Consider the following 288358-nt stretch of genomic DNA (forward strand, 5'->3'; position numbering starts at 1 on the left):
TTGAAGAAAAACGTGAAAATTCACACTAAAAAATTAACAGAACTTTGAAAAAGCCTTAAAAGCTCATCTAAACTTCTTTCCTCGATAGTAGTTAATCAGTTATACTATTCCAGAGTGATTTGTGCCAATTGGGTCCAGTAACTTTAAAGCTATTGAAGAAAAATGAAAAAGCTAATCTGAACAGCTGACCTCGATTGTCCTCAATCAGCTTTACTAATCTAGAGTTGTTTGTAGTGAGTGGCTTAAATGACATAAAAGCTATTGAAGAAAAATGAGAACGTTTAGTAAAAACATAAATTAACCCAAATTGATCCCAAATTTTAAATATTTGTTTGTTCTGTTTCTCTTCTCTTAAATCTTCCACTTATCCCACTTTAGCCATTTATGTCTATAAAAGAGGATTTTTAACTTTTTTATTTTTTTTTTGGTAAAGTAATTTGTTGACACTCCCTAAATAGAAACGTGACACCTCTCGCTAGTACTATGCGCTTGACTAGCGCTTCTTTCTGTTCCTGGAGCGAATGTCTGCCTAATGTCCAGCTAATTTCATCTCGGTGTGCCAAAAAACTGCATCACCCCCGTGTGGACATGTGACTAAGGCTTGAATTACCAGCATTTCGTTTGCTGCTTGCTCCGGTAGCCAGAGCTGTTCCAGGAAAAAAAAAACATTATCTGTACAACGAGATTCTCAAAATGAAATAAATATTTTAAAAACGGCTCATTACAGTGAGTAAACAATATGTAGAACTTATTACCATTCATACAGATACATTCCTGGAAAATGAGAAATCAAAGATGGACTTTTGTTGATGTGTAGCCTGACAATGGTGCGATTAGTGGATTGCGTGCACAGAAACCATGTGTTTCACTTCCAATTATTGTAATTAACTAATCACCACAGCCCTAAATTATGGATTTTACAAGTGTAAAATTATAGCCTCAACAAATTAAATTTAAAAAAATTCAACTGGAAAAATGTAACTTTAGTTGTGAGAAAAAAAAGGTGTGGCGTGAGAACATGGCAGATCAATCAAATGCATGAGAGTCGGCAGCCCTGCAGTCAGGTCACCACAGTCATACGTGGCACAATTTACCGACTTAAATTAAGTAATCCTAAAATATTTATTTTGGTTTAAGATCAGAAACGGCTTCTTCTTCTTCTGTTTCTTTTTTGTTTCACTTTTAATGTTTCATTTATTTGTTTCTGGAAATTATATTTGTTTTTTCAAAATGTTTTTTTCTTCTTTTTTTTGAAGAAATGGGAAGAGGTAGGCGCTACAGGGCATCTCTGATTGGAGGATTATTATTTCAACTGGAAGTTATTTGAAATGAAGCGATACTTGATCTTCTTTTTCTTAATCGTAAAAAAAGTTTATTTGTATGCGGACATTAAAGACACATTAGAAAAAACTCAAACATCAAAACTCAAACTATCGATTTCTGCAAATTAGTTTTGTTTTACGAAATGTTTCCTTTTTTTGTGGTTTCATTTGTTTTGTAATTGTGTTTTTGTTATGGAATTTCATTTTGATTTCTAAAATGTTATGTTCTTTTTTTTATATATATATATTTTTTTGCTTTTTTATTTGCTGTTGTGATCTTTACATAGTTTTTGTGTCAAAGGATTTGTTGATGGGATTTGCCCTTCAGGGCCAACGTAACATAGAAGATTTTCCAGGACCTTTAGATACATTTTACAAAAAATAAAATCAATAAAATCCAGCTTGTTCCAGACTAGACTGAAGTGCTGCTTCCATTGGTTGAACACCCCTGCAAGCTTTGTTTCAAAAAGTGAACACTATCAGCAATTTGTTAGGACTGAATTCTTTAAAATGTTTGACTTCCTAAAGCTTCAGTTGCCTTCTGGACCTTTGCTCCACCTTTAACAGAAAATTCCATTGTGCCGAAGCCTGGACACTCACAGACAATGCCTCTCTGTGTCTGGTATTTTTGCTCTTTACTTTGTGTTGTGGAGCTAAAAGATTGGGATTTCCACCGTTTGGTCTTTTTTAAGGCCACATCCTTGAGTGAAAGTGCAAAAGCATCGCACCAACTTCCATTTAAGTCATGCTTAACAATGACATGTGGTAAGATTTCAGCCTAAATCCAGATTAATGCATTCCCCGTACATTCCTTTCTAGCCTAAAACACACTTCCCCTATCAAAGGGCCTGAATCATGCTTTTTTTATGCCTTTCAAAGTATCCTACATCCATCCAAGTATTTTTTTTTATGAAATATTTGTTTTTTCAAAACCCCTTTTTCCCTTACTTTCCTACCCAGAAGTAGGACGACTCGATCTCTGAGGCACCGCCTTTGTCTCCTTGTGGGTGCCGCCCATTTCATGAATATCCGAACTTTTGCAAAGATGGATGTGCATATTGAACGCATAAAATGAAAGCGTTTTGCGGATCAAAGTGGGCATGTGTGTTAGCCTGGGGTTGGTGGTGGCAGCACATACATACATTCATACATTCATACATATGAATGTGGTGATCCGATCATTTTTCTGTACTAGAAGGGTGGGAAGGTTTTGAGAGGAATACTTAGATATGTGAGAATGGATCAAAATATCACTTTGGGGTTGTTTTTTGTGAGGAATGAACATTATAATACACGTAAAAGCTCAAAAAAGTTGGTTTTGCATGACATAGGCCCTCTAACACATGCAAATCAGTTGAAATCTACTAAGAAAGTGGATTTGCTCTGTTATTTTATTGTTATGCGATGCTTTTTCCCTTATTTATTGTCATTTTTTCCTCTAATAATATTAAGATGGAAGGGAACTGATAGGAGCAGAACTCCAATAACACAGATTGTGTTCTCTGGGGATGATTGTGCAGCATTTTTGAGGATAGAGGCGTCTGCCTAAGTAAACTCAGGCCTACATTGTGGAGCTGCACTCTGGAACGTGGTGGTGTAACCCGAGTGTAAGTTTGGGAATAGCCCTGGGGAACTAGGCTCAATTTTCCAAAAGCCTTTATCTCCTGCGATATGTAGTGTGATTTGAGGAGAGTGTGTCCATGAGAGTGTGTGTGTGTGTAACTGGGGGAGCAGACGGGGGGGCCTAACAGGACGGCTAAGTCAGGAAAACAAGTCTCAGGAAACCTTATACCTCGCTCGGGCACCAAAACAGACGTTCTTTCTTTGCTGCTGTCTGTCTGACTCTGTTTTCTGTCTGCCCGCCTGTCTTGCTGCATTGCTCCTGCCTGTCTGCCACATTACAAACTACAGAAAACAGTTGTGAGGACCATCAAGAACAGAGCAGCTAAAAAAGAAAACACTGATACTCTTGGTAAGTGGTAGGAATTGGTTATAAAGACTGAGGTGACCTGTTATTTTCTTTTTACATACTATATTGCTTTATCTAAATAGAGTTTAAATCTCATCCAGTTCACTTATAAATGTATTGTTATCTTTACAAGTCAAAAAACAATTTTTCCAAACTACAAGGCGCACTTCAAAGCTTTATTTTATTTCTAAAAACGACCTCATCCATGGCTTAGTTCTGGTTGTGTTTACTGCTTACGTTTGTGTTTACTTGAGAGATAAAGAACGCTCTGTCTAAATGTTTCCAATCTGTAAAATTTGTACAAGTTCCAAAAAATTTGGGTGTTGTTGCCAATAAGTGAATGTACTTCAGACTGTGTTGGGTTTTTGAACGTACCAATACCAAGGTTGGGAATTAGCGTAGTCACAGTTACCTTCTTATCTTATTTTTTTTTTTTACATGTTTCAAAGTTACAGGTATTGTGAATACACAAACATGGCTAACTAGTAGCATGTCACAAACAAGTTCAAACAAGTTACAGTAAACAAAGTTAATAAAGTCTTATTGACGGAATTTATCTCTTACAATTTTGCGTCACTTAATGCACTTTTATTTCGGTGTGCCTAATATATGAAACAAGTTCATGAACAAAACCATTCACCGATGATTCTCTTTATAATCTGGTGCGCCCTATAGTGCGGAAAATACAGTAATAACAAGTACAAAGGAATTATCCTTGTGATTTCTCTAGTCAATCGACAAAATAGCAACATACTACGGTGGCCCAGAAGGGTCACAACACAACACATTAACTTACCCCACAACACATTAACTCACAACACAACACATTAACTTACCCCACAACACATTAACTCACAACACAACACAATAACTCACAACACAACAGATTAACTCACAGCACAACACATGAACTCACAACACAATAACTCACAACACAACACAATAACTCACAACACAACACATTAACTCACAACACAACACATTAACTCACAACACAACACATTAACTCACAACACAACACATTAACTCACAACACAACACATTAACTCACAACACAACACATCAACTCACAACGGGAGTAAAGCTGCAATGGAAGTGCTTTTATTCTGAAATTTCAACTGGGCTGAGCGGCTAACTACCTAACAGAAAATAACGTTACAGTGAGTTGTGGAGGGAGCATGATTCTTCTACAAGAGAAGCTAGCAGCAGTGCTGCCAGTTTGGGCGGTTTTGGGTCTAAATTTGCGGTCAAAAATGCATAATTTGGGCAGTTTCGGTTCGGTGGGTTTTTTCCAGCTCATGAATATATAATAACAGCCTACGTTAGGCCATGTGGCTGTTGGAGTTCTACTGAAGCTCCGTGAACGGCAGAGCTTAATGGACCGGGCTCTGTCATCTAACCTGTTGTTGGGGGAGTGCAACGCCCCGCCTCTTAGAAATTGTGTTCTTTAAAACTTCATACCACGGCCCCATGTAGGAAGAGCTACCAGCTAAAGTTATGGTCGCTACATGGACCGGTGTCTGTCTGTTAATGTGTTATGAGTTAATGTGTTGTGGGGTAAGTTAATGTGGTGTGTTGTAAGTTAATGTGTTGTGTTGTGAGTTATTGTGTTGTGTTGTGAGTTAATGTGTTGTGTTGTGAGTTATTGTGTTGTGAGTTAATGTGTTGTGTTGTGAGTTAATGTGTTGTGGGGTAAGTTAATGTGTTGTGAGTTAATGTGTTGTGGGGTAAGTTAATGTGTTGTGAGTTAATGTGTTGTGTTGTGAGTTATGTGTTGTGGGGTAAGTTAATGTGTTGTGAGTTATTGTGTTGTGTTGTGAGTTAATGTGTTGTGTTGTGAGTTATTGTGTTGTGAGTTAATGTGTTGTGGGGTAAGTTAATGTGGTGTGTTGTAAGTTAATGTGTTGTGTTGTGAGTTATTGTGTTGTGTTGTGAGTTAATGTGTTGTGTTGTGAGTTATTGTGTTGTGAGTTAATGTGTTGTGTTGTGAGTTAATGTGTTGTGGGGTAAGTTAATGTGGTGTGTTGTAAGTTAATGTGTTGTGAGTTATTGTGTTGTGTTGTGAGTTAATGTGTTGTGTTGTGAGTTATTGTGTTGTGAGTTAATGTGTTGTGTTGTGAGCTAATGTGTTGTGGGGTAAGTTAATGTGTTGTGAGTTAATGTGTTGTGTTGTGAGTTAATGTGTTGTGGGGTAAGTTAATGTGTTGTGAGTTAATGTGTTGTGTTGTGAGTTATGTGTTGTGGGGTAAGTTAATGTGTTGTGTTGTGAGTTATTGTGTTGTGTTGTGAGTTAATGTGTTGTGTTGTGAGTTATTGTGTTGTGAGTTGTTGTGTTGTGAGTTAATGTGTTGTGTTGTGAGTTATTGTGTTGTGAGTTAATGTGTTGTGTTGTGAGTTAATGTGTTGTGGGGTAAGTTAATGTGTTGTGAGTTAATGTGTTGTGTTGTGAGTTAATGTGTTGTGTTGTAAGTTAATGTGTTGTGTTGTGAGTTAATGTGTTGTGTTGTGAGTTAATGTGTTGTGGGGTAATTTAATGTGTTGTGTTGTGAGTTAATGTGTTGTGTTGTGAGTTAATGTGTTGTGTTGTGAGTTAATGTGTTGTGGGGTAAGTTAATGTGTTGTGTTGTCACCCTTCTGGGCCACCGTAACATACAACCAACAAACAGCACACCAATAAATTCCCAACTAAACAAACTATCGGCCACGCAGTCAACGATTTTTATTATAAAAGACATTGAAGAAATGTTTTTATGTTGTTCTATCTTGCTAAACTAATTCAAAGCCTCATTTACAGAGATTTTTTTACCTGTACAATAATTCTTCATTAATAAAACTAATTCCAGGTGCATTTTTGAAATCAATGAAAATCCACTGATAAATAGTTAATAGATATGTTTGTTACATTTAAGCAAAAAAAAAGAAATGTGCTTGAAGTCTTTTTTGAGCACATTATCAGTGCAACTGACCGACTTCTTTGCTTCACCTACTTTAAGGTCATGAATTGAAGAAATGGCTTCAGGGGATGAAAAGCGCACAAAATAGTCTTCCTTTGATGAATTTCTGGGCTCACTCTAAGTGGTGAGATAAAGAAGTCAGTGAGGGCGAGAAGTAGAACAAATTTTCTTCAATCTTTGAAGCATTCTGTGAAGATTATCTGACCATCTGGTCAGGAGGACTTCCAAAGTCCCATCAGACTTGCTGGAGGAATTGATTGGAAAGGAATTTTCTCAGAAAAACTGGGTAAGACGATATAGAGGGAAGACCGGATGAATAAACTGAAAGTTGGATCTATGGATAAATGCATAGGTGGATGAATGGATGGCCAAACTGACAAATGGATAAATGAATGGATGGGTTAATAGATAGATCGACAGATGTCTAAATAACTAGTCAAATCACTGAAAGAGTAAATAAATGGAAGGATGGATGGATAGACAAATGAATGAAAAGACAGAGGGACAGATGTATAAATAAGTAGTCAAATCAACGAATAGCTACATGGATGAAAGAATGAATAAATGAAGGGATGGATAGATGGACAGATAGACCATTGATGGACAGATGTGCAAATTACTAGATCATCAATGAATGAATAAATGGATGGATTAACAGACAGAATGACAGTGAATGGACAGATGAATAAATGAATCGTCAAATTGATCAAATAATAAATGGAGGGATGAATGAACAGACAGATGGACAGAAACAAAGAAAGATGGATTTAGTCAAATTGATAAATGAATGGACGAATGGACGGACAGTCAAACCAATGGATGGATAGTCGGTCCAATCAACCGATCATTAGTTGATGGATGGTTGAATCAATAGATGGTTGGGTGGATGCACAGCAGAAGAACAACGTTTAAACCAATAAACGAATAGATAAATGGTTGGGCGGATGGATGTCTAAACCAATGGATGGATGGACAATGGAGTGACAGATGAATGAATCGAGGAATGACAAAGTTGTTATCAACAGCACTCATGACAAGTCTACAAAAGTCATCTTTAAAAACGGTTGAATTTTCACATCCAGTTGATTAATCAACTATTTTCCAATAACTGACATGGAATAGTTTCTGTAGATTTTGTTCATACAACTAATGATCCGTCTTCCAGAAGTAGATTGAGTTGCATTCGTAGATCATGGACATTTCCTCTTATGTTTACAGTATTTCTGTTTTTCCTTGTTACGTCCGTTCCTCCCCTCGTTTATGCTGCCTACTCTTCTCTAACTGATCCCTTTTCCGTCGTTCCCCAAGTAACTCGTAAATGTCCGTCACCCCTCTCCTTTTTTTCAAAGCATGTCAGTTTCTTCATCTTTTCTCACTAGTGCTTCCTCCCATTTAGCTTTTTTTTCCATATCTTTGACACCGTCCCTTCACCACAGCTAGTACACATCTTTCCACTCGCTCTGTACCATATTTTTTCCCTTCGGCATCTCGGTTTCCGACAACTATCAGCCCCTGTATCCCCCCCCCCACACACACACCAAGCGCACACACCTTATCAGTTTGTCCTCTTTTTGTCCGGTGCAGCTCTTCCCGGAGAATTTTCCTGTCAGAGCTTCACCCTCTGTGTCCTGCTCCGAGTGCCTCTGAGGGGCAGAGGGTGGTCATGTCGCCTGAAGGCATCAGCACGGCCTCACACTGACTGCCTGTCCCACTAGCACAGACCCATGTCTTGAGGAAAAACTCACTCTTTTTCCTTTCAGATCTCTGGACTGCTGCCCAGATGAAGCCTCGTGAACAAAAGACACATATATCAACGAATGATGTGTAGCTCACATAGAAAAATCATTCATACACACGGCTGAAAATGGGAATTTTATTATTGAAAACACAAAAAAAGATGAACAACTTCGCAGAAATCACCATGTTCGAGTTGAAAAGTTGCTCCCTGAGCTAAAATCCTGTGACTTTATCATGAGGAAAAGCCTCCTCATTCATTGGAGATTGTTTTAAGCAAGATTAGCTCCTGCAGATCAAACAGGGGAAGAAATCTCCCAAATCCGTTTCCTTAAAATTCTGTTAAAGCAGAAGGAATTGCTTCGGTCAAACCACAAATAATCTACCACAAACAGTGGTGAAAACACATTTTTAGTGTATAGCTCCCACTTTGACTCTTGCTTTGATTCATAAAATGATGGAAAAACAAATTTATGATGAGGAATAATGCTTTTAAACTGAAGCTTTAAAAGGCCTGCATTATGCTTTTATTAAGCAGTATTATGACTTGATCTCTGAGTTACCCGCCTTTCGCTCTTTTGACGTCTTCCTAGAGCCGTCCTTGGCAGTGTGTCTGCGTTTTCTTCCATGAAAACAAACAACATCCAAACTTTTACACAGATTTATGTTCATATCGTGCATATAAAATAACAGTGTTTTGCCGATCACCGCTAGCTTCACGGAGAAAGTGGGTGTGTGCTGGCAGCGCAGACTCTTCCTGGAGGGAGCTGTTCCTTACTTGTCTATGTTACAATGTTAGAACCCGCTTCTTTTGAGGGATTTGGAGGGGCTCGTGCTCAGAGAGCAGGTGTTTAGAGAAATACTTATAGTAAGAAATTAACATTATAATACACTTAAAAGCTCAAAAATATGATTTTGCATGATATAGGCCCTTTAAATTGTTGTATTTTCTGCACCTTAGAGTAGGTGCACGCTCTTTCTAACTTATATCATATGTAAGGCACACTAAACTATGAGGAGCATTGAGCGAAACAAAAGAGTCAGTAATAAGTCTCCCGGTAAGTCAAACTTAATTAACTGCATTAACAGTAATTCTACCAGTGTTTGCAGCACGCTACATGTTAGCTACATTAGAGGTATTAGCCACGTTAGAGTATTCACAATACATGTAACTCCCAACCTTGTTATCAACACTTAAAAACAGAGTAATACCCCAAAAGTTTTTTTTACTTTGAGTATGCTGACTCCCAACCTTGTTAGTAATATGTAACAAAACACAGTCAAGCAATGCTACACGTTAGAGTATTCGGAAAACATATAACTCCCAACCTTGTTAGTAACATGTAACAAACAGAGTGATACCACAAAAAACTTTTTTTACTTTGAGTACGCTAACTCCCAACCTTGTTAGTAACACGTAAACAAAACACATCAGACACAACTAGATGTTAGCCACGTTAGCGTTTTCACAACACCTGTAACTCCCAACTTTGTCTGAAAAACATAAAAAAATTTAGGGATGCCCCTCAAAAAAATTGTGTTGTGATTACGCTAACTCCCAACCTTAGTAGTTATACGTAAAAAAACACAGTCCGACAGCTAAATGTTATCTGTGTTAGCATATTTATATGCTACCTTGTTTGCAACACATAAAAAACAGACTGACACCAATGAAAGAAATGTTACTGTGACTACACTAACTCCCAACCTTGCTGGTAACACTTAAACAAAAACACAGCCCAACACCACAACACGTTAGCTACATTAGCTTAACAATAAGGCCCAACGTTGTTTGCTACTTGTAAGAAAACAGACTGACATTTTGACAGAGCGCCGTTTAACACACAACCAGAATTCATTTATATAAAGGTGCTCCAGGTTAGGCAGTACACGGTTATGTTTTGAAAAAAATAAAAAAGGTTTTTAAGGCTTATAGTGTGGAAAACATGGAACTAAAATAGTGATTACACAGAAAAGTATGGAGCTGGGCATTTCTACTTTAAACGTACACATGATTTTACGTTATAAACACTGACTGTGAAAGTCTGCAGCTGTGAGGGTTTCCAGAGTTCATTGCTCAACAAACTCTGACAAGTTCCAATATTGATCCAGGAAGTCTATCATGAGTGACGCAGGGTTGAGTGTTGGATGCAAACAAGCAAGATGTGTGAGTAAGCAGGAGAACCAATCAATGAACAGACAATCCGAGGTAGAAAACTCACCTGTATGTATGGTCATTGGATATGGTTATTGCATGGTGGGGGATGGTGGTTACCACTCTTGATTTACAGGATTTCGCTGACTTGCACCGGTGGTTTGGCAGAGATTTTTACAACAGGTGACCTTCCTGACACAACCCTGTATTTATGTATAGCACAGGGAGACCCAGACTGTGGCCCCCTTGTGGCTACATAGTTAGACAGTAGCATGAAGGGTCTTGCCCAAGGAACCACACTGGATGAAACGCGTTGCGCCCCCTGGGAACTGAACCCAGATTTTCCATGTGCCGGTCCTGCACTTAACCAACGTAACTAGTGACTATTAATTGTCCCTAGGTGTGAGTTTGTGCTTTTCTGTGACTCTGGAACTGACTCTTGACTTGGCCAGGGTGTACCCCGCCTTCACCCAATAGCAGCTGGGATAGGCCCCACTAACCCCATGGCCTCAGAAAGAATTAAGCATGTTTGGATATATCGATGATCTTAATTTATTTTTCATTTGAGGTTTTTTGTGTCATTCTGGAGAACAACGACTAAAAATCAATGTCTGATTTTTATAAGCACAGGTTTTGTTTATTATTACTTTAGTTATTATAAACTTTTCAATAGATCAATGGGGATTTGTCTGTCTTTTAGAAAAATTGGTTTCAAACAGTGTCATGCATATTTGAAGGTACGCCTATAGGATAAAGTGACCATATTTTTCAAACCATGAGGTGCACAGAAGTATGGGTTGTATTAGTCAACACAAAATAATTGAAAGTCGTTGGACTACAATACCCAGAATGCCTAGAGGGGGCCAAGAGACAGGTGATTGGTTTGAGGCATCGATGGGAAGTTTTTCTAGCAAACTGTATTAGTGAAATGACACTCTTAAACAAATAAAAATAACAAAAATCATGTGAGATATTTTGGCAGTTTTTTATAAATCGTTATTAAAAAGACAAAAAAAATGAAAAAGCACAGTTAAGCTATTGTGACAGCTAAAATGGGTCTGAATTTAAAATGTAAAATCAAAATTCATTGGTGCATAAGTCATTATTTCACAATGATGGCTGCAAATACTGCGTGTTACTAGTATTTATTTTTGTAACGTTTGGAGCCCACATCCCAATAAGCCTCAATCCCCGAGCATTACTTGAAGTTTTCCTCTTTCTCCATAATCGAGTCTGACGTATTGTGAAGTGATGCTTTCAGCCCGCCATTTCACAAATACATCAGATCGCATGTTTCTAATGGCTTTAAAATGCAGCAGTGTGGATTTTTACCCCCCTTTCAGCGTAAAGCTAATGAACTGTTAAAGCAATGTCTTCCAGTTGGAGTAGCAGCTTTATTAGTCCTCTGGCACCCGCTGCACAGCCGTGTCCCTTTTTCCGTGTCACGGTCAGCATGCGTGTGGCTGCTGGCCTCCGCCTTGCCATGTCTGCTCCCAGAGCGCTTCCAGCCAGGGCTTAAAAATGTCTGCTGTGGTTTTTAGTCCTGCTTTCTTTCCTTCATTGTTTTTTTTTTTTTCCTCCTGAACTCTAATAGTTTCCCCCCGTATTAACTCTTTGCTCACATCTGGGACTTCATTCATGGAAAGGTGGACGGATGGACCGAGGGCTCGTCCCAGATCCTTTCCCCAGATGCGAGTCAAGGCCGGCGTCAGGCGGCTCGCTTGCTCCCTGACACTTGGATGCCAGCTCAGCTGTGGTTTCGTCCAGTGAGCTCATCCCACTTGAAGGAAAAACAACAGTGACTTCACCACCTCGTCTACCCCTTCAGCAAGGAGTCAGAGGTACAAGAGGAAAAGGGATTTTGTTTTGAAGGAGATCCTGGACCAACTGACAGATCCACTGCGCTGCGTCCCCCCCCCGCTTTTCCTATGTCAGCTGACGTGGCAGCTGTTGTTCACGCCAGGGGCTGCCGTTGATCTTTTGACCTGTCGCCGATGACCTCTCATGCAACAACCACCCCCCTCCCCCGCCTTGATTTAACGGCCCCAAACCGCATTCACACCATCTGATCACGAGGAGTCAGAGCACATGATTGAAGGACAAACGCAGCAGCTCAGACAGTCATTTAAAACCCAACAAAATGAGCTTTTACACATGGAATAATTCTGAAGGATCAAAACAGTGTCAGAACATACAACGATGTTTGGTTCCTTCTGCTTCTCAATGTGTAAACAGATCTAGTCTGTATTGCTGAGAAGGCTGTCCGACAAACCAAGCACTCCCTGGGTCATTGTACATCCATCTGTTAAAATACAGTATTCCCAGTATTTACTGATCCTTACTCATCAAAAACCCTTCTCAAACCTTTCTGATGCTTTGTAAAACAATTATTAAAGAACAATGGAACACTGGTCAACATAAAGAATGTAATGGGCTGTACCATTGCGAGCATTAGGAGTGTCACTCTGTCTATCTGTGCCTTAAAACCAGGAGCCTACGCTGCCTCCTTCATGAGTTTAGTGCGAGAGGGCGTCTTCTTCCAGAAGACGCCGGTTTCCTCCATCATTTATTCATCTCTGCTATTACTGTCGTCAGTGTTTCAAGATACTTTCCGGACGCTTCTGGGTCAGCGGATTTCATTTCTCCATGCAGAGGAACAAACTTCGGTTGGTAGCGATTCAGGATCCGGTGCTGTGAAATATTCTTTATGCATCCAGGAAGGAAGCCAACCGGCCTGCGTGCTCTTTATCTCTGCTCCCCTCTTCAGAAATTCCCGCAGCACCTCCTTCAGACGCAAAAGTCTCATACAAGTTGTCTGAGTTTTTGTGATAAACCAGAGGATTCATGTGACTAAAAAAGAACTCTGTGTATACGAGAACCAGCAAATATTGAAACACGCAGGTGCACCATCCATACTATTTTCAAAAGTATGTCATAAATAAGGCACATTAAGCGAGACAAGAGTCAGAGATAAGTCTGTTAGCAAGTCAGCTCGCTTTCACGTAAATGTAAAATGATCTCAGAGTTTAAAACATCAAAATTAGGAGCGGTTCAAAAACCTTTGAAGTCAATGTGACTTGATTTCACTGTAAATGTTTTTGGTCGACCGGCTACTGTCAAGTCCTAAGTCTACTGTCAAGTAGACAAGTTATCCCAAAAGGCTGCAGAGGTTTTAAGAAAAAAATTTTAATTTTACATTAACTGGATGAATTTTTTGACATCGGTCAGTAGGAGTGGAAGGAAGGCAGCAGTGTGATTGACTGATAGTAGGGTCTCTAAGGTCCCCAAAATTGTCCAATGATTGGCTGACTTCAGACTGCTAATCTGCTGCATTGATGCATTGATGCTCTTCATCCAATGACGACTCCTGCTGTGATTTGACCGCTTGGACCTTCATTTTCTTTGATGATGGGCCTTTGCCCTTTGGTACGTCCCTCTTCAGGGAGTAGGGACGTACCAAGGGTTTCTTGGGAGCCCCATTGTCTAAAAATTAGTACATTTATAAATTGGCGAGATTATGATGTGTGCTTGAAGTCTGAGTTGCGAATGGCCTGCTTTCATATACCGCCGGGTGGCTGGCGGCCGGTGACGCGTGATATGGACGACTGCCATCTGGAGACATTCACATCATGTCCAATCAGAGCTGCTGCCGGCCGACGATCCGGCTGCCACCGCCCTGAGGCTGCCTAGCTGTAGCCTGATTTCGCAATGATGTCATGCCCTGCCTGACTACCTGACTGACTGACGCCTGACGGCCACTGCCTACATTCATGACCACGGCAACGATTATCAAAAATTGTTGGCAGGATGATATCTTGACAATTCGGCCGATACCTCCCTATCGCGCAGAGGCATCAGGTCCACACTGTGCTGGGTGAGTTCAAACAATCATTCTTATTTCTCATGCGGACACCCAGACGTTTATTGTCCAAAATGAAAACTTTGTTGCATCGCTAAAGAACATTTTCTTGGTGGAACGATCAAACCGTTAAAGCTTCTCCAAAATGTCCCTTTTGCTCCAAATTGTCAGGCTGATGGTCACAACCTCATTGACCCTGAGAGCGTTGTCGTCACCCTCTCCCCCTTCTGATGTCATGTTTGCTGATGGGGGCTCAGGAGGAGAGACTTTTGGGGTGGGGTGGGAGGCTGTAGGTTAGTGTGTGTGTGATGGTAAAAGGGAGCAAGAGGGGAGATCCTATTTGTTTGTTTTGCCCTCCAGACGTGTTCAAGAGCAGATTAAGGGATTTAGCGTGGCAGGGGGGTCCCCCGGGAGGGACTAAAACTCCTCACCCATCTACATGTACGGACAATGCACACACACTGGGAGGAAGTCAAACCAGTCAAGAAGTTCTGCGTGAAGCCAATAGAGTCCTGAACGGCTTTTAAGATAAACAAAAAAGATCGAGAAATTGTATCAAGAAAGAGAAAAAAGAACCGGGACGTCTCACATTGCCGATACGATACCTCTTAGCACCTTTCTCAAAGCTGTCTGATCTCTATTTACGGTGCTAATCCCAAATTAGACGACCTACAGAAGTGGGGGAGCCCAAGGCGTGAAGCTTTGCCAACCATCGCACGAAACAGGAGCATCATGGTAACCACACTCTTTTGTGTCTGTATATGGACACAAGGATTCCCCCGAGAATTTTCCATTTAACAACAATTCAAATCTGACATGGTTCTATTGTATAATAGATATTAGATTTGATATATTTTTATTCAAAAGTCATTTTAACAAAAGTGGTTTTTTGTAGAGGACGATGTTTTGTTTTAATGACCCACTTGTTTTTAACATGTTCTTGTGTTTTGTTTTGTTTTTTGACAATCAAGGAAACATTTAAAGAAAATTAAGATTAAAATTTTACTCCGGAGTATTTCTTTATTCAAATCGTTGGGAATCAGGAGCAGAAGAAGAAAAAAATACTGTTTGAAAAATATCTAATTTGTGACGTAGAAAATACACTGGGTCTCCCTGTCTCCCAGTCTCCCTGCTCTGCTCCATTCTCATGTATCCACTTGAAGACAACAAGATCCATATACATCAATTGCTCGGCTTTTTCTTTTTTGCACCGGTAATATTAGGTTGGGCCTGTAAGGGGCAGTATGCTAGAGTGTAAACGGAGAGCTCTCAGTAACAAAGGGGGGGAAGGGGGGGCTTGCTTCACGCCAATGTTGCCACCCACAACTCAGAGGTGAATTTTTGATGAAGTCCTGCCGCTCAGCAGAAAACACAAAATGCCTTTTTTTATGGCTGAAAACAACATAACCATGATTAAAAAATGCTTTTACCACAGATCAAAGGATGATTGGAGAGTGACTTTAAATGTACAAACATATTCAAATTTAGAGAATAAAGCTACTTACTTTTAATAGGTGGATGCAAAACAGTAAAAAACCTTAACACAAGTCAAATGGTTAATTTTATTTGGGGGGGGGGGGGGGGGGGGGGGTTCTTGCTGTGAAATGTTGCCATGCAGCTAATTTAAGACCCCAAACCTAAGATTATAGTCTCAGTTCGACAAATTGAAATGACTAACAAAGTGGTTTAACGCTTCACATTTTTTCGACTACCTTGACTCTTCTACTTTTTACGCAATATATGGATTTCTAGCTCCTCCTGAAGTGGAGAGAAGCAGCCCTGCACCAAAACATGTGCTGTCGATATGAAAAGTCGCTTTCCTCCGAATCAGTTGATTCATGTTGATCACGTGACCGGTCAGAAGAGTTACGTGTTATTTAGCCGTCGCTAGCGACAAATATCTGGTGTTAAAGGGTTCAATTGCTGATGATAGTCCGTTATAAGTGGTTTTCATAAAATGGTTTCGAGAAAAACTCCTTAAATATTTTGTGCAAAATTGTAAACATGAGACTAAAACTTGCAATGTGTTTTTTTTTTCTTTTTCGGTGATGCTGCGTCACCCCTCGTCCCCCCTGATGAGTCTAGCGCGGTCACCTTTCGCCCAGCAGCAGCCCGCCACACGCGCCTGTCATAGTGTTTGTAGTTTAGTGGGGTTAAGAGGAAGGAGGTGAGGTTGAAAGAGATGATGGGGGGGGGGGGGGGGGGGGGGGCAGTTGAACACCAAGCTCAAATCTAACCACAGGTCGGCCAGAATGAGCGTGGAGGAGGGGAGGGGTGTGCGGCCGGCGTGATGTGGCCCTTTTGTAATGTACATCAAGTTCACCAAAGGCCTTTTCATCTGACAGGCCATTGTTGAGGAGGGCTCGCCGCAGTCCCACTCCCCTCTTAACGCCACCCACCCAACACGGGAGCAGGTTGGCTTGCAATTGTTTTATGGAAATGCACGCTGGCCCGGCCGGGTGTCTGTCAGGCGAGGACGGGAAGGGGGGCGGGGGGAGAGATTTTGTTTCAGTGTGTGTGTGTGTGTGGGTGGGTGGGTCGGTGGGGGTGGATGTGACGCCGACCCTAGCAAACGTCCCTGACCCTGAGCAGATGGCGAGGCAGGGTCTCTCCACTGAGCCAGAATTAATAGCGTGTGCCATGTCACATTGTCTGAGACAGGCCTGACCAACCCCCCTTCCCCCTTCACACACCCCACCCACCCTCTCTTCTTTCTTCACCTTCATTCTATCCCTGCTACAACGCTCCTCTCTTCCTATCCCTACTTTTCAGGCCATTTTTCTCCTCCTTTGGCTCCCTTTCAGGTTTATTCCATCCGGTCCGGCCTCCACGTTCCTCCAACAATCCCTAAAAGCCAGATTTCGTCTCCGGCTTCCCCGCCGAGCGCTTCAGGCACACTCCTCTTTGCTCATTGGTTCACCTCTTTCATTTGTTCACGTGCGCCTCATTCATCTCTGGGTTTAACAGCCACTCATTCACAGGTTGGCCTGCTCGCAGAGGCTTTGTCGGGGGGGAGACAATTAAGGCACCTGCATTTCTAAAGCTCCCCCACTGAATGGCGGCTGCCCCGCTCCTGCACTGTTTCCCGTTCTCTCATCCCATCACCGGCTCAGTCCCATCTGTCTTTGTCATGCAGTCGTCCCTGCAGACAGACAAGCACATCTGAAGTATTTTCAGAAAATAAAACATTTTTTTTGTAACCCTTGTGCTATCTTAGATGACCCCACCCTTACATTGACGTGTTCTACCTACCATGACAAAGGTGGATAAAGGTGGAAAGATTTCCTTTAAACTTTGAATTATTAATTTACGGCCAGAACTGGAAGTCCTCGACCGGAACCTGAAGCCTTTCCATATTTAAAAAAAATAAAAAAAAATAAAAATAATTGAACTGGTGACCCTAACAGTTTTCTGACCACTTTTGGGTGAGAGTTGCCGTTATTATAATCTCTGCTTCCGGCCAATGATCTCAGGCACCATCTTGTCTGCACCCAGGTCCCTCTCTTTAAATAATGCAGAGAAAAGGGTGTGGTCTTCTGATTTAACACACAACAGTCAAATCTTTACCTTAACAACACCCTTCCTGTTTGTTTCGGAGGAGGTCAAGGGTCTGATGATAGCATGCAAAGACCGCCTCAACCGAAAGCCCTGCTTTCAAACCGGCTCTACATAAAACCGTCACTGTTAACCCTTTAAGATCAAAGATATTGCAGGCAAAACCTAAATAACACGCTCTTTGACAAATAGTAACTCTTCGACCGTTTACACGATCAACTTGATTCAGCTGATTCTTCTTGATTGCGTAAACATTTAACTCCTGTTGAGCAGCGTAAAGCTACTTTTTCTTTGCTTCAGAATCCGCTGGAATTGCATTAATTGCGTGAACCTTTAAAGGGTTACTGTAGTCGAAAGAATGTCAACACTGGAGCTAAAGCTCCGGTGGAAAAATATTTATTAGACCAACACGCAAATTCTGGTTCGTACGAAAACATGGGGTCTCAGTTCTACTTGCAAGTGAATTTTGATGCGATCCACTATAATGTGAACAAACCCCGACTATCCAGAGAAATGAGCAGCAGGACCAACCAACAAGTTTGTTTGCAGTGGTCCCTCACTACAATGTGGTTCATCTTTTGCGATCTTGCAGTTTAGCAAAGTGTTTTTCCGGTGCAAACTTTTTTTGTTTTTGTATCGTGTTGTGCATCTGGATTGGCTGTAGACCATTGTCAATCAACAAGTTACAAAAAATTCTAAAACAGACATTACTGCGACTGTGCGAGCTCCCAATCCTGTTAGCAACACGTAAATAGAGCACAGTCCAACATCGCTACACGCTAGCCTCGTTAGTGTATTCACTCTATCTGTAACAATTAACTTTGTTTGCTGCACATAAAAAGAAGACTGATGCCAAATGTAACAAACGTAAATGAGCGTTCACACCGGACGCGAAACGCCCCTCAGGGGCGTTGAGGTTTAATGTTGAGTCACAGTTACAGATGCGATCAGAGGTCCTGTGGCGCGATTTGAGCGTTGGGTGCTGCGTTGCAATCAGGGACACTGCTTTGGGGACGTAACATTTTCAGTGATTCGATCAAAGGGTTGATGGCACCCGTTGTCCGGCCGGACCCTAGGCAGCGGCGTTCACTAGCTCCAGCTCCATGGACTCTTTGACAGGCTGGTTAGCTGTACAGGGTGTAATAAAACAACCAATACCGCCAAGACAAAAGTCACAGTGTCTATGCTAACTCCCAACCTTGCTAGTAATGTAAAAAAAAACACAGTTCTACATGCTACATATCATGTACTACTGTATCCTACTGTGTCCGTGTACCTTTTAAAATCGCTTCAGTAAACACAAAAATAAGGCGCCCCATATTAGAAGGCTCATTATCGCTTTTCTGAAAATACTTCTGGCTTTTAAGTATGCCAGTACGTAAAAAACGGTAGTTGGAAGGTATCAAGGCAACACTGCCCCCAAATGAGTAGGTGCTGTACTAAACTTATTTGGGCTGAGTCTAACCAACTATAAAATCGTCCACAGTTTGCCAAAATGGGCTTTTTAGCACCGGGCGCAGCTGCAGGTTTTAACACGCAGCCTTTGTGTTGGCCGTGGCTGCTGAGTTACATAACTTGGGGACTAAAACTGCAGCCCTCAGCTTAAACCACAGACTATCTCGCCAACACACGCAGAGCAAAGCCTTGGGTTTTCCGAGTGCCGTCATGCCGTGCCGTTCGCCGGCGAGTGCGGATGTCCACTATCTGGTCTGTGGGAGTGGAAACATCGCAAACACACGCAGGGCCTTTCCTCTCTCCTGGAGCAGCAGGGCGGCTGCCAGGAATGGGACACGGGGTCAGGGGTACGTTCACCCCCTTCTGTCGTCCCCCACCCCCCAAATCCTAATCACCGGTCCTCTTCCTGCGCCAGTCCCCGCCTCTCTTGTCTCTATCGGCCCACAGACAGATAGCCGGCTAAGAGGATTTGGGAGGGTGGAGGGGGGTGTAAAGGGTCACAGCCTTAGCAGTGCTTGGCCAGTGCGTGTTTGCATGCTCCGTGTGTGGGCGTGTCTTTCTCAGTTGTCTTTTTTTTTTTTTTTTAAAGAGAGAAAATTTTTTCTTTTTTTCCCCTGAATTTTTGCTTACGAGCCAGTGGACACACAACACTTTTTGGCGTGTGGATGTGTCTGTGTGCTCTTGTGGAGGCTGAGAGTGTGGGCGTCAAAGAGGCAAAGGTCAAGGTTTGAGAGGTTCACTTGGCTGAGGCTTGTTCCCGAAAAAAAAAGAAAAACTCCCCCCAGCAGCCAAATATGCTGCGGTTAACAAAGTCAGGCTATCTATCTAAACATAATCCCCTAAACAACTGCAATAACAGCCTCTAAGAAGTTGCATAAATATACAATATATCATGTTAACAAGTTCAGGAGTGCAGGGGGGGGGGGGGGGGGGCTGAAAACACTCAGATTATTGGTTTTTTATTCAGCTTTTGTCAAAGTTACTGGCTGATGAGTAAAAAATATCATTTTTCTGAGAAGATAAATTGTCGCCTGTCAAATTTTTTTTTAGACATTATGCTTCATAATCCACTACATCACTCACAGATGTCTAAAGAAAATCGACATCCTGCTCTGTAATCTTATCAGGTTGCTTGTGCTGCGAGTCTTTGCCACACTTTGGCCTCAGAAGTCTTAACTGACACGCAGGCCGAGCCAAACTAAACCAGTTGTGCTCTTAGTTTACCGAATGTGCATATCCCCGGAGGGTTCGCATCAAGCGGAGGGCTTTACTTTTGTTGGAAGGTTCTATTGTTATGACATTTATGACCCTTTTTCCTGATTAGTCTCTTCAGGATCTAAATTCTGGAAACTGGGGGGGGGGGGGATTTTTCTCTCATGTAAAAAAAAGCGTTGATGGAAATCCTGGGTTTTTGGCCTAGACCACCGCAACGGCCAAAAGTTTTTTGGAAGCTGACGTTTCGGCCGCGACAACGAACCCCTTTGAGGCCGTTGTTGCAGCATCTGCTCTTTGTGGCCCCCCCAGATTCTCCTCTAACATGATTCAGGGGTAAACGTGCGACGGGGATGTGCCGGGGTCACATGGGAGCTGGCATCCGAGGAAATGATTCAGATCCGCCGCATCTGAGTCACCAAAGAAACTGCACGAGCTCACGACGCAGCCATCATGTGAGATGTGTCACTTTTTAAAATGTAACTTTAATGCTGATTAAACACTGAAGACGGTTTTCTCTTCTCTTAAGGAGAGAAAAAAGATCTTCCTCAAACCGCCTTTCTGCTTGACGTTGGGAACGTTTTTCACATTTTTGATTATTTTTTGATGAAAAAGGTTTTCTAGTGAGCCAGAAAAAAACAAGAAAAGTTTGAATTTTCAGCCTTTTGTTGTTGTTTTTTGTGTGTCTTCCACTCACTTACCAAGCCTGCGTGATCCCTTTATGGTTGCAGGGTTGCTGGGGCCTATCCCAGCTACTCAGTGGTTGAACTAGAACATTTTGGAAGGGGGGCAAATGAGAACAGAAAGAGTGGATGAGCTGGCAAATAAGAAGTATGTTTCAAATATCGATGGTATTACATTTTTATATTTCCTTTTATAATTGGGGGGGGGGTTCATTGTGCAGAAGTAACCCAGAAATGACATCACGGTTCTTGCAGCTATAGCCTAACCCTTTATCTCTGATAAATAAATTGGTCCTGGAGGTGGAATGCAGATTTCAAACACAGTGATTCGGAAAACATCTAAAGTAGACTTGAAAAGGAGATTTGATTTCTGGACATCTGTATGATCTGACATTGTTTTATTCAATATTCAAGTTCGTCTTTGCGTTTCTTTTAAAGATTTAGAATTTTGTTATGTCTAAGGAATCTCCAAAGACACTCGGCTGAAAGGACCGAGAAGTTTTCTCTTGCTCAAAATGACATTTTGCTTGATTTTTCTTTTTTCAATTCCATTATGCTTTAATGCATTTGCCATGTTTTTTGGAGATCTGCTTCTTGAATCAAAGAGGGATACGCCGAAGAAGAAGACAACAAGAAACACAGCCAAGTCAGGCCGGAGCAGGGCTCGTATAACTTTTTATGAAAACTTCTCTCTCTGGTGTAAACAAGAATGAAATCTGCAGCTCCTCGCCAGATCCAAAACTGGCTGCAGAGGAGACGTCTTTGTCATTTCTGCAAATGACCATTTGGATCTCTGTGATGGTTGAGCACCTTTACTGTGAAATAAAAGTGCTAACTGTGGCACGATCCTGAGAGCTGTGATTAGCCCTAAGCCTTGGTTTGTAATGCTTCAGAGCCACCGCTGTACGTCCTTGAGATGTGAGCTTCTCACTCCACATGCTTTTGAAAGCTTGAACTCACCATGAACCAGTGAAGTCCAGGAAAGGGGAAACGTCTCTTTCCTCTTGCCTTCGATTCGCCTCTCTTTCAAAAGAGCGCTCTTGCGAAACCGGTGGATTCAGCTCCCCTGACAGTCTGCAAACTTATCACCCTGTCTTTTTTCTTGTTTTTTTTTCTGTGAGAGCAGTTTGTGATGTCTTTGGGGCCTTATTGTCACGACAGTCATGTGATAAAAGCGGAAGGTTTTAGGACGGGAGGGCAAGGGGGAGCAGAAGGGGTCCACCCCCTGCACCTTCAGCTCCACCGTCCTCTTCATTTGTCAAGCTGTCTGCTCCCGTTCCCACCTGGATTTTCACTTGTGGCAGACGCCAAGCAGCTAAAATCTCGCTCATGCTCATGTATCTCAATCTCACATCAACATTTGTTGACTGGCTTATAGGCCGGGATTTAGCCAGCCCCCACTGTGGGGTGCAGGTAGAATGTCAGTAGAATGCCCCTTAAAATGCATAGAAAGCCATGTTATCATCATATCAGTGAATCTATCCATAAATCTATTTCTCCTTTGATCTATTTTGTCTTATGAGTTTTAAATTGAAACTCTTCCTTAAACATTGCATGTATCGGGCTCACGACCGGCACAAGCAGTTTTACACACATTTACATTTTTTTGGTCTTTTTTTTCATAATAATTTAATTTTCGATCTAATTTGGTATTTAACTGTTTTTGTATTATGCTAGCTTATTTGGCTAATTTGGCATCTACTGAAGTCTTTTTAAGCTAATTTGGAGTTTAGCTAGCATTTTAGCCATTTTAACTTACTTAGATATTTTTAATGTTTTTTTACGCTATTTTGGCATTTAACCATTGTGTTGGCATTATGCTAGCTCGTTTAGCTATTTCAGATATGTGTTCAATTATATACGATATGGTGGCACTTTGGCTTATCGTTAAGCTAATCGCTCTAGCGTTTTAGCAAACATTTTCAACTTTTTTTTTCAAAGAATTTTGCATTTTCGGCTGCCACATTCAGCTTAAATACATCATTCACTCTTGAGTTAGCATATGTAATGCTACATATCTGTTTATTTGTTTGTTTTTTGTTGTCTTATTGTGTTTTTTATGTTTGTGGGTGTCTGTTTCTTTTTTTGTGGTAAATTTTTATTTTCTATGGTCAATTGAGGATTTTTGTGGGTCATCAAGTTTTGGGGGCAGTGCCGGCATTTGGTAGAACCCCCCTCCCATGCCATTTTTAGTCCTTGCTTGTCTGATAAAACCCATTTGTTTGCAGCTGTAAACAGAAGGTCCACCGCGCTCTTCCTTCCTGTTTTTGTCTGGCGTTGACCCCCCCCCCCCCCCTTCTGTCACATCCACATTCATCAGCTCGTCCGTCTCCGCACTTGACCCCTGAGCGTCTGGACCCACCTGTCTGGCTCTCACTGTTCTTTTTCACGGGGAAAAAGTTTCGCCATCCTTCTCCCACTGCATCAAATGACTTCCAGTCCAGAGAGCTGGCAATAGCATTTAACTCCAACTTGCACTTCCCCTTAATTGGTTTGACCTCTCGCTATAGTTTTGTTTTCACTCGCCGGCTCTAGCGGCGCAGCAGCTTAGCCGGATAAGCTGGATGTGAAAATTGCTCGGCCTGCAGAACAAAAAGAATCATCCTAATAAAAGATCATTCATTCCTGATAGGCACGACGTGTTCTTTTCTTCCAAACAGACAGATGAGATGGGATGCTCATAAAGGATATCTCCACAGGAGGACCAGTAGTCTGCCTTCTGTCTCACTATTCTGTTGATCCAGAACCATAAGCTTAACCAGTCAAGGGAATTTATAGACTGAAGGCTTATGGCTTTAGATTGCTGGTGTTGGCTCTGCGTCTGTGAAAATAAATGTGGTTTTTTTTACTCCTAATGAGGGCATAACAAGGTGGAGGAATTGAGATACTGAAAAAAAATGACCAAAAGAAAGGAAATAAAATCAAAAACGGATACTTCCATCATATTTGAGGGCTTTTCGTTACACCTGCTGTGTTTCACCAAGACTTTGAGATGCAAACTAACCTCTGCTTTCCCGTTTTCAAGTTTCTCTGAAAAGCAGTGGCGTTCGTGTGGCTGTGACCTCCTTCTCCGCTGCGTTCAGCTGTAAAACATTTTAGGGGGGAAAATTTATGCTTCCCTATTCAGCTCAGAGTGTAACTGGAGGTTCTCCACCGACTATAAAAAAAAAGAAGGGGAAAGGAAAAGCGGTTGAGGGCAGGATGAGGTCCTCGTCTCTGGCACTTCAGGCCACGGGCCAGGCACGCTCTCTGCCTCCCTTTTTCCCCTCATCTTTTGGCAGCACAGAGAAGCTCCATAAAGTGAGTTGCGCCTCTAAAAAGGTTTAAAAAAGAAGAAATTGTACATGGATGCACTGTGGCGGATTTTAAACGGTGGTTCCACAAAGACAGAGCGGTATTTTGGGGATTTTTCTCTTGACCCTTTAAAATACTTTTTGGGGAGTGTCCCAAAGAACAGGACAATAAGAAGGCTTGTAGTTCTTGTAATGTTTGTCAAATTTAAGAATAGTATGAGTTATCTTGTAGCATAGTAGCCGTTTGGAATAGAAAAATTCAATGCTATTTTGCTACAAATTCAAAGCATGACATAGAATTCTAAGATTCGATCAATAAAAAAATAAGAAGGTTACGTTGATATACCAGACACATTTGCCTTTGATGTACCTTAGGACCTCCTCTTTTAGGAAAGCATCTTTGTTACCACAAAAATCCAAAAAAGAAGCAATTTTTAGGGATCGCAGCCACGAAAAAAAAATTGAATGTACAACGTATATCAATTTTTCTCTTCTGATGCCCAAGCACCCCCCCCCCCCCACACACACACACAAACCAAGGGTCCTACATGTCTAAGGTGCTATTCAAAAATGAAAGGGGAGGGGCCCGTATCCATGCATGGGAGGGGACCACTATCCACCTAAATGTATAAGGAAGAGGGAAAGTCAGGAACAGCTGCTAGACTGGCCCCCAAATGGTGAAACTACCGTCCCCCAGCGCCCCCAACGATTGGGCCCAGGTCTCCCCAGCCCAGGGGTTCCGACCCCCCAGGCCCCCCACCCCACACAAAGAGAGAGAAGCCAAGGGGTTCTATAGTCGCCGTTTTCAAAGATGGGGGGCTGTTGCTAGACAATTTCCACCTGCTTGGCCCCCACATATGCAAATCTTACGTCACTTCCTAGCTCCCAAAATTTGTATATTTTTTGTATGTTTGTTGTTCCAAGCTTGTTATGGATTTTCTTTTTTTTTTATCTGATTCTTTCCTGTTTAAAGGACCCCACGAACACTGTGATCACAAGGTTTCATGTTTTCCTCAATCTGAATGTGTTTGGTTGTGTGAAGGACTGGCAATCTGTGCAGGATGTTCCCCATTTTCGCCATGCAATACCTGGGATAGGCTCCAGCAACCCAGGGACCTGAATTGGATTAAACGGGTTTAGAAAATGGATGGATATTATATAGGGGTATACTTGTAATGGGTCAGTATAAAGTTTAGGAGGAAAAGGTATTTTCAATGCAGACTGAACCATTTGACTTTGGTCTAAATGGGGATGGATTTGTCTGTTTAAATGCCATGTTTGTAATTTCCAACCAGCTTCAAACAGGAAGTCAAAGTTTGCCCCTACATGTACTGTATATATCAAGTCATTGAATACAACAACCAAAGCCTGATGTGAATAGAGAGATGGACGACATTTTGAGGGACTGTAAGAAGAGCGATTTCTGTGCAAAACCAAACCTGATACGCCTCCTCATCTTTACAGGTGCAGCCATTTGAACCAGGTGTGGGACAAAGAATGCCATGTGCAAAGGCAGCCAGAAGAGGGTAAACTTAACTTGTATTACACCACTGAAAACACTGTCTTCCATGACCTTTGTGACTTTGAACATTGGATTAAACACCCAGGGAGTTGAAACTACTAACCTCCCACGTCTTTAACTTGTTAACTATTTCTTAATGGTTCTCATAGATACTTGAGTGTTTTAAAAAAAATTGTCCTAGCAGTGATTTTTACAAGCTATTGAAATACTATGTGTATGTTTTTTTCATGTTTATACAGTAAAAAGCTACTTCTCTTTAAACAAAACAGCCGAGTACATATCACACACATAGCATCTAACAAACCAAAGCTCTGACTTCAGTGTGGTCCAAGAGGCCTTCATTTTTTCCCTCTTTGATGTTGCGAAAAAAGAAAAACCCTCCCACTAGTCACTTGTCAGGTGAACAAAGATCCCAAACGCATTTAAATGGAAGCTGAAGGACCTACATGAAGGTTTATGGCGTTCCGGCTCCTCCCAGATCAACAAGACTGACCTGACCTGTTTGTAGTTGGGATGATATGACACAAAGTTTAGGAATGCACTGTTGCTGGGGGGTGGCCGAGGCAGACGTGCAGAGGGAAGGGGGGTGACGCCTGTGCCACACTTGCGAGCATAATCATTATAAATAATAGGCTCCCTTGTACTTTTGACTGGGGTTTGGTGTGCAGGGTGGTCATGGGACTCCCCGATGTGATGGCAGTGTGCTAATCTGCGCTGTATGGCCCACTCACGTGTGTTCACGCCATTGTTTCCTCATTGGAAATGAGCTGCGCAGCGCTGTTGGAAAAAACTGTACTTTTGTGGCGTTGTTCCGTTTCTTCATTCAGATAGACGTCTGTGTAGCCCTTGTGCTATCCTAGGCACTTTAACATTAGGAGTTGGGTCATCTAGACCCACTAGACAGTGCTCTGAACCTTTTTTCTTCAATGATTTGTGATCTTCACTGGTGTCCATGGATTACATGAAATCTTTCCACCTTTATCCACCTTTGTCATGGTAGGGAGAACACGTCAATGCAAGGGTGGGGTCATAGGATAGCACAAGGGGTAGAAGCTCCTCACCTTTTGTGCAAGATTTTGTACTTTTGTGGACAAATGACAAATCACCACCAGAAAATAACCACTTCAAAACAAATCCCATTCAGAGGTGATTTGTAATCCTTTATGTAAGTCACTTATTAAAAAAAAGAACTCCTAATAGTAGCTGAATTATTTACACCTTGGAAAATGTGCAAGACAAAAACTTTTACTCAGTTGTGTTAGGTTATGAATTTATTCTACACATTGGTGAATGTCTCTATTCCCAAAAGAATCCCATTTGTTGTGATCAAACAAAATTTATTAATGAAACACATTAAATAATTTTTTGGGGTTTTTAAATAATACAATGAAGAATCAGAATCCTTTAATGTCATTGTTACACAAGAAGCTTGTGACAACAGAAATCCTGGTGCTCTCCAGCTGTTAAATAATATACATAAGTAATGTGCATATACGGAATAAAAAGAGAAAAACAATAAAGAGAATTTGTGGATCTATGGATATATATGGTACAGACCAAAAGATTGGGCACACCTTTCCATGGGAAGGTGTGTCCAAACCTTTGGTCTGTACCGTACATTCCTACATTCATGTACTGCACATAACCGTTATTGCACTTTCTGAACTGCTAAATATTGCACATGATTGGTAAACAGTTGTTACAGTTTTTTTTTTGTAAGAATCATATGTTGTTTAGGAGGTCGACTGCTCTGGGGAAAAAACTGTTCTTAAGTCTGTTGGTGCGTGCCTTGTGTGATCTGTACCGCCGGCCTGACGGTAGAAGTTGAAACAGGTGGTGGTTGGGATGGTGGGAGTCCTTGATTATATGTTTGGCCCTGCTCATTATCTAGTTTCAGAAAAAGTTACATCAAAAAATACCTGACTTTGTCCAACTGGTGTTATTTTGTCAGCCGAAATGTATTGCTTGTTACGGTTATTGCAGGGTTGATGCTCAAATTAATAAATTAAAGCTACAAATTAATATTTTGTCTGCACAAATAAGTATTTGGTGTACAAAAATTAATAATTTTTGGGCGCAAATTAGTATTTTGAAGCCACAAATTAGCAGTGAGAATGGATAATGATTTTAGGTACCTTTATTTTGTTATTGTAGTGTTCTGTAATGCAAGCTCTAGTAGCTGGACTTGTACTGTAAAATGACAGTTTTACTATGTGTTTTTCCCCACTTTTGTCACGTCTTGCTCTACTTTAATGTAAATACATAAATCAATAAAAAGAAATAATAGTATTTAAAAGTTTAATTAAACCTTTTAAACATGTGCTTGAGCCTGGGAAATATAGGCTCCCTTTGCCACTAGCGGTTTTCCCCCCTTAGACCAATCGGTGCTGTAATTTATTACCCGGTAAACACGTGGGAATAGTATTCCAGCACCACAAGATAAACAACGAGCCAACTTCCAGCAGAATCTCGCGATAAGGGAGGCGTCCTCTGTGCGCCCCTATTATGAGAGTTTTCCTAATCTCGCGATACCTTGGAAGTTTCCCACGCCTGTTGTTGTGGCGTCTGCCCTTTTCGCTCACTCTCTCACCGTGTGTTGCTGTTATCCGCCGCCTCCCCTTTTTCTCTGTCTTCCTCGCCCACCCCCTTTCTCTCCGTCTCCATCGTCCCTACACCTCCAGTCGGCTTCTGTTGTCTCGGCAGATTGTAGTGCGGTCGGAGCGAAAGGATATCGCGAGTATTGGAGTTTTGGTGAGAGTTTGTGGAAGATGGCGCCTGTTGTGACAGGGTGAGTCTGAGGTTCAGTGGACGCGGTGGGGAGCGGAGTAAGAAAAAAATACAAGTTATTAACGTGAAATAGATGAATTATACACCACATGTGGTAGCTAAATGTTTAGTGAATTGCGCTGTCCGCGAGCTTGCTGGGAAAGCAGCGGCATCTTTTTTTTTTTCATAGAGCGCTCGCGCGCGAGTGTATTTTTCTGTCTTTACCAGTTCTCATTAGTTGTCTGAGCGGACTGTTGCTGCAGTGTTTGGTGAGCTAGCCCCGGCTAAAAGCCTTCACTTCACACCCGGTGGTCTTTTCTCCCAGACAACGGCCAACTGTTAGCTGGTTGGCTAGCCTCCGAGGCAGACAACCAATGGGACACGTTTCAAAAAATAAATAAATTCCCCTCTAGAGTGATATTTTGTGTAATGCTCTGGCTCTTGGGAGTGTTTGTACGGTTCCTAGAGCTGCAGTCGTGCTGGAAACGTGCTCAGCGGCTGGCCGGGCAGCATGTTTTTACTGACCGAATTCGGGACTTCGCCTAGCTGTCCGATAATGGATGTAAGCTAGCGCTGTTCCACTGAAACACGTTGCTGCTTTGTGACCTGTCTTGGCAGTGGATCTAAAAGACAGACACATATAGTTATAAATTTATATATGTTTAAAAATATATATATAAACATTTTTTTAACTCGGTCATTCGCTATAAATATTAATGCATTTATAACCAGTTGCGTAGCTATTCTGCGTGTTAAAATATAGGTGCTACTCACGACACAAACAGTCTCTTAATCTTGAGAAAGCTTTGCCCTTTTCTTACCTTTTATTTTGCCAGACTTTCCCAGGATGCACATTTTTCTTAGATGCATACAATCATGCGTTTAAAAAATGTTTTGACAACTGGTTAATTTTTGGTTTATTATGTGTTATTTCCTGCTTTGCAACTTATTTATTTTTGCAATCATGACTCTAACCTACATGTAGTAGTAGTATTTTTTTCTTTTCTAATGTTTTTACCTCTTTTGACTAGTGCTTCCTATCAACCCACTATTGTTTAGGTCATAAGTTGAACTTCATAGTTGTTGCAGAGTCAACTGAATTGATCTTTTAGGTGTGTCTGTTCAGCAGTAATCCTCACAGACAGCTCACGGGGTGACAGACATTTGCAGGGGTTCCTGGAGGTGTGTGTATGGTGGTGGTGGGGGACTGTTGCTGGGCGTGTTCAGTTTGGGGCAGCAGTTGGGGATAGTGTTGGAGGGGGAAGGGGTGTGGAGGGGGTCAGGCTTTTGGGAGGGATGGACAAGCAAGAGGGCAGGAGGGTCAGGTCTGGGTGGCTGGCCACCTGTCCAGATGATATCTCCAGATTTGTGCTTGTTTGACTGTGTGTGTGTGTGTGTTTTTCCTGCAGTTGGAGAGATGCTACAGGAAAACAGTGACTCTTGGGTGGGATTGGTTAAAGGAGGATTAACTAAAAATCGCAACACCTATAATTGGCAGCAGAGAATCCCGAACTTGGTTGATAGGTGGCGGACATGCGCTAGTAAACAGAAAAGGAAATTAAAGTAGCCCCTTCCTGCTCGTCCAGTGTGAACACAATGGGCTAAACGCACATTCAAGAATGCATGTTTAGTGTGTTCCTGTACGTGTGTCTTATACCTGGTGCTTGCCTAGCGTTAGGTTTCTTCGTACAATAAATCGCAAATGTATCGTTATCACGATATCAATCTGTGCAATACGGATATGGCAAAAGACAGTGAAAATAGCAATAGATGGTTACCTTAAATGTGCTAATAACAATCTTATGGTAGCTGATTGGTCAAGTATACATTTGACCAATCAGATGGAGCACTTTAATGTTAAATGATGGTCATTTGGAGTATAATTTAAGTTGTGTTGATTCTCATTTAAACTGTTGTAGTGAAATGGAAATGATGTATTTGGTTGTTTTTCTATTTGTTTGTGTATCGCAAGTTATATCTGAAGTTTTCCTCATTAATTTAATAGTTAACTCCTTCATGCGTCCATGTTCCTTGTCAATTTTTTGGTGATTACAGGTGTTTATTTTTCAGTTGTAAAGGGAACAATACTTTTACCGTCAATACCTTTAATGTTAAATCTAGAGAAAACACTCCTATGATTTCCCACAGGATTTGTGTTTACATTTTTTTTTCCATTTTTGCATAAATATGGTTTTTGTTGATATCAAGCATTGACTGTATAAAGGAATTGGACTGCTTACTGAAGATTTCTAGTGCAGTCCTTTTTGTGATAAACATGGCGACTGAGTTGACTTAATTTTAATTGTAGCCTGAAGTAAGCCATTTTCCAAGGGTGACGGCTCACTCACCCGGTCCAGTTAATGATTTAAACTTAAGTCTATCCAGTTTTTATAGACTATTTAACCCTTTTACGTCAGACATGTCGCCGGCAACAACCAAATACCACACTTGACATACCCCGACTATTTTTTTTATACGATCAACATGAATCCACTCATTCTGACATGGAGAAAACGGTTATCTTATCGTTTTTTCTATCGATATGCAACATGTGAAGTGCAAAGCCGCCTCAAAAAAGCCCCTTTCTCGCCAATACAATCAGCTAATCTAAGTCAATGGTGTAAGCACTTCACTGTAAAGCAGAGGTGGGCACTGAGGGCCGCATTCCTGCATGTTTTCCAGCATACCCTGCTCTGGCATGTTCTAATTGGCTGGACACACCTGAACCAGGTAATCAGCCATGAGTAGGGCAAGATTATTGGCTGGACACACCTGAACCAGGTAATCAGCCATGAGTAGGGTAAGACTATCTGGAAATCATGCAGACACACCGGCCCTCGAGGCCTGGAATTGCCCACCCCTGCTGTAAAGTGTTGCATATCGGCGCAAAGCTGCTTTTCTCTGTTTTAGAATCTGCTGGAATTTCGTTAATTGCGTCAATAGTTGAAGAGTTACTGTAGCCAAAGGAATGTCAACACTGGAGCTTAATTTTAGCTCAGGTGTTTAAAGGGTTAAACACATAGGATCTAAGCGTACGTTCAGAATGTTTCTATCTGCTTTCCATCTGCTTTTTTCAAATACCTGACCTCTGATGTTGGATGAATGTTTAGATTGTTACGTTGAATGAACTTTAACAAACAGGTTCCGAATGGTAAGTTATTAGTTCATCAGTTCTTCTTAAATTATTTTAAAGTCAGGATCGCTTAAAGAATTTTACAGCTGATGCAATATGAGTTGATGCAAACCAGTCCACACAAATTCTTTTGATCTTCTTCCTCCTCATCCATAGAGTGGAAAGGAAGAAAACAAAGATGGAGATCAACTAATAAATAGTTTCATTTTCCTGGTGTTTGGAGAAACTGTAGCTGAAAGAGCCAGCACTGTTCACCTGAGATGATAAAAGCATGAATCACTTATTTCAGTACTGCTGAGCCCTGGGGAACAGAATTCCATTTAGCTCAGCGCTGCCTGTCCTCTTGCCAAAAACCAGAAGGGGTGGGTGTTAGTGTTTCAGGCTAAAAGCCGAGCATCAGAGGTCTGGTGTAATGATAAGGCTGAGCCTTTCTTTTGGGACTCAAACTCGTGTTCTTGTGTGCGTTAGCCTGGGCGTGTGGTTTGGGCTCTGAGTGCGCGCGATGAATCGAGCGATTCAGAGTAGAAGTTGATCTGCGTGGTTTTGTGCATACGCACAGCGGTTCCCCGGGGTCTTCTTCTCTTCCCTGCTTTTTTTTAATTTTTTTTTTTTAAAGGAGATATCTAGAGAGAGCAGCAGATGCCCAAGCCTGACCTTTATGGTGGCAAAGGCTCAGATCAGAGTTAAAAGGCTCCCCCGTCCTTCAAAGCATCAGTCCCACGTCCACCCTCCAGCACACACCCCCCCTCACGATCTGCCGCCTAAGGCTCAGCGCGGGTGGATAGGTTAATGACTAAGATGATGCCAGCTGCCTGACGGTGGCTCACCTCAGCTGCAGTCTGCAAAGCGGTTCTCTCTCCAGTCGAAGCTGTGAAAATCTTCAAAGTGTCTGGTGTGTAGGAGACCACAAGCTTCAGAAGTCTCCGCTAAATCAACTGTGCCAAAACCGGACAACTTTAGGGGATTTTCTTTCCGTGTGCACAGGATCCCCATTGTTTTGGGAGTCCACACACATCGATTAATTCCAGTAATTAAAATAGCGCCCGGAGCCAAGAGTTTGGGTGTCAAATTCAACTTGTTTAGTCAAGTGAAGATGAGCCTGTTTCAGCACCACACGCCCATGTTGACTCTATGTCTCTCTTCTCTCTCTAATAGGAGACACCCCAGTGGGTAAAAACGCACATTTATGCATTTTTTTTGGGATCTCTGCCAGTTTGGCACTCCACGTTCCTGGTGCTCAGCCACCTCGCTGCTTTAGTGTGCACATAAATGAATATACAAACGCAGGACAGCTTGTTCCGGTTCTTTTACTTTTCTTTGACACCAGAATGATCAGAACTGCCTTGACCAGCCCTACTGGATAAAGCCTTTTTAGGGATGCTAAATTTGGAATAAATTGATCGTAGATGTGTAACTCTAGCTTTATTTTTTGCCTCTTGCACTGTCTTGCAAGAAAAATAATCTTGCCAAGATAGCTTTTTTAATAGCAAAATATTCTTAGTTTAAGAAAACATTTTGGTAACCAGAATTGTTTTCTTAATTTATCTTGTGAATTTTGCTCCAGGTGTTTCTTTTACAGCTCTATTCTGATATACGAAAGACCATAAACTACGATTATTAATTTCTTCTCCACAGTCAATTTTCATACGCTCCATTCATTCGTCACTACCAAATCTAAGTCCATCATTGGTCAAAGTTCAATCCGGTTTAACATTCAACACACATTCATTTGCCACACTTTTTGTACCTAGATTCTGAAAACGGTCGTAGAAACCTGCACTGCGATCCATAAACACACGTTTTTTAACACGGAAGCCCAGGACGCGCGTTTACGCGTGTCTTTATAGACTTTTTCTTGGAAGTGGCCCCTGAACGGTTGTTGCAGAGCGCAAAGTGAATGTAGCTTGAGGGGCCTGTTTTTGCAGGAGTTAGCATAGTCACAGTAACTTTTTTTTTAAGCAGTATTACTGTTTTTTTTACTTGTTGCAAACAAGGTAGGTGTTACAGGTATTGTGAATACTCTAATTAAGCTAATGCTTCTAACGTGGCTTACATTTAGTTTGTCACAAAATAATTCTAGAATTGCTTTGAAAACAGTTAATAAAGTCGGACTGACGTATCTCTTACTGTTTTGTCTTTTTTAATACTCATGTAGTACAGTGAGTCTTATTTATTACATAGGTTGGAAAACAGACCATTCATTGACGACGTGCCTCATCATCCGGTGCCCTATAGTGCGGAAAATAGGTTTCTTGTCTTTGAGACTGGGAGTCATCAGAACTGCTTGGATCCGTCCTTTTGAAGGTCTTAAAGAAGTGACCAAAACATCAGGGGTACTAAGTTTTGACAGACTGAACATTTATCTGTAGCTCTAGCTTTCTTTTTATTTCCTCTTGCAGACCTGAGGCTTGTGTTGTCGACCACCTCTTTGTCTTTCTTGAATTCACTTTCCTCTTCCAAGAGACTTCCCTTATTAATTGGCTCAGAATGTGCCTGTCCTTGCCCCCGATGCTTTGCTGCTGATAGCGATCACAGCTTTGCCGAGAGATTTGTGGTTTGCACCGCGTCAGCTCTTTCAGCCTCCTCTGTCTCTCCACATGCAGGATGTTTCATTCAGAAAACACACAGGCTGCTTCCCCGGTCTGACTCCCGTCTGCTTTCACTTGGCTTCATTGAGCAAAGCTTTCTCCGGCGTACTTCCTATGTTGGAGCAGCTGACGTTAAGCGGAAAAAACACTGACACTTTTCTGTCACCAAAAGAGGAAGGGACATGTAATTAAAATTCTCTTGTCCGAAACGTGCTGAAATCTTGGCTTTTTTATTTAAATATTTCCTCTCTACCCAACACATTTTCACTTGTTTTACTTGTTGATGTTTGTTGCCATAATGTTTAGTGTAACTGCAACTAATTTAGAGTCAACCTCGTAGTAATGCACGCGCTAGCAAATTTTAACTTTTAATATTTTTCCTTATTGGAAAAAAGTCTCCTAGAAAATTGTAAGAGGATGTACAAGAGGTACAAATTACAACTAACTGCCTACTAGCTTTTAAATAGCTTTAGGAATTGTTTTAATGGACTTTATTGTTCTAGGTTTGTTGGGTTATGATATCTATTCCTCTTTCTAGATCTGCACAGTTAATCTCAAATTTATTGTTATCACGATATTAAGCTGCACAAAAATAGCGATAAAGGGTTACCTTAAATGTGCTAAAACAATCTTGTGGCAGCTTGAAGTATTTAACGAATCAAATAAATCCCTTTATGCATTTGACCAATCGGATGGACTCCTTTTATGCTAGATGCTCGCCTACTATGTAGACAAGGGTAATTTGGAGTGTAATTTCAGTTATGTTGACTTTTATGTATCATAAACTGTTGCAGTGAAAAGGAAATATTCATGTATCGTAGGCCTGCACAATATACCGCAAATTTATCGTTATCGCGACATCAAGCTGTGCAATATACATACCGCAAAAGACGGCAAAAATCGCAATAAATGGTTATGATAAATGTGCCAAAACAAACTCATGGCAGCTTGAAATATTGAACAAATGAAATAAATACCTTCATGCATTTAACCAATCGGAAGGACCCGTTTACGTTGTTGATCAATCAGATGAGCCCTTTTATGTTTGATGTTTGCCTCCTACGTCGACAAGGGTCATTTGGAGTATAATTTCTAAACTGTTGTAGTGAAATGAAAATGAAGTTTTTGGTTGTTTTGCTATTTGTTTATATACCGCAAATTATATCGTCATTGCAATATTGATCACTAATATCGAAAATTGCGATATCCTCACATTATGCAGCCCCATCTCTCTCTATATTATAATCTGTTTATACCAATATACACATAAGTACAGTCTGTTTTGAATACTTTTTTGATGTTTGTTTCTTTAATTAAATATTAAGACAGCTGTGGAAAAGAGTAATTTGTATTTTATTTTTTAAATCAGATTTTTGGATTGATGTGTTATTGTAGGCATTTTTTTAATTGATTGACAGATGGGTCGACTCAACAAACTCACTTTTTCCCGCCCAATTGGCCATCTTGGGAAATGCTAGTTCAGCAGTTAGAGCTATATTTTGTCTCCTTAACGCTTTAACACAGAAGCGTTAGCTCCAGCGTTTACACAATCAATGTAAATAAGCGGATTCTGTCGCGGACAGAAGTGGCTTTGTGCATTTGTGCGCAGCACTTTACTTTCGCAACATCACCGCAAATGTTGCATATTGGTGCAAAGCTGTTCTTCTCCGAGTTAGAATCAGCTGATTGATCACATGACTGGCCGAATAATTACCGTAGGTCAAAAAGTGTGTGTTATTTAGGTGTCACTGGGTACGTCTGCAGTGTTAAATCTAATAATGATATCAGAGATTATTTGTCCAATTAATTTATGTCTATGGTTTTAACCAGCAAAACTTTATTTGGGACTATGGAAGGCTGCTGCATTAGCTTTAGTTTTATACCGGTTAAACAAAAACTGAGTACAGATTGATATGGGCTGGTAACGTGTCCTTATCTGAAAGAGGTAAAAATACAACTAGCCTCCATGATGTGACCAAAGCAAGATACAGTAGTGCAAAAACAGTATTTCTACAATCTTCTGATTTTCCTACAGTCAAATTAAGTGAAATGTAATGAAGAAAACTTTAATTTTATGACCTCAAATATTTACCACTTCTTCCTTTTTCCTTTACTGTCTGATCCCCGTTAAAAAAACTATAAATAGAATTTCTTTTGTTTGTTTTTTGGTCAGGCAAACGCATGTAAAACCTGTACTTTTGAGGGACTTGTAATCTATGAAGTTGCTCTACCGCAAACAGCTAATGGAATGAGGCGGTTGATAACCCCACCAGAACCTGTTCGCCCATGCAGCGGACGGTTCCAACTTTGTGTAACACCCCATGAGATGGGAAAACCCCTGACGACACCACTTGTCACAGCTGTAAGCAACTGCCGGCGTTGGCGCTCTAGATAAGGGAGGAGTGGCAAGCAGTAAGCTCGGCTGTAGTAGACTTCCCACAAACAAACATTGTTTTAGCCGCGGGGCTGTAAGTCACATTGTATAAGGTCTTCTGATAACCTATAACTCCTGCCTGAGTAAATGGGCGTAAAACCACTGGTTTGCTTTAATTATTGTAATTAAAACTCAATTTGTTTTCCCTGCAGAAAACATTAAACATCAAAGTTTTTTTTTTTTAACTATGTTAAGCATGTCAGTGCGTTCAAATTCCAATGTCCTACTTCAGCACATGATGTCTACAGGCCAAAGAAATGATGGAAACCATGGAAGGATTCAGTCAGCCTCCTCCTCATTCAGCAGCCACAGCAACAGGAGGTTATCAAGTGTCACGAAAATCGTGAAGGAAAGTAACCGAGGCAGAGCGGCTGCCAGGAAAGGCAAACTGCTATCTTCAAATATTTCTGTGCATTGTTGTTTAACTAACCCTGGTGGAGACTTGGAGAAGAATCCGCCTGATGGCATTCCTGTGGCCGTTGACGTCATGAGGTTTTAGCCTTTGCCTAGAATCACAATGAAGTAATGGACACTTTGTGTCGTTTTGTAAAACTGTCTATTGATTGTGGTTTTGGAAACAATGCTTCCTTTTCTTGAAGAGAGGCTTGTTTATTTAAACTGTGGTTGATCGTATTGCAGCTGTAACTGTGTTTTGATGTTCTTTACTGTTTCCAACATTTTTGATGTGCTGCTGAAGAATGTGTGTGAGGTTTTACATAAGCTCACGAACGGATACCAGCTCAGCTTTTTGCGTGGACTATTTTACCGTATAAAGTCACCAGAAAAGGCCTTTTTTTTTACAATTATTTCGGAGCGTTTTTTAAACCAGGACTCCTATTCAAATTTGTCTCCTAGAAGTGTAATAATCTATAAAAGAAAATATATTGAAAACATTTTCTTATATAATTCTGTTAAATTTAGTTAATGGAAATCATATGAAAAATGTATTTTACTCAGACTGATATATTGCAAGTGTGAATTTTTAAAATTCTACCAATCAGAAAATATAATTATGGTGAAAAGTTTGACATTGTATCATTCTAATCAGATAACTATCATAAAATACTAGAAAAAGTTTCTCGGGCATTTAAATGGTTTGTTAAACCTTATTTCCACTGAGTGGTACGGCCCGTTTAGAATGGTCCAGGCAATTCAGGCGAGCGTTTCCATTCAAAGTTGGACCGGTGTAGGTGCCAAAACCATTTGGTCTGGAATTTCCGTTCGGGGTCCTTCGGGGTCCTGGGACTAACGCTGACATCACAATATGTGATTGGCTGTACGTTGGTCCGATGACGTGTCAGATAGTGATTGGTCTGGACAAAGTAGGATATTACCATAGAAGAAAATATTATGAAGTCTGTTGTAAACAAACGTGCCTTTATTATTGTTATAATTATTATTAAATGCTTGTTCGCTTGTAGTTTTTTTAAATCTGTGCGCCCAGTGCTTTATTATTGGCAGAACGGACCCGGAAGAACAACATTTAGCCGTGCTAACAACATTTTCAGCCACGACTGAACTTAAACTGGAATAACAAGCGGATTGTGGCAAAAGCTCTTTATAAAAATTACAGAGAATATTGTCAGACACAATTTATGAGGGAAAATAACTTCCTATAACAAAAAGGAACATGAAATGAAAATTTGTAGAGCCCGAGCTGATCTCAACGCTACGTAGTTTGTCGAAATGACCCCCGAAACTACACTGTCACGGCGCATGCGGGGTGTAGACCGATAACGTAGCTTTGCGTCATAGTGGTGCGACTAGAGCAAAAGTGAAGCCATAACAACAACAACAATGGAGGACATCCAGCAGCTCCTTTTTTTTCCCCCCGCTTTGATTTTGGTTCTTCATATGAACAAGTCATTTAATGTTGTTTGAGAAAAGACTGTGGGTGGTGAGGAATGATTTGCTTGCACTGGTTTGGCGCTTTCTTTTGTCGTAATGACCTTCCGCCAATCAATGGGGCTCATCGCATGACAACAGTAGCTCTGCCCTGAATGGGCCGTTGCATTTTTTACATTTAAATGATGCCCAAAAATTGTTCGGTCCGGTCCGGCTAAATGGTTCCATTTTATCTTGAAATTGCTCCAAATTCTGGACTGGACCATATCTTTATCATGCCGCACTGTGGAAACGAGGCTTTAGTCTAGTTCAGTCACACTGTCATTGGAAAAACTCCATCTTATCTTCTGTCCGGAAGATAATTTTGCACAATGAGAGTAAGCCAAAAAAAAAAAAAAGTAGACTTTAAAAAAGACGGCAGTTCAAAGAGTGCTGTATCCATCAAAATGAAAAAGTCCATGAAAATAATGTTGAAGATGCCTTTCCACAGAGTTCTATTTCCACAAACATTAAAAGCCCAATGAACGAAACATGGTGTACAAAAAGACACACAAAAATATAATCACAGCTATGACAGAATTTTGAAACAAAGCTCATTTAGAAGTTTTGTTGTTCGGTTCTTCGTCTGGTTACAGATGTGTTCAGTTTGTGGACTCAAGTTGTGAGGTTCTTTGCATGAAGCCACTTCTGAACCAGAGAAGATATCAGAAGCGTCTAGCTTAATGTAAGACCTTAAAGGGACTGTTACTGTGTGGTCCAAAATCCTCTTCATAAATGCGTATATAGATTATTTTATTATTATTTTACCAGTCACTGTAGGGGAGCTCAATTCCCTAAATTTGCTGGATTCAATAGAAAATAAAGTTGAATATAAGTAGGTGAAATATGTATATTTTATTCAAATTGTATTTCAAAACAAACTTTTCTTATTTCACAGAAGGGTTAAACGAAAGGCAACTGCCAGAAATGAAACAAGACCGCCTTGCATTAAAAAAATAATAATCTAAAAACATTTAAGGAAAAAATTATAAATTAGTTAATCCATGAACTTTAATAAATCGGTATCACATGCTTCTAAGTGAAAATCGACAACAGTCGTATAAAAAAAAGGGTAAACATCTGGTAAAGTTCATTATGTGTAAAAAATGTGCCAAATGTCAGTCATATCCCTTGAAAAAAAATACTGAAACATAATAGCTAATATTGTTTCGATCACTTGTCTGTGCGTGAAGTATCATTTTCAACATGGAACTAGTATTTTTTGTGGTGTAGATTACTTTTTTTTAAACAATGCATTCATACTCTGAAAGCATGCTTTAAAGAGGAAGAAGTCCCAAAAGCATTTCTGTCACGACAAGATGTCTGAAACCAGACAGCCAGCAACCTTAAACTGACAAATCTGTTGTTAAAGTGTGCATATGCACACCAGCGCGCCGCACTAGTAACATTTGGATCATTTTGCTGAAGATCATCTCAGCATGTGGGCTAAAGGTCACACCTCCCTCTCTTGGCTCTCTGGTTCTGCCAGGAATTCTTTTTCTCCTTCATTCTTTTCCTATAGCAGTCGGTGCTTTCGGTGGTTTTGAGGCCTCAGATGGGTAAACTAGTGGTTAGTTAGGCTAAGACGCTGCATAACTTGGAACATCCGAGAGATGGAAGTGAGCTCCAACAATCTGTTATCATAGCGGTTATCTATTTTGTTCAGGTTTCTGCTAGAAATTATGAATAAATAAACGTAATCGACAAAGTCCAGGTTTTTAAAAACAGAAAAATTAAGATCTTTTAAATGGATTTTGGCCATACGTTTAACTTGATGTTAGTTTCAGTGATTTAGAAACAACAACTTGTTCGGAAAATGTTAAGAACAAACATGAACTTTCAGACAGAAAAATTGTACCACACGTCAAACTATTCTTTTCTGCCAATTGACATATTCAAAATATCCAAAATCATGACATCAGTCATCTCAATGGGCTTCCAGAGTCAAGAGTGACTAGGTCAGTCATTGTTGTGACAGAAGTAGTGACACATTTTTGTCGGCTACGCTGTATTTGTCCGTCTTGTTACATGCTCCTAAACCTTCTTGACATTCCATTTACAACTGAAAGACTTCTTTTTGTCAACCCACATTTTGAAGCTTTAACTGCTTTGACTCTACTGTAAAAAGACTTTCTACAAAGGTTAGGACCGACGATTACTCCACATCTGTAACGTCAGAGACTGATGTTGGACCTAAGACTATTGATGTAGTCTCAGCTGCCCTGGGGCAGACGGACAGAGGCGTTGCTGCCAAGTTCGCCCCTATGGCTTCTCTGACCATCACCGGGACGACCTACTAAACCGCTGAGTTTCTATTGTTCTGATTCACCTCCACTAGGCCTGCACAATATACCCCAAATTTATCGTTATCGCAATATCAAGCTGTGCAATATGCATATCGCAAAAGACAGAGAAAATTGCAATAAATGGTTACCTTAAATGTGCTTAAAACAATCTTAAGGCAGCTTGAAGCATTTAACGAATCAAAGAAATCCCTTTATGCATTTGACCAATCGGATGGACCCCTTCCTGTTGTTGACCAATCAGATGGAGGCCTATTATGTTAGATGTTTGCCTCCTATGTCGACGAGGGTCATTTGGAGAATAAAATTTAAACTGTTGCAATGAAATGGGAATGATCTTTTTGGTTGTTTTGCTCTTTGTTTATATACCGCAAATTATATTGTTATATGAGTTATTATGAGTTTTCCTCATATCGTGCAGCCCTAACTTCCACTTTGTTATAGGACCAGTGACAGTTGACTTATGAAATATATAGTGGTGTGGAAATTCAGGACTGATAGAGGCATCTTATCACTGGGGTCGCATTTCTTCACAGGTGTTTTACAGAAGCTGTCTGCACAGTTGGATACACCTGTGGTCGTGGAAGGAAATAAACACCAAATGAAACAGTCCACAGCTACGTTCTTGCATGTGCTCAGTAAAAGCTTTGAAGTCAGTCATAGGGATCCCCTGTTTCAGATCCATGACCTTCTCCGATTGTGAGGACACACTTAGCCCCACAGTGAGGGCAGCTGTAGTTTGTGGTGGATGAAGACTGCTCACAATACTTCCCCTGGGCTCCTTCTGATTCCAGCAATGAGTCATTCACTCAGAGGAGTTGGGGGAGGAGGTGGGGGCAGAGAGGAAGGAGCAGGACAGAGTGGTTCATGGAGGGTTCAAACCTCCCTTGCGTTGTCTTCTCCCATCTCTTTACAACACAAGTATTATAGCCTCCTGAATAGAAAAGCGGAGCTGCTTTATCAGCCTGTTCCACAACTGTAGACACGCATGATAATATTTAGACTTTTAATGCCTGTTTTATTAAACACAGTTAGTGTGTATATGTGCCTTGGCTTGGGTAGTATTGACAAATTTACAAGATGGCAGTCCTTTTTACGTTTTTACTGTGCTAATTTGGGGTTCACAGTATTTATTTTGCTCCAGGTACTCTGGTTTGTTTTAACTTGATGCTAAATGCTCCGAATGTTGGATTTTCACTTGTTTGCCCAGAATTCTTTGCATGCAACAATCCCTTTTAGTTTGGATAATTATAATTGCACATTTAAATTTAATTCTATCTACACATCCAACATGTGATGCGCATTAAAAAACGCGCTTTTAGTATACGGTGTTCACACTGCACTGTCACTACCTGATACTAGCACATGTACTTGTATTCGGAAGAGGCTTTGTGCAAAATGTCAAAGCGGTGCGAATCTTGCTCCAGGTTTTTTCTTTTCTGAATCTTTTCTATTCTGACAAATGAAAGACTTGGTGTCGTATAGTTCTGACCGGGTACAAACCATACTTTTGAATTTCTCCTTCATGATCCATTTTCAAAGGGTTGTACTTACCCGTCTTGAAAAGGACGCTACCTGTACGTCACTACCACATCCAAGTCCCAGATTGGTCAGAGTTCAACTGGTTTAATTTGAACACGGGTTCAAGGGCTACGTGTTTTTAAAAAAACATGCGTAGTCGCACACTAATGCGAGAGTTTTGAACACGGAAGCCTGAGGTGCACATGTACAGGTGTTTTCACAGTTTTTTCATTGGAAGTAGCTGGTTGAAAGCGTGTTTCAGAGCCCGATGTGAATGTAGTATAAGAACGAGATTCTTTAAGTTAGTGCGACGCGGTGGTAACAAAGTTTCACTTATAAATTCAAAATGAAGTGATTTTGAGAGCTTTACTACTCACAGACTGGTTGGGACATAAAAAAATTAAAGTCGCAGAGATTAGCTGCACATTAAGAGCTAGCTCTACAGTCCTTTATTTTTTGGAAGTCATTTGTGTCTGATTTTTTTTTTTTTTATTGTAGTGTACAATTGCTGAGCGAGTGAGTGTATGCCTCGAAGGTGACTAGGATTCTTCCGGATGGAGAAAGTCTGCCCTGATTGCTCCATATTCAGCGTTAATGCTGGAGAGTGCGGAGAGAAGAAGAGGTGGAGGGCAAAAAGAAAAGGAAAGACGGAGAAAAACAAGCTTTTTTTGGCTTCTCTCCCTCTGTCATTAAGCTCTCCCATGTCAAAAGACAGATGGAGCTGCTGTTGCTGGTGTATGTGTGCATGCAAGCTTTTTCAAGTGCAGACTAAAGTGACCCACCCCACCACACATTCGCACACACACGCAAACACACACCCAAATGCAAACCCACACATGCTGCTTTTCATTCTGCCCTCAGCAGGGTGTCTCGGGGCAGCTCCCAGACCGCTGCCATCTGCAGTCCCTCAGCCTTGAGGGTCAGGCAGATCATCAGGCGGATCGGAGCTTTCTCCGTTCCGCCTTGTGTCTGCTCGTGCAACATGAAGCTAGCCCATTTCCGCTCGGATCACACACCTCTTTTCCTTTTTGGTGTCCCCACACACACCCCTCTAGGAACTAGTTCACTTTTTGTTAACAAGCTTTGCTTCTATTAACAGTTTAAAGTCCCACTCTGATCATCTTTTGATCTATTGTCAAAGCATTCCCAGTGGTCTTCTAAAGGGGTTAAAAATGACAGCCATAGCTGCCAGTACTATGTCATGCAGAGATCTGACATGTTTTTTTTTTTTTTTTTTTTTTTACCATTTCAATAAAGTTTTGTGTATTTATGTACCTTCAACATATCCGCCTGGGCTTCTCCATGCAAGAAAACATTTCTCTCCATCGTGTTTGATGGCACTCAAGATGGCACTGTGGGCAAGACAACGCTGGAGACAGAGTAACGCAGCTTCATCTGAGCCAAGATATAACCAATTAGATTAAATAAAGGCTGCGAGGAAATTCACGCCCTCCGCCTCTGATAAGGTGCGCGTTTTGGAGGAGCTACTGTCAAAAGTTTTTAACTTCATCACTACAGAGGAGCATTGACTGTAAAGCTGTATGTCTTATTTACAGTAAATGCATGGAAGACATGAATGATGTTAGCAGAACAGTTTCATGTATTTTGAAGAGCTTCCGTCTTTCTCTTTCAGTTTGACAACTTGCTGTCCTGCATTAGTCCGAGGCGGTAAAATAAGAATAAAATTAGAGGACCTTTTTATTATTGTTTCGATACAAATAAGAAAAATACGAAGTTAAGACTCTCCTCGTTCTTGGTTTTAGATCACATCATCAACACATCATGGGCCAAAGCTGAGTTCCTGATTGGTTGAAACAAATCTTTCGCCAAAACTCAGATCTTTGAATTTGCATGGCTGAATATTCGCCGTGCCTCCCAAAATGTGCAGACACTCAAATCACACCGCAGGACCTCTGATTGCATCTCTTTTTTCACTTAAACATTGAAACTGGCTGCCTTTGCCACGCCAATCCCCTTTGGTGTGAAAGGTTTGCTATCTTCGTTGTTTGGTGAAGTCTATAGCTTTAGGTAAAGTAAGAAAACCTTTTTTATCATAATGTGTAAATGGTCTAGACTTATACAGCACTTTACTACCTTCTTAGAAGCCCCAAAGTGCTTTTTAGTCCCTGTCACCCATGTGCACACACATTCACACACCGATGAATGTGTTATCTGTATTTATCGTCCCTTGTAAAGAATTTTAATACATTTCTTTTGTGGGATTTTCTAACTGTTAAGTTTTGACATTTGTAGTCAGGCTGCCCTTGTCACTCCTCCCTGTTGGCAGGAGAGCTGGCACACTGCAGCCTCGGATACGAACCTTAGATGCTGCCTGAAAGACTTTTGGACAATATTCCTACACACTTCATCGTCTTCGCCTCTAACAGTCATTAAAACACAAGCCATGCTGACTGCCTCATCTGCAATCCTTTTTTTTATCTGTAATAAATATCTAATTAAAAGCTGTGTTTGGATCTGTGTGTGATGGACCACACACAGCAAAGTTTTGAGCTGTACGGGGTGAAGAAAAAAAAAAACGAGAAGGGAGCTGATGTAAAGCTGCATGTTGGGGCTCTGACATCAGTATGCAGGTATTTTTCAATAGGCAGCCTGGATTAGTGCTGGCAGCGGGCTTGCATTTCAGAATTTCATTGACACGCACATTCGCTGGCTTGGTGAGACTTGTTACTTCCACCCATTTGTTTTTGTCTGTGTTTGGAACAGTGAAATATAAAAAAGGGAAGACGATGCCTGAGCCTCAGCCTGCATTCGTCTTTCACCCTGGGCCCCGTTCTGCTTGCACTCCCAAAAGTCTCTAGTGTATCACTTGTTTGGGAGTTTATCATTTTGAGTGAAGTCGTGTAGGAAAACCCCGTCCTCCAATCTGTGATTTTAAAAAAATAATCGTTTTTTTTCCCTGCTAATTCTCCACAAGTTTCTTACTTTCATTAAAACAGACTTCAAATGGTTGGTGTCAGAGTAATTGCTCGCGGCGATGAAGTTCAGCGGGAGCTGCGAGGGAAGACTGCTGCTGATAATGAAGCGGACGGCCAGTCAGTGAAGCCGTGATATCCGTTATCAGCCCCGAGGCGGGGGAACCAGACACTCTTTTTATGACCATAATCCCACACCACGATCCCCATCTTTCCTTCACAAGTCTTATTGTGTGCACTGTCCTAAAGCTCGCTGTGAAGATATTAATGAGAATCCACACAAGCTGCACATTTGGTTTCATGGTCACAGCAGACAATTTATCGACTGTGGTTTCAGATTTTTAGATTCTGTTTTTTTTTTGGGGTGGGGAGGGGGGGTTAGTTTAGTTTTTATGAACTAGCAACGAAATTAAGCGCACAGATCAACTTTTATTTACTACAACATTTTATTTTCATTGATGAATAAAACGATGACCCTTTTTCCCCACGTAGATTATAACAAAGTCCTTTTGTGACCCAACAATTAAATGTTTTGAAAGCTGTAAGACAGAAATACTGTTGTTTTATAGAGAAAAGGGCCGAAAGCCCATCAAAATTAGTTTTTACTCTTAAAAACTCTTGTATTTTTTAAAGTCTTTTTAAGAAGAATCATGGATCCCAACATGTAGGTCAGTTCAGATTGGGATCAGCCAGTTTTCATGTGGAACTCCTGTCATTTTCACTCTGGGCTCAAAGGCCGTGAACGTTGTCAGAACACAGAGTGGTCAACACCTTTTTATTACTGCAGCTGGCAGGTCCTTCTGTGTTAAGACCGATGAGTGTCAGCCTTTGAGTCTTTATGCTCTGTGGCAGTGAGTGCACTGGAGACGTCAGGGGGGGGGGCACCACATCACACGCTGCTTTCTCCCTAAAGAGTAAAGTAATACAGCTATCCAGTCAAAGTAACTAAATAGTGTTTGAAAGTAGTCGTACAGTAAAGCTCTTATATGATATGTCTGTGTTATGTGTTTGTGTGACTGAATGTAAAATTTATTGAAATTGGAAACTTTCTCAACGAAAATTCATACACAAAACGGGAAAAAATGGATTTAAGGTAGAAAGATTATTTTTTTAAAAGGCTAATCTGGATTTTCTTAAGAATTGAAACGTCTTACTTTAATTTAAAAAACTACGCCAAGATGACTGTTGGAATCATCTTGGATGAATGGGACTCTTCACAAATATTGGTTTTAGATCAGAAATGTATAGCACTGCTTGACAAATCAATCATATGGGTTGATGATTTCGTAAATGACTTGGTTCTAACTGTTGGTTAGTAATTCAAACAAGTCAAAGTGATGCTTAATGCAAGTAATCATAACCTACTTTTTTCCTCCCTGACTTTTGTGTTTAGTGTTTTTGTGATGCAGTTTACTTTAGTACTTGTGTTATATTTATAAACGCAAGATGTTTGGCATCTTATAATCTAAATTTGAAAAGAAGAACCGGTAGAAAGTGTTGCGTTTGAATATATAGTCAGGCTGCCGCATTCTCGCCTATGGGGCCCTCCATAACTGTATGTTAGAGGGCCCCAGAGGCTGCGCCCTAACCTTTGACCTGACTATGAATCAGGATGTCTCATGTCTATGGGTTGATTTAAACCAATGGGAAGAACAAGCTCTGCAAAAGCCCGTAACGCTGCAATATTTTATGATGCTTGTCCTAATAACGGACAATTTCTTTTTCAATATTTTTAGTTTCGGATGAAACTATTGGCTCTTACTGGCACTTTAGTGTCATTTTCTGCAGTATCTCTTAAAAATAGTTGTGTTTTTGGTGTGGCTGGGTTTATTTAATTTCATCTGCTTTGGTCAACTACTAAGAGACAGAAAAACATTTTTTTTAAAAAGGGGAGGAAAACTTGTTGGCACCCTTTTAAAACTGCGTTTTGCAACGACTACTAGGTCCTGGCAATATACAACTCGCACATGAAGCTTTTTTGTATGTATAAAAGTTGGCTTATGTGTTGTGTGCCTTTGTTTGCGTAACACCAAGCATAAATAGGAGGAAGAGGAGCCACGAATTGTCTAAAGGTTTCAGCAAAATATAGAAAACATAAAGACTGTTGTTGAGCATTTTGAAGCCTGTTTGTCCGCTTTGCATTATCTAATTAGGAGGTTTATTAACCATGGAGAGCCCCTCCAGAGTATGCTACCAACTATCATCTATTTACTAATTGGAACTAAGGAAAAAGTCTCAGCTATTTTCTATTTATCCAATCCAAAGAAAGGACATATTTATATCATAATCATTTGTAGTTGAAACTATTTCTAAGAAAGCGTTGGGTTTTCTCAAGACTATTTTAGATTAGATTAGTTAATGCATACTTCGAAGGCCATTAAGCCGCTTATACCATGGTCACTTAAAAAATAAATAAATATCAACCAGTTTTTAGTCCTTAATTCTTGTTTTTTTTTCCAGATTTGGATTGCTTTTTCAAAAAAGTAAACTATTTGATCCGTGGTGCGCCACCTTGTCATGGTAACGTGACAAGGCGCCGAATCACCGCTGCAGTCAAGATTCGTTGATATAAAGTGATATATATATATATGCTGATCATCCCAATGGATTTTGAATAAAGCAACAGTTCAGAGAGAAAGTTCACTTCTTACCGCTTGTTTTTGTCCAGATTATGAAGCTAAAGGTTGTTTTAAAGAAGCCGGCGCAGTGATACAGAAGATTTAAGATAGGTAACAGGAACTTCTTTTTGGGGCATAAGGTTATCACTGTGCCTTATCACTTTTTAATGCACACCCAGCAGCCAATCAGAATTGAGTATTCACCCGGACCATGGTATAAGTTAAATAAAAATAAAAATGAAAAAGCACACCAAAACAACAATACCTGTTAGGAGAACCAAAAACGACTGAAACGACAACAGAAACACCAAATGAAAAGCATTGTGTAGATACATAGTGTGTCACTGTAGTACTGTGTTGTATAGTTTGATGTGGGGAGGAATTTAGACGTACAAATACATTTGTGCACAATTGAGTGATTTGAAATTACTGTGAGTTTGTTTTAAGAACTTTGTAAAAGTACACCTCTGCAGTCATCTAGGTTTGAGCAGTATATCCTTGATGTTATGTAACAGGACACTAGTGCTGTCAATTCTATTTTTCTTAACAGACTTGTGCATTTTGTGAAGGTCAAGTCACAAATCAGCAGCAAATGCACTGGGCACTACTTAACTTTGATTACATTCCTCACAGGATCTCTTAACTTCTAATTGAACCGAATGATTTTCTACTGGTGTCTACATAACATTTCAGAAGAGCTTGTAGGATATTTGCCTATAGACACAACTTATAAGTTTCTGTTTTTCTACAAAAATGTCAACTTGACCTCCAGCAATTTTCATAATGATAGCAGGAAGATTGACTCTAAAATCTTAGTATTTATAAATTTATTGCCATTTCCTCCTAACATAAAGAGGGATGGCTTAATTCAGAAATGCACTACATAGATGTCTAAAGTTGTTTACCTTATTATTTAATGATAACCTGGCATTGCCCTTTGTTTTTGTACATTGGTTGCACAGCTACAGTTGACTTTCTTGTGCTTTAAAAAGAATTATGAGTTTTATAGAATTCTTATTCTTCTGGATTTATCTATCAATTCATGGCTGTATAAAAATGATCATAATTAACAAACCCATAACTTTCAGATAAATAGATATTCAGTACAATCATGAAATGAGTGCAGTGTACATTATTTTTATCTGTAAGCTTTGATGTGTGTTTGTTCCTGAACTGTGTTGACCGTCACCCACAACCATGGCATGTGTTAGCGCAGTCATGCAAAGCAACTGTTTTCCTTCTCTTCGTCATATATGAATCTGACAAATCAAAGATTGATGCCGGAACCCCGGAAGCACAGCCTGCTGGTGACATTTTCGCCCCATTACCAATGTTTTTCTTTTACAGTAATGTGCCTGAGAACTGTGACTCATTTAAGCAGACACATGAATGATATATTCTGGTTTATTGCAAGGGAGTTCATTGCTAAGTGATGAAAAAAGTCTCTGAACACCTGGCTCTGAACACCTCGCTATTTTTCTTAAGCGACGCCCCCATCATGTTTCAGTCGCAGGTGTCATAGCAACTGTATTTTTCAAACCATCGGAAGCAACAGATTAATGGGACACATTAACTAAACCGTAAGAATGATGTAATACACTACCCAAAGTGCCTAGACGGGCCAAGAGGCAGGCGATTGGTTAGAGGAGTTGATGGGAAGTTTTCAAGCAAATTGTATTGTTTTTTTTAAACTTTTTTTTTCAAATCTGCAATAGGCAGCTTTAGCAGAGAGCAACATAACAGTCACGATATCTCAACATTGTTCAGTTTTAACACAAACCAGTACACTCACTTTTTCAGCTCATTATGTTGAAGCACAGTATGTACCACTCCACCAGATGCCTGACTATTGTACCCATAATGCTCTAACAATCCATCAAGCGGTGCAGCGTCATAGTTTACCAAAGTCGTCGGAAACATTTTGACAGCACTGTTGATTATTGAGAAAAATGAAAGGATTTGAAGTACACCTTCTGGGTAAACAAATTAGACCCTGAAAGACAATCAAAGAAACAGAAACTTTTCTCCAATAAGACTTTAAGTTTAAAGACTTAAAGCTTTTAACACTTTACAAACTCCTAGAAAGATCCATACAAACGGGAAAAAAAACACAGAAGCTGACGTTTTGTTTTTTTATCGCAGAGATGATCGGTTGTGTTTTATTGCAACTCTTAGGTGGCTAGAGAGAAGCTGGTGCTCCTGTGCTCCTTATCACCTCCTTTTATCTTGCCCCAAGCTCCATCTTGATCTAATCTGAGTATTTGTGAAGCAATAGAGAGAAAAAACCCTACTCATGCTTCAAGTTTAATCTGGATGAGGTTGAGATCTTTGAAGAAAGTGAAAAATGGCGGCTTTACTTTGATCCCCAGAGCACAAAGCAGACTGCACTCATTCTTGAAAAGCACCGAGGTGGTTAGTTAAGGCAGAAACAGTCTCTACAGACGCTGATGTTAAAGGCCCACACCAAGATAATTGATGTTTTTGGTTTTCTTCAATTCAAGGTTTTATTGCCGTTTGGACATACCGTACATCGGAGTTTTTCTTTGGCATCTCTCAGGTTAGGGTGAATATAGAAAAGGACAAAATTTAAGAAGAAATAAAATTAAATAAAACTAGACAACAAGAGTACAAAGTATAAAATATAAATATGAATAAATAAATATGAATATTGCAGTGTCCCAACCTTTCAGAAAAATTATTGCACATGTGGAGGGAAATGTTTATTGCACTTAATGTCCTAGCTGGATGGCATGTCGCATGATTCAGTCCAGTCTTCCCTCTCTGATGTCCTGTGCCAGCATTCTGATTGCTGCTGGGAAGAAGCTGTTGTGGAAGCGTGTGGTGTGTGCATGGATGCTTTCAGTCCTGCGACTTCTGAGGTTGTGGCCTGAGTCCACACACTGGATCAATGCGTGGGCGGGGTGGTGTCTGTCTGATGATCTTTGTCACTCTCCTCCTGCTGCGCTGTTTACAGATGGACTCAATGGATGGCAGGTTGATGATTTTTCCTGGTGTGTTGATGAGCCTTTGCAGCATCTTTCTCTCTTTTGTGGTGGTGTTACCAAACCAGGATGTTAGTCCGCTGGTGAGGATGCTTTCCAGATGCCCCCTGTAGGCTTGGGTGAGGGTCCTGTGTTTTAGTCCGGCCTTCTTCAGCAGCCTGATGAAGTACAGCGTCTGCTGGGCTTTCTTCACTGTGGCAACAGTGTTCCTTTCCCAGCTGAGGCTGTTAGTGATCTGCAGACCCAGGAACCGGTGGCAGTCGGCCGGCTCCACCACAGTCCCGTTGATGATGAGCGGCTGATGTGGCGGTGCTTTCCTTCTGTAGTCCACGATTATTTATTTTGTTTTTTTCCACGTTGAGAACAAGGGCGTTGTCCTCGCCGTAGATGGTGATCTCTGCACCAGGTCTCTGTATGCAGACTCGTCCCCTCCTCTGATGAGGCCAAGGACGGTTGTGTCGTCTGTATACGTAACTTAATGATGATGGTGTTGGAGAGGTGCAGTCGTGGTTGTAGAGTGAGAACAGCTTTGGACTGAGGCAGCACCCCTGTGGTGTTCCGGTGCTGACTGTCAGCTCAGCTGAGAGCTTCTTTCCCATCTTCACCACCTGTGGTCTGTCAGTGAGAAATTCCAGTATCCAGTTTCTGGTGGGTGTTGGTATTCCCAGTTCTGCGAGTTTTGCAGTCAGCTTCAGGGGCCTGATGGTGTTGAAGGCAGAGCTGTAGTCCAGGAACAGTAAAAGGGCGTATGTGTTCTTGGTGTCCAGATGTTGCAGGGTGGAGTGAAGTGCCAGGGCCACCGCGTCTTCTGCTGATCTGTTGGGGCGGCAGGCGAACTGGTGGGGGTTTACTGATTCGTCGACCAGGGAGTTGTGTGACAGAACCAGCTTTTATTGCTGCAGGAGTGAGAGCCACGGGTCTCAGGTCATTCATTGTTGTGACGTGTGTTTTTTTTGGGGACCGGCACGATCACGGAGGACTTGAAGATTCGGGGCACCGTTTCCTGCGTTTCCTCCGCGCAGGCTTTCAGAAGCCTTGGTGAAACGTGGTCCGGTCCCATCGCCTTGTGCGGGCTCACCTGTTTCAGGGCCTTGAGGACCTTTGTGTGAGACACCTGCAGTACAGCCTCTTCTGGGGCTCAGGAGGACTTTAGGGCAGCCTCTTTGTTGTTCTGGTTGAATCTTGCGTAGAAGCTGTTAAGGCTGTCTGGCGGGATGTTACTCTGGAACTCTGATCTGCTGGTGTTTGTACTGTAGTCGGTGATTGTTTTGATCCCCTGCCACAGGACTCTTGTGTTGGTGACCCTGTGGCAGCTCTCAATTTTCTGGCTGTAGCTTCTTTTGGCAGCCTTGATGGACTTCTGGAGGTCATAGCGAGCATGTTTGTACGCTTTGCTGTCTCCTGATTTGAAGGCTGCACGCCGTTTGTTGATTGTTTTTTTTTTTTTTGCATACATCTGTGGTGAACCGGGGTTTTTGGTTAGGGAAGATGCAGCTGGTCCGAGCTGGAATGCAAATGGAGGTGCACCAGTCTATGTTGCTGCTGACTGTGTCCGAGTATTCATCAATGTTTGGTGAAGCTGCTTTGAAAATGCTCATGTCTGTGGCCTCTAAGCAGCCTTAACATGTTCTTGTGGCTTTTTTCTGATTATGGAGGACGCAATTGCATTTTGAAGTATTTCTAGCTCCAATGTGGCTTGCTGTTTTTGTTGCACCTGCAATGTTAGGTTGGGGGTCTGAGGGCCTGTGAGCTAGTGGAAGAACATGTGAACAGTGAGTTCTCAGCAATAGGAAAGGAAGAGGGGGTGGAGTTACTCTGCACCAACAGTTCCATCCTCAACCCAGTGGATGTCTGGGTTCATGAGATCATTCAGAGGCTTTCCCTGTACGGCGATGTTCACCATCAGGAGCTGCGTCTGAATGACAGACGCTTTCATTGGTATTTGAGTCTCTCTTTGACCCACTTTGACGGTTTTGTCCCACATTACTCTGAGGATGGGTAAAATAAGAATAAAAATGAGAGAATTATTTTATTGAACGATCAGATTCTCCTTATTGTTGTTTTTGGACTCCACCTGCCGATTGCATCATCAACGAGTCACGGCCCGGACCCCGTAGTGGCTGACGCAACACAAATTCTTAGACAAAGGTCAGATGTTTGAAATCTGGAAACAACGCGCCATGATACGTAAAACGGGCGCCTGCTAGACTGCTTCGCCCGATGCTCAAATCGTCCCACAGGACCTCTGCTCGCTTCTGTACGTTGACTATCATTAAGACCTGACGCCTCTGGCGTGGGAATCGTGGCTATGGAGATCATCAAGATGTATTGTAGCAACGCTGAGACAGGCCTTTCTGTTCTGTTTGCTCAGCAGATTTTGGTTGCTTGTGAGTCTGTTCATTGGCTCTTTCTGTGGTTCTGAAGTCTGCCAGGGGAACACGATTTGCACTTTTACCCTGATCACCATTATATTTTGTTTACTTAAAGTAGTTTTTTTTGTCATTTTTATATTAGACTGATAATATGCAACATAAAAAAATCCAGGCAGGAGGACATTCTTACACTTTTACACACTGCTACACACATGGCTTCAGGCTAACTTTTAGTACATTGAGTTAGGTGGAGCTTTGAGCTTTTAGTTTATTATACGTTTTATAATTAACTTGTGAAAAACATTTTTTTTTTGCTGCAAAGCTTCTTCTTTCTTTAACTTTACTTAAATATGAATTAGTATGATATAAATAGAAGATATAGAAACAGGTTGGTAACTGCTTGCTGTCGAATGAAGTCCAGTCCAGCAGTTTTGAATCGGTTTAGGTTGAACGGCTGGAGCCTGAACACCGACTTAACTCCGTGTCTCCTGTGGTCGATTCTAGCCGACACTCCGCAAGTGCAGCAGTCAGCACGCTTCATCTGGCTTCTCTGCAACACTACCTGTTGTGGCTTCCTGCCCCCAGCCCCCCACCCCCTTGGTGTCGGTGTCTGAAGTAACAGATACGACACTGACTTTATGGATGTGAGCAGAAATGCGGACAGTGGTTTTTCACAGAATCTGCAAGCCAAAACTCCTGAACAGGTGGCAACCTTGATTTCCCTGCTTCTCTGCACTGCTTCAAACTAAAACATAGCTCGTTGTTCGCAACACGGTCATGGAAAAACGCACTCGACTTCGAAACAGCTGCAACAAAACACTGGCTTCAGGGCGGATTCATGCATTCAACAAATGCATGTTTAAACCTGCAGATTTAAGTGTTAAATGTCTAAAAATACATAAAAATGAAAGAACCAAAAGTACATTTAGTTAATGGTTTTTCCTCTCTCCTTGAACCTGCTATCAAATGTCCTCTTAAATACATTCTGTTTATTTCCCAGCATCCCCCCCGCTGCCTTTCACCTTAAATACCCTTTGACCTCATTTTGCCTTTTCCCTGCAGCACCTCTTCCTCCATTACTTGCAGTTTTTGAGTTGAGGTTTGCAAGTGAGAAAGGGAAGGGAGAGGCTTTTGTTGAATCCATTAGCTCGCTGAGGCTTCAGTGCTGCACTGTGGGAACCTTATTGATCGCTTCTTCATAATGATTCCACCTTCAGTCCCTTTTTCAGACTCCAGCACAAATTACCTTACAGTTTTTCTCTACTCACAGCTTCTACATTTGCTTCCATGATTTGCTGTTTGCACCTTTCAGCTCACCATTACATCGTTTTATACGAACCACATTATACAACATTCAAGTTGAACAAAAGGAAAAAAAGGTTTTGGATTAAGTTTAAGATACGACTCCACACAGTTACTCTCAATTCATCTTTCAGGTTTTCTTTCTAAACCAATTTAGTGAAGTTATGAAAATAAATAATTTTATTTATGACATTGATTGAAATGGCTTTTTTCCAGAGCGATACTGGTTTATAGTAGTGAAGAAGGGAGACAGACAACCGATATTTGGAGCCCATATTTATCTGCAGTAAAAATGAACAGGAATGAACAGGAATCCGACTTTAAAACTGTTTTTAACTGTTTCTCTTCCACCACTTATGCGATCAGCGGGAATCGGATCAAAATCGGTCTCAGAGAAAAGCAGCTTTTCACAACGGCTTTGCGCAGAAATGTAACGCATTACTAATCTAGCATTGTGCCGATACGCAACACATTAATAACAAAGTTGTGTCAATGTGCGTGCAACACATTATTTATGTAAAGTTGTGCCAGTACGCAACACATTACTAAAGCAAAGTTGTACTGCTATGCAAGACATTACCCACATAAAATTGTGCTGATACACAACACATTAATAACGTAAAGTTGTGCCGATTTTGCACCACGTTGCTTATAAAGTGTTGCATAATGCTGCCGCTTTTCTCTGTGACAGAATCAGCCGATTGACGTTGATCGTGTGAACACGGCGCTACTGGAAAGTGTTGCACAGCAGGTCAAAGCTGCGTTTTTCCGCTTTAGAATCCGCTGGAATTACATTAATTGCAATAACAGAGTTACGGTAGTCTCAAGAATGTCACACTGGAGCTACAGCGTAAGTGTTAAAGGGTCGGGTCATCGATTAAATCAATCAGATTACCTTTTTCTTAGTCAACTCGTGTTTCTTTGGAAATGATTGTTTTTTCGAGATTGTTTTTGCTTTTATCTGTACCACCTGTTTTTGATGAAATATCGATTTTTCTGTAACTTGAAGATCTTTTTAGTTCCTAAAGGGCAGAAAAATTCTTAAGAAAGTATAATACATTAACTAATGGCAGGAAAAAAACCATGTGCCAAGAATGAAGCTCTTCCAAAAGCATTTTGCTGGAAGTGTATGTTTCTGCATGGACCTGAATGTGAGCTGTAATTTAACCACATCAGACAGAAAATGCAGTCATTTACGGTTCATTGGGAATGCGCTGCATGATCCACGCCAAACTGAAACCAAAGCAGGCAGAAGAAAGGAAACCCTCAAAAGTTGCAATCGGTTCTTTCTGTTTCTAATAAGTAGAAAACGTATTGTTACGGACCGGACCGCCTCACTTTCAGGCACCTCCTGATGTTTTTCTCCCTGGATTTAATTAAAGAAAAAGCAATTTGAGAAATGAATTTAAAAAGGATTAAAAGCAGATTAGGATTCTTTTAAGTGTAGTGGTTGTGTATTTGCCGAGGTGTTGCATTTGTGCGATTATACAAGAAGAACTCAACCGCATCTCATGAAGCTCGGTTAAGTGGTGGAGCCCTGATACAAGAAGAAGAAGTGTGGCAGTTTGTGTTTTGCTGCTCACCACCGAGTCTGCAGATTCTTGCGTCTTCACCTTGATTTGGAAAAAAAACAAAGAAAACCTTTAGGTGCTGCAAAGGTCACAACCCTTCTCTGTTCATGTGGTGGCAGTCATGGTTTCCTTTAGCGATTCAGATCAAAACTGTAAGATCAAAATTGATGTAAAACTGTTCTTGAAGTCGCACTTTATTTGCACTTCTAGAGCTTTTTAGTTTTAGGGTTGTTGTTTTTTTTTCTCAGATTAGTGTCGGTGACTGCAGACATGTTGAGCTGTTTCCTGTCTGATCTGGATGAGTTTGTGGTTGAAACACAAACTCCAGGTTCAGTGCTGTGAAACACAAGTTCAAATGTTAACATCTTTCCACATTTTGGTTTGATCTAAAGCGTGTCCTCTCTTAGTGGTTTGGAAAATGGTAGATAAACTGTAGTGTTTTCTTTTATAGTATTAGAAAAACTCTATTTGTTCAATTGAAAGTACTGCTCAAGTTTGCAGTAACACGAAATCGGAATCTTTGGTAGTTCTCTGACCTTTTTATAAGCTTGCGTCACATGGGCTAATAATACATCTATAAACTCTGATAACAGATAACAGATAAGAAACTGTTTGTATTCCCTTAGCAACCTTTGACGTGGAATTTCTACACATCCACACCTCATAGTTGTGCGTCTTGTGTGAAATTGCCGTTCGGGAATTAGGCTTCCATTGAAAACGAGAAACCTAATTTAGTTGCAAGGCAATAGCCTTGACAGAAGCTAGTTTTGAGTAAGTTTGAGTTCGTAGATCTGTGGCGGCACGGCGCCACCTCACTGTGACCTCAATGTGTAAAGGCCAGAGTGCAAGCGTTCCCACCCACCGTCACCCTGCAGGAGCTTGTGATTGGTAACCGACCCACTCATAATTTCTTCTCACTTTGTGTCTCTGCAGGAAGTTCGGGGAGCGCCCTCAGCCACAGCGCCTAACAAGGTGTGTACCCACTCACGCTCCTCGAAAGGCCTATTGTTCTGTCGCAGTGCTTTTGGTTTGTTTGCGAGTAGACGGGACGCCCTGGAAACTTAAACCGAAGCTTCAACCCCATGATCCTATCCTGACCTCAGAGTTCACAGTTACAGTGGTATTTTCTGTGGTATCGTTTGCAAGTGCTAAGCTAACACAAGTACATAATGCAGAAACTTAAAAGCTAAGAAATGGAAAAGGAGTCTTAAGCCTTACAGCAGGGGTCGGCAACCTGAACCTCTCAAAGAGCCATTTTGATCAGTTTCCCACTGAGATGAAAGCACAGGGAGCCACAACAGTGTTTTTGCCGATATATCGCGATAGCTCATTTGGCAATACTTGTATTGATTCAAAATGTTGTCAAGATCTTCTTCCACTTTCGGCTTCTCCCATCAGGGGTCGCCACAGCGAACAAGTCGCATGGTAAATTTGGCAATGTTTTACGCCGGATGCCCTTCCTGACGCAACCTTCTCAAACCGGGCTTGGGACCGGCACAGAGGTAGAGAAGGGAACAGGGAGCAGCCTGGAGTCGAACCCTGGTTTCACGGACGGAAGGCGCCGCAAACCAGCACGAGCTAAATTATTTATTTTAATTAATTTTATTCTTTATGAGTGTGATGTTTCCTTTGATCTTTTGTCCATTTTCCACAACCTTGAACAGACTTTTCCATCTGTCAAAACAAATTCACTTTGATGCAGACTCCTTTCTATTTGTTTTTCTCTTTAAATCCAGTAAACCCAATAAATTACATTAATTTTATGGATGAGAACTATTTTTTATGAGGAAGCAGCTGTTAGTTTGTTGCGCGTCTGGAATCATAATCGGTGACCCCCCCCGTCTCTCTACCTGTTCGTTGTTTTCCCCCACGTGCAACCTTCCCTCCAGCGTGTTCTACACAGACAGCGCAACATACGGCAATTCACGGCAATTCACATCACCCAGTGGGGGTCCTTGGGCAAGACCCTTAACGCTACTGCCTCCCGGGCGCGGCTTGTCTGCAGCTCACCGCTCCCCCAGGGGATGGGTCAAATGCGGAAAACAAATTTCACACACCTAGGTGTGACAGAAAGTAGCACTTTCACTTTTCACTTTTACAGTACTTGCACCTTCCCAATGACTAAAAAAGGGCAACCCTTTTTTAGTCATGGTTCACAAGGGGTTCAAATTTTGACGGAATGGCCGGACCAGAAGCAGACACGTGGGTTTTTTTGGTAATCCGCCTAAGAGAAAGAAAAAACATTTCATTTTGATTGAGAATCAATATGTATATTTCAAAACAGAACCTTTTGGAGTTTTTAGTTCAAAACTGGGGTTCTCTTTTTAGTGGTAAATGCACCAATGGGTGGATTGTCCCTCAGGTCTAGAGTATGGTGTTGGGCACCGGACGATGGCCTCATCCAAACTTCAAATACTACACGATACACTTACTACTCACGCTAAAATCGTTCCTTCCATTTTCATGACGTCCCTTGAGCTGGCCACACGAGCCTCCAGGAAACTGCGAGGCCCCCCTAAGATGCGGACGCAGCTCTATGACCCTCCACGGGTCCGGACGACCCCAAAACTTGCAGCACCTGTATGGGTGCATGTGGCTAGGGCTTTAAGTTGCTTACTCTCAGCAATCAGACTACACTTTTGTTTCTTCCATTGGATAGACCACTTCACTTTGCATCTTGTACTTTGGTGCAGCTCTACGATGTTTTAATATTTAATCATTTATAATCCGTAAAGATGCTGTGGACTCTTCTGAACCCCGGCTTCACGTCTGCAAGCAGGACTTTGTTGATAATTGCGTTTATTATGGAGGAGTGATCACTCTTCTCGGTAGTAGTCTTTGTTCCATGATCACGAAATAACTGAATCACTTCACATTATGTGTTTTCTTTAATATTTATTTTAAGGTATGAAATTGGTTCTGTTTGTCATGTTTGCTGTTATCTACCAGATTCCATTATTTTTCCTTTATAGAGCAGTGCCTAGTCATCTATGGCAGTTGACAAAGAAACTTTTCAAAGAAGTGTGTTTTTATTTATTTTGCTAGCTCCTGGGTTTTAATTTAGCGGTAACCTATCACGTGACAGAGTAGAGCGCCTTGGTCTGCGTCAGGAGTGACATAGAGGGACGTAACAGAGAATCGGGCAATTGTTTCAAAATAAAACATCTTTCAGATTCCGAAATAAATAAAACGAAAGTAATGTAAGTTATTTATTCTTTCTGTATCAAATGATCCACGGCCCAGGGGTGTGGGACCGCTGATCCATAGAGCCACGTCTACTTCTAGTTTGTTCACACCGCTATTTAAATAGTTTTGTTTCATAATTTTTTATATTTCTCTTTACTTTGTAGATTTCTTCTAGTTACCACCAAAAACTTTCACATTATTAAACCTGAAGATGGTTTAAAAAAATCCATAGAGGTTCCTTAGCAGTCACATACCTCAATTGTAAGTAGTGAGATGTGTGTAGATGTTGTGGATTACAGTGTAAAGTGCAGGTCTGTAGTTTCATTCAATAAGGCTTGAACAGCAATCATTTGGGACTTTTCTTTTTAACCACAAAGGTGTTGTGGCGGTAGGTGCTGTATAAAAACACTGACTTTAGTTGGTTAATGTTGTTTTTTCTTGAAGACAGCGCAGCTTAATCCTGGTCCTCAAAATCTATCACCCCATCTGTGACGATTACCAGGATCAGGTGTGATGAGTCTATCAAAACAGGAAAACATCTGAGTTTGATCATCAGTAGCAAGAAGGGGAGGGAGAGCCGGAAAACGGACAGGATGGGTAGATTTCAAGGACCACGACTAAGCAGATATCAGAGATTTTACCAACCCATTCTCCCATATTAATTAAACGTGTAATCCTTTATTTGTAATTCACAAGTTTTCAAATGTCTGTTTTAGTGTTTAACCCTTTAACTTATTAAGCTCCAGTCTTGATGTTCTTTGAAGTAGCGTAAGTCTAATTCGTGAAGCGCAGAGAAGCAGCCTTGCCCCGATAGCAGAACAGGACCAAATGTCCGGCTCCAATGAAGTGAAGTCAATTCAGTCGCCATTTTTTTCTAGAAGTTGGCGGTCTAGAAGAAAAGACAGTTTTGCTGAAATAAACAAAAAACAAACAAACAAGGAACTCAAAAATCCCAAAACAATCATCATCGTCAGCATAAAGGAGTATTTTTATTGTCATTTATAATCCAGTTTATGTTCTAAAAGAGCAACATGGGATAGAAATAGGAACAATTAGCATGCATATTAAAGTAGTTCCTCCCTGTATGTTTTTGTGGTGTACCTCATGGTACGGTCTTGTTTGATCCTCAAAAGGTAATTTGACTTGGGAATGACTGCGTTAATCTGCTGCGGTGGCAATGGTGGTCCAGCGTGTTAGTAATGATGGTCCTGAAGTTTGTTCCCCGCTGAGCAACGTTGAAGCTCTCTTCCCTGTTGCATTACGTAACTTTTCTACTGCTGCTAATAATTATCAGCCCCGTGTAGACTGAAATGGTTTTCCTAAGCTCATGTTGAAATAGATCTTTGTTTGCCGAGTTATTTTTGGCTGAAGCAGTCAGAAGAGTGACAATGCGGCGTAAAAATGTAAACTCCTGAGATTCAGCACAACTATGGCCAACTGTTATGCCAGTTTTCTGTTGTTGTTGTTGCATGTGAACAATTTTGAGTACTTTTTGTGATAATCTAGGTTTAGATCAATTGGGTTGTTTTACTAAAGCCAGGAGCAGCTTCTCCTCCTGGAATTTGCTGGGATACTATTAAACATGGAGGTCATCTGCACAGGTTTATGTATTTTTAGATATATATATATACCGCACAATATACCGCAAATTTATCGTTATCGCGAAATCAAGCTGTGCAATATGCATACCGCAAAAGACGGCAAAAATCGCAATAAATGATTACCTTAAATGTGCTAAAAAACAAACTCATGGCAGCTTGAAATATTGAACAAATGAAATAAATCCCTTTATGCATTTAACCAATCAGAAGGACCCGTTAACGTTGTTGATCAATCAGATGAGCCCTTTTATGTTTGATGTTTGCCTCCTACGTCGACAAGGGTCATTTGGAGTATAATTTTTAAACTGTTGCAGTGAAGTGGAAATGTTTTTGTTTTTTTTGCTATTTGTTTATATACCGCAATTTATATCGTTATCGCAATATTAATTACCAATATCGCATATCGCGAGTTTTCCTCATATCGTGCAGCCCTAATTTTTAGTATGTAGCTGTGCCCTAGATAGCTGGTTTTTCCTGATTTTTTTTTTTTTTATTCTGGTGGCGTTTGGTGGTGTGATGGGGTTTGTGCAGTAGCGGTTTTTGGTACAGGCATTACGGGCGGTTGCCTGGGGCGCCGGCTCAGCACATGGAGAAAACAAATCTGCGCCGCTACGGTTTTCTATTATCGCTCACATCGCAATGTTTGAAGCTGCCTGAAACCAGCGAATCTGCGGCGCGCGCTCCTGTTGTTCAGCTGCAAGTGCTCTGGAAAGGTCCAGGTCTTTCCCAAATAAAGTGGATGGATGGGAGAGGAAGGTGGTAGGGATCTACTTTATAAAATATTTAAAAAATCAGTCATACCGTGACAGTCTGTAACCTACATTTTCATACAGGTTCATAACATTCTGCGTTTTTTTAATTTTTGTCTGAAATGGCCAAATAAAAATAGGGAAAACAAAACGATATCAAGGTGAGAATTGGTTTAGCCGACAACTTTAGCGGGGGAGTTTATTGTTGAGCGCCAAAACGCCAGAGAGATGGACCAAAAAAGGTCAAAGCCATCTGGTGTCCTATTTAGAAAAAGAGAGAAGACGACGAGGAGAAGCGAGATACAGGAAAGGGTTTGTCCTCATAGCTTTGGATGCACTTTTTGCAGTGCTACCTAACAACGAGGTCAACGACCAAAATGTTTTATTTTTATTTTTATTTTTTGTGGTCGATGACTAAAACTGAAGTAGGCCTAAATGTTGCAACTGACGTCATCGTTTCATTTTGACGCTTGTATTTTCTTCTAAAACTTTTCCTCTGCCTTTACTTGTAACATTAGCGGTAACCCTTAGCACGCCATGACTCGTGGGTCTGGCGTAACACTAAGGTTTTATTTTATAATTGGTTCATAAATATTGAATGAGCTGTGATGGTTATACAGCATACTGCTGCTGCTGCTGCTGCTGCTGCTGCTGCTATAAGATGCTATTGGGGGCAAATAACCTGAATGTCAGTATAAAGTTAAGTTAGTTTTCCGTAATAATTTTCAACTAAATTATTTGAAATTTTACCCTGGTAGTTGTTTTTTCCCTTCAGTTTATTAACATGCAATTTTATGTAACCTCACAAAAAACCAAATACATAAATATTTATTTCAATGTTAGTGCTAATGCAACTGTAATGTTTTGAACAATTATATGATCACAATAATTTTGATAAAATTTACGCAAAAAGTGAACATGTTGAAGTTTTATTAGTTTTTCTCTCGTCTTAATCAATGATGAAGTCTTTGAAAACTTTTACAATTTTTATTTATTTATTTTTAGATTATTAAATGGTTTGAATTTAGTTTAATGGTGTCTGTTGGCCACTTCACCTTCATCCTGTTTCTTAAATGTTGTTATTACTTCTTCTTAAATTTAACAAATAAAATAATCCAGACGTTATAAGAAAAGTGTTTCAGTTGGAAAGATGACTTGGACCAAACTCTGGGATGTTTGGCTGTTAGTAAACACAAACCTTGAAGGAGAACTAAACTGTTGACCTCTGATTTCATCAAGAACATTTAAAAACTGTTTGATGTGTCTTCGTTGTGGTTTCAAGACGTTTTACAAGGAAGACTCATTTTACGCTGAGATGCTGTCACTTTAACCCAATGCATCATGGGAGATGATGCTTTATTGTTTTGTTCACTAGTTCCACGGTCTGACACCGGATTCGGCAGAAAGCTACACCGCTGAAGAGGAGCTTTAGCTGTTATTTTTGTTGGAACTGAGAGACTTTATGAGCAGAATCGGAACAAGGAAGTAAAGACTTTAACCACTTCTGATTGGTCAGACTGATGACGTGTGATTGAGCCTCCAAGAATGATTGGTGGAGACAGTTAAAGGGGCGGGACTTTTTCCGGAAAAAAAAACAGACCTGCGGCTAAATCGCGGTACTGTCATTCTTATCAAAATGTCTTTAATAGAATCAAATAAACACAAATGAAAAAGTATTTTATGATCTTTCATATTCTTAACTACTCAGTGTTTTATCAGGGCCTGTTTGGATGAACAAAGAGCTGATCTGCTGGAGATGGGAAATGTTTTTAGATCAGTGAATAGGTAATTTCCCACGGCACACCTGACCATATCTCATGGCACACTGGTTGAAAAACACTGTTGTAGTGGAACACTAAGAAATGAGTGAATGGATCAAAATACCTCCTTGGGGTTGTTTTTAGTGAGGAATGAACATTCTAATACACCTGAAAGCTTAAAAAAGTTGATTTTGCATGATATAGGCCCTTTAATCAGCCCAGAATAACATGGAAAGCTGCAGAATGAAACGTGGATGCTACTTTGTTGTGCCGTATTGATGGTTAGTTAGTAGTTGATATTTCATTGTTTGGCCATGAAAGTTGAGACAACGCAAAGCTGTTTTCTAACTGCGTTCGGTCAAAACACACAAAACAGTTCATACTAGCTGATAAAACGGCATAAAACAACCAATAACCAGTTGTTTTGCCGATATAGGTCTGCTCAGCCGCTACACCCCTTATGATGGAAATTGCATCCATGCCTGCTACAGACTTGTAGTGAAAATTAGTATGCAAGTCTACCTGCCTGTCTGTTTTTACCATAAGATGCGTCCTGCCGCCTGTTTTCATAGAAGCTAACCTTCACTTCCAACCCCTTCTGGTGTCCCGTTTTCTAGGAATTCCTGACTGTTCAGCAGAAATGAGAAGACCTTGAGCTGTTGAATGGTTTGGAGTTGGCCGACATTTACCAAAGTTAACAATTTTCAAAAATCGCTGTGGATCTGATTGATTCTAACGTGGTTTTCTAGGCATGGAGTAGCTAAAATAAAAAGAAAAGGATTGTTTTGTTTACTAGCTGTTTACTACTTTTTTAATTGGTAGAGGTTTGAGTTTTGACTGCGTTAAAATTGCATTTGTTTTGAGCTGAATGGCCTGATTTGCTCTGCGCTGATTGGGTTTTTGGAAATCCTAGAGTTTCGACTTGTTTTGTCCTCAATAAGGAAAACAAAGTTTGAATCTATCTGATATGGGAAGAAGCCAACATGTGCTGGAAAACATCAGCCTACCTGCACAATGGCACATGTCAGATAGTTTTAGTGGAAAACTAAAGATGTTTCGTCTGTCAGACATTTACGACGTTTGCTGCCTTTTAGAGGTCACCAGATGTACTTAGCATGTTGTATGTTATAATGTACGGTCAGTTGCGCCATCATGGATGACGTTTTGTGTCTGTGTTTCTGTGTTGGTCTATGAAATCATTAATAGTTTGGTTTAATGATGTAAAATGATACTGATAACTGTTGTGGAGGCTCCCAAGGAGCTTGTGGAGGTCAGGTATCAGACACTTGGCCACATGTTCTCCTGCAGGTTCCAGTTTCTACCGATGAAGATACACTAAAAGAATTGAAGGCAAACAGGAGGAAAAATATTCCACGAATTAGTTCAATCCTCGTGTTCTTGTTCATGGGGAACTGAAATATATTAAGGTTTCTAGTGTGTATTAGTTCTGACACTCTTGGTGTGTGTGTGTGTGGTCACAGGAGGTCATGTGACGGTCTCTGGTGTAGATGATGTGACAGATGTACGGGCAGATGCTTTTTCGCAGATCTACTGAACCCTGCCCCTTCTTGTAACCCCCCCCCACACACACACACTCAAACACATGCACAGACACACACACAGAATGTGTTTGTGCATCCGCATCGATGAATCTTATTTTGGATCATGCTGATGTGCGGTGGTTTGAGTGTGTTTCATTTGCCGCAGATTTGTGTTGTTGTTGTCGTACTTTGTCAGCGCAGCTTGCTTCACTTTGTGTGTCTGCCTGCTGCTTTAGCACAGGATGTTTGGTTGTGTTGCTGGTCACTGACGCTCTCACTTCTCCTTCCGCCTTTGACTCAGGAAGAGACGCATCTTCATCCTGTGTGTCTACATTTGTTCTTTTACTTTTGACATTTAGTTTAAAAAAAAAAAAAAAAAAAAAAAAAAAAAAAAAAAAAACTCCAAACACCCGCTAAACCTTTGAAAATCGTCTCAAGGAACAATCTAAAGTTCTTGAAGACTTGAATGCTTTTTTTTTTTCTTTCTTTATTCTTTTCTTTGTGATTGAGAGCCGGTTTAGCTCGTGCTGGTTTGCAGCGCCTTCCGTCTGTGAAACCCGGGTTCGACTCCAGGCTGCTCCCTATTCCCTTCTCTACCTCTGTGCCGGTCCCAAGCCCGGTTTGAGAAGGTTGTGTCAGGAAGGGCATCCGGCGTAAAACATTGCCAAATTTACCATGCGACTTGTTCGCTGTGGCGACCCCTGATGGGAGAAGCCGAAAGTGGAAGAAGAAGATTCTTTTCTTTGTGATTAAAAACCTCCGCCTGGATCAGCGTTCTTGTCTGCTTTGACACAAACCTGTTCTGCTGACTCATGATTTAGTCGACCTGAACAGCCAACAAACACTCAAAACTCTTCTCTTTTTGCACATTTTTCCTTTTCCACTTTATGCCTTTACGTTTACCCAAAAAATAAAATAAAAATGAAGAAAAAGAGCAACTAAATGGAAGTTCTGAGCTATCAAGTTCAACTACAGCATTATTGCTCAGAGGAACTCTTGGGCTAAAAGACTTTTGCACGCTATGGATGACTGATTGTCCTTTTAAATACATTTTTTTTATACCCAAGTCTTTAGCTATGACTCTGGTGTTATTCAAAGTGACTTTTCGAATAAAGGAATTACTCCTCTCGTGTGTATCTCTCAGAAAAAGAAAACATTTCTACAAAAATAAGGACAGAAGCGCCCTGACATCGCTCACCGCTGTTGCATCATCCGCTAACGGGGGATCCCTTCATCAGTGCAGACAGGTTGAATGTTTATTTGGTTAAAAAAGAGAAAAAAAGAATGACAGAGATGATGACAGTAATTGTCATTTGTGGCTTTTGCTCAGAATGAACCCCCCCGCCCCCCAATGCCTGCTTGCTGCCGGCTGCTCTCGGTACATACATGACTCTGAAACCTTAACCACAGAAAGAACCCATAGCGTTTTCTTTTATGACTAAGCGGTCCTCTTTACATAAAGTGGGTGACCTGCCCTTTTAGTTCACAAACCATTAATCAGATCTATTTCATTGAAATCAGGTTAGATTTGAACTCAAAGAATTTTAGTATTTTCCTTGTTGTTTTTTCACCATTGACTGTTCATTTAAAGACCAAACCTTTATAACATGTTCTTGGGCTATTTTTTTTATAATGGAAGATATATACATATATATATATATAACGAAGTTTAAAATAACATTTTTTTGTAATTATTTATTGAAATCGGTGTGAATCAAGAGCAGAAGACCAGCTCAGTGGCCTTGTGGTAGAGTGTCCACCCTGTCACTGGAAGGTCTTGAGTTCAAATCCAGGCCGAGTCATTCCAAAGAGTCTAGAAATGGGACCCAATGCCTCCCTGCTTGACACTTAGCATTTAGGGGTTGGATTGAGGGGTTAAGCCACCAAATGGTTCCTGAGCGCGTCTGCAGCTCACCGCGTCCTCCAAGGGACGGGCCAAATGCGGAGAACAAATAATGGGACTTTAACTTTAGAAGAAAAAAATGCTGCTTTGAAAAGATTGTGTTTGTGATTTAGAAAATACGACGGGCCAGCCATGAGCTCCCTGCTCCGCTCCATTCGGATGCATTCACTTGTAGACGACTCAATCAACTAAATCCATGGACGTCTTTGGCCGAATCTGATTTCTTCCCCTACCACTACGGCTTCTCCCTACCCCTGTAATCTTAGGGGTATTTGGAGGGTTAGGGATGTCCGACCCTCGGAGTGGAGGGCTCTGCATCCCAAGAGAAGCACTTTTCTTCCCATCTGTGTGCTCTGATGCACAGAGGCTTACATTTAAAATAAGTAATGACTTTTTTACGGTTATCAAACTGATGTTTTTATGCATTTACGAGCGCTAGCAGCTCGGCGCTAATGTAGCTGACCGGCGACTATTGAAGATGTCTGAATTCGAAGACTCTATTCTTTCACAAGTCTCCGTTTGGAGGGCTGAATGTAGGGGTATCTGGCTCCAAAATGTACGGCTGGATAGCTCCAGTACTGCTTGCCATTTTATTTGGACCGCTAATGTTAGGTTGGGGGAGGGGCAATAAGCTAGTGGAAGAACATGTAAACAGAGCTCCCAGCAAAGGGGAGGGGAAGGGGGGCCGGGGTTGCTCTGCACCAACAGTCCAGCCCACAACTCATAGGCATATTGCTCTGCAGAAACTATGTAGAACACAACAGTTCTTGAAAATGTTTGCTCAAAACGGCATAATCATAATTAAAAGACCAACAATTTCACAATAGAGCAAAAGATAAATGAAGTGGGACTTAAAGTCCACCAACCAAAAAGCAGTCTTTTAAATGGTGGGTTTGGGTTAGCAGCTAACAAGTTGTGAACCAGCAACCACATGACGGCATGAAGATCAATCAATCCCTGTGATCAGCTCCGGTTTGGCTTATCCTGCCGACAAATATGAGCTCACATGACCCTGATGTCACAGCCACCACGCGCCGTCTGCTTTCATTTCTTTCCTTCTCTTTCCAGCGCTTTGAATTCTCTTCCATTAAAGTGAATAGTTTAGAGTTTCAGGCGTCAGTTTCACAATAACTGGAGTTTGTCCGGAGATGTGTCACAGCAGAGTGTCTGAGGCAACGGTTCTGCTACATTTACTGTCTTGGATGGAAAATCTGATGTGATTGATACCGATACAGTGTCTGTGCAAGACGTTAGCAGAGGCCTTGTGTGTGTGTGTGTGTGTGTGTGTGTCACATCTCTGATGTCACCCTTCCTGGAGGAGCAGCAGGTCGTGGTCGCCATTAGAGGTGTGACATGCGCCCCACGGGCCTCCCGTCTTCCCATCTTCGTTAAATCTGAAAGGAAGGACGCAGCATGTCGGCTACTCGCGCTTTGTGATGTTCTGATCAAAAACCCCAGATGTTAGCTTGCTGCTTTAGTTTAAAACTCAGATTTTCTCAATTGTTAGCACTGAACTGCAGCAACACGAAAACAACAATTGTTAAAAAAAATTAGCTTTTTTTTTTTTTTGGTTATGTTGGTGTGAAAAACATTTTTTGATCCGTGATGAAATCGATTAACAGCCCCCACCACTTCCTCCTCCTCTCTGTGAGGGGGGCCTCTCATAACAAGGCCCTTGTCCAACCGGTGTGTGTAGTTTTGTGTGTGTGTGTGTGTGTTGAGAGGGAAGTCCTGTGAGCAGCCAGGGGTGTCAGGTGTCTCTGGCATCTGTGCACGAGTGTGACTTTTTAGTTTTTTTTCTATTTTGGCCCAATGGAGTCTCCGTTAGCCCCCCCCCACCACCACACACACACAAAAACTTACACACCTGAATATCTAAGCAATTGTTGCAGTTGTTAAGTTTCCTGCTTGGGGTGGGCAGGTAACAGGCTTTGCAGAGGTCATTATGGTTATTTTTTTCTCTTTTAAACCGAAACAATCCTCCCTCAGTCTGTCAAACTTTCTTACATCGGTGTACGACCCCCCCTAGTTTTGAACCCCCTGATACACGACTGACATGAATTTCTGGGTCTCTCTTTCACAGAGAAGCGATGAGGAATTACCTGAAGGAGCGAGGGGACCAAACTGTCATGATCCTGCACGCAAAAGTTGCACAGAAATCCTACGGCAATGAAAAAAGGTACGTTCTTCTCGCCGCACAGAAGTATCCACACCTGGGACGTGCGTTTCAGCGCCTCCACGCCGCCGAGCGTCACCGCACGTCCCTGACACGCTGTTGTTTGAGTTTGTCTGCTCTCCCGAGGAAACGTCTGTCACCTTCATCTCTAGCCCATATATGTGTGTGAACACACGCTAAGGAGCATCTGGACGCTTTGGTTGAGTTTTCCCTAAGGGGGTCAATAGGCTGAAGAAATCTCTTGAAAAAAACGTTGGAGGTTGTTTGCAGAGGTTGTCCATTCTGGTCCTCAAAGGCTCCAACGCACCGAAAAGCTGCTGATGACCTCATCAGCTTTGTGTTAGAGATGTGTATCACATGATTCAAGACACGTTTCCCCCAATGGTCTACAAATTGATACATAAAAGATTCCATTAACTTTGTGGCCATGCGATAAAGTCTTCATCTTATACCTAAATGGATACAATCTATACATATATCATTGATTTGGCTTTTAACCCTTTTACACCGGAGATGTCGCAGGCAACACCGGAGTACAATACACTCTTAGACCTACTGGAACTCCTCCACTGTTCAGCGGCTTTGCACAGATACTCCACACATCACTAAAGACAAGGGTTCCACATCTTTTGTCCACGACAGAATCAATTGATTTGCATCGATTGCGTAAACACGTCTCTACTGTTATTGTTGCATAGAAGCGCAAAACTGCTTTTGCATCAGAATCCGCTGAAATTACGTTGTTTGATAAACGGTTAAAGAGCTACGGCACATGAAAGAATGTCAACACTGGTGCTAAAGGGTTAAAACTAAAAATGAAAATGCCCTGTTTAGATGTAATATACATCTAAGCCTGACAGTAATGATTATAAACTTTCAGCAACTTGTTGCTTTATGATGCTCTATGAATTAAACCCCCACCCTCCCTATAATCACCCTCCAACCCCCCCAACATCCCTCTCTATTATTCCGTCCTCTTCTTTTCTGTCCAGTGCAACAAAAACAGGATACAAATTTAATTAATATAAATAAAGTTTAGTCTAAATTACAAAAGGGGTTTATTCAAATACACACCTTGTGCGGCAAAAGATTCTTAATCCCCCCATGTTGCAACAGTAAAATATGCCCAACACAAGAGGCCTTGGACAGGACAATAAAAAAAAGAAAATGCCTTTGTGGTTTTTGGTTCAGGCACAGTTCCTTTTAAGCAACAAAAACAAAACGTCTTTAAACAATAAAACCTGTCGTTTTGGGTCTTTTAGACTCTTTTGCTCTTTGTTGCTTGATAAAAAGTTGTATCATTTCAATTATTTATTCCAATTTTGTTTACAGTGCTATGAAGAACAGAAGGTTATCATACGTTTAGTGTACACAACACACATCACTCACTGCGGTTCACCTTTAGCCAATTGTAATTGACCTAACTTGATAGGAGTGAGCTTATGATTGGACGTCTTTTTGTTTGTATCACATACATGCATTAAAAGGGAAAGACTGTAGAGAGAAAACACGGACTGGTATGACGTCACACAAAGTTTTCACGGACCGTTCTTGAAATTGTAGGCTGAGGATTATTGTCACTACGCTACGATGAAAGAGGAACAGAGTCGTGACAAGACGAATCCTGAGCTTTTATTTTGACACGCATGACATTGTACATCACACAGGTGTCATCCTCCTCTCCCCTTCCCACACTCGTGGTGCAAAAAGAAGTACTGTCTATTAAATGTAGCTTTCTGTTTTTTGGTAGTTGAAGGCTCCTCTTCTGTCTCCTGGCTGGTCGTTTTCCCCTTAGCAAAGAAACTTTCCAAAGACGTTTGTTTTCACCTATTTTGCTAGTTCCTGGGTTTTATTTCAGCGGTAACCTATCACGTGACCGAGAAGAGCTCCCATGGTCTGCGTCAAGAGTGACAGAGACGGATGTAACAGAGAATCGGGCAATTTTTCAAAATAAAACATCTTTCAGATTGAGAAATACATAAAACGGTCATGTAAGTTATTTATTCTTTCTGTGCGGCCCGGTACCAAATGACCTGGGGGTTGGGGAGCGCTGCACTATAGTTATTATAGAATTATTATTCGTTATTTTACTTTATTACTTCATTTATTTTATTTCCCAACTAATGACTCATCCGCGATGATCCAGTATAAACTGAGGGAAGTGACTTTAACAAACAAAATAGAAAAGAAGTAGTCCGCTCCTGCACTTGATTAGTCAAGGGGACCGAGCCACCATGTCTCTGAGCAGACGGACTTATAGTTTTCTGTTTGAGGGGAGGGGAGGATGCTTTGTTACGTGTGAGCTATGTGTAGGAGACTTTGGACTGCGATCCGTCCCGCAGCTCTAAGTGAACGAGCTATCGAACTCAGGAGAATCGGGTCTCTCGGTAAAAGTGTGTATCTGGGCAGATTTCGGACCGTCGGCTCACTCAGCGGCTTTGTGGCGGTGTGTGAGCTGTTCAAAGAAGAAATATCGTTCAGTCCTTAGAAACCGTTCAAACAATCACGTGGATTTGTGTTTTCAGTCGTGTCCCGACTAAATAAAGGCTGATGTTATTCCCACATATTTACGTTCTGTACGTTCGTTGCAGCTGGCGTTGCAGAAGGACGGATGTGAGACGCAGACATGACAATGTAAACATTCTGATGGTTAAATCTTTTTTTTTTTGGTGTCAACTTAACGGAGACGCACCGCAGACACAATAACGGCGGCTCCGTTGCTGAACACTCTTATCCGGGGACACTTTGGCACTTGAATGGACAGAACGGGTACCAAACCTGCAATCTTCTGTTCAGAGGTCGACCGCTCTGCCTTTGCACCACGGCCACCCGTGAGCAAACCAGGTGAAAGGGAGAAGGTTTTCAGGCCTGTTGGAACCACGTCTGGATTATCCAGGTGTCAAAGTGCTCTCAATCTGTGAGAAACAGACGAGGAACTGTACAGATGGATATTGGGAAATAGCGGTTTCCTCAGGGAACGCTCTTGTGAAAGTGGCAAGAATTTGGGCGCCATGGTTGCAGGGGCGAGAACAGACAGGCCTATGGTTTCCGGGACAACCCAACCTGGGACTGCCGCCGTGGCCCCACGTGCAGCGTTTTGAATCCCCATTTGTTGCAGCGAATCTGCTTTGTTTTTCTGTTCTCCTCTGCAGGCGTCTCCCTTTCAGACACTCTCCTCTTCTCCTCACTCTGCACCTCCTCTACCTTCCATCCTGTGTTTGAGCGGCCCCAAGTCCCATCAGGCTTTTGTCTCTGGCTAAACCAGTCGCCACACACCAACTCTGGGACACCTTTGGGGGCACGAGCACAGAGATGATCAGATAACAACTGTTACTGTTGTAAATCATGCTGCTTTGCTGCTGTGGGTTTGACTTTTTGCCTCATGTTTTGATCTCGACCCGCAAACCCAGAGGGGGTCAGGTTTCGTCCTTCCCTCGCTCACTTTTAAGTTTTTTTTTTTCTTTCTTCTAATCTTTTGTTGTTTCACGCCAGCCCAAGAAACCCCAGAAAGTGGGTGCGTGGAGAACACGTCTGCTCAGCCGCCTCTTGCTGTCTGCGTTTTTTTATAGCAGGTGAAAGCAGACGAACGCCCACAGAGCCGCGCTCTGCTGCGGAGAAGCGGCTCGCTTTCCAGTTCAACACCAACGCACCTGAAATCATTGATGCGTTTCGCTCCGATCTCGCCGCTCTTGAAAGTTTCTAGAAAAATCTGAAAGAAAGTACTGAGCAGATTCCTGAAGTTTGCATCTGCTGAACTTTTACTAGTAAGCCTCTGTGGGTCAAACTGCAGGCGTTTGAAGTCATGTTGCTTCTTTATAACCACCAGGGGATATTGGTGAGATGCTGCCCCCTTGTGGCTCAACCTAAAATGCGCATTATTTTGGGCTGAATTGGATCAGTGGTCTTCATCTTACAGCTCCAAAAAAAAGAAGAGACCTCTATGCACTAATGTCAGTTATTTATACATTTGAAACGCAAAAATAAATATTCAAAGATAATAAAAAAAAGAGATTTTACTCCAAAAAACCCCACAAATGATCACAACAATGCTGGCCTTTTTTTTTTATCACTGATCCATCAGGTCGCTCAACTAGAATCTGTTGCTAGGAGGTTCTGCAGAACTCTGGCCCGCTTTGCCGACAGCATTTTGGCTAATGCTCCGTGCACGAGCTACAGCGCCGCTGCACTGCTTCACTCGTTCTCAACACGGCACAGAGTTTCAGTTTGGTTCCCATCCTAAGTAAAAGCTAAGTAGTTCATGTCTCATAACAACAAAACAAGCTGCTTCTCGAGATCTTGTAGCGGTCTTGTGTGGTGAAGAGCTGCTCAAAGAGGCTCCGTGTGCGGTGCTGCGGAAAACAAGAGTCAGACGCTTATAAATAATTAAATAAATATCATCCTGACAGCATTTTGAATCGATACAAGTATCGCCAAATGGCGATATATCGCTGAAACAATTTTTTTTCCACAATCCCTACTTTTAAATGCTGTTTTGTATGTTTCTAATGTAAAAATGAATCTTTTATGAATGAAAGTTCCACCTATTTTACGGTTGAAGTCACTATGTATGTGAAAAAGAGAGCAATATTGGTTTTAAAACATGTCATGGAATTGTGGCTGAAGCCTCTGAAACGCACCAACGAAGAAGAACTTTCGGGGTGGTCTAAAGGTCTGGCGTTTTGCTCTCTCAGGTTCTTCTGCCCCCCGCCTTGTGTGTACCTGATGGGCAGCGGCTGGAAGAAAAAGAAGGAGCAGATGGAGCGAGACGGCTGCTCCGACCAGGAGTCGCAGCCCTGCGCCTTCATCGGCATCGGCAACAGCGACCAGGAAATGCAGCAGCTCAACTTAGAGGGAAAGGTAGCAGGAACCCCACAAACCACACCCACAAACTGCCCGCAGGCAGCGCGTTGACGGCTTTCTCTCCCGCCTTCCCCGCAGAATTATTGCACAGCCAAAACCTTGTACATATCCGACTCTGACAAGAGAAAGCACTTCATGTTATCGGTCAAGATGTTCTACGGCAACAGCGCAGACATCGGAGTCTTCCTCAGCAAAAGAATCAAAGTCATCTCCAAGCCCTCCAAAAAGAAGCAGTCCCTGAAAAACGCAGACTGTGAGTTACCCCCTGTGTGTGTGTGTGTTTGCCCATGTGTGTGGGCTTCTTTGTGTGTTTGACTTGCAAAACTCCATTGTGTTGGGACTTGCGTTTGCTCTGTGTGCTCACAGCGGGCGCCCGCCGCCGGAAACAATTCCATATCCGAGGTGTCTGTGAAATTGTTTTTTTTTGGCTGTTGGGTCAGACTTTCAGCCTCCGTCTGTTCTTGTTGCTGACATCTGACATCAGGGTTTCTCTGTGGCTTTTCTTTTTTAGTTTGTTTGTCCAAACGTGTTTCTAAGACTTTTATTTTGACATCTGCAGACCTAAACAAATGTATTTTTGTGTGTTTTATGTTTGCAAACTCACAAAAAGGAAAATGTTAACGTTTATGTTTGGAGGTCCGGGTTTCCAGAGGTTCTGTCCTAAATGAAGACGTTCAGCCACTAGAGGGCAGTGCGGTCAACCCATCTATGTCACCCGTCTCCGTTTTACGTAACCTCCACAGTGTGCATCGCATCGGGGACGAAGGTGGCGCTCTTCAACCGGCTGCGCTCCCAAACGGTCAGCACGCGCTACCTCCACGTGGAGGGGGGTAACTTTCACGCCAGCTCCCAGCAGTGGGGGGCCTTTTACATCCACCTGCGTGAGTCTAAAGGCGCCTTTCAGTGCTCAGAAAATGGTGACGCTTCCTTAAAGATGTTTGGTTGCAGCACTGACACTCCTCCTCCTCCTCCCTGTTTCTAGTGGACGATGAAGAGTCAGAAGGAGAAGAGTTCACTGTGAGAGACGGTTACATCCACTACGGCCAGACAGTGAAGCTGGTTTGCTCCGTGACGGGGATGGCTCTGCCAAGACTGGTACACGCACCTCCAACCATCCCACGAATTCATAACACCTTCATCCTCATCATCATCCGCTGATGATCCGCTGTGCTCACTTTTATGTTCCGTTTTGTCCTTTTCATCAATTCCAAATCCCTCCATCTTCCTTTGTTTCCTTCCATCTACAAACCACTGACTTCTAGTGTTTTTGTAATTTTCCCTCAGATCATTCGAAAGGTGGACAAGCAGACCGCTCTGCTGGACGCCGACGATCCCGTCTCCCAGCTCCACAAGTGTGCCTTCTACCTGAAGGACACGGAGCGCATGTACCTGTGCCTTTCCCAAGAAAGGATCATCCAGTTTCAAGTGATTTTCCTCTCCTGCCCTCCTGCTTTTCGTCTTCCTTTGAACATATGTTAAGATTTCCGTCAATTTCCTTTATTCCCCCCCCCCCCCCCCCCTCCTCCTCCCCTCGACAGGCCACTCCATGCCCAAAGGAACCGAACAAGGAGATGATCAACGACGGCGCCTCCTGGACAATCATCAGCACGGACAAGGCCGAATACACCTTCTACGAGGGCATGGGCCCTGTCCACTCGCCTGTCACCCCTGTGCCTGTGGTGGAGAGCTTACAGGTAAGGCGGGGGAGAGGCTCCGCCCCCAATGCCGCTCTGCACACGCAGCTTCACGCCGCTTCCTCTGTCTGCCGCCCGCAGCTGAACGGCGGGGGGGACGTCGCCATGCTGGAGCTGACGGGGCAGAACTTCACCCCAAACCTGCGGGTTTGGTTCGGAGACGTGGAGGCGGAGACCATGTACAGGTGGGTCCTTTTTGAGCGGGTGCAGAACCAGAATCAGCAAGAACCCCACAGGGCTCCAAGGGCTCCTGTTCTCCTCCTGACGGATGGAGGAGCAGTTTGAGGTTTTGCAGATCAGCAGTCGGCCACACAGAGCTGCTCCTAAGCTGAAGCTTAACTCTGATTTTATGGAAGAAAACGAGGTGAGAAAGAAGCTGAAAATGTTCAAAAATCCAAAAGAAGGAGGCTATGTTCACACCGAAAACCATTCGCATGTCAGGGGCTTCCAGTTTCCACGGTAAAGTGGTGTATAGACACTAAAATCAAAGTCCAACGTCCTTGAAATAAAAAGATTGGTTTAGAAAAAAGGTCTGAAGGTGGTTTTCACGCCTGTTGACAGAACATAAATGATGCCAGATTAGTTCAGGAAGCCGACTGTGAGGGGCACAGCCACAGGTGCTAGAACCGGAGGAGCGGGATTCTCGCGGCGCCCGCTTCTGAATCTGACCCCCCCCCCCCCCTCCTTCCCGCGCCCGTCTCACCACTGCAGGTGCGCAGAGAGCATGCTGTGCGTGGTTCCCGACATCTCCGCCTTCCGCGAGGGCTGGCGCTGGGTGCGGCAGCCCGTCCAGGTGCCCGTCACGCTGGTGAGGAACGACGGCATCATCTACTCCACCACGCTGACCTTCACCTACACGCCGGAGCCGGGGCCCAGGCCGCACTGCAGCGCCGCCGGGGCCATCCTGCGGGCTGGGAACTCCAGTCTGCTCAGCGGCGGCCAGGAGGCCGGTGTCTACGGCTCCAACAGCACCTCCGGCGGGGGAGTCACCTCGTCGTCCTCAACCGCCGCCGCCGTGGTATCCTAACGCCCGGCGAGGGGGGGGGGGGGGGGGGGGGGCCCATTTGCCTTGAGAGCCGATATGCTAGAAAGGCATATAAAGACTAGAAGAAGCAAACTGTCTCACTCTAAAGTGCTGCATTTTTGGAAGCTGAAGCCCGGCGGGGATTAAGGACCATCGGGGAGCGTGGCACCACTGATCCCCGCCTCCCCGCCCCGCCCCCACTACCACATTCTCCTATGGTTACTTTAAGGACCCGCCCGACTCGTCCTGGTGTTCGGATCGAGCGCCGTTCCCGCAGAGCACCAGCACCTTCCTTCCGCTGTGAGAAAACCGCAACAACAACACCCCCAAACCAAAAAACACACCCCCCACCTCCTCCGGATTTCTCCGGACCCCCTTAAAGGAGGCCGGTTGTGTTGTTGTTGAAGGAAAAAGCGAGGACGCAGAGGGACGCACGTGGAAACGTGACCATAACATAGTTTTTATGGACCAATGATCCTGTATAAGCTTTAGTAAAGGTACATTTTTCTCCATACCTTTTTTATATTAAACATATAGTACACTTTTGTTACCAAATAGTTTCTATTCTTCCTCCGAGCTTGGGTGTCAAGGTTCTTTTTTGTTATTTTTGTTGTTTGACTTTCTTCTCTCTGGTCCAAACTCCCAGCCTGTGTGTTCTTAGTGACCTTAACACAACCACCTGCTTCTCCTTCTGTGTGTTGAAACCGTTCGGATTTTCTCTTCTGCTCGGTTTTGCTTTTGGGGGCTGGGTGGGAAAAACCTCACTGGGGCTCTTTTTTTTTTTTTAATCATTGGTTTTATGAAGTCTTTAAAAAAGAAAAAAAAGCTTTAAGCAACGCCTCTGCCTTGCCTGCAATACTCTTGTGTGCGCTCCTGGAAAGTCGACTCAGCCGTACGTCTGACATGGAGCCACGGCTACATCTAACCATAGAGCAGAAGGGCCGCAACAAAAGGAGAAGAAGAAATACATTCACCAGAATAATGTCGTACATTTATGAAAGAAAGAAAAAAGTTGGAATTTTACGAGGATAAAGTCGAGGTAAAAGAAAAAAGTCTGAATTGTACGTGAGACTGAAGCCATTATATTATGCGAAAAAAGTTATTTTGCAAGAATAAAGTCGTTTTGTGAAATTTTTTTACAAGAATAAAGCTGTAATATTAGGAAAAAAATTGAAATCTTATGAGAATAAAGTCACAATATTATGAGAAGATTAGTCGAAAATGAATGTGAAAAAAAGTCTGAATATTACAACAACAGAAAATCTTTCTTTCTCAAAGAAAAGTAATGATGATCACCATGTTATATCATCACCTGATCAGAGGAATCCATGTCCCATAATGCCTTTGGAGCCTGAATCTATCAAATTGAAGCATTGCCTCCGCTGGAAATCCACTCCTTGTGGAGCAAGAATTATTTTCTGAAATTCTTTTCTACGTCTCATACTTACATTGTTAAATATTGACTCTTTTACTCATACAAATTTATTTTCGTAAAATTACGACTTTTCCTATAATCTTTTCTATATCTTTTTATAATAACTTTATTCTCGTATTTTCTTTTATAAATCAACTTTATTCTTGTAATAATATGACTTTTAAAAACCAGTTTCACTTGATTCTCTTAAATCTATTTTTTTTTTCATAGTACGACGTAGATTTAAAGCCGTTTTCCTCATAATTTTATGACTTGTCCTAAATGTTTGACTTTTTAAAAAGTGATATTTCACGGCTTTATTCTTGTCAAATGACGACATTGTTCTCATTCTTGTACAGCTCTTGTATTTATTTCTTTCTTTTTATGGCGGCCCTAAATACTCTGTCAAAACATCTGCAGAATTTGTAGGAGAAAAAAAAGACTTGTGTGGTTCCGAAAAGAAGAAAAAAGAAGTGGGTTTAGCATTTTGCAGCATTGTGGTTGACTTCAAAAGGATAGCCTTAGTACTGTATGTTCACTTAAACCAGCCACATGCTCTGTCGCTCACTGCTCGCCTGTCAAACTAGTGAAACTCGAACGGCGGCGTCTTCCAGCTCTACTTCCGGTGGCATTTATATCCGAAAGATTTCCAGAAAAAGTCAAATAAAAATAAACCCAGAAAAGAAGATGGAAAGTTTTCAATTGAATGTGGCCTTAAAGAGAAATCACACACAAAAAAGTTCTTATCAGCTGTTTACTTGTGCGTAGCACAAAAGCAACGCCTCACTTCCTGTCACAGGAGCTCTGCCGCCTTTGCGTTCATCCGCCGCAGCTTCAGCAGTTCTCCCAAAAATTGTCTTTTCTTCAGTTTTTCTTTCTCAAATGTTGGTACAAGTTTTCCTGCGAGCGCTGGAAACACTCGTGAGCCTTGTCTGGGGAATCTCCTGTGGTTCCTCGCGTGTTTTGAACTCTTCCTGTCCGACTAGTTGCACTCATTTCTGGCGACTGCACCCTCCTGTGGAAACGGAAAAAAGGCCTTCTAAGTGTGTTATTTAAAAAAAAAAAGAAAAGAAAAAAGTGTTTCCGAACAGCAATATTGTACAGGTCATGTCACCTTTTCTGTTTTACTTTTAATACCTTTTTTTTTCGTTTTGTTTTTGGTTCGCCTGAGCACTCGATCACCAGCCAGCAAATCGTCATGGAAACCGAGTCCGACTTCCACCGGGATCCAAATGTCTGCTCGCAGTTGGGGGGGTGGGGGTGGGGGGTGGGGTCTTTCATTCAAAGGCAATACTTGTACCACAGTAGACAATGGTTTTGAGGTAAAAAAAAAATACAATAACTTGAATGTCTGATAACACAAGTCTTTCCCAAATGTCATTCATTACCTTTGGAAAATAGGAACACAAAAGGATTGCGCCCCTTCTCACAAAAGAGAAAGAATGATGTCGTCCCCCACACTTTTTTTAAAAAATTCTATCATCTTTGCCCACCTGTTTGTCATTAATGTTCAATGTTTTATATTGTAATGATATTTTTTAAATTATTGGTACAAAGTCTCCCCTTGTTTTTGTGTGAGAAAATAGAACAGAACATTCTAGCCGCTGCTTCTTTTTTTCTTGTTTTGTTTGCTTCAACAGAGGCGGAGGGCTTCAAGGTGTAGCATTAAAAAAACAACAAAAGAAAAAAAAACAAAAACCAACAGAAGTGGCGCTTGTTAAGCTCTTGTCCGACTGAACCCTTTACGCTGCAGGTCCAAGGCCTTGAAAAACTGCAGATTTCTAGCACCTCCTCAAAGCGATGCAGCGTTAGCGCACCCCCCCCCCCCCCCCCCCCCCCCCCCCCTAGAAAAGCCCTCCGTTTAGACTGTTGACTGTGTATGAGAACTGGAGTGGCCCCGCCCACTTGGCCGGTTCCAAGAATCCAAGACTTTGATAGAGAAAAGAAAGGCATTTGTCTCCTTTCTGCTCTAAACATGTTCTTGCTAATCCGAACCCCCACCCCACCCCCACCACCACATTTTTTCGCTAGTGCGAATTATTGAAGTTATTAACCGACCAATCAGATGCCTCAATGACAGCATGTGGTGTCACATCAAACGCTCAAAACACTTGACTGGCAAGAGTGGTTGCCATAGAAACGTCGACTCTGACCAATCACTGCTTACTGACGACGCCTGGCTCCAAAATGGCAACCCCCATATCGCTAAAGAAGAAAAAAAAAATTCGGTTAGCCTTTTTTTTATATTTATTGGTATCACACTTGCTCAGTCCAGTTCTCTTATGCAGTCAAAGGTTTAGGTGTGTGTGTCTGTGCGTGTGTGTGTGTGGGGGGGGGGGGGGGGGGGGATGAGGATTGTTTACATGTTGCCTCTAACCCCCCCGCTAACCGGAGCAGCTTTGTCTCATCCGCTGAAACTCTTGACAATCGGAGCTCGTTTACAGGTTTTGTTTCTCCTCATGTGCACATGAGGGGGGGTGAGAGGATAGGTATAAAGGTAGGGGGTCTGTGTGGGGGAGGGGGGCAGGGGCTGTCACATGTTACATGCCTTCTCAAAGTGCACATTGTATTAATACTAACCCGGCAACAGAGCTTTTTATAGAGATGCCATTTCTTTAGCATTTTTACTCTGTTTGTTTTGTTTTTGTTTTTATTCGTCTTTTTCTTTTTTATATATATATTTTTTACATCTCCCCCAAAAAATTACAAATAAAACAAGCAGCTGTTCGTGTGTGTGTGTGGGTGTGTGTTTTCATGAGCTCTGAACAATGTATGTATCCAATAATATGCCAAATGTCTTTTATAATGTAGTTTTCATGCACTGCTGAACTAAACCGAGTGAGAGGCAGCTTTAAAAAGACAAAAAAAAGGAGTGTGGAGCCCTTCTGTCGCTCTCAGCCTTACTTCTCCTTAAAACGTCGACACATTTCTCACACATTTCACGCTGACTTCATCATTGTTTGTCTTTAGATGTAGTTTTCCTGTCTTTATTTTGGAACGACTTCTGGTCGGTTTCTGCTCATCTTTCTTTGGTTTCCCGTCCTCTCCTGCCGCCTCCACTCCTCTTTTCCACTATTTCTAACGTCTCACTGTATCTGTGTATTACTCTAGTAAAATGGTAAGCTGAGGTGTCATTGTGGTAGTATACTCAGTGCTCAAAAGGGTTGCTAATAGAAACCTGTGCCGTTTGTAACATTTAGCAATAATGTCAAAACAAAGGGGACGGTTTGTTTGTTTGTTTGTTTTTTATAACATATGTTAGTTTGTTTTTTGTACATATTGCAGCTCCAGATCATGCTCAAATCTGTATGTCATTAAAAGAAGAAAACAACTTGCAATATTGGCATAAAAAGAAGAAATTAAAAATAAAAAAAGTGATATAAACACTCTTGTGTGTGTTCTTTTTTAATTGCAGCTGAAGCATTTCTTCTTTTTTTAATTTTTTTTCCTGCTCCACTGTGGGTTGCTGCAGAAAGAAAAGAAAAACAACCGAATGAATGACCCAGACGTGTCCCCCTGGTTTTAATATATTAAATATATTCCATTTTGCCCCCACAGTGGCTGCTGGGGTAAAGGCGAGCTAAGCCGTGGGCACGACAGAAGCACCACCAGAGTCCCTCTGTCCTTTTAGGTCCATTTTTATGACAGCTGTTAAAAGGGAATGAGTTATTTCGCCCGGGGTCTGCACATTACAAGTCAGTTACATCACTGGAATTATCTTTCTACATTCAATTATTTGTCTAAAATGGGCAGATTATCACGCAACACAGAACAAAATACATCATTTTCCATCAAGACCATCAGAAACTAGAGCAATGGATGTTCAGAACATAGAAATTACTTGGAGAAACAAGGAAAAAAAAACAAACAAAAAAAAGATGCTACATCAATGCTGCTATATTTAACAGGAAAAATCTGGAAGTCAGGCCAGCGATGACATGAATTCACTCTATGAAGAGTTAGTTGCAGGTGTTAGAAGTCCCATAGGTACATTAACACACACACACACACACACACAAGTTCAAGGACAAACCTGTTTGTACAGCGGCTAGTTTTGCTTTGAAGCTCTGGAATGGACCTTTTTATCCCAATTGTTGGAGGTTAAACGACATTTGACACCTAAAGGTGCATTAATATTTTTTCTGTTTTGTAAAGTTTAACAGGTTAGTGTACAATTATTTTACAAAAATGTGTAAAAAATAAAAAGTTGTAGACTTGTAGCTAAAGTTTAATAACGGTTAACAAAAATTGCAGAAAAGCAGAAAGGTAGGGTTTTCTCTTTTTTTTTTTTTTTTACAATTTTTTTTTTTTTTTTTACAAAAGTAAAATAGCTGTAAACCTTTTAGTTGTCAAATGTAAAAGCATTATAAACATTTTTGATATAGGTTTTACATTATTTTTAAGCTAATTCCTTTCCTTCTATTTAACTGGTTTTTATAACCGTTAAGCAAACCAGGCGTTAGCCCACAACATTTCTTAGCCTTCATTATTCTTGAGTATACAGACCTCTTCACACAGTTATTATATAATGGGTATAAACAAGTACAGAAAGCCATAGACGGTTGACTCAGAACATGTTATGTCATGTGCTCTGACACGTCTTGTAGAGCTAATGTTTCCTCAGTAGACATATTTATTTACTGTGTCAATACATTTTATTAACCACACCGGTTGCCTGTGTAACTGACAAAAAGGTTGTGCAGAGTGTATTTGTTCATGATTCATATGTGCTTACTTGGCAGAATTTGAAAACCTTACTAGCTGTTAGCTTAGCTGCTTTAGAATTATTCCTGCCTGTTCTGCAGGTGAGACTGTGTACTGGTACTTCAACCGCATATTTTCAGAATCACTTCCTAAAAGTGTTGAAAGCGTAAACCAACACTTTTAAGAAGTGTCTTAAAGCTTTCTCGCTCCTGAATCGCGAACTTCAGGCTAGCGCTAATGCCAGTACAGGTCCTCGCTGCTTGTCAATCTGATAGTTTGTGGACATTTAGGCGTTAAACGCCCCAACAAAAAAGAAAAAGACTCCTGTTGACAATGACTCAGGGAAGAATCTCTCTGATGACAGAAAAGCTACAGTTCAGGGATACACATGATGTGTCGCAATTAAGCTAGCTGAAAGATCGAACTGCAACCTGAATGTCAAATCAGCCTAAAAGTTCAGTTTTAAATTTCTTCCATATTTGTTGCTGTCTCCTAAACCGTCGTTTGACATCAGGCAGGATTTAAGCGCTCAACCCAAATGAGAACTGTCATAAGTGGTAAAAATATGAATATAGACACAAAAAGTCAATATGTTTTCAACATTTCCATAGTAAAATATATCATATGGCTACTGAATTTGAGAACTAGACTGAATGAGTAGAAAATGACTTGCTTCCAGCTCCAATGAAATAAATTCTATTCAGTTGCAATTTTTGGGTGAAACAGATGTCGCCATGTTGGAGCCAGACGTTGTCAGAAAGCAGTGATTCTTACGAGTTGCTCTGGGTCAATGTTTCTATGGCAACCACTTTTGCCAATCAGGAGTGAGCTTGTTGGAAGTTTACACCCCCACTGCTTGAATTTGGACTGCACGGATGTTTGACATCAGAACACATACTTTCACTGAGGCATCTGTTTTGTCAGTTTATAACTTGCACTACAGAAAAAAAAGGATTATCAAAAACGTGTTTAAAAAAAAAAAAAGGTAGCAGAGCAAGAATAGTTATTCCGACAATTAGAATGACTGACTAATAGCTGTTTATTTTTCTATAAAAGTCTATAGGATTTTAGCTTTTGAAACCAGCGGGTACTTCCTGTTTGGAAAGCGAGGGGGGAGGAGTCACTTTGTCCAGTTCTCACATGCAGTCAATGAAAGGAATGCTTAATAGTAACTTACTGCACAAAAGACAGTCGGAGTCTGACTTAGAAATATCTGGCCATGTTGATCTGCTCTTAAAAGCATTAAATGTATACTTCAGCTTTACACACATCACGTCACACCATGCTAAAGCAACATGTCTGCTCATAAACGTGTTGTGTAAGAACTGTCAGGACTTTGAAACACACCACAGACTCCCTTGCACTTACAGTCACGTGGTCATATTAAGTCAGTTCTCTCCAGGCTGACTTACGCTTGTCAGTTGTAGGTAAAGCGAGTGCTCGCTCCGCTTGGAGGAGTATGACCATTCTCCTCGGGGGTCTTTGGCCCCGGTTTCCATCTGCTGGCTTCCTCCCTAATGGTTCTGCTTCCAGCAGACCTCCCCAAGCTGCTGCTCCTTTCACTTGTCTTCCTGAAGCAACCGCAGCAGGTGAACGTGGCCAACATGCCCTGGCGGAAACGCTTGTTCATGAAGCAGTAAATGATGGGGTTGACGCAGGCCGACGTGTAGGACAACAGGTGGATGAAAGAGATGGGTGCGCCCGTCAGGTGGCGGTGGGCCGATTCCATGTCAAAAGCCTTCCATGCGTTGACCACAAAGATGGGGGTCCAGCAAAGGAAGAAGAGGAAGACGATGACCAGGAGCATGCGGATGACGCGCTTCTTGGCCATCAGGTTGGATACAGAGCTGCTGCAGCTCACCCGCCCCACCGCCTGTTTGCCGCTGGAGCTGCCAAAGCTACCCGAACCCAACGTTAGGCTTTTCCTTTTAGATGGCTGCAAGTAACAGCCATCACTGTCTCCTGGCTTAATGCTGCCGGTGCTGCTTTGTCTATCTGAGAGAGAAAAGGATTTAAAAATAAATAAATTGAAACACAAAAGTACATTTTCATCTGTCTAAACACTTAAAACACTACGGGAGCACACTGCTATGTCATACAGAAAACCGGACATTATCTTGAGCTGAAAGCCGATGCTACTCCAGTTTGCAGCATCTCAAGAGGAAAATTCATTCCTGGAGACGCACTCTGTCCTCTGATGAAATGAGTCTGTTATGTTCAGAAGCTGCAAACAGGAAACACAGGGGTGCAGCTTCATGCTGTGTGGCTACTTTGAGGCTGAAGGGGCTGGTGCATACCACATAAATGAGTAGCATCATGGGGAAAAAACCATCAAGGATATCCATCACAGCATAAAACTTGAGATTTTAAGAAAGATTGTGCAAATTGTTGACAATTTTTACTAAGTATTGCACAAAATCCAAATAATTTGGTGCTAACTGAAAAAGGTAAACACGTAACCAAAATAATTTAGGCAAAATCTTATTATTTTAAGTATTTATCCTTTATGCAATCACAGATTAGGTCACAAACTGCTCAACAAATTTGTCCCAGATTGGCATTTTTGTTCTTCCTGACTCACAAAGACTAACTGAAGACCAGTTTGAGACAACTTTGCGACAGTTTTGGGATATTATTCCTTGTGCTCATTTTCAATGTGTTTTGAAACATTACTGAAACAACAGGAGGTCACTGGTCTGTACGGAAGCGAATAAAGAACATCCACAAAGACGTTTTGGAAACTCCCTTGAAAAATACAAAAATGAACAGTTGCTGCCAAGTGAGATGCAAACCTAAAGGATTTCAATGACTTGGAAATGACCATCAAAAAAAACAATCATTCTTTGATCTAATGTAAAAGTGGTCCGGTGGTCTTTTAATTATGATTAAGCCGTTCTTAGCCAAAATTAAAACAAACCAGTCGATTTCTAGAACATAGTTTCTGCAGAGCGGCAGGAGTTCATTAGATTTGACTCTTAAGATGTGGGTGGGTCATTTGATACAAAGAAACCCCACACCTATGTACCATCATCCATCTGTTTACATGCTCTGCCACTAGCTAACAGCCCCTCAAAACCCCGACCGTGCATTAGCGGTGCAACAAAAATGGCGAGCAATATGGGAGCTATCCAGCCGTACAGTTTTGAGCCAGATGCCAGCTCAGACCTCACATATGGATTCTTTCTGGTTACTGATGTTGAAGAGATTTTGAGACGTAAATGGTGCTCTGTCAAAATGGTTGTGTGTTATTGTGAACATGCTATTGTGTAGCGGTGCAGACTGTGTTTTTTATGTGTTACTAACAATGTTTGGAGTTGGTGAAGCCACAGTAAATTTTTTGTTTACAGTATCAGTCTATTATCTAAGGCGCTGCAAACAGGGCTGTGCATTACAGGTTTTGTGAAGACGCTAACCTGGCTAACACTTCCAAAGTGGCTAACGTTTCTACTGTGGCTAATGCTTCCAACATGGCTGAAGCTTCCATGACTAATGCTTCCAACGTAGCTAATGCTTCAAACATGGCTAACGCTTCCAAAGCAGCTAACGCTTTTAATGTGGCTAACTCCTCTAATGTGACTAAGGCTTCAGACATGGCTAACGCTTCCAACATGGCTGAAGCTTCCATGGCTAATGTTTCTAACGTGGCTAATGCTTCCAATGTGGCTAACATTTCTAACATGGCTAATGCCTCTAATGTCTAATGTCAAACATGGCTAACGCTTCCAAAGCAGCTAACGCTTTTAATGTGGCTAACTCCTCTAATGTGACTAAGGCTTCAGACATGGCTAACGCTTCCAACATGGCTGAAGCTTCCATGGCTAATGTTTCCAACGTGGCTAATGCTTCCAATGTGGCTAACGTTTCTAACATGGCTAATGCCTCTAATGTCTAATGTAAAACATGGCTAACACTTCCAAAGCAGCTAACGCTTTTAATGTGGCTAACTCCTCTAATGTGACTAAGGCTTCAGACATGGCTAACGCTTCCAACATGGCTGAAGCTTCCATGGCTAATGTTTCTAACGTGGCTAATGCTTCCAATGTGGCTAACGTTTCTAACATGGCTAATGCCTCTAATGTCTAATGTAAAACATGGCTAACGCTTCCAAAGCAGCTAACGCTTTTAATGTGGCTAACTCCTCTAATGTGACTAAGGCTTCAGACATGGCTAACACTTCCAACATGGCTGAAGCTTCCATGGCTAATGTTTCTAACGTGGCTAATGCTTCCAATGTGGCTAACGTTTCTAACATGGCTAATGCCTCTAATGTCTAATGTAAAACATGGCTAACACTTCCAAAGCAGCTAACGCTTTTAATGTGGCTAACTCCTCTAATGTGACTAAGGCTTCAGACATGGCTAACGCTTCCAACATGGCTGTGGCTTCCATGGCTAATGTTTCTAACGTGGCTAATGCTTCCAATGTGGCTAACGTTTCCAAAGCAGCTAATGAGTAGTGTGTCACAAACAAGTACTAGAGTTATCGTGAACGCATTTAATAAAGTCTGTCAGACTGACAGATTTATCTCTAACTCTTTTGACTCAATGTGCTTTAAAGTTTGGTGCGTCTTATATAAGACAAGTTCAAAACTAGACCGTTCATTTACAGTGCGCCCACTAGTGCTCAAAATACGGTGCTCATAAATGCAATATTCGGCTTATTTTCTTCATATATGTCCTCTATCATGAGAAAAATGCCACAAGAACATTTCAAAAACACCCAGTCAAAGACAACAATAATCAATTATATTTGGAGCAAAATTATTGTGGAAATCCAACTAAGACATCTGAGCAAGATTAAAAGCAGTTCTGCCAAATACTAGTTAGAGTTATATAAACATTTGAAGCAAAAAGGACTTTTTGTTGCGATGACCTTAATTTTCGTACCTCGACTAGATTTCCTTTTGGGCAGCTCATACTTGATTCCCCTGTAGAGCTCCAGGGAGATGAGTCCATAGGCTGTCATCATGATGATGCCGGGGATCAAAAATAGCACCAAGAGCAGAGACACGTACCTACAGAAGGACGCATTTGGAAATAAACAATTTGTACTAATGAGGCAAAAACATGTCTTGAAACAGATGTTGGCTCATTTGAAAACAAAGTCAATCTACAAACAGACCAAATCTACAACATGTCCATTCGTTTTCTTTCACTGAAATCTGTTGTCAGAAAACTGGCTGCTGGACGGACGCCGAGGCTGGGAAAAATCAATAGAGCGGCCACCTGTATCCAGCTATTTTTTGCAGCCTGGAAGTCTGAGAAACATGCGAGGTGTGTTCAGCTTACCAAGACTGGAAGCTGGTGTCGTTGGGCATCACCAGGCGGCACATTTTAATGGGGCTGTTGTTGGATTCCACGGTACTAAAAATGGCGTAGGGAAGCATCAGGATGAAGGAAGCCACCCAGGTGGTGGTGATGACTTTGGCTGCATGAGATTTGGTCTGCCACACCCTGGAAGTCAGGGGGTTGCAGATGGCACTGTAGCGCTCCAGAGAGATGGCCACCAGGTTGAAGGTGGAGACGCTCACAGCTACCCCTGCGGAAAGAAGGAACAGGTCATCTAGACAAGTGTTTTTCAACCTATTTGAGCCACAGCACACTTTAACCTTGACAAAAATCCCGCGGCACACCAGCATCCAAAAGAAAAAAAAAGGAGAAACTCATAGTCTGTATTAATGTACAGTCCCTCTGCAATCTCACATGCATTTTTGCGATAATTGTGGCAGAAAAAGCTGGAAGTTGCAGCTGTTTTTTCTAAAAGATTTAATAAAAGTTAAGTTAAGATTTAAAAACTGTTTGATGTGTGTTCGTTGTGGTTTCAAGACGTTTAAGGAAAGACTCATTGTGCGCTGAGACACTGTCACTTTAATCCGATGCAACATGGGAGATGTAGTGCAAGAACTGCTGCAGATGGCAGACAGACTCGCTTCTCTGAGCTTCATTGTTCTGTTCACTTGTTCCACGGTCTAATACCGGATTCTGCGGAAAGCTACACCGCTAAAGACGAGCTTTAGCTGGTATTTTTGTTGGAACTGAAAGACTTTATGAGCAAAATCAGAACAAGGAAGTGAGGACTTTAACCACTTCTGTAGGGCTGCAGCTATCGATTCTTTTTGTAATCGATTAATCTGGCACTTGATCGATCGATTAATCGAGTAATCGGATAAAACGATTTGTGTGTGTTTTTGAACGACCAAAACAAATAATGCATAACAAAAATGATGTGGTTGTAAAATGAACAAGCATTTGATTTTAAAGATCCGCTCTGATGCAAATGTTACTTTTGGTGTTTTTAAGTTGGTCTTGAGAAGTGGCGGAGCTAGAACATCTTGTATAGGGGAGGGGACAGAAGACTTTGAAAGGGTGGCACAACACCAAAGTGGAAGGCCATTAAAAATAAAAGAATCAGAAAAACATATTTGATGATTATCATTGTTTATATTTCGTGTAAAAATAATGCTTTTGTTATTTTTGCAATGCTTAAAGAAGCCTCGCGGTCCGCCGAAAGGTATGCAGCTGCGGTATGCGAGCTGAATACCGCAGCTAGGGGCTCTCGCCGCCCGCCGAGGCGGCCTGCGCTGGTCGCATCGGAGGGGGCGCGGAGCGGCTAACGCCGCCACTGGCTCGCTGCCGGTGGCACGCGTGGGTCCCGCGCCTAAGGCGTAGGGGTTCCAGCGGTCGCGCAGATGTCTTCTGTTCAGATGCTGAATCATGGAAGATGTGCTGTTGTGGTATGCCAGCTCTATTTTGCAGTAGAGACACTGCACCTTGTTCTCTTCTTTATTAAGTGTGTAATGATCCCACACTTTAGACAATTTCTGTCGTTTATTTATAGATCTATTCTCCGCCATCGCGCCAACTAAATTCAAAAGGTCCGTGACACAATCAAATCCCTGCGCCGCCCGTATAGTGCGCGTCAGGAATTTAACGAGGCTTCGAGGCAGAGTTTTTGCCTCGAGGAATTTTTGTAATCGAGTAACTCGAGGAATCGTTTCAGCCCTACACTTATGATTGGTCAGACTGATGACGTATAATTAAGCCTCCAAGAATGATTGGTGGAGACAGTTAAAGGGGCGGGACTTTTCCAAAAACAGCTGTAGCTGCGGCTAAATCGCGGTACCGTCATTCCTATCAAAATGTCTTTAATAGAATCAAATAAACACAAAGAAAAAAGTATTTTATGATCTTTCATATTTCTAAATGCCCAGTGTTTTACCAGCGCCTGTTTGGATGCACAGAGCTGACATCCTGGAGATGGAAAATGGTTTTAGATCAGTTAATGAGGGCAATTTCCCACGGCACACCTGACCATCTCCCACGGCACACTGGTTGAAAAACACTGATATAGACCCAAAAAGTCAATAGTGTTCTCAGTCGTCTTTTAATTACAATTATGCCATTTTTAGCCTGAATCAATCAACCTGTGTTGTTTTTTTCGGACATAGTTTCTGCAGTGCAGCAGGAGTTCTTTAAAATTGACCTCTTAGTTGTGGGAGGGACCTTTGACATGGAGTCACTCCGTCCTCCTTTCCCATAATCCGTTTGTGTACACTTTGTCCCGTTAGCTTACACTCCCTTGCAATCCCAAGCAGCTTAACGCTGCAACAAATAGGGCTAGCACACATACTTAAACGAATAGCACTTCTTCAACTGTTTACGCCATTCGTGGCATTCCAGCGAATTCTGAAACGAAGAAATACAGCTTTGCGCTGCTACGCAACGCTTTACAGCAATGGGGTGTTAGCGTAAAGTGTTATTGTAACGGCGTGAAGCTGTTTTCCCACATCAGAATCAGCTGATTCACCTTGATCATGCTAATGGTCGAAGGGTTGCTGTATGTCAAAGAAGGTGTTCTTCAGATGTCGCTGACAAAATCCCCTGAGTGAAAGAAACGCTGTTCTGTAGTACTATGCTAGATGTAAAAAGGTATTTTACCCCATATTGTACAATTCTACATTTTTTGGGTAACTTAAGGTGGAAAAAGATTTGCCTTAAAAATTTTGAAAAATACTTTAAATTGTTTGAACGAACAAAGCAAAACAGAGATTTCAAGTCAAAATATAGTTAATTTTGGTAACTTTTTGGTATCGAATGCTAACACTCTTGGATCCAAAATTTAAGTCCAATTTTTGTTGATTTAATCATTTTTGTCATTGAATGCTAACACTTTTTCTTTGCATCATATTTTAAGGTCGGATTTTTGTTGAATTCTGTAACATTTTTGTCAATGAATGCTAATGCTTTTTCTTCGTGTCATTTTTTGGTTTCATTTTTAATCAAATGCTAGGAATTTCTTTTAGTGTCAATTTTTTGTTGATTTCAGTAAAGTTTTTGTCCTTGAATGCTAGCGCCCTCAAAGTTGATTTTTTTTTTCCAGTAAAATACTGTACTAGCACTCTTTCTTAGCATTGATATTTTGTTGATTTCAGTCAAATCTTTTGTCCTCCATTGCTAGCGCTCCTTTTTAGCATCAAATTTTAGGTGAAATTTTTGTTGATTTCATTCAACTTTTGCCATCAAATACTAGCGCTACTTCTTTTCATCAAATTTTAAGTCTAATTTTTGTTAAATTCCGTAACACCTTACCCATTGAATGCAAATGCTTTTTTCTTGGTGTCAATTTTTTAAATATCAGTAAAGACAAGGTAATCAAATGCTAGCAGTCTGTTTTAGCGTCAAATTTTTGTTGATTTCAGAACAATTTTTGTCATCCAATGCTAGCGCCTTTTTTTCTGCATCAAATGTTCTGCTAAATTTTTGTTGATTTCTCTAAACTCATCATTGAGTGCTAGACGTCTTTAGAGTCAAGTTTTTAAAAATTTCAGTAAAATTTTTGTTATCAAATGCTAACGCTGATTATTTACCATCACATTTTTATTGATTTTAATTTTCTTTGTGGCATTTAGATGCTAGCGCCTTTTCTTTAAGTCACATTTTTGTTGATTTTACATCAATTGCTAGTGCTCTTTTGTAGCCTAGCCAACAAAGTTTATCAGGTAATGGTAACTACTTCAAGTTTTTGCGCCTTTTAAAAGAAAAACATGTTTTTAGGGTTATCGCTTTAACTGTAGGACGTTTTGTTATGTGAATCAAGTAAGGTTTTTTTTGTTTATTTAGTACATTAAACGTAGCTAAAATGACAACAGTGTCTACACTGCAGTCCTTCAAAATAAAACCTATAAATAGGTGTAAGGTAAACACCCAGACAAATGAGGCTGTAATCCCTAAAGACAGACAGCCTGTACGGCTAAAGGCAGCAACAGGAAGTGAAGAGGGAAATTGAAATCGCATTTCCTCTTCGGGCCTGTTAATTGGATCAAACGTTATTCATAAATGGATCGCCTGTACCGATTCCACCTTGTTGCAAAGGTCCCGGTGGACTCTTAATGTGGGGATGAGGAAGAAACAAGTCAATCTATCAGAATCATTTCTTTCCTTTTTCCTGTGCCTGAGTGCGTTGACTCATCTCCTTTGAAGCTGCCTGTATGGAAGATTTCAAACGCCTGGATGAACAAAAATGAAATGGTGAGGTGACACATCATCATCATCATCATCATCATCATCATCATCTTATCACATGTGATGCTTATTTGAAGTGAAAAACCAAAAGAACAATGATTCTGGGGCATTTTATCTTTAGGTTTTTTTTTATTTTAAATGGGAAGAAATGAGGCCCTAATTTGATCTATATTATCCATAGTTATGCATTCTGCTTTTTTTCTTTTGGTTTGGAACTTGCTTCTATAAATCGGTAAAAAAATAAACCCATGAATTTTTCTGACTGCATGGCTTTGCTGCGCCATGCAAACGCTGCAAAACTGACATGAATGGAAAAAGAGACCAAGAGGAGATGTGAACATGGCTGGTTCAATTGTCTTAAAAAAGCATAAAACTACAAATGTGTTCAAGAAATGAAGGATAAAATAAAATCCCAAATTTGAACATTACTCCAGGAAGGGAATCCAATAACCGAGATGTCTGAAGAAAAAAAATCTAGTTCTTCTCTCATGCTGGACTGATTTCAACGCATCAAATGCTGGGAAAAAAAACAACAGATTTTGCTGTTCATGCGGTATCTTACCATGAGTAAGCATTAAATGCATATTACCCATAAAATGTAATTAAAATTATTCTGAAAGGCCAGTTATTGTGTTTTTTTTTTCATTAAAAGTCTTTTTTAATTGAAAATATGACACATTTATAATTGCTACCCTACGACTGTTTTTGACCAAAAATACTTGCTCTTTGGTAAACTGTAAAACCATATTTGTTTTTAAAGTGATAACATTTTAGAGATATTCTTTCCATATTTTTCCCTTGAATTTATGAGAAAAGTCACATATTTAGGCGTGTTTTTACTATTTCTGACTGAACAGGAGTCTGGTGAATATCTCTGAGCAAAAAGTAAAACAAAGCTGCACTTTGACATCATTAAAAAAATAGATTTTTAACAGACATGAGGAAGATGTGAAAAGGGGCGCCGAGTTGAAATAAATGCTGTTTTGACGATGGCACACACAGAAAAACAGCCGGTTTTGCTTTTATTTTATTTGGTAGTTTTTAGACCATGTGGAGTTTAGACAAAAAGTTTTCTCAAATTTTCCTCATTTTCATTTTTTTTGAAGCAGAAATGGCTATAATCTGAAGGATTATCCACAAATCCAGCTTTCATGAGGAAGCTTTGTGCTATCCTAGGCACGTTAACATTGGGAGTTGGGTCATCTAGACCCACTAGACAGTGCTCTGAACCTTTTTTCTTCAATGATTTGTGATCTTCACTGGTTTCCATGGATTACATGAAATCTTTCCACCTTTATCCACCTTGTGGATTTAAGGGTGGGGTCATAGGATAGCACAAGGGTTAAAGGACCTTGCAGCGTGCAACGCCATCGTGGGAAAGCCTGTAATTTCTCCTCATCTCTGGCAGGTAGTATGTAGGGCAGCGGCCGCCGCTGACTGCTGTGTTGGAGGTGTCTGTCTTTCTCCGCTGCTGATCTGATCGCATGTGTCAGCTCTCTTGCCTGTTTCCAAATCGAGGTCACAAAAAGAAAGAAAAATGCGTATCTGTTACTAACGCTGAGCTATTTTCACAATGTGTTTCTCTGGTGCAGAAAATTGTCGCTCATGCATTCAGCTGGTTCACGACCTCCCGGGAAGCAAAGTTTGGCGTTGAGGTTGACTGACTAAATCCCCCCAGATTTCAGGAGCCCTTGAACTGCAAAAAAAATGATCGTTTTTTTTAAATTCTATAACAGATTTTTTACCAAAGAAAAAAAAATAGTGCGACATCTGTTAGTAAAACTGAATTGTAGCATTTAAAAAAACGACTACATTTTTCTACTTGCAATACAAGTTATAATCTTTTGACGTCTTACACGTTTTTCTTTGGGTTTTCCGTTTTTTTTATTTTTTGTTTTAAATAGGCAAAATAGACCCAAAAACCCCCCAAAAAGGGTAGAAGTCGAGGAATTATGGTCATAATTTCTCATACGTTAATAATTTCTGCCTCAAAAAATGTCTTTTTGCTCAAATGTTTGACATCAAGTAGTTTTACGTCATTAAAACAAATATAGTATTGAAAATGTTTATTTTTTGCAAAATAAACATTTTATAAAATAAAAAAATAAAAAAACTGCTATTTTTATCAGTTTTTTTGGGAAACCAGAATAAAGCTTTAGCATCAGGGTTTCTAAATCCCATCAGGAGCTCTTAAACTGCAATTACAATTTTATTATTTTAAAAGTTTGTTTTTTTTACCCCAGAAAAAGGGGAAAAAATCCTTTTGGTAAGACATTTGTTAAAAAAAGGATAGCATAGCAGTGGCTTAGGTTTTTCTACTTGTAAAACAAAATATAGTCTTTTGTAGATCAAATACATTGTTAATTTGTCACACATTGATCATTTCTGTTTCTCAAAAACTACATTTTGCTCAAATGTTTGACAATAAAGTGGTTTTACGTTATTTAAACTAATATAATATTGAAAATGTTTTGATATTTGAATGTTTGAAATTTTTTGTAATAAAACTGCTATTCATATCTGTTTTTTAGGTGAATCTCAGTGTTTCACACTTGAGGTTTTTTTTTAAATCCCCAGATAAGGAGCTCTTAACTGTAACAAATCTGTTTTGTTTTTTTACCAGAAAAAGATCATTTTGGTAAGACATCTTTAAAAAAATTATTTCTAGCAGCAAGAATAGCAGTGGCTGGTCAGAAAAAGATCATTTCTTTTTGCTCAAAAAAAGGCTTTTTGCTTTAAGTTTTCACAATAAAGTACCAAAGTTTTAAGAAATTAATACTAAAATAATATTGAACATTTTTCTTGTATTTGCAACAAAGCAGCTTTTTATCATTTGTTTCAGTGAATCTCCACACTTTGAAACCAGATTGCAGCTCTTGCTGCTGCTTTATTGGTGACATTTCCGTGGCACATACCCATGAAGTACATGACCAGCTTGCACATGCCGATGCCGAAGATGAAGTTTTTCATGAGGTTGGGGATGAGGGTGAAGGGGATGCACACCAGAGAGACCATGAGGTCGCTCACAGCCAGGGAGAGCAGGAACAGGTTGGTGACCGTCCTCATCCTCCGGTTCCTCACCAGCACTGCGATGATGAGGCTGTTGCCCAGCAAGCTGAGGAGGAAGATCAGGCAGTAGAGGAAAATCCGGACGGTCCTGTCGATGTCTGGGAGACACACAAACACCAACTGTCGGAATTCAAGCTGCCAGCTATTTTGACTCACCATCTTCTCACTCAGTCTGCAATGCTCTTACACCCCTCAAGCAAACTTCTCCACGACATTCATCAAATTGTGAATCAAGCACTAATGGCTACTGTGTGCCACTTTTCCCCCCTTTGGGCTCCTGCAGCTTTCTCCAGATTATTCCAAACTGATGCATTTCTTTCTTGTTCGTGTCCTTGAAGGGCGCACATGCAGCCCTGTTCACTTGGCCGTGCACAACCAGTGTGCGCTGACTCCACACGCTTTTATGGAAGACCTGAGCCATGCGCGTAATACGCGTAATGCGCACTGACGCAGGAAAAATGCCCAAAGCAGTTGCTCATTAGACACAAGCTTGAGTCGATTTGGCGCATTAAATGCGGACTTTGTGTCAAGTAACAGAGCAGTTATTTGATTTTTTTTTTACACCGTTTTGGATTAAAAATCAAAACTTAAATTGTACCTTTGTCCTCGAATTTTCTCTCGATGTCACACTCTGAAAAATTCTTTGTCACGTTGCACAAGAAAATCCTGTTCAAGTCGGTGGAATTGAGAATTTCAGCGATGATGGTGGTAAACGACTCCCCCATGGCGTCTCTTTTGGGGGGATCAAGTCAAATCTGTTGCGAAAGCAGCAGCAGTCATGCTGCAAAAAAAAACAATATTAGGAGGGGAAAAAAATCCCAAAATATTGACAAGTGGTAAAAATCAAACAAAACTGAAGTGGCTGTTTCTAATGAAGTGAGAAAAGTGGCGCTCCGGCAACCTGCATGCGCTCTGGGAGAGACGCGCTGCTCTCCTGTAGCGCTTCCAGCTGCTGACAACATGTGGAAGCCTGCGCTCTGCTCAGCTCAGCCCTCCTATAGGACTCTCAGCTCCTCCCACTCTACAAAAAAACACTCTTTGGTAAAATATTACCAAAATATCTTCATTTTTCCTGATTTTCAAACCTAATTACAGAAAAAATGAAGCATTAATGTGAAGTTATTCTTTTTGGTTTCAGACAAATTCACACCAACCTGTCAACAATATTAACGGCTTCCCTCTGAGTCACTCTGTAATTGTTCTGATGGGTGGAGGAATAGCAAAGAGTTCCCATAATTTAACATCCCATAATACAAACCCAGTGGATGTTGCTGGTTTTCATGATTTTGTTTGCATTCATAGAAAAATTCGCAAACTTCTATAACCAGGGGCGCTGTTGAGCTTTTTAGGGGGCTTGGGCTAAAATCTAAAAAGGGGCCTCTTTAACATTCTACACTGTCACACAAAAATGGGACATTCAAGTTTTTTTAAACCCCACCCCCTGCATATTTTAGTATATTTTCTGTTATTTGCAATGAAGAAATTCTGATGAAAATAAAAGCAATAAATGTTGAAACCAGAAATCGAAGTGACCAAAGATGACAGCAGAAAATTGTGCTTTACTAAAAAAAAGAAGAAGAAAAAGGACCTGTGTGCGGTACGCATGAAATAAAAAAGTTGCTGACCGCTCTGAGAACACGTAGAGCACAAATGTTTATGTAGAGTTTTTTTCTGCTGGTATTTTGTAGCGACGGGTCGTATTGAATGTTTATACAACATGTGAGGATGAAGGACGTGAGGTGCAGGCACGTGGTACGCAATTTTCATTTTTTTAACTCCCCAAAATCCTGGGCACTATGCAAGGGGCCCGTTAGGGTTGTTCAATCAAGAAGTGTACACCGGGTGTTAGAAATGAGGAAATTATACAATCAGATCATAGTTTGTGTGGGTTTCCTATGGGGACCTCCCAGCCAGCAAGGCCAAGTGGGCCCCAGATGGGTTTCCATGGGGGCCCCAACTGTGTTTGCTCACATTGGTTTGAGTGGACACTCAGTGGGCCGGCTCACTACGCTAGCCAGCCGCCCGTTGGACAACTGAGCTGTCCACCAGGTAGCCTTGCATTCCCGTGGCGCTAGCTGGCATTCTGCTGGACAGCACTGGGGCCACCATGGAAATTGCAGACAAACCCATCTAGGGCCCACTTGGCCTTGCTGGCTGGGTTGCGTATCATCTACACACCCCGTCCGTGTAGCATTTGTGCGTTAAGGGGATAGTTTGTCCACCTTGTAATGTGCCGTATGACAGCATCGCATTTACATTATCTTCACAATACACTTACCACATGCACAACAATGGTACGTTCCGTTTTCCTGATGTCCCTTATGGTTGCTGTACGAGACTCAAAAGAACTGCAAGACATACCTGAGCTCCCTTTAAGATGCAGCCACTCTTGTCTACAACCCAAAAACCTGCGGTGCCTGTACGGGTGATGGGACCAAGATTCTAATTCGTCTTCAGGTGTGAATGAGTATGTAGTTGTGTGGGCCTGTGATGGACTGGTGACCTGTCCAGGGTGTATCCCCCCCGCCTTTGCCCAACTCTATCTGGAACAGGCAGCCGCCCCATGACCCTTGGAACATTCCATTTTTTTTATTGAATCCCAACTTTCCAGCTCCTCTCTTCAGGGATTGCCCCACCACACCACAATACACTGATGTGATTCAGCCCCTCCTGACCCAACCCTCTGCATTGGAAAATACCGGTTGGTGCCCCCACGTGGTTAGAAATGATCTTCCAGCACCTGCTGGCTTAAGGCAGCCTCCCACCTTAATGCTCAGCCACAGACGTCGGATGAGACGAGGCACGTCAGCTATACTATGTGGACAGACAGGGCAATAAAAAAATAATTACAGTGGATGCTGACAGGTGTGGGCGGGGCCTCTTTTCTAGTGTTTTGTCCTGACCTACCACTGACTTTGGAAAGGCTCCACACTGTCACTTTTGCAGAGATTTATTGGGCAAATGTATGACTCCAATTCAGAGGAACTGGTATTACCTTCTGGAAAAACGTGACAAGCTGAACTTCAGCCCTAAAGGCATTTCGTTTTTACAACAGAAAAACAAATTCCCACGTGCACACGCACCAAAAAATATCCGTAATGATTTTTTCCCCCCTTATCTATCAAAGCGATGATTGTAATCGCACTGTTGGCGTCCCAGTGGGACAAGAACAGAAAGCCTTGTCACAGAGGGACGAGCCAAGAAGTGATTGGGGGGGGGGGGGGGGGGGGTTTCTTCTTCATGCATGAGGAGAAACAGATTAACTTGGGAGAGAATTCCATGATGGACAAATCCAAACCAAACTAAAAGAAGGGGACTTTCTCTCTACATGTGTCGAATCTCTCGGCTTAAAGGTCACTCTTTTTCCTGCTGTGTTGCGCTTCCAAATGAAAGAGGCACTTTCAAACTGTTACTCCGTGTCCTAACAGGGAATTATGGCATGAAGATGGACTGTTTCAAGAAAAAAATAGAAAAGGCGTCACTGTATTCTTGCCTTTGCATCAAAGATCTGCGAGAGAAAAACGGGATTGTGTTTTTCTTTGTTTTTTTCTTTGATTGTGTGTCAGACATTCCTATCTGAGTAGAACAACACAATAGAATACGTTGGAATGAATTCAGTTGAGATAGAAAAAGAGGCCTGGTTGGATGTCACTCACAGACAATCCTTTCAAAGAAAATCAGCGCAGACGAGCTGAAAAGACGTGTCGAGGCTTGCCCTGTTTGTTCAGAAAATATGACAGCAGACCAGACAACCAGCAGATTTTTTTAACTCTAAAACACCCAAAAAAGGGGGCAGCTCTGGTCCAGAGGTAGAGCGGTCAACCTCTGATCGGAGGTCTGCTTGTCCATGTGTTGACGTGTCCAAAGGCAAACCCATCATTGCTCCTGGTGGTTACAAGTTGGCACCATGTGCTACGCTGGATCCACCGTCATTGTGTGTAAGTGTCTGTTTGTGTGTGTGGGGGGGAGGGGGGGGGGTGACTTTACGGAGCCCTTGACCTGACTTGGGGGGGGGGCTAATTAGTCCCCACGAAATAATTGTGACGTCTTACACAGCCCGTATTTTCAACCAGAAATAGACTTAAGTGCTTCTGGTTACATCTTTATTGTAAATAAGATAATTGGTTTGAAGCAATAATCAAATATATTTGGATGTTTCCATTGACTATAGCGAGGTGATCGCTACGCCGGGCGGCTGGCGGGACGACAGACAGACAGAGAGCCGCTGTCTGCCGCCAGAGCAGTGGAGCAAGTTTGGTTGTCATGCCGATGTAGGTATCAAAACTGTTCGGCCTACAATAAGCGTTCGGGGTCTGCGACTAATGATGATGTCACACTATTTGATTGGCTGTACGTTAGTCCGATGACGTGTACGATAGTGATTGGTCCGGCAAAATTACAATACAACCATAGAAGAAGAAGTTATGAGTTCCGTTGTAAACAAACAAAACTCCGACTTGGAGTGAGATGATCTTCTAAATGAGCTTTCATTTTTGTTATTATTATTATTAAGTGCATGTTCGCTTATAGTTTTTTTAATCCGAGCACCCAGTGCTTTATTATTGGCAGAATGGACCCAAAAGACGGGTTAGCATTAGGTTGATACGTGCTAACAACATGATTTAGCCGTGGATGAATTTACACTGGATTAACATCAGGCTTTCTTTTGTATTGACCCGAGTGGAAACCCATAATTCTTGATTGTTTCCATGGTCGCTCACGCAGAACAGCCGTAATGTCAGACAAATATTATGAAGGAAAAGAACTTTAGGTTTCCAAAGGAAGCGTGAAATGAAAACATGTGCAGCCCGAGCAAATCTCGACGCTGCGTAGTTTGTCCAAGTGTGGTTACCGTAGTATGACATCATCATTAGCGTCAGGCCCCCGAACAGTTATTGCAGGCCGAACAGCTTTGGTACCTACACCGGAATCCGGGCAGGTGGCTGGCCGGCAGACAGCAGCAGCGGTATGGGGAAGCAGCTAGGTCGGACCTCCTAAATTTATTTTCATTGAGACAATAATAAATAGATCCCCTAGTTTGAGTCTTGTTTTTATTTTTCTCCTTTAATGTGGGTCACAGAGACACGGATGGAACTGCGGAAAGTGGCTTTGCGGCAGGACGGAGAGCGTACCAGGATGTGAAAGAACCCAGACATGGAGACGTGATTACCGATGCTTTTGTGAAGCTTTTTAAGATGAATAAATCTGATCTCTAATCACTCTCCGTGTCTTCCATGCATTGTATTGAGATATATACAGACAGAAATGTGAAGGTCTCTGCTGTAAATCCAAGTACTGCTCACATCCGATTTTATGAATGACTTATCTCGTGAATTAATTATTTCGTGGAAACAAAGTAATTATTTTTTTTACCCATGTCAGGTCACGGGCTCTGTGTGATTGAGACTGTAAAATATTTTGGGCCTTAATGAAAGCAGAAAAGTACTCTATGTATACACCAATTCACTTTTTTAAATATATATATTTTTTACCTTTTTGTTTCAACTGAGGTCACTGTTAACTGTTTTTGTGCCATTTTTTTCTTGGAACCAAATTAAACTTTTTACTAAATATTTTCTTATTGATAAATAATGAATAACTATTCATTTATTTTTGCTAAGTAGTTAAATTTTTCAACATGTTGATACCGGGCTAATATTTCTCATTCTTATATTATTATTTTTATTTTTGACCTACTCTCATTATTCTTGCTAGCTAACTAGGCTGATGTCGTAATCTCCTCTAAATCAGTGTTCATTGTGCCAGGATGATTGCAAATATCGGGTTTCTTGGAGTTTTCCTCACAAACAGGCTAGCTCTGGAACTGAACTCGCTCACTGGCTCGTTGGCTGGATAACCTTTTTTTATGGAGTGTCAATAACTACAACAATAACTAACTATTGCATGGATGAGAAATGGTCATACAGGAACAAAATAGAAAAAAAGTGAGAAATGTGGTCTTTAGGTGAAATTTTCACAGATGTATCACGAATGAACCACATTAAAACCACGGAAGAAGTATGAAGAAAATTCTGCAAGGAACACGTAAATCAACGTGGCACATGAAGCGTGCGTGATGTTGCACTGTTTATAGTGATCGGGCATCAATTACATCATTTTGACGTGATAGTTCGCCATAAACGCGAAAGTTTCACATCGGTGGTACATGCGTGAAAAGCCTGTTAGAATTACATAAACATACGTGGAACGGTCGTTGAAAGCCACAAATTTGCAAATGCATCAAGCTAAATTCATGCGCACTTGCGTAAGATTTACGTAATAATTGCGTATAAACTACATACAATACGCATGAACTGACTAAATCTCATCCGACCTAAAGACCAAATTCACGTAAAGACGCGTCGATCGAAACCCTCAATGGACATCTGCGCTCATCGACGAATAAAGAACACAAAAAACACTTGTGAATCACATATACCACGCATTTATTACGAAATTTCAAACGTGGGTAGGTCGGATGTTAACGGCCGTTACATCAGCGAAACTCCTGTCTCGTAGCAACGTGTCACGTGAGTCAGAGAGGAGTAGTGAACCAGGCATGGAGCTCGACATTTTCCTGGTTTATTTGATCCAACTTTTAATCTTGGAGGAGTTGAATCATATGTATCCTGGTTGTATGGCGTTTCATGGCTGCCATAAAGTGAAAGGGCGTAAAGACAACTGAGCGGGCGTATTCAGGAACTGAGTGAGGAACCTTACAACCTAGCAGGCGCAATTCTAACCAGACAACACCGCATTTTAAAACTGCAGGCCTGCAATCCTAACTTGTGTATTTGTGTGTGTGTGTCTGGCAGGTCAGTGTGTGGTGTGGCTCTTTGACTATCAGTTAAAAATTTCGGCTCTTTGTGTCAAACTTGTTCGCCACCCCTGTTTGTGTTAGAGGCTTTCATAGGAAAAAACGGTGGATGTGATGTGGATTAAAACCTTAACCAACGACCCAAGACCAAGGAAAGAAAGTGCAGTGGGTTCTTTGTGCTGTAAGTTTTTCCCATGTGAAAATCACTGCATTTGTTACCGTTTTAATCCACGTTTTACAGCTGCCATTTCTTTTCTATTAAAGCCCCAAAAAGAAAGTCCCGCCCCGCTGGACTTGACATGCAAATTTCGGCCAATCAGATCAACCAGAAAGGTTTCCGCCCCCAATTGACAAACACACCCCTGAACACCGCCCCCTAAGTGACAAAAACGCCCCCTTAACACTGAGCGTAAATACTGATGGGGGCGCAAAGGGGAAGTGACCGCGCTGGATCACCGCTCAGTTAGGATTGCAGTCGTACAAGTTGTAAAATGTGGCGTCTCTCGGTTAGAATTGCGCCTGCACGGTTGTTAGGTTCCTCACTCAGTTCCTGAATACGCCCGCTCAGTTGTCTTTACGCCCTTTCACTTTATGGCAGCCATGAAACGCCATACAGTTGGAGGGCACGTTGTATTTGCGGCTGAGACATAACAGCTACTGTATACAATCTCTCAAAAAGAAAAAAAACGTCTACAAGCTGAAGCTCTCAGGCATTACATATTAGCTTTAGCTAGTTTTATGGATACGTTTTATATTTTCCCTACAGGTTGTAAAATATAGTGTTACTGCAGTAAATGTGTGGGTTTGTAGAGTTTCCAAAAATGGTTTAGTAAAAATACTCCTTTCGTTTGTTTGTTATTATAGTAAATGTAACTGGGTACAAGTACCTATCCTCTTTTGAGAAAGTAAAAAATATGTATATAATAACTATAAACTAGTATTAAATGTTCATTTGATCATATGACTTCTTTTATTTCAGAAATGAATTTTTAACAATGTTTACCCTGCTTTTATTGTAATTCAGTAAATTTGTATTGAAGTATTTTGTTATTATCATATCCACCTAAGTATAATCATGTTTTTAAGCCTCATACAAGCTTAAAACCACATCTTTAAATGCAAAAATGATTATTTGTGTATTTCTCTTTAATTATGTATGTTTACAAATTACATATATTTAGATACATATATTTAAAACTAACTAGCTGCCTAACTAACAAACTGACTAACTAAATGACTAAAATTAACTAGTCAGCTATCTAACCAACTGACTGACCAATTTAATGATTAAAACTAACTAGCAAGTTAGATAAATGACTGACTGACTAAGCAAACAAACAAATAATTAAACAAACAAACAAACAAATATATTTAAATAAAGAAAAAAGAGGGTTTCTTTCTGTGTCGGAACTAAAGCGGGGCGGTTTCTGTTTCCGGCACGGACCCGACCTTGGTTGCTAAGTAACCTCTGCTGGAGGCAGCCAGCTGCAGCTGCTTCCTAGGATGCTAACGACAACAACAACAACAACAGAACAGGTGAAGCCGGAGCCCCGAACGGAACCAGGAGCATGGAGGACGGCACGGACTTATCCCCGAGCATCGCGCAGATCGTGCAGCGCCTCAGAGGAAGCCATCTACACTCCCAGCTGGAGAGACAAGCGAAAGTGAGTAGGCTAGCATCCGGCTAACGAGGATGCGGACAGCTGAGCTAGCTTCCGGTACCGACAAACATCCACCTTTCAACTTCAGAAACGCCCGACCTGTTTAACGATGGCGCTTTTCTAGGACTGTTTACATCGACCCGAGATCAAATTGGAGTCTTTAAAAGAAGATGTGCGCGCTTTTCTCAAAGCCTCCGGTTTGTTTTTAATGTTTTTTCCCCACTCATTTTCAGTTTAGCTTTAGCAGCTCGTCATCAATGTCAACAGCTTTTGGGGGTTTTCACTGTGTGTTGGTGATGATTTCCTCTCTGTTCCAGGCTGGGAAAAAAGGCTGCAGAATGCTGTTTACAGAGAGCTGCACGTGTGAGTGACAGTCACATTCAGGGAGGTTTCTGGACTCCTCAGAGACAGGAGGAGGGAGTTTGGAAACACTTCATTGATCCTTGTTGTGTTTGTGACCTCAGCAGCCCAAAGACATGTTTGAGAAGCATTTTTCTTCTATTTGTCCTCCATGAATCGCTTATAAACGCTGGGAGAATCTAACAAGTTGACAAGGCAATCGTTTGATTTGATTTGATTTGATTCATTCGTTTATTTCAAACATTCAAAATAATGCAATCAAAAATGACCAAAGATTGATACATCAAACCCATTTCAGATATTAAATAATTCAAAAATAAAGACAAATTAACAAAGACGAAAGATGGTTAAGATGACAAAATGTACAGAATTTCATATATATTTATTTTTTGCCTCCACAAAAAACTCTTTAACCATAACAATTTCAATCTCCAACTGAAGATTTTCTGAAACAAAAGATCTATCAAATTCAAATAAAATACTGGTAAATCCTCCTGAAAAAGATCCCAACAGCTGGATGTAAAGTCCCACTCCGATCATTTTTAAAGCGTTCCCATTGGTCTTTAATTATGATTATCCTGTTTTTAACCAAAATCTAACAACCTGTGTCATTTTTTAGGACATAGTTTCTGCAGAGCGGCAGGAGTTCATCAGAACTTTACCTCTGAGTTGTCAGCATTTTTTCGTCTGCTCCTGATTTACCGCGACTTGAATAAAGAAACACTCAGAAATGCCATTTCAGTGGTAGTTTTATCAGAGGAATACCACGAGAACATGTTCAAATCCTACTTTTTCATCGTCTTCAAGCTTTTCTTGCTGAACTGCTGTTGATGACTGATGCTTCCTCTTCGCCGCTGGTTAGTCCTGCTCGCCGTCATGGATGTTTAGATTAGTCCGGACGCTGTTTAACGCAGCGAGACCTTGAGTCATTCAACATGCCGTAAGCAGGCTTGATGAGACACATGTTGCATGTCTGGTTGGCCCTGACTCATCGGAGCGGCGTTGCTCGCAGGGCGCTGACGAGCTGCTTTTCAAGAAAACTCCTACTTAAGAAAGGATTTCTATCATTACTTTGGGATTTTTTTGTGCCTAATGGAGCCAGTAGTTGTACATTTTTGTCCTATATGTCTGCACTATGAATTCCTCGGTTCTCACGTTTCCCCTTGCCTCTGCAGCCAGCTGCCTCAGTGCCATCCCACCACTCCCGCCGAGCATCTCAAAGAGCCGCTGGCCTACATGCGCAAAGCGCAGGTCAGTCTGTCTCCTCGAATCTCTGTCACCTCTCACTCACACTTCCTCTGCGTTCCTGATTTGTGCGGTCTTCACCCGACGAGCATGACCCAATTTACACAAAAATGTACTTTGATATCAGAGGACGGAAATGTGTGTGTTCTCCTCTGACAGGCCAGTTGGGAGAAGCGGGTTCTCAAAAGCCTCAACAGCATGAGTACGGAACTTGGAGTGCCTCTGGCTCGCATGGTAGGTCCTTTTGGGTCCCCAAATGCAGTTTCTGTGTCTGAAATGTGGAAAAAAATAAAAAAATCAATCCTTGTGCTTAAAGTCCCAATCTGATCATCTTTTAAATCTATTTTTCAAAGCGTTCCGAGCGCTCTTTTCAGTTATGTTCATTCCGTGTCGTTTTCTAGGACAGTTTCTGCAGAGCAACAAGAGATCTGAGATGTGGCGCGAAGTTACCTTGCTTTTTCCTCCCGTCACTCTCTGTTTACACTCTCTCCCTCTAGCTTACAGCTCCTCACACCCCCAAACCTAACATGACCGTTGCAACAAAAAACTAGGCAGCCGTACGGTTTTGATCCAGATCCCAGTTCAGCCGAGGAAAACTAAGATGTACACGGATCTATTAGTCTACAACTGGATGCATCGGAATGGAGCGGAGCAGGGAGATTCTGGCCCATCTAGTGTAATAATTTCATGTCATAAATAAGCTCTTTTTCAAACGGCATCTTTTTCATCTGCTCCTGATTCACAGCGATTTAAATAAAGAAATACTCAGAAATGCAATTTTGAGCTTAATTTTCTCTATATATACAGTGAAGTCAATAAGTATTTGATCACCCTGTGATTTAGCAAGTTCTCCCACTTAGAAAACATGGAGGGGTCTAAAATTGTCATCATAGGTGCATTTCCACAGTGAGAGACAGAATCTGAAGAAACATTCAGAAATCACGTTGTACGATTTGTTAAAAACAATTTCTTTGTATATTACTGTGACAACTAAGTATTTGATGACTTGATTATCAGATAGATTTCTGATCAGCAAAGACCTGCTGTTCTGCTTTTAAATAGTCCAACTCCACTCTGCTCCTGATTCTAAATTAGTGGCACCTGTTTGAGGTCGTTAGCTTGCATAAAGGCACCTGTGCACCCCACAACCAGTCAGAAGTCTAACTACCAACATGGGCAAAACCAGTGGCTACGGGGCAATTGCCAAGCAGCTTGGTGAGAAAAAAAACAACTGTTGGAGCAATTGTCAGAAAATGGAAGAGGTTAATGATGACTGTCAGTGTCCCTCGGACAGGGGCCCCCTCACCTCGTGGGGTATCGATGATGTTAAGGAAGGTGAAGAATCAGCCCAGGACTACACGGGAGGAGCTGGTCACTGACCTGAAGAGAGCTGGGACCACTGTTTCCAAGGCTACTATAAGTAATACATTAAAACGTCATGCTTTAAAATCATGTATTGCATGGAAGGTTCCCCTGCTGAAGTCAGCCCATGTCAAGGCCCGTCTGAAGTTTGCCAATGACCATCTTGATGATCCAGAGGAGTCATGGGAGAAAGTCTTGTGGTCAGATGAGACCACAATAGAACTTTTTGGTCTTAACTCCATTCGGCGTGTTTGGAGGAGGAAGAAGGAGGAGCATCATCCCAAGAACACCATACCTACAGTGAAGCAAGGGGGTGGAAGCATCATGCTCCGGGGGTGTTTTTCTGCACAGGGGACAGGACGACTGCACTGTATTAAGGAGAGGATGAACGGGGGCTCTGTATTGTGAGATATTGGGCAAAAACCGCCTTACCTCAGTCAGAGCGTTGAAGATGGGTCGTGGCTGGGTCTTTCAGCATGACAATGACCCGAAGCACACAGCCAAGAAAACCAAGGAGTGGCTCCGTAAGAAGCATATCAAGGTTCTGGAGTGGCCTAGCCAGTCTCCAGACCTAAATCTAATAGAGAATCTTTGGAGGGAGCTGAAACTCTGTGTTGCTCAGCGACAGCCCCGAACCCTGACCGATCTAGAGAAGATCTGTATGGAGGAGTGGGCCAAAATCCCTGCTGCAGTGTGTAGAAACCTAGTGAAGAACTACAGGAACCGTTTGACCTCTGTAACTGTTAACAAAGGCTTCTGTACCAAATATCAAAGTTGTTTTACCCAGGTCATCAAATACTTATTTGTCACACTAATATACAAAGAAATTGTTTTAAAAAATCGTACAACGTGATTTCTGAATGTTTCTTCAGATTCTGTCTCTCACTGTGGAAATGCACCTATGATGACAATTTTAGACCCCTCCATGTTTTCTAAGTGGGAGAACTTGCTAAATCACAGGGTGATCAAATACTTATTGACTTCACTGTATGTGTCCTCCGTCATCAGAAAAACGCTGATGTTAAAAACCCAACTTTTATCGAGGTGGGTCTTTAATCATTCGCATGTGCAGAAAGTCCTCTCCTGTCCTGACGCTCTGGCCGTCTCCGCCTTACAGAGGCCTGCAGGCGAGCAGAAGGATCTCACCAACAAGTGGAACGAGATGGGCACAGACGAACCAGGTCTGCAGACGTTAACCAGGGCTTTGGCTCTGGGCAATCTGCCTCATCTGAAAGATTAGTGTTGATGTGTGTGTGTGTGTGTGTGTATGTGTGTGTGTGTGTGGGCTGTAACATGGCGTATCTCTAAAGCAAATCTGCCACCTCTGTGTTTGTTCTGTACAGGTGTATAGTTTCTAACTCTGTTCCATCTCTTCTTGTTGACTCTATTGCATGTAGTTCTGCGCTTACATCACGCTCCGCAACATCCTGCAGAAATATGCAAAAGTGATCACCAATTCTTCACACAAACAAAGAAAAAGCGACCCCCCCCCCCCCCCCCCCCGACCCCCGTTTTCTGGAGAAGGCACTAATCTAGTGTCCCTGGAGTGCATTCATAGTTTGAGGGGGGCATGTAATAACATTTAGGATGTATTGTTCTGGGGCTGTAAATAGTTTAGACTGAATAGAGAAGCTTTCCAGACCTCTCTCTCTCCACGCTGCGATCACATGCAGCGCCCAGTCCTTCCGTCTTAAATGGTAGCGTCGCCTTCGTTCCGCCCATGCGCCTCCTGGATTTACAGCCGGGCTGGCGGGAGGAAGTCCCACTTGGCGTGCACTTTTTCTTTTGACCCGTGCGAATAAAGCTGATAAAAGTTTACAGAAGCATCAGAAGAAAGTATGTGTGGTAAATATAGCAATAAATTAGGCTGAAATATCATGAATGTCATAAAGAACAGATTGAAAACTTCTTTTTTTTAAATTTTACATAAATATCGTGTTTCTAATAAAAGTATGAACGCGTTAAGCTGCGTTCACACCACCCTCTGCAGCGCGCATTCAGTTGATCACTTTCAACTGACCAATCTGGGACTTGATGGCGTCTCTTTTAGTAATCCTTGGTAGAGGCAGAGTTCGCATCATTAGCATCTTAAGCATTGTATTGTCTGCGTCGGTTGATGATGCTGATCGTAATGCTAGCAGATTTAGCCGCTTGCAGCTCAGTTAGCCTTACAGAAAGAGAAGGAGGAGTTAGATGCGCGTAGTGGCTGCTCAGTAAGTGGGGTCGGGTCAAAGGTGGGTGGTGAGAGCGGCGGTGGTGCCTAGACCCAGGCGGACAGCGAGGGAGGGTGGCGCGGGTTGAGGGCGGGTAGCAACGCCGCTCACAGCTTTAGTTCACGGAAAATCCCAACCGTTTCACAGCTTTCACACTATGTCCCAATTGAGGGGCAAGTTGATATTAAATAATAAATACATCAAATTTCAAGTGACTTCATCATCACCTTAACTAGTAAAATCTAATAAGAGGTAAAAAAAAAAAAGATGACGGAACCACAGAGTACGTAGATTTCTAGTATTTTGGGCTAATTTATGTAATTATAAACCATCTAGTGGCTACCCGGTGAAGGGAACTGGCTCCAATTAATTTTTTAACTCTTTAACACCAGAGCTTTAGTTCCAGTGCTGACAGTCTTTCCACTACTGGAATTCTTCAACCGTTTATTCAGTAAATGGAATCCCAGTAGATTCTGTCGCGGAGAAAAGCAGCTTAAATGTTGCATAAATCCGATGATTCTTTGTGTCAGAATCGGCGGATTCACGTTGATCGTGTTAACGGTCGAAGAGTTACGGTATGTCAAAGAGCGTGTGTTAATTAGGGTTCACCAGCAACATCTCAGATGTTAACGAGTAATGGCTGATTTCCACTGGTCCGTCTGCGTTGACACAAAAAAAGCTGAACGTTCATTCATCAGTTGGAATGTACTGAGCCCTCCAGGTGGCAGTGGTAAAAAAAATCGTTTAGCTTGTTAATAAATTAAAAAAAATATATATTTGTAACCACTGTCCCCTGGGGGGCTCCGCCTCCATTATGTCTGCGTCTGACATCCGTCCTTTCACAACGCGTTCTATTTCCAGTCCGTTGAGGCGTCAATGCAGCAAAAAGCCGGAGAACCGGGAAACGGGTTCCAGTCTCAAAATAAAAACTACAGATGTACTTTCAAAATAAATCTTAATAACATTTTACGTGTCCAGGCAATAACCAGACGATAGAAGTTCCATTTTCTCAATAGAAAAGCATAGGATCGTCTATAGCTGCGTTTACATGGACAAAAGTAATCATAATGAACGCCTGATCGGAAGGAAAATGCGTCATGTAAACACGCCGTTCAGTGAATGGAATCCCTGTTGATTCTGTTACGGAGAAAAGCAGCTTTGCGCTGATATCCAATGCTTCACGTAGGCCACACGTTACATGATGTAATCTATCCTGACATACGGAAGACTTGGTGTCATGTAGTTCCGGCCGGACACAAACCCCAATTATTATTTTTTCCTCCTTGATAAGGACACAACCAGAAAACTTGCGTAGCGACGCAAGCATTGACGTTGACTTTTCATTGGAAGTGGTCGCTTGAACGCGAGTTGCCAAGGCGTGCGTGAACTTAGCAGTAAACCTGTGATCTCCTAGTGTCAGGAGGCCTTTCCCTTGTTTTTCTTTTTCTACCAAAGTTTTGCTAAACATTTGGTCCATCTTCCCCAAATGGAACCCGCTGTGAACAACCAGTTTCTTGAGGATTGGCCTCTTTTGTCTGACTCTTAAGCCATGGACACTCCGGGCATTCGGCGCGCTGAACATGGGTTCTTGCCCGTGCATTTAGCCCATGGTGTTCACACTGGACAAGCAGGGAGCTGATTCATCTTCTTCTTGATGTTTTTCTACTGTTCACTAGCGCAAGTCCACCACCTACACTTGGAAGAGGTGTGAATGTCCAATTGGTGCAAATCTTGTGCATTTTTCTGTCTCTATTCCGATGTACGAAAGATTTGGTGTCGTAGAATTCCAGTCGGGCAAAAACCGCAATTATTAATCAATTTTCAAATAGTTGGCTCTTCCATGATCTAAAAGAGACGCCATTCAAACGTCGCCACCGAATCAGAGTCCTGATTGGTCAAAGTTCGACTTTCAACATGCGTTCAATGGCGGCTAAAAACGCTTGTGGAAACTGACATAGTGAGTCTTGATTTACATCAACTTTTCATTGGAATTGGTGGCACGAACGCTCGTTGCTGAGGGCGATTGTGAACGCAGCCGTAGTTTTTTAGTTAAGCCATTTTAACAGCGAAGCTTTAGCTCCAGTGTTATTTTGACTCGTCAAGCGTTTACGCAATCAACGGTTCTCGGGCAGATACTGACACCCAGAAAAGCGGCTTTGCACTGTCACGCAGCGCGGTGCAAAGACAATATGAAAAGCCGCTTCCCTCGCCATCTGAATCAGCGGATTCCCGTTGATCGCCCGCACGGTGCAGGAGTTAGGTACATCAAAGAGCATATGTTATTCCATCCCTGATGTTAAAGGTCACAGGCTTCTCCAGGACTGACAGCAGTTTCAGAACATTTAAGGCCAAGATGCTTTTACAGTCTTTGGAGCTTGATGTTCTGATGTCTTAGAAAATCTGAAATACTGAAATAGTGAATTCATATACTAGTTTAGAGAATCTGTGAGATCGCTCAGTGTTTCTGCTAAATGTCTTTTTTTCTTGTGTGTTTAGATTTGAGTCGCTTCAGGCCTGTTTATGCCCCTAAAGACTTCCTGGAGGTGAGTGTACTCCTTCCTGCTGCAGTCGATTATTTTTTTGTTATTCTCTGTCAGTGAAAAAAAGGCTGTTTGCTGTGTAAACAGGTTTTAATCAGTCTGAGGAACCCCAACCACGACAGCAGTGAGGACATGACCGTCAAGAGCCACTGGGGTCTTATCCAGGTTCCGCTCAACGTCAGAGACATCCCCCAGCTGGTGCGGACCCGCGCGCTTGTTTATCTCCACGCTGCTGCGCGGACACGTCTGTGTTTGATGGACTTTTACCCCGAGGAGACTTCAGAACATAATCCATATTGAATTAACCGAAAGAAAATCTGATTTATAGAGCTAAATGGGCTTTAAAATGCTCTAATCACCTTTCAGGCTGAAGAGAAATCCTCTTAATCTCTCTTTTGAGTCCAGACGCAGCGTTGTAAACAATCTTTTCAGTATCACACTTATGTAAACAATGGTAGATTAAATATAATATGATTTTTTGAAGTTAATGTTTTGTCTGGCCTTTGAAGTGGCTCAGTGGACTGAAGCGTTTGGGATGTTTGTTTGGTTTGCAGCGTCAGGCGTATTCAGAACTGAACCTGAACAACGGGCAGCTGGGGATCGACGACCACGCGCACGTCCATCCAGGTATTCACGCAACGCACTTTGTCTGGAGGATGTAGACAAACTTCTACAAAACCGTGCAGCTAAATGTCTCGGATTTATTAGCCCTTTATCAAACATTTATCCATTTTTGTTCTCCAGAAATCTGAAAAAACAAAACAAACACAAAGCAAAAGTCCCTCATCCTCACAGAGAAATGTTCACTTTAGAAGGAAAACAAAGCAAGACTTCTGGTCATTTATCAAAACACAGCCTCAAACGGAGAGAAACTCATGACACAGCACGAGGTTCAATCGTTAGTTTGACGAAAGCCAAACACAGAGGCAGACTTTGGCAGAAACCAGTTCCACTCCAGAGTTCAGAACCTTCTGAAGCCGCTTTTGGCAGCCACGACTCGGAGTCATCGCTTTTCCTGAGTGCCTGGATCTGATGACCCCCGTCAGATCAGAGCTGCAGCCCTGCAGGAGGAAGCAGAGCCTGAATCCTGCAGAAACGGCTTTCAAATGCTTTTTTTTAAAAAGAGATTCTTATTATTAAAAAAAAGGTCTAGTCACTAAGACATGTTCTTCTCAGACTGATTTTATTTTTCTGTTGAAAAACCTTTTTTTGTTCATTTTTCTTGCAAGACAGAAAATAAAAACTGAATCTGAATAAAGTGAAAATACCGTTGTTTCAAGAAAAAAATGTTCTATTTTAATAAAACTTCAAAAACAAATTCAGAGCTCAGAGGCTTAACTGAAAAAGTTAATGCAATAAAAACATAAAAGCATGAAATGAACAAAGGATCAAACAGCTAAGACAATGAAATACCATGAATTACCATAGAAGAGAACGAAATTGTAATAAATGAGTTTATAAAATACTGTAAAATGTAAAAGTTGTCTCTGTTCATTTTAGGTAGTAGCCAATAATAAATAAATAAAACAATAAACGGGTCAAATTTGACACTGTGAGGTTCTCCAAGGTTAAAAACTTTGAATCTTGACTCTTGACTACATGAAGGGTTCTAAAATCTTGTGATCAGGCCAGCATTATTTAGCACAAAAACCTGGATCTGGTGTTCCATCTTTACACACAGACACATAAAATAACAACAATCCATGGACGCCACAATAAGAGCATGGAAGCCTCTTTCAAAGTCTTCTTTTGTGTTTTTAAGTTTCCATTTAAAAAAAAAAGTCCAACTTTAACCCATTGCTTGTTTTTAAAGTTGAAAAGCATTGTTCAGTTCTTAAATATTGCAGAATGGTTACCATAAGCTTCCAGAGGATGCATGTTACTATGGTAACCATAGGAAACGGTAAATAAAATGCCTTCTGTTAGAAGTATGAACAGTGACTGCTGGCCTTGAAGGACTGTTGGATCAAAAGACTCAAACAATAACAAAGTGCTCAGATCATGTGGCTGCAGTTTGAGCCCAAACCATCACCCCTCCACCGCCATGCCTCACAGTGGCATATTTCCGCCGTTTGGAAAAGCATGTGGCTGTAAAAATGAATCAAATTCCTCTCATCTTAACAAATGCCAGTTGTTGCTAAAGAAAAAACTGCTAAAGAAGAATTTAAAATTGGGTTTTGTCACAAAGAAGCTAACTTAATGCAGCATTAAGCTCCCTGAACTTATGGAAACAGTTCTAGTAGGAAGCATTTTGCTTTGTAGATGGATAAACACCAACTTGACTGACGTTTCCTTCTAAATAAAAGTCTTAGCACATATTAAAAAAAATACAGACCATAAAAAACATCAGTTACAATCAAAAGATAGTATAACTAAGGGCATTTGAGCAGCATGAATATTGTCCTGTGTTAGTTCCAGACATAAGTGATGCTCTTGCATTTGGATTTAGTCAAATGAATAATAATAATAATGCCGTAAGCTGGTTATTTCTATTAGTGTTTTCTCACCTTTGAAACCTTCTAATGATCTAATTCTTCCAACTCTACCCAACAAAACCCCATCATTTTAGGAGTATGTGCTTTTTTAAACACAGCTATCCGTAAAGCAGACTTGCTTGTACACGAGCCGGTGTTCCTCTGTTGTGCCCCGTGGGTGTCTGGGATTTCTCCAACGATATCTCTGTAAAGTCCAGATATTGACGTTATTAAATGTCGTAAATAAAATGGACTCCATTGTTTCTGTGTTTGGAAATCATCTGATAAGTTTGCTGATGGGATTCTTTTCCCTTTTTTCTCCATGTGCAGACCTCTTTGAAAACAGCTATGTTCAAATTGGAAAAAAAGGTTGGTATTTCTATTTTTCAATCTGTAAATCATTGCTGAAAGACCCTATTAATCTTTTGTACAAGTTGGCCTTTTTTTTTCATTTAAAAATCTAAAAAAAAATGTGGATGCCAGATATCTCCATTCAGCTCCTTGTAAGGATGTAAATCTTAACACTCAAGGCCTGTTCACACCGGGACGAATTTCGCCGGCGATTTTCGCCGACGTTTAACGCCTCGTGACTAAACAAAGGGCACCAATGAGAGTGTGCACACCGACGCGAAAAAACGCCACGCGTCAAAGCGTCAGAAAAAAAAAACGCCTCGGGTTCGTTTTTTTTTCCGACGCGTCGCGTCGAAATCTATTCGACCAATGAGAATGGCGCTTTTGCACACGTGTCTGGAGCTTCTGAAGTTACAGTAAAACACCACTTGGGGGCGCTCAAACACAAAACTGCCTTGCTGAGCACACATACCAGCGAAGAAGATAGACGCCGAGTAGCGTCTACACTGCCGCGAAGAAATAATGACGGACATTCTAAAATATCCCCGAACCAAGCACCAGTTGGAGCTACTGGTGCTTGAAATATTCATGTTTTCTTTGTATGATTCTGACAAGCGCGTAAATACTTGCTCTCTTCTTCTGAGTGAAAAGCGACTTTAAGAAGCGTAAAGTTGCGCAGCGCCACCTTGTGTACAGGAGTATTTCTGTTTACATTAAGCGCCATCTAATGTCAGGGAATGAAATTGCATGTTCGCTCGGCTCATCGTCAGCGAAAATCGCCTGGGTGTGAACCAGTCCTTTAGGTCCAAACACTTTGACTCCTGGATTGAGTCCTGCTTTAAAAATGAAAGGAATGTAACTGAGCTGCAGTTCCCTTAGTCGCCACTAGAGGCTGGTTCCACAGTCAGAGAAGTTCAACTAACTTTGAGGAATAAATAAAAATATTAGTTTCTGTTTAAAATCAGCATCAATTTGAAAGGTCATTTTCACAGCCAGTAATCTCAGCCAATGACAAACGCGTCCAGTAAGTCATGTGACCCATGGAACTGAATTAGACTTTTTTGCATCACGGACCATCATAGCCTTTTTTTCCTTCGAAATTTCAGTTTGTTTTTGGTCTTTATAAGTTTATAATTTAAAAAAAACGCATGTCAATCAAAAGGCCACGCCCCCTTTTGAGTGGCAAGTTTGATCTTAAATATTAAATACATCAAATTTCAAGTGACTTCATCATCACAACAACAACTGTCAAATCTAATAAGAGGTTAAAAAAACAAGATCATGTCAGAACCACCCAATACGTAGATTTCTAGTATTTTGGGCTAATTTATGTAAATATAAACCATCTAGTGGCTACCCGGTGAAGTGAACTGGCTCCAATTAATTTTTTAACTCTTTAACACCAGAGCTTTAGTTCCAGTGCTGACAGTCTTTCCACTATTGAAATTCTTCAACCGTTCATTCAGTAAATGGAATCCCAGTAGATTCTGTCGCGGAGAAAAGCAGCTTAAATGTTGCATAAATCCGATGATTATTTGTGTCAGAATCGTCTGATTCACGTTGATCGTGTTAACGGTCAAAAAGTTACGGTATATCAAAGAGCGTGTGTTAATTAGGGTTCACCAGCAACATCTCAGATGTTAACGAGTAATGGCTGATTTCCACTGGTCCGTCTGCGTTGACACAAAAAAAGCTGAACGTTCATTCATCAGTTGGAATGTACTGAGCCCTCCAGGTGGCAGTGGTAAAAAGAAAAATCGTTTTGCTTGTTAATAAAAGAAAATATTTTTTAAAATATTTGTAACCACTGGCACCTGGGGGCTCCGCCTCCATTATGTCTGCGTCTGACATCCGTCCCTTCACAACGCTAGCTTTATGCAGGAGTTCTATTTCCAGTCCGTTGAGGCGTCAATGCAGCAAAAAGCCGGAGAACCGGGAAACGGGTTCCAGTCTCAAAATAAAAACTTCAGATGTATTTTCAAAAGAAATCTTTATAACATTTTACATTCACAGTGACGTGTCCAGGCAATAACCCACATTAACACCGCGGATAACACTGCCGTCCGTTATTTGCCATGGACGACAGGAGTTCCATTGTTTCAACATAAAAGCTAAGCCTCGTCTATGACAAGAAACATATTGTATCAACCCAGCTGGTCCGTCATTATATCCAAGCTGCTAAATAACTGGCTTCATTGGAGAGCTGTCCGTGCCCCATATACCGCACAACCCCGGACAGTCTCAGAGAGGAAGAACTAGACAGAAAAGCTAAGTCTCACACCGCGAACAGCATAGATGTCACTTGTGTTCCCAGCCCTCTCACTCATGGTTTTCAAATCGAAATTCCCCTCTTCCCATGAGTCTTAGGGACTGTAGGCCGGGCTAATCCCTAGGTCGCTACACTGTGTTTTACAAGAATTCAGTGAAGAGGGAGAGATAATGGAGCCTGGTGTTTGTTAAAGTTTTGGATGTGCATGACATGGGGGTGACAGAGCTTTTATCTTTCTTTTAATGCTTCTAACTGTTTATTATTATTTTGAATTTGTGAGGTTTTCACTATAGTATGAAAATATGTAAAAAACGGTTTTGGTCACACCGATTGATTCAATTACTTAACGTATTAGGTAAAGATACTTTACAGTTCAGCACGTCTTTTATTTTTCCCTTTTTTAACATTTATGGTGTGGTGGTACAGACATTTGAAGATGTTAAGCTCAGTGGTGGATGCAGCTGCGTTGCACTACATACATGCATGTGTCTGCACGCCTCAGTGGTCGTGGAGCAGGACAGCGCCGCGGCACAGCAGTACAGCAGGCGGGGCTGCCCCACTGGACTTCGCTCGGACCTGTGGGCCCTCACCCTGAATTCCACCAACCAGCCACAGGTACACAGGCGGAGGCAAACGCCGCCACACAGGTGGTGGAGTTGCACTCTGGATGTGACTGTTTATTGTAAAGTGGCAGCTGCGTCCATTCCCAGACTGCACACATAAGCTAAACTTTTGTGTTTTCTTTTTTTTCTTTCTTTTTAACAGCTTATCTACCCTTTGGGGGAGGGGCAACACATTGCATATAGCAGAAACGTCGAAGTTCTGGACAATCTGCTTCTATTCTGCTGTTTATCTTTGCTTCCTTGGCCTGTCCTGTATGTTAAGATAAACAAACGGTTTATTTCCGTTAGCCAAAACAGTGCTGCCGCCTGGCCGCTTGGCAAAGGCCTGTGTAAACGCTGCTGCGGTCCAAGGCCTTCTGCTGAAGTGGATTGAAGAAAACAATGCAGATTGATTTTATTTTTTTGTAAAGCTGCTTCGTGCAGCTCCGCGGAATGTTGGTACGACTCTGGAAAGCTGGAGAACAAACACTGTCTGACTGATCAACTGGTGCAGAACAACCTCTGTTTGATTCTCAGAGCTGCCGCACCCTATGTGTGCTTTGGTCTGGAAGCACCATCGCTCTCTGCAAAGGTTTCACTTTGTTTAAAATCATCAGAGTTTACACAGGTAACTTTAAGGAATATAACCTGGACTTACTTAATAGGTACAAGATGTACAGCCTGTTTCAACAATTTTGGCGGGCTGTATTTATACCCTCCTTCACGGATGCGGCTGATGTTACCACAGTCCTCCCTCAGCGGTCCAAATGACCCTTTCTGTTTCTGCTCACGCTGACAGAGGACACTTTTATTGCTCCATTTGGTTCTTTTGTGAGAACCTGCCTGAAACCGGAGGTACTTTTGAGTTTAAACATTCGCTCGGAAACGCGATAAACCTCCTCGACTTTGTCACAGTCAGAGATGGCATGAGTGTGATGAAGATTTTGGGATTTTTTATGTGTAGATAAAAACAGTTATGCCCCATATTCTTAGCGAGAAAAACAACCGTATGACTTTTGTTGAATCACACTTTGTGATTTATCTGACATTTCAGGATGTGATGCATTACGAGCAGCTAAAGGCCGGAGTAATACAACATGACCTGCTGGTAGATTACCTTATATACAAGGTAAGCTCATCCGATTAATTGATTAGCCATGGCCTTTAACCCTATGCTTTAAACTAGGAATTGAGGAGCTAAGGGGGTTGAACCATTGACTTACCTCCGGCTCCAATCAAATAAAGTCAATTAAGTTGCCATTTTTCTTGCATTACGGATGCCGCCATATTGGAGCCTGACTCGCCAATAAGCAGTGATTCGTCCGAATCAACATTTCAAGTGCCTACAACCTGTTTTCCTGTTTAAGGTTTAAACGTTCCAAAAAAACAGCGATTTACTCAACCTGGAGAAAGACTAGCATCAAAGCTAGCCTGTAATCTGACCCTGAGCTACGTTCAAATCCTCTCACTACTACCTGGTTAGAGCACTATACAGTGCGTTCGTCATTTTGTCGGTGTGTCCGAATCTGCAATTCCAAAATCCCAGGGAAATTTCCCCAAAGTCTGTGAAAAAACAGTGTGCATCGATGCTTGCAAGATTTGGCAAAAATAGCCCACAATGCATTGCGTTTGAACTTTTAAGAAAAATGTATGGGAATTCATTTTTTATAGAGCATCCAAGTTTTCATAATCAGAACACATTGAATTATAAATATTCTTTTTAAAATGTTCATATTTACTAGGTTTTTACTTTGGTAAATGGGTGACGTCATATTTTTTAATTATTAAAAAAAAACTAAAAAACTAAAAAGGTAGTGGGCATGTGTCGAAATTGCATTGAAATCCAGGGCCGTAGATGATCCAGAACTAGTTTTTAGTGGGTTAGGGAGTAGTGAAGTGACTTTTGACCTTTAGAACCAGTGAGGCTAAGGGGTTCTTGATGAAACCAAGTAAAAAAACAAGTTCCTAAGTCTTTCACAAACTTTCTAATTCTTCCAAACTGCTCTGCTCGGCAGGATGTGAAGCTCACCGCCAGCAACGATGACTACTACTTTGTGTTTGAGGATTTTCTCTATCAGGTACTTCGTTTATGTCATTAGTATTGTTTGAATAAACGTCGAATGGTTTGTCTTTCATCTGTTTTATATCTGAATGTCTCACATTCACAAACCATCCTGATAAGTTTCATAGTTTTGGGCAAACTTGGGGACCGGTTATCTAGATGGGCTCACAACGACCGACCGCCTCCGTGAGCTGTTTAATGTGCACATAGCAGTCGTTCACGACCAAGCCGCCGCCGCTCCTTCCTCCCATGTTTTACCAGATAAGCGCCCGGCCGTTCTCCAAGATTTGGCCGGCTGAAAGGTTTAGACTTAATGACACTGGCTGCACGATAGCATTCATCTTTATCTGCTGTTTAACACTCAGCCCAAACAAGGAAATGGCCTGGTGTTATTAGCTTCCCTGGTAGTCACTGCTCTGTTTGCCTTTGACATTCAGCTGATACACGAGTATATTTATCTTTGTACTCAGCCGAAGGGCTTTTTAGCTGCTGTCTTCTTCTTTCTCTTTCGGCTTTTCCCATCAGGGGTCGCCACAGCGAATCATCCTTTTCCACCTCACTCTATCATGGACATCTTCTACCCTAACATTAGCCAACTTCATGTCCTCTGTTAAGACATCCATGTATCTCCTCTTTGGCCGTCCTCTTGCCCTCCGGCCAGGCAGCTCCATCTCCAACATCCTTCTACCAATATATCCACTATCCCTCCTCTGAACATGTCCAAACCATCTCAGTCTGGCTTCTCTGACTTTGTCGCTGACACAGGCAACATGAGCCGTCCCTCTGATGTACTCGTTCCTTATCCTGTCTAACCTGGTCACTCCTAAGGAGAACCTCAACATCTTCATCTCTGCTACCTCCAAATCAGCCTCTTGTCTCTGTCTCACTGCTACCGTCTCTAACCCATAGAGCAGAGCTGGTCTCACCACTGTCTTGTACACCTTTCCTTTGAGTCTTGCTGGCACTCTTCTGTCACACAACACTCCTGACACTTTCCTCCAACCGCTCCAACCTGCCTGCACTCGCCTCTTCACCTCTTTTCCACAATCCCCATCACACTGAACTGTTGACCCCAAGTACTTAAACTCCTGCACCTTCTTCACCTCAGTCCCCTGTAACCTAATGCTTCTACCTTGATCCCTCTCGTTCAGACACATGTATTCTGTCTTACTACGACTGACCTTCATACCTCTTCTTTCCAGAGCAAACCTCCACCTCTCTAGCTGTTCCTCCACCTGCTCTCTACTCTCACTGCAAATTACAATGTCATCCGCAAACATCATTGTCCAGGGAGATTCCTGTCTTACCTCGTCTGTCAGCCTGTCCATCAGCATAGCAAACAAAAAAGGACTCAAAGCTGATCCTTGGTGTAGTCCCACCTCCACCTTGAACTCCTCTGTCTGACCTACAGCACATCTCACCACCGTCATACTTCTCTCATACATGTCCTGAACTACTCTGACATACTTTTCTGCCACTCCAGACGACCTCATACAGTACCACAGCTCCTCCCTCGGCACCCTGTCATACGCCTTTTCTAAATCTACGAACACACAATGCAGCTCCTTCTGACCTTCTCTGTACTTTTCCATCAACATTCTCAAAGCAAAAATGGCATCAGTGGTGCTCTTACGGGGCATGAAACCATACTGCTGCTCACAAATCTCCACCTTCTTCCTAAGCCTGGCTTCCACTACTCTTTCCCACAGCTTCATTGTGTGGCTCATCAACTTTATTCCTCTATAGTTGGCTTTTTAGCTGCTGTATGCCTCTTATACAACTCTGTACCTAACTAAGCGGCACATGAGTGTCTGAAAGACAAAGCCCCAGCATCCGTGTCAATATTGACAAATGGTGAACTCATCATTCAGCAGAAGAATGTTGTTCTAATGTGCTAAAATGTCTCAGGTATCCATGATACGCTCGTGATTTGTCTCCAAATGTAAAAGGTCGTGTATGCATGGTCAAGGACAAGGTTTTTCTGCCCAATCACACAAGATTTCCTGTGATTTCTCACAAACACGAGGGAAGACCTCTTTATTGAGTTAAAAAAAAGGAAGTTCCAAAGCTCCAACTGATCAGGTTCAGCTATCTATTGATGATTACGTAGATCAGGTGCCAGTAGACGTGCAAGTTTGTAACCCTTCTGCTTTCCTAGGCACTTTACCATTGGGAGTTGGGTCATCTAGACCCACTAGACAGTGTGCTGAACCTTTTTTCTTCAATGATTTGTGATCTTCACTGGTGTCCATGGATTACATGAAATCTTTCCACCTTTATCCACCTTTGTCATGGTAGGGAGAACACGTCAATGTAAGGGTGGGGTCATCTAAGATAGCACAAGGGTTAGAGAAAAAGCAAAGATCTGTAGTCAATGCTGGTAGTTCTTATTTTATCTCTTAAATTTTTTTTACTAGCAATTCTTGTATAAAAATGGTTTAACAGGCAAAAACATCGATGCTAGGAAGATTTCTTTTACGAAAAACATTTTCTGAGAAGTAAAGTGGAGCTACTTTCAGTCACAGTTCCTGCCAGTAGTAGTGCACCTCAGTAAGTATGCATTTTGGCTCACTTTCTGGCTCAAGGGATTGATCTTGGTATTTCGCCTAATTTGAAGAAACACAGCTATGGATAGAAAATCGTGCCAAAAATCACTGCTAAACTAGCAGTCCAATCAATACAAAACATTTTAGTGTAAAAAAGGAAAGCTGAGAGAAAAATAGGAGCTAAGGAGAAGACGGACAAAATTATGGAACTAGTCGCATGTACTGACCAGCCGTTCTCTTTCGTGGAGAACTTATGTTTTCGGCAGCTGATAAACTATTTGGAGCCACGTTATGAAATACCCAGCTGCTGTTACTTGTGACACACATTCAGTAATTACTAAATAATAAAAGTTTGTACTTACACATTTTTTCTTCTTCACCCTTGTGCTATCCTAGGCACGTTAACATTGGGAGTTGGGTCATCTAGACCCACTAGACAGTGCGCTGAACCTTTTTTCTTCAATGATTTGTGATCTTCACTGGTGTCCATGGATTACATGAAATCTTTCCACCTTTATCCACCTTTGTCATGGTAGGGAGAACACCTCAATGTAAGGGTGGGGTCACAAGATAGCACAAGGGTTATGTATTCAAAAAATATTGGTAGAGTATCGGTATCGGCTATTAGAGTTGAAGTCCTTCCTTTTTGTCAGACAAAAACTCCATTCCCCCAACCTTGGTGCCAAGTATCAATGCTGCGTAGAAGATCATTCAACCTCAGCAGCTTGTGAGCCCAGCATACAGTCAGCCTCTCAAACCTCATAGATCCCAACCTGGTAAAGCTCAACCAAAACCTTCAGGACATACAGGAACCCTCCATTCTCTAAAACCTTAAAATCTCTTCCAATCCTGGATCCTCATAGTTTCGACCCTCCGTGTGGTTTATACATCGCCCTTCGCACGTCACCGTGTGCGCCTTTGTGTCTCCAGGTGATGTTGTGTTTCTCCCGAGATACTGCCGTCTTGGAGCACTTCAAATACAACAGCGCCACACCTCCCAAGTCCTACATCCACGGTGAGAAGATGTACCCGTCTGTCATTAACAAGTCATAAAACTTTAACCTAGCTAGCTTCACTTTTGTGTGTTGGCCACTCAGGAAAAGTGGGAAATGAAGAGTTTGCCGTTCTTTATCCTCCTAATGGTAAGTTGTAAAACTGTTACAATATCGATGAGACCACTGCGTTCATTGGAAATCTTGATTTGAACAGGGGTAATACCTTTTCATGGCTTCTCCATGTATGGTGAGTATGCTATATGTCTAGAAGAATCTGTACAGTTGAACAGAAGGTACCAGATTTAGTTGGAATTGATGTTTGTCCCTCAGTGGCCCCTCTATGCTTCCTGTACAACGAGCCATCCAAACTATACAGCGTCTTCAGGATGATGTACATCCGCTACTTCTTCCGATTGCACTCCATCTCCTCCTCTCCCTCGGTAAGTTCCAGCACGCTAAACTCAGAGAAGACGCCGGCCGAGCTCTCTAAATTCGGTGGCGCCGATGTGTCCCCTGCAGGGCATTGTGGCTTTGTGTCTGCAGTTCGAGCGGCTGCTGCAGGCTCACCTGCCGCAGCTCTTCTACCACCTCCGACAGATCGGGGCACAGCCGTGAGTTAGCTTTTCTTCTACATCTGCTGTCACGAGGATGCTTTCCCAGAGGGTTTAGCCGATGCTTTTATCAAAAGTTATAGGAAACAAAAATTGGGCGCTTCGTAAAATTGAAGTAGTGCAATTTTTCCCTAACTACGCATTTAAACCCTCAACCAATTTTTTGTCTTCCACTGAGCTACAGCCTAAAGTAATAGTCAGAAGGGTCTTGCTGTTTTTTTTCTGGACAGAAAACTTATTGGGTCCCTCTGAGATACGACAAGTTTGTTATCGACGTCTAATCTCCATTTGGGCAACTGAGATTTTCCTGGAAAGTTTCATCATTTTACTTGACGACTTAAGCCTGATCATAGTTTTCTTGAGAAATACTGCTAATTTCTAACATAGAGCTGAATTCTCAGATGTTTGCGACCTGTTAACGAAAATTTGAGAACAATTATTTGCAACGTCTGAGATCGCTGATTTGTAGGGTACCGAGCCCCGTTTTTGTACGAGCCCCGGGGCCACATTCTTCAAGACCGCAGGATCGTTAAGAACTGACCTGAACGGTTCTGCTATCGGTACTGGAGAAGTCGCTTTTTGTGTGTCCCACAAAATATAAACGTTATCTGCCATATTTAACTCACCAAGTCAGTCAATTTTCCTTTAATTAATGATGATGTTAATTTCGCTGTTTTCGCTGAACAGGAGAGGTTTGTCTGGCTATTTGTGTGCACGGGGGTGGGGCTGTTCAGACAGTACGCGCAGCGCGCACACACACAAGGCAAGGCAGCGCACACACGTTCAGTAGTGATCTCGTAGGGAACACGTGAGCGCCCCCCCAAAAAAATCCTTTCATCCCCCTTTATACTAAGAACACCCATTTCAGTGTAAATTAATGAAGTTCGTGTCAATGAATCCCCACCATCCTGTCACCTTGCTGCTACAATGACCGTATGTTGCGCTGTCTGTGAACACACTGCGCGCGGGGGGGGCTGCACGCGGAGCAAACAACGAACAGGTGGAAAGGCGGGGCTTAGACTCACCGCTCATGGTTCCAGACCCGCGACCTAGCTGCTTCCTAAAACTTAATAATATTAATAATAATTAATAACTTATGATATTCGTCATCCATTAAATTAATATAGTTTATTGGGTTTACTGGTTTTAAAGAAAAATAAAGAAACAGAAAGGAGTCTGTATCAAAGTGAATTTGTTTCCATCATCTCACTTAACTTAACTCTGGGTGTTTGTCTTCTCAAGGTTGTGGAAAATGGACAAAAGATCAAAGGAAACATCACGCTTATTAAGAAAATAAAAATAATTAGTTTAAATAATTAAATAAATATCCTTTCTGGAACATTCTCGTGTATAAAGTAAAATATTTTGTTAAAAAAACAATGTTGTTGCAAAATGAGGAAATAAAACACTTTATGTTCTTAATTTATTATTTATTTATTTTTCGTCCTCGTAAAGTATCGATAAGAGTATCGTTAAAATACCGGATCGATAAGCAGTATCAATGAGAGTAGTAGTACTATTAAAACCTTAACGATACCCATCCCTACTGATTTGCGAACTTTACAAATCTAATGGAGTGCAGTAAAATAATAATATTGTGGGATTTAAAGGGCCTATATCATGCTTTTCTTAAGCCATTTGGAGTAAACTAAATCCATATATCTGATGATATATATTATCTTTGGCACACTAAACAATAGGCCTGCACTATAAATTGTAAATTTATCATTATTGCGATATCAAGCTGTGCAATGCGCATGTCGCAAAAGACAGCGAAAGCAATCTTATGGCAGCTTGAAGTGTTTAACGTATCAAATAAATCTATTTATACATTTAACCAATCAGATGGAGCCCTATCCTATGTAGATAAGGGTCATTTGGGGAGTCATTAAGTCGTTACTTTTGTTTAAACTGTTGTAGTGAAGTGTTCATAGCAATATTGATCACTAAACTTTTTTTATAAACTATGCGTTATTTTCGCAGCTCATTTTCCTATGTGGAAGTAAGACGACTCGCTCTCTGAGGCTCCGCCTTTCACTCTTTGTGAGTGCCGCCCATTTCATGAGGTCAACCTCGAGTCGGCCTTTGCAGTGCGTCTGCGTTTTTCCCACGAAAACAAACAACATCCCAACTTTTACAAAGATGGATGGGCATATTGTGGAAAAAAAGGAAAGTGTTTTGCCGATCACCGCTAGCTCCTCTGACAAAGTGGGTGTGTCTGTCGGCCTGTGGGCGGTGCTAGCAGCGCAGACTCTTCCTGGAAGGGGCTGTTCCTCACTTTGTGATGTCACAATGTGAGAACCCGCTTGTTTTCATGGATTTGGGGGGCTGGTGCTCAGAGAGTGCACATTTTTAAAAGAATACTCTGTGTGAACGGATCAAAATACTGCTTTTGGGTTGGTTTTCATGAGGAATTAAGAAGATAATACATTTGAAATTAAATGTATTATTAAGTAGATAATCTAAACAAACCAAATGGGAAATAAAGGAGAAAAAAAGAAAAATAAACACCAAATGGGCCTCTGTCACCGGAGGTAAAGAAATATTTTCAGTAAAGTGTCAGTTCTCATTTTCAAAGTATTTCATGTGACAAATCTGATTTCTTTCAAAATCTTTGTTTTTTTATCTGTTAAGTATTATTGGTTCTGATGTCCTGTTTTAAATAAAAGGTATGAATAATGGTAATTATAATAACCATTCTGACATATTTAGACGAAATAGTAAGAACCGCCTGGGAATCGTTGATCTTGATTTGTGAATCAAATCGGACTGCAACCCAAGTAAGGATCCACAGGCCTAATCTAACACATAAAATGGCTTTTTCCCTCACATCGACCTTTGACCTAAAGACTGAGACTGGTTGCCTAAGCCTGTTAGTCCTGACGATGTCCAATATACATATAAATATGTCTCCTCCATATCATAAACAGCACCAAAAAAATTCTATTTTTTTCCATTTGTGTTTTTTTATGTGTGTTGTGTTGTAATTACTATAAAGGTTCCTACCACTCATCAGAAATGACGTGCTACTGCCATCTAGTGTTGCAACAGTAGAAGTACGTGTTCATTTCAACAAATAAATCTTAATGCCTGAGATTGGGAGCAACTTTTTCATATGTCAGTCCTCTTGTTTTGGACTGTGTTGCAGATGTTTTCACAGCCAGCTGTGTTGTGTTGCAGATGTTTTCACAGCCAGCTGTGTTGTGCTGCAGATGTTTACACTGCCAGCTGTGTTGTGTTGTGTGTCCTCAGGCTGCGGATCGCCTTTAAGTGGATGGTGCGGGCCTTCTCTGGTTACCTTTCAACAGATCAGCTGCTTCTGCTTTGGGATCGAATCCTCGGATATGATTCCCTGGAGGTGGTTGCAGGTGAGCGGACGGCGTACGTCCTAACACAGTTCACATGATGCAGCGCCAGCTCCTTTTTTTTTTTTTTTAGTTTAAAGACCCACTTTGAGTTATTAACATGTTCTTGTAGCATTTTTTGATAATTGAGGACATTTATGAACAAAATGAAGTTACACATGGCTTTTTTGAGTATTTATTTATTCAAATTTTTGTGAATCGGGAGCCGATTGTAAAGATGTAAACATACAGCTCTCAGTTGTGACTGACAGAAAGAGGGGGCGGGCTTGCTTCGCGCCAACAGTCCAGCCCACAACTCAGAGGTGACTTTCGAATGAACTGCTGCCGTTCTGCAGAAAGTATGTCCTAGAAAACCACTCGTTTGTTTTCATTTTGGCTAAAAACGGCATCATCCTAATGAAAAGACCACTTTGAAAAAACTTTGAAAATAGATCAAAAGATGATCAGAGTGGGTTTTTTAAATTAATGAAGTTTTCCGTGTCAAGATTTGACTTTATTAATATCATAGAGGAGTGTCATATAAGGAGCCGGTTTAGCTCGTGCTGGTTTGCGGCGCCTTCCGTCCGTGAAACCAGGGTTCGACTCCGGGCTGCTCCCTGTTCCCTTCTCCACCTCTGCCGGTTCCAAGCCCGGCTTGAGAAGGTTGCGTCAGGAAGGGCATCCGGCGTAAAACATTGCCAAATCTACCATGCGACTCGTTCGCTGTGGCGACCCCTGATGGGAGAAGCCGAAAGTGGAAGAAGATAGAGGAGTGTCATATATGATATATAGATGCTTAAATACAGAGTTTAAGCATTAGTTGTTGTTGATTTGTTGAATTTTTTTAATTATTTAATCTTATTTTCACAATATTTTCTGTAGAATGTTGCCTAAATGGTTCTACTAAAGTACTAAAATCTATCCGTACCTTTTTTTCGGGATGTTTTTACGATTCTATTATATTTCTATGCGGTAAATAATAATAATAATGATAATTTGTACTAGTAATTGGATTGAATAACAGCTCTCCTCCTGTTTTAGTGCTTGCAGCTGCTGTGTTTGCCTTCCGAGCAGAAAACCTGATGGAAGTGGCCTCGCTAGCTTCAGCCGAGGTACGTTTCTGCCAATGCAACGTTGATTAAAGAAAGCAGGATTTGCGTTACAGTAAATAACAATGCAGCTCCGACGATTGCCCCCCCCCCCCCCCCCCCCCCCCCAAGGCTTCCAGAGAGGGGCTTAAACTACAACATAGTGCAGAGATGCCCGTCGACACTATTCTGCTGGCTCATTTTCCACCTGCCCCAGCTGAGAGAAGCTATCATAACACACCGCTCCTTATCTTATATTTAGAAGCTCCAGCCCAGCGCAGAAACATTAAACCTGCACCTTAAACATGATAGGGTTCCTAAATTTAATCTTCCAGTGATCTCAAAAGGACACCTTTTTTTTTTTTTAATAATAATGTTTTACTTCCCAAACGTTTTGCACCGTCATCACATTGTTAGCATTTTCACGAAATCCCTTCTCAAGAAATAAAAGAGGAAGTGGAGGAAGTGTGTCATCAGGTTTTTGTGTTTTCTTCTGACCAACAAACTCCAGGCCGTCCTCGCCGACCTCTCCACACTGAAGGTTATGCCGCTCATCCAGATCTTTCTGTTCGCCACGGCCATCTGACATTGGACGACCAAACCCCCCCCCCAAACGGAGCTGCGCATGGCTTATTGAGTAAAAATGACCTAAATACGAGCTGCACACTTTGGCTGGAGGCAAAAGGCCAAGCACACCGTAAGCACCATCAACGGTTGATAAAAATATACCATGTCATTAGATATGTGTGCATAACCTGACTCTGCTTGATTTGAACACGGCTCGGATCAGCCATGGACTGTAAATGAGAACCGGACCGAGGGGACTTTGACCTTACCCACAGAAAATGCCTTGCTCCAAGATTCGCTCACCATTTTTTTTCACGCCATGTTGTAATCAGAAACTAGTGATTGGTCCGAGTCAGTCTGAGTCGACCTCTCTATGGCGACCACTCCCGCCAATCAGGAGTGAGCTTGTAGGAAAGCCACACCCCTACCACTTGAAAGCAAGCTAGAAGCAATCTGTCAAAGGTTTGAAACGCTTGACATGAGATCACATACTTTTATTGAGGCATCTGATTGGTCAGTTTATGGCGTGAAAATAAAGTTGGATTAATAAAAATATGTTAAAAAGGGTTATACTGACAAATATAAATCCTGTTTATTTCTCTCTAGAAGTCAATGGGATTTTGGCTTCTTGGAGCCGGCTGGTACTTCCTGTTTGGAGTGCGAAGGGGGAGGAGTCACTCAGTTCAGTCCTCGTATACAGTCAGTGAGATCAGCCGAGCTCAGCAGTCCATGAATTGCATAAAGCAGCTTTTATGTTGTGACAGTAGCTCCAAGCTCGCTTACCGAAGCGATAATTCGCTCCTGCAGAACGATCGGCTCTGCGACTCCTGCTCGCTGTACCAGAGTCGGACCACACGGTTGCAGATACAGATAATCTGTCAGAAACTGGAAAAAAAAAAATATAATAATAATAAGCCATGTTTTCTTTTAATCTGATTAGCTGCTTCTGCATATCCAGTTTGTTGCATTTCTGCAAGACCTGCATTTAAAGTCCCACTCTGATCATTTCAGACCTATTGTAGAAGCGTTCCCAGTGGTCTTTTTGTTATGATGATGCCGTATTTAGCCAAAATCAACAAACCTGTGTGGTTTTCTAGAACATAGTTTCTGCAGAGCAGCAGGAGCTCATTGGTTTATCTGCTTCCACTTCCCATCATCCATCTCTTTACACTGTCTCCCGCTAGTTTACACCTCCAACCTAACATTATAATATTGGAGCTATCCAGCCGTACAGTTTTGATCCAGATTCCAGCTCAGACGAGGAAACTGAAGACGTGCACGGATCTATTCGACTGCAAGTGGATGCATCAGAATGGAGCGGAGCAGGAAACTCTCCAACAGCATTTTTTGGCTCCTGATTCACAGCAATTTGAATCAAGACTTAATCAGAAATTGAATTTTAAAAATAATCTTTTTCATCACAAGAAAAATGCCACATGAAAAATGTTAAAAACACTGTTTTCTTTAGAGTGGGTCTTTAAAAAAGCTGTTTATGAAAAAACAGCTTCACTTTTAAACTGCTGAATTTGACGCTTGCAAAGCAAAGTTCAGTTCTGCAGAAGCACCTTCAGTGCCATATTTGCAATATTAATATTAAGTCCCTTGTCTTTTTATATATTTGTTTATTTGTTGTTGTCGTTCTGTGTTTGGAAAGGATGTTCTTTTAAAATAAAAGAAGGTGGATGAGGTCGTGCCGCTGCGTTGTCTTTCCTTCTGCTTCACTGAATATTTCTCGGAGGTCATGTGGTCACGTAAATATTTGGACAGGCCTCAGAAGCTCGCCGTTGGCGCTTCTAGAGAAAGCAGAGCGCAAGGTGACAGGAGGCCCCTGGCCCTCCTCTCACATGTAGCATCTGCTCTACTTCTCCTTCGTTGCCACCCCCACCACCCCCCCTTTCCACCTCCTCTTCCTCGTATCGAATTCTGCTGCTCTTCTCTTTCGCCGCCACCTCCCTCTCCTGGTCTCCTCTACATCTGCCACCTGTTTGTGAGGACTCCCACGGCTGACTCTTTTATCGCTCATGCGTCTCCTCTTGGCCCCCACATGTCTGCTCCCCTTGAAGACCTGCTGTGGGGTTTGACTCGCGGCCCCTCCTGGTGGCCAATGTGCTGGATTACAGGGCCGCGTGCCCTCAGTCCATCAACACCGAGAAAGATGTCTTTTTAAAAAGCACATCAGGTACAGCGAGCTCCAAAAGTGTTTGGGCAGCAGCCTGATTCTGATGTCCGACTTTCATGCACTTGTTGATAGTGATGTAAAATCTCTCAACATTAACGAGGTTAAGATTTCAAACCAGACCGCTTCATTTATCCAGGAGTTGTAGATTTTCATATAAATGTTTTCATTTTTAATTCAAAATAAGAACATCATTTTTGATGGGCTGGTTCAAGTTTAGAGCAGTTTGTCATGTCACAGTAAGCATCCCAGATACTATGAAAAGTTTACCATTAGCATTACTGAAAAGAAAAAGAATTAGATTTATGTAGACCAAGTTTCTTCATTAAAACTAAAAATTGAGACTAAAGTTAACAGTTAAGAGACTCGCTTTAAATTCCTACTGTGATTGCTCAAGGGAGATCTAATTTCATGTACCCAGGCGCTCACACTACTTTAAAACAAATGTAGTTTTATTAATGTGAAACTTTGGGATTCGCAACAGAATGATTTGGAAAGATGTACACATATTCGTTAGTTATGATGAATGTTATGAGTACAGAGGTCTGCACATGACCGTCACACAAAAAATGTTCCCTAAAAATTTATCATTTATGGTTCCTAGCTAGCATTTTATTTGGATTTTGTGGCCACAAATTAGCACTTTATTAGCAAATAAAAAAAATTGTCATTCGTATTTAAATAAATCATAATCAACGATATTTAAATATAATTAGTTCTAACATTTCTAAGAACCCGTATGAATGAAAAACGTCGGCATTGTCCTTTAATCTGCCTTAAATTTCCCGCGCCTGGCATCTTCAAAAGAGACAACAACAAAGGGAACGGTGTTCAAAGTCAGCCAATCACACTCTGCCATGTTGGGACCGTCCAGCCAATCAGGGAGCTCACGCGGGAGCAAAACTTGGATGGGCAAGAGGAGGAGTGTAGAGGCGAAGAACAATGAGGGGGGGGGGGTTATTATGTTCGGCGCTCGCGCCACCGTGGCAGGAAAGCCTCTGAAGTTTCACCAGAGGGTTTTATTTAATAAAATAAAATAAAAACAAAGAAATAAACAAACAAAAAAACTTGCTGCGTGGGGTGGGAGCTCCGCGGTATCAGGTATAGATACCCGGCTGTTTTTCTATGACTTGATAAAAAAAAGACCCAAACAACTCCAAATCCCGATCAGGTGGTGTCTTGCCAGCTGGAGCCAAATGACTCCCCCCTCCCACTCCGAGCCTCTTCACGTCAAAGTCGCTTTGCATACCGACTTCCGCCCCGCTCGGCTTTCCCTTCGCCGGCTCCGCATCAGCCGGTCGGTGAGCAGCTGATATGACAGGAGGATACAGTATCACGCAGAGCCATGAAAGGCTGACTTAAAAAACTTCATCTGGGAAGCAGGCGGATGTGCGCGGACGCTGCCGCCGGCCGGAGACGGACTAACCCGCCGGGAATGTGTCCTTTTTGATGCAATTGGATTTGCTACCTTGCCGTGAAGAGGCGGAATATCATGCCGAAGCTGCCCCCGACGTTTGGACACTGTACGTGGAAGGACACTGCACATTTTTCTCACAGGATTTGACACCTGATAAGCTAGTTGTTGCTCCTGGATATCCACCGCCCCCCCCCTTTTTTTAAATTCAGCCCCCCCTTTTTGTTAGTTCTGAATTCCCAGATAAGCTACATGTGTGCCCCCTCTCCTAGCCGCTAGTTGTTTTAAGCTAATATGTGTTCAAAAATCAGTGGCGTCTTATTTGAAATAGTCTGAAATTAGTTTTTGACTAGCCTCGGACCTGCTAGGAGACACCGGGTTGGACGTAGTTGTTGTTTTTATTTTAGCAGTGGTTCTGAAAACTGCTAGTCGATTTATTATTATTAGTTTTTTGCTAAACACATTATTTTTAGTCGGCAAAACCACTATTTAAATATATACACATTTGATTGTTTTAAAATGAATTCCAAAAAATATATTTTAATTTAAATAATACCATCTCTTTTCTTTCTTTATAATTTTTCCCCCGTGACCCCCCCCCCCCCCCCCCCTCCTCGTATCCCCACACGCAGGACACGAATTCCCACATTTCCACCTTTTTTATTTTTTCCACCATGAGTTTCGTGGTAATTCTGCTTCGCGGACTCGTCATCTATGCGGTACTGGGCTTGGAGAGCACTCAGTCAGATCATTTACCCAGCAGCCCCTCGTCTGATGCCTCAAACGTAGCGATCTCAGGTAAGCCATAACCATGACTGAAACGTGTCTGCAGGTAATTTAAATTACCCCCCCACCACCACCATTCTCTCACCCCCGCCTCCACACCGCGCGCGACTCCCTGGTGATTTTCGCGGGGAAAGCCGAGGAATGCCCTGCGCAGTGTCGGGGAATGATGCCCCCGCCCCTCCGCGTCTGTTCATAAGCGTGGAATGCCTGATGTGACAGGAATGCAGCTTCCTCCACCAGGAATGCATAGGTGGATGTTTGGTTAGATAGAGCTTCAACACAGCCTTCCATGTTTGTTTATCTGCGTCTTCATGAGTCAAATCTGTCATGATTACAAAATCCTCAGGTGCCCCCCCCCCCCAATCCTGGATTGACTAAACCTGTTTTCCATCTATTTGCATGCTCAGACAATGTCAACTACTTTACTTTTGTTTTGCTTTTCTGTTTTGCAACACATCTGAAGCAGCAGCAGCTGCTGCAGCTGATTTGCGATCCCCATTGTTTTATGAATTCAAATGAGTCATCAAAAAATTATTGCATAATTAAGCCTGATTTGATGCATTTAATTTTTATGAGTAGTTTTTTTCCCCCCATTTTATTTTAAGATAGATATGCAACCAGACGCTACATTCGTGTCAGACCTCTCAATATGCCATTCATGTTTGTGTGTTTTGTCACACTTGCTTGCATTTGTTCATTGGTTGTCTATAAACATGTTGCTTGAGCTGCTTGTTTATGTTATGTATACGTTGCTTTTTATTTTTTCTCGTGAACCGGTACAAGTTTTTGGTAAAGTTGGCAAAGTAAAAAAGAACAAAAACGCCACCCCGTTTTTTTTTTTTAAATAACCTGAATCTGAAGAACGTTTTATTTTGGAAAATTACTAGATTCTCTCCACCACATCCGGGGGGGGGGGTTCCAGAAAGCAGGTTATGCTAGTTACTACGGTAAGTTTGTATGGAAGCAATTATGTGGCATAATTAAAAATAAAAGTCAATCAAAAATGCTTTTTCATTTTCAAAATGAAGCTGCATTTTTTGACTCAAAATGAAAATGAAAAATCCTTCCTTCAAAATCCTTTTCCTTTTCTACTTCAACACTGATTTTTCTGTCACTTAATTAAAATGATAATGAAAATGGTATTTGACATTTCATTTTCAAAAAGTTCTTTGGTAAATGTGTAGCAAAATTTGTCATTTAAAATGGATTTACAGAAATGCTTTTTCATTTTCAAAATATAACTGCACCAAATGAGTCAAAATTAAAATGAAAAAGCAATCCTTCAAAATGCTTTTTCATTTTATACTTAAAACCGCTTATTTATGTGTCATAATTAAAACGAAAATGCAAAGAGGGGATTGCATTTGCATTTTCACATCCACCCTGCGAACATTGTCGCATTATTCAATTCGACTTAGCGTTTCCAGAGGGGAGGCGGGGCGATGACGTCAGTGCTATCTCCGTGTGTCGAGCAGTGGAGCTTTGTGTTAGCGGCAGAGAAGACGGCTTTGTGATGGTTGTGAACTTCTCATGATTTTACACAGCTTCTCGGGACTGCGTAGCAGTATTTCCGCCTTCTGTGGACGCACCGCGGTTCGATGACCCCCCCCCCCCCCCCCAAGCTTTTTTTTCTCTGGACCGGGAGCCGCTTTCGCATAGCGGAGCGCGAATCCCCGCAACCCGGAGCTCCCAATCGCCGATGGCAGAAATGCTGCTACGATCCAGAATAAAATAAAGGATGATGTAATTCCCACATATTTACATCCAAGATTCTAATTGCCCGTTCGGAGTTTTAAGTACCTCCACGGCTAATGTTTGAAGCACATATTAGCCTAATGCTAACCCGTCTTCTTTCAGGACCTTGCAGCGAAGAAAAAAGCACTGACCGCGCGGATTTAAAAAAATTATGAGCGAGCAGGCCCTTAATATTAATCACAACTGTAATAAAGCACATTTAGAAGATAGTCTCCTGCAGCTTCACACTGATTTTGCTGTTCGAGTACAGCTGGAGTCACATCAACAGTTATAGCAGATTTCGCCATGCTAAACATTTGCTGGATGGACCAACACGCACTCAGCGCAAAGCTGAGTGCGTGTTGGTCCATCCATCTTCCATCTATCACCATCACCATCTATCTTCTAAATGTGCTTTTGTTGTTGTTATTGTTTGGTGGATTGCTTTTTCATTTTAATTTTGAGTCAAAAAATGCAGCTTCATTTTGAAAATGAAAAAGCATTTCTGGTTTTGACTTTTATATTTAATTATGCTACACAATCGCTTCCATAAGTTTGAGGCTAAGGAAGTTGATAACCTCAGCTTTCGGTTCCAGAAATAGAGGTATGTTTCAGGGTATGTCAAGTTGCCATAGCAACTCATGCTCTGAATATAACCTGGTCTGCAGCAGGTTTAGTTGAAGGTTAGTTTGTTTTCAGAGAGGTGAAGCAGCATGGCGTGTCCATTTGAAGATGATTTAGTGGATGAAGAAGCTCAGATAATACTTTTTCCACCGTGAGAGAGTGATAAGACCATGTATGGATATTGGAAAAATAAACTTTTTTACTTTGATCTAACTTAATTATTTGCTTCAGTTAAGATAAATAATTTTTTTTGTTAAGTCAACCTAAAAATAACACGTAGTTATCAGACATTTATTTTACTTTCATTCAAATTAATTCAATTAAGTAGGTGTAACTTTGGTGTTGCAGTTAGATCGGCACCGCAAGGGATTGTGGGATACCATTCCCTTTGCCTGTCTGGATGGATTTGGGTTTAAATGTGTTTAGCTGTTTTACTGTGTTTTGCCCAGTTATTAAGTGTCTTAATGTTTTTATTATGAATCCATTTTGTTTCATTCATTTTATTATTTATTATTATTATTATTTATCATTATATGCATCACAATGAAAATGGAAATAAGATCAGAAACTCGTGCGATTACTTTGTCTGTTCTTTTTCTCCAAGCAGAAACTCTTTCTTTTGCTGATGATGCAGCCGTGTTACTTTTTTGATGGTCGTATAATCTTCATACGCCGTCATTAAAACCTCAGACTCTGTCTCACTGAAGTATAGCGCTTTCTTTTTCTCCACGCGTTTCAATGGTGACTCCGGAAATCAGCGATCCATTGAAAATGTACTTTATGTACTTGCCTTTGTGTACTTGCCTTGTAACCCAGGGTTACCAAGCTGAGCATGATTACGCTAACTCTTATCCAGTCTTTTGGAACCGACATACCCAGAGTAAACAAGTTCAGGCGGACTTCAGCCAGAGTTCAGGCTTAAAGTCAGGCTAGTTTAAACATGCCTTCTCGAATACCAACCCGGTCTATTCTTTATGCAAGTCTTTCGGTCACGTGTCAAAATCCATCTTCTTTAAAGGGGCTACGCCGACCCCAAGCTAGCAAAGTTAAGAAAAACAAACATATTTGGGACGTTTGTTTGAGTAGAAAGGAGCCAATAAGGAAACAGAAGAGGCTTTGACTTCAAAATAAAAGTGATCTGCATTTAACAGACAACAACCAGGAATCTACTCGAAATATGGATTTATTGCGACATTTGTTTCCACAAATAATTTGAGTAAAATAAGCAGCAACCGTCTAACAAACTACATCGGATTTTATTGGGATTCTAAAAGCAATTCGTGTATCATGCTCACTACTTTGTTTTCAAGCGGCAAATATGTCACTAGATTCAGGAAGTGAAAATCTAAATAGCAGCATTTTATGACAACGATTTATGAATACACTGTGTTCTAATAATGAAAAGGTTGACGGTTTATTAAAAAACACATTACATACACATTAATACTCGTTTTTGGCAAAAATTGTTCAAACGCATTGCATTGTGGTCTATAATTGCCAATCTAGTGAGGATCTATCTTTACTGGTTTTTTGTAGAGACTTCTGGGAAATTTCTAGTGCACTTGATGTTGGAATTGTACATTTGGAAAACACTACAAACACTATTCGGACATGGCCTTTAATTTGATTTGACCAGTTTAAGAGTTTTTTATTTACTTTTTATTCCTCGCACCTTAAAAGTCGGATGATGCTTAAGGTGCCGTCTGACTTTTTAGCTTCGTCAGTCCTGGGTCAATGGGAGATCTATATTACATTTTAAAAGGGCCTCCATAAAATCTAGTGTTCAAATAAAGTTTAAAGCAGATGCAGAATCTCTGCAGAGCATGAAAAAAAGGTTAGCCTCGAAAGTTACTAGAAACTGGAAGTAAAAAAAAAAAAAAATCGTAGTTCAGCCTCCAACGGGCCGTGAAAATTTTGTCTGACATTAAACCTGAAACAGGTTGGACACCACTGGTGTGTAGTACTGAGTGTTTTCTTATTATGAAGTGTTTTTTATAAATAAAGTTTGATTCGATTCAGAGGGAAACAGTTTGGTCACAGTATGACAGACGGTCACCTAAATGATAAACATGAAGTAAACTAGAAGAAAAACAAAGAACACAAGAGGTATCAAAACTAGCAAAAACCTATAAAAATATACATAACCAAATTCCTGTATATTCATGTATGCTTGCATTATATCTTAAGGTGGGATTATAAACTGTCCGCCTGTTGTAAACCTGCTGAATCCATTTAGGAGTCACGTGGTTGCTGGAGCCTATCCCTGCTGTTGATGAGCAACACACTTGTATCCAGAATCAATTAGGAGAAAATGCAAACTACATAGAAAAGCCCCAGCCAGGATTTGAACCTCTTGGTGTGAGGTGATGGTGCTAACCGCTACACAACCAGGCAATCCCTGTATGATGCCTTTTTGCCAAAAGCCACAGAGAATATGTATTGTAGTTAATGTGTACACCCTACATAAAACCAGGTTGGGGTACTGGTGATGGTGGTTGACTGATGTGGGTTTCGTCCTGCAGTGAGGTGACTTTGTTGGAAGCGAGCTCTCTTGCTGGCTCAAACACCTCGATGACCTCTACAACCTTTATGGGTTAGATGTCCAAAGCGAGGCCCGGGGCACCAGCAAGCATAGACCGGTTGAAGGTTTCCAGTATCCTAAAAGGATGCCAGTTTTGCTAGAAAAGTGTCTACTCATGTTTTTCACGAACAGCGGTAGCTACGCTTTGGGCCAAACTATGAATTTGTTTACATGCACGTCTTCTATCCAATGTTCGGATGTCTTTAACTATCCCATTTTTCACGCCATAAGATGGTTGATAATGGGAGCTATTTTGGTATAGTCCAGGAAAAGTTGATGCAACGTAGTTGCATGAGACCACAGAGCGTTGCGTATTCATTGAAACTGCTGTTTCTTCCTAGTAGAATACAAATGGAAAACCAAAAGATATTGTTTTTTAGTTTTTTTATTTTTCTAGACGTATTGGTTCCTACATTAGCACAGCTAGAGTTCCCATATTTACGAAGAACAGACGGTGGGCGTTTTCAAGTAACAGGAAATGATGTCATTACATTCATACGTAAGTCTACCGCTGGAGCGTTCAACTCGATTGCTTGGGGGGCCAAAATCAAAACCAAAACAGGCTGTAGGCCGAACAGGATCAACTTTTGTAAAATGTAAGTTTTTTTTAAAACCTGAAGATGGGGGAAATAAATAGACTGAAAATATTATTCTGGAATAAATCAACTTAAACCTTAAATAAGAACGTATACTTGTCTCTCCAAAAGAATATTTCCTGTCAGAATTATACAAGCTAGAAATAAAATAAAGGTTAAAAGAAAAAAAAATACATTTCTTTACTCTTATGTCATTTTGTAACAAAAATAAACTTAAAATTTAAATATACCAAAAGATTTTGCTCTCTTTAAAAATGTATCCCATCAAAATTACACAAATTCAAAATGGGAATATGCTGCAAAACAAAACAACAAAACCTGGAAATATCAATAAAATTAGTGCTTTAAGGTGATACGTTCCATTTTCTTTACTCTTGTGTCATTTTATCAGAGCTGGACGCCTGGCATCATTTTTTGTCAGGAGTTGGTTTGTGTTTGCTGTGAGGTTGTGTGTCGTGGAGATTCTCAGGATGGACTTTAGGAGCTCATCAGTGAGACGACACCTGTCTGCTGTTTGGTTCGTCTTCATCACTGAGAAGAGCTTCTCACCCAGGAATGTTCCACCAAACAGACGGAGCTGGGGCTTTTCTGCAGGAATGGAGGGAATAAACTGTGCGGGTCCTGCAGTGATGTACTTTACCTTCAGTGTGCCAAACACTGCAGCTCCATTACAACAACTCAAACTTCCTTTCTTTTTTTTTAAAATTCTTCAGAGTTACCAAAGCGCCGTTCAAACTCACCTTCAGCTGCTCAGCACAGTGCGTGTTTGTCGCTTGTCTCATAGCGCCGTCTTAGATTAGATTCTTTAATTCCAGCCACATTCGCTCCACAAATGAAACATCCAGTAATGTCAGTAAACATTTCTTCTGCCTCCAATCGGTTTTTAAAGGCTCTGTTTTCAGAATCCCCTTTTTCAAGGCTAGTGTTCACCAGGGCCACTGAAGCGTTGCATTATGGGATCCGTAGTGAATTCGTTAACAGTGCTACATATAAAATGCTCTCGCGGGACGCATGCGGCCCTCAGGCCTCGACTTTGACACATGTGCTCTACAGAATAAATCAGAAAATTGCCACACAGAGCAAGATTTTACTGTGATTGCATTCCAATAGCCAAGATGCTTAGTTGATTACTCCCAATCAATTAATAATGGTTGACATGTTAACGGGATACATATTGCTGTTGTGTAAGTTTACTGTCATGGAAAAATAAAAGGTGGTGGTCCTTCAGTCAGACTTTAGTGTGACTTGAATCAAGAGGACGGATGCTTTGGCGTATCAGAGACGAAGAGCCTATTATTGTGTATCAGTTCAACCCAGCAGAGACCAGTCGAGTGAATGTCTGCTGTTTGAGCTCATGTTGTTCCTTCTGGAATGCTGGTCTTTAACTTTGATGTACAGTAATGAAGGTAAACATGGGGGGGGGGGGGGGGGGGGTGTCACGTGAGTATCTGGACAGTATTGGTGACACCTAGCCCTATTGTCTGTACACTTTCAAAGACGGACATTAATAGTTTTACACTTTTCTCAGTCGTTGAAAGTTTCAAAGTTCGAAACTTTGTAGAGAAAGAAGTCGATTGTTATCGAATTAAACCAAAGATCTGATGGCGATTGAAGAAATGTGTAGATTTGTCAAGCTGGAAGCTTTCTGTACAGGAGACAAGGCACCAAGGAAATTGATTGACAAGGTCAACAGCCGAACACGACGCAGAACGCAATGTTTTCTTAAAAAAAATAAAAGATTATGGAATTTGTTTTTCAAAAATCTGTGTAATGACACTTTGAACGGTGAACTGCGCTATAGGGAGGGACTACTGTACTTGTTTAAGACTAAACCAGATCGCTAAGTACTCAAACTTGTGAGGACTTTGTCGACCTTTCCACCTTATTGCGGAACTGTTTGGTTGTTATGGAGACGTTAAACCACAAATGATCCGAGGGTAAGGTCGTAATACCTGTCCTATACACACGATCAACCCTCATCCTAGTTCTGTGACGCAGGCTTTAATCCCCGACTCACCTTCATCGCATGCCCTTACAAGTCGACGTAGTTTCACACAGTGTGTCACAAATGTAAATGTTGGCTTTTCAGTAGAACCATAGATCACTTTAGTCATCTGTGGTTCCATTCTCATTGATAAAACATGGCTCAAAGCAACATAAATGAAGTAATCAAACAAGTCTCCACATGTCCGAATTAAGGGGAAGTAATAAATCTTATCTGAGACGAATGGGTAACCATAAGCTTCAGAAATCAGAGGGGACGATTATCCACTTGGACGAAATCAGATTTTTACTTCTGTTGTTTTTACACCAAGCCGCCAAGCGTCCAGGGTCAGCGCAGTGCGCTGAATGCAGAGACGGCAGGGACCTCATATGATTTCAATAAACATCGCTGCAGTGTTTCCCACGCTGCTCCCCGGAAAGGTCAGCCGGCACTTCAGTGCTGCCGGCGTCAGGCAATGAAAACAAGTCTCTGTCTGTGCATTTGTACACTTCTTAACTTGGCATCAAATTCATTCATTTCTAAACACTTTTATGTGTTTAGCTTGCATATCAAACTAAATATGAATGGTAAGATTGGCAGGTGCGGGGAAAGTTTTTTTTTGGGTCTTGGAGTTCCTGTATTGCTTTTGGAGTCAACCGTGCAAAATAAAAATAAAAGCTTTGACCCTAAACTTGAGACCTTTCTCAACTCAGACAGACTCACTTCCATTTCCAGAAAATGTTATACCTGTTAATTTGAGTTTTTCCTTCATTCTGCACTTTTGAGACTCAACCGAAATGTCAGTCTGGTAAATTAACACCAACAGGTTTGTGGTGGTGTTGGTCAATACATGGACTTTTAAAGAAAGGACAAGAAAAAAGGCACAAAGAAGAAAAAAAGCAGATGGTTACGTTTCTCAGGTTCTTATATATCAATAAGTTCCTTTCCTTTCCTCACACTATTAGGTTGGATGATAAAGGTTTTCAGGATTTTTGCACTTACCTGGAGTTGTAGATGGTTTTTTGCATAACAAATGTTTTTTTTGGTCTTCTGTTTTATCCGCTGGATCATTTGTATTCTCACTTTGGTTGAACCTCATTTGATTCTCTTCCAATTTAAATGAAAATTTTATTTTTAGGTGAACTAAAATTAAGTTTGGGGGCCTGCTGTTAACTGCGACACCGCGCCCTCTGCTGGTTCATCACCGCGGTGATCAAAAATCCCACACCATCACAGCTCTACTTTAGATGTCAGCACATGCTTCTGAGAATCACAATGCCATGACATTATTCATTCAGGTTTTTCCAGTTGACTGGTGATTCCATTTTAAATCTGGGTAAATTTGTTGCCAAATGATTTTTGTCACCCTGTGTAGGCCTGGCGACCCATCCAGGGTGTACCCTACTTTTGGCCTACAGTGACTGGGATAGGCTCCAGCAACCCAGTGACCCCAAAAGGGATTGAACATGTTAAGAAAATGTATAGATGATAGAAAAAGGTGGTAAAGATAGATGGATTTCTGTCACTGACAGAAAAAGGTGGTAAAGCAATGTCAGAACATTGCATTACCACCTTTTTTCACCCATCAGTGGCTTGTTTCCTGAGTGAGCCTTTATATTGACTTCTGTTAATACTAATGGTTAAGTGCAAATTTTCCTAAGCAGCCTAAACACCCTAAACACCCATCTTTTTCAACGCCACCACAGCCACAGGAAGTAGGTTTACATCCTTGTATAGTTTATCATAACGTTGGACTGATGGAGGATAATCATATTTGTGAGGCAGCAGTCCTCCACCTGTCATTTTCAGCTTCATTGTTATTGTTAGCATCTTTGTGCGTTTCAGAAAAATAAGTATTTCAGATTTTTAAAAGGTTAATATTAGAGAATCATCTTTTTTTTTTCTCTGTCTCTTGTGTTTTCATTCCAGTTCTAGCCTTAAATAATATAGATGCTTGAAATCTTCAGGAAGTGGAGAAAATTTTATTTGTCTGGCCACCTAACAAATGAAAAAAGTGATGGATGCTGTTGTTCTGGTGGGTTTTAAATAAAAAGCCGAAACGCGTCTTTTGCTCATTTAAATGACGCCATTTGGCGCATCGACAAACAAAAGCTCTTTCCTTTTGGCTGCAAGAACATTCAGTGGTGATGTAATGTGTCTGTGGGATGATAGTTGTCTGGGATACAGATGCTTTATGTAACTTCTATATGCAGAGATGGGCTGGATCCTGTTGGGTCTTTCAGGTCCCCCCCCCCCCAGCATTCCTGCATGATCTGTATCTATGGGCAAGTTTGGAGGTGACACTTGGTATCTCTAAGCTCATGGCTGCATTAGTAGGGAAGTTTTTTAAGTATTTGCCTCTGTCTTGCTTAAATCCCACAGGGATAAGACAATTAGCATTTTCTTTTTCTGATCCTTCTCTTGCTGCTGGCTTCTTTCCTCGCTATCAAGCAGACGCATAAAGACAGAAACACTCGAGTCGGGAATTAGGATGTTGTCTTTTCTGGGCACGGTATTGTGAAGGTGTCAATCGTGTCACAATGTCCCGGTTTGGTGAAGAGCATCTCAGCAGGCTGTGTCATGTTTGTTTCTGACAGGACCAGATTGTTCTGACGGGTTTCTCACGGTGCTACGGGTGGTAAATAAAGTTGTACTGGGTTCTGCAACTGGCACTTTACGGCCAGTTAGCTGACTGGATACCTGTCAAGTGATCATGTGATTGCAGTTAGAGGAGTTTTTGTAAGACACAAACTAACCAAAAAGAGCTAAATATTAGGTTTATAAATAGGTAAAATATGTCTCATGGAAGCTTTATCAACTTGGTGTTAAATTCACTGTTGATGCGTCAAGAGACCTTCAAAAATGAGCTAATGTGATATTTCTGGTTGTTTGCTAAATACTTCATTTAAACATATTTTTTTATTGACTTTATTCCATCTTATATATGGAGTTGGTTGAGCAGCATGTAATGATGTGTCTAAATCCCAGCTTTGACAGCCACAAGACTCCCAACTTTCAACCATTGACCTTAGTCACAACTGCCCTGACGGGTGGATATGGGCTGTCTGCGGATTAAAATTGGGTAAACCTGTACAAGACATGTAGATGGAGCACATCAAATCAAAGTTATAGGCTGTTCATTGAGCCTGTAGAGTAAATGTTCGTACTCATTTTTTCTACAGGCATGGTCGGTAAGGAGCCAATGCGCGTACTTTACTAATAACTAGGGTGTGGAGAAAGGGCACACAGGGTGACAGCATCACCAGTACTCCATAAGTGTGCGCAACTTACATTATCCTTACAAATACTTCACATTGCTAAACAATCCTACGTTCCATTTTCATGAGGTGGTAGTACAAGCCTCAAGGAAACTACAAGACCCACCTACGCTCCCTTTTAAGATGTGGCCACTACTGTTTACCATTGTCCACGGGCCTGGACAACCCAAAAGCCCGCAGCACCCGTACCGGTCAACCCCCCGAATGGGTGGATGTGACTGGATGTGATAGTTTTATCAAGTATTCAATTTTTACTGAGAAGTTTTTTGCTCTTGTGTTAACTTTTAAAGACCCATTTCAATGGAACTTGTGTTTTTGGTGTTTTTAACATGTTCTTGTGGCATTTTATCAATCTAGGAAAACGTATATAAAGAAAATTAGGCTTAAAATGCCGATTTAAGAAATATCTTATTTGTGACGTTCTGATGCATCCACAACTAGACGACTAGATCCATGTACGCCTTTGTTTTCCTCATCCAAATTGGCATCTGGTTCAACATTGCACGGCTGGATAGCGCCGACATTGCTCGACATTTTTATTGCACCAGTAGTAGGTTTCGGTTGCGAGGAACTGTAAGCTAGCCGGTATTCTAGGGGAAAGTCTGTGCCTTGGGCAAAACAAGGACAACAAACCTTTGCTATGGTGTAGTTATGAAGGCGCGTTTATTACCCATCATGCTGCTGGTTGCACAGACAAAACTACTATTAAGGCTTTTATCATGGATTTTCTACGGTGTGTCCTTGTTTGCGTGATCGAGCAATCAAAGACCTGAATGACAGAATTTGAGCACAAATGCATCCAATTTTTAATTCAGGTGTTCTAGATCTGTGGTCCCCAACCCCCCCCGGTTGTGGGCCACTTGGCACCAGGCCGTAGACAGAAAAAAAATAAATGCATATGCCAACTTCAATTATTTCCGTTTAGTTTATTTTCTGATACTGAAGGAAATTTAATTTTGGAAAACTACCAGATTTGGTTCATCACATCTGTCTGTCTTGGCGTATCACGTGATTTCAGCAGCTGCTCAGATTTCTAAGTTAGTAGCTCAAAGCTACAAAGCCAATGGAAAACAAACAAAAAAATGTATCGGTATTTGGAAATTTTTCTTTGAGGAGAAAAGAGTAAGGGAAAAAAACAAATGAAGGTCTTTGGCTTCAAAGAAAAATAAATCCGCTATCTACAGACGAAACCAGGAATTTCCCTCGACATCTGGACCAGAAGGTACCCTGCTGGATACGCGGCGACTGATACTAGACCATTTCACATACAGTTAATAAAGATCCCGACACAATGGATTCATATTTACTGTTAAAATTAAAAACACCAGTTTTCCAACGGTTGTGTCATTTTACTTTGCTTTATTTATCCATCCCACCTAGAAAGTTGGTCCCAGCTAAAAGTAGCATCCAGTTGTTAGCTTTCACTTTGACGTCTTCATCTTCATCACAAAGTAAAGCAACCGCAAACATTTGATGGAGAATAAAGATTCAATCGAATAAAGTTGCCGACCTACTAAAGAGTTTTTGGATCTAAGGAAACTTGGAAAACGGGAGATTAAGGGTGAATTAGGCAAGCAGCTAAGAAACGTAATGTTTTTTATTTTTTATTGAATATTTACAAATCAGAAACAACTTTTAAAAAATCATCAATTTTCCTTCCCTGCATCTTCGTCATCTGCAAAAAGAAATCAACAAATGTTTTCAGATTTTTTTTTTTTTTGAACTAAATTTCTTGTAGTAACATTATTACGTAAAAATTAGGTTTTTCAGAAACCAGAAGCCATAAAATGAAACGTCAACTTCGGCCATGTTGGGACCAGTCCATGAAAATATTGTCTGACATTAAACCGGCTCGAAAAAGTTGGAGACCACTGGTCTGGATAATATATTCACCTGTGTAGAAAGGGCTTTAAAGGCAGGTGTAGGTCACTGTACTCAGACATGTGCCGCTATGAAGGGCTTGTAGACGTCGGTACGGCTGCCCTCGCCCCTCCCTCGGGGCTATTGTTGTCCATGTAAAGCTCATTTTGAGGTGTTGATCCCCCAACAGGAAGAACACAGGCTGTCTGCTTGGGGCGCCCTTCATGTCTGTTAACCCAACAGAGACGGAAAAGGATCACTGGTGCAAAACAAAACCCAACCTTTTTCACATACAAATATTTTTTTGTTTCTTTTTAAACTAACAACATATTTCCTTTTTCTTTAAAAAGTTGGGAATTGATTTGCTTATTATTTGATCCTTGTCGGCCCATTTTCTTCGACACATTTGGACTTGAATTGGTATTTCTATAACATTAAATTGCTACAATTGCTCTTTTCCGCTCCTTCTGCTGTGTGAAATTCAAATGCGCCGTGTTGTGTTACGACAGTGACAACCTGCTGTGATAACAATCGCCACTTTAACTCTAAAAGAGGCCGGTGCTGCAGCGGCATTTACTCCACTCTATATTTATCACTGAAGCTTCACATTAGTTCATGTCACTTCCAGGTTAAATATATGTACTGCACTTGCGGAAGCACCTCTCAGGTTTATACAGAAACGCATATTTTTATTTTCTGCTGGTGGTGGAAACTGAGTTTGGACACTGAAGATGCAGTCGCCTCTGATTTCAGGGACTTTCCCTCCGTTGGGGGGCACGTGACTTTGTGGCCAGGGCAAGAAGGCCAAGAAGTGGTGTGGATTTCTCCAGTATGCCGTTCCTTTTCAACTGTCTCCGCCGACATGCGTGCATGGCTCTGTGCAAAGACATTTACAGGTTAAAAGCAAGACCTGGATGCCAATCTGAACAGTGAACTGAAAAGGGCTAAAACAACCTTTCGTGTGTGAAGTCAGATTGGTTGCTTAAGTAATGTCAGTGCGTAAAAATGTTTTGTATTTGTAATGAGAAATGTATGTGTCTGTAAAAAGGTTTTGTATAAAGACGTTTCTTCACTCTACATGAAAGAGACCGGACGAAAATGGAGGAACATACCCAAAATATGCAGCATTGCAACAAAAAAAAAAGTGTTGACGGGGGCTGTGCTGCTGAGGCAGGGCGGTCAACCTCTGATCGGAAGGTTGCAGGTTGGGTTCCTGCTCTGTGTATCCATGTGTCAAAGTGTCCTTGAGCAAGACGCCTTGCTTTCTGGTGGTTCTAGATTGGCGCCAGTGTTCGGAGTCGCCATCAGTGTGTGTGAATGGGACTGTGACTGTAAAGCACTTAAGGCCGTCTAATACAATAGTTAAGTAAGGGTTAATGGCCGACGAAGTGTGCGGTTACTACTTTTTAACGCACGCCGTGGAAGCCTGAACCGTCCGACGCGAAGCGGAGGACGGTTGCTTCCGCGAAGTGCGTTAAAAAGTAGTAACCGCACACTTCGAAGGCCATTAACCCGCTTATACCATGGTCACTTACAAAAGCAATACATATTAACCAGGTTTTAGTCCTTAATTCTTGTTTTTTTTTCGATTTGGATCACTTTTCTCATAAACAGCGTACTATATGTAACATGTAGTCCGCGTCGCGCAGCACCACCGCTGCAGTCAAGATTCGGCGATATATATATGCTGATCGTCCCGATGGGTTGAATAAAGCATCAATTCAGAGGGAAAGTTAATCGCTTACCGCTTGTTTTTGCCCAGATGATGAAGCAAAAGGTTGTTTGACAGAAGCCGGCGCAGTGATACAAATCATTTAAGCTAGTCGACCGGAACTTCTTTTTTCACCGTGCAGTTATCAGGTTTTAACGCATACCCAGCAGCCAATCGGAATCGAGTATTCAACCGGACCATGGTATAAAGCGTTTTATAAGTATACGCCATCTACTACGTATCGTTATTAATTACAGAAAATTCTGATGGTATCTTCTACCATTTCGCCTTTTCCTGCTATAGGTACCGTGGATCTGATTGGCTGGTCTAAGCAACACACTGATTAGGTGAAAGCCAGCAGATTGGTTGATTCATTGAGAAGCATAGGAATCATACTTGGAACTTGGGTTTTATCAATGATTGTGCTCGTATGTGTGTGTGATGTTTCACACACGGACAAATCTTGAACTCCTTATTCGTGCCATTGTGTCTACACGGCTAGACCACAGTAACAGTCTGTTTTCTTGTCTGAACAAGAAGAAGCTGTCACGCCTGCACTTGATCCAGAACTCTGCTGCGAGGATCTTGACCCGCACTAAGAAAAGAGATCACATCTCCCCTATCCTCAAAGCTCTTCATTGGCTCCCGGTTGCTAACCGTTATCAATTCAAAATCTTAGTTTTGACTTTTAGGGCCCTCCGTTCTCAAGCTCCTCCATATATGTCTGTGATCTGATCGCCCCCTACAGTCCATCTCGTGCACTGAGGTCTGTGGGTCAGAATCTGTTGATGGTCCCTCGCACACGGTTCCGAACCAGAGGAGACAGATCTGGACTCTGTGGATTCTTTTAAATGTCAACTGAAAACTTTTTATTTTTGCAAAGCATTTAAACTGAAACTGTTGTTATTTGGGCTTGAGGTGATTGTTTATGTGGTATATGCTTTTTGTCTTTCTTGTTTTTATTTTTTTATTTGTATATATCAATATTTTAACCTGTCAAGCAACTTGTGACTCTGTCTGTGAAAGCTGCTATACAAATAAAATTAACTTACTGTACTTACTTACTTAAATCACTTTTGAGGAATGACCATCTTTTTTTCTACAAACGCAAAACCTTTTTACAGACACAAATCTCTTATTACAAGTGCACCTTTTTTATACATGGACGATACAACAAATCTAACTTTATATTTATATCCTCCTTAGGTGTTGTCAAAGAACATCCATCCACTGCCACATGTGGAAAAGGTCCTCAATGGTAGAAGGTTGTGCTGCTGAATGTTTTTGACCTAGATCTTTTGGGTCTTGATGATAGTGGTTTCATTAAAGGTTTTTAGGAGATTCAGGGATTCAGGTAATAAGTTCAGCTCTTCTCCTTCAGGTTTTTTTTTTTACTCTTATCTGGAGGTGTCTCAGAGGCCCATTAGGGTTTGCCTTAATCTGGTCTGATATGGCTGTGTTTGTTTTCCACCCCAGAGTGTCTGAGGGCAATACAGCTTCCTTTTTGCAGTTAATGTCTCACAGTTTTATTACTTCCTGCTTTATTTTCCTATCAGAGGCTCTAGCCCATGCGGAACAGATGCTGTCTACTTTACAAGGGCGGTAGCATTTCTTATAATGGATGGCTTACCAAATATTTTTGTATTACTTGAGAAAATGCTATGTGTTGTTCTTTTTTTAATGTTATTGTTCTTTATCTGCTGTCACGCTTTCAATGCTTTGATTGTGGTACAGTGGTGGACAAAATAGTTGGTACTCCTCAGTTAAAGAAAGAAAGTCCACAATGCTCACTGAAATGACTTGAAACGTTCAAAAGTAACAATAAATAAAAATGTATTGACAATTAAATCATCAAAATCAGCCATTACTTTTGAATTGTTGATTAACAGAATTATAAAAAAAAAAAAAAAACTAATGAAATAGGGCTGGACAATAATGATGGTACCCATAACTTAATATTTTGTTGCACAACCTTTTGAGGCAATCACTGCAATTAAACGGCTCATTGACAAATACAGAAACCGTTTCATTGCAGTGATTGCCTCAAAAGGTTGTGCAGCAAAATATTAAGTTATGGGTACCATCATTATTGTCCAGCCCTATTTCATTAGTTTTTTTTTTTTTTTAAATAATTCTGTTAATCAACAACTCAAAGGTAATGGCATATTTTGATGATATAATTTAAATGCATTTTTATTTGTTACTTTTGAACGTTTCAAGTCATTTCAGTGAGCATTGCAGACTTTCTTTTTTTAACTGAGGGGAACCAACAATTTTGTCCACCACTGTATTTATGGTAGGACAAATAAATGTGGTTTATGCTATCTAGAGTCTAAATAAGTAAATTCAACAGTCAAAACGCAAAATAACCGGTCATCAAGTGTAACCGGTCAACACATAAAACTCGTAAAGGTATACAACATAATAATTTTTACCCCTTACTCTCGTGGACGTAGCTCCTATTTGCTTGCTGCTTTGCGAGCGACCGGGGGACTGACTTCCGAACAACTGAAGCGCAAGAGAGCAGAGTACCGGGAAAATAAAATCTCAATTTTCTAAAAAATAAATAGTCTAAAACATTGGTTCATTCATCCATCTTCTAAGCCGTTTGTTGGGGGCTGCTGGAGCCTATCCCGGCCACTTGTGGGCGAAGGCAGGAGACATCCTGGACTGGTCGCCAGTCTGTCGCAGGGCCACAATTACACACCCATGCACTCTCACATTCACAATTTAGAGTAAGCAATTAACCTATGAAGTGGGAGGAAGCCGGAGTACTCTGAGAAAACCCTCGCATGCACAGGGAGAACATGCAAACTCCACATAGAGAGGTCCCGCTTTGGTGTTCAGTTTCAGGTCCCCCAGCCCTAGCCTAAAACAACGACTTATGGTTCATTAAGAATCATAGTTCTTTTTGAATATGATCCATGTTTACATGAAAAAAGTTCTTTGGTGCAGCTGGACATTAAGGTGATACTTAGTCGTGAGAAAATCTGGTTACTGTAACTTTAGTATCTTCAGAACGATTGAACATTTACTCAGTCATCTATTGGGTGAGTCTCATTTCTGGTCACATGATTGGATCAGGACCCCCCTGTTACAAAGGCTGACAGTTATTTTTGCTTTAACTTTTATTTTAATATCTTGACATCATAAAGCTTGAGGATCTCGTACAATGCCTTTCTACCACCCCCCCACCCCCCAGAGACCCCTACAACAGTTTTTCCTGAAATTCTACCTGCTATCAAAGCAGATCAAATTATTTGATCAAACCAACATAGCTACGTTTAATACAGGAAAAGGTCTTTTTTAACCACTTTGGAACCACAGTGTATGTTTTATTTCTGTTCAGACGTGGGGCTGTCTTATGTTGATGTCTACTAGGATAGACTTCCTTGTATAACGAGCCCCCTTTTGGTTATCTGCTGAATTCATCCAGCTTTTTGTCTTTAAGCCAGCAGTAGGTTTGAGGTGGAATTGTTGCATTTTGGAGTGCTCCAGTATAATATGCAACACATCTTGATGCTTAGTGACTTGCACCCGTACAGCCACTGACCCGTTGTCTGGGCTCGATGAGACGTGGCCGCATTTTAAGAGGAGCACAGGTGTGTCTTGCAATTCCCTTGAGGGCCATCGAAATGGAACGTACAAATGCCGTGCATGTTGTAATTGCATTGTGAGGTATTCGTAAGGCAGACGTAAATTGGACGCACTTCTGACCTACGGGTGATGCTGTCATACGGTGCCCTTTGCACCACATTCTAGTCGCTGATAAAGCAAAGTACAGCATCACATCTGCCCATGTGCCTAGATACTGGTTGCCTGCCGCATAAAATTGGCAAATCTTTACACGGGACGCAAAGAGCACGCACTTATTTGAACAGATCCTTGCAGAGTCCAAAGGGTTTGAGGGGGGAGTCAAAAAGAATGATACAGGAAGTCATTCCTGCCATCAGCCATTAGACTTTACAATTCATCTGGCAGACTTGAATGTACATAAGATATTATTGAAAGTTCTAGAGTTTTTTCGACTGTATAGTTATTTTTTTTAATTATTTTATTCAATTTCTTCCTCTTTTCTTCCCTGTATATTTTGTGTCTGCTGCTACTAGAACTAAATTTCCCTTCTGGGATTAATAAAGTTGATCTTGAATCTTGAAAAATAAATAAAATCCATATGACACACTTGCCTCACTCACCTATTTCACTCTTGCTGACCATTGTGTGTTGTATTAGTGTGCTATGATCGTAGAAAAATGTACATAAAAATGTGCGCTCTACAGGCTCACCAAGCGGTCTACGACCTCAATATTTTGTATAGGCCACTTGCTTCCCCCTTTTCCCCATTTTACGCCTGCAGACAGCCTGTATCACCCATAAGAGAAGCCATTAGGTAGGCCAAAAGGAATTATTTGACTTTATATCTACACAAAAAACTGAATTCATTACAGTTTTCCTTAATATTTGACAGTTTATCTACCTTTTGAGATTTAAGAGCTCTGTGCTATCCTTTGGCAATAACTTAAAATCTCCAAAAAACAGAGAGTGAACTATTTATTAGGTCAATATTTGAGGTTTTTTGTACATTGGTACATTGGCTTCTATTTTATTTCTGTGACTTCTCAAGTTTTTCATTGACTTTATTTTTCTTATATTAATTGGTTAAAAGGTTAACTCTTCCATCCCTTAGACCATGTGAGAGACAAGGGACAGTTAATAGTTCCACATCTTTGCTTTGTGTTCTCATGTGGACGACTTTGACTTTGCACAAGTCCCTTTTCATGTCACAGGTTCCTTCATTTTGGTCCAAAGTTCTCACCATCTTATTCATAGCGAGCTCCTCTGTCTCGTGCAGCAAACCTCTGTCTCGTGGTCTCTGTACTCCTCACTTCTTGCAGGCGTTCGCCCCATGCAGGGAGTGTGTCAGAGCCACTAATTAAACAGTTGATCGCCTTTATCCTCCTCGTTCACACTTGTGCTCTGGGCTGTTATTGACACATTCCAGGAAAAGCTGCAGGGAATGTCTCCTTTTCTGGAAGTTTTTTTCGGACAGAAACCCTTTGGAAGCCCCTCACCATGTGCTTTTTGTGTTTTAGGCTTCATCTAAAGCATATGTGTCAAACTCAAGGCCTGGGCCCCAAATGTGGCCCTCCATGTCATTTTTTGTGGCCCGCAAGAGCATAAAAGGTTTTAATTTCTTAAAATAAAAACTAAAAACTGGTGTGCATTTATTCATATCTAGGGGGAATCTGACTTGAAATATTGGATTGGGCAACTATACATTAGGACTTAAACACTTTCCATATAACCTAACCTGACAGAATCTAATTTAAAAGGATTTATGCTAAAGTAACAAGAAAATATGTTTTTTTATTCAGCTGTAATTGTCACTTTAAAATGTTATAATAGATAAATAATGAGTTATTTAACATTAAGGAGTCGTTGCATTTATTTTTCATTTCATTTAGTTACATGTATAAGTTACATCTGACCCTTTGAGGACAGACACAATGCTGATGTGGCCCTCAGTGAAAATGAGTTTGCAACAGGTTACCATCACCCATTAGAGTGGTTTGGAAAAATCGTTTCAGTGAAAAGAACTACTTTGAGTCAAACTGTTCAGTCCTCGACTGGGTGCAGAATATTCTTTTGTGGGAACTAAATAGTCAGAATGCTTTCAAGAGCCCGTGGACCACAGCTGCTGGAGTTGATCCACTTATGTTACATCCTTCACCTATTTCCATCACTTCCTAAATTCAGCAAATTGCGATTCGATTCAGGGCAAGCCTGGTGCAGACATGTCCAGCATATAGCTTAGCGTTGTGGGCTTTTCCCATTGGGCTGGTCGTGTTTGAGTAATTGCCTCTTTAGAAACCATAATCGCCCTCGTAGGGGGATGTAGCTGAGACACAGTCTGTAAAAACCAGTTAGTACATGTGGCACTGTTTGGCCTGCAGAGCGTGTTGCTTATTGACGCAACTCAATAATGGACCACGCCCAACTTCTTTCAAAGGAGTTTGACGTTTCATCTGGCAACACAAATGAATGTTGATGGGTTTTTTTTTAGGAAGCATCAAAAGGGGAAACAGATTTGGATCCTTTTTGACTCACCAGTTTGAAAACCCTCTATTTTTAAACGAGCTCTTTTTTTTTTTTTTTTTTTTTTCCCTTAAACGTATGCTCGTGAATGCGTTCTTTTGAGACAACTTGAGACAACTGACACCTTCCATATCTGGTTTCTTGGGCCAAGTCTCTTCCTCCCCGCTTCTTGCACTACGAGAGCTGCTGGCTAATGATACTTGTGTCATACTTATGGCTGCTGATGAGCTGAAATGGTAGACTCTACACGGGCTTTACTTACTTGCCTTTTAATGCTGAGCCGTCAGCCTGACTTACGACGCTGCCACAGGGGCACCTCGTCCACTGGCAGATCTGGTACATACTGACATAACATTTCTTTCTACCAAGTGAGCCATCTCAATCAGGTGCCCCCACTTGGTATTGAGGGAGCTAATTTGTAGTATTTAAAAGACTCACAAATAATACTGAATTCAGAGGGAAGGATCAAGCATTACACAAACCCCCCTGAGTGGGGTTTTTTTTCTTGTCCAACGTGTTTGGTAACTATCTTATTTGACCTTTTGGATATAGACGAAGGACATGAAACATAAACTCCTCTTAAAAACCCCCCACCTGTACTGTAATTGTAACTGGAATGAGATATGCCCATTTTTTAAATAAAAACATGACTCAAATTAGGCTTTATTTTTTAAAAGCGTTAGACTTGAGAGCACAACACAAAAGTTAAATAGAAAAGGTTTATGGTCCTAAAATTTCTGGTCATTTTAGAAATTCACCAATTTAAATTTACCCTGTTTTCCATCGGAGATGTTGCTGGTGTCGCCCAAGTAACCAGAACTCTTCGATCGTTCGCGCGAAAAATGTGAATCGGCACTAAGTGCAGTAAAGTAAAGCCACCTAGAAAGACAACTTTGCAACAGAATCATCTGATTTATGATGATCAGTTAACACTTTACTGCTGTAAAGCATTGCATATTAGCGCAAGGTTGCTTTTCTCTGCTTCAGAATCCGCTGGAATTTTGTGAATTGCATAAAGGGTTGAAGGGTTACGGTAGTCAAACGAAGAACACTGAGGCTAAAGTATAAAGGGGATGGGGCCAAGGGGTTATCAATAAAACGGGATTATAGAATCTTAAATATTCATTCATCTTCTAATCCGTTGTATCCCTGTCGGGGTCACGGGGCTGCCGGAGATCCCGGCCACTTGCGGGTGAAGGCAGGGGACATCCTGGACAGGTCGCCAGTCTGTCGCAGGTCCACAAATCACACACCCATGCACACTCACATTCACACCTAAGGACAATTTGGAGTAACCAATTAACCTAAGAAGTGTGTTTTTGGATGGTGGGAGGAAGCCGGAGTCCCCGGAGAAAACTCACACATGCTTGGGGAGAACATGCAAACTCCACACAGAAAAGTCTCCCATTGATGTTCTGGTTCAGGTTTGAGGTCCCCCAGCCGGGCCTTCTTGCTGTTAGGCAAGAGCGCTAACCACTCCACCACCGTGCAGCCAAAAAAAAAATAAAACTTCTTAAAACACTTAAAACAATTCAAAGATTTCCCTGTGCAGTCTATCTCAGGACTTTTTCGGGGGGAACACTTTGTCTTCTTAAGTGTGCCCTATCACTGTTCCCTGGACTTGAGAACTGTGCGGTTGTGATGTGAGCGTGGAATGTTGGCGAGTACATTATGTCATATCAAAAGACTCTCAACCCGCTGGTCCAATGTGCTGCTGAGACCATTTGGTTTGCTTAATGGACGTAAGGCAAAGGGATCTATGTGGTCCTGAGCTGGAGTTGCTTATTTGCTTTACGTATATTGATTGCAAACGTAAATAGCTGCATGTTTGTTTACTGCTGACGGAAGAGGTCAAATCTACAACCTACTTTGCTGTGATTTTTGTCTAGGCACCAATGCCGAGGAGCAAGACACTGCATGCTGCCTGTTTGGTTCAAACGGTGCTCTGAATCGGCTCATAGAACTCTGGGATATGGACCATCACTTTTTTCCCAGATATCCGGGCTAAATTACTTCTTTGCTTGGTTCATAAAGCAGCACCATTTAAGCCCAGTCTAATTATAACAGTGATTTGTTCTGGATTGCGATTATTAAATTGTGTCAGATAAATTTAGCCCAGACTCAATTACACAAAAGTGAATTCTATGAAGTGGAATTAGGTTACTATGGAGACCATTTCTATTGGGTTAACTCGTTCCCCGAACAGGCTAACATCCATATTAAGTCAATTACTTTGATTGATCTTTTACTTTAGTTGTAACAACTTTATCATATTTTATTTATTGGGCATTACAAAACAGTCATAGTATTTTTTGTGAAAACATGTCGATGGCAATTTTCATTTAAAAAAAAAATACAATTTCCAAACATCAGTCACTCGGATCAAACAGCCCCGAGTCAGATGAAACATTTTATCAATATAGTACCCTAAAAGTTTACAAGTTAAGTTAACAGTAACTACGGCTGTCAGGATCCAGGTTTCTGAAAACTGTTAGTGTCTCAATTTTATACCGGATGCCCTTCCTGACACAACCCTGTATTTTATTCAGGCTGGGAACAGCATAGGGGAACCCAGACAAGGGTCTCCTTGTGGCTACATACTTGGTAGTAGTGTGAAGGGTCTTGCCCAAGGACTCTCACTGGTTTAAGACAACCCCTCCCCTGGGAAAAGAACCTTGGTTTCCCATGTACTTAACCAACTGAGCCATCCAACCGCTTTTATTTTGGTCCATTTTAAACTGCAATGAAACTAAAGCAGGTCCCTCTAATCAGAGTCTTAGTATGTATTTACACAGACAGGTTTGTGATGTAGGCACAGCTGTGGTGCAGGGGTACAGTAGAGTGGTCGACCTCTGATTTGAAGATTGCAGCTTTGTTTCCCGCCTTGCCCACCCATATGTCGAAGTGTCTTTGGGAGAAACACTGAACCTTACTCCTGGTGGTTATAGGCTGGCGCCAGTGTTCAGCAGCAGAGCCGCCATCAGTGTGTGAATAAGACTGTAAAGTGCTTTGAGCCTTCTAAGAAGGTAGTATTGCTATAGAAGTACACGCCATTTACCATTTTTGCCATTTATACTGGAGTTTGTTTTTTACAAAAAATCCCCTTTATTTGGAGATGGTGAACTTGAACTCTGCACATCAAGGAAACTTTACCTTGCTCAGTTTTGGAATCTTAGTCTGGGCTCATTTCCCTTTGGGTTCAGTGCATCTCAGTGAGACTGAGACACCTGTCCAAAAAGACAATCTCTGCCCTTAGCAATACTGTAAATTACCAAAAGTTTAAACATGTCCAAGTAACTGGGATGTAGTAGGGTGGTCCACATGCCTTTTAACATGTGGAATCAGAGGGTTAGCAGAACTTGCTTTCCTTCTTTTGCTTCTTCTTTCCTTCTTGGCCAGATCTGGTTGTGGACAATGTGTTTTCATCAGTGGGTTTGGTCCACTTCAAGTTTTCTTTTGCTTCTTGCATTGCCTTTCATAAAAGCAAAACAAAATAATTTAAGGTTTATCCACAACCCAATAATAACGGATTGGGTTTATTTGTGCTTTTCCAGACGCTCAAAGTGCTCTGTGTGTCCATTATAAATTCACTCTTCATTCATATTTGGTGATGGTAAGCGACTGACACACCCACAGCTGCCATGGGGCAGACTGACAGAGGCGTGGCTGCCAGTTCGCGCCTACGGCCCCTCTGACCATCACCGGGATCATTCACACACATTCACACACCAGTGGAGCTGCTCTGGAGGCAAGGAAGCTGAAGTGTCTTGCCCAAGGACACAACGATGGTTGACTGGGGGGAGTGGGGATCAAACCGCAGATCATTGGACGACTTGCTCAGCCGCCTGAGCCACTGCCGCCCATTCAGTTGCACATGAACCATTTGACACTTTTTAATAGTTTTTAAACTTTCTTTCGAAGAGAAACGGCCTCTATTAGTTTTTCTTTTTACAGAACACCCAAAGAACAAGAAGTGGAAAGTGCTTTTCATTTGTAAAGATATGAACACTCTGCATCAAAAACAATGGCTCACTGTGATTGATTTGCAGAAATGTGTTTTTTTCACTTTCAATCTTTTTTTGTACATTTTTCTTAAATGAGAATTGGACGATTTGTACAATAATTTAATACATAGTATAAAGCTTCCTCCATTTTCTTGACAAATATAATCCCTGTTGGGGTCACTGAGTTAGTTGCTGGAGCCTATCCCAGCCACCATTGGGCAAAGGTCAGATGCACCCTGGATGGTATGTAAGTAATTTAACACCCCATTATTAAAATGAATCTTAATGTTTAGGGTTGAATATTTATAACTTCACCTCTTTGAGTTTCAGACAGTAGTGGCTAAAAATCTGCTATATAGGAACTTTTGTCCAACTATGTTTGCTTGGTGTTCTTAACAAAACAATTACTGTATTTTTCGGACTGAGTCGCTCTGGAGCAAAAGTTGAAGCAGCCAAATGAGTGCTAAATTTAAAAAAAGGAAAAAATGTATATAAATATGTTGTACCTTAGTACATATTGCCCCCCCCCCCCCAGCCAAACTATGAAAGAAAAAACAAACTTGCCCGACACTCGGAAATAGAAGGTAATAAAATAGTTGTAATCATTTGGTGATTGTGGTTGCTCAGAAAAAGGGGTTATCTAAAAGTGTTGCACTCCAAAAGGCTGCTGATCTACCAAAAATCATAGGCAATAACCACATTTACATCAAGATTTGCCTATGCTTTAGAAACAATCAAACAAAACTAGTCAATCTAGAGGTGTTGGAGCGATATTGTGTTGATTTGTGTTAATGTATTGGTATTTTTGACTTGCTTGTGTCAAACCTGCTTGGTTGACTCGCCTGGTTCCATTTTGAATCTACACTTGAGGAGGACGTAAAAATGTTGAAAACTTCAGAAGGGAATTTGAAATACCACCCATTGTTTCCTACTAACCTTAATTCAATTTAGATCCAGCCTAAAATGGACATGCTCAAGTCCATTAAGAAGAAAAAAAGAACAGCTTGATGAATTTAATTAATGTTATGAACAGGAAATAGCCGATCCTTCTCTATAAAGATAAGAGAATAATAGAGAACAAAGTTTTGGTTCGAATGTCTTTTTAAGGTGGACATGCCTGCGGTTGATTACATTTTTGCTCAGTTCTTTTCTGTCCATTTTTTTATTGTGAAAAAAGTAGTGTTTTAATGCCTATTGATACACATTAATGTATTTATATATAACCTTTATACATAACATTATAACAAGTGAATGGAACAGACTGGAGAATGTCCACCTTTAAGCACTGACAAGGGGGAAAAAAACAATGGTTTTCCTGTTGACTTGTGTGGACAAGCTGAAGGTCTGGCTTCTTTCATTGTCCTCCGGTCTTTGTGTACTCATTGTCACAGCAACAGAAACAGCCCCAACAATTCATCAGAGCTGCTAATGTTGACCTAGACCTTATCTGGACCGCGCTACAGAAGCTGCAGTAAATGCCTTTTAGATTTTCTTTTCCTGTGACCTTAAGGTGCACCATGGAGAAGACAACAAACCCAATATTTACAATCAATATAACCACCCAAAGATTGTTTGCATTGCCTGGCCGATATTCCAAATGCTTTTCCTTCCACAGAAACTGTTCTTTTCTGCAGGATATGCGCTTTCTTATCTTGCATTTTTTTGGTACATTAATATGAACGGGTTGCAGCCTCCGTGCAGTGCTCTTCTCAGATCATATTTTACTTTAGTTGACTTTGTGTTACTTTTTTAAGGTTTTACACTCTGTAGAAATGGTTGTGGTTGTTTCGTAAAGAACATGATCAGGGTCTCCTGAATGCACGAAGAACACGAGGGAAGTTATTCACAGCAACTGAAACTCCGATCGTCTTTTGATCTATTTTTTTTCCCAGGTTTTTTTTAATTATGATTATGCTGTTTTAGATTAAATCAAAAACCTCTGCCGTTTTCTAGGGCATTCGTTTATTTAGAAATTCACCTCTGAGTTCTGGGCAGGACCTTTAATGAGGAGGAACCCCGCCCCCACTTTCCCCCCACCATTGCCGAGAGCTCTCTGTTTACACGCTCTCCTGCTAGATGACAGCCCCTCATGCCCCCAACCTATCAAATTCTTGTCCAGAATGACGTGGGACAGGGTTAGGTGAAGGGGAGGAAGGGTGGCAATTCTGGCTTCGTCTCGCAGGTGGAGGTCTGTCTTTGAGGACTAGGCTGACGCAAAGGCATGGTAATTTGAGCTTGGTTGTTGGCTCATTTGGTGTAATAAAACCTGATAGGTTCTATGTTTGATGCAGTATAATATATTGATTATATTTGCATTTTTACCCTGTAAGATGGAGATGGCTTACAGAAATAAGGGCATAGTAATACAAAAGGCAATGAACCAAAGATATTTTTCCGTATAATTCAGAATTTAACAAAAAATTAAACGTTTTTTAAACATTTTCAGAGTATAGAATTGAGTTACTTCTCCAATATTGAAGACTTTTCAATAGAAAGTCACTCGCTATATCAGTTATAGCAGTTCTGCATGCCTTTTTTTTTAACCCTAGTGCTATCCTAGGCACTTGAACATTGGTAGTTGGGTCATCTAGACCAGTGTTTTTCAACCTTTTTTGAGCCACGGCACACTTTAACCTTGACAAAAATCCCGCGGCACACCAGCATCCCAAAAAAAAAGAAGCAGAAACTCATAGTCTGTTTTGATCTACAGCCCCCCCCCCCGGCAATCTGACGTGCATTTTTGTGATAATTGTGGCAGAAAAAGCAGGAAGTTGCAGATGTTTTTCTAAAAGATGTAATAAAAGTTAAGTTACATACAAACTGTATGTTCGTTGTGTTTTCAAGACGTGTAAGAAGGACGACTCATTAAGCCAATGCATCATGGGAGATGTAGTGTGAAAACTGCGAGAAAACGGCAGAAAGACTCGCGTCTCTGAGCTTCATGGTTTTGTTCACTTGTTCCACGGTCTGATACCGGATTCTGTGGAAAGCTACACTGCTAAAGACGAGCTTTAGCTGGTGTTTTTGTCGGAACTGACTGAGTTATGAGCTAAATTGGAACAAGGAAGTGGAGACTTTAACCACTTCTGATTGGTCAGACTGATGACATGTGATTAAGCCTTCAAGAATGATTGGTGGAATCGTGGAGACAGTAAAAGCTGCGGGACTTTTCCTTACACAGTTATAGCTGCAGCTATTTCGCGTTACCGTCATTCTTATCATAATGTCTTTAATAGAATCAAATAAACACAAAGAAAAAAGTATTTTTATGATCGTTTATATTCCTAACTACTCAGTGTTTTATCAGGACCTGTTTGGATGAACAAAGAGCTGATTTCCTGGAGATGGGAAATGCTTTTAGATCAGTTAATGAGGGCAATTTTCCACGGCACACTTGACCATCTCCCGCGGCACACTAGTGTGCCGCGGCACACTGGTTGAAAAACACTGATCTAGACCCACTAGACAGTGCTCTGAACCTTTTTTCTTCAATGGTTTGTGAACCTCACTGGTGTCCATGGATTACATGAAATCTTTCCACCTTTGTCATGGTAGGGAGAATATGTCAATGTAAGGGTGGGGTCATCTAAGATAGCACAAGGGTTAAATTCACTGTGTCCTGATTGGCTGTTGACCTTGTCAATCAATCTCATCGTCTTGTGTACAGAATGGATTCAGTTTGCCAAATCTGGATAAATATTCAATCCCGATCGGATCTTTGTTTTTATTCTTTAAACTGGACTTATTTGTTGTAAAGGTTTGAACTTTGACAATTTAAACGAGAGAGTAAAGTGTGAAAATGCTCGTGTCTGAGAAAAGTGTAGAAAGTGTGTAGTGAGGGGGGTTCACAGCCTTATAACATCTATTTATGGATTTCACCAAGCACGGGTTATAAATGGAATGTAATCCCCACGTTTTTGAGGGACTACTGGAAAGTTACAAGTTTTTATTTTTGCTCAATTATTGCCTTTGAATAGTCAAAAATAAGCCAAATGACACAGACTGGTGTGCTTTCATGGTACAAACCAATCACCTTTAGGGTTATACCTTGGACTTTGATGGACCTACCACCCACCGGTCAGCAGAATGAGATCTAATGCCGCGCTCTGCTATTCTGAAAACCATTTTCTGAATTTAGCAGATATGGGATTCATCAAGGGCTCCAAGAAGCCTTCAGGCATTTTACACTCTCCGTTGTTTTTCTCCTACCTGTCACTTCTCAACAGCTTTCTGGGAATAGCACAGACAGAAGCTTCTTGATCACATGCGAATCATGTTTTTAAAAAAATAATTTCCAGGTGTAAAGATTTACTTTCAAAGAAGCAGTTGACGGCGAGATGCTTTGAAGGTGTGACAGCTCGCTCGTGAGGTTACTTCACAACAGTTTGGTTGCTGTCCCGCTGGGTTTGTGTGTTCAACCTATCCATGAAGTAAGACTTTTGTCTGATTGTTTAAAAATAGCCCAGAGCTTCACAAACCTGTCATTTTTTTTTTATCGCGCATGTCCCCTCGGAGCGCGTGGGGGGGGGGGGGGTGTCACTGTTGGTCGCGTTTTGCCTTTGTAGTCCCAACATGCTCCCAAAAATACCTTAGAGGATTCTGGAGGGACAAAAAAAACCAGGACACCTGGGGAGGAAAGACTTGTGATTTCCATGGCGACACCATCCATCAATGACGGCTTTTGTTTTTTTCCAAATTCCCAATTATTAATTTTCCTTCAGTGCACTTTTGAAAGCAACCTGCCTGATGAAAGCTTCTAAGAACAGAATTAGGCCACGACGAGATGGAACAACCGAGGAAGTACGCAATTGTCACTTTTGACAACTTTAAGACCTGAAAAAACCCTGCACAGGGATATTGACGAAGTCTTTGTGTGCTTTTTAAGACTAAAGCAGTGCGTCTCTTTTTAAAGTGCCAAAGAGAGATGCCTGCTCCTATTCAAACAGCAGCCTATGTAAAGTTTGCTGGTAACCTAAGCAAATACATGATGTAACATGCTAAAACATCAGTTGCTCTATGTATGAAGGTGTGAGAGCCTCATACGTTTTCACTTTAAGGCCCGTACACACCGGGACGAATATTCGCCAGGCGTTATTCGCCAGCGTTTTTCGCCACGTTTTTTGTGTTCACACCCAGGCGATTTTCGCTGACGATGAGCCGAGCGAACATGCAATTTCATTCCCTGACATTAGATGGCGCTTAATGTAAACAGAAATACTCCTGTACACAAGGTGGCGCGGCGCAACTTTAGGCTTCTTAAAGTCGCTTTTCCCTCAGAAGAAGAGAGCAAGTATTTACGCGCTAGTCAGAATAATAAAAAGAAAACATGAATATTTCAAGCATCAGTAGCTCCAACTGGTACTTGGTTCGGGGATATTTTAGAATGTCCGTCATTATTTCGTCACGGCAGTGTAGACGCTACTTGACGTCTATCTTCTTCGCTGGTATGTGTGCTCAGCAAGGCAGTTTTGTGTTTGAGCGCCCCCAAGTTGTGTTTTACTGTAACTTCAGAAGCTCCAGACACGTGTGCAAAAGCGGCATTCTCATTGGTCGAATAGATTTCGACGCAACGCGTCGAAAAAAAGAACGAACCCGAGGCGTTTTTTTTGTTTTGACGCGTGGCGTTTTTTCGCGTCGGTGTGCACACTCACATTGGTGCCCTTTGTTTAGTCACGAGGCGTTAAACGTCGGCGAAAATCGCCGGCGAAATTCGTCCCGGTGTGAACGGGCCTTTAAGGCCCGTACACACCGGGACGAATATTCGCCAGGCGTTATTCGCCAGCGTTTTTCGCCACGTTTTTTGTGTTCACACCCAGGCGATTTTCGCTGACGATGAGTGGAGTGAACATGCAATTTCATTCCCTGACATTAGATGGCGCTTAATGTAAAACAGAAATACTCCTGTACACAAGGTGGCGCTGCGCAACTTTACGCTTCTGAAAGTCGCTTTTCACTCAGAAGAAGAGAGCAAGTATTTACACGCTTGTCAGAATCAAACAAAGAAAACATGAATATTTCAAGCACCAGTAGCTCCAACTGGTGCTTGGTCCGGGGATATTTTAGAATGTCCGTCATTATTGCTTCGCGGCTGTGTGTAGACGCTACTTGGCGTCTATCTTCTTCGCTGGTATGTGTTCTCAGCAAGGCAGTTTTGTGTTTGAGCGCCCCCAAGTTGTGTTTTACTGTAACTTCAGAAGCTCCAGACACGTGAGCAAAAGCGCCATTCTCATTGGTCGAATAGATTTCGACGCGACGCGTCGAAAAAAAAAAACGAACCCGAGGCGTTTTTTTTTTTTGACGCTTTAACGCCTGGCGTTTTTTCGCGTCGGTGTGCACACTCTCGTTGGTGCCCTTTGTTTAGTCACGAGGCGTTAAACGTCGGCGAAAATCGCCGGCGAAATTCGTCCCGGTGTGAACAGGCCTTTAGTCTGTGGTGTCGCACATTGGCTGTGCTGGAGGTCAAATCCTGCTGTTCCCAGATCAGGAAGTAAATTGCGGTTGTCTGATTAGAACCGTTCAGCCTGTGATGTTGGTGCCTTATAACTGGATTTGTTAGGCTTCCAACACTGTGGTCGACACAAATCCTCCTGCATTATGTACTTCCACATAAGCAGAGTTGTCTAAGTCTGTTACTGCAGCCTTTTCACATTTCCTTTATTCAAGACTTTTAAACAGACTTAAGTTTATCTGAAAAAACTCCTCCCTGTATTTTAAAGTTAATTTCTGTCATAGACTATGAAATCTTGCTAACTGCAATAAGTTTTGTTTGAGCATCCATTTACACTAAGTTTATCTTTTAGACAAAAAAATCAAACGAAAATCATGCCAATAAACCACTTTTTCCCCTTTCAAAAGACCTTGTTTAGGCATTAAAGCAACTACTTCTTGCCATTAGCACAGACTGTGAAGCACATCTCGTATTTTATGTGGGTAAGAAAAACCCAAAAATGTTCTTAACTTGTTTGCATCACTTTACACCTTTTAAGAATTGTACGCAGAATCTTTCTTCAGGCCCAGGAGTGCTTTTCAAATGGACAGAAAGATTTTCTGTAGAGATTTTAGTGGATTCAGATTATTGAATTTAGCTTCATTGATTTCAAGTGACTGCTGTGGATTTCATGAAGAAATGTTGGTTGGAATCAATACAATGTATTTTTGTTTAAACCTGCTAGCAATTGGCTGCTGTTTTACTAGTATTTTGTACTATTCTGAGTGACTGATATCCTGGAGGTAGCAAATGTTTACTTGTCCTCATAAATTGTCTTGTAAGAGCTTCTCAACCTCGGCTTGTTACTGCTGTCAAGCTTACATATTAGGCCTTGTTTTACGTCTCAATCTATGTACACACCAGTCATGCAATGACGTGATGATGTCACGCTTCCAGAAGTTTCAGCTCACATGATGCAGCTACATCCTCAGCGTTGGTTCTGGCTGACGAATGATTGTGGACACAAACGGTCCCGTGTCTTGTTAGACAAAGGGCTTATCTAAACTAGAACTCAATTCATTTCTTATGCCTAAAAAAACAAGAACATAACTCTGACGATACGTCAGTTTGCTTGACAAGATGTCTCTCACGATCACTTTTGGACTCGAGCTCTTGCCTTCCTGCTTGTTTGGGTCCGGCTTTGTTTGCAGATGTAGGTGCGTGGCCTAGAAATCAACTGAGACAGTTTGGCGCTCGTCCAGCTCAAACTGTCCGTCGCCTGAAGGGCTGGAAGTGATGGACCTATTTCCTCCATGGGGGCCGGGAGGGGGGAGGATTGAATACAAACAAGAAGTGGGAGCCAAGGGACTGACAGGAGGACACAGCGAAGTCCAGCCGGAGCCCTGAAGCCTCTCGGAGTTCCTGTTCTAAAAACGTTGCTTCTTTAACCGGAAATGGAATGGATGTCCACTAAAAAGAAAGGGTTGATGCATTTAGAGTTTAGGGTGTCTTTTCATATCAAAACATGTGCAAGTTAAAAACAGATTTATAATGTTTCAATTCACAAGAGACTGAAGGAAATTTAATTTTAGGCCTTTAATGCTTCTGTTTCAATGTATATCCTCATTTTTATTAATATTCATTTGAAGTTAGTTGGAACGGATTAACCCTTTAACGGCGGAGTGGTTAACACCCAGTGTTTACATTCTTTTGACTACCACAACTCTTCAACCGTTTACGAGGCTAACATAATTCCAGTGGATTCTGTGGCCGAGAAAAGCTACTTTGCGCTGTCATGCGACATAAACTTTATTTACTTAAAGTGTTGAGTATTAGTGCGAAGCCGATATTAAAAAAAAAACTGCTTTTCTCCTCTTCAAGATCAGCTGAGTCATGTTTATCACGTTAATGGTTAGTTATGATTGGTTAAAGAATTTGTTGTTTTAAAAAACAAGTCAGGCTTTGAGAAAAAAAATGGACATAAATTGCAGATATGCATCAGCCATCAATCATTAGCTACTTTTTCACTACACATATGCACAAAACCCAAGGCAGCCAGTTCCCTTCTAGGAAGCGCACTGCCATCACTATCTATCTGACTCATTTGGTTTAAAAAAAGGGTTTTGATTGCAATTTTGCAAAAAATGTCAATTTCGATACGCCTCAAAAACCACCTCCTCCAAACGCAACAACTTTTTTCAATCCATTTTTTTTTTAATTGTCATATTTCCAATTGGACCATGTGTTATCGCAAATCCAATTTGTGCAAGGTCATAGTCAGTGGAAGCGCAGCTATTGTAACTTGTATTGAACATACAGTAGCTCTTCTCAAAAATCAAGCCAATGAATTCAGAAGAGTTGACTGTAGGTAATATGATCCACTGGATTGTATTAGGCTAATTTAGAGACAGTATTTGAACCCCAATGTTGTTGCTAAATGGCACGTCGATACACATGCTTTCTGAAAATAATTTTTTAAGAAAGCGCATGCAAACAAGTGAGCACAAAAATTGGAACACACTCAGTAAGGCTTCTATTCAGCAGACAGTCAGCTGTCTGGTTGTCCTGAATTTAAACGTCAAAGTTAATGGACATTGCAATTATTGTGGATGTTCAATTTAACTTTTGCAGGTGAACATTTCTTGTAGTAGGTTGAAGTTATTTTTATTTCTGTGGTTTCATAAAAAAAAAACAACAACTTGGATTTACTTCATTTCATTTTCATACGTGCTTCAATCTGGAAGTCACAGGTTATGCAAATGTGCACACACACTTTAGGATCACCCCCAATAGGTGGTTCCTTTCCAGTCCACTAAGAACATACCTGATTATTAAAGTTAGTATCTTGCTTTTTAAGTGGTGGGGGCTGCTAGACAGTCCTAAAAATGCTTCTTTTCCGCTCTGTTTTGCAATCCAGACATAAAAAGAACATCATTTAGCAATGGAGAAGCCAACAACAAGGTGATGTTGGATCAATCCTGTCATTAGTGGTGTCCATTTAAGTTGGTGTGGCCATGTTTATATTCAGATGGAAAGCTAGATTTGGGATTTTTGGAGCATTGACTTTATGTGAGAAGTGGACGGAGTGACCCCTCCCCCTCACGTTCCAAACAGGAAGTACCTGTTGGCTCCAAGGAGCCAAAATCCCTTAGACTTCTGTAGAGAAATAAAAAGCTTTTACTCATTCTATTTGTCAGAACACACATTTTAACATGTTCTTGCTAACCCTAACTATATTTTCAGGATTTTTTTCTGTATTGCAAATTATTGAAGTTCTACGAGCTCAAAACGTTTGACAATTTCGTCTAGCCTGCAAGTAAAAGGAGTAAGGACTTTCAACTAGCTCACTCCCGATTGGCAAGACTGGTTGCCTTAGAGATGTTGACTCAGATCGATTTAGACCAATCACAGCTCAAAAATGGCAACTTAATCTACTTTATTTGGTTGGAGCCAGAAGTAACTCACTTTCTGGGTTACGTCACATACTCACTTAGTCCACTTCTCATATACAGTCAACGGTCAGGACGACTGACAAATATCTTTTCAGAAGTGCTGATTGCTATATGGAGGTTAACCATAGGCTTCTCCTTTCTGCATTTGTTACTTATCTCTACATACCTACTCTTTTAAGTTCCCTGAATACAAAACTACTGTACTACTTGTCTGTAAAAGTTGCAGATTAAAAACCAGATTTGCCCTTTATAATAAGCCTCTTGGTCTTTTGAACAACAAGACTATCAGGACTGGGAAACTTGAGTTCAGGTTTGCTGTGCTTAAAGTGTTTTATTATTTTGTCTTGTCTGAAATGTAAATGGAAGATCCCTGTGATCTACCTGTTTAGTCAACGCATCCTGTTTTGGATTCTTCTCCCTCCAGACCCGTGTCTCACGGTGATGCCGCCGTGCATCAACGAGGACGACCGCTTCAGCCTGGAGGCCCTACGGCACATCCACAAACAGCTGGACGACGACAATGACGGGGGGATAGAGGTCAACGAGAGTGTGGAGGTCAGCCGTGTTTTTCTGTGTTTACGTTTTCTACATTTTAGTGGAGGAAACGCGACAAAAAAACAAAGATAAAACAACACCAGAGGCCAACATTGTCTTGTTTACGTTAAAAAAGTAGTCATTTCCAATCTGTGGCCAGGAAATACCAAAATAGCCCAAGTAGCTTAATATAATCGTCTAGCTTTAAAAATGGTTATACGGGGATGAAAAAAAAAACATTAGGAAAAAGAAAAAGATAGAATCTTTAGATTAATGACTTTTACCGTTGACGGTCAATTATAAATATTGACTTTGATAGATGTTAAAGCAAGAAAGTGTTTGCTTTTAAAGGTGTGGTTCACAGATTGGGTATATTTAAACACCACAACCAGTCGTCCCAACACACCCTCTTGAAAGACGTTTTAGTGTCTTATGAGAGTATTTATTTTGTTAGGTAAGGGCTCCACAGTTTTACATAACAACCTGTGTGAGTTAGTGCTGCTGACAGTGGAGTTTGGACGTATGGTTGAACGTCACATCCATGTCTTTGTCACAGTGACTGGAGAAAAAAACTGAAAGATATAATCACAAAACATAAAAGTAAAAAGCCTTTCAAAGAAAAAATACAAGAAAAACTTGGTAAATAATGGTTGAAAACAAGTTTCACCCCCCCCCCCCCCCCATGAAAAATTGATGACATCATAGCATGTGAAAGTGTCAAAAAAAGAATAGGCCCCAAATCTCCTATAGCGTAAAAAATAAATGCATATACTTTCAAATCCACTAGTGAAACCAAAAACATGATGTGTTATTTCCTATAGACGTTTTTAAGTTATTATGGGATGGCCAGCAGACCTACGGCTTGGTGAGCACTCAGTAAAGTGTACAAAATAGCGATTTTCACATTTTCCTATACAGTATGATGCGAGAACATTTTTGCTCAAGCGATCTTTACGGAATTACGAAACATCTTGAGTACCTGCTACAAATTTAAACTTCTACTTTGAATCAGAGGTCGACCGCTCTACCACGGCTCTAGTGCAGAGGTGGATGAGCATAATTAGACCTTTAAACACTTGTGGGCCAGCATGTTTGGAGAGAAGAGCCTGTTTCTGTGAGGAACTTGAAGGGTTGGACAGGTATGCGGTATTGACTCTCATTAATAAATGGCTCAGTCCTTCCATTGCATTTTATTCTCAGTGTGTGTTGGCAGGTGTCATTTTTAAGTGCAGGGCAGCGCACGGTGTTAGAGACAGTTAAAGCCCGCTTGCATTGCTGTGGCGCCTAAATTGAGAGCTGCATTAATCCTGTGTGAAGAACCTTGAGGGCTGCGGGGTCGGAGCTGGTCCTCTGCCCCCTTGAGGGCCATGTGTGTGTCTGCGTGGATCACTAAATCCTGAATTTGTGGAGCGTGCGGCAGACTTGCCTGGTTTCACTCTTTGCCTTTATAAGGGCAGTGAGCTGTGTTCGCTCTTTGTCTTTTCAGCTGGAACCTGACATTTTGAAGTTTTTTTTTTTCTTTTTTGTCTGGAATTCATGATTGAGGACCTCTACCTTTCCCCCTGGACTCTACAGTCCTGTTCAGATGGCTCTTAAGTACACGTTACAAAATTCTAGTCATGAGCAAAATTGAATCTCTCAACGTAGCCCTGTGGTAGCGACTACTCTGGAGTGAATACTGCATTTCTCCTCACCACAGCTGCGATCACAGCTAAGATCAAGATGAAGCATTTGAAAACAAAACCAGCTTGGATGAAATTATAAAATCTTCGCCATTAACAGCATGTTTCATTCTTTTTATACGTCTTTTATTGACAGAAGGCATTTTCACACTGGTCTGTTTGGTCTACAACAACATGTTTCCACAAATAGTCCGTTTTCTTTGGGCAAACGTAAAAAACTGTCTCAACTGCAAATGAACTTCAAAATGTTGGCTGAAGAAAGAGAGTCTCTGTTAACTTTGCAAGTGAATCCTCGTGCGGTTCACTACAGTGTGAATGCAGATGGACGTGGAGACCTAAGGCCAGAATTAAAGTTTAGAGAGGAAGTAACAAAAACACTGGGTATTTCTTTTAAATTTTGGTTACAGATGTCCTGGATCAATTTCAGGTCAGTGTATTGGATCGAATTGGATTGTTTAAAATGAACAAATATCAACTAAAAGATGAGATAAGATTAGACTTTATTGATCCCCGGAGGGAAATTCAGTTGTCACAAGAAATATAGAAGTTAGAAAAACAAAATAGCATTGAGTAAGAATAAAATTGTAAAAATAGAAAGTGGAAGTGAAAGTACATGTCAAAAATAACAAGTTAGTAAAAATAACAGCAGCGGTTTCAGCAGTCCTAGACCGTGTTGTTGTATAGCCTGACTCCTGTTGGGACGAAGGACCTCCGGTATCGTTTCTTTTTGCACAAAATCCCATAGAGTCCATTGAAAATATTTTTTTTGTAGTGCACGTCATTCAAGTTAGAAACTGGCCAATCAGTAAAGTATATTGTCTCAAGTCAAATGTTTTAAACGTTTGACAGATTCTCCTGAGCCTGCTTTCAGGGGTAGGGGTGTGGACTTCCAACAATCTCAACCCTGATTGGTGAGAGTGGTTGCTTTAGAAATGTACACTCTTATTGTTGTCTGGTTCCAACATGGCGATGTCCGTATCATGAAAAACTGGTAACTGAATTAACTTAATTTGGTTGGAGCTCGAAGTCATTTTCTGTGGATGACATCACAAACACTCAGTTCGGCTTTCATAAATGGTGAATGATGTATACTTATATAGAGCTTTACTACCTTCCTTAACCCTTGTGCGATCCTAGGCACTTTACCATTGGGAGTTGGGTCATCTAGACCCACTAGACAGTGCTCTGAACCTTTTTTCTTCAATGATTTGTGATCTTCACTGGTGTCCATGGATTACATGAAATCTTTCCACCTTTATCCACCTTTGTCATGGTAGGGAGAACACATCAATGTAAGGGTGGGGTCACCTAAGATGGCACAAGGGTTAAAGGCCCAAAGTGCTTTACAGTCACAGTCCCATTCACACACACATTCACACACTGATGACCAATCCGCTGCTGAACCTATAGCCTATAACCACCGGAAGCAATGCGGGATTCATTGTGTTGCCCAAAAACATTTCAACACATTAGCGGTACACTGCAGGAACTGAACCTGCAATATTTTGATCAGAGGTCAACTGCTCTACTCTGAATTCAAACTATACGTAAATGGTAAAACTAAAACAAAAATGGGCTGCACGGTGGCGCAGTGGTTAGCGCTCTTGCCTCACAGCAAGAAGGCCCCTGGTTCAAGTTCCGGCTGGGGGACATGAAAAACACAACATCAATGGGGGACCTTTCTGTGTGGACTTTGCATGTTCTCCCCGTGTATGCGTGGGTTCTCTCCGGGATCTCCGGCTTCCTCCCACCGTCCAAAAACATGCTTCATAGGTTGATTGGCAACTCTAAATTGTCCATAGGTGTGAGTGTGAGAGTGAATGGATGTGTGATTGAGGATATTCTACCCTGCGACAGACTGGCGACCAGTCCAGGGCATCCCTTGCCTACGCCCTAGTGGCCGGGATAGGCTCCGGCAACCCCGTGACCCCGAAAGGGAATAAACGGTAAAGAAGATGAATGAATAAAACAAAAATAGAAAAAGATTAAAGAAAATAAAAAAGTTTGAGTTCATAAGCTAAAGAGCATTTTCATGAGTTAATGAATGTTTTTAATGTTATGTTAAAGTCATGAGAAATAAATAGAGTAACAGATCATATAGCCGGATGTGAAGATGATACTAAGGATGGAAATACAAAAAACAAAAACATTTGGTTATAGCACAAACAAGCTTCTAACAAGGTTCTAAGTGAAGTCCACCATCCTCTTCTTCATCGCTGTGTTTTTGCTTTCTCATTGTATGAAGACGGTCTTTAAACTGGGGTTCAGTTAAAGAGCGCAATGGAATTTCTGTCAACAGAAGCATTTACTCATTTTTCTTGAAAAGCTTTGCAACAACCAAAGAGCTTCCTTTTTATTGATAATGTTTCTATTTTTGTCCACTAAATTATTTTGATTCTAATTCTAAAATAATATATTTACACTATTTTTTTTAATTTTAATTTTTATTTTTTTTAATGTACCTTTAGTTCAAGTCCATTCCTGTTGTTCCTAGCTACTCTGAGATTACCATAGGAAAATATTACGATTCCCATCTATGGACATGAGACTGTAGGGCTGTTTATTTAAAGATGGTAAGAATTAACCCTGAAATCCAATTTGTGTTTGTTTTGCCTGCCAAAGCAGAGACAAATTGGTTTTTCTAAATTAAAATTAATTTGCAGTGATCTGATTCAAAATGTTAATGAATTTTAGTTTAGAATCATTTCCAGAAAATGTACTGGTGAATTACAAAATCTAGAAACATATTTCCCATTCTGTCCTCTACAGTTTCATCCATCCGTCTTTCAAACATTCTAAACTACCATTCGGGATCACTGGGTTTGTGGAGCAACTCAAGGGCATAAGCGGGGCAAACCTCAGACATTTTGTATGTCGACCGCAGGGCCCTCCTTAGTTTTATGTGTTTAATTTGCTAGACTCAGTTGAATGAAGACGCCTGTATGGGAACCTGCAACCTCTACAGAACAGCGCAACACAGAAGATGTACTGGACCCTGTTTTCTCCATCGTCAACACTATTTATTGGATCACAGTCCCAAATCCAAATCTACTTCACATCTAAAACTAAATTCAAAGAACCCTGAAAAAATAATAATACTATGGTTACATTCATTTCTCTATTGGGATGGTTATATTGATTTAGTTAGAAGGACAATATTACAGTTTGACAAAACACCAGCAAATACAAATCAATCTTAGTTTTGTGATTTTATCTTGTAATTTTATCCGGATGTGTCTCAGTTTCCCAAAAGGGAAGAACACAGTTTGCAGTTAGGGCAGCGAGTGTGAGGTCAGGTCTTGTCAGCTTTCATTGAATGACAGGATCTCATCCCTTCAGCTGTCCATTTGTCACTATCCCCAAACCATAGACCGTTAACGTCTTCCTGCATTTATCACTCCTGCATTTGAAGGGCCTATATCATGCAAAATCTATTTTTTGAGCTTTTAAGCGTATTATAATGTTCATTCCTCACAAAAAGAAACCCCAAAGGGGTAATTAGCTCCGTTCACCCATTTCTGAGCATTCCTCTAAAAACCTGCGCTCTGAACACCAGCCCTGAAACAAGCAGGTTCTCACATTGTGACGTAGATAAGTGAGGACCAGCCCCTTCCAAGAAGAGTCTGCGGTGCCAGCACAACTCCCATGCTAACACACACACCCACTTTCTCAGTGGAGCTAGCGTTGTTGGGCAAAAACTCTTTAGGGGCGGCCATGGTGCAGCGGTAGGGCGATCGAACCATGATCGTAAGGTTGCAGGTTCGATTCCCGCCTTGCACGCCCATGAGTCGAAGTGTCCTTGGGCAAGACACTGAACCCCACCTTGCCTCTGGTGGTAGGCGGGCGCCTGTGTTTGGCAGCGGAGCCGCCACCAGTGTGTGAATTTGTGTGAATGTGTGTGTGACTGGGTGAATGGGTCTGTGACTGTAAAAGCGCTTGTTCCTTGTTGGAAGAAAAGCGCCATACAAGTATACGCCATTCCTTTTAAATGCAAAAGTCTGAATGTTTTCTGTTTTCGTGGGCGAAATGCAGACACGCTGCAGAAGCCTGTTCTAGGTTGACGTCATGAAATGGGCGGCACTCACAAGGAGAGAGACGGGGTGCCTCAGATCGAGTCGTCTTGCTTAAGGCTAGGAAAATGAGCTGTGAAAATAACTAATATTTCATAAAAACAGTGTTATAAATACACTCAAGACGTTGGTTTTCAAATGTTGTGTACGGGGGTTAAACGGGGCGAGTGTGAGTTTTTTGCGTTGTCCAATCCCGTAGGGGGTCGTCAACCTCAGGACTTATCTTATGGGGAGCTCAGGTGTGTCTTTCCCTTGACGTTTGTTGAAAATGGGACGTACGAATGTTGTGCGTGCAATAGGTGTACCGTGAAGTACAACACAGTACTGAATTCCCCAAATAATGGGCTTCGACCTGTTGCCGAAAATGTATGAACAAATACATTTGTAAGGCTAATGTAAGTTGCACGCTCTAATGATTTATGGATGACGCTGTTGTATTGTGCCCCCTACCACATGCTAGTTAGTAAAGCATTTGTCACAACTGCCCTTACGGCTAGATACAGATGTCTGCAGGCGAAACAAAGCATGCACTTATCACATGAACAGCACTAATGGGTTTCTACATTATTTGAGGTGGGGTGGGTGTCAGGTCAAAACAATGAAAAGTCCATACAACACTTCTGCTTCCAACCAACTTCACCTTTACTTACCCTCTTGCGCTGTAAGAGTGTTCTCCACGACCTGTCGCCTGTAGCATACCTATAATAACTCTAGGGCTGAAACGATTCCTCGAGTTACTCGAGTTACTCGATTACAAAAATTCCTCGAGGCAAAAACTCTGCCTCGAAGCCTCGTTAAATTCCTATGACGCGCACTATACGCGCGGCGCAGGGATTTGATTGTGTCACACGGACCTTTTGAATTTAGTTGGCGCGATGGCAGAGAATAGATCTATAAATAAACGGCAGAAATTGTCTAAGGTGTGGGATCATTACACACTTAATAAAGAAGAGAACAAGGTGCAGTGTCTCTACTGCAAAATAGAGCTGGCATACCACAGAGCGCGGGACCCGCGCGTGCCGCTGGCAGCGAGCCAGGGGCGGTGTCAGCCGCTCCGCGCCCCCTCCGCGGCGACCAGCGCGAGCCGCCTCGGCGGGCGGCGAGAGCCCCTAGCTGCGGTATTCAAGCGACCGGGCCTGCTTTGAACACTCTAATTTTTTCAAAGTAAACGCTTCGGACCCCGCGGGACACTCAGCTAAGAGCATCGAGGGGGCGCCGAGAGCCAGGGGCTGGGACAGGCGGTAGCTCGCCTTTCGGCGGACCGCGAGGCTTCTTTAAGCATTGCAAAAATAACAAAAGCATTATTTTTACACGAAGATTTTTACACGAAATATAAACAATGATAATGATAATGATCAAATATGTTTTTCTGATTCTTTTATTTTTAATGGCCTTCCACTTAAGTCTTCTGTCCCCCCCCCCCCCCCCCATCCGCCACTTCTCAAGACCAACTTAAAAACACCAAAATCCATCTTTTTCTTATGTTAGGAAGTTTCTACATTAAAAGGCTTCAACTCAGCTCAGTTTAAATGCAGAACTTTACAGCTTACCGTGTTCTACAAAGATACTCAGACTGGAAACTGGGGTTCTATCCAGAGGTGGTGCATAAAGCATTTCACTTGTGCAACAGAAAACCCGTAAACATCATCTCATGAAGAGAGGAAGACGTTAAATGCTTGTAACTTTTTCTCTTTTTTATTTTATTTTATCCAAGACCTAAAGCCTAATTGACCCCTATCTGACAGTAACAATTCTTCTGAATTATTAAGCCACTTTTTGGGGGGTTTTGTTTTCTAAATCTTTAACCATGAGTTTTGTTTTCTTTTCCTCATATTGCCGCTGTCAGGGTGGTTGAATTCACACAATAACATCTGACAGTCGCATTGGAGAAAGAGTGTAACTTGTAGAGTTCTCGGAATGCATCACCAAATAAGTGTTTTGATTTTTACGTTTGGAGTAACACAGATGAACACAAATACACTCTGGGAATGTAAACCAGATGCCATTTTTCAGAATTGGTGGATTTAAATTAATTAAAAAATTTAAATGTGTGAATTTCTGCTTTGGGGTGCTTAAAAACAGTATATTTAGTCTTCAAATGCGCTCTTCGTCGTTGTTCGTGACACTTTACCCTAAATATATACATCTGAAACTGGATCCTCTTTGAGTTACCCTTATTTCAAAGTAATTGCTATTTTTACTCCCAAAGCATCTGAAGTTGGACCACTGTTGAGAACTTCATTAAGAATTTCACCCAGTTAAACCTAACACGGCACCTTATAACTCTCAAGGGTTTTGAATGACGATTTGGGGATCGGTTGCCGAGTGCACTCGACGGGGACGGCAGGTGCACCCACTCGCCTTTGGGGTGCAGGGTCGCCAAGACGAAGTTCGACGGGATCGAGTTGCATCACCTAAATGTAGGAACTCAAACGGTGTCAGAGGTTGTGCTGCTGCACTGCCCTGCTTTATTCGTTTTTGACAGGCCGTGAGTATTATCTGAGAAGAATGAAGCTGCATCTGTGCAAGAGTGTACTGTATATACAGGATATATAGAATCCGGTGAACAGAAGAAACAGGAGGAGGCTCACGGAGCATCTATGGTATGGTGTATCTATAAAAAGAAGGTTCTTGGAGGTGTCTGGGAATGTTCTGGAGAGAACTATATAAAGAAAGTTTTCATTTACAATTTTGATCAACCTGAGCTTACAGGGGTGCAAAAAAGTATTTAGTCAGCCACTGATTGTGCAAGCTCCCCATATAAAAAAAAAGACAGAGAAGCCTGTAATTTTCATCATAGGTATACCTCAAACATGAGACAAAATGAGAAAAATAAAATTAGAAAATCACATTGTCTAATTTTTAAACAAGATATTTGTAAATAATGGTGGAAATTAAATATTTGGTCAATAAAAAAAGTTCAACTCAATATTTTGTTATATACCCTTTATTTGCAATGACAGCAGTCAAACATTTTCTGTAAGTCTTCACAAGGTTTTCTCAAACTGTTGCTGGTATTTTGGCCCATTCCTCCATGCAGATCTCCTCTAGAGCAGTGAAGTTTTGGTGCTGTCGCTCTGAAACACAGACTCTCACCAAAAATTTTCTACAGGGTTGAGATCTGGAGACTGGCTAGGCCACTCCTGGTCCTTGAAATGCTTCTTAAGAAGCCACTCCTTCATTACCCAGGCAGTTTGTTTGGGATCGCTGTCACGCTCAAAGACCCAGGCATCTTTCATCTTCAGTGCCGTCGCTGATGGAAGGAGGTTTTCACTCCAAATCTGATGATACTTGGCTCTACTCATTCTTTCCTATAAAAAAATCAGTCGTCCTGGTCCCTTTGCTGAAAAACAACCCCAGAGCATGATGTTTCCACCCCCATGCTTTACAGTAGGTATGGTGTTCTTTGAATGCAACTCAGCATTCTTTCTCCTCCAAACACGATAAGTAGAGATAAGTAGAGTTCTTACCAAAAAGTTCTATTTGGGTTTCATCTGACCATAGGACATTCTCCCAATCCTCTTCTGGATCATCCAAATGCTCTCCATCAAACTTTAGAAGGGCCTGCACATGTACTGGCTTTAGCAGGGGGACACGTCTGCTACTGCAGGATTTGAGTCCCTGATAGGTGTAGTAATGTGTTACTGACGGTTTGTTACTTTGGTCCCAGCTCTCTGCAGGTCTTTTACTAGGCCCTCCATGTGGTTCTGGGGTTTTTGCTCACTGTTCTTGTGATCATTTTGACCCCACGGGGTGAGACCAGATGGAGGGAGATTATCAGTGATCTTATATGTTTTCCATTTCCTAATATTTGCTCCCACAGTTGTTTTGTTCACATCAAGCTGCTTACTTATTGCAGATTCAGTCTTCCCAGCCTGGTGCAGGTCAACAATTTGGTTTCTGGTGTCCTTAGACAGCTCTTTGGTCTTTTCCATAGTGGAGTTTGGAGTGTGACTGTTTGAGGTTGTGGACAGGTGTCTTTTCTATAGATAACAACTTCAAACAGATGCAATTAATACAGGTAATGAGTGGATGACAGAGGATCATCTTAAAGAAAAAGTTACAGGTCTGTGGGAGACAGAAATCTTGCTTATTGTAGATGACCAGATACTTATTTTCCACCATAATTGAAAAATAAATACTCATGGATGCACTGGGAGGCATCCTCAGTGATGTATCCTGAGATCATGGGGTGTTTCGGGTCTCACAACTTCATAATACACCCTCACCCAGGCGACCCACCCCGGGTTGATCAGACCCCGACTTGCGTCCCAGTAGCAGTCCACGGATCAGCCCTCTTAATCCACAGCCACCTCGTAGCCTTCTCTGCAGCTTCGCTCCCCGATTGAATGGCCCTTTTCTGCAATGCCTAATCAGCAGAGGACTTTGCAAGCGAACGTCTCGCAAAGCCTCTACAACCAACTTCTACAGGCTCACAGAAGGTTTTCCAGCCTCTCTCCCTGCACCCCTCAACCAGTTCCTGGTACGTAGCGCGTTTCCCCCTCATTTGCTTTCTCCATATGCTCTTCCCAGGGCACCGTAAGCTCCAGCATGATCAGATGTTTTGAAACCTCAGAGATTACTATCATGTCTGGGTGGAGGTTTGTACTTACAATGTGCTGAGGGAACCTTAGCTGTTTTTCTAGGTTGACCTGCAGCTGCCAGTCCGAGGTTTTGTGGAGGAGGCCTGTTGTTAATTGTCTGAGGTTTCTTTCCGGCTTTGATGAAGGAAGATTTTCTGTTTTTTTTCTCGTTTTGTCTCTCATAGTTAAGGTATACCTATGATGAAAGTTACAGGCCTCTCATCTTTTTCAGTGGAAGAACTTGTACATTTGTTTGCTGACTAAAGACTTTCTTGACCCCCCTGTACGTTTTGTGGCTCTTGAAAATGGAGTCTTGTTGTACCACAGGGGACAGGAAAAAGAATTGGCGAAAAAAAAATCACTGAGAGACTGTTAAGAAGGAGAAGACACACACAGATACACTCTTTTTGACAATTTAGATGAGAAAAAAAGAACTATGAACAAATGGTAAATAAAAGCATAAACAAAAATGGACATGTAAAAAAAAGACATTCCAATAATTTACATATAGCTGGACATTATTGCAAAAATGCCTAATTGATTTGGTTTTATTTTGAAAATTCGCAATCCAGTTCAGGTTCTAATTTAACACAATGAACTAAATATAGATTACTTTGCTAAACTGCTTGGAAAAAATAGGTTTTATGGTTGCACCAATATTTCCATGAAGACTATTTCACAAAGTCCATTTTTTAATTTGCTGACTATAAAAACCTAATAGCAACCAGAAGGTTATCTCTACAGCAACATGTTTTCTGAGTCCAAAAAACATAAACACTGTGATATAAAAACACTAAAGGTTTGAACGGGTTCAAGAAAAGGAAAATAAATGAAAGGGGAAGTGTTCAGCCCCTTTAAGTCATTACAAGAAGACTGAAACCTCCAGCCATGGTAACAGAACTCGACAGCAACAAAAGCGTCTTCCAGTCCACAAAGACTGCCCTGGATCAGGACAAAGGGTGGGTTATGCACACTGCATACTAAATCAATGCTAGTTTGTCCAACGGCTGATTCAAGAAGGTTGATTTCTAAAGCCTTAGTCACATGCACGTGTATCGGGGGGGGGGCGTTGACCTGTATGGGTGCTGTGGGGTTTTTGGGTTGCCCATGGAGGGTCGTAGACAGATGCGACCGCATCTTGAAGCCTGATTTCTACTGGTCGTCTGTAGTGTTTCTCTATTGCGTTGTTCATTAATCAATCTGAATGTTTCGCCTCCGTCATGTGCACGTGTCACATCCGCCCTTCTGCAACCCAACGCCGGCTCTACGCAGGAGCTCCATTTCTAGTCCGTTGACTTTTTCATTTCGTGGAGAAATGGGAAACAGGTCCAGGTGTCAAATTAAAAACTTTGATTGCACCTTTAAAATAAACCTACACAACATGTTAGTTTATATTTAAGGTGGGGTGTCCATGGGAAAACGCTCGTTAACACCACAGTTATCACCAGTGTCCATTTTTGCTATAGATGATAAAAAATAGACTTTGGACGTACAAAAACATAACATCGTTCTTAACATGATACATGCATTTTTGAATGTGGAAGGAGAGGACATGGGGGAGGATTGCTAAAGTTCGATTGTGCGGAAAGAGTGGGATGAACTATCTGACATGGGGGTGGCCGGACCAACCACTCATCTGGGAACCATGTGGGGAAGGGGGTAGAGATAATGTAAAGTAATTCAGGGTCAGAGGAGCGCAGGTGTGTCTTGCACTTATCTTGAGGTGCGTGTAGCCACCTTACGGAACGTCATCAACTGGAGCGTAAGATTGTCGTGTGTGTACGAAGTCTATCGTGAAGTATTTGTAACACCAATGTAAGTTGCACTCATATATAACATACAGGTGATGGCCCCGTTCATGGCGCTAACGCCACACTCTCTAGGTACTAGAGGGTACTAGAAGGTACTGGCCCCTTGCGCACTGCACAGGGTGTGATACGCAATGCCCGCACAGGATGTCAACACATACACTCTGTCTAATTTCCTGATTTCTGAAAGTCAGGCGGCATCGCAAGGAGCACACAAGTAATGTGCAGACGTTAGCAGCTTACAGTTCCTGGCGCAATGCTCAGGTGAAAAACCTGAAAAGTCCGTAAAAACGTCACACTTACTTCACCCTTACCTTTGTGAGTTTTGTGTGTTTTGCCGCATGCCAGTAGATAAAAAACAAAAAACCTGCATGAACATTTTCACTTCAATTATGACTGAAGCATCATGTACCCTTGAAAACCCCATCCCATTGAAATAATGTCATCACATGTACGTACAAATGTCCTTTTCTGCTCAGGTCTGCTGTCAGAGAATGGAGCAAAACAATCCACTTCATGATTTCAATGTTCACAGAGGACCTGAGCTGCTTCATCTTTGAAAACTTTGTGTTCTCGTCACACTTCTGTGTGGTATCGATGCATAACCAGAATGCAATCAAGCCGTCCCGTAACAAAGCTTGTTCACAGAGGTCGAAGCTGACGGTGGTGGAGGAAGCAGTTGCAGATGCTCCTGTGTCAATTTTAGGTTTTTGAGTGGGAGCGGGGAGCATCAAGCAGAGCCTGTAGTGAATATGGTACGTGGGCGGGAAGCTCAGGAAGAGAAGTGATCACTCCTTGGTACCAACAAGGCGAGACGGGGAGGACAGTTTGACTCCCACAGAAGCATATCTGCAGTAATGGTGATGTGAAGTAATAAAAAAAAAAAGTATCTGCAGCCTTTATGGTTCAGTTTTTGCTCCAGATTTGATTGATTTAGTTCAAGATGGGACACATAGAAATATATTTCCTTAAAAGCTAACGAAAGTTTGAAAAGGTTCTGAACATCCCTGAAAACTAAATGGAGAAACTTGAAACAGTTGTGTGTTTTTGGTGGAGGGGGGGTGAAATATCTGCCAAGTCATTAAATGCCTCCTGAGCGAACAGACTGAGTGATGCTGCAGAGATCAGGGATGACCTGAAGGCCAAAGTATGAAGGTTGGAGTCTACATTTTCAGTCCGCTGTGAACAGACGTGCCATTGTTTGCAGCCGCATAAGTGTGTATCTGTCTTAGTTTGTGTCTGACTGTGCCACATCCTGCTTTGTGTAGACGTACTCAACACACAGATGCAGTCCTGTTCTCTCGGGAATAATAGGTGATCTGCAGGGAAAGCTCAGGTTCTGTCTCATGCTTCCAACACTGAACAAACCAAATTATTTCACTGATTTTTTTTTAATTTTTATTATTATTAATGGCTAATGTACCGATCCTCCAAAATAAAAGTTAGTTTTATATTGATGGAATGTGTGTGTGTGTTTTTTTTTTTTAACAAATTTGTGTGGGATCAGCAAAGTAATTCTGATTCTGATTTCTCCACATTTAAAGAACACGGAGGATTGTTTTAGTCTTCTGAAAGAGCAAAAGCTCAGCGTCTGTCATAATGAGTGATCTTGATGATGGGACGTGTTTGAAGGCACCACCAATGGACTCCAGCAGAGACATTTTGGAGACGCCTCCATCCATCAAAGTGAAACGCTCTCCTGGGAGCTCCACAGTTACTCCATGAGGAAAATGTCAGACCGCATTCTGTGCGACTTCCCGCGCCGAGGCTTCACAGCGACGCCAGCGATGGACTGGCCCGCATGAGGGCCAGACCCACCTCCTGCAGGAAAACGGACAGAGAGGAACTTTGGATGACTAAGGAAAACTTTTGATTCAGCATACACAATGATTCATCTTTCAGAACTACATCCATATGTCAGTTTTTGAAATTAAAATTAAAGTGCAATTGGAGATGGCTCAAAGATTTCTAAGAGAGACTCTGAAAGACGCGTCAAATCCAGTCAAAATCTGGTCAATTTCCTTATTTAAGCAGAATTTAAAGGCTAATTTCTGTTGTTTACCTAACTCCAAACACTGGAGATGTTGCTGGCGACACCTAGTGACACACTCTTTGACCCAACATAACTCTTTGACCGTTCACGCATTCATCATGAATCTGTTGATTCTGACACGGACAAAGACGGCTTTTGGAATCACGTTAATTTCCTTTGCTGCAAAAGAATATCAACACTGGAGCTAAATCTCCAATGTCAAAAGGGTTTTCCCATTTTTGCCTAACCCAAACACATATTTAGGGATTGCCTCCTGACTTTTCTTGTCCCTCCTGGGGCAGCAATAATGCAGGAAACATGTGTTTCAGACAGCCTCTCAACAACAGACTGCCTTCGTGCATTTACGGCTCTTCTGGAGCTCACGGACACGAGGAAAGGAAGTCCTTATGTCCTTGGATCTTGGTTGAAAAGGGTCTGATGAAAACTTTGGAAATCTTTAAAGAAATGTCTGTTTAGCCAATAGCTGATTCTAGTCCAAACCTTTTTTTCCCTTAAGCTGGCGTCTTCCTGGTTAGTTAGTAGATTAGATTTGTTTTTTATTGTCATTGTTCATTGTACAATGAAATTGAAAAATCACCATTTCAGTGCAAAATTAACGAAATAAAAAATTAAATAAATCAGTGTGTACAACAAGCACAAGTGTACAAATATAAACTGTAATATAGAATTTCCAAAACACCGTGTATCGTGCTGCCTCTGCATTCGATCAAGTGTTTCCTGATCAAAGTTTCCCTGCAAAATGCTTTTTATATAAAGATGGCGCCGTGCTTGCATGTGACTGCCGCAGGGGCAAAAATCCCCCAGATGTTTGTACTGGGATCTCTGTGCCTGTAGAAGGAGCTTGTTTGATAGTTGACTGTGCCAATGCGAGATGGTTAGTGGTTCCAACGTTTGAAAGCAGAATTCTTTGTCTTTAAATTGACTTTGAGGAGACTGGCAGCCAGTGAAGAAGGGAGGCTTTGCGAGTCCTCTTTAAGTCCAGTTGACAGACGATCAGCTGAGTTTTGACCAAGTGAAGAAGAGGAAGACCGGAAACAGAGAGACTGATGGCGACTTTGAGAACGTTATAGTTGTCACACCTAAAAAAGACACAAACAGACAATGTTCCCGTGTTCAAATGAAATACACAATGAATCAGGATTTGAGTAAAAACAAAATATGAAAAATCTTTTTGACTGGGTTCTCAATGTCATGATGGTGTTCTATGGAGAAAACACTGTAACGTCTCTTTTATTGCATTTCTACAAATCAGAAATGACTTCTACAAATCAACAATGTTCCTACACCGACTCCTCGTCATCTGCAAAAGAAATTGACGAATATTTTCAGATTTTCTTTTTTTTTTGTCTGACATTAAACCGGTCCTCTGCCTAAAAAAGGTTGGGGGACCACTGTGTTAAAGCTGTTGATGTTTTTTTCTGTGTTTTGTGTGATTAGAAAACAGAATGAATCTCAGTGTGTCTTAATTTGATCACATTAACCCAAGAAACTAAACTAGTGGCTAGTCCAAAGGAGCTTTGCTCTGAAAAAAACATGCTTTAAAATGCAGCAAAGTATTCTTGCCAGCTGTCCAAAGCTCTTTTCAGCAAAGACTTTTGGTAATAAAAAAATAAAATAAAAAAAGCAATACTAAAAATTTTAAATGAATCTCTGCAATTAGGCTTGAATCCGACCAACACATGAACCCAAGATGCTCCGGGATCAGGATGTTTGGTAGTCCGCCATCATCGCTGGTTTTGCTGCTGGTGTTCTGAACGTTCTTGCCCTGGGTCTTATTTATTTTTTGCCTCGGCTTTCTCTGCAGGGGCACTTAGTTCTGAGCTACCAAAGGAGGGCAGGCAGGTTGAAAGCTGACAGTGCACACACACACACACACACACACCCACCCACACACACATATACACGCACACAAACGCACAAATAAATGTGAAAGTAGTGCTTCTGCCATAAGTCTCTTTCCAGAGACCCTAAAAGGAAAAGAGAGGAAGAAAAAGCAGTGTGTGTGCAAATGGGACCAGAAGCCAGACTTTTAGGCAAGGCTGACTCACAAAAACAACACAAACACAAGCTTACTAAAACACAAAGCTGCAGCAGTTTGTCAACACGTTTGTGCCAGAATCATATTGTATCATATTGTATCAAATAGAATCAAATCAAATCAAATCAAATTAAATCAACTTTTTTTTCTGTTAGGTACTTCGTTCGTCGCCGGAACACGGAGCACAAACAATCATCGTTAAAATCAATACAACACACGCACTCAGTAAAATACAGACGATAAATACCAGGACCTGCTGAATCAACCACATTTCAAGTTTATTAATGCACATGTTCTAAAAAATTGAAATGTTTTAGGTGGTTTCTGATGTTTCACAGGAATGCATCCATTAGACACTAAGCTAGTACAGTAACGTATTGTTGGTGGAAAACTCTGAAAAGTCCCAGAAATGCTTTTGTCAAAGGGGAATAAGATTAAAAAACAAACTCATGTGTGTTCGTTTTGATTTTAGTTCATAATAGAAGACATGAAGCAGCAGCAAACGAACAAGCACAGCAACCTGCACCGTGAAGACCAGCACATAACGGTGGAGGAGCTCTGGAAGGGCTGGAAGACATCTGAAGGTAAAAGACCCAAGCTACGTGTGGCTACGCTAACTTTGTAGCTGCAGCTAGAGGCTTCCTGAATTAAACTCTGAAAAGTACAGAATCTGAAGATAGTTCAAGGGCTGAAAGTTGCTTTCAAATACGTAGCTTCTGTCCCACACCATCATACTACCTCCACCTGCAGATGTTGCTGTATCTGTGCAGTAATCAGTATAAGGTTCTCCACATCTTCTCAATCCTCTAAAAACCAACACCTAAAAAACAGTATTTCATAAATATAACAGAATTGAATCCACTGTGTTTTAGCAGCGTCTTTGTAGCATTACACCAAAAACGTGCTGAAGGCTCCCGCCCCTTTCCCTCATGAGAGAGCTGCAGCTTTAATCCCTGATCTATGATAACAATAATTCAAAGCATGATACCGTGTTTTTGTTCTGATTTCATATAAAATGCCATCACCTGGATTCAGAATTGGGAAGTCTCTGTTCTTGTTTTCTCAGTATGTTTGAATTTGAGTTTACAGTTAGTTGAGGCCGTATTCATACTATTTATAAATAACTTTAATGCATTTCATTTTTCTTCAGAAAAATTTAGAAGGTATTAAACATGATTGTTTTAAATATGGAAGGTAAAAAATATGTTTAGCTGGTAGATCTTTCTGACCAATGTGGCCGCTGACTCAGAAATTCAATGTCGTCCCCTTGCTTCCTGCTTGCAGGTGTTAATTTTTAAAGGTTAGAGAAGATGTTTAGAACCCTCTGCTGTGCACTGCAGCAATAGAGGAACATCCTCAGCCAGAAGCAGTATGATGGTTTGGGAATGTATCTGATTTATTGAAAAAAATGGGGCTTGTTGTCATTTGAGACAATCTGAAAGCAGGGACATACTGAGCTGAGACTCTTCAACCATGGAACAATTGAGAAATGATTTACTCCCCAATAAAATTAAGATGTAAAATTCAATGATATTTCCCTTAAAAAAAGCAGCATTTCTAACACAAATAATGTAGCAATAATGAGATTTGTATGAGTAGCCTTCTCTCAATCTGATTTTACCTTATTTTTTATATTTTCAATAATAAACTGCACCAAACAATGTTGATTGTTCCGCCACTTTAGACAGTTTTTTTTAATAAGTTCCATATTTATGGTGATAGTAAAGAATCTTTTTTAAGCGTATCATCTTGTTGTTTTTTTTACTCTTTTTTTTCCGTTTTCTCTTTAGTCCATAACTGGACCACAGACGACGCCATACAGTGGCTGAGGGAGTCGGTGGAGCTACCGCAGTACGAGAAGAACTTCCGGGACTTTCGGGTCACTGGAAACACGTTGCCTCGGTTGGTGATTCGAGCTTGAAAAGCCACCCTGGGGTCCCGGGCATTTTCAGCTAATTAACAGTTAAACTTTTTTTTCCTTCAATGTGGATTTAAGGGCTCCATAGACTTTTGCTGTCACATCCAGTTAAAAAAAAAAAAATGAAAAAAAAAAAATCGACATTTTCTTTCTGTGTACTGCTGCCCTCTGCTGGTTATAAGCGGTAACACAAGAAAACTCAAATAAAACTGGAAGTTTTTTTTGTGTCTAAGATCTTCTAGAAGCTGCCGAAATGGGATTTAATTTTTCATGTTTTACACGTTAAGTTTTGTGTTTGGAATTCCAGAGTGCAGCTCGGTGACGATGAAGCAGTTATTTAAAGGCGTGTTGTGACTGAAAAAACTCTGGTACATGTGCAATCCGAGCTGCTGCAGACTGCATGTACTGAATGAGTAGACTGTAACAGGGGGAGGTGGCACATTTTTCAGGGGGAGCTCAAATTGCGCCACAGAGCTCAGGGGCGCTGACTCATGAAGTGATGTCATGGCTGGGGGAGCAGTTTTCCCAGACTTGTGTGGTTTTGTGGACCACCTGATGTCCACCTGGTCTTCTGATTTCAGCCTCTGTTTGCCTCAAACATGCTTATGACTTGCAGAAGCGAGAGCTCAGGCTTCTTCCTTTCTTGTCTTTGTTGGTTACATTTCAGAATGGCGGCAAATGAACCGTCGTTCATGTCAATGCAGCTAAAGATATTAGACCAACGGCATAAGCAGAAGTTAAATCTAAAAGCGCTGGACGCCGTTCTCTTTGGGCCTCCTCTACGTGAGTCAACATCCATCTTACATTTTTCCTTCTTTTTTTTTTCCCATCAACAAAACTGAAACTACCAACCCTTCTTGTTCCTCCTGTAGGACCGCAGCACAACTGGATGAAGGACTTTGTCCTGATGGTTTCCATAGTGATCGGGGTCGGGGGCTGCTGGTTCGCCTACATGCAGAACAAATCCAGCCGAGTGCACATTTCCCGGATGATGAAGGATCTGGAGAGCCTGCAGAACGCCGAGCAGAGCCTCATGGAGCTGCAGGGACGGTGAGAGAAGAACTAAAGTTCTTCCCCTTTGGATCAGTTTGTTCCGTCTGAACCTTGAACTGATCAGCTACTACAAACGTACCTGATGGGAAGCCGTTGGTTGTTAATTTTTAATGATGTTTAAGACTAAATTGATGCATTTTTATGTCAGAATTCTAAATTTGACTGAAATTCTGCTCTTTATGATGAGGATGACATTGATTTTTAAAACCCAGTGGTCTTTTAATTATGAAGATGCCATTTTTAGCCTAAATTAAAAAATAAAAACTGTGGTTTTCTAGGACATAGTTTCTGCAGAGCAGCAGGAGTTCATTAGAAATTCACCGCTGAGTTGTAGTTGGGGCGGTTGGTGTAGAGCAACTCCAACCCCCCTTTCCCGTCACCCGTAACTTAGAACTCTCCTGCTCCCTTACAGCCCCCACACCCCCCAAATCACCCCTGCATGCATTAGCGATCCAACAAAAAGCAATGTTGTAGATATCCAGCTGTACCGTTTTGAGCCAGATTCCAGCTCAGGCGAGGAAAACAAAGACTCTCATGATCACTTTGACAGTTTAAATATGATTTTTTTCCCCAAACAGCATTATTTCTCATCTGCTGCTGATTAACAACGATTTGAATAAAAAAAAATTCTCAGAAATTTAATTCAAAGCTTAATTTTCCTCATAAATGTTCCCCATGATCAGAAAATAACTTTAAAGAACTTGTTAAAAACACCAAAAACATAATCATCATCAGAGGGGGTCTTGAAGAATTTTTAATGCTGTTGTTTTGTTCTTGATCCAAAAAAAAGCACGTTTATGCCTGTGTTTGTCTCTTCACAGAATGATTGTGATGAATAAAATAAAGTTTTATACTGTTTAATAGTGATATAAGGATCCAATAATGACAGAAGAAACAAACCGTGTCCCATTTGGGCAAAAACATCATATTTGTTCTTCTAATAATATAAATCCTACTTATTGTGTGATTTATCAGACCTTCAAAGGAAGAAAATTCAGAACATGAAGGAGTATCCATGACGACAGGGATGTAAATTCAAAACAAGTTGATGCATTTTAATGAATATTCATTTTAGTGGGCAACAGAATGCCCACATGGAGCTTTTATTTTGGTAAATCAGCCACAAATATCAGACTAAGCTTGTATTTCTAAAGAAAAAATGTTGTTCGAAAATTTCCGACATTTTTGACAAGTACACAACAAATTGGAAAGTTGAGTTTAAAAGAAAATTAAATCTTTAAATTGAATTTTGGATTTCATTTTAATTTTTTTTGGTTTCATTGTAGATTTCCAAATCATGATTTTTGTCAAATTTCCATCCATCCAACTGTTTTGAGCTTAACTTTTGATTTAGAATGAACACATTTTTACATTAAAAACTCTCAAAAAAGACAAATGAATTTGCACAGCCAAGTCATACCAATGTAAAGGAAAATGTACAAACAGCACAGCAAAAGATGATCCATATATTTGATTTTATGTTTAGGGTTTAAATGAAGGAATATTTTACAACAATGGTAAATGGCGTATACTTGTATAACGCTTTTCTGCCTTCCTCGAAGGCCCAAAGTGCTTTACGGTCACAATCCCATTCACCCACTGATGGTGACTCTGGCGCCGACCTTCCACCAGTGTCCACCATGGGTTCAGTGTCCTTGGGCAAGGTGGGCACCAAACCTGCAACGTTCCGATCAGAGGTCGACCGCCCTTCCGCGGAACCACGGCCGCCCCATGATACAACGATGATAATAACTAAAGTTCAAAAAGATGGTTTTTGTCAAATAAAATTATGAAAAATGTTGAATGTGTAATGTTTGGATCACTGAGAGTTTGAGGACGTGTTAAACTTGATGCTAAACAAATTCAGGTTGAAGTTTGTTTGTATTTTAACTCCTGAAATGTCTCTTCCGGTGCTCTCCCAGGCTGGAAAAAGCTCAGGAGGAGAATCGGACGGTTGCCGTGGAGAAAGAGAACCTGGAGCAGAAAATGAGGGACGAGATCGACGAAGCCAAAAAGGAGGCTCACCGACTCCGAGACCTCAGAGAAGGCGCCGAGTGTGAGCTGAGTCGGCTCAAGTACGCAGAGGAGGAGCTGGTGCAGGTACCAACCTTCTGACCCCGCTGCTGTGTCTTCATGCAAATCGTCCGTCCTCCTTTGGGACAGGTGTAACGTTTGGTCTCTTGCCTGCAGGTGCGAAAGGCTCTGAAGCAAGCCGAGAAGGAAATGCAGTCGGAGCGCTCCGTGCCGGAAGCTCTGCAGAAGTGGCTGCAGCTCACGCACGAGGTGGAGGTTCAGTACTACAACATCAAAAAGCAGAGCGCCGAGTTCCAGCTGTGCGTGGCTAAAGACGAGGTAACGCTCTGCGCGCAGGAGCTTCAGCGGAAGGCCTGGCAGGAAGCTGCAGGTCCTTTCAGACACCTGCCATGAAAGGATCTATTTCTTAAATTAGCCTTCTAGTTTCTTGTATGCTTTCAGTTATAAACAGAATTATGTTCATTCTTTTTAAATAGGTTTTAAAAAAAACATTCAAAAGTGTTATTTAATGCAGGAACTCCCAATAAATTAATTTGCATAAAAATAATGTTATGTTTGTTTCCTATCTGAAGACTGCAAATATAAATGACCTAAGATTTAGCCAATTTCACTTTAAAAAATACAAATTTTTACCTCTAAAATATGATGATGTGCTAGTTCAAAGTGTAGAAGCTTGCAGAAAACGCGTAGAAAAAAGTGTAGATTAAAAAAAAAAAGCTTAAAAATTGAAACGAACAGACTGAATATGGAGTAAATAGTAAAAGAAGGTGACTATAAACTATTATCCAACACAGAACTGAAGTGCCACTCTGACATTCTTTTCTTACCTATTGCAGTATTGTGTTTTTTTGCATTATGTGCAGTTTTTCACGCTTCTTTTCAACACTGCGTTCTGCGTCGTGATTGGCTGTGGAACTTGTCAATCAATCTTCTCTGTGCCTTGTCTTCTCTACAGAATGCATGCAGCTTTCCAAATCTACAAGCATCTATCATGATTATATTTTGTTTTCATTCTATAATATTTTTCTATAAAAGTTCATACTTTGAGAGTTTAAACAAGAGAAAACAGTAGAGAGAGAGAGAGATGGGGTTGATTTTTACTTTACTCATATTTCTCTTTTTATTCCAGGCAGAGAAAATAAAAAAGAAGCGAGGATCCGTGTTCGGAACTCTTCATGTAGCCCACAGTTCATCGCTGGATGAGGTGGACCACAAGATCCTTGAAGCAAAGTAGGAGTTCCCTTTGTGTCCCCGGGGTGCTGGCTTCCTGGGCCCGGCGGTGCTCTCTCCGCGCGGTGGGGGGGTTCACATTACATCTGAGCCGGGGGTGTTCGTGTCCCTGGGGGGTGGGTTCTGGTCCTTGCTCCTGAGTGCTGGGCCCCGCCAAATTTCCAACTGTGGCCGAGCCTGGTCGGGCCATATTTACAACACCCCTTGTGGGCCCTCTTTTTTCCCCGGGGTTCCCCCCTTCTGGGCGGGGGCGGCGGGCCCCTGCCTCGCTCCTCCCTGGACCAACTGTGGGCCGGGCGGATGGCTGCCTGGAGTGCGGAGTGGGTCTCCCTTGGGGGGTCCTGGCCCGTACCTGGGGTTGGGGCGGGGGGATGCCCGGAACTCCTGGGTGGTGGTGGGGTGCTCGTCTGGGGCTGTGGGCGTCCTTCTCCGGTGGGGCCCTGCGTTGGGTTCTCCCGGCGCGGCGGGGGGGCTGCTCTCCTGGTTGGGCTGGGGCGGCGCCCTCTTTCCCTCCGTGCCTCCCTGCTCTCTGGCTCTGGGGGCCTTGCGGCGGCCCTGCTGGCCCTGGCCTGGGTGGCGGGCTTGGTCGCCCGGGCGGCGGTTGTTCCCTGCCGGTTCCCGTGTGGCGTTGGGGGGAATCCGGCTGCCGCTGCTGGTGCGGTGGGGGTCTTGGGGTGGGGATGGCTGGGCACTCTCCCTCCTTCTTTTCACGTTCCACCATCCATTTTAGAAGAACATAAACACTCACCTGAGCACAGGTGTTAGCTCAACAGACTGAATGACTGAAATATTTTACACTAGTTGGTTTTAAGGCATAAGTATGCGTGTGAACACTATCTGTTTTGTGTACATGTCGACAGGTGGACATTTTTGCAACTAACAGGTGTGTTTATAACATTTGAGTGTGTGTGTGGACAGGCTCCGCCCTTTTTTTTTTGTTGTTTTTTTTTACATTTGAACCTTACCATAATGATTAACAACCAGTAAACTTGTTGCTTTATGCTGCTTCATGGTCTTATCCCCCTTCCCCTCCTATTATCACCCCCTACCCCCCCTCTCTCTAACGTCCCTCTCTCTTCTTCCCCTCTTTCCTTTTCCGTCCGGTCCAACACCAAAGATTTTCAGACATGTTTGAAATTAATAAAGTTTGGCCTCAATTACAAAAGGGGTTTATTCAGACATACCTTTGGTTTGTCTGAAGATTAATAACCCCTCTTGTTAAAGTAAAATATGTCCAACACAAGAGGCCCTCAGCTCTCATCTGTCTGCCTAGCTGTTGGACAGGACAAGTTAAAAAAAAAAAAAAAAAAAAAAAAAAAAAGGAGTTCCCTTTGGCTTTTGGGGAAAGGGTTCCAAAATCCTGGTGATCCAATGAAAATGAGAAGAACCTGAAATCCGCAGCTGGAGTTCAGTTCTGAATCAGTGCCATGATGGTGTGCACCTGCTTTCGTTTGCAGAAAATCCCTGTCAGAAGTGACGGCGTGCTTGAGGGAGCGGCTCCACCGCTGGCAGCAGATCGAGAAGCTCTGCGGCTTCCCCATCGTCAACAACTCGGGCCTGCCCAGCCTGACGGCCAGCCTCTACTCCGACCACAGCTGGGTGGTCATGCCTCGGGTTTCCGTCCCCCCGTACCCCATCGCAGGGGGCGTGGATGACCTGGATGAAGACACGCCCCCGATTATCTCACAGTTCACTTGTGAGTACGGAAGGGGAAGTTTTTAAAAGCATCTGCAGCTGAAACCTTCAACTTCTGTTTGGCTCGCAAACTGTATATGAGAACTGGACCGAGTGAGTGTGATGTCACTCACGAAAAAACAATGAACTTCCTGCTCCAATGAAATGGGGTCAATTCAGTCGCTATTCATGTTGGAACATCATCAGTAAGCAGAAATTATTTCTGGAATTTTGTCTTCTTGGAGCCAGCGGGTACTTCCTGTTTGGAACACTCAGTCCAGGTTTCATATACAGTCAGTGTGTCTGACTAGGTTTTCCATTATTTTTATATAAAATCAACATTTGACTCTTGAGTCTTCATACTTAAGACCAGTTTTATTAAACCCGTACTTTTTCAATAAAGATGTTTCTTTTTCTGAAAAGGCCCTTCATCGAAGCAAAATCCACTCAACTTTAACAAAATTGGTGCATAAAATATCTAGCCTCTTTTTATTTTTTGAAGAGATGAAACCTCTACTTCATTTCAAAGCTGGGATCTCTTCCGCCCTCTGCTGGTTGCTTTTTTAAAAACAGTCATTTTCAAGATGGCATGTTTTGACCCTCTACTGCCACCTGCAGGGTACGTTTAGTTCATAACCTTTTATTAAAATGTTTTCCCAGCCTCTATCCGGGCCCCGCTGGCGCGCAGCAGCAGCCTCTGTCGCTCTCGCCGGAGCCTGCTGAGCTCCCCGCAGACCTCCCTGATGTCTCCAGACCCAGACCTGCTGTCCATGGCCGGATCCTCTTTGTCTTATCGCTCTGAAGTAGAGGACGACCACATCGTGTTCAGCCTGGATAGGAAGGGGTACGTGTCTGACGGTTGGTTAACCGGAACCCCACGTGTCCCAATCAAACGAGGCCACCGGAGGCTCTCGTCGAACTCTAACCTATTTTACCCTAGGTTTAAAAAAAAACACAAACATCAGACAATCATTTATTCTGGTATTTAGAAAAAAACTATTTTGAATGGAAACAAATGTACAGTAAAACTGGTAGTTTAACTTTCCTAAACTCCCTAAGAAAATGTTCAAATGAGTCTCTTCAGACCTTTTTGAAGTTCTTTATTTTCCTCCAAATCTTTTACATTTTTTGTATTGCATAGTCTAAATCAGGGTTTTTTAACCTTTTTTGAGCATAGGTACACTTTTTCCTCTTCCTATGGCACAACCAAAAATAAAGAAAATGTGAAACTCTATAGTCTGTTTTAATCTGCAGTCTCTCCACGAACTCGCATGCATTTTTGGAATAGCTGAGGCACAAACATTTTTTAAAATAATTTTGTTAAAAGATTTGTCCAGGTAGTTGCTTTTACATCATTAAAGTCGTTATTAAGATGCAAATTCATAACCTCCCAAAAACCAAGTGAAATTAATTTTTTTCTAAACGGTAATTTAGTTTTTAGCAACTGTAATTATTAAACCAAAAAAATATCTATATATTTATATATATTTATACACATAAACACAGCATGTTTGATCATTTTTAGACAAAAGCAACAACATTATATTCATATTGTAGCTACACAATGGATCTGGATCATGGATCTAGCCCCGGTTCTGCACATATGAAGCGTGCCGCGGATCCCTCCACACGCTTCATTTGTTCGTTCTCATCGAACGCGATTTATGCATCAAACTCGCGTCAATGTCACAGCTCGAAACCTGACGCTCCCGCTGCGTGTGGGAGGAGCTACCGTCAAGTATTTCTCACCTTCCTTATGAGAAACACAAGACGCTGAGAGATCCGGTGCCTTTTTTTCTGAATAGCTCCACAAAGCTGTTGGGGTAAACTACTTTGTATGAAACCTGAGCCTTTTTTAAGGAAAGTAGAGCTGATATTCTGGTGATTGTAAATGTTTTTAGATCAATTAAAATTCATAATTTCCCATGGCACACTAGACAGTCTCTCATGACACACTAGTGTGCTGTGTTCACACCAAACTATGGAAGCATTTCTGTAGCATAATTTAAAATAAAAGCCAATTCCAGAAATGCTTTTTCAATTTTAACCCTTGACACATTGGGAGTTGGGTCATCTAGACCCACTAGACAGTGCTCTGAACCTTTTTTCTTCAATGATTTGTGATCTTCACTGGTGTCCATGGATTCCATGAAATCTTTCCACCTTTATCCACCTTTGTCATGGTAGGGAGAACACGTCAAAGTAAGGGTGGGGTCATCTAAGATAGCACAAGGGTTAAAATGCATCTGTTGACTCATAATTCAAATAAAAAAGTAATCTGGCAAACTGCTTTTTCTTTTTCTTCTTCAACACTGCTCATTCTGTCACTTAATTAAAATGATAAAGCAAATGTGATTTGACATTTCATTTTCAAAAAGTTCTCTGATAAATGTGCAGCAAAATTCAATTAGAAATGTCTAATTTGACAATTAAAATGTAACTGCATTCAGAGGGGAGGCTGGGGCGATGATGTCAGTGCTTTGTTGGTCCTACCAGCAAACCGCAAAAGGTTAGCATGGCGAACTCTGTGCTATAGCTGTTGATGGGGCTGCAGCTGTCCTCCAACAGCAAAATCAGAGGGACGCAGCAGGAGACGATCTTCTTAATGTGCTTTTATTATTGTTATAATTATTGTTGGGGGTTAGGGTTCACTCATAATGTTTAAGTCCGTGCAGCCAGTGCGTTTTTCCTGGCTGCAAAGATCCGCAAGAAGGGTTAGCATTAGGCTAATACGTGCTAGCAAAATTTAGCTGTGGATGAACTTCTTAAATTCCGTGCGGGCAATGCCGCAATGAGCATCTTGGATGTAAACATGTGAGAATGACATCAGCCTTTATTTTATTTCTGGACACCACTGGAAACACAAATTCGCATGATTGTTTACACGGTTTCTCAGGTCTGCGTAGCAGCATTTCTGTCCTGTTGCGGCTTCGGACTAGCTTTGTGTTAGCGGGCGGTGCATCCAGCTGCGGTCTGGACTGCAGAAGGCGGAAATGCTGCTACGCAGTCCTGTGTAAACAATCAGGAGTGCGCTGCATAACAAAGCACCCGCCCCTGCCGCAAACAGGAAGCTACGAGCCTGCCTACTAGGCATAAGATACCATAGAACTTTATTGATCTCCAGAGGGAAATTCAGTTGTTACAACAGCCAAACAAGAAATATAACAGACATATCAGTGTCTTAGCCATATTTGCCACACCAAATGAACACTGACGTCATCGCCCCGCCTCCCACCTGGAAATGCTAACTGGAATTGAATAATGCGACACTCTTGGATGTAAAAAAAAAACGAAAATGCAATCCACTCTTTGCATTTTTGCTTGTTTCTATGTCATAGAAGAAGCGGTTTTTAAGTAGAAATGAAAAGGCATTTTGGAGGATTGATTTGTAATTTTATTTTTGAGTCAATTGATGCAGTTACTACGACGGAGTTTTAGGGCCACCAAAAAAAAAAAAAAAAGCAAAATTACGACATTTTATCGTATTAAATTTACGAGTTTTTTTCTCGTAAATTTACGATTTTTTACAGAAAAAAGTCATAGATTAACAAAGAGAAAACACAGAAGTTGTCCGTTCATCGGAGCATCGCTTGAAGATGAAAGATGTGTAGCCTTTTGTGAAGCTTTATTTCCGGATTATTATAGGTTTCAAACAAAGAGATTCTGAACCTTTGGCGACTCAAAATCAGACTATTGTCAGTGTAGCGGTTTTCCGAGGTTCAGTGTCAGTAAAGCGGACTTTCATATGTAAAATAAGGAGTTCAGAGACATGTTTTGGTGCAGAGGATCGCTGCAGCTTTTATTCTCCTTTTCATTCACAAACCCTGAAGTTCATCTGTCTCATTACGTCATGAACCTGTCATCAGATCCGAACACCAATGCGGAAGTAAACGTCCCGTTATATCATCAAACAACAAAGAGAAGGAAAATAGTCTATTATATTAGCATTAGAACGTTCAAAATGCCAAAAAAAAAAAAGACGGAAGCGTCACACAAACGCAGAGATCTTGTTTTTGGTGGAGGAAGAAAGGATTAAAGTGGAAAGCTGCAGGGACACCGATGGCTTCATTGGGCTGCAGGGATCCTGCAAACCAACCATCAATAAATAAAACTTTAATAAATTGTTAATCAAACAAACGAGCTTCCAGATATTTGGAACGTTCAAGCTCATTCAGCTCACCTGTTCAACTAAGTTTAGTCGGTCTGCTCTGTTGTTGCGCGGCGTTCACTTGCTGCTCTGCATGCTCACTTCCACTTAATATCGTAAATTTACGAGTTTGTTTCTCATAAATTTACGAGTTTTTATCTCCTAAATTTACGAGATAAAAACTCGTAATTTTACTTTTTTTTTTTGGTGGCCCTAATATTCCATCGTAAGTTACATTGAGGAAAGAAAAAATATTTCGGTTAATTCATTTCAATTGTCAAATTAGATATTTCTAACTGAATTTTGCAGAACATTTCGTAGAGAACTTTTTGAAAATGAAATGTCAAATATCATTTTCTATATTATTTTAATTTTGTGACAGAATGAGTGGTATTGAAGGAGAAAAAGAAAAAGCATTTTGGTATATTTCGTTTTCATTTTAATTTTGATTCAACAGATGCAGCTTTATTTTGAAACTGATAAAGCATTTCTGGTATTGACTTTAATTTTTAATTATGCTCCAGAAATGCTTTCATACTAAACGCATCTAATTCGCAACTTCCATCTCTCTTCCGATGTGCGTCAAAGGGAGACTTTGGACTAACCGATAAATCTAAGAAGCATGTTTTTGAACTGTGGTAGAAAGGAAAACCACACACGCATGGGGAGAACATGCAAACAGATGCGTCACGCTGCGTATGATGCCCAAAACGCACAGAAGGACCTGTCTGTTCTATAATTGAAACTAGACAGGTTCACCACACAAAGTGGGCTGGATGTGAACATAGTTTCATAATCTGCAAATTTAAGCTAAGATAAAATCTAAACAGTGAATTAAAAAAATTAACACACACTAATCTTGGAAACAAAAAAACCCCTAAAAAAATTCTTGAGATTTTGAAAGCAAATCAAGTTTATTTCTCATTGTGGAGAAAATTGCTCTTATTTGAAACCAGCCCCCAGTGGTAATTTAGGGAACTGCAGCATAAAATTTTTCCAGGTTTGGGCTAAATGTGGAAGTGAAAGGTGGAGGGTTGATTTTTAGGAGTTTATCTGGCATATCTAATCGTAAGATTTGGGTATGTTTAGACCAGTTGCCCTTTGAGTGAGAAAACCAAAAATAATCAGAAAACTACCAATATATGCACAAAGAATTATAAAAAACAAGATTAAGAATAGTCATTTTTTTTAATGTTTTTCTGTCAACTCTCTGATATTTTATGCTAAATGGAATGCTTCAATTACAACAAAATAAGTAATCAATCCTTTCTCCCCCCCTCCTCAGGGAGCTGGTTAAGGAGAGCAGCTTCGATACAGACTCTCTGAACTCGTCGATGGGCGGCCGTAAGCCGCTGCACTCCCCCTGCACCCCTAGCTCAGAAACCCCCTACCGCAAGATCTCCCTGGAGGAGCTGCTGCTGTTCGGCCAGAGCGCCGACCCCCCTGCTTCCGCCCACACCACCAGCAGCAGCAGCAGCAGCAGTCTCAGGGACTCCACCCCTCCGCCCTTGCCCACCTCGCTGGCCACCACCCCTTCCAGCCCGCCCTCCACCTCGCCCTCCCCGGCTCTGGAGCACCATCCGTTCGCACGGAGGGGCTCGCCCGACCTCACCAGCGTCCTGCCCGAGTCCCAAAGAGTGCCTCCGCCACAGGGGGGCGCGGCCCATCAGACAGGAAAGGGCATGTACAACGGCATCCTGGAGAAATCCTACAGCTACAGCCAGCTGCCGGCGAGCATGCTGCCCAGCGTGGGGCATTACCCGTCTCTGACCTCGCTGGACTCGGAGGGCCGGAGCGCCGGGAGAGATTACAAGCTGCAGAGCACCTCCTCCCAGGACTCCAGTGACAATGGAGAGAAGAGCAAGCGCTCCTCCTCTAAAATCAAAAGCTTATTTAAGAAGAAAAAATAAAAGTTGTAGAGCGGGATAGTATGCGTGTGCGCGCGTGTGTCTGTGCGTGTGTGTCAGTGACAGCAAGAGTTAGTTTTATCACTGATATGAGGAAAAAGTGGACGCCAACCCGGGAGATGAAACGTCTCCGTCTTTGCCATCAGTGATGGAATGTAGCTCAGTCTGGGGGCCTTTAAGCGGCTCTCAGGCTGGTAGCCTTATTTTTTCAGAAATGCCTTTTTCCTCGGTTCACTCACAGCCTCGAAGAGGAACCTGGGGGGTCAAACCCAGATCAGCTCAAGGCGAATGAAAAACCAGACTGTAAATTTGAAGAAGAAAAAAAGAAAAATTGACAGCAGTTTTAAATGAAAAGGTGCACACTGTAAACTGAAAAGAAATGTTAACAAATTAAAATGTAAATTTCAAAAAATATATATTTTAAATTTAAAAAATTGCTAAAAGTTTCATTTAAAAAAGCTATAAATCTAAAATTGTTACCAAGTAAAGAAAAGGTTTTGTAAAATCTTTTTAGTTTATTTCATTCTTTGCTTTCAGTCCTTAGTTCACAGTTTCATTTCAGATTTTTGTTTTCAGTCATCACTGTTTCGTGGGGGCGGAGTTTGGAGCCCATTAGCCATTGGAACATGATTGACATCGGGTGATAAAAGTTTACGGTGACGTCATTTTAGCAGCAAACCTTTTACAAAAGTAGAAACACAAAACATCAGCTGTTACGAATTATCATTATTTTTCAAATTTGGTTTTGAACGTACGATTCTTTTATTCAAATTTGCAATGTTTTTTTTAGGTTTAAAATGTACATTTTTTCAAATTAACCAATTTATTTTTAATATTATTATTTCTTTTTAATTTTAAAATATTTTTATTTTTAATTTTATTTTTATGTTCTTTATGATTTTTAATATTTGTTTAATACTTAAAATATTTCTTTTTTAGAAATTTTTATTCAAATCTTTAACACCTACTTAAAGCTTAAAATACTTAAAATAGTATTTCAAATTATTTTATTTAAAATACTTTTAAATTACAAATATTTATTATTAAAATTAGTATATTTCTGTCAATTTTAAACTGCATCTTATTCACATATACAATTTAAGTTTTTTAAGTTTAAAATGTATTTTTTTCAAATTTACAATTTTATTTCTCAAAATTTTCAGTATTTCTTTCAAATTCAATTTTTTTTCAAATATACAATTTTATTTTTTAATGTTAAAAATTTCTTTTAAGTTTAAAATATACATCTTTCCTAAATTTTCACCTTTATTTTTTTAATTGTAATATTTTCTATAAGTTTGAAATATATATTTTTTCAAACGTAGAATTTTATTCTTTAATTTAAAAAAACAAAAAAAAAAAAAAAAACAAATATTTTTCGAATATACAGTTTTTTATTGAAAAAACTGTATATTTAATGTACAATTTTTCTATTGTTTTTTTTTTAAATTGACATTGTCTATTATTCAACTGTCCAATCTTTCATTCACTTGAAGGTGACCCTGATTTGACCCCACAGGATTCTGCACAGGTGGAAGGAGGACTGGAGGCTCACACCTGTTCACCATCTTCTCCTAATTTTTGAGTTTGAACCAAAAAAAGGTGAAGGGGTGATTAAAGGGGGGAGGGGCAGGCTGGAAGCACACAATGTGTAGCATTTTACTTTTGCCAGATTTAGCTAAAGGAAATATCCAGAAAAGAGGACAACCTCGGATCCTCCTGTTGTGAAGAGTTCTAAACTCAGTTACTTGACTTTTTTTTTTTCAGAGAGAAAAAAAATGTCTGAAAGCTTGTTGCACTACTTACTTACTTTTTTTTTGTTTTGTGTTTTTGGATAGGGGGTAGTGAAGAACCACACGATGCACGAAGGAATAAAAGGTGTAAAGATGAGCAGCTGCAGTGAAAACAATCATCTTCTTGTTCTCTACATCCATCCAGAAATATATATTCTCTGAAAACAAAAAAATCATTTGGTCCTTACTATCACTCGACTTCAACCTATGAAGCTGAAGTTTTGACCTCAAAACGAAAGTTTTAAAGTGCTTCAATAAATTCAATTTGAGCTTTTTTCTTGTAAAAACTTTTGCGGCATGGAAGTCTGAGAAAGACTTGTGGGGAAACCTTTCCGTCAATCTGCAACAGACTTTTTAATTGAAAGTGCAAATTGCCGAAGTGACATCTAGACCAAAAACAGCCCTCCAGCGGTGGAGCACATTGGCGGAGGTTTAATGATCTGGGCTCATTCTAGGGCCACCTGGACATCCTGAAGCCAATTGGTTGAGGATTTTTTATTTTTAGGGATAAATTTGATGAAACGGATCGTCAGTTGGCGAAACTGTTGAAACTCTCTTGCGAAAACGCAAATTTCTAATCAGTCAGTCGCGCAGAAGCAGCTCAAGACATGAGGAATATTCTACACTGAGCAACATGTCAAACTTCAGCTAAACCACGACTTGATATATATTATTTTTTCCTGATGCCAGGTGTTGGAGAACGCCAGATGTGTTGGAATCAAAAGCCCATCTGTTACATCCCAGATATCAAAGGATGTTTTCCTAAAAAAGAGGGAAGGATGGCCTTTCGTCAAACCCTTTGATCTTACCTTGTCTTAACAGTTTGACCCCCTCCTCCTCCTCCTTTAGGACCTTTGATCCGGATCACCTGGCAGATTTAAATCTGCTAAATGCTTTTTAAATCTGACAAAGACTCATTCTTAACCAGCTCTAGAACACAGTAGTGTTACAACCAAGGTCACATGACCTGATCTGATGAATCTGAATCGGTGCTGCATTCACACAGTGGGGACAGAATTCCGAGTGAAAACATTTTCAAACTCACACACACATTATGGATGTTATCAAGCTGCTGTGTCGCTGGCTGACTAAAGATCTGCTCCTATAGGCAGTAAGAAAAAAGCAGAACGTGTTTGGCCTTTTTACCTATTTACAGGTACCAGATTTTATTTTGAAAATCGCCCCCCCTTGTCAAAACGTGATGTCAGGAGAGGCGCTATCTTTTGCCGCGCCGCTTCCATGTGTGGTGTTTCTGTACGTTCAAATGCAAAGATGTGTCATTGCCGGATATTTGCAGGATTTTTTTTTTAAGCTTCTGGTTTTGTTTGCCAAGAAGTTCTCGTGTTCCAAAGTTACTTGGGAACTCAACCCCGCCCCCCGCTAAAACCACACGTTAAGCTCAAAGCCAACCCCACGCAATACAATCTTGCCATTCGCCTTTGGCCTGGCACTGAGCGTTCTGATGTCAAAAGCTTCACACTGTGATTTCAGGGCAACCCCCCCCCCCCCACCCATGTCGCTGCTCTGGCTAGCCCTGCTGCAGCTCAGTGAATGTGACAGAGTGATAGCTGGCCAGCAGGGGGAGCTACTGCTGCTTAAGAGATGAACTGAGCAACTAGTGGTCTGTTGATGTTTTTTCCCCTTAAAGTTCATATAGAAGGAAGGTTGCAGCACACTACGAAGGAAATGTAAGCCAGGAAGAATCGAATGTTTACGAGACACTAGGACTTTTTTTCTTTTTCTTTTTTTTAGAATATTTTGTGTGTGAATATTTGTACACAGTAGATGAATTAATAAAAAAGAAACATCTGAGATATTTCAGTCTTCTGAGGCTTTTATGCTGCTTTATGATGTGATTCATATTATTTTATTATATCAGGTTTGGCTATGAACTGAGAAGCCTTTACTTTCTAAATACTATTTCAAACTGGTGCTTAAAATCAGATATTCTTCTTGTAATTACATCTATGATCTAAATGCCTTAGGAGGCCATCTGTAAATTGACATCAGGGGTCAGGACTACTGATTAGTTAACCTAAATAAACAGTAGCAGCTTCTCAATATACTGGTACCTGATGCATCCCCCATGTACAGAAACATGTACAGCCATGTATATGGCGTTTCATCGCTGCCATATAGTGAAAGGGCGTGAAGACAACTTAGCAGGCGTATTCCATCTCGTTGGCGTGCGGCTCCAAAGAACAGTGCAGGCAGACGCGTCAGTCCAAACCTAAGTCCTACAGTCCAAAAGTGTGGCGTAACGCGCCGGCGCTGCCTCTCAGCAAAAGGAGCAGAGGATGGACAGCTTTTCATTGTCATCTGCTGGAAGTTGCTGCGCTCGAGTCCATCTTCCAACACAGGCAACCTCGCCTTGTTTCCGCGGAAACTCAGCTGCTGCTTCGTCTTATTTTCTTGTTGGAGTTGGTTTTCCAGCATCCTCACTTGCAAACCATGGATTCTTTATTTTAAATTCTCTGGCTGCTGAGGTTAAAGTTAGAAAAATCTTCACAGATTAGGATTTGCAGCCCCAAAGGCAAAAAAATGATGTTTTTCTTTAGAAATGCATTTGTAGTTCACTCTCTGTGTTAATACATAAGGATTGAGATACTTGCTGACACATTTGATTTTTTTATCAGAAGAGTTATTGAAGCAGGAAGTCCGAATCTGTGAAGATGTAATTTAACCGAAGTGCAGCTGCTTGATTCCCGTGTTCCTCCGCGTAGCTGATAGCTTGCAGTTTAAACTGTGCTTCATAATCGCGTCTCTTTGCGTTTCCAGGGTTTCTAAAGCGATTTTGTTCAGCATTATGCACATATCTGCACCTTTGTACTATGGGGGGGTGTCTTCTTTCACGTCCTCACCTCTCTCCGTATCGTCCTCAAGCTGTTCTCTTCTAGGTCCTCTTCACCGAAGTCACACAACACATTAGGGCCGATCCGTACATGTGGGAGAAAATGTAAGACTTTCACCTTATGGTTGTGAAAGTACTGTATATAGAAAATATGATAGAAGGCAGAGAGCCGCATGCAGCTCTGGAGCCACCTGTCAGCCCCCCTGCTCTGAAAAATGAAAGTCCCGCCCCACTGCCTCGCCGGATAAGACATGTAAATTTCGGCCAATCAGATCAACCAGAAAGGTTTCCGCCCCCAATTGACAAACACACCGAACGTAAATCCTGGTGAGGGCACAAAGAGGAAGTGACCGCGCAGGATCACGGCTCAGTTAGGATTGCAGACGTGCGGTTGTAAAATGCGGGTCGCTCGGTTAGAATTGCGCCTGCACAGTTGTAAGGTTCACTCACTCAGTTCCTGAATACGCCTGCTCAGTTGTCTTTACGCCCTTTCACTTCATGGCAGCCATACGTATATTCTCATTAGATTGGCACGTTCAAAAGAAACAATGGCTTCACTGCTGTCATTTGGTTTGGATACAGGTAAGTTCCATTAGGTGTCTCAAACCTGGGTGTGTGAAACTTGTTCTTAGCATTTGACCAATCCCCTTAGAGAGCGCTGAGCTGCAGACACAGCTGCATTCTGGAACCATTTGATGGTTTCCCCCCTCCCCCCCAATCCAACCCCTAAAAGACCTATTTTAATCATGTCTTGATGTACTGTGAAAGTATTCCCAGTGGTCTGTTAGTTATGGGTGTATTCACAGTGGAAAAGTCTGTCGGTCCCGATCAAGTCCAGAACCTTGCGTTTGGTCTGTATTGAGACTGCGTTCAACCCAACTTTTTTGTTTCGATTCAAAGCTTATAAAACAAAATCACTTCATCTTCAAACTTCGAAGGCCATTAACCCACTTATACCATGGTCACTTACAAAATAAATAAATAGTAACCAGTTTTTAGTCCTTAATTCTTGCTCTTTTTCCAATTTGGATCGCTTTTCTCAAAAAAAGCGGACTATTTGTTGTGCCACACCACGTAACAAATAGTCTGCATCGCGCCGCTGTCAAGATTCGGCGATATAAAGCGATATATAAATCCTGATCTTTCTGATGGGTTGAATAAAGCATCAGTTCAGAGAGAAAGTTCACCTCTTTGTCAAAATGATGAAGCTAAAGTTCTTTTTACAGAAGCCGGCGCAGTGATGAAAACATTTAAGCTAGGTGACCGGAACTTCTTTTTCACCGTGCGGTTATCCTGTGGCATATCACTTTTTAATGCACACCCAGCAGCCAATCAGAATCCAGAATTCACCCTGACCGTGGTATAAATCTGTGTATTATTCGTCTTTTAATTTAAATATCAAAAAACGAAAAACAAATGTGTTTTTTTCCATTTATGAATTAAACTGAAAATGAAGCAAATGGATAATGAACATTTAAATTACTGTTTTAAATTTTTGTCTGAAACAAGTTTTACCTGAAAGTAGTTTGTTGCAGCTGCAGGTGTGTTTTTTTTATTTTTCTGCAGAAGTTTTTCCATTCAATTTTTTACATCAGATTTCTGGGCCATTGTACGACGGAGTATTAGGGCCACCAATAAAAAAAAAAAAATTAGAGCCACCAAAAAAAAAAAAAAGTAAAATTACGAGATTTTATCTCATAAATTTAGGAGATAAAAACTCGTAAATTTACGACTTTTTATCTCATAAATTTACGACTTAAAATCTCATAAATTTACGAGAAAAAAGTCGTAGATTAAGGAAAAAACACCGAAGTTGTCCGTTTATCGGAACCTAGCTTGAAGATGAAGTATGTGGAGCCTTTTGTGAAGCTTCATTTCCGGATTATTATAGGTTTAAAACAAAGAGATTCTGAACCTTTTGGCGACTCAAAATCAGATTATTTTCCGTGAAGTAGTCTTTCCGGGGTTCAGTGTCAGTAAAGCGGAGTTTAATATGTAAAATAAGGATCTCAGAGACACGTTTGGGTGTAGACAATCGCTGCAGCCTTTATTCTCCTTTTCACTCACATATCCTGAAGTTCATTTGTCTCATTACGTCATGAACCTGTCATCCCAACACCAATGCGGTAGTAAACAGTGTTACTAATGCCCCCTCCTGCAGATGAAATGTCCCGTTTCAGCATAAAACAATAAAGAGGAATGAAAATAGTGTTTTATATTAGCTTTGGAACGTTGAAAATGCCAAAAAAAAGTGCTCCTCCATTTGTGTGACGGAAGCGTCACACAGACGTAGAGTCTTGTCTTTGGTGGAGGAAGAAAGGATTCAAGCAAACAGCTGCAGGGACACCGACGACGGCTTCATCGGGCTGCAGAGATCCTGCAAACCAACCATCAATAAATAAAACTTTAATGAATCGTAAATCAAACAAATGACCTTCCAGACATTTGGAACGTTATCAATAAATATTCAGCTCACCTGTTCAACAAAGTTTAGTCGGTGCACGGCGTTCACCTGCTGCTCTGCATGCTCACTTCCACTGTAATCTCCTAAAATTACGAGTTTTTTTCTCCTAAATTTACGAGTTTTTATCTCCTAAATTTACGAGTTTTTATCTCCTAAATTTACGAGATAAAATCTCGTAATTTTACTTTTTTTTTTTTTTTTTTGGTGGCCCTAATACTCCGTCGTACCATTGAAATGTTGAGTCTCGAAAATAAAAAACAGAAAGCTTTAAGATAGAAAATAGTATTGTGGGGGATAAAAATGTGCTGTTTAAAAACCAAGGTTTAAAAAAGAAGTTAGAAAGAAAATTTAAAGGTTTAAAAAATTCAGAATCTGATGGAACAGAAAAACCTTCATGGAGTGTGATGTCATCAGTAGAAAACTGCTTAAGTGAAGTCAATTCAGTCGCCATTCTTTTGCCATGTGAATGTCGCCATGTTGGAGCCAGACAAAGTCGGAAAGCAGAGATTAGTCTGAGATGGTTGAAGTCATAATTTCTATGGCAGCCAATCAGGAATGAGCTTATTGGAAGACCACACCTTTACCATTTGAAAGTGGGCTACACGAAATCTGTCAATCAACGTTCGACCAAATGCTTTTTTTGAGGCATCCGATTGGTCAGTTTAGAACTGAATAACTTGCCATAAAGAAAGGGAATCATGACAAAAACGAAGAAGTATCAAGAATATGTTAAGTAAGGGTTAATGGCCGACGAAGTGTGCAGTTACTACTTTTTAACGCACGCCGTCCGACGCGAAGCGGAGGACGGTTGCTTCCGCGAAGTGCGTTAAAAAGTAGTAACTGCACACTTCGAAGGCCATTAACCCGCTTATACCATGGCCACTTACAAAAGCAATACATATTAACCAGGTTTTAGTCCTTAATTCTTGTTTTTCTTTCGATTTGGATCACTTTTCTCATAAACAGCGTACTATATGCGCCGCATCACGTAACATATAGTCCGCGTCGCGCAGCACCACCGCTGCAGTCAAGATTCGGCGATATATATATGCTGATCGTCCCGATGGGTTGAATAAAGCATCAATTTAGAGGGAAAGTTAATCGCTTACCGCTTGTTTTTGCCCAGATGATGAAGCAAAAGGTTGTTTTACAGAAGCCGGCGCAGTGATACAAATCATTTAAGCTAGCCGACTGGAACTTCTTTTTTCACCGTGCGGTTATCAGGTTTTAACGCATACCCAGCAGCCAATCAGAATCGAGTATTCAACCGGACCATGGTATAAAAGAACATAACAGAACAAGTATGGTTTTTCTGACAAGTATACAGCTGTTTATTTCTTAACAGATGTTTGGGATGTTGACATCTTGGAACCAGCGGGTACTTCCTGTTTTTGTCAAAGATTTTCCACTTCAAGTTTGAGGCGTTCCTTGTTTTCTCATCTTCTTTCCTGCACATGTGTGGGTGGGTGTGGGGAAGGATTATCCTCCTGACACCCGCATTTGTCTCAGGAGCAGAGAAATGGTCAAGCAGAGAAGAAAAGGACGCATGACTGTTTTATCAATATAAAGTGAACATGATGGAACCTGCGGTGATGGTTCATCAATTTGCCGCACCAGGAGAGGAGCCGAGACGTCTGCGGGTGATGAATGTTGTTTGGGCGACGGCAACAGGCAAACAAGTGCAACTCCCAAACGGTGAAGGTGCAGTGCCGGCGATCGCCACATGGTGTCAGCAGAGTATCAGGGGGAAAAGTGGCCTCTGCCACTCCTTGTTGGGAAAAATCTACACGGAATCCGAAAATCCTCTGGAAAACACAACTTTCACTCTGACCGTTTTCAGATAAGATGCTACTGCTTACATAGAGTTCACTTATGACACCTTTTTTCAAATAATATCCTTCATAAAACTGTTAAAAACAACCATCTGCTGCCTATTTTTATTAGAAAATGATTCAAATGTACTTTTCCCCCCAATTTTCTCACCTTTTTTTTCTTTTGTTTTAAATATTTTACATGAATCGAAGCACACAAATGTTTTATTTTTACAGCATTGACCCTTTTCCTCTGTCAGGTGAGTTTTATGATGTCACACGGCATGCTTAACAACCCAATACTGTTCTTGTTTGTTATTCTCCTGCAGAAGCTTGTTCTAGATGTTCTGATTTTAACCGTCACAGCTGCTGCACTTTAATTTGTATTTTTCTAGGTTTGTCAAAAAAAATCTCTTTTTTTTTTTTTAACTTTCTTAACTTTTCAAAGCGTGGGATGTCATCATCCAGAATTTGCTGGTTCAGAAGTGAATCTGTGGGGTGTGAGTACACTGCTCCCGATCCTTTTTACTTTCAAATGTGCTCGCTGTCATCATTCCTTCTTTGACTAATCTTTGTCAGTTTACATCAGGCTTTCTTTTTTCCACATTTGAGAAATCTGAATACTGTTGACTTTAGAAAATGGTGTGGAAACTTCTCCGCGCTCAGTAGACAGCAGCATTTTTTTTCAGAGTCAGAAATCGGGTCTATTTATTTATGTGTTTTGTCACAACTGTGAAGCTCTGTGTCTTTTGGTTAATCTCTCAGCTTTTTCTGTTTCTGATAATAATCCTTGATCTTCTTCATCTCAGATCCTTTGTTTTTTATTGTATCAACATGACAGGATTCTGTTTGAGAACTTCAGCTCATTCCTTTTATTTTTTAGTCTTAGTTTGCTTAAGTTTTGGTCATGACGTCTGCAGTTCTCCTGCATATCTTACCTTCTGAACCTTGCAATTCAGGCTATTTATGTTTGAAGAATATTCTAGACCAGCAGAGACTTTGTTCATATCTACAGACCCTTTCTAAAAAAAAAAAAAAATTAAAACATCAAAGGGAAGTGTATTCATTTCCATAATATTATTCAAAATGTAACTTTCATTGAAAATATAGATTCGGGGCACACTAATTGATTTTTAACTATTTGTTTATTTTTACATGAATTGAAAAAGGATTTCTAAAAATTTGAAACTGAAAGCAGCTACATAGATTCCCCAGATGTCATTAGATGTGTTCAGTCTGGTTCTATTTGGATAAGACTTCAGACTTGAAAACAAGGCAGAAGACTATCAATGATCCCCTCCATAGTGATGGATGAGAAACAAAGGTTCATAGATAAGGAGGTTGGCTGTTCACAGAGCGGATCAACAGGAAGTTTGGGCGACATGTGTCGGGAGAAGATGCAGCAACAAAAAATATGACCGTGAGCTTCAGTTGATTATTAAAAGGACAAGATTCAAGAACCTGCAGACGCCCAGAAAGAGTGGAATGAGGTGGATGACGAGCTCCAAGAAGCACCACATTCAGGACTGAGCATGTGTTTGGAGAGAAACCATCTGATGTGGTCCTAACCCCATGAAAGCAGAGTGATGAAAAGGTGAACAGACTGCAACTCCCAGCAGTTTAGGTTTATCAAAGCAGAAGTGAAGGCATGGCTCCAGGTCACCCAAGCCATCCATAACTAGAAGCTTTAAGAGTGTCCATTTGAAATCTAGCCTCTAATGCAGAGGCGGCGTGTGGCTACTGAAGGAAATTGAGTTCTTTTTGCAAGAGAGAAGACGGTTGAAAATTGCTGTCCAATAAGATGGTTTTTAACGCCATAACACCAGCGCATTAGCTGCAATGCTGCCGTTCTTTCGTCAACTGTAGATCCTCAACCGTTTACACAATTAACGTAATGCCATCGGATTCTGAGGCAGAGAAAAGCAGCTTAGCTCTGATATGAGACACTCAACAGTAGTGATCATAGACTTGCGTTACATCCAAGAGTGTGTGTTAAGTAGGTGCCACTGGTGACATCTCAGGTGGTAAAGGGTTAAAAACAATATTCTGAAGTCTCTGCAGAGTTTGGTTGCACTGGAAGGGAATGTGCAGGAATGTCCTTTTTTCTCTCAGCAGATCGGATGACCTGAAGATGCCACACGGTTGGTCTTTTTTGTGGGAGGAGCCTGATCGATGCTTATTTTTTAGCATCAACAAAAGAAACTATTACAGAACAACCAGCTAGTTGTGCTAATTGTGCTAATCCTCGAGCTCTATCATTGTCAGGTTTGATGGTTTGAGGACAAACCAAACGGGAGCAGATCCAGACAGGAATGATCAAGATCTTGCTTGAGAGAGAGACGGCCTTCGGTGGAACAGGTGCAGTTACCCTCTATGGCCACTTGGAGGTGCAGGACTTTCAGTGTGGAAGTGATCCAAAAACCAGGGTCAAGTGTTGAAAAGACTTCGATATACAAGATCCAATCAGCAGTGGAGCAGGAAAAGGTCAGTGTCGATCACAAATGGGCCGGTGCAGGTAAGTTGTGACATTTTAGCATAGACAGTACGGACGCGTGTGGCTCACGGCGACTAGGCAACTATCTTCAAGTGACTTAAAAGTTGATTTTCTCCCAAAAAAGAGAGCTGACCATGGCCCCTAAGAAAAACCATGACTACGAAGACCTTAACCCTTCCATCTTTCTTAACCCCACCCTTACATTGACGTGTTCTCCCTACCATGACAAAGGTGGATAAAGGTGGAAAGATTTCATGTAATCCATGGACACCAGTGAAGATCACAAATCATTGAAGAAAAAAGGTTCAGTGCACTGTCTAGTGGGTCTAGATGACCCAACTCCCAATGTTAAAGTGCCTAGGATAGCACAAGGGTCAAAAAGAGTCTTGATGATTTACAAGCTGCATTCTGTAATGGAGCAAGTGGCCGCTAAGCTAACTCCTCTCATGGAGCTAATTCTGAGAGACAAACATCCCACATTCCGCTCTTCAGCTACAGACGCACTCCATTCATCGGGGAGACCGGACAGCAGCCTCCGGTAAAGCGAAGGGGGGGGCGGTGTGTGTGTGTTTATCAACAACATGTGGTGTGGGGATGTACGGACTGTTTTTATAAGTAACATAATCTGCATATATTTTGGATAAATGATCTGCATTTGCCATGTTGATTTCTAAAAGTTATTTAATCCATAATAATTTAAGTAATTCATATTTGTCATGTGTTTTATTGATATTTTAGGAATCTTAAGTCTGTCTGATAACAGCTTGGAACTGGATAATGGGTAATTCATGTAATAAAATGGTTACAGTATAACGGGGTGGGGCTATATAAATTCGCTTCCTTCCACTCCCTTTCAAGCAATATTTATTAATATGTCTAATTATCCTAAGTTTGATCCGTCATTGTATGAATGTATTACTGATGATTGTACTGTTTTTGTGTATTCTTCTTCTTTGACTGCTTGAAATAAACCATTTCAAATCAAATTTCAAATCAAAAACAGTGTTTTTTTAATCATAGGCGGCAGACATCAACAGAAGATTACCTCATGGCAGACCATGACACACATACTGAGGAAAATTTTCTTCACGCTCACTGCTCCACATTTACCAGGTAGACTGAAGTTCTTCTGTGCTTTTGACTGCTTTTTAGATGACTTCTTTCCCAAGTGAACTGAGAGCCTTGTTTTCAGGTGGATCAGACTTCAGAAGGTCATCTGTGGAGATGAACTCCAAGCAGTAGAGCAGTCTGAGCTCTAATCAGCTTCTTGGGTAAAATGAATGAACCTTCTTGATGATGGGCTGCATGATAGTGTAGTGGTTAGCACTCTCGCCTCAGAAGGTCCTGGTTTAAATCGCGGCTGGGTTCTTTGTTGTCCTCATGCATGTGCAGGTTTTCTCTTGGCCCCTCCCACAGTCCAAAAACATGCTTCATTGGTTCATTGGTATCTATGAATTGTTCCCTAGGTGTGCATGTGAGTGTGTGGCCCTACAACAGACTGGTCACCTGCTCCGGACGACCCCCCCTTTGCCCAACAGTAGGTGGGATAGGCTCCAGCAACCCCCTGTGACCCCCAAAAGGGATTCATTAGTATCTGAAAAAGGGTGGAAGGACGAACTTTCCATCGTTCAAAGCTCCCTTCAGGATAAATCATAAGTGCCTCTTCTCAGGATTACATAATAAATGTTGCAGCAACACTAAACCCCTGCAGCGAATACTCAGGGAGGGGTCTCATTCCATGAAAAGTAGACTCAAAAGTGCATTCTTTAAGCAATTGTGTCCCACATTGTCCTCCTCCTTCCCTCAGCTCTGCCTCCTCTGGTTCCTCTCAGGAGATGAACAGGTTGGGGACGCGTTGCAGATATTTATGGCCCCTGAACGGCACTGCAGTGAGGTAATTGGACCCACAATGACGCTAATGCTCAGAGAGAGGAGCTGTATACCGGAGCAGAAAGTGATGCAATGCCACAGAATGGCAGAATCTCCCTTAATGAGTGCTGCTGGAAGAAAGTAATGAACAGACAGAGTGCTTAAAGGCACACATATGTTAAAGTGAATGTGGAACGCTGAGACTTTTTTTTTTTACCCAACCTGCCTCGGTGCTTCATCTCTCCTTCTTCAGGCTGCCAAATCCAGCCTCTTCCTTTATCCCATCACTCAGCCCTCCTTCCTCTCTTGTTTGAATCCCATCCCAGTGCAGCGTAATGGATTTGTTAGTGTGGTTAATGTGCCGTGACCTACAGGGGCTACCTTTTTCATCTGCAAAAAAAGAAAGAAAGAAAGAAAGAAAAGAGAAAAGATGGAAACAGGGGAAAGGAGGAAAGGTGGCAGGCAAAACGAGGATTGTTTGAGGAGCTAAATTAATATTATACAGCAAAAAGAGGGAAGGAAAAGATTCACAGATCAGCATCATTTCTGCTTGGAGCACATTGGTATGAACGCAGGAAAACTGGATTTTAGCAAAAAAAGGCAGCAGAAAAAAGGGCGCCTTTCAAATTCAGACGGTATCAGCAAAGGACCTTACGGGCACCGAGCTGCATTCCTGCTTGTTTTCCAACCCCCCCTCCGCTCTGGCATGTGCTAATTGGCTGGAAACATCCAGGTAATCAGCCACGAGAAAGGCAAAGATATCTGGAAAAACATGCAGACACACCGGCCCCGGAGGCCTGGGGTTCACCCAGAAAACTGACTTTCCTTCAGATCTTCACCCCTACATCTGTTTAGCTGTTGTCTTGCAGCATGCAGACCTCACATTTGGGCCTTTAGTATTCAAGATTCTAGATCTATTACTTGTCAAATGTGCAATACATTGTAACATACAGCACTGATAAAATGTCTGTCCTCTGAAACCCTGATGCAAAAAAATAAATCACAATAAAGATAAAGCAAAAAAATAGAAATCAGTAAAATAGCGAAACTAATTTGAATATAAACAACTGTTACTGAATTTTTTTCATCAAAAATGGCTGCATATAAAATAATTCTGCCACTGGTATGAGTACAGGTACAGGTCATGAAGAACCTTTAGTGGTAAAAACAGAAGATTTGTCTTAGCCTTTCCCACAACGTAAAAGACTCACTCTGATGAAAGTTGTGTCTTTGGGGTTTTTAACACGTTTCAAAATCCCATTTCTGTGAATGTTTTTATTCAAATTGTTGTGAAAAAGATCGCATTTGTGACGGGTCACAAACTCCCTGCTTCACTCCGTTCGGATGAATCCACTTGTAGACAAATAGATCCATGAACGTCTTTGTGTTTTCTCGTCTCGGCTGGAGTCTGTCTCAAACTGTACAGTTGGATAGCTTCAGGATTGCTCGCCAGTTTTGTTACCATTTTAATATTAGGTTGGAGGGTGTGAGGGGCTGTAAGCTAGTAGGAGAGAGTGTTAACAGATGGATGATGGGAAGGGGAGCTGGGTTGCTCTGCACCAACAGTTCCGCACACAACTCGTAGGAGAATTTCTGATGATCTATTGGCGCTCTGCAGAATCTATGTCCTTGATAACAATACAGGTTTTTGGATTTTGGCTAAAAACAACATAAGTAAAAGACTACTGGGAATGCTTTAACAGTAGATAAAAGATGATCGGAGCAGGACTTTAATGACATAAGATGTATTTTCATGTTTTTCCTAACCATGCCATTCTTATTCAAGCAGAGAAGGCAGAGGGGGAAATACGAAAAAAAAAACCTTCATAAATAACAAAAAAAAAAGGCTAATAAAAAAAAACACAGCAGCAGTGTGTATTGACAAGATCAGCAGTGCTCACCCAGATAAACAAACTCCTCCTTAGCTTGTGAAAACTGAACTGAGTTCCACGTACACAAGGTTTTGATCGCGCCCTGAAAGTTCAACCCGTTGAACCTCTTGGCTGCTAAAATGCAACAACGCTGAACTAAACATGACCATGAAGGAGAAATGCATGATTGAGTTTTGTGCCCGGCTGGATTAATATGATGCCAAGAACAGAGCTGTGGAGGAAAAAGCCTGGAGCGAGAGTTGCAGGATTTTCACCACTTTGACGTCCAGCCTCATCCCACTGTGGGTGGTGGACATGCGCTCGTAGAAAAACTTAAGAAGAGGAGGCTCCTCCCTGCTGCTCCCTGCTTGTGTGGTGAGAACATCACCTGCTGGATTCATGAAACTGTGCAAAGCGCGTTCTCACCCTGAATTTACACTGGTCTGTCTGCGGTGCATCTCCATTGCTTTCTGTGAGGAGTCCGTCTCACAACTGTTGGTTAATTTATATTGACTCCGTTGCGTCTCCGGTCCCCTCCTCTTTGGAAGTCAGAGGAGTGGTTTTTCCTGTTACCGTGGTGTTGTGTTGTTTGTTTGTCCCACTCTCTTTGCTCGTCCAAGACCTAATCGATCAAACCCCGTGCTCTCTCCTTTATGAGTCCTTGTAAAACACATGCTTTATGTCATGACACACTTTTGAACCTCCACAATTAAACTTTTATTGTTCACAGTGGTGTTATCCACATTTTTTTAACACTTTATTGTCCAGAACATATACAAGTATGCAGGACAAGTACAACAATAAGAATGAGAATGCCTGGGGAATTCGTGGTGTGAATGTGTGACATCGCGAGAGAATGTCACCGTAAATATGAAATTACGTTTTATTTTGAAAGTACAAAGGAATTTTTTTATTTTGAAAAATGGACATGTTTCCAGTTTCCTGACTTTTTGCGATGAGATTGACGCGTAAAAGGAACTAACTCCTGTGTAAACTTGCGTTGGGGGCCGGACACAGAACGCAGACATGACGGAGGTGATGTAAACATTCTGAGTAACAGACGGACCGCAGACGAACCAGTGGAAATCGGCCTTTCAACGCACCACACCCGGCCAGTGTAAGCATATAGCATAACAGCCAGGCCGCAAGCAAGGAGCAAGCACTTATCTCTTGAACAGCACTAACGGGGTCGCTGCGCAGGATTTTGGGAGGTTGAAAAGAATACAATGTCCGTCTGACAAGCCTGTGTCTCATCTACTTCACCCTTACGTGTTGTTTAATAGTTCCCCACGACCTTTCACCCGCAGCTTGCCTGTAATTAAAATAAACAACAAAATACGAACGTGCATGAACATTTTAGTTATGCATGTACGCTGAACAGTCTGTTCAATATTTCCTGCAGGCCATCTTTGTAGCCCGAAGATTTGGTGATTTTTCTGCCGCAGTCTCAACCCATAAAGGCAGTTTGAACTGTGGTTTTAACTAAATAAATAGATTTCTGAACTGTAACTTGTTGTTAGCACAATCCTAAACTAAACTTATTGGAAAAAGAAATCTATTGAATTTGGTCAAGCTTTGCCTCTAAAGTACTGCTTCCCTTTGAGTGTTAGTCATTTGAGTTCTGTCAGAATGACATATGTACTTATCCGAGGCTAAATGATCTGAATCAAACCGTCACAGGGCTGGAACCAGGATTAAAGCTGAAGAAACTTATTCAAAGTTTCCCAGTCCAGCAGCATTTCACAAAAGTCTCTAAAAATCCATTAGTGACTTCCTAACACATCCTGAAAGAATCTCTTTGGTCTCAGAACAAAATAAATGAGGATATCAGAACAATAGCTTGACGAGCCCTCAGCACGGATCTGATTCGTTTATTTGATTATGCTAAAAGTAATGTGATAACATTTGAATGCTGTGTGCCTTCTTTCATGAGAGTTTAAGTAGTTGGGCCCAAAGCAAAAGGGAAGATCATAGAATATATGAATGAAAACGAACAGTCAAAAATCCTCACAGAGAGCAGAGACTCGTCGTTCGACACGAACGACTCCACTCCGTCTGATTTCATGTGATCCAGAAGAGCTTAATCAGATCTGCGGAGCTGATGGCGGCGATCGCATCGGCTGATGCAAGCAGGCAGCAGCAGTGCTCCTTCACCCGTTTCACTTCTCAGTTCAAACGTGCACTCCGGACGGATATATTAGCGTCAACCTGCCTGATTCATAAAGGCTTGTAAGAACGGGGGATGGGGGCAGCAGTGTCTGCCCTTAAGGTGAACTCACTTTTTTTTACCCCTGCACCCAGAGACCCAGGAATTGGACTTATATGAAATACCAAACTGTGCCAACACAAGCATTAAATATGGCAGGATGGGGCAAAAGACAAAAGCCCACCATAAATCCCTCAGACAATCTTCAGGGTAACAAAGTTAAAGTAAATACAAGATTTTTCTGCCAAATATTGCGATCTTTGGCACCAGCTGTGACCATCATTTTTTGGAAACTAAATCTGCTACATTTGTTTGATTGCTATAACTCCTAATACAGAGCATTTTTGACATTGAAATATACCAGAGTGCATGTTAGGAAAAAAAAGACATGAAAAGCAAAAGAAAGTGAATTGATTGAGAACATTGGTGGGATGTGGGATTATCAGGAAGTGTAAAGCTACGTACACACCAGGCATTTGACGGGCGTTCAAGGCGATGGTGTTCACACTGGATAAGCAGAGAGGGGCTTCTTCTTCTTCTACAATTTACTAGTGCATGTCTGCCACCTACTGTTGAAATAGGCTGTTGAAGCAGGCCGAATGGTTCAATTCATTGCTAGCGTCGTTGCAATGGCGGATATGGATCACCAACAGGTCAGGAGAGCGGCCCTGGTGTATCTTTATTTGAAAAACAAACACAAACATCGTCAGACTCGTCGCCGTACCTGGGTCCACCAGATAGACCAGTTGCGCTCTGAGTTTGGTGAGTTTCACTGCTGAATATTTGCCCCTGATTGGTCAAAGTTCGACCTGGTGTAGCTGCAACACATGTTCAATTGGCCATGTATTTTGTGCGTAGAGCCCCAAGAAAGGTTGTAAAAACTAGCGTAGCTATGCGTGAAAGTTAGAGCTTCGAACGTAAAAGCCAGGAACGCGCATTTACACTGACTTTTCATTGGAAGTGGGTGCTCGAGCTCACGTTTCAGAGGGCTTAACCCTTGTGCTATCTTAGATGATCTCACCCTTACATTGACGTGTTCTCCCTACCATGACAAAGGTGGATAAAGGTTGAAAGATTTCATGTAATCCATGGACACCAGTGAAGATCACAAATCATTGAAGAAAAAAGGTTCAGAGCACTGTCTAGTGGGTCTAGATGACCCAACTCCCAATGTTAAAGTGTCTGAGATTAGACGAGATCAGGCTTTGAAACAGTCATGGTGTACAACTGTCAAACTGCTTGACAGTTTACAAAATACAATTTGAAATTCATGGAACATTACCAATATACTCTAATACATCTACACTGTAATTGTAACAATAACAGCAGTGAAGTCAAAGTCTGCTAGCTAGACTAAATGAACAGCTTGATATACTCACAGGCAGGTATTTTCCAAACTATTTTAAGGAAACTTTTTTTTTTAAGTAACCGTTTGTTGTCTAAAGTGCTGTTTTTGTTGAGATCTTCTGGAATAAAGTGTAACACTATGGCGCAAACTCCACCTAGTAGCAGAATATTTATTTTTGTAAAATGAGATAGTTTAGAGCCTTTACAATGTTAATGATCTGCACATTTTTGTTGGAGCTTCTCCGTTTGAGAAATCATGTAATACTGTATGGCAGGGGTGCCCACACTTTTTTGGCATGTGAGCTACTTTTGAGACGACAATGTCTCATTGCTTTCCTTGTTGCCTGCTCCAGGTTGCTATTTGCCTGCGGAATTCCAAGGTACTTGTAACTGTCCTCATGTCTGCTATTGTTCTTTCTGGGAGCGAGACCCCTCCTGTGTGGACTACCTTGCCTCTCTTTGTCACCATCCGGCTACATTTCTCGAACCAGGATGGCATCCCAATGTCAGTACAGTAGATACTGGTGGTGTGGATCAGGGAGTCAATGTCATGCTCGCTCTTAGCATATAGCTTGATGTCATCCATGTAGAGGAGGTGACTGATGTTATCCCCATTTCTGAGTCGGTATCCATAGCCAGTCTTGTTGATTATTTGGCTGAGGGGGTTCAGACCTATGCAGAACAGCAGTGGGGACAGAGCATCACCTTTGAATATCCCACATTTGATGGACACTTGTGCAAGTGGCTTCCCATTGGCTTCAAGGGTGGTTTTCCACAGCTTCATCAAGTTTCTTATGAAGGCTCTTAGAGTCCTGTTGATGTTGTACAGCTCCAAGCATTCAGTGATCCATGTGTGTGGCATTGAGTCATAGGCGGCCTTCTTGTAATCAATCCAGGCTGTGCACAGGTTGGTGTGTCGTGACCTGCAGTCTTGAGCGACTGTTCTGTCGACCAGGAGTTGGTGTTTGGCTCCTCTGGAGTCTCTACCAATGCCCTTCTGCGTGTTGCTCATGTATTGATCCATGTGCCTATTTATTTTGGTTGCAATGATGCCTTAAATTAGCTTCCATGTTGTGGAGAGACAGGTTATTGGCCGGTAGTTGGATGGGAGTGCACCCTTTGAGGCATCCTTCTGGATCAGGATTGTTTGCCCTTCCGTTAGCCATTCGAGGTGATTCCCATCTCTTAGCGGCTGGTTTATTTGCGTCAGGGGATTTTGTGATTGGATCTTGCTGCTTCATCACCGCGGTGATCAAAGATCCCACACCATCACAGCTCTGCTCCAGAGCGGGTTAATAATAATAATAAAGTAATTAAGTAAAATAATAAGGAATCAATCACTGTTCTTTTGGAAGAAACCTTCTTTCATTACTGTTCTCCTTCACTTCGTAACACCAAACATAAACGCGCACCCCCAACGCGCACCCCCAACCCCTCCTTTCTCCTACCCACGCAGGGCGCTGACACACTGGTTTCAGCATATAGACATACTCATTCTACAACATCTATATAGTGAGTTAGTTAGTTAGATAGTTGTTACTGTTATTTGTTAATAAAGAATACTGCGTGTTTATCTGTGACGCGGACGCTGGGGGATTTTGTGTTCCGCAGGGGGGGTTAACCGCGACACCGCCATTATTACTGCTTCATCACCGCGGTGATCAACAATCCCACACCGTCACAGCTCTAGTGTATATATAGTATTTTGAGACTAAAATACTGTTCAATAAACTTAGTGTTATGAACTATTAGTACATAACATTGTTTATATACGGATAATTAAAAACTACACAGTAAAAGTACACAAATATATGTGAGCAGATTATTTTGTATTAACAGATGAGGCGTTTTATTACAAAATTTAGAAAGCAGAGACAGTCGTATTTCATGCTGTGCTGTAAACCGTGCAATGGGGGGAGCATGGCATTTCTAAAGCGCTGCTTGCTCTGTGGGCAGCACTTGAGAAGCGCGTGCTACAGGAAAACACTGCTTCCTCATTGAGTTTGGATCCATCGGGCCAAAACCGCTGAGGCACGCGGGCCGATTCGGGCCTCGATGACCCTTGTGCTATCTTAGATGACCCCACCCTTCCATTGACGTGTTCTCCCTACCATGACAAAGGTGGATAAAGGTGGAAAGATTTCATGTAATCCATGGACACCAGTGAAGATCACAAATCATTGAAGAAAAAAGGTTCAGCGCACTGTCTAGTGGGTCTAGATGACCCAACTCCCAATGTTAAAGTGCCTAGGATAGCACAAGGGATAAACCCTCCAGTTGTCCGGAGTGGTCTTCTGGGGACTTGACGTGCTGTGGGGCAAGTAGCAACTTTCTGATGATAGGGAGAATTTGTGCTCATTGTATTTAAACACGCATGTGCAGTGACATATGTATCAGAGGATGTTCGATTGGCTGTTCTGCATCAATCAATTCAATCAAGTCAATCAAGTCATGTAATTCTCAGTGAGGATTTTGATTTGCTGAAAGGTTTTTTAGAATTATATTTTTATTTTTTTGGCTACTTATCTTTGCTGGCCTGTGATCTACCCTCATGTCCTTGAAGACCAACCGGTCAATCTTGAGCGACGTAATGAGCTCCCCTGCTGTATGGTGCTAACAGTCTCATTGGTTTATTATTTCTGTCATGGCTAGCGGGAAAACAGACCCAAACGCTGGAAACCGGAAGAATACACAGGCGAGTAGATGATGGGTTATGAGTTTTAATGTTCGGTTCTAGGTTTTGTAGATGTTTGGGTGGAGTAGTCACGTCCGAGAGATTCCCACGAAGATGATTGAATGTGTCTGCAGCCCGTGGCGTCACTGGTGGATTAGCTTGAATCGGCGGCGGTTGGTGCGGCTTGAGTCGGCAGAGGCTCGTTGGTGTGACCGGGAGAATTCTGAGGCTTGGTTCCAGAAGCGAAGATGACTCAGGCGCCCACTCGTAGTAACGGATTCCTGTGGACAGACGGAGAACAGAGACTTAGGCGAGAGCTTGACTGCAGTAGCTGTGAGCGAGGTGACCATACTAAGCACCATAGAGGAGCAACGATCTGGCACTGGAGACTGGTCCTGGATCCCCTTAAGAAGGCAGGCGGCTGATGAGGTGAGTGGACGCAGCTGTGATGAGTCAGGAGCCAAGCAGAGAGGGGAGGGGGAGGAGTCTGACAGAGGCACCATGACAGTACCCCCCCCTCAAAGACCGCCTCCAGGCGGTCCAGGGCGACGATCCGGGTGGGCCCGGTAAAAGTCCTCAATAGGCGAAGGATCCAAGAAGAGTGAGCGGGGGATCCAAGATCGCTCCTCCGGACCGTAACCCTCCCAGTCCACCAGGAACTGGAATCCGCGACCCCTACGCCGGACATCCAAAACCCGACTGACCGTAAAGTCAGGGGCGCCGTCGATGATACGGGCGGGTGGCGGGGAAGCGGACGGCGGGCACAGAGGACTGTCCAAAACGGGCTTGACTTGGGAGATATGGAATGAAGGATGTACCTTGAGAGCCTTAGGTAGACGGAGACGGACACAGGTGGGGTTGACAATCTTGTCAATGACGTAGGGTCCAATGAATCGTGGCGCCAGTTTCCGTGATGAGGCTTGAATGGGGATATTGCGAGTCGAGAGCCAGACTCTCTGACCAGGTTGGTAGTCGGGTCCCACCACCCTGCGTCGATCGGCGAGACGGCAATTGCTCTCCTTGGTGCGGAGGAGAGCTGCCCTAGTCTGGTCCCAAACGCGTTGACAGCGCTGGAGGTGGTGTTGAACTGAGGGCACTGCCAGATCGAGTTCCTGTGATGGAAACAGAGGTGGTGAGTACCCGAGGGCGGCTTCGAACGGGGAAATCCCAGTGGCGGAAGAGGGATGAGTGTTATGAGCATACTCAATCCAAACCAGATACTGGGACCAGTCCTGTTGGTTCTGTGCCGCCAAACAGCGCAAGGCTGCCTCCAGTTCCTGGTTAGCTCTCTCCGCTTGGCCGTTAGATTGAGGATGATAACCGGATGAGAGACTGACCGTGGCCCCCAAGGCAGAGCAAAAAGCCTTCCAGACCTGAGAAACGAACTGAGGACCACGGTCAGAGACTATGTCAGTTGGAATCCCATGATGACGGAAGACATGGTTGACAATGACATCAGCGGTTTCAGTGGCAGTAGGCAGTTGAGGTAATGGGATAAAATGAGCCATCTTAGAAAATCGATCAATGACTGTGAATATGACCGTGTTACCTTGGGAAGGAGGCAAACCAGTGACGAAGTCAATTGCAAGGTGGGACCAAGGGCGTTTAGGTGTGGGCAGAGGATGGAGGAGGCCAGCAGGAGCGGAAGACGAGGTTTTGGAACGGGCACACGTAGAACATGCAGCTACATATTCCCGGACGTCCTTGCCCATGGAGGGCCAGAAAAACCTCCTCCTAATTAGTTTGAGAGTGCGGTGGACCCCTCCGTGACAGGCCACACGGGAAGTGTGTCCCCAGGAGATGACGTCAGAACGGAGTGTTGGGGGAACAAACAGTGTGCCCCTGGGGACTGGGGGAGGGTTAGGCTCCTCACCTTGGGCTTGCATGACTTTAGATTCCACGTCCCAGATGAGATTTCCAATGATACATGTGGGGGGAAGAATGGTGGTGGATTCGCGTTCAATGGGGCTGTACTTCCGGGAGAGGGCATCGGGTTTAACATTTCGAGAGCCGAGCCTGTAAGTAATAGTGAATTGGAACCGGTCAAAAAAGAGGCACCAACGAGCTTGCCTGGAGTTTAGTCTCTTGGCGGTCCTGAGATATTCCAAGTTCTTATGGTCGGTCCATACGATGAATGGTTGTTCGGCTCCTTCCAACCAGTGACGCCATTCTTCCAAAGCCAGCTTGATGGCCAATAACTCCCGATTGCCAACATCATAATTTTGTTCGGCTGGAGAAAGCTTGCGGGAGAAAAAAGCACATGGTTTCAATTTTCCAGAACCTTCTTCTTTCTGTGACAATACCGCTCCTACCCCTGAATCAGATGCATCAACTTCCACTATGAATTGCCGGGAAGGGTCGGGTTGAATAAGTATAGGTGCAGAGACGAAGAGTTCTTTGAGTTTAGAAAAGGCTCGCTGTGCTTCTGGGGTCCACTGAAAGGGACGATTAACAGAGGTTAGTTGCGTGAGGGGGGCTGCAATGCTGCTATAATTCCTTATAAAGCGCCTGTAGAAATTTGCGAATCCGAGAAATTGTTGCAATTTCTTGCGGTTTTCGGGTGGCTCCCAGTTAGTGACGGCCTCAATTTTAGCGGGGTCAGGGCGAATTCGTCCTGCCTCAATAATGTAGCCAAGAAATTGCACCGTGTTGACGTGGAATTCACATTTCTCATGTTTGACATAGAGTTGATTTTCTAGTAGCCGTTCCAGAACCTGTCGGACGTGAAGTTCGTGTTGGGCTTGGTTGTGGGAATAGATCAAGATATCATCTAGGTAGATGAACACAAAACGGTTGAGGAAGTCCCGGAGGACGTCGTTAACCATCCGCTGGAAGACGGCTGGAGCATTGGTTAAGCCGAATGGCATCACAAGATATTCGTAGTGCCCCAGTGGCGTGTTGAAAGCCGTCTTCCATTCATCTCCATCCTTAATTCTGACTAAGTGGTAGGCGTTTCTGAGATCCAATTTAGTGAAAATCCGGGCTTCTTGGATCGAATCGAAAACAGACGAAATGAGCGGTAGAGAGTACTTGTCCTTTATGGTGATTTGATTTAATTCACGGTAGTCGATACAGGGACGGAGGGTTTTATCTTTTTTTTCAACAAAAAAGAATCCGGCCCCCACAGGAGAGGAGGATGGTCGAATGTGTCCCAAAGCAAGGGCTTCTTGAACATAATTCTCCATAGCCAGTCTTTCAGGACCAGATAAGTTAAATAAATGCCCTTAAGGGAGAGTGGCACCAGGTAATAAATTTATTGCGCAATCATAGGGACGGTGGGGTGGAAGCGCGCTAGCTTTGATCTTACAAAAAACAGTTTTAAGGTCGTGGTAACAAGACGGAACCTTGGAAAGGTCAATCTCACAAGAGTCTTCATGGGCAGAAACAGCCGTAGTAGGAATGGCTGACTGTAGGCAATTGGCCAGGCAATAGGGGCTCCAGTGGTTAATGGTTCTTCGTGCCCAGTTGAACTGTGGGTTATGTTGTTTTAACCAGGAGTACCCCAACACAATAGGAGTATGAGTAGATTGCGTGATCAGAAGTTGAATGGTTTCTCTATGATTACCTGAAGAAATGAGTAATAGTGGCTTGGTGCGATGAGTTATTCGTGAAAGGTGTTGGCCACCCAGGCCTGAAGCTTCAATGGGTACGTCCAGAGGTTCTGAGGGTATGGATAGCTGGTTAACCAATTGTTGATCTATGAGGCTCTGCTCGGCACCAGAATCAACTAAAGCACGTGAATCATATACTTGGGTTTGTAAACAGAGTTTAACAGGTATACACAGAGAAACGGCATCAGAGTTTTTACCGCTTGGATCCCCCCGCGATTTGGCTTTTAGCGGGGGGTCTTGGCGTTTAAACGGCGTGGACAGGCGTGGACTAGATGCCCATGGTTTCCGCAGTAGAAGCAAGAACCTTCCTCTCTGCGCTTACGACGTTCCTCTTCAGTGAGTTTTGAATGGCCTATCTGCATAGGCTCCTCGGGAGGTTTTTGAGTTATGGTGTTCTCCGTACGAAAAGATGAGTCTGGCGTGGGAATCATGAATGAATTGTGGGTTGTAATACGAGTAGTTGGGGGTCTTTCTCGTTGACGTTCACGCAAACGGAGGTCAGAACGGAGTGCCGCTGTGACCAGCTCCTCAAAAGTACGTGCTTCTGGTTGTGAACAGAGATGATCTTTGATTCTTTCATTTAGCGACTGGTAAAAGATGCCTTTAAGGGCGAGATCGGGCCAACCTGCTTCGACGGCTAAGATACGAAAATCTATCACATGGTCACTGACTGACCGATTGTTTTGTTTTAAACTGAGCAGACGACGGGTGGCTTCTTCCTGCTTACGAGGCTGATCGAAAATAAGCCTGAACTCATTAATGAATCTATCATACGTAAGATGCGAGATGGGGTTGGATGAAACAAAGGCTTGAGCCCATTGGAGTGCTTTGTTCCTAAGAGAGTTAATTACTAGTGTGATTTTACTAAGGTCAGATTGGTAATATCTAGGAGCTTGTTGAAAAATTAGTTGACATTGCAGCACAAAACCTCCGCAAGCTTCGACGTCACCCAAGAATGGTTCCGGTTGCAGACGGAAGTTTTCGGAAGCGGCGGAGGACCCGGATGCGGAAGTTTCCGGGCCGTTGCCGGAGGTATGGGGGGTAGCGGCTGTGGCGTGAGATTGTCCGGTTAGTTCATGAAGCTTTTGTGCCATACCGTCCAGGCGAAGAAAAAGGTCCTGTTGAGCAGCAGCCGTCTGCGAAAGGGCATCAGCTTGGCGTCCGAGCATTATTCCCTGTTGGGTTACGGCGAGTCTCAACCCTTCCGGATCAGCTGGGTCAGGAGTCTGGCCAGATCGTTCTGTCATGGCTAGCGGGAAAACAGACCCAAACGCTGGAAACCGGAAGAATACACAGGCGAGTAGATGATGGGTTATGAGTTTTAATGTTCGGTTCTAGGTTTTGTAGATGTTTGGGTGGAGTAGTCACGTCCGAGAGATTCCCACGAAGATGATTGAATGTGTCTGCAGCCCGTGGCGTCACTGGTGGATTAGCTTGAATCGGCGGCGGTTGGTGCGGCTTGAGTCGGCAGAGGCTCGTTGGTGTGACCGGGAGAATTCTGAGGCTTGGTTCCAGAAGCGAAGATGACTCAGGCACCCACTCGTAGTAACGGATTCCTGTGGACAGACGGAGAACAGAGACTTAGGCGAGAGCTTGACTGCAGTAGCTGTGAGCGAGGTGACCATACTAAGCACCATAGAGGAGCAACGATCTGGCACTGGAGACTGGTCCTGGATCCCCTTAAGAAGGCAGGCGGCTGATGAGGTGAGTGGACGCAGCTGTGATGAGTCAGGAGCCAAGCAGAGAGGGGAGGGGGAGGAGTCTGACAGAGGCACCATGACAATTTCTATAATACATTTTATAGCATTTGAACTGTATCAAATTATTATGAATACCTTCAAAACATACAGAGATCATTAACGTATTTCTATACAAAGATGTCTAAATCTGTAAAGCGTGTAAATTCAAAATGTAATTGAATCAAATTGTATGGATTGAAAGAACAGAATCAATTCTGGATATTATTGGTGATACCTCTGGCCTGTAACATGATATATTTTTGACTCGTGTGTTAATGTCTGATGAACGTTAAAGTTGACCAGTGTGCTCCACTAACACACTGTTGATCCCACAATGCGCGGCCAACATGTTTGTGTGTTGCCCGTCACAACCTAGCAGGTGGGGGTCCTTTCCTCCTTGATGAAGGTATACAAATTGTTACACAGGAGTCTAATTTCAACCCTGAATATTTCTTCTGCTTAAAGCCTAACGCCTCACGTTGATGAACTTGTATCCAGAACATCGATGTTCCTCTTTTTTATTGCTGCTCCAGACTTTTCCTCTCAGTATTTTCACAAACGCAGGCTTGTTTTACATCTAGAATACAGGAGAATATTTGTCACGGTTCATCATACCTGGATGAATAATTGCCCTGAAAGGATTGACTGCCACTCTTCTTTCATTTATCGTTGGTTTGTTTCTGCATTGCAAACACGTACAGTTGAAAGATTCGCCTTCTTTCCCCTGACGTGGATATTGAGGGAGAAGTGAAACATCTGCTGAAGCTGAATCAAATATTTGTTCATTTGCACCCTCCTTTCAATGTGATTGATGGTAATCAAAGCTGTAGACCAGTTTTGATCAATTCCTGTTGCTTTAATCAACATCTACATTCAAAAATGATCTGACTCTAACATCACTGTGAGGGGATCAATTGCAGTGTTAACACCAAATGATTTGGCTATAAATCCTTGCAAAGAAGTGTTTTCTACCTTATTTTAACATGTAATTTTGAAGTTTTTAATTCATTTTACACGTCATAAGAGACTACTTTATTTTTCTTAAACAAACAATAATTTATTTATTTTTTCATTTCCACCAAAGATAGTCTATAGTGTATTTGCTGAATTCTAAATGTAAAGACCATACTTTTATGTTTTTCCCAGAGATGCTGCCGAAAGGCTTAGTTTTTCTTTTTAACCCTTGTGCTATCTTAGATGACCTCCCTCTTACATTGACGTGTTCTCCCTACCATGACAACGGTGGATAAAGGTGGAAAGATTTCATGGAATCCATGGACACCAGTGAAGATCACAAATCATTGAAGAAAAAAGGTTCAGAGCACTGTCTAGTGGGTCTAGATGACCCAACTCCCAATGTTCAAGTGCCTAGGATAGCACAAGGGTTAAAACGCCCAATAAACCACTGATCTGCATAAACTCTGGACTGGTTTTTTTTCTTCACAAGCCATCGATACAATCAGTTTTCCTAAGCTGTTAGATCCCTTTTGGGGTCACAGAGTTTCTGGACCCTCTCCTGTCCCGGCTTCTGTGAAAAGGTCTTGGTTGCGGACAAGATGGCGCTCTGACATTATTGACGTAAAGAAGAAATTCCACAAATTTTAGAATCGTAGCACCTTTTAATCAAAAGTTTTTAATGTGAATAAACAGTTAATTGCACCAGATGAGATTATAATGGGGCAAACCGTAATCATTTTATTCCTTTCAAAAAGGATATAGATGAAAATTTTTACATTTTTAAAACTGTTCTACCATTGCTATAAGTGTTTAATAAACACATCTTAGATGACCCCACCCTTCCATTGACGTGTTCTCCCTACCATGACAAAGGTGGATAAAGGTGGAAAGATTTCATGTAATCCATGGACACCGGTGAAGATCACAAATCATTGAAGAAAAAAAGTTCAGAGCACTGTCTAGTGCAGAGGTTGGCACTGAGGGCCGCATTCCTGCATGTTTTCCAGCATACCCTGCTCTGGCATGTTCTAATTGGCTGGACACACCTGAACCAGGTAATCAGCCATGAGTAGGGCAAGACTATCTGGAAATCATGCAGACACACCGGCCCTCGAGGCCTGGAATTGCCCACCCCTGGTCTAGTGGGTCTAGATGACCCAACTCCCATTGTTAAAGTGCCTAGGATAACACAAGGGTTACAGCCCATCGAGTGAACTATTGGATCTGGGTCGTTCTTCCTGCTCCTGGGTTTTCTCCCTTGGACATTCCTTCACAGTATTTCCGGAAATCGCCTAAAGTGAGATCAGCTAAACACACTTTGAGTCCTGATTGGGGTCTTTTTCTCTGTCAGCTAAATAGCGTTTTATCGTAGCAGTTAAGTTTCTTACAAGGCAGACGGTAGAAACGTCTTTTTATCAAGTGACAAAAAGTGGCTCCCAGTCGCGCGTTATAGTCGCTCTAATAGGCGTCAGGATATTTTCATGTAGAATTACCTTATTTTCTGTGTCAGCGGCATATCAGAAGACATGAGGTTTAGAGTCAGTGCTGAGCTATGCTGCGGTCCAACAGATGTAACGCCACATGTTAGGATAATATGCACAGATCTTTTTGGCTTGTTGAACAGTGAGCAGCACAGAAGAGGCTTCAGAGGACTTTCATTCACTATACTGCCAATAATGCAGTATTTGCACAATTTAAAGTCCTGCTCTGATCATCTTTGATCTATTTTCAAAGTGTCCCCAGTTGTCTTTTGATTATGTCATTAGCCAAAATAAAAACAAACTTGTAGTTTTCTAGGACATAATTTTGCAGAGCGGCAACAAAAGTTGTTGTTGCTGTTGATGAGTCTCTGTTTACACTCCCGCTAGCTTGCTACCCCTCACAACCCCATGATAATGTTACCATTGCAACAAAAATGGCCAGCAATATTCGAGCCCCAAAGACGTACATGGATCTTGTCGTCTACAATTGGATGCATTAGACTGTTATCCACCCAGCGTATTTTGTAACCCTTGTGCTATCCTAGGCACTTTAACATTGGGAGTTGGGTCATCTAGACCCACTAGACGCTGAACCTTTTTTCTTCAATGATTTGTGATCTTCACTGGTGTCCATGGATTACATGAAATCTTTCCACCTTTATCCACCTTTGTCATGGTAGGGAGAACACGTCAATGTAAGGGTGGGGTCATTTAAGATAGCACAAGGGTTATTTTTTAAACTCTTCCAAGTTTCTCAGATCACTTTTCATTTCTGCTTTTGTGCATTAAAGTCTTGAACATTCCCATTTTTTGTCTTTCAGGTGAAAAACACGGATTATTTTGTTGGTGCCGTTTTCCGCCATTATGATGACGTTTCTTTGTGAGACGAGTTGAAATAATCAAACCCGGACATTAAACTTAATTGTTGCGCATCTCGAATCCAGCAAATGTACTTCATACATCATCATCATCTTTATTTTTAACGCTCTTCAACACAAATAAATATTGATCAAATTGCTGTAAATTAAAAGCTGAACATAGTAAAAACTGTTAAAAACATATAATAAATAAACACAAATAAGAACTTGAGGCGTATACATTTTTGTTTATTGGTAATCTTAAAGCCGATGTCAACCCAACGGTAAAATGCTTTTCTTTATGGCGCCGTCTCACTGTGAGTGAGCCAAGGACATCTTCAGTGCAAATAGTAGAGCAGGATTACATGGATTGTTGCCACAATGATGCAAAAGCAAATGGTGTGATGAAAGAGTTTGTCCTTCCTTTTCCAGTTATGTCTTTGGATGACAGGATTTTTGTGTGTGATTCTTTTTGTGTCACAAATGAGTGGCTATAAATAAATGCCTGCTGTCAATGAGAAATTGCATCATTGCGTTCTGCTAGGCATCACTTCTTCCTTTTTCCATTTGAAAACGTCATAACTTTAGGGTTTATTTTCATTGTCTTTAAATGAGTGTATATAAGCGACAAAATGACCTGTTGTTGTTACTTTTATTTTGAAAACCTTGAAGGTTCAAATTCACGATCAGGCCTTTTTTTCTCCAAAACCTGTGGGTAAAACACTCTTCGGTTTGCTTTGGATAGCTCATCTGACCTAGGACAGCACAGCTCCAGAAGAATTAGAATTTCTTTGACAGTGGGAGATCAGAGTGGCTGGGATGGAAAAAGATGGAATCGGCAAGCAGAGCGCCGATTCGAGAGAAGCACACGGGATGAAAGAATCCAGACAAAACAAGGGAATCAGCAGGGTGCCAAGGTCACCTGGATTTGAGAGTGCCTGACTTTTTCAAATGACAGCACTATATTAGTAAAAGAGAATAGGAGAAAAGAAAAACGCACATTTTTATTTCTTTACAAAGTAAGTTTTGAGGTTTTAAGTGAATTATTCGTAATTGCATAACATCTTCGCCCTCTTTCCCACCTTTCCCCCACGCTCTGACGTGTTTTTTTTTGTTGATTTTTATTTTTATACCTCTAAGAAATCCAATCATTTCTATATGTGTCAAATCTCCAGCTTGATCTCTCAAACAAAGGCAGGCGAATTTGATTTGAGTGAAATCAGGAGCTTTGCGTCGATGAATAAAACATTGCTTCTCCTTGATGTTATCCGGACTTATCAAGTCACAGATTCCTCCTTTGAGCTCGGCGGTGACACAGTATAGGAGCCCCTGTACAGGATGAAACAGAAAAGATGAAGTTTCTGCTGTATTTCTTCAGCTTTGGCTACAAGGCGAGATAACTGCACGAGCGTGGAGATGTGCAGGTGCGCGCAACACATGGACACGATGAAGGAGATTGACTTTGGATCAGTTCTTTGATGAATGATGCATCGCAGGCTGCGAAAAGAAAGTCAGAAAGAAAAGGAAAGTCAATGTTTGATGCAATCTGCCATGTACAACTTGTGCAAATCCCTTCAATTGTGCAAAAATGGAATACGAGGGGATTAAGAGGCCCGTGTGGGAGTTACACTAGACATGGCTTCCTCATAATCCGCTGTTTGACACGTGTGATGGCTGCAATTGTGACATTTAAGTGCGCCGTTGGGTCACATTAGCAACTAAAACCAGATTTGCTTTTCTGAAGCAATCAGTTATAAATGAGATTAACCGCTTAGAAAGAAGAAATCTTACAGACACCCACAAAAAATTACGAAAATCAACGTGTTTTAGGAGTGGTAACCTGCAATATCGCTATAACCCTTGTGCTATCTTGGATGACCCCACCCTTACATTGACGTGTCCTCCCTACCATGACAAAGGTGGATAAAGGTGGAAAGATTTCATGTAATCCATGGACACCAGTGAGGTTCACAAATCATTGAAGAAAAAAGGTTCAACACACTGTCTAGTGGGTCTAGATGACCCAACTCCCAATGTTAAAGTGCCTAGGATAGCACAAGGGTTATAAAACTTTCAAGAAATCATAAATCGTATTTTCTGCACTATAGGGCGCACAGGATAAATGGCCTTATTTTAAAACTTATGTTGGATATACGGCACACTGAATTATTCCTTGTGCTATCTTATGGGGTCCAGATGACCCCACCCTTCCATTGACGTGTTCTCCCTACCATGACAAAGGTGGATAAAGGTGGAAAGATTTCATGTAATCCATGGATCCATGGACCAGTGAAGATCACAAATCATTGAAGAAAAAAGGTTCAGAGCACTGTCTAGTGGGTCTAGATGACCCAACTCCCAACGTTAAAGTGCACTTCATTTTTGGAGGTTCTTCACGTTTGACTTAAATTAATTGGTTTATTTCAGGCATTAATAGTACACAATACCACCAAATGTCACACATGTATATAAAAAAAGTCTTTACAGAAATTATTACAGGGATGTTTTTATTGAATGATTTGTAATGATGCCAAATACAGTAAAGTTACATTTAAAAATAAAAAAGCAAAACAAACATTTTTCTAACCTCACAAGGTAGTGAAAGGGGAAAAAAGTTGAGGTTTCTGCTGTTCAGCTTTCGACTCCAAGAGTGCTGGGACTTTGGCAGAAGTCAACAGCAGCCCCACAGTTCAGGCACAAATCAACAGAAAAGTTTCTTGAGGGGGTCTGACGAGTCCCTCTCTAGGTTGACAGCACTGATGGAGGTAGATACTGTGGGAAGAAGGTTGATGCAACTCCTTGGTGTTTGGATTCTCTGTGCATTGGTTAGATCTTCATGTATGAACTGTTTTGGGTACTTCTGCATTAAGTGTTCCACTTTTATTCTCTAAACCTCAACTTTAAGCAGCGCAGAGGATTACACGACTGCACAAGTACCAGCTCTTCTGCTTTAAGCTGAATACTCCGGAGTTCATCTAACTAATGTATGGAAGCATATCTGTAGCATATTTAAAAATAAAAGTCAATACTAGAAAGGCTTTTTTCATTTTCAAAATGAAGCTGCAGTTGTTGATTTTTCTTGTAAATTTTGAGCCAACAAATGCAGTTTCATTTTGAAAATGAGAAAAGCCTTTCAAGTTTTGACATTTATTTTTAATTATGCTACAGAAATGCTTCCATACAAACTGCTCATGTGACCGAAGTCTCTACTGTCAGCAAAACATTTTAGGACCGTGACGGCCGTACTATTGACGTCTAATGAGTGCTTTTTTTTTCAACAAAGGCATCATACTGTTTGTTTCTAAAACACTTTAGTTATAACATAAGAAAATGGATTTGACTACATGACTAAAGTCCCTAGCTAATAAAGTCTCTTTGAACTACATGTTTTGTGATTATCAAGCTTCAGTTTGTTCACCATTTAGACAGAAGAAAAGAAAAAGGAAACTCAACTGTGGGAAATAATACATTTTCTAAATATTGATGTGAAAGACTTAGGAAATTGTAAAATAACTGCGATGCTTTTGACACAATTTCATCTTTTCTCCAAGTTAAACTTCACTACATAATGTTTTTACTTCCTTGCTTATTGAAAGGCTTTCTAAAAATTAAATAGTCAGCATTTTATCATTTGCATTTTATTTAAAATCATGTTGTGATTTTTCATGCTGTGTGTGTGTGTGGGGAGGTATAATGTTTTGAGTGTGAAGATCTTGTTTCTGCTTTTATTTATTAGTATGAATTTTTTTTCTGTGGTTTACGAAGTAAATCACTTTGAGCTGCACACAGTATGTGTGAAAAGTTCTTTATAAATAAAGTTTGATTTGTTTTAATCGATCAGCCAATGGCTGTAGAATAATTGACCTGTTAGGAGCCACTATTTTCTGCAATAAAAGCAGCAAAATTAAAACCAGTAATGCTAGTTTGAAAAAAAACAAACAAATAAATCATGTTTTCAAGTGGAACAAAGTTGTTTTTTTGCTTTTTAATCACTTGCAAATTTATGGCCCCTTTTATATGTTATAAAAAACAGGATCATATATTCTGAATCCAGAGCTTTTTTATGTGTTCCTGGATTATGAAAAAAAAAGAAAAAAAAAAACAATCCAAAAAAAAGTAAAGAACGTGAGATGAAAACATGTTTGGTATTTCTGTCACATATCCTGAGGAGCTCAGGCTCACAGTCATGATACTGATTGCATTTCTGTATTTTAAAAGTTAACCAAACCCTAGTAGTTGGTAACATCCTAGGTAATGGTTAAGTCTCCACATAGTCTGGTTGTTTTGCTACACCTTATTCTCCTCAATTTCTGTTTTCTCTGGATATTTCTATACGTCTGTAAATCTATGCCTTCTGTCGGGCTCTACCAAATCGTTTTTTTTTAGCTTCTCATGAACTTGCCTGACACTTAAAGTGTTGCCTTCAAATGTCATCACAACAGCTGTTTTAGTTTGATCCAGTGACCTCACTGTGTTGAAAGGCCTTCACTTGCCCCAACTTCAGGGTAAGGTTTAGTCGTCTTTTTAGGTTCTGCTTTTTATTAATGCATTTCATTTTATTTAAGTGTTAGGATTCCGATCACTTCATTTATGCTTTTTTTTTTTTTTTTAAATGTCATTTTCAAGAAAACACAGTCTAACAGACAAACTGATATATAACTGCATCTAAGTGAAGCTTTGCTTTCTCTGATGGTGAAACTTATAAACTGCTTTAAGTTCTGCATCAAAGGTAAAAGTTAGATGAGTTCAATTTTGCAAATGTAATTTGTGCAGAAAGCAGCTAAACTTTAAACTTTTGCTCAGAATGAAAAGAAATCCTTTAGATTTGTTTTTCTTGTGGAAGGTCAAAGCCCATCATTTATTACACTGTGTGGGTTTGACTCGACTTTTGTTTGCCAACACGTTTGTCCAAGCAAATGTACATTTTCCCACAATAGTTATGATGCACTCAGATATACAGTATGTGCCTTTGGCAGAATATAAAATATGTTTAAGTTTGAGTTTAATGTATGTAATGAGACTTTTTCTAAAAAATCCAATCATAATATATATTTTTTTCTTTTTACTTCTCCAGTCCATCTTATAAAAACATGTATTTTTAAACAGACCACTGATGAAGCTGTGACCCGCCTCACAAAGATGACCTTGTATGGACGACAACAGTGTTCTTTCAGATGGTCGAACAGCCACATGTTCTCATACGTGCGACATAACATGCAACATGATAACTACGATGCCATAAAGCTGGGCTGGCCAGTTCTGGTTTTCAGGATCCTCAACCCTGCTTGGTTTCCAGCCCTCCCTGGACTGCTTGATGCTGAATACCTGAACCAGGTGGGTTCAGTCAATCAAGATGTGGAATCACTTGAGTCAGGCAGTCAGGGTTGGCCAACCCCTGCCATAAAGTATAAACAAGCTTTAGCTAACATTCCCTCTTTGCAATATAATAAATGATTCCTACAAACCAACACATTATTAAGTGTTTTGAAGGGCTGGCTCTGTAATTGGATTCAAAATGGACACATTTGACGCTGTGATTGAGAGGACTCTGAATAACCTCGTATCCATCATGGATAATCTGAAGCACCTTCTCCATCCTGTTCTTTAAGGTCAGTGGAGCACTTTCTCCAAGAGGCTTAGGCAGCTTCACCAACCGCCAAAGGAGATCACTCCTACCTCACTCCATTAGACTTTATGACTCTAAATCCTTTTGCCATAGATTTGTTTATTTTTTCTAAAACTGTTATCTGACTTATTGCTTCCCTCATTGTTTTTATTATTGCTATTGAGCCTGCACACGGTCTCTGCAACAACCGAATTTCCCAAGCTGGGATCAATAAAGTATCTTTATCTTATCTTATACTATTATTAGCATGAAAGCTTTAGGAACAATCAAGAAGGAAACCATGTAGAGAATGTTATTCAGTAGAATAAAAAGAATCGGTAACACTTTAGAACTATTTATAAGACATTAACGAGCTTTACTATTAGTTATTTATTAGCATGGATGGATGTCTAACAAATGACCTTAACCCTTGAGCTGTCTTAGATGACCCCACCCTTACATTGACGTGTTCTCCCTACCATGACAAAGGTGGATAAAGGTGGAAAGATTTCATGGAATCAATGGACACCAGTGAAGATCACAAATCATTGAAGAAAAAAGGTTCAACACACTGTCTAGTGGGTCTAGATGACCCAACTCCCAATGGTAAAGTGCCTAGGATAGCACAAGGGATAACTGAAAGGGTTTTCTTACATGAAGCGGTTCTCCCTCCTCTTCTGTAGATGGCAGCCTTGCTCTGCCCTCAGCTCTCCAGCTCCACCCTCCCATGAGTAACGCAGCTCACTCTAATGTCCATACCACTTACTGAAGTGTCAAAGAGGACATATAGATGAAAAAGAAAGGTGTGAGCACAGCTGCCACATGTGTATTTATTAATTTTTAGGATCAGACACATCTTAAAGGAAGAAAAGAAAAAAAAAACTGAGCTGAGTTCATAAAAAGCTCTTTGAAAATTGTCCCCGTGCCAAATTTACCCCTAAGGGAGATCGTTAAATCTTCATTATCTACATTAGTTCTTGACAGCTAAAGTTTAATAGGTTCTGATGACAAAGTAAAAAAAAAGATGGAAATGTAGTTATCCTCAAGTAAAAGGAAAAGGTTTCTCTTTCTCTTCAGGTTGTATTGATGAACTTACAGGTGGGGCCGCCTGCATGACCCCTCATCACTACTTAGTGCTCAGTATTCCTGATTAAGAAATCATCAAATCAAGCTAAGATAGACGCTTGGCACAAATCAAATCGTCCAAGTGATTAGCTGATAGAGCTAAGTGGCAGACGTGCAATAATAAGTGAGCAGAAGGAGGCTCAGCTGATTTTCTCAGCGGCGTGTCACTTCCTTTTTAGGATGTTGGTGAATTTATTACTACAAACCGTGAGATCATCAAGAGCGCTCATGAAACGTTAAAGGTCTTCTTAGAATCCTACGATTCCAAAGATTTGGTAAATAGAATTCAAAAGATTGAAGTTTTGTGTCTCCAGACGGCACTAAAATAAGTCAGTCCTCCAATTTATCATCTCCGGTGTAAAAGTTCATTCATGTATCTGTAACCCTTGTTCTATCCTAGGCACTTTAACATTGGGAGTTGGGTCATCTAGACCCACTAGACCAGGTGTCGGGAACCTATGGCTCGCGAGCCATATATGGCTCTTTTGATGGTCACATGTGGCTCGCAGAAAAATCTTTAATTATACTTTTTTTTTTTATTAGACCAGTCCTTCCCGGGCGCGATGCGATGCCAGAGGCGCGCAGTAGTATCGGCGCTTGGAGAGAAAAATCAGCGCCAGGGCTATCAGTTTACTATTATCTATTATTTCACAGAGTTTGTACCAACTGCAAACCTGTGAATTGACGTGCCTAAAACTGCGCGCTCCCGTCTCTGAGAAAGAGCGCGCAGTTGCGGGGACGGGATGTGTGAGGAAGAAAGCAGAGGGTTGGGGGTTGTGGGGACAGGCAGCAGGTGAATCGCGCAGGGATTGTAATAACGTAAAACCCACTGCCCGTCACTCACTGCAGTGTGTGAGTATATGTTTGGCTCCAGGTCTGCATGTGAGCAATCTGTCTCACATCTAAAGAACATTCAGACCTACGATCGCGTTTCAAGTCTCAACACCTGCATGAAGCAGAAACTCACCACGTATCAACCAGACTAGACCATCAGCAAAACTACTACGAGAAATATTCATCATTTATCAGCAACAGCATAACAATGTTATTCAAAAGAATCCACAGACTTATTGTACTTTAAAAATGTTGAAATTAAATCAAATGCACACATTCACTTGTATATTTAGTTTTAAACATATTGTCACGGACTGAGTTTAACTTGGCTGTTGTGCCGCGTTAAAAGTTCTGGAGTTCATGGAATGCATCAAGCAGAGAAGCGGTCTCGTCTCGGCGGGAGAGATTCAGGAGTTGCTGAATTAATTGTTCGGCATTTGTTGCGGTCTGCAGTAATCGGAATAAAGAACTTTAAAAGAGGTTAAGTCTCCGTGCCTCAGTGTGGGAAAGGGACACTACATAAATGTATGGCTCTTTCGAAATTATATTCAAAAATATGTTTATGGCTCTCTTGGCCAGAAAGGTTCCCGACCCCTGCACTAGACAGTGCTCTGAACCTTTTTTCTTTAATGATTTGTGATCTTCACTGGTGTCCATGGATTACATGAAATCTTTCCACCTTTATCCACCTTTGTCATGGTAGGGAGAACACGTCAATGTAAGGATCGGGTCATCTGGACCCCAAAGGATAGCACAAGGGCTAATACGTTTGTTCCCTTTCGGGGTCACAGGGCTGCTGAAGCCTATCCTGGCCACTTGCGGGCGAAGGCTGGGGACACCCTTGGCAGGTCGCCAGTGTCAGGGCCACAATCACACACCCATGCACTCTCACATTCACACCTAGGTTTTAACCCTTAAAACAAAAAAAAACAAACGTAACGGTCGCCACTTCAATTAATGTTTTTTGTCCAAACAAAAATATTTTTCGACTGAAAAGGGGAGGCGGAGCAGGATGGGAACTTCCGGTTCCACCTAATGATGTCTGGGTGCTTAGTCATTGTCTTCAACCAGGTCCTCCTGCAAAAATATTGACGGCTATCAAACCTTTTTGGAGTAAATTAGAGTAAGTTACGGGTTGTTATTCTACTCCATTTATTAACTAAATCACGTTTTGTTTTGCTAGGTTTTTAGGCTTATTAGAAATCTTTTGTCAACCTTTTAACATGGGGGGGGGGCGGCAGCAACACCTAAATAACCCCTACTATATCTCTTCGACTGTTCACAACGTGAATTAGCTGAAACTGACGTGGAAAGAAGCGGCTTTCACACACATTACTATAACACAAAGTGTTGCACAATGGCACAAAGCAGCTTTTCTGCGCTTAATGTAATTCTGCTGGAATAAAGTTAATTGCATGAAATAGTTGAAGAGTTAGTTGAAAGAATAATAATAAATAATAATAACAATACATTTGATTTATTTGGCACCTTTTAAGGTCATCGCAGAGGTATAAAAGCACAGATAAAAAAACAACAGATGTGAAGTTAAAGTTTTAAAAGACAAATGTAATGCAGTCAGAAAGATTAGGCGAGTCTAAATAGGTGAGTTTTGAGGCCGGAGATGAAGAGAGGGAGTGAGTCCGTAATCCAGAGGTCAGGGAGGAGGGAGTTCCAGAGTGCCTGAATGCCCTGTTCCCCATGGTGACACGGCGGGCAGTGGGGACAACAAGTTGAGGGGAGGACGAAGACCTGAGGGAGCGGGTGGGAGTGGCGACTTGAAGGAGGTCAGAGAGATATGGGGGTTGCGATTTTATGAATGGCTTTGTAGGTTAAAAGGAGGATTTTGTAGGTGATCCAGTAGCCAGTGAAGCTGCTTGAGTACGGGTGTGGTGTAATGGAAGGTGGGGCACTGAGTGATGATGCGGGCGGCAAAGTTTTGGACCAGTTGAAGTTTGTGGAGAGTTGTCAAGACTGGAGCTAAAAGTCGCTTGTCCATGGGTTTACTAGGAAAGTTACTTTGGTTTTCACACACTATCGTGTAATAAATTTGTTTCCCTGTCAAAGTCAGGCTCTGGAACCATCTGATGTTGTAGCCTTTTTAAAAAAAAGCAACAACACGACATAAACCACCAATCTGACCCATAACATTTAATGTCTCTCAAGGAATTTTCATTTTATTATGGATTCAGATCAATAACCTTTCAAACTTAGGATAGACACTCTACCACTACAGTTATAGTTAGAAGCCTGTATCCCAGCATTCCCTGTGATGCTAACTAGGAAGCATCTTGCATAGTTTAAGAATAAAAGGTGGATTTTTGGGTCCATCAGTCAAGTTAGAACTGGAATGACCACAGGCGGTGAAGCCTAAAGGTGCGTGCAAAGAATTTCTGTCCAGTTAAGTTGCAAGATCACAGAGGAACCTTTTTGAAATGGAACTTAACACACTCAAAGATACAATTGAAACTATGAGGTGCCGTGTAGGACATTATTCAGAATTAGCATTCATAAACACATGTGAAATCTCTCACACACACTAGTGAAATGCTTGTATACATACAACTGAAAATGTATTAATTCACATACACATGTGAAATCTCTCACATACACATGTGAAATGCTCTCACACACACTACTGAAAATGCTCTCACACACACCACTGAAAATGCTCTCACACACACTACTGAAAATGCTCTCACATACACATGTGAAATGCTCTCACACACACTACTGAAAATGCTCTCACACACACCACTGAAAATGCTCTCACACACACTACTGAAAATGCTCTCACACACACCACTGAAAATGCTCTCACACACACTATCCAAAATGCTCTCACATACACATGTGAAAATTTCAATAGAAACGGAAGGCATTTCAGTAGAAACAACGATTTTTTTTTTACTTTATTGTTAGAAATGAAGTTGGTCGACTGAAGGCATTTCAGTGGAAATGAACCTGTGTCCGAATTCCTGCCCTGATCCCTAACTACTAAAACCCTATATAGTGCAGAACTATATAGTTCTATATAGTTCTCTGAATTTAAAAGCAATTCAGACACCCGTGCTCAGTACTTTTTTCTTTTGGGTGTTGTTCATAACGCGCTTGACACGGAAACAAAGTGGCGCATTACCGCCACCACCTGGTCTGGAGGCGAACTACTCCTATTTAACGCGGAGAATGACACTTATTTGTCAGAGTAAAAACATAATAAATATGAACATTTTACAAAGACTATTTATGAATCTGCTGTGTTCTGATCATGGAAAACGTGACTGATTTATAAATAATTAAATTACAAACACTTTGGTGTTGATTTAATGTATTTGTTCATAAATAAACCCCCAAGTTATTTTTTCATGCCAATATTTATTTTGTTTTTGTGCCGCTGAACGATTAACGGGCTCTTGCAAGGAGGCATTTTTTTCTGTAGTTTTCTTACACCTTACTGAACATGGCTTTGAAAATGAATCTGTCCGTGTTCCTGGCAATAATTCAACCGTTTTTCGTGAGATCAAACTGAAAACGAGCAGATATGCAGCATCACAGGACGGCAAGGACAAGCAGACATCTCAGAAGATTTCCTCTGGATGCCCTGACCAGACAGAATAACTTGTGAGTTAAACTTAAAGCTTTTTTTTTAGTTAAACTTAAACTTTAACTTAAACTTTGTTACTAATCATGCTCAAGGTTACACAGTCTGCTGGGTAAGAGTTTAACATTCTTTTTCAAGTGAGTTGTGTAGTCCAATTACATGAAACACTTGTGAGTTCAAAGTTTAGAATTTTTTATTCAGAGTCAAACCATATCACTTGTTTTAAACAAAAACAAAACAAAAACTTTCATTTTTAAAAGTTTAAATGAAAATCCAAAAACCCAGCCAAATAAAAACCACGAGATTTTCCAGAATTAATAAATACTTCATAATCTAAAATGTAAGACATCAAAATAAATTGAAACATTAAAAAAATGTGATTTAATTTCCTCAATGAAATAATTAATGTTGCATTTTCCAGGGTCTTCCACGTCTCTACTGCTTTACCAACACAAAGGTGTCTGTCCTGGCCCTTTACGCTAACGGTCAGTCCGACACAAGACTGGATTTTCGGTTGACCCGCAGGACCATCGAGCATCTGGGTCGATAGTCCTGAAGCATCAGCTTCGGGTTCCTCACACTCTGGGGGGTCACAGGAGACTGACGTCCTGGTGTTTTTTTTCTGGCTGGCGTGTGGCACATCTTACAGTGTGGTAGCCAGAGTCTTTGACATGACACGGTCCACCGTGAGCGATGTTGTCCACAGGACGGCAGACCGCATCCTCCAGCTGATGAGCAGGGTCACCCAGCTTCCCAGTGGGAATGAACTACCATAAGTCGCCTCTGGATTTTAGCAGCTCGCTTGGTCTTTCTCCTTCCAAAGGGTCACAAGGAGCATTGATGGCTGCCACATAAGAATAAAGGCCCTAAAAGAAAATGCAGCTTGTTATTTTAACAGGAAGCTTTTTTATTCCATTAAAATGCATGCTGTATGTGACTCTAATGCCAAATTTATAGATATTTTTGTTGGGAATCCAGGATCAATCCATGATTCACGGGTTCTACGTAAAAGCCCAATTTATGTAAATCAAACAAACCCACCTGAAGGATCCTTTTGGGTGATGGTGGGTATCCCTGCATTGCACATCCCATCATGCTGCTGACACCCTACAGGGAACCCATGAGGAATGCCATTGAGACAGTTACAACCAGAACCACTCCAGAACACGCTCTGTTGTGAAGAGAGCATTTGGCATGATAAAGATGAGGAGGAGAGCAATATTTCTGGTGGCACTGGAAGTAAAACCAACCTTTGCAATGAAAATCATTGCCTGCAGTTCAATTCTGCACATTCTGTGCATCAGCAAAGGCGACTGCTTAGCCACAGATGTTGAGCCACAGCAGGACAACACCAGGAACATGCAGGACGAGCAGAGTCACGTCTGTCTGCAAGGACAAATCTTTGCTTTCCTTTCAGCTCCAACTGTGACACACATGACTCTAGAAGACCAGGATTATTGTTAACATGTATAAAAATAAATATTAACATATAAAACGAAATTCTAAATATGTACATCTGATATTTATATGAAAATCCTTTTAAGATTGTTAAAAATAGCTCAGATTTAAATAATACATGTAAATTATTCATTTTTGTTCATACATTTATTAAACAAATTGGAAAAGCAATGGCTGCATTACATTTTAGAACAATAATTTCAACTCAAGTAAACTTAACAGACTCTCCTGTCGCTGTTCCTCCCTTCTAGCCCTTTCCTCCTCTCTCTTCTGGGTCTTTAACATAAACCTTTAACCCAGTACGACAACGATTAACCGTTTATTAAAATGAAGTCAAATCTGATCATATGTCTCTACCCATCTGGCACGAGCTAGCTTGAAAACAAACAGGATATCTTTCTCCATCCGCAAATGGATCGGATTTTCCTCATCCTCGTCTGTCCCTACATATATGAACACATTTAAAACATGTGTTAATAACTTGTGACTACGGTTAGAAGTCACTGCTTTTTGATGTAATATCTAGCGTTTGTTTTTAGCCTTCGGCGCTAATTCGCGTTAGCGTTAGCTTTAGCTTTAGCATTACTGAAATTGATGAGCTTCAAAACAATCTAGGTTGTTGATTGAGGAATATAACATATTAAACACATCATCTTAAGTATTTACAAATATATTTAACAACAGATACTGGATATTTTTTAATATACTTACACGTTTCGGTGGTTTTCCTTGCGCAACCGGCTGCCATTTTCGAATGATTCAGACGAATGATTATCTCGCGATAATCAGCCAATTTCCGTTTCTACTGAAATGCCTTCCGTTTCTGTCGAAAATTTCAGTAGTGTATGTGAGAGCATTTTCACATGTGTATGTGAGAGCATTTTCAGTAGTGTGTGTAAGAGCATTTTCACATGTGTATGTGAGAGCATTTTCAGTAGAGTGTGTAAGAGCATTTTCACATGTGTATGTGAGAGCATTTTCACATGTGTATGTGAGAGATTTCACATGTGTATGTGAATGAATACATTTTCAGTTGTATGTATACAAGCATTTCACTAGTGTGTGTGAGAGATTTCATATGTGTTTATGAATGCTAATTCTGAATTATGTCCTACACGGCACCTCATATGAAACTCTGCACCTTTATGTCAGTTGCCTGGGCACATTTCTGGGAACATGCTAATTAGCTGAGCTTTCTTTTTTAAAGTGAATTTTCCAAGCGTTGTCTAAAATAACTTTAGCTATTAGATCAGAACTTTCACCAGTTCCATCCCACAGTTTAAAGGGCCTATGGAGCTTTTAAGTGTATTATAATGTTCATTCTTCCTGAAAAGTAGTATTTAGATCCGTTTATGCTTTTTTGAGTATTCCTCCAAAAAACCTGCTCTCTGAGCACCGGCCCCTCCTCATCCACGGAAACTGTCAGGTCTTCACATTGTGATAGCCGAGGCTGCCTCCAGGTTGACGTCATGAAATGGGCGGCACCCACAGGAGAGAAAGGTGGTGCCTCAGAGATCGAGTCATCTTATTTCCTGGTAGGAAAATGAGCTGCAAAAATAACTCATATTTTATGAAAAAAAATCCTCTTTAGTGTGCCAAAGGTAACTTATCATCATATGCCAAAAGGCTTAAGAAAAGCATGATTCAGGCCCTTTAGTGGAATTGATAACATTGAGACAATACAGTGTGCCAACGTTTTACTTTCTTGGTCTTGGTGTTTTGTGTTTTTTTCTTCTTTTTTAGTGTTATTTTTGCATGTCCATTTATTCAGCTTAACGGTGCATTGAATTCTGTGTCCTGATTGGCTGTTCACCTCGTCAATCACTCTCCTTTTTGCCACATCTCTCGTACAGAATGCGTAGAATTTTTCTACGAAGATCTGAACTTTAAGAGTTTCAACAGGAGAGAAACGTGTGAAAATGTTCGTGTCCGTCTGAAAAAAAAAGATTGTCCTAACGGTCTCGCCCACAACTCAGAGGCGAATTTCTCAAGAACTCCTGCCGCTCTGCAGAAACAATGTCCTTAAAAAAATGACTTTTTTAAAATTTTGCCTAAAAATGGCAGTTATAACATTAAAAAAAAAAACACTGGGAACGCTTTGAAAATAGATCAAAAGGTGATCAAAGTGGGACTTGAATGAACATTTACAACTTTCCATGACTTCTGTCTGCTCATAAGACATTTTCCATCTTCTTAGTTTGTAATTTCTTTGTTTTCAGGTACAATTTTGTGCACTTCAAGATTTTCCATCTTGAAGTGCACAAAACTTCGTGTCTTTTTGCTTTATTTCCTCTCTTTTGTTCATTGGGTAGTCTGTCTGCATAACAAAGCAGTGAACTGCACCAGGGTTCATTTACAAGAGCAGAAGAGATTTAAGTTTTCAGGTTGACCAGAGGTCACTGATTAGTTGAAACCATAGTTTAGGTGGGCTTTCACACCTGCCCAAAGGCATGAACTTTGCTCTGTATGTGCCCTCTGAAGGCTGTTTTCCCCCAGCTGAACATGCACCACAACATTATTTTCTTAGTGTTTAATTAATTAATTTATTTTTTTACTCAGTGCATTTCCTTTTGCACCAGTGGATTTCCCCCAATGCACAAGATAAGCACAAACCTAAATCACAACTTCTTCTTGCTGGCTGTGAAGGGGAAGAAAAATGCATCTAAGCCAATCTTCACATTTAGCCTTTCTCTGGCTGCTCCTTGATTGGAAAAGGCCTACCACACTGGTGGCTTGCATGAAAAATGGGAAAAGACTTCCTCTTTTTCTTAACCCTTGTGCTATCCAATGACCCCACCCTTGCATTCACGTGTTCTCCCTACCATGACAAAGGTGGATAAAGGTGGAATGATTTCATGTACTCAATGAACACCAGTGAAGATCACAAATCATTGAAGAAAAAAGGTTCAGAGCACTGTCTAGTGGGTCTAGATGACCCAACTCCCAATGTTAAAGTGCCTAGAATAGCACAAGGGTTACACCGTGTGAATGATGCGTCGGAATAAGGTACTGTTGTGGAGGATGTTTCCTAATAATCCCATGCAAGTGGAACGCTTTCTGTGTGGCTGTGGTGGTAAAGCGTGACACCACCACCAGCAGGGCTAGTGGTTAAACTCCCTCTGCAGTCGAATACGTTTACAAATTACTCGTGTGCGTGGAGTTGACTAAAGCGGTACCGACAGGCGTTTGGACTCTGTGTCTAGTTTCCGGAGCAAATGTAGATCAGGTTAGGAATGAAGCAGCTCTGTGCCCACATTTCAGGTAGAACTTAAGCCTTATTAGCCCCGTCAAGAAAAAAACTGAAAAACTACAGCTGCTACATGGTCCATTCATGTACCCTTCAGTGAAGACAGAAAATGACAAGAGGACAAAAGAGGAAGAAAGTGGTGTTAAAGGCATAAAAGGAAAAGTGCAAGAGTAGGGGAAAAAATTAAAGCAGGGATGAGGTTGAGCGGCTGTATTTTTTGAAAGGCGATGTTAAAGAGAAACTTCACAGAGTTCTGAGGTATAAGAGGGAAAATGGCAGGAAAGTGGGAATGAGACATAAGATGAACAATGGCCTTTTGAGAGAGGCAGACATTAATGAAAACCATTGTAATTGTTAAATTACCTTTTTGGTGTTAAGAGCCTATTATCCAAAAGGGCATGAGCTATAGAGGGTGGATGGCAGAGAAGAATAGGTCTAAGATCATTATGGCTGCAGGTTAATAGTAGGAAATGGAAACAGAAGCATGGAGGTTACAAAGGGAGCGCTGCTAAAACTCTTTTTGAGAATCTCTACTTCTATTTATAAGACCCAGGTGTTTTTGAAAATGCAAGAATGGGTTGATGATTAAATAAATATGATAATTAATTGTAAGCATCTTGGCAAAGGATTGTGACTGAAGGGTATTCGGTAACACTTTATATTAAGATTTCTTAACAAGCTTTGTTAACACATTAACAAGCATTATAATAGAATTTTTAGGGTGTTAGTAAGACATTTATTAGTACAGGGAGTCTAATAAGGGTTATTAAATTACTTAATTAACAAATTCACAAGCATTGTTACTAGGATGTTTTTAAGATGCTAATAATACATTTATTTGCATTATAGATGCCTAACAAATGTGTTAGTGTTAATAATGTTAATAAGATCTATTAACAACCTTTGTTAACAAATTAAGAAATATTATTATTGTTTGGGGTTCTAGTAAGATATTTATTAAATCTTATTAAGCTTATCAACGCTGACACATTTGCTAGGGATCTATAATGCAAATAAATGTATCATTAGCATCTTAAAAACATCCTAATAATAATGCTTGTAAATGTGTTAACTAAGTAATTTAATAAACCTTATTAGACTTATTGTACTAATAAATGTCTTACTAACACCCTATAAATTCATTTATAATTTTTGTTAATGTGTTAACAAAGCTTGTTAAGAAATCTTAATATAAAGTGTTGCCGAATATTTTTAAGAGAAAGATTGCAAAAAGATAACAAAAGCAAAACAAATTAAAAAAAAACACATTACATTGTGGAAATCAAAACTAAATTCCAGATAGTGGAGCTGGTTATGTGAATAAATCAGGCAAACTGTGCATTTTGTGATACAAGTTCCAAGTTTAGCATAGGTGTACCATAAAATACCCTCATTCAGACAAATCAAAATTGCCGGCCATTTCTATTCAATGTCTATTTGCCCCAGTCTCAACGATATGGGCTCTTCATGCCCAAACTGGAATTTTCTTGTGGCTAATATGCTTTTTCTGATCCTAAGATGCATACAGTACATGATAAATTTAGGGCTTGAACCACAAAGTGTGCGGTTACTTTAATAACTACCGTAATTTCCGGACTATAGAGCGCACCTGATCATAAGCCGCTCCCATTACATTTTTAAAGGATAGAGCGTTTGTACATACATAAGCCGCACCTGTCTATAAGCCGCATGTGCCCACATTGAAACATGTGTCGTAGTATGAGGATGTGTATGTGCTGAAACCGCGCCCTGCGTGAAAGAGGAGAAAGAGGAGGGAGTGGATGCAGCGGAAGAGGGAGGGCCCTTACTCACTCTTGCTCTGCTCGAAACAACTCCTTCCTCTTTCACACACAGCGTGCTGACACACACACACACATTCTACAACACCTATATAGTTAGTTCATTAGTTAGATACTTAGTTGTTACTGTTATTTGTTGATAAAGAAATATTGATAAAGTAAATATTACTTGTACCGCTATTCATTTGCGGCGCGGCCGCCGGGAGATTTTGTGTTTTGGGGGGGGTGAAGCAACTCCTGCTGCTTCATCACCGCGGTGATCAAAAATCCCACGCCGTCACAGCTCTATTCCAAACAGTGCCTGTGACGCGGCAGAAACACGGCAGCAATATGGTAGTAACAGCACTACCAGGGCTGGTTAAAAAAACATACAGGTAAAAGTCACTGAGAGCAGCAGTAATTGCTGCTCTGTGCACTGAAACCATGGAAGTCTTCCTCCTCAGTGTTGGATTCGAATAGCATCAGATATTCTTGGCCACACTCTCTCAGTGTCTCCTTCGTTGTCGCTGTCAGTGTCACTCTCATCCTGAGGTAATTTCTCTCCTGAGCTTGCACTGTCCTCTCTGTCACGCAGCAGACAGGCTTTTCCAAACCCCGTTGGTGATGATGGATTTTTTCACACTGCTTTTTGACGATTCCTTTTAACTTGAAAGCTGCGTCATATGCATTTCTTCTTGCATTTTCCATAATGAGGGTCTGTTCGTGTTATTCATTCACAAAGCAGTAATTTACATTAAACTTGTGTCTTCATCAACACATTTACTGTATTCCCCCTGTCTCTCTCTTACCCTTTCTGTTCTAGCGCCCCTAGCGGCCGTTAGAAAAAATGAATTAAAAAAACAAGGAAAGAAATGCATAAATTAGCCGAATCATTGAATAAGCCGCAGGGTTGAAAGCATGTGACAAAAGTAGCGGTTTTTAATTTTGGATATTACGGTATTTCCACAAAGAAACCAAAACACAATTGCAGAAAAATGGAACACAAAACTTAAAAACAAAATCAAATATTAAAAGATGAAACGAACAAGAAACTGGAAAATATTTTATGGGACATCAGTGATTGGGTAATGAAGTTTGTTCACCTTTTTAGCAGCAAGTTATCTGGCATGGAAATGTCTTCCAGTGTAACACATTTCTTTCAAATCATTTAACTTGTAATAATTCCTGGCAAATCTTTTCTTTCTTTTCATTATTGACTGATTCTGATTTTTGTTTTTTAAGATTCATGATTTAGAAAGTCAAAAAGCGTCTTTCAACGGATCTTTTTTGTAATTAGAAATCAACTTGTTGACAAAACTCTTAAAAAAAAAAAAGAGTCTAGACTTTGTGTCACGAGTGCCAACATTTAAGCATGAGGCGACATGGATATGAGCTTTAAATAAAATGCATGATGGTGTTTCTGTGCATGAACGTCCGCTCCCTTGAGATTTACTGTAAGTCCCCCACAGCATGTAAATGAGTTAGTTGAGTGTCTCCTGTCCATGACTTACATGTGGGTATTTATTCACGAGGACTGCTATTATGCTTCCCTGCATCTGTTTATTGTTTGGGGCTTGCTGCCCTGTGCGTGCTGTTACCGCTCAAGCTCTCTATTATTCCCATAAAGCCGCCTCTTAAATCATCCAGGAAGCCCATTCAATTTCAAGAGTGAGCACCATTGAGGTAATTTAGGGTCTTGTGTATCAACCTGTAGAGGATTTCTACAGCCCACCTTTTCCTGTGTTGCACTTTTCTGATGCGATCAGCAGCAGAAAGTGAGCTGATTATTCCAAACACCAACGAATATTAACTGATATCAGCCCAACTAAATGAGAAGTGACAGCAAAGCATTCTTTTTGGATTCATGGTAAGAGATTCATAAAGATGTTTGGGTGTAGGTTGACCTAATGTGGAGGTGTCGCCCTTAGGACATCCAGAGAAAAAGGACATTTGTGAGGAATATGTTTGCAAACAGCACTGAGCGGATGTGGCATTGGCAAAAACATCTGCAACCTTGCAGCGAAGCAGATAGTTTCATTTCTGTCCCACATGGGCAGAGGAGAGGAAACTCCTCAGTCTGAGCAGTGGAGTGTGACTCTTGCGTCTGACATCTCACACTGGTCTAATGAAATGCAGGCGCTGTGACTTACAGCGAGAAGGTGACCTATTTATAGCCTGGACTTTTCTAAAACGCTGTCACACTTTTACATGGCGACACAACTTTTTGTACTTTTATTACAATAAAAGTCCATTTTTCCACGGTGGAAAAATTATTTTAACTCGGGATTAGAAATGAGAAGAAGCAGTAGAAGCCAAGCCACCACCCGAAATTGCTGCAGGATAAAATATATAAAAGATTGCAGTCGGGATGTCCCAATCCGATCACGTGATCGGAAATCTGACAGCAAACGTCTCTACAAAGGCATTTTAAAAGAAAAAAGATTGAGTTTTTGTTTCTTTTATGATGAAAAGGGGGTTCTCCCGAGAATGCAGCTGCGTCAGACGCTATTAACAAAAAACCCGGTCCTATTTATTCCTCCTCTCAGGGCCTCAGTTAAGCAGAATTAACTACTGTGGTAATAAAACGTGACGTAAAAAGTGACTAATGACAAATTATCGACTATTTCTTCTAGTTCATAGTTAAGATTAAGATTAATTTTGTTAATCCTCGTAGGGAAATTCAGTAGCAGCACCATAAAATTAAACAAATACAAAATATATAGGGATGAAAAACAGACAGGGTCGCATTTACATGTCCACCCATGGCTGCCAAATGAAATGTAGAGTATGATGGCAGATGGCAATAATTATTGATTGTTAAAGCTACTTCACAGAAGTGCCTATTTAGGTGTTAAATGATAAAAGAAGGTTCATAAAATAAAAAATCTGTTGGGATCGGCATTCGGTATCGGCAGATACTCAAAATCAAGTGACTTGGAATCAGATCGGATCCAAAAAAACCTGATCAGGACATCCCCTCGGTTGCGGCTCCACCAAAAACCACTGGAGTATAGGCTGCAGAAAATTCTCCATCAACTCCCAAACGAACCCTTTCACGCATTTACAGTCTCCCGACTACCGTAATTCTTCAACTGCTGAGGTAATTCCAGCAGAGAAGAGCAGCTTTGCGCTGATATGTGACACCTTAAAGTAGTGAAGTGTTGATGTATTTTTTTTTTTTTAACTTGTCCTGTCCAACAGCTGGGCAGACAGATGAGAGCTGAGGGCCTCTTGTGTTGGACATATTTTGCTTTAACAAGAGGGGTTATTAATCTTCAGACAAACCAAAGGTATGTGAGAATAAACCCCTTTTGTAATTGAGGCCAAACTTTATTAATTTCAATCATGTCTGAAAATCTTTGGTGTTGGACCGGACGGAAAAGGAAAGAGGGGAAGAAGAGAGAGGGACGCTAGAGAGAGGGGGGGTAGGGGGGTGATAATAGGAGGGGAAGGGGGATAAGACCATGAAGCAGCATACAGCAACAAGTTTACTGGTTGTTAATCATTATGGTAAGGTTCAAATGCAGTACAAAAAGGGCGGGGCCCGTCCACACACACACTCAAATGTTATAAACACACCTGCTAGCTGCAAAAATGTCCACCTGTCGACATGTACACAAAACAGATAGTGTTCACACACGCATACTTATGCCTTAAAACCAACTAGTGTGAAATATTTCAGTCATTCAGTCATGCAAACTGTTAGTGCAAAGGTGAGCTAACACCAGTGCTCAGGTGAGTGTTTATGTTCTTCTAAAATGGATGGTGGAACGTGAAAAGAAGGAGGGAGAGTGCCCAGCCATCCCCACCCCGAGACCCCCACCGCAGCAGCAGCGGCAGCCGGAATCCCCCCAACGCCACACGGGAACCGGCAGGGAACAACCGCCGCCCGGGCGACCAAGCCCGCCAGCAGGGCCGCCGCAAGGCCCCCAGAGCCAGAGGCCAGGGAGGCACGGAGGGAAAGAGAGCGCCGCCCCAGCCCAACCAGGAGAGCAGCCCCCCCGCCGCGCCGGGAGAACCCAACGCAGGGCCCCACCGGAGAAGGACGCCCACAGCCCCAAACGAGCACCCCACCACCACCCAGGAGTTCCGGGCATCCCCCCGCCCCAACCCCAGGTACGAGCCAGGACCCCCCAAGGGAGACCCGCTCCGCACTCCAGGCAGCCATCCGCCCGGCCCACGGTTGGTCCAGGGAGGAGCGAGGCAGGGGGCCCGCCGCCCCCGCCCAGGAGGGGGGAACCCCGGGGAAAAAAAGAGGGCCCACAAGGGGTGTTGTAAATATGGCCCGACCAGGCTCGGCCACAGTTGGAAATTTGCCGGGGCCCAGCACTCAGGAGCAAGGACCAGAACCCACCCCCCAGGGACCAGACACCCGCGGCTCAGATGTAATGTGAACCCCCCCACCGTGTGGAGAGAGCACCGCCGGGCCCAGGAAGCCGGCACCCCGGGGACACGGCCGCCGTTGCAAAGGGGCCCGTACCCCCCACCAGGGAAGAGGCAGGGGACAGATGGACCCAGGTCCCCCCTTCCTTGCAAAATGTGTGTGCGTGTATGTGTGTTTGAGAGGGTGTGTGTGTGCATGTGTGTGTGTTTATGTTGGGATGTATATATTGAGGGGGGAGGGGTGTGTGTACTAAGGGGGGTGCAGTTAAAATTGGCGGGTAGGGCACTAAGGGGACATCTCCTGATTACTCACAGTGACGTCCCCTCATCTTCCCCACCAAGCGGCCCTAAATGTCTAATGTGCGGTTAAAATTGGCGGGTAGGGTGCTAGGAGGACATCCGCTGCTTGCTGGCAGTGATGTCCAAGCACCCCCCTTACCAAGGGCCCTACATGTCTAAGGTGCAAATAAAACCGAAAGAGGGGGGGCCCACTCCATACGGCAACCATAGGAGGGGGGCCACTGCCTAGTAAACCCCCCCCTAAGGCTCATCGCGGGCTAAGCCCCCCACCCCCTCACCCTATTATGAGGTTATATGAGGAAGGGGGTAAGTTAGGGACAGCTGATAGACTGTCCCCCGGTGGTCAAACAGCTGTCCCCCGCCCCCCCCCCCCCCCCCCCCCAGCAAGGGGGCCAGGCCCACCCAGCCCAGGGGCCCTACCCCCGGAGGCGCCGACACCCCAGGCCCAGCACCACCCCCCCCACACAGAGAGAGAGGAGCCAGAAAGCGCCGCCCCCCCCCGGAGCAAGCCCAGGCCCCCACCCCCAAACGCCGGCCCTAGAAGAGCTCTGGTCAGGCCTTGACGGGACCGAGGCAGCCAACCGGCCGGGGAAACCGCCGATGGCCTCAGCGGAGACCCCGACCCGTCAACCCCCCCTGCACCGTACCAATAGTGCCCCCCCCCCCTCCCCCAGAATGCCCCCCCACAGGACAGGGCCGACAAGACCCCCCCCCCCCCCCCCCCCCCAGACCCCGCAGCCGAAGCGGATGACACCCAGAGCGACCGGGGGCCCCAAGAGGGTTGTCCCGTCCCGCCCCAGAGCCAGGGAAGGGCCGATCCCAGCCCCAGGTGTAGATGGGAAGCCCATCCAGCGCTGCTGGGCCCCCCCCCCCCCCGAGCAGCCCCCTCCGCCAACCCCCTCCAGCACAGGCAAAGGGACCACCCCCCCAAGCCAAGCCAGACCACCACCCCACCCCCCCACCACGCACCCCCACACCCAAGCCCAGAGGACCACGCAGCGCCCCAGCCCGCCCCACCCAGGCGCCGGACCCGACCCCCCGACCAACGGAGCCCCCACCACCCCCCGCCAGGCACCGGAGGCCCCGACCCCCACCCCGGCCCACGGCAGAAGGGCAAGGAGCAGCGACGACCTGGCCCCCCCAAGCCCCTAAGTCACGGAGTTAGCTATGGGAGACCAGAGAGACCGAATTCTTTCAAAGTTACTTGAACTTTGGGCTGACATTTTTTCCAAGCTGATATGATCAAGCAGCAGATTTCTGTGTTGAGTTATATTTATATTTTTTTTGCTTTTCCAATTTATTAAAATAGTTTTTTTAGCAATGCAAAGAGTTATGAAAATGATAGAGCCTAATCCTCCTTCTACATCGATGGCACTCATGTCACCAAGCACACAAAGTGACGGTGAAGCTGTGATTGAAACCTTAAGCCAGACTGATAGATCGGCACATACCTGCTGCCAGAAAGCCTGGACAGGCGTGCAGAACCATAGTGCATGCATGTAATTGTCGGGTAGATTACTGTCACAGTGCTGACAAATGTCTGAGTTACTGAGACCCATCTTGAACATCCTCTGTCCAGTGTAGTAAATTCTGTGAAGAGTTTTGAAATGGATTAGCTGCAGATTTGGACTTTTTGTCATTTTAAAGGTGTTTAGACAAAGTTCTGACCAAAAGCTTTCATCTGTGCTGATGCTCAAATCCGCATCCCATTTTGTTGTCGGAAGTGAAATATTGTTATCTAAATTGCATAAAAGTTTGTATATTTTGGAGAGAGTTTTATTCATTGAGAAATTGATCAGAGTGGTAACTACATCTGGTAGCTTTAAATCGTTGTCTCTGTATTTAAACTTTTTAGTAATAATTGATTTAAGTTGCTGATATTCCAAGAAGTTATATATTCCATGTTTGTCTTGAAGTTCCTGGGGAGTTATGAATCTTCTATCAATAATTATGTGCTCTAGTTGTTTTATGCCCCCTGCTTGCCAAGCTGGGAAGTGGATAATTTTATTGGATTATTGGTTATTTTTTAACCATTTTAAGATGTATTGTAATCTATTTGCAAGAAAGTAATTGTGGAAGTTAGGTAATTCTAATCCTCCACAGCTTTTTGCAGATTTTAAAGTTTTTAGACTAATTCTTGCAGGTTTATTGTTCCATAGAAAGCTTGATATGGATGAGTCTAATGTTTTGAACCATTTTAATGGCGGTTGTGTGGGAATCATTGAGAAGAGATAATTAACTTTGGGTAAGATTTTCTTTTTCTACCGTGGCTACCTTGCCCATAAGTGACAAAGGCAGGTTGGTCCAGCGTGTTAGATCGTCCTGTATGTTTTTCAGTAATGGGGTGTAGTTTAGCTGCACCAGTTCTGATATTTTGGGGGAAAAATAAATACGTAGATATTTTATATTGCCTGATTTAACTGGTATTGTGAGTCCTTGCTCCGCATTACTGTTCAGTGGTAATAAAACAGATTTATTCCAATTAATGGAATAGTCTGATATAGAAGAGAATTCATTAATGATTGTTGCCGTTTCATTTACAGAATGTATATTACTTAAAAACAGTAATATGTCATCTGCATAGAGACTAATTTTATGATGGCTGTGTTTGGTTTTTATTCCTTTAATACTCTCATTCTGTCTTATTGCTGCAGCTAGAGGCTCGATAAATATTGCAAAAAGAGAGGGGGAGAGTGGGCAACCCTGTCTAGTTCCTCTTCCAAGAAAAAACCTGTAGGAAGTCTGTTTATTAGTTCTAACTGATGCATTGGGGTTGTGATATAATATTTTGATCCAATTGATGAATGATTCTCCAAACCCAAACTTATGGAGGGCAGCAATGAGGAACTTCCAATTTACTCTATCAAAGGCTTTTTCAGCATCCAGTGATAGTATAGTCATTTCCTGGTTTTTGATGGTGGCAAAGTCTATTTTGTTAACGAGTCTGCGGACATTGTCATCCGAGTGTCTGCCTTTGATGAATCCAGTTTGATCAAAGTCAATTATGTGAGGAGTGACTTTTTCTATTCTCTGTGCTAGTGCTTTGCAGATAATTTTTACATCTGCATTAATTAAAGAAATAGGGCGATAGCTTGAAGGACTCGTGGGGTCTTTGTCTGGTTTTAGAAGAAGGATAATGTTGGCAGAGTTCATGTTAGGTGGTAGAGATTGGCTTTCATTGATAAATTTTACCGTTTTATAAAACGTTGGTGCCAGTTGTTCCCAGAATTCCTTATAAAACTCTGCAGGAAAGCCGTCGGGTCCTGATGCTTTGCTGTTAGGCATAAGTAACAGAGCTTCATGAAGCTCAGACAACGAGAGCGGAGAGTCTAAATTTGTGATTTGATCTTCGTTTAACTTGGGCAGGTTTATATTGTTGAGAAATGAGTTGATGCTTTGTTCTGATGGATTGATCTGTGGAGTGTATAAGTTTTGATAAAAGTCTTTAAACGCATTATTAATTTTTACCGGGTCATGGGTGACATTCCCTGTTTGGTCCATAATAGAAGTGATTGTTGATTTTTCTTTATTAATTTTAAGCTGATTAGCTAGAAATTTGCCAGATTTATTTGAGTTTTCATATCTTTCCAGTCGAAGCCTTTGTATCTGGAATTGTGTTTGTTTATTGATGATGTCATCAGTGTTGATGTATTTAACGTAAACCCGCTGATTCTGTCATGGAGAAAAGCAGCACCATTAACGTAAAGTGCTGTATTACAATTTAAAAAAGTCGCTTTTTACCGCATCAAAATCAACTGATTCATGTCGATAGAGGAAACGGTCAGAGTTACGGTATGACAAACAGCGTGTTTCGTCGTCCCCGTGTCATGGTGTTAAGGGTTAAAAAGCCGAAGGTAAACTTAAAATATAATCATGAAAATATAGTTTGTAGTTAGACCGAAGGAAACCTGAAATAGTCTGTAAAATATACAAAAAATGAGTTCAAAAGAAAGCGGTTTTGCTGTTCTGTATGCTGTGTTGATGTAAGATCCGGTGTTTATGTGGCACTCCCATTCAAATCATTTAATTCTTTAGCTTTTTAAAGACCCACTCTAATTGTGTTTTTAGTGTTTTTAACGTGTCTTTGTAGCATTTTTCTCAGGATAGAGGACATATATACAGAAAAGTACGACTAAAAGCTGTTTCTGAGTATTTTTTCATTCAAATCGTAGTGAATAAGAACAGACAAAAAAATGCTGTTTAATGTTTTGTACGAACAACACTCAGTTGACCACAAGGTCCCTGCTCCGTTCTATTCTAATGCCTCCACTTCCAGACAAAAAGATCCGTGAACGTCTTAGTTTTCCTCGTCTTAGCTGGCATCTGGATCAAAACTGTACAGCTGGACAGCTTCACTATTGCTCGCCTTTTTTCTTGCAGCGCTAATGTTCTGCTTAGGGGTTTGAGGGACTGTAAGCTAGCGGGATAGAATGTAAACAAAGGGATGATGGGAATTGAGCTTACTCTGCGCCAACAGTCTGAGCTATAACTCAAAAGTGAATTTCTAATGAACTCCTACTGCTCTGCAGAAACTATGTCCCAGAAAACGACACTTGTTTTTGATTTTGGCTAAAAACAGCATAATCCTAACTTAAAAAGACATCTGGGAATGCTTTTACAATAGATCAAAAGATGTTTGGGGTGGGACTTCTCCATGATTAATTTTCAAAGGGTTGGTACTTCCGTGTTTTGAAAAAGGACGTCATCCAAATGTCTCTTCCAAGTCAAAGTTCTGATCCGATTGGTCAAAGTTCAATTGGTTTAACATTTGACGCCCGCTAAACCGCTGCACATTTTGTATGTAGAGCCCAAAATTGGACTTAAAAACGTGCGTAGTGACGCATGAATGTGAGAGTTTTAAAGGCAAGACATGCATACATATGCCTTTACACAGACTTTTCACTAAAAGCTGTCGCTCGAACGAACGCATGTTTCCAAGCCTATTGTGAACTCAGCATGGGATGGTCTGTCTGTCTAACATTCAACGTTTATGTAATAGTAACGTAAAAACTCACAAGACCTTCCTTTTTCCACATCTTGCTTGATGGCGAACCAACATAAACAGTACATACTGCCATTGGGACCATTTAAAAATCTCATTTGGACGCCTTAATAGTTCACGTTGTGCGTGCAACTTTGAGAAACCATGCCGATGGTGTCTACACCCGTATACACGCTTGGGCATCAACTACCAGAACACAAAGCACAAGGGGTTACGACGGAGGTTAAAGCCAATTACACAGAACAGAAGACCAAATGATGAATGGCCCACTTGTACATCTTGGAAAAAGAACCTATCAGGAGGTATGGGCTTGAAAAACTTCTATCATCCATACCCAGGCACAGAGATTATTCACTGGGCTGTGTGACAGAGAGGGTCTCGTGTATTAGATTGCGGATCATCAGTGTCACTAATTTTCGGCGTGACCAGCAGCAAAGACTAATGACAGAGGCTTAACTGGGCCAACATGATGGAGTCAGTCAGCTTCCGAGGTGGCAGCCATCCTTTCTCATGAGCCATTTTCTAATTCACTCCACTAGTTGTAAAACGGATGATAAAAATGGATTTGAGGATAACGCGGTGACTGCAGACTGCAGCGTTAAGCTTTAGGGAGGAATATCACTTCATTCTGTGAGATTTGATATTTCCAAGGAAGCTGGCAATTGGGATGTTGAACATTTTTTGTTTTAGATTCTGGAGCTGCTATCAGCATAACGTCAGTTCTTAACAACTGGAGCCGAACGAGCCGTAGGTCATGGATAACATAAAATGTGGCAGCAAACTCTGTCTGTTGGTTTCTAGAAACAGGCTTCTCCACAGCTGAGCTGTCTGAGATCATGTGTTATAGCGCTAAATACCACTGCTGCTCCACAAAATTTATATTGAGCGAAGAGGAAAAGAGTGGAGATAAAAAAAAAAAATTAAAAAAAAGAGAGAAAACGCAGCTGAGGAACTGGGACGACTGTGGCAGATGGAGAGCAATAAAAGAAAAGTGAAAAGAAGAAGTGAAGTGACAGAGAGGGATTGCAGCAGAGGAAATGACAATGAGGATGTAAGTGCACACGCAATGCTCATTATTCTGTTAGAGGGGAAAAAAGACATTGAAAGCACAATTTTACCATGCATAAAACTGCGTTCTATAAAAAAAAGCATTACTAAATTGGGCCTGAGGACATTTGTTCACTGATTACAGTGAATATTTCTCTTGAAGGACATTCAAAGTGAGCTTTTATCTGTGCTTTCCTTTTCTCCCAGTACTGCTGGCAGTTAAATGCTAGCATTGGTGAGTTACACCAGTTGGCAAGGCGACATGTACAATGATGATCTCAGTGCCATGCCAACAAAAGGCCTTTAAACCACGGTTTGACCATCATCACAGAATTATGAGTCTGTTTTGATTTCAAATGGATCTGAACACAGAGAACACAACTTAATAAAAATGATTTTCTGGAAACTAAAGAGTGTTGAACCTCTACTCTAGGGGGTGTCAAAGTTTTGGGCGAACTTAAGAATCCAACATTGGACTTGGTGAAAAAGCGTTGTTTTTTACTCCTCGGGGCAAACAATGTCGGCCACCTTCAAAATACAGTCAAACTAGATCTGCCGTTGCTCCGGCTGGCTATTTCTCAAACCACCACGTAGCTTGCTTATGTCACAGCTTCTCTGGATTTGGACATATTTGTGAATATTGACTGTTGTACAGCATAACCTTTTCTTCACTGTTGAAGATATTGGTGCCAGTAATTTGAAATATGATATGGAACACAATGGTGATTTATGTTGAGCTCTGAGCATTGCATTAACCTGCCTGCTGATCGGGCGCACGACTTTATCCCTTGTGCCATCCTAGGCACTTTAACGTTGGGAGTTGGGTCATCTAGACCCACTAGACAGTGTGCTGAACCTTTTTTCTTCGATGATTTGTGATCTTCACCGGTGTCCATGGATTACATGAAATCTTTCCACCTTTACCCACCTTTGTCATGGTAGGGAGAACACGTCAATGCAAGGGTCATCTAAGATAGCACAAGGGGTGTTATAATACAGAGTTGGGCCCTGGTGGATATCCGGCGTAAAAATCTCTGCCACACTGAGTGTGTGTATTGGTGAAATCTGGTTGGCTGTGGGGATCCCTGAGAAGATGTGCCGAATTGGTAGTTAGTTTTAACGTGGTGTAATTTCAAGTAGAGGGGGATAAATTGTATTACAGATTTGTATGTTTTTGATATTTGAGTGTACATGTCAAAACACTAGTGCAGGTCCACACAGTCAGGTACAAAATGTATTGTATGAGTTATAAATCAATTATTACGCATACACCAACCCACTAGACAGTGCTCTGAACCTTTTTTATTCAATGATTTGTGATCTTCACTGGTGTCCATAGATTACATGAAATCTTTCCACCTTTATCCACCTTTGTCATGGTTTGGATAAAACGTCAATGTAAGGGTGGGGGTCATCTAAGATAGCACAAGGGTTATCCGGCCCATGAAGTGCAACAAAGTAATTTTGATCCAAACTCGTAGATACCAAGTGTTACAGTCAATGAGTTACTGTATATAGGCTAGAGGTGCTACGCCAGCCTGTTGGCATTGTTCCATGTACGTAAAGGGTGATGCCACATTGGAAAAACAGTAAACATTGAGGCCATAGTATTAATGTTTTTTTTTACAAAATGCAACAGATGACCAACATTTTTTAAGTTTACCTTTGGTGTTTTTCATTTTTCCCCCTTAATTAACCAATATGTCATTGTTTAAAGATTCATTCGTTCGTTCGTTCGTTCGTTCGTTCGTTCGTTCGTTCGTTCGTTCGTTCATTTTCTATTCCGTTTTTCCCTTTCGGGGTCACGGGGATGCCGGAGCCTATCCTGGCCACTTGTGGGCGAAGGCAGGGGACAACCTGGACAGGTCGCCAGTCTGTCGCAGGGTAGAATGTCCACAATCACACACCCATTCACTATCACACTCACACCTATGGACAATTTAGAGTTGGCAATTAACCTATGAAGCATGTTTTTGGAATTGTATTAAGATTTTTAGACAGAATTATAATGGATTAAAGTCTTCTGTGCTTTTTCAGACGCTCAAAGAGCTTACAATGTATCCATTATTCATTCACTCGTCATTCATACATGGTCATGACACAGGGAATGCTACCAGTTTTCGGCTACGGCTCCTCTGACCATCACCGGGACATTCATACAGATTCACACACCAGTGGAGCTGCTCTGGAGGCAGGGAGGGTGAGGTGTCTTGTCCAAGGACACAACGGTGGTTGGTTGGGGCAGCGGGGATCGAGCCGACGACCAGCTCAACCGCCTGAGCCACATTGAACATTTTAATCTGTTTACCATGAGAAAATATTTAAAAGAGTATGTTTTTTACTTTAGCACGTTTTAAAAGTTTGCAACTTTTTTTTCTAGTCTGCCTTTTTTAGGGAGTAATTAAAAAGTAAGCCATCGTGTCTATAAGTCCAGTTCCTTTTAGTGTCAAATATTACAAGAACTTACAGGAAAAAGGTCCAGCGGAACCAAAGGCCGACCTGAATCAGAGGACGGGTAAGCTGTAGAAAGCCACAATGACGTTTTTTCCTATGAATACAAATGTCTGAGCTCCATGGCTGATTTCCTGAAGCCTACCGAAGACTGGAGGAAGGTATTTTGGACCCAAACATTTTTCAAACTTACTTAATCCTTTTTGGGGTCATGCGGTTGCTGGAGCCTATCCCTGTTACTGTTGCATGACCGTGGGGTTCACCCTGGATAGTGTCTGTGTCTAGCTGGTCAGGGATTCATCCTACAACAAGATAATAACCCGGAACATGAATCTAGGCAACTCCAGAACTTCCCAGGGACAAAAGAACAAGATGTGGAGTGGCAAGCACAGAGTGACAACAACCTGAGTTGCAAACATTAAAGGAAATTTCTGCAGAAAGCAAAAAGTGCACATTTAATTTCTGTAGTAGAAGGAATCCAGAGATTGTCCAGCTGTTATATCCATTAAAAAATTGCTTCTTTCAAGTAAAAAAAACTTCTTTTTAATGGATTGCAGAATTTCTTTTTTGTAATTTCAGTTTGGACAATCCTTGCATTTCATCATAAAAAAATAGATTATACTTAATGCTTTCCAAATAATTTAAAAAAAAACCTCGAGAACAACTAAACTTTGACCTTTAGTACACAGCATATTAACCAGCAGCAACAAAAATGTGTCTTTTATTTTCTGTTTTTTTTTTCTATTTAAGAAAAAATAGATCTCAGCCTTCAGAAAAATGGTTTTAACTTCTGTAATTACATGTGTGGCAAACTGTAAGCTTCAGCCGAGCTTGTTTTACAATGTTCTAGGACAGCGTTTAGCTGAAGGAGAGACGGGTCATGACCTGTCAATTACAGGAAGATCTCAGATGGTCAGACCACAAACCTATTAAGTGTTGTCAGGAAATATCAGTGGGAGACTCTGCAATCTGTTTTTCTCATCCTCTTTGTTGGCTACATTGTCTTTTTCATCCAAACACATGACCACAGGGGTTTAATTAAGTGAGCCGCCGAGCTTTCTTCAAGTTAAGTGAGTAACTTGAATGTAATCGTCACAGATGGAATAAATGCATGGGTCTGTACTTTGGGGCCATTGTTGTCAGAATTCCCAAAATGTTGAGAATGTTTTTTAGGATGAGCTACCAACTAAAGTCAGTCATCAGTGATGCTTTCAAAAAACAGAAAAATCTGCAAATTAACTGGCTATAATTTCCTGTTAATGACTGAATGTAACACGTTTGTGTATTTATTATTTAGCCGTAAATTTTGCATAAACTTTTTAGTTAATGATGAATCCTGCGCTGACCAAGAAGCACTTAAAAATTTTGCTGTATCATTGAAAAGGACAAATTATCTATCTATCTATCTATCTATCTATCTATCTATCTATCTATCTATCTATCTATCTATCTATCTATCTATCTATCTATCTATCTATCTATCTATCTATCATCTATCATCTATCTATCTATCTATCTATCTATCTATCTATCTATCTATCTATCTATCTATCTATCTATCTATCTAAAGCTTTACAACTTTTATAGTTCGACTATTTCAAATGATTAAAGGACAGTGTTTCTTTGTTTATCGTGGCAGTTACGTTCTAAAATTAACCCGCGATAAAACCCCTCACTACACGCTGTATACTCTTGCAAACTGAGCTTTTTCTGTACAGAAAACACTGCACGGAGAACATTGATTGACAATCTAAATAGCCAATCAGAACGCAGAACACAACGCTCTGTTAAAAACAAAAAACAAACAAAATTGCACGACAAGAATCTTGGAAACAGCAAGATCGCAAAAAGGTGAACTGTGATATCACTGAATAATCAAAAGGTCACTGTGCAAAATAGTGTGAAAAAGTGTTAGCCATGTCCTGATTTCCTATGTTAGCTCTAGACTACATTTGTGCACTGGTAGGCCTAACTTTTTAATGGACACGGACCCAAACTGAACGGCTCAGATGTACATTCTCATAAAAAAAAAACTATCATTCTTATTCTGCACACACGTATAGCAGTGAGACTTTTAGAGTCACAGAGATTATGTTTTATTTTCCACAGAATGGCTGGGCACCCTGGTGCGACCATGGATTTTTTTATGGCACACCATTGAAAAATCGAGTCGCACTCTAGAACCCTGCCTACAGGTTTTCAAATCCTCAAACAAACTGAAATATTCCACTTTTCATTGATTTATTGCAATTTAACTTTATCCCTTTTACTTTTCTAAATTTGTGTCAGAAGCCTTTTAGAAAAATGCAGTTTTGTCTAATTTGAGTTAAACGCAGAGAGAAAAAACTACACTCTTCAGGAGTTTATTTCTAACTATTTTTATTAATTTTGTACTAATTAAAGTTAACTCAAATCCATGGATTTCATTCATTTTTTGAAAATTCCCACTTAGCTCAAAGACCTCAAGCTACATTTGAACTGCCCTCAGCTATATGCGATCAAGCAACTACTTTTAATAAGAAGTCTATGAAAATATGCATTTTGGGTCTGCATTAAAAATTCTCACCATCACACATCTACGGTCATTTTTGACAGTTTTCGGGCTTTAAGTAGAAAATGCACGCTTGAACGCTTTTTAAAAGTTAAATTAGTTTGACCAACGAGGGACTCAGATTTTGTAGTGGCGTAGTGATGGCATCCGTTTTAATTTGTGAAGTGCCATCCATTTGAATATTGATCATGAAGGGGAAATTAATAATTGCAGTTTTTTCCCGAACAAAATTATTAAAGCCTTTTATACATCGGAATAAGATTAGAATAAAAAAAGGATTGGCGAGATTTTGCACCAACGCAACTTTTCGCACCAAGCTTCTTCCAACTGTTGGTGGCGGACAGGTGCTAGTATTAGTGTAAGTAGTAGTGTTAGTCCAGGGCTAAAACAGGGGTGGGCAATTCCAGGCCTTGAGGGCTGTTGTTTCTGCATGATTTTCAGATATTCTTGCCATACTCATGGATGATTACCGGGTTCAGGTGTGTCCAGCCAATCAGAACATGCCAGAGCAGGGTATGTTGGAAAACATGCAGGAATGTGGCCCTCAGTGCCCTCCACTGGGCTAAAAGCAAGGTTAACAACGCATGTTACATGCCCGGTGTAAACTTAGCATCAGGGTGTTGGAGGATTTGACTTTGAGAAAGGCAGGTTGAAGCTCTGCATTGTAAACAATGAACTTGACATAATGGAAATGTTGCGAGTGGAATTGCATTACTAGTAAATGTAACACAGGGTTTCCTTTGTTTGTTTTTTTTTGTTTTTCCACAGCAAAGCACAAATCTTTCAAGTTTGCACTTTTAACTTCTCCCCCTGAATCTGCATTTGTTTTCCAGGAGATGAATGGATTAGACGGAATTGCTTCTCCTCTGCAGGAACTCTGATGCTGTACACAGTTCAAAACAAAACACCAACATGCAACTGGATAACATTTAAGAGTGTAAGCACTGAATGGGAGTTCATTTCTCCCAGTGACATTTTCAGACTGGGCTTTAGAGGGCCCCAATTTTCACAGCGATAAGTAGCCATAACCCAATGTGCAGCCCAGCCTTTTGGAGCAGTAATGAGTTTAAGTCCTTTACTGGTCGACTGTGCTGTCTCATTGTTTGACAGCAGTGTTATCCACACTCACTTACCCTTTCTCTTAGGCGCCACAAGAGCTCAGGGACTCGGCTTGTTTTGTGTGTTTACCAATTCCCACAACCTAGCCCGACTCTTGGGACGTCTCTTGGAAATTACATTCCATAAGGTCCTTCACACAATTTGGCTGGCTGAGCGTTGCCTTCTAAGTGCAAGATGGGGGGGAAACAAAATTGAAAGTGGAACTCTTCAAATGTGCTAATGTAACAGAAAGTCTTTGTAATTCCATGTGCCACAGAGGACAAATATGTTTACTATATTCTTCTGCCTACCAGCAATTAATGGTATTAACAAGGGAAATATAGGGCTTTTCAATGGTGTCGAATGTCACGGTAAGGGCTTCTGGGTATTGTAGTTTTAGGTAGAATTAAAATAATTTTGATAGTTTTTTCTTTGGGATTCTTGAGAACATGTATAATGCTTTAGTCACATGCATTCGTTATGGGGTTGACCTGTACAGGTGCTTCACATTTTTGGAGGGTCGTAGACAGGAGCGGCCACGCCTTAAGGAAATACAACTGGGTTTGCAGGTTCCCTTGAGACCTGTGCGACCACCTTAAGAGGCATCATGAAAACAGAGTATATCGTTGTCATGCGTGCGATAATTCATAATATCTTGCAGTTTTTTATTTATTGGGGGGGGGTCTTAAAGTTGAAAGTATATTTATATACGTATTACATATATGTCTACTACAAATAACAAGTGAAAAGTAAGAAAAGGAATTCTTAAATTGAATCGGTTAGTTCAAAAGGGGCCCAAGTCCACAATTTTTCAAAATAGAGATATTATATGTTCTATGGTCTTCAAGGGAAAAGCTGTCTGATTATGTGCAAAAAAGTCCCAAGTCCGTTGTAATGTATTGACTATGCTTGACATTTAAAATGCATTAAGTGCAAAGTTCCTGGACTTGGGCCTCTCTTGCATGGGTTTTGCTTTATCCCATAGATGGCAGCACTACTTATCCAATATTTTTATGTTTAATTCAAGAAGGGCCCAAGTCCAGAGACTTAAGTTTGCTAGTCCTCTGAAAAAATAAAAGTGAGGTACTTCATATTATAGCATTATAAGCTATGAACTGGTTCTAAATCTGGGTAATGTATTAATTATTTGGTGTAGCCTCCCTTTAAGCTATGCAATTAAATTCATTTCCTGGAAAAACAAACCTCTTGAACTTGGGCCCCTTTTGAACTAACCGATTCAATTGGATCCGTACCTAAAATTGGATTACCAAAACAGATTTATTAGAACTAATTGAGGTTTTCATTTTTTAAGACGGAGCATATTTCCTCTGATCTGCAGATTTTGTTCTCAGCGGCGGTCTGAGTGAACGTCTAGCAACGCCAAAGAGAATCAAAGGCAGGGAGGGGTGAGGCCGATAACACGAGAGGATCATTATCACATTGTTTTGTGCTCTTTTTTTCCTGTGCAGAGCACTTCTCGAAAATGGAATTTGTGCAATCTGCCGCTGACCAAATGAAGAAGCTCTTCCAGTATATATAAACAAACTAAAAGCGAACAGATCGCTTTGATTATTTCTAAATTAAAACAATCTGTCAAATGGAAGAGAAAAGAAAACCCATCTGTGGGATGAGAACGCCTTTCCTTACCTGTGGACAGGGATTTCTCAGGCATGCAGGCGAAGCTGCACAGAGATGTAGCCAGATATGCTCGATGCATTATCTGCTTTGAAACCATAAAGCCTGAATGGCTGGCAGAGACCCTTACTTTTATAGAAGTGGATGCCTTCATTCATGGCCAACTTGATGAATAATCGACGGTACCGTATTTTCCAAAGAATAAGTCACCGAAGTATAAAGCTGCATTCCCACCAGCCTAGTGTAGTACCTTGTGTGGTTCATGAACCCACATTCAGCTGGTGGTGTTCACACCAGACAGGAATCAGTAGGGAGGGACTGTTCTTCTTCTTTTGTTTTTGTTTTTTTACGGTTTACTAGCGCTTGTCTACCACACACAAAGGGATGAAAATTGATGTATAAGTGAAAGTGGTGCAAATCTCACGTAGAGCCACGTAGGATCACGAGCGTTCCGGACACGGAGGCCTGAAATTCTGGTCTACGAGCATTTGCCTTGACTTCTCACTTATAGTGGCAGCATAAACGCCAGTCGACACAGCCGGTGTGAACGCCGCTACAGTCGCAGGAGCCAAAAAAGTGCAAACTTAAAGAGAAAGAAAATTCATATATAAGTCGCTCCAGTGTATAAGTCGTACTTTTGGGAGACAAGTCCAACTTTTCTAGACATACCTGCCAAGCCTGGGATAATGGTGCATTCACAGCGAAAGGCATTCACACATCAAACTCCCATCTGCTGCCTTTTTTTCAACATGCATCAAATTCAATGTTTAACACTTGTCCAAAGTGTGTTAATAAACTAAATGCTCACGTTGCGTGTGGGAGAAGCTACTGTCAAGTTTTTAGCCTCCTCGCTGCATGGAAGCATAGTCTGTATATCCCATTTGCGATGACGAGAGCTCTGCAAAAAACATCAGTAAACAGGTCTCCATGTCTGGGTTCATGAGATCATTCAGTCTATTTTTTTGTTTGTTGATCTTTAGCTTCTGTACTTCAGGAGCTGCGTCTGAATGACGGACGCTTTTAGCCGTACTTGCGTCTCTCAGTTTGATGACTTCCTATCATCAAACAAATACTTGCTGCCATCAGTCTGAGGAAAGTGAAAAGAAAAATACCTCCATACAACTAAGAAAAAAATAATATGGGATATCATTCTCGTCTATGTTTGTTTTCTGCGTTGCTGTCAGTAGCAACTTCGGATACATACACAGACAGCGCCCTCTAGGGGTTTTTAGTAGAAAACCACAGCTTAAGGGGAATCGGTCATTAGTGAGAAAATATTTGAGCCAATATTTAAAATCACATAAAAGCTGTCCTGAGTATTAATGCACCCTCCTGGCCAAATTGTGCAAAAAACAGACGAATTCTCAGAATATACGGTTAGCATTATTCACATACGTGCAGCACTTAACTAAGACTTTTAACCTCAGGGAAGATTTTGAGTTGAGATGAGGAGGATGCTCAGGATAGATTTTCTTTTTATACCAGATAAAGCTGCATCTGTTTTGCTGTAATGGAGTCCCATGGGTGACCTTATCACCCTGTCACACTTCCACAAGTAGACTTATGTTGTTATTGTACTCAACTAATATGGTTGGCTCCTCTAAGCCTCCTGTCGTCTCCACTCAGCGAAAGCCTAATTAAAGCTGGATTTAGATGTTGGCATTTGGGCTTGTGTGGGAGCGCCACTGTTTTCTGGTAAATGACCGCATCAACAAGATGATTCCTCTCTGTGTCTCACCCTCAAAACGCTCCCTCCTCTCGGCGCCTGTCTGCTCTGTTGTTTCCATTCCCCATCATGGCTCAGATTCCGCCAGTGATCCATGCAGATGCACGGGGGGTGGATGGGGAGGGGGGGGTCTAATTGTTATCTTATTTTGTCATCTGTGGACTGTTATTTTGGCCAGCTGTTAGGGACGCCTATAAATACCCAGCCGACGTTTATTGAATGTCAAAGGGGCCTTTGGACGCTTTTTGATTTTGACCCCCTTTCCCCTGCGATGTCAGAATGTGATTTGTTGCCGCATTACGGCAATCTTAAATAGCTATTTTCTCCGCCAGTGGAAATGCTAACTATCACTCTGAGAGGAAATAGACTTAGATAACTATGAAATTAAGATTAATGGGCATTTTAGGAAGCCTGCTGGAAAATATGAAGATATTGCTTAAATGTATTTAAAAGAGAAAAGGGGGAATGTCACAGACGACAGCAATAATGGATTTTAGGTAAAGTTAGCAAAATGGTTCAGAGCTTTGTATTTTCAAACATGTGAAGCATAAAATTGAGATATGGGGCTGTGTGCAAATAAAATGACAGGGTTCTGTGGTAATTTGTAACAATGGGTTTAGAAATTTTGTGATATTTATAATTGGGAATGACAGGAATTCTTTAATTTAGAAGACTTACCATTCTATTTTCTAAAATTGTTTGACTTAAAGAACAAAATATAAAGCTGAAGGAAGGTGTAAATGTGAGGATGTTTTGTTTTGCTTGAAAAATGGATTTCATGATTAGTTTTCTTGTTTGTTCTGCTGTCAGTTGTGTTCACTCATGGTTTACCCCATGCTTCAGTTCTCCAGATGATTCTTTCATATTTAAATTTTTAAGTCTTGGGCGCCTGCCTCACAGCAAGAAGGCTTTGGTTTCAATCACGGCAGGGACCGTTCTGTGTGGAGTTTGCATGTTCTCGTGCACGTGTGGGTTTTTCCGTGCACTCTGGTTTCCTCCCACTGTCCAAAAACACGCTTCATGGGTTCATTGGTATCTCAAAATTGCCCCAGGTGTGCATGTGAGTGTGACTGGTTGGCCCTGCAACAGACTGGTGACCTGTTCAGGATGTACCCCAGCTTTACACAACTGTAGGTGGGATAGGCTCCAGCAACCCCGTGACCCCAAAAAGGGATGGATGGTTGGAAGTCTAAGTTTCCCCTTTTTTTGTGTGTTTATTTTGGAAATTTTTTAGTTTTCCCGAAATGTGTTTCATCCAACAACTAAAACTCTTGATTGAAAGAGTTTATCAATTAGAAGCCGACAAGAGAAAAACATTTTTCCGCGGCTTAGATGCACCCATTTATTACTGATACTTGAGTCCAGCATGTCCAAGTTTTCTGACATCAAAACGTGAGTAAGTGTCCGGGACACTTCTTTGAAGTCTCAGGGCTGTTAGTGTGCTTCAAAGGAGGCTTGGGATACACCTCGTATGGGGTTCTCCAAGAGGATCCTCATCCATAAACATTTCTTGTGTGGAAAAGTTTGGAGTTGCCAATGAGAGTGCAAACCATTGACGGTAAAACAAAACTGGACTTGGTGACCCCTCCTCCCTCATGTTCCAAACAGAAAGTAAGTGCTGGTTCAAAGAAGCCAAAATCCCATTAACTTTTATGGGAAATAAACAGATGTTTCTCTGCCATTGTTCTTGCTAATCCTATTTTTTCATTACAGATTTTTTTCTGTAGTGTGAATTTTTTAGTTACAAACAAGCCAATCAGATACAATAATGAAAGTATGTGATGCCTGCTGGTCTAACACTTGAAACCTTTAGCAGATATTGTGTAGCCAATGACAAACCTGTTTCCAAGTGGTAGGGTTGTGGACTTCCAGCAAGGTAACTCCTGACTGGTAAGAGTGGTTCTCATAGAAATGTTGACTGAGACTGACTTGGACCAAAACCAACTTACTAATGACAGTTTTAGGACCCATCTTGTTTATGATCTACATGCTTCCCTTAGGAAACATAATCAGGAAACACAGCATTTTTTTTCATTGTTATGCTGACGATACGCGATTGTATTTATCCATTAAACCTGACCAGAATGACAACATAGAGAAACTGAATGCCTGCATCAGAGACATCAAGACCTGGATGACAATTAATTACCTCCTCTTGAACCCAGAAAAAACTGAGGTCATCATACTAGGTCCCAAAAACCTCAGAGATGGTCTGCCTGATCAGATAGTCTCCCTGGATGGCGTAATTCCACGGTTAGAAACCTTGGGGTTTTATTTGACCCGTATTTATTATTTAAAGCTCACATATCTCTGGCGTGTAGAACTGCCTTTTTTCACTTGCACAATATTGCTAAGATCAGAAAGATACTTTCTATAAGTGATGCTGATCCATGCATTTGTTACATCTAGACTGGAATACTGTAACTCCTTGTTAGCAGCGTGTCCTAAGAGTTCCTTAAGAAGTCTCCAGCTTGTTCAGAACGCAGCAGCTAGATTGTTAGCAGGAACTAACAGAAGAGATCACATCACTCCTGTGTTAGTTTCACTTCACTGGACCCCAGTTGATTCTAGAATCAAGTTCAAAATCCTCCTGTTAACCTGTAAGGCCTTACATACACTATATTAAGGACCTCATTGTCCCTTACCCCCCAAACAGAACACTTCGCTCCCAAAATGCAGGGCTGCTTTTGGTTCCTAGAATTAGTAAAAGTACGGTTGGAGGTAGAGCGTTTAGCCACCAATTGAATCAATTGAATTACACCTGACTCCAACACGGTAGCGTCCATGTTGCAAAAAAATGGCTACTCATTTGACTTCATCTCATTTAAGCCGGAAGCATCCATTTTCTGTGAGTGACGTCACACTAATTCGGCCCAGTTCCCTTGTACAGTCAATGGTACAATCCACTTTTAAAAATGCATTGTATAAGAGAATTGGACTGTCATCAGCGTAGATTGGAATCCTGGAAAATCGAACACGGTTTATCAAACTTTGAACAAATTGCAACTTGTTTGTTACAAAAACTGTTACTGGTTGATGGATCTTCAACTAAACTGTTGTGTTTTAGCCCATAAAGACAGATTTGTCACAATGGAACAAATGGATGCATTAAATTACTCTAAAGTAGATTTGTAGATGTGACAGTGCGTTTGTTTTTAGGATCATAGGTTCTATGTCAGATGTTTTGATTGAAAATAGCACCACCACCAGTCATTTGTGCACCTCTATGAAAAACATTGAAAGACTGCACCACAAACTCATTAAGGCTATTATCTTCTCCTCTGGCCATACTACCACATCTGGATGTGGACTGCAATGAAAGGAGGACCAGGTGACATTTTGAAATGCAGATTAATGAGCACAGAAGTGTCACGAAGAGAATTTATGCGACTGAGGTCAAGCATGTAATGACTGACCTTAAATTCGGTGGCATTCTAAAAGTAAGATTGTGTGTGTTTTTTATTTCATTTTTGTGTGTCTGTGTTCCCACAGACCTGCTGTTTTTCTCCCCATCAGTAAAAGTAAAAGCTGTTTTCCTGTCGCACAATTTCATGGACCTAAAATAACTAGAATTAATTTGAAAATGCTTTCAATGACATTTGGGAAAATATTTTGAACACAAAAAAGAACTGTTACATAATATCACCTTTCAGTCTTCCGCAAATAATGCTAAAATATTAAGATTTTATTATTGAGTCACTAAAACTCTTTTTTTTTTAAATCAAAGAATTTTTTTTTTTTTTAAATCAAAGAAAATTCTTTTTTTTTTTTAAATCAAGAAAATTCTTTTCTTTTTTTAATCAAGGAAATTAATTTAGTCCCAGTTCAGTTAGGCCAAAAATGACAAAGAATAAGTTTGGCTTTTTTATTTTTATTTTAGACAAGCGCATGTGCAAGACAAAATTGCTACCAAATTTTGTGACAAGGTTATCCAAGACGTTTGACCCAAGTACTGCAGTTTAAAGTCACTAGTACAGGGGTTTATACAAATATACCCCCTGATTATCCAAAGATTTATAACCTCTTTTTGGAACAGTAAAAGCTGTCCAACACAAAAGCCCTTCAGCTCTCATCTGTTTGCTCAGTTGTTGGACAGAACACGTTACACCAGGGGTGTCAAACTCATTTTGGTTCGGGGGCCACATTCAACCCGTCTGATCTCAAATGGGCCGGACCACTAGCGCAAAGGCAAAACAAAGCTTTATTCTTGTTTTTTTACCCAATTGGAAAACATGCCTCAACCAAGATGGTAGCCTTATCATTTCTTATTACACAGTCATTCACAGAGGCCAATGGATATTAGATAAAATGAATTTCACTTTAAAAAATATTGGTTTGTTCAATTTTAAACAGACTGAATATTCTAAATCTGACACTGAAGCGATCCTGATAATAAATTCAAGAGGGGCCACAGAAAAAAATGAAACATCTTCCTAAAATGTAAACATCCAAACGATGACAAAATTACACTAAATTAAACTTGCAAACATTTGTGAACATTAGAGTTTGGAGTTAACCTCCTTTCTCTCCTGAAGCTTCACCTGTCCATTGATATCAGGATATAAATCCTAGGCTGAAACACATTTACTGTCATTCAAGTGTGCAAAACACAATGAAATGTCCATAATTATTATCATTCATTATTATAAGAATCTTTTCCTGGTTTCTGCCTGAATTTTGTTGCAACACCTGCCTTCTTCCTGACCTTTGATGGAAGCGCCATCAGTGACCAAAATGACTCAATGTGACTAGTTCACTCCAACATAGTCCAGCACAGTAACTAGAGAGCTGACTATGTCATCAGTTGTTATTGTGTCCATCAACTCCAGAAACTCCACTGTGCCGGTCTCTTCATCACCTCTAATAAATATGCACAGCTGTACATACCTGTGATGTTGGTGCTTTCATCAATAGTGACTGAAAATACAATAAATGACTGGATTCCTTCATATGGCTGCCCACGTTTCCTCAGAGATGTTGTGTCTGGAGTCATAATTCTTGACAGACTCATGTTTAAGGTCGACTGCTTAATGTGGCACAAGACTTCTGCAGCCTTCAGCATTTTTCAATAAGTTCACCATCAGAAAATGGTTTGGATGTTTGCTCCAACTTGTTTGCAATAAGGTAGCTAGGTGCCACTGCTCCATCACTGACGTCACGGCTGCAGTAAATCCAGATGGTTATTTATCCGTCCAGCTAATAGTTGCTAAATCTTTTTTTTCTTAACTGCAAATGGTGAAACTTTTCTTTGTGGAGAGTCTCATAGTGGTGTTGAATGTTATATTCTTGGAGAACCTGTTGATGACATACCAAGCATGCAGGTTTGCATTCAGCTCCGTGAACAAATAAAACGCTTTCCATTTTCCTGGAAAGCTCTGGACTTCACTTCAACCTTTTTTTTCTTTTTGACAACATTTTGGTCATTAGGGTGTCACTACTGATCATCCTTCAGTGATGAAGCTCACAGGGAACCAGAGTACTGCCTACCCAGACACAGAACTGTTAGGTTTCGTTTTTGGCACATGCAGAGTTATGTTGTTTCAACTGTTAAGTTTTTCCTTTGCTCCCCCTAGTGGCGGAATTGCGCATTTCGGTTATTTCTTTAAAAAAATCATAACTCGCCACAGGAATGGACTAGAAACTTGCTTTCTTTTTTGAACATCCTTGTGATTTTTACTCTTCATGTGTGGGCCGGATTAAACGACCTGGCGGGCCGTTTGACACCCCTGCGTTACACAATAAAAAGGCAATGGTAATTTGTAAACGTTTGACTTTGAAAAAAGTAATGAAAAAATGTTCAAAAAAACACCTTAGGGTCATTATTCTGACATTTAGCAAATGGAAATTATTTTGTTAATTGTAATTGACCTAAAACAGGAAAAGTTTATTTTTATTTCATGTCTGACGATGAGAAAATAAAAAGCATATGTGTATGTAAACCTCTGATTTGAACTGTACCTCTCTAAATTGCTGAGGCTGGAGACTGTGAGTTGGCTTTTAAAAGTATCCGTCCGTCCATCCATACGTCTATCTTCAGAAACTGCTGAATCCTTTTTTGGGGTCACAAGATTGCTTGGGCCAACCCAGCACCTTGGGCAAAGACGGGGTACACCCAGGATGGGTCACTAGCCTTTTGCAGGGCTAAAGGTAGCAAATATTTTGTCTTAACAAGCAGTCACTATCAATTTTAAATCCTTTAAAAATCTTTTTTGTTTCCAGTTGTACATAATAGTCATTGACTGACCACAACCACATCAAGATAAATGCTTGTTTACAGCCAGAACCCCAGGATGAAAGATCTTTTTCATCCACTGGTTGTTGGGAATTTGTATTTTATACTTGCAAAAAATTGCAAAATACAAAAAAAAAAAAATTGGATCTCCACCCACTTTTAACTTTCTCCATTAAATTTTCTCTTGGATGTGACTCTTGGATTGTCAGCTTCAGAAAAACCAGCCCGGCTTCCACTTTTGTTCACCGTAGGTGCAGCGTCTTCTCCGGGGTGCAAAGATAGATTAGAGGCAGCCCAGTTGTGCTTGTGAGCCTGCCCCTTCTTTTAACTGTAATAAGACAGAGACTCTTTTACTCTGTAGAGCAGGATGAAAATAGACACATGTTGGAGGGAAGCACTTTAATCTTCCTCTCCCCCCGTTTTTTTTCGCTCTCTTCCTCTGTCACACAGCCGAACAATATCTGGGGATGTAGGACTGTGGGATTTGAAAACCTATATCGCCTCCGCGAGACAGAACTGGATCTCGCTCTTCTTTTGTGCTGTGCTGCAGTCATAAATTTTGCATGCGAGTGCGGGGAGAGCTGCTTACAGAGCGAGACTCGGCAAGCTGCACGTAATGGCAAGAGAGGACGACAGGGGCTGCTATTAAATAGCTCCATGGTGGCTCTTGGGCTGTGCTTGGGGAGGGGGGGGGCAGAAGTCATTTCAGTGGGAGGCAATTGGAGATGCAGTGAAGAGAGTGACCGCATGCAATCTGTTCAGCACAGTGGCACTGGAGGCGTGAGTCAGAGCCTTGTTTGGTATTCAAAGAATAGGGCTTAAATGCGTTTATCCATGAAGGGACCCACAGACACTCACACATTCACAACCAGCGAGCTCTTAGGTGGTAATAACAGCGACCAAAAGAATGGGTATCTCTGATGCTAACGTTCACACTGGGCATATAAACACGCATTCTTGAATTCGCATTTAGCCCATGGTGTTCACACTGGACTGTCGCTGCCAGATGCTTGCGCATGTCTGCCAACTACTGTTACAAGTCTTCAGAGAAAATTGTCTTTGTGTATGCGTAATAATTGATTTGTAACTCATACAATACATTTTGTACCTGACTGTGTGGACCTGCACTAGTGTTTTGACATGTACACTCGAATATCAAAAACATACGAATCTGTAATACAATTTATCCCCCTCTACTTGAAATTACTCCACGTTAAAACTAACTACCAATTCAGCACATCTTCTCAGGGATCCCCACAGCCAACCAGATTTCACCAATACACACACTCAGTGTGGCAGAGATTTTTACGCCGGATATCCATCAGGGCCCAACTCTGTATTATAACACCCCTTGTGCTATCTTAGATGACCCCACCCTTGCATTGATGTGTTCTCCTTCCACGACAAAGGTGGATAAAGGTTGAAAGATTTCATGGAATCCATGGACACCAGTGAAGATCACAAATCATTGAAGAAAAAAGGTTCAGCGCACTGTCTAGTGGGTCTAGATGACCCAACTCCCAATGTTAAAGTGCCTAGGATAACACAAGGGTTACTCACTGGACCTACACTGGATGAAGCTCATCACACCCCCCTGTAAATCGAACCCTGATTTCCCATGTGCCAGACCCACACTTCACCAACTGAGCCATCCGGCTCCTGCACATACAAATCTTAAAATTGTGCAGAAATTATGCTGTATCTTAAAAAATACATGATTTAAATACAACGAATATTAAAAATAAAAATCAAATTATATTTTTTAGACATGTCTATTCTAGGCTTATTTTTTTCTGCGTGGGTTTTCATAGATTCTTAGGTAAAAAAAAGAAGAAAAGTTGCAAATTTACAAATTTCTTGTTCAGAGATATGAGAAAGCAGCAGGTGAGGAACCAGCCACCCGTGCCTCCTCTGAACCCAGACTACGCCGCAAACACTGATTGAGCTGCAGCTGATGCATGAAATTTACCTATTCAGTCTATCAGCACACTTAATCTTTATTTACGTCAATTTTTTATTTCTCGCCAACTGTAAGTGTCTTTAAACATCTCCAGACCTGTAAGCAGACGACGTGTTCAAACGCTGCTAAAATGCTGGGTCTTCAGAGTTTTCTTATCTTGGATGGCCGTGGTGCAGTGGTAGGGCGGTTGACCTCCAATCGTAAGAATTGCTGGTTGGATTCCCGTCTTGCCCGCCCATGTGTCGAAGTGTCCTTGGGAAAGTTACTGAACCCCACCTTGCCTCTGGTGGAAGGTTGGCGCCAGTGTTCAGCAGCGGAGCCGCCATCTGTGTGTGAATGTGTGAATGGGTCTGTGACTGTAAAGCATTTTGGGTCTTTGAGAAAGGTAAAAAAGCGCTCTATAAGTATGCGCCATTTATCAGCCACTTTGAACTTAGATTGTGAATAATATCTTGTCAAAACTTGACATTTTCTTCCACTTTCTTATGCTTCAATATTTAACATTTAAAAAAACAAAAATCTAAATATATATTTTCAAAACACATCATTTGAAAAAAAGATTCTCCAGGACTCTCGGCAGAAACGCCAACTAACGCCAGGTCCTTCTCCACCTCCCACCCAGGTCAAATCTGAATTCATCCCTTACCCCTACGGCTCCTCCCTACCCCTACTTGTAGCCATCCAAACGTAGAGCTATGGAAATTTAGTGTCTTTGAATTCGGTTTGAACTAACCCTTGATGACATCATAAATAGTCGCTGATAATCTATGTTAGTGTGTAGTTGGCAGTACTTGCAAGATACATACCATGGATTTAATAACTTTAAAAGTCACGCTAAAACAAAAACGTTAATATTTACATGTAAACTTCTGTGCTTCAGAGCACATCCACATAAAGAAATGAGTTTGTCCTCCATGGCGCAGAGCGACGTGGCTCACCATACAGAACTCGAAGTCCCTTCGCTTTATCCTAAAAGCAAAAAAACAATTTATGACCTCCCCTAACCCTTCAAATGCCTCTACATTTGGAAGGGAAGGGAGAAGACGGAGGGGTAGGGTAAAAATGCGGAATTAGCCCAAGAGAGCGGAGAGAGCCAATCAGGTCAATGCAGGGACGTCTATGGTGTTCAGAGGGAACTAACCCTACCCGATTCTAGCGCATGTACTCACAGTTGGAAGAGGTTTGGTGCAAATCTTGCTCCAGGCTTTTTCTTTCACAGCTCCATTCCAATATGTGAAAGACTTGGCACAAACCGCAGTTATTAATTTCTCCTCCATGATCAATATTTCAACAGTTCAAACCGTTTTTTATTCTGACGGTTTGCACGTTTATGAATTAAAAGGGACGCCATCCATACATCGCTACCAGATCCAAGTCAACGATTGGTCAAAGTTTGACCTGATTTAAAACCCTTGTGCTATCCTAGGCACTTTGAGATTGGGAGTTGTGTCATCTAGACCCACTAGACAGTGCTCTGAACCTTTTTTCTTCAATGTGATCTTCACTGGTGTCCATGGATTACATGAAATCTTTCCACCTTTATCCACCTTTGTCATGGTAGGGAGAACACGTCAATGTAAGGGTGGGGTCATCTAAGATAGCACAAGGTTACTGTTCGTTCCATGGCTTGCGTGTTTTGCATGTAGAGCTCGAAAATAGTCATGAAGGCTTGCGTAGCGGTGTGAGTTTTAAATGCCGAAGCCTGAAACGAGGGCCTGCATAGACTTTTTATTGAAAGCCCAGCGTGAACGTAGCTTCAAAAATCCTCCATGCAGAGTGTTGTTTGCACTGTTTAAACCAGGTTGCAGAAACCGTATTTCAGATTAACATTTCAGAAAAAGTCGTGAATCGGACACAAACCGGTCCTGTTTTCCAGAACTGTAGGAGAGATGGACTACTCGATAAAATGGAGGTCATTGTCTTCCAAGAAATCCAGCTTTTCCCACCGTTAGCCCTCCGTTGTCATTTTCTGAAGGGATCATGGGAAATAAACGAAGGCCTTCCCTTTACACATGATTGAAGAGGGTGTCAACGCCGTCAACTGGTGAGGCGAGACTCTGGTGGTCCACGGATTACAGTGCCGGGCCAAGCGTCTTACTTTATGAGCGTCTGGAAAAAAATGCTTCCCCCATTCTTTTCTCCTTCCTACAAATTACCTCCTGGCTCCCCTCTTCTCACACACTTGCAGACCCGGCTGAATTTATGACTTTCAGGCAGTAACTGACAGTGAGAATTTACTTAGAAGAGTCCAGCTTCTCTACAGGCCATAAATATGTTTTTGTGAGGAAAAAGAAAATAAAGGATGAAAAGCTAGTCAAAAATGTGAAGTTTAAACATTATTTCACCATTTCCTACGCCTATAATTCTAATTTGACAGTTTTAGGACTAAAACAGTTTGGATTGAGGATGTTACATTTTCACACCTTTCTGTTTAACCTTGTTTTAATTGGCCTGCTTATGGAGCTGCAAATGAACAGTTAAGAAAATGGGTGAAGGATAGAGTTAATACGGTATAAGACTGTCAAAAATTACACTTTGATGAAAAGCGTTGAAGACCCGCACTGAGGAAAATTGTGATTTTGGTGTTTTTAACATGCTCTTGGGACATTTTTCGGATGATATATAAAGAAAACTATGGTGCAGATGTATGTCATTGGAACTTAGTTACCAACTTAAAGCAACACCTGCACTGCATTGCCACAGCCCATGTTCTATCCAAGACATGCTAACGTTGGGAGTGTGGTCATTTGGAACCCACAAGACTTTTTTCAATGGTTTTTGATTTTCACCGGTGTCCTTGGCAGACATGAAATCCTGTTAAGCTTTGTCATGGGAGTGATACCACACACCAATGTAAGGATGGGGTGACCTGGACGCCTAACGATAGCCCGAAGGGGTGAGGATATGTGTCTCAGTTTTTGGTTGTTTTTACTTGGTTTAATGGATGTAATGGATTATGGATGATAGATTCAATATCCACTTGGTTTTGGTCTGTAATCATTGCAGTCAGTAGTGGATTCTCCACAAGGGGAGCACTGGAGTGTCTTGTACGTGACTTGAGGTTTGTTTTGCTGCATCCAGGAACTTCGTGAAACTGAAATTTGTGGTTGTTGTGCAAGTGGAGGATCAATTGTGAAGTAATCGCAAGGCTAATTGTCATGATTTTCAGGCGAGACAGACCCAGACGCTGGAACTCAGAATGATCAGGCAGGTAAGTAGCTTGGTAAGTGATTTTAATCACAGGAAAGGTTGACAAGATTAAATCCTTTGACAGAGTGGAATCCAGACGTGGCTCGTGGCGAGGCTGGAGGGAACACTGCGGCTGGACGGCTCCGAGCTTGGTTCAAGGCAGCAGGTGAGTGACAGCAGACTTCCACACAGGTGACCTTCACTTGGATGAATCCTGAGACAAGGAGGCAGAACATGAGAGCAAGGCAAAAGACTACTAGACATGAGCTGGCAGACCAGGCGTAGTCACCGTTAGGGGTAACGAACTGGCGTCGATGAATGGGCTGGATCTCCTTAAGTGCAGACAGGTTGATGAGGTTGAAGTGGTCACAGCTGGTGGAAATCAGGAGCAGAGCTGAGGGGGCGGGGCTGACCGAGGCACCGTGACACTAATAAGGCTATGATGTGTGAGTGACGCTGTCACACGGTCCCGCAATCCATATCTCTTATCATAAAGCATTAGTCACCTCTTCCCTTCAGGGTGGATATGGGTGGTCTGCGCCCAGCAAAAAATAGGCAAACCTATATGGGGCACGCAAGGAACGCACACTTTCCACAGCATTTACTGGACCCTTGCAAAAAACGTGTACAAGTCATACCAAAATTTATTGAAATTCATGCTTACCCAATGTGTATTTTAATGTTTGCTACAACCTTTTAAAAACATTTTCGGTCTATAATTTTGCTATTTCACATGGATATAAAACCCATTTTAAATACACACTGTAAATGTAAAATGGTTCTGTATCTGGCTGTAAGGGCAGTTGTGACGGAGTCATTGTTGTGTTTAGCTGAGAACTCTTAGGTTGAAATTTCCTCTACAGTGCTCCATCGTGGTTCTCCTTTCATGATCTCGCTTTTTCGCAGATCTTTTTCAATGCAATTTTGCATGTTTTGTTTTTATGTGGATTATGTTCTGCATCCTGTATGACCTTGTCAATCACTTTCTCCCGTGCTGTCTCCTGTACAAAATGAGTTCAGCCTGCAAAAAAGACATACATGTTCGATCACAATACTAGATTTATTAAAGGTCTAAACTCTGAGAGTTTAAACTAAAGAAAAAAGTGTGAAAATGTTCATGGCTGTCTGAGAAAAGTAGTGAGGGGTTTTACAGCCTTAAACATCCGTAATCCTACTTCGCAGATTTCAAATGTCACAGTTTATTTTTAGAATGTATCACTTGTGATACACAAAGGGACGAGAACATTTCGCAAATGGATTTTGTGCAAATGCACTCCAAACTCTACAAGAATATTTCAGTCAGTCAACTCATGCAGTAAAATATTTATTTCACATCTTTTAGTTTGCTTTCACATTCTTTGGTTTTTTTTCACATTCTTTGACATTCACTTTCCGTAGCATTCATTTTCCTTTGAGTTAGGATTTCACATTTTTTCCAAGTTAGCATTTCACGTTTTCCAAGTTAACATATCGCATTCTTCTAAGTTGGCATTTCACATTCCTTTATAATTGCCATTTCCCGTTCCTTTAAATTGCCATGTCATATTCCTTCATAATGCCATTTCACATTCTTTTAGTTTTTGGCATAAGACTCTGTGCAATTCCATGAGACAAATTTCCATAAACCTTCGGTAATAACTACCCCTAACGGAGCTCACAGGTAGAAGCTGGGGAGGAGGGTGGGGCGGAGAACACAGTGCTGCAGTAAAGAAGGACGAACAGCTTACACAGCTGGACTTAAATAGGACGCTGCACAGGTGAGTTGATTAACTGACCTGCCCTAGGGGGGTTGCCTAAGCAACCACCTGCTTGAGATTGACTGCCCAAAATGCTCCCAAGGTCGCTCCCTTTTGTAAACTCTTAACATCGAATTTTCTTTAACAACTGCTATTTATTATCAGACTAGACATGTCCTTATTTGTTCGGACAAAACATGTTAGATGAAAATTCACAATTCTTCATCATTTGTATGTTTTACACACAGCAAGAATTAGTAGCTTAAAATAGGAAAAGAATGCTAATCTTAAACAGAAAATCCCATCTTCTTCTACTTTTCCTTTCGGCTTTTCCCATCAGGGGTCGCCACAGCGAATCAGCTTCCTCCGACTATCTCCGAACTCATGCCTTGACTGATCCGGTAGAGTAATCATAGGTCTGATCCGCATACAGTATTTGGTATGTCAAAGATTTTATGTCGGATTCCCTTTCCCACTCTGTATTTATCCGGGCTTGGCACCACCACAATGACTCCCTAGTTTGGACCTTCCTCATGGCCAAGTTAAAAAGAAAATCACTGGAAAGTAGTAGAATGATCTGGCCGTGCAGCGAGTAACTTTTACTTGACAAGAAATCTTACAATAAGAAATCAAAATGTTGAAAAAACAAACTCCACACAAGCATTCAAAAAGGGAAAAATAAGCTGAAAAAGCTGTCAGATCGAATAACTTTAAAGAAAATGCAAACTATTTGCTTAGAACTAGCAAAATATACTTATTAGACTTTATAACATTCTATTTAATTTTTATTGACCCAATTGGAGTTCATTTTGATTACAATGGAAAGAAATGAGTGTAAAAAGTCAAAATGACTCATTTTAGAACAAAATGTGGCCAAAATGAGAAAACGTTATTAGTAAATGCTCATAAACTAGCACTTATTCAAAGAACATAAATATATATTTTTATTTCTAAAATAATGACCAGTCTAACTTGTCAACATTTACTGAAATAACATCCTTAAAAATCATCCAAAAATTACATCTTATTACCCTCACAAAAATAAATACAATTTCTGCTCTTCAAAATAAAAAAAAGTGCATTTAGAGGTGTCATCAACATTTCATAAATTTGACATTGTTTGTGCCTTAAATCAAGTTTTTCTATTGTCAAGAGTATAGAGAATTTTTTTTTTTACACATTTTAATAATCATTTTATTATTTTTAGGCCCTATCTCTAAAAAAAGACAGAAATCTTTGGAGGATTTTAAGAAAAACTTAAATAAAAACAAATTAAAACCTGGTTAAAAAAAGCAAAAAAGGTTAAATGTCTAAAATCAAGGTTGTAAATATTTGCAATGTTCAAATAATTTTACACAGAAAATGGCTGGGTTTAAACATTTCACAGTTCTGGGAGGGGTGATGTGCAAGAAGCCAAACGATGAATTTTCTGGAGGATTTGCCGTCAGTGTGTGGGCTGCTGAGTGTCCACATCGCCTTGTGTTTTTTTTTTTTGCCGCTGACCTGCTTTCCATTCACTCCTCGCTAATGTGGAAAAATATTCTATTTGATGAGAAATATCACAAGGAGGCTCTTTTCCCAAAATTCTCAGTATGCTTTAAAGGAAATTCAATGAGTCTTTGACTTCTTGCTTGGCGCCATGCCTCCAGTGTACCCCCCATCACCCCATCACAATTCTGGCAGTGAGAGCACATCTTCTGCAGAAAAGCTCCTGCTGTTAAATGTTTGCATTAACAGCAGCTGAAAATACCTTTTTTTATTTTCTATTGTGTAAAAGCGGCTAAAGCATAAATTGTATTTATTGGAGACGATCCTGAAGAACCCCCGGCACCACCACCATTTTTATTCAATTGAGACTTATTTAAAACAAAAGGGGCTCAAACTTTTATAACCACTGTATGCGTAGGTTTAAATTGGAAAACGGGCAATTAGTGAACCCTTCATAAATGCCTTCTCCAGGATGAGACCTCGATAATGAACAATCCCCCCCATGGCTTGATGCAGACTTGACTGCGGCGAAATCGTTTGTCAGATACGTTCTGCAGAACGATAAAAAACATGGTGGGCTGGCATGTCAGAGAGGCACGCTTGTAAACTTTTTCACTCCACCTAGTTTTGTTTGGAGCTCTCACTGTTCTCTGCTGAGGCGTGCTCCTTGTTGCCATGGACACCAGCCGCTGCATAGAATAAAAGCCTCACGTCGGGCACCTCTGCAGAAGATGAGAAGTGAGCATGCGGCTGCAGGGAATCATTACACTGTCTGTCTATCCATCCGTCCATCTTACATTCCTTCTTTGCCCTGTGCAGGGTCACAGGGGTCACTGGAGCCTTTTCCACCGTCTGTTACAAAGGCGGGGTACAAACTTCAATTTTTTGAGGTAACAATGGTTTTAAGGAGCTTTTCCTTCAATATAGAAGAAAAAAAAATGACAAACAAAAGTAGGAATTTAAATATATTGTTATTTTCTTACCATCTTTTGGTGTATTTTCCAGAAATTTTCGTTAATTTATCCATTTCTTGTCCCCCCCCCCCCCCCCCCCCCCCCATAAACTCTGGTTCCTTTGGTGTTTTTTTCACTAACTATAATTCTTCACAGCTGTTTTAGCAGGTCTGGCAGAATCTTTTCAGACTGTTGTCAACAAGCTAGCTCTGCATAAATGCCGAAAGAATTGGCTGCTTTTGTCCCTGAATCCAATATCGGAAAGGACAAAGGACATTAGCTGCGTTTCTATTACACATATGAGCAAAACTTTATAGCAATTCAAAAAATCTCAAAAGACCCCCCACCATTATGTAATCACACTGTTTCCAATAAATCCTAATTATGCAAATGAACACAAACCAAGACACGCACTTTATTCTATTTACTTTCATACTTGTATTAAATTGTTTTACATATTTGATTATTTAAAGCAAAGGTGCCCACACATTTTTGGGTTGTGAGCTACTTTTGATGCGACGATGTCTCAAAGATCGACCTATATAAGTAACAAAAACGCCCCTCTCACCCTCACCCTCTTGAGGGTCCTGCGCAGTATCTTAGCTGCTCCTAGCACTGCACTTTTCTGGACTGAGAGGTCTGAGGTCTTTCCAGGTATCTGTTGTAGCCACTCCTCCAGCTTGGGGGTTACTGCCCCGAGTGCTCCAATTACCACAGGCACCACTGTCACCTTCACTTTCCAGGCTTTCTCCAGATCTTCTCTGAGTCCCTGGTATTTCTCCAGTTTCTCATGTTCCTTCTTCCTGATGTTCCCATCGCTTGGCACTGCCACATCCACCACAACGGCTTTCCTCTGTTCTTTATCCACCACTACAATGTCTGGTTGGTTCACCATTACCATCCTATCAGTCTGGATCTGGAAGTCCCACAGGATCTTTGCCCTCTCATTCTATACCACCTTCGGAGGTGTTTCCCATTTTGATCTTGGGGTTTCCAGTTCATATTCTGCACACATGTTCCTCTATATTATTCCAGCCACTTGATTGTGGCGCTCCATGTATGCTTTTCCTGCCAGCATCTTACACCCTGCAGTTATGTGCTGGATTGTTTCAGGTGCCTCTTTGCACAGCCTACACCTTGGGTCTTGTTTGGTGTGGTAGATCTGAGCCTCTATTGCTCTGGTGCTCAGGGCTTGTTCCTGAGCTGCCAGGATGAGCGCTTCGGTGCTGTCCTGTAGGCCAGCCCTTTCTAGCCATTGGTAGGACTTTCTTGATATCAGCCACTTCAGTTATTGTCCGGTGGTACACCCCCCCAAAGGGAGACCAGGCAGCCACCCACCCAGCCCACGGTTGGTCCAGAAAGGAGCAAGGCTGGGGCCAGCCATACCTGCCCAGGAGGGGGGCACCCTGGGGAAAAGGGGGGGGGGGCAAGAGAGGGGATGTTGTAAACTTGGCCCGACCAGGGTCGGCCAAAGTTGGAAATTTGGCGAGGCCCAGCACCCAGGGGCAAGGACCAGAACCCACTCCACAGGGACACGGACACCCCCGGCCCAGGTGTCTGTGTCCCTGGCTTCTGGCCTTGCCAGAAAGCCCAGGGATCCCTCTCCCTGCGTGGAGAGAGGGCTCCCGGGCCCAGGAAACCAGCACCCAGGGGACACGGCCGCCATTGCCAATGGTCCATCACCCCCTAACGGGGATGGGGTAGGGGACAGATTTTCCAAGGTCCAACCCTCCTTGCGAAATGTGTGTGTGTTTGTGAGGGTGTGTGTGTGTATGTGTGTGTGTTTATGTTGGAATGTATATTTTGAGGGGTGAAGGGTGTGTGTACTAAGGGGGTGCAGTTAAAATTGGCGGGTAGGGTTGGGTCTTGAGCCTCTTCTTAAAAACTTCTACAGTCACCGCAGCCCAGAGGCTCTCTGAGGCTGTTCCACAGGCGACGACCGTAATGGCAGAATGAAGTCTCACCTGCAGTTTTGGTTCTCACCTTAGGAACAACTAAGAGGCCAGCACCGGAGGACCACAGGGTCCGCGAGGGCTCATATTTAAAAGAATATAATTTAAAGAAGAAGGCCCAAGACCATAAAAACATTTATAAACCATTAAAATTTAAAAATCAATCATGAAGCGCACAGGGAGCCAATGCAGCTATTTTAAAACCGGTGTAATGTGTTCCCGCCCTCTGGTCCTAGTCAGAACTCGTGCCGCTGAGTTCTGCAATAGCTGTAGATTTGAAATAGACTTTTTGGGTAAACCAGAGAACAGGGCATTACGATAATCTAAACGACTGAAAATAAAAGCATACATCAGCACCTCTGTGCTGGCAAGAGAGAGGAACGAGCGGACTCTGGCAATGTTTTTGAGATGATAAAATCCTGTCTTAATGACATTTTTAATGTGTGGGATAAAATTAACCTCAGAGTCAAAAAGTACGCCCAGATTTCTCACACGTTGAGAAGGTGTAAAATTAGGAAGATTTGGTAAAATCCTCTCTCTCTTGTCTTCGGAACCGATGATTAAAACTTCAGTTTTGTCCGGGTTAACCCTTGTGCTATCTTAGATGACCCCACCCTTACTTTGATCTGTTCTCCCTACCATGACAACGGTGGATAAAGGTGGAAAGATTTCATGTAATCCATGGACACCAGTGAAGATCACAAATCATTGAAGAAAAAGGTTCAGAGCACTGTCTAGTGGGTCTAGATCAGTGTTTTTCAACCAGTGTGCCGCGGCACACTAGTGTGCCGTGGGAGATGGTCAAGTGTGCCGTGGAAAATTGCACTCATTAACTGATCTAAAAACATTTCCCATCTCCGGGATTTCAGCTCTCTGTTCATCCAAACAGGCCCTGATAAAACACTGAGTAGTTAGGAATATAAAAGATCGTAAAATACTTTTTCTTTGCGTTTATTTTATTTTATTAAAGACATTTTTGATAAGAATGACGTACCGCGATTCAGCTGCAGCTCCGGCTGTATTTTGGAAAAGTCCCGCCCCTTTAACTGTCTCCACCAATCATTCTTGAGGGGCTTAATCACATGTCATCAGTCTGACCAATCAGAAGTGGTTAAAGTCTTAACTTCCTTGTCCCGATTTAGCTCGTAAAATCGCTCAATTCTAACAAAAATACCAGCTAAAGCTCGTCTTTAGCGGTGTAGCTTTCCACAGAGTCCGGTATCAGACCGTGGAAAAAGTGAACAAAACAATGAAGCTCCGAAAAGCGATCTCCGCCGGCCGTTTTATGCACTACATCTCCCATGATGCATTGGGTTGTGAGAGTGACAGCGCACAAGGAGATCTGTTGTTAAACGTCTTGAAACCAACGAACACACATCAAACTGTTTTTAAATCTTCTAACTTATCTTTTATCGTGTTGAAAGTCAAGATGGCGCCGGTGTGCTTGGCTAGCCTTCTGTCTCTACGAGTGTTGTTTGTATCTGCGCTTTGTTTACTGACTTTAGTGACGAATGTCAACTTGTTGCTGATCTACGATCGCCAAACTCTTCTGAATCTACGTCCCCCCTTCAGAAACCCGTTTCAAAATCCGCTTCAACTTAAATTCCCCGGGCAAGAATCGCGCTGTCCCCCGCTTTTCTCAAGCATACCAGCTCACCTGTATCGTGCTCCGCTTCCGCGATGGCGGCGCAGGCGGCGAGGGAGACGTAGCGGTTTACTGGTGAAACTGAAAGCTGTACGTTGTACGGACCCGGTCGCTCCCTGTTTGGTTTCTCTGGTCGGCGTGGACGTGGAGCTGCGGGGCCGTCGACCCACCTTGCCGTACCTCCGCAAGCGGGGGAGAGGCCTCCACAACCTGCAGCAGCTTCCTCGCGCTCTGCCAATGAAGGGCACTCCAATCCCGGCTAGGATGGCGCTCGTGAACGCTAGATCGCTAGCCAACAAAACCTTCATCCTAAAGGATTTCTTCGTCACCCATCGACTGGATTTCCTTTATGTAACTGAAACTTGGATCTCTGGAGACGACAGTAGCGCTTTCACTGAACTTTTACCACCGGATTGCTCATATTTAAGCGCTCCTAGATCGTCAGGTCGAGGAGGGGGTGTGGCCACCGTCTACAGGACCAGCTACAACTGTAAACAGGTGACTTTAACAAAGACCTACTCTAGTTTTGAGGCAAGCGTCTTTAAACTAGACCCTGCTCTCTCAATGTTTTGTGCTGTTATATACAGGCCGCCAAAATACAACAAGGACTTCATTGATGATTTCGCTGTGTTCTTGGCTGGAATAATGCCAAAATATGACAGAATTTTGATAGTTGGGGATTTTAATATTCATGTCTGCTGTCCTGATAAAGCACCGGCCAGAGACTTTTTGAATCTTATCAACTCTTTTAATCTTGTTCAACTTGTGTCTGCCCCTACGCAAGAACATGGTCACACACTTGACTTAATTCTAACCCATGGCTTAACAACTTTCGACCTTGAAATCTGTGATGCTTTGTTTTCTGACCACATGCCTGTTTTGTTTAATGTACAGCTGCCATGTCACACAGTTAAATTTCCAGCCCCTTTTTTATGCAGTCGCACTATTAACTCCCATACGGCCGCACAATTCTCTGCAGCTTTTAACTCTACCATCATTTTACCAGAACATCAGAGCTGCAATTCAGATGTTGAGAACATGTCATCCTGCTTGTATTCAACCTGTCAAACTGTTTTAGACAGTGTAGCTCCACTAAAAACAAGGCTCTCCAGGTTGAGGTCTGAGCCCTGGTTAGATGAGACCACTCGTGCCGTCAGGCGAGAGTGCAGGAGAGCCGAGCGGAAATGGAAGAAAGACCGGCTGCAAGTTTCCTTCCAGTTGTTGAGAGGCAGCTGGCAATCTTATCAAAAGACCATGAAGGCTGCTAAAACTAAACATTTTTCAGACATCATTGCAAGCAACCAGCACAATCCTCGGGTTTTATTTAAAACCATTAACTCTGTTTTAAATGTTCCACAACCGGTCTCTCTTGAGAACTCAACTGAGGTTTGTGAGATGTTTATGACCTTTTTTATTGATAAAATCAAGAACATTAGGACCCTCATTAGCCCCCCCTCTTTCAGTCACTCCGTCTCCACCTCATGTTCTACTGTTCTCCACCGGTTTGAGCATGTCAGTCTGTCTTACTTGGAAAAATTAATTAGTCAGATGAAGCCATCAGGATCTCCCAATGATCCAGTTCCACCTCGTCTTTTTAAAGAAGTGTTTACCACTCTGGCTCCCTATGTTCTCGATTTAATTAACGGCAGTTTAATTCATGGGAGTATGCCTTCGTGCTTCAAACATGCAGTAGTAACACCACTTATTAAAAAGCCTGGCCTGGACTCCTCCATTTTGTCAAACTTTAGACCAATTTCTAAGCTCCCCTTCCTTTCGAAGGTTTTGGAGAAAATTGTGTACTGCCAGTTAACAACGTTTTTAGAGGAGAACAGCATCCTTGAGGTGTTTCAGTCAGGATTTAAACCCCGTCACAGTACCGAGTCTGCGCTATTGAGGGTTTCAAATGACATTTTTCTAGCAACGGATGCCGGTCACCATGTTGTTTTGGTTCTGCTCGATCTGGCAGCTGCATTCGACACAGTTGACCACCAAATCCTTTTGTCTCGCCTGGAAAGCTGGGTGGGTCTTCGAGGTAGTGCTTTAGAATGGTTCAGATCTTATTTAAATGAGAGGAGCTTCTGTGTCCGTCTTGGACGTGCAGAATCCCGTAGAGCAACTTTCACATGTGGTGTACCTCAGGGCTCTGTTCTGGGGCCTCTTCTTTTTTCATTGTACCTGCTTCCACTTGGGTCTATTCTCCGCAAACACGGGATTTCATTCCACCTCTATGCTGACGACAGTCAGATTTACATACCGTTAAAACAGGAAGAAGCATATTCTGCTCACCAGTTACTAGAATGTCTTGATGACATTAAGACATGGATGTCATGTAACTTCCTGCACTTAAACCAGGAAAAAACAGAGGTTCTGCTATTTGGTCCAAGTGATGTCTCTAAGGCACATGTCGACTTAGGCGTTTTAAATGATCACCTGAAACAGACAGCAACAAGTCTAGGTGTGAAACTGGATAGCAATTTAACTTTTAATGCTCATATAAACTTAGTGGTGAAATCCAGTTTTTTTCACCTGAGACAACTGGCCAAGGTTAAACCTCTCCTCTCCCGCCATGACTTTGAGATTTTAATCCATGCTTTTATTTCAACACGTTTGGACTACTGTAATGCTCTCTATGTTGGGCTTTCCCAGAAATTACTTGCTCGTTTGCAGTTAGTCCAAAATGCAGCTGCCCGTCTTCTAACTGGTACACGGAAACAAGAACATATCACTCCCATTTTAGCATCTCTTCACTGGCTCCCAGTTCGCTTACGCATTGATTTTAAAATTCTCCTATTTGTTTTTAAATGTCTCCATGGACTCGCCCCAAAATATTTGTCTGACCTGATTCAGGTGTACAATCCCCCCCGCTCCCTTAGGTCAACAAATCAGACACAGCTGGTCGTCTCGAAGACCAGGAGAAAACTGAGAGGTGACCGAGCCTTCTCAGTCTTCGGACCAAAAATCTGGAACGAATTGCCCCTGTACCTCAGACAGATAAACTCACTCAGTATTTTTAAATCTGCTCTTAAAACATATTTTTTCACTTTGGCTTTTAACTGAGTTGGGATCCGGACCTATTTTATGTGTTTTATGCTTTATATTTTTATGTGCTTTTATTAATTTTTGTATTGTTCAGCACTTTGGTGAACCTTGTTCTGTTTAAAGTGCTTTATAAATAAAGTTGAGTTGAGTTGAGTTGAGTTTTATTGCATCTTTTAGAAAAAAAACAGCTGCAGTTTCCAGCTTTTTCTGCAACAATTATCTCAAAAATGCATGTGAGATTGTGGAGGGGCTGTAGATCAATACAGACTGAGTTTTCCGGGTTTTTTTTTGTTTTGTTTTTTGGATCCTGGTGTGCCGCGGGATTTTTTTAAGGTTAAAGTGTGCCGTGGCTCAGAAAAGGTTGAAAAACACTGGTCTAGATCAGTGTTTTTCAACCA

General features: G+C 41.5%; 4 protein-coding genes and 1 long non-coding RNA gene across 10 annotated transcripts; 3 read left to right on the top strand and 2 right to left on the bottom strand.

Annotated features, from left to right (window-relative positions):
- The first annotated feature begins 28246 nt into the window (after positions 1-28246).
- rbpjb (recombination signal binding protein for immunoglobulin kappa J region b) lies at positions 28247-77189 on the top strand. Of its 2 annotated transcripts, XM_023965818.2 has the most exons (11): positions 28255-28501; positions 57074-57112; positions 68964-69059; positions 73748-73913; positions 73995-74169; positions 74660-74797; positions 74899-75011; positions 75201-75341; positions 75455-75610; positions 75692-75795; positions 76322-77189. In XM_023965818.2, the coding sequence occupies exons 1-11, from the start codon at positions 28482-28484 to the stop codon at positions 76635-76637; spliced, it is 1464 nt and encodes a 487-aa protein (XP_023821586.1). In that variant the 5' UTR covers positions 28255-28481; the 3' UTR covers positions 76638-77189. The 2 variants fall into 2 exon arrangements, with proteins under 2 accessions (XP_078792581.1, XP_023821586.1); XM_078936455.1 differs by lacking the exon at positions 57074-57112 and having other exon boundaries at positions 28247-28501.
- A 5131-nt stretch (positions 77190-82320) lies between these two features.
- Positions 82321-96353, bottom strand: cckar (cholecystokinin A receptor). Its single transcript, XM_078936456.1, has 6 exons — positions 96244-96353; positions 95941-96123; positions 95189-95440; positions 88041-88290; positions 87639-87766; positions 82321-84747 (listed from the first exon to the last, which is right to left on the bottom strand). Exons 2-6 carry the CDS (start codon positions 96065-96067, stop codon positions 84170-84172), a joined length of 1335 nt encoding a protein of 444 aa, XP_078792582.1. The 5' UTR covers positions 96068-96123; positions 96244-96353; the 3' UTR covers positions 82321-84169.
- A 7241-nt stretch (positions 96354-103594) lies between these two features.
- tbc1d19 (TBC1 domain family, member 19) lies at positions 103595-130135 on the top strand. 4 transcript variants are annotated; one of them, XM_023966179.2, is made up of 21 exons: positions 103598-103823; positions 103945-104017; positions 104138-104183; positions 105356-105431; positions 105585-105659; positions 107905-107968; positions 111497-111543; positions 111628-111738; positions 112095-112167; positions 114345-114383; positions 117137-117249; positions 118291-118365; positions 119252-119314; positions 122775-122859; positions 122942-122986; positions 123054-123086; positions 123170-123279; positions 123359-123450; positions 126703-126818; positions 127836-127906; positions 128394-130135. In XM_023966179.2, exons 1-21 carry the CDS (start codon positions 103728-103730, stop codon positions 128466-128468), a joined length of 1578 nt encoding a protein of 525 aa, XP_023821947.1. In that variant the 5' UTR covers positions 103598-103727; the 3' UTR covers positions 128469-130135. The 4 variants fall into 4 exon arrangements, with proteins under 4 accessions (XP_023821949.1, XP_023821948.1, XP_020567338.2 ...); XM_023966181.2 differs by lacking the exons at positions 103945-104017; positions 107905-107968 and having other exon boundaries at positions 103595-103823; XM_023966180.2 differs by lacking the exons at positions 103945-104017; positions 104138-104183 and having other exon boundaries at positions 103596-103823.
- A 1711-nt stretch (positions 130136-131846) lies between these two features.
- stim2b (stromal interaction molecule 2b) lies at positions 131847-201512 on the top strand. Of its 2 annotated transcripts, XM_023966199.2 has the most exons (13): positions 131847-132148; positions 132672-132837; positions 167597-167727; positions 184413-184524; positions 185731-185842; positions 186526-186641; positions 186731-186908; positions 188834-189011; positions 189102-189263; positions 190075-190175; positions 191633-191871; positions 192510-192693; positions 197282-201512. In XM_023966199.2, the coding sequence occupies exons 2-13, from the start codon at positions 132714-132716 to the stop codon at positions 197904-197906; spliced, it is 2262 nt and encodes a 753-aa protein (XP_023821967.1). In that variant the 5' UTR covers positions 131847-132148; positions 132672-132713; the 3' UTR covers positions 197907-201512. The 2 variants fall into 2 exon arrangements, with proteins under 2 accessions (XP_023821967.1, XP_078792583.1); XM_078936457.1 differs by lacking the exon at positions 132672-132837 and having other exon boundaries at positions 131978-132148.
- A 38211-nt stretch (positions 201513-239723) lies between these two features.
- LOC144987102 (uncharacterized) lies at positions 239724-241340 on the bottom strand. Its single transcript, XR_013650959.1, has 4 exons — positions 241260-241340; positions 240341-240530; positions 240132-240261; positions 239724-239956 (listed from the first exon to the last, which is right to left on the bottom strand). It is a non-coding gene; the product is annotated as an uncharacterized LOC144987102 (long non-coding RNA).
- Between the last annotated feature and the right edge of the window lie 47018 nt (positions 241341-288358).

Source organism: Oryzias latipes, chromosome 18 (genome assembly GCF_053564925.1).
Source record: "Oryzias latipes strain Hd-rR chromosome 18, Olatipes_Hd-rR_3.1".
Lineage (NCBI taxonomy): Eukaryota > Metazoa > Chordata > Actinopteri > Beloniformes > Adrianichthyidae > Oryzias > Oryzias latipes.

Excerpts from the sequence above, each read along its gene's own strand:
- rbpjb (XM_023965818.2), top strand. The coding sequence starts at position 28,482 with ATGGCGCCTGTTGTGACAGG. Across the intron at positions 69,060-73,747 it reads TCCTACGGCAATGAAAAAAG|GTTCTTCTGCCCCCCGCCTT; the intron begins GTACGTTCTTCT and ends TTGCTCTCTCAG. Across the intron at positions 75,796-76,321 it reads GAGGCGGAGACCATGTACAG|GTGCGCAGAGAGCATGCTGT; the intron begins GTGGGTCCTTTT and ends TCACCACTGCAG.
- cckar (XM_078936456.1), bottom strand. The coding sequence starts at position 96,067 with ATGGGGGAGTCGTTTACCACCATCATCGCTGAAATTCTCAATTCCACC. Across the intron at positions 95,441-95,940 it reads GAGAAAATTCGAGGACAAAG|ACATCGACAGGACCGTCCGG; the intron begins GTACAATTTAAG and ends TGTGTCTCCCAG. Across the intron at positions 84,748-87,638 it reads CAAAAGGAAATCTAGTCGAG|ATAGACAAAGCAGCACCGGC; the intron begins GTACGAAAATTA and ends TTTCTCTCTCAG.
- tbc1d19 (XM_023966179.2), top strand. The coding sequence starts at position 103,728 with ATGGAGGACGGCACGGACTTATCCCCGAGCATCGCGCAGATCGTGCAG. Across the intron at positions 105,432-105,584 it reads CCTACATGCGCAAAGCGCAG|GCCAGTTGGGAGAAGCGGGT; the intron begins GTCAGTCTGTCT and ends CTCCTCTGACAG. Across the intron at positions 123,451-126,702 it reads CGACAGATCGGGGCACAGCC|GCTGCGGATCGCCTTTAAGT; the intron begins GTGAGTTAGCTT and ends GTGTGTCCTCAG.
- stim2b (XM_023966199.2), top strand. The coding sequence starts at position 132,714 with ATGAGTTTCGTGGTAATTCTGCTTCGCGGACTCGTCATCTATGCGGTA. Across the intron at positions 186,909-188,833 it reads CTCATGGAGCTGCAGGGACG|GCTGGAAAAAGCTCAGGAGG; the intron begins GTGAGAGAAGAA and ends GTGCTCTCCCAG. Across the intron at positions 190,176-191,632 it reads CACAAGATCCTTGAAGCAAA|AAAATCCCTGTCAGAAGTGA; the intron begins GTAGGAGTTCCC and ends TTTCGTTTGCAG.